We start from the raw sequence: 288,358 nt of genomic DNA, 5'->3' as shown, positions 1-288,358 counted from the left end.
AGCACCAAGAGCAGGTTATTTGAAAATTCCATGGTGGCGTTAAGAATAAGCTAACCTGTAACGCCCAGTAATGGAAACATATGTATCACATATATGTCGTACAAACGGTAGTTAGACTTACCCCAGACTTCGTCGATTCGTCATTCAAAGCTCTGCACCAAGCCCCTCTCCATTGACTTTTCCAACTGTTCAGTGAAAGCGCCCATCCCAACAGAACGTCCGCTTCCCCCGAACCAGCATTGTTTTGCTCAGGCATCTGTATCCGTAGATCGCTGTAAAAATACTGTACTAGATACAGTATCAATGTAATGATGGAGGCAATGAACAGCGTAACCATGCAAAGCCATGGCAAGTCTCCCAAACCGGAGTTTGAAGGGAGACTTTCTGAGTCAAATTCTCCCAAATCAGCATTTGAAAGATTAATTTCTGAGCCAGGCATCCTCAGCAATTTACTTGTTTAGCTAGCTATGTATTTAGCTAATAACAATGGTCCCTTAAAAGTAAGACCAGTACAAAAACATGGTCCGATGATCTTTGCAAGAAAGTCCCTGTCATTCAAGACAGCTAGCTAACGGAGGACGAAATCCAACTATTATAGCAATGGGAGCTAGCCTTGCCACCACAAGTTCAACCACTGAACCAGTATGAAAGCTAATGTTAGCCTCTTGTCAATAATATCCTGGCTCCTGACTGAGGCGCAACTTTAAACGAAAATAAAATACCCAAGACGAGTAACTTGGCTGGCGACAGACTTCTCAAGGATGTAATCTTGCTATCTAACGTTATCTGGTTTGACAACGGTAGTCAGAAGAATGCTAGCTAGGTAGCTAAAAACAAGCAAGTAAAATACTTGGTTTCCTTTATTGCAAGTAGCTAGCTAAAATAACGTGAGTGTTATTCTGAGTAACGTTAAGTTTTACCAAGCTTCTAAGTAAGTTCCACAGCTCTAGCTGAACAACATTGTATCAAATGTCTGTCTTTGGCTAGATAGCCAACAACAGTAAGTCAACTACACATGGTTACTAGCTTTTCATAAAAGTTAGCTAACTTCAGACCTTTCTTTCATTCGATTGCTAGCTAACGTGTATTCTAGTAAAAGCAAGTTAGCTAGCTGCTACCCAGTAACACGTATTCCAAAATGTAATGTCCATGAATCATTTCTGGCGTCCATGGTGTAAAACAAAGTGAAACTAATATGTGGCTAGCTTTAAACAGCGGAGGGGAAAATGATAATTTCTTATAAAGCCTCATCTCAAACTTGCAGAGCATCTCCGATACCAACGATGACCGAAATCGAAAACTTGCCAATGCGATATATGTGACATGAACTGTTATTCCCAGAGTGCATAGCGATATCTTAAAGCACCCCAAGTGCGCCCTGTTTTAACCTCTAGCGGGTCTTTCGAAACTATCAATTATATCTTCAACTACATTTTCTTATATAAGAAACTCAGCTTTCTGATGCGGGAATAACTGCAATTACAGAGCTATTATCGATACACGTTTTGTTACCTTGCAGAGATACAAAGGCTCGGATTGGACCAAACTACATTCCGTAGATTTTCCAATGTTGTGTTTACAGAAATGGCTCCTCCTCTCTAGTAAGAACGACGACATTACACTTTGTGTCAGCAAGTTATTATGAATAAATACATTTAAAGAACATAGACACATGTAGCTATATTCATCAAGTGAATCTGAAAGTTGCGCCTTCTCTTGATAACCTTCGAACTTGCTCGAGGGAAATAACGTTTGCTGCGCGTTATAGCTAACTACTCACAATAGCTATCTAGCAGTAGCATCTAACGTCCGCTAACTAGCTCATTTTGATGTTTAGCCCTGTTTTATGGAACGTAAACAACCATTGAAGGGTGTGTTTCAATAGCTTGCTAGTTTCTCCATATATTCAACCTGCCACTGTGGGGAAGCAGATCATCATGAACTGCCGTTCGGAGGTTCTGGAGGTGTCGGTGGAGGGAAGACAGGTCGACGAGGCTATGCTGGCTCTGTTGCACACTATCCTATTGCATCGCAGCACTGGAAAATTTCACTACAAGAAAGAGGGCACCTACTCCATTGGCACTGTTGGCACACAGGACATTGACTGCGACTATATTGATTTCAGTTTTGTTCGTGTTTCTTCAGATGAGCTTGACAGGGTCATCAGGAAAGCAGTGGGCGAATTCAAGGTAAGGCCTGTCTGATTATTTTGATTGTTTGGCTATTGAAATTATACATTAAAACATGTAGCTAGCTGTATTTTTTTTTTAAAACTGGCATCCATTGACCTCTGGATCTATGTTGTTCTTTACAGGATGCCATGGGCAACGGGACTGATGGAATGGGACAAATCTCACTGGAGTTCTACCAGAAAAAGAAGTCTCGCTGGCCTTTCTCTGATGAGTGTATTCCATGGGAGGTCTGGAGCATTAAGGTCAACGTCGTCAACCTGGCCAACGAGCAGGAGAGACAGATCTGCCGGGAGAAAGTGGGCGAGAAGCTGGGCGAGAAGGTGATCAACATTGTGGAGGTGATCAACCAGCACGAGTACCTACCCAAAATGCCCACACAGTCGGAAGTGGACAATGTGTTTGACACCAGCCTCAAAGACGTACAGCCTTACCTGTACAAAATCACTTTTCAGATCACTGATACGCTGGGCACCTCAGTAAGCACCACCATGAGAAGGCTGATAAAAGACACCTTAGCACTGTGAGGGAGCCTCAAGATGATTTGCATCGTAAAACATGGCTGTGGGTAGCCTGGTTCCAGATCTGTTTGTGCTGTCTTGCCAACTCCTATGATTGTGACCATAGGATGTTATCAAGACAACACAAATGGATCAGGGGCTAGGCTGTGTACTTTATTGACTATGGGATGTAATTGCTTCATTGACATCGGCATTTGCAGGCCTGTGAGTGTCTTAAATATTAGTTAGAAGCACTGGTAGTACGCTAGAAGTATCACCATCAAATGTCTAATCCGCTTTATTCACATTTGTAAGCAGTCATTTTAGGATCCTACTTATCTATCCCTATTCTTTCACAAAATGCCTTTGTCAACACTGAAACATGACCATTCACATCCGATAGTACAATTTGAGCTTTTATGTTTTTGTATGAAGAAAGTGCTGCAAAAGTAGCATGTCTGTCTGAAACAGGTTTTCATTTAATAACTGCTTTAAGTAATTGTAAAGTAACTATCTTGTTTATGACATTAGCTTTTGTTATTAGAAAATAATGTGCAGAAAGGTGTTTCACTTTTGAAAATAAAATTGATAATCCTAATTGACTTCACTTTGTTATTCTAGAAAACCACCTGGTTCTGTGCTTACTGATGTTAATTAAGGAAAAGACAGACCAACGCGAACTTCGGCCTTGCGCAGTGGGTGGCCGTCCTATTGCGTCTGACCACAGAACATTGGTCGTCATTTTCTGTTAATTTCCTGACTACATGTTGAATTGCCGCGCTTCTTCCACACCAAGCAGGTGATTTACTGCAGATGACTGACATTCGTGTTAGTCTGTCTTCTCCTTTACAGGTTCAGATTTGTGTAGTATATTCAAAGACAGTACAGTATGAAGATAGGCAGAAACTGCTTCTACAATAGACAGTGGCGATTTTAGCATGTAAATGTTGGGGCAAACTCCCCACATTTTGTTTTAGATGCATGTCATTAAAGCCACTACACAACACTAAACAATACATTAATTGGACTATAACAGTGACAAACGGTGTTGGGACTGCTGCCCCAACACCTTACCAATTTTACTCCTGGCTATCAGCGGAGCCTTGTCTGGCAGTGAAACAGTTCATTCAGCCTCATTTACTGCCTTAAAAAAAACATATCTCATATGGCTGACTGGCTTAAACAAATGTGGTTTCTACTGGCAATTGAGATGTACAAACTATGGCATAAGGGGACGACGAAAGGGTAAATGGCAATCGTAATTTCGATTAAGACAATGAGCGAGCTAAGACGGACATAGTCAATATAACTAGTTGTTCAGCACTTTTTAAATGTACGACGACAAAATTCAGAACATGGGCCGTTCTTACAGTATTCTCCATGTACACCGAGTCAGAACCATAGGGTAAATAAAGGGGGCATATAAGCAGACAATTAAATTCTTACAATATTCAATGATGATATTTCTCTAAAACAGGCTATAGGTTACATGTGCACCACCAAGTCAGAACAGTAGGCTAAATTATGAGGGGAAATGGCCCAAATTATTAGGGTGGGGCACAAGGGCTACTAACAGCTTACTATACAACATACATTTAGTATTACTATCTTAGCTACAGTATACATATCTCCCTGGCATATTACATCATTTATGCAGCAGCGTACAATACATTTTTGGACTTGCCTTATTGTGCTATGCTCACTGGAACAGGAAGGTGGTGCGGCGGTCTTTCGTGGGCAAATTTTGTCATCAAAGTCTGGCATTCTCTGGATTTATGGTGCTTTCAAAGAACTGGGAATTCTGAAAAAACAAGGTAGAATCATGACGTTAGTGATCTTCAGGTCGGAGCTCTCGAAAGAGGCCCGAGTTCCCGACTTGAAACGTATTTTCCCAGTCAGAGCTTGTTTTTTTTCAGAGTTCCCATTTGTCTTGAACTCACTGAAGTCTGAGATTTTCCAGTTCTGAGTTTCTAGTTGTTTTGAAAGCGGCATAAGTCATGCTGGATTGACAGCATGGTCAATGTTTATCCTTTTATGCTTGGAAAAGAAACCCTTAAAAGAGATTCTTAAAGACTTGGACCACACATCCACTCCACTGAATAGCAGGCTAGTGATTGCTTTGCAATGCTTGCAGTTAGCCACTGATTTTTCCAAACCACTAATTGTTGAATTTGCCATTTCCAACTTGTTGTGTAATGTTAATGTCCAATGGTCGATGAGCACCGATACGTTTTATCTATAATTTATCATCATATGACAAGGATTTAAAAGGATTTGCCAGTAGATTGTTGACTTGATTCATGATGATGACTGCTAAGTAGCTTGCTAACTAAGATTTTGAAAGTTGATGTTGACATGATCAGTCCAATCAAAGCTACTGTGATTTGACGTCATTTTATCTGTGGCCAATGACTTTGAGCCTTCTTGCATGGGCACTTCTAATGTAACTCTACAGCACCCCTTGGGCTTGAATTTTTGAGCTCTCCCCATAGATTTTGCAATAACGTGGCATCCCTATGAGTGACAGAACACTGAGCCAATTACGACACAACTAGAGAACATTACCACCCCTACGCAGAAAACACTGAGCTGGGCTGAAACACCTGCATTTTGGAGCTGCCAAACTCAAGAAATCAAAAAAGAGACCATGTTTGTATGTGGCTTTATTAACTCAGTTATTATTTTTATATATATTTTTACATTGTTTGCAAACTGATATGTGACACGTTTTAATGCCAAAACAACATGCAAAACAGCCAAAATCATAGCTAAACAGGTGGGGTTCAAAACACGTGGGGCTCTGGCCCTGAATGATGTGTCGCTACTGACAATAGAAATCCCAGATCACACTTATAGCCAATGTCATGGCGATGTTAGCTAGTTCATGCACAGAAACGCGTCATCAGGTATAAAGGTAATCTCGTGCCGAACTGCACATGTGCAGGCCTTCAATTCATAGGCACTCCTTCGATATAAACCTGGTCTGTTAGGTCTATTTCGCAAGTATTCCGGGAAGTCTCACCATTTTGCCTCTCTGGGTAATTATCAACCTCATACAAACTATTTCAGACTTAATCATACTAGTATTGAGCCAACAGAGAGTAAAATACACATGTTCTTAGCCATTCAAATTCACTCTTGTGAATTCCATTCAAATTCACTCTACTATACAAGTCGCTTATGTGCTGTTGTATTTATGTACCAAATTAAAAACATCTACCATACACCACACCCAGTATATATATAATATATATCATTTAGAAACTGTGGTATACTGTATACCAAGCATGCAGCTTCAGACAGGTCATGTTGTAAAGATGTTGAGGAAATCTTCAAATAAAGAATTAGTAACTAAACAGTCAAGGCATTTTTTAGGTTGAGAGGCCAGATGCTATATTCAAAAGCAGTATTTGCCATGCAGCAGTGTGGATGTTTTTCCTCATCTAAGTTGCAAAGGTTTCCTCTCCAATCATGTATTTTTCATTCACAGGATGACCTTGTACAATAATGGAGAGCAAAGCATTTCCAGTCTCTATATTCTCAAGGGCCACAGAGCAGACAGCAAATTCACTTCCAGAGTCACAGCCAAAAAATTAGTCACCACTGTCCAAGTGGCTAAACAGTTTGAAAAACATATCTGTGACCCACGGCAGTGACCATTTGTCCAAGGAAACACTTTGGCACAATTTCTCTTTGTCATATTAGTTAATTTTAATCTATTTTGCATTGTTATCTGTAACAGCTTTGGTAATGCCTTAATAATGGTGCAACTAGTGCAAACATGATAGCAGTTTCAACCGTGCCATATTGGAAACGAACGCCAACTAGAGACATTATGAATTTAAACACATACCAACTTCTCCTGAAAACAATCATGATTCCAGGTAGTGATGGGGGGAATCGCTACAGTTACACGCTATATCGTATAGTTTGGACAATAGAACAATATATTTTTGGCGTTAATTGGGTGTACCTGCACCAAAACTTCATCTTTTTAAATAGGGAGCCAATTTGTTTGTTAAAGGGTGTTAGTTTCTTATAAGCACAATACAAACAATATACACACTCAATATCAAGGCAGCTACTGAATTATCAACTCTTTATTACAGAAAAAAATTCAAGCACAAAAACTGTAGAAAAAAACTAAACGGCTGTAGTTCATGTAGAGCAACCATACAAATATTAATCATTGCAGAAATAGCACAGTAATACTAAAAGTATGTATTTTCATAAACAAATTATAGGTACACATTTATACAAACGCTGCCATATACACAAAATTATATTTCATTTCTTTGCACTCAATTTCTTTTTTTAATGATCTTGCATAAAATCCAGAGCACAAATATAAATATATACTTTGTTTGAACCTAACCACCGAATTTCAAAATCCCTTTTCCATGTGTAACTAAGAAGCCATCACCACCACAGCAAAAAGTATACACTTAAACAACCAAAATACACACTTTAAATTCTGACTCTGTTATAGGACAGGGAATTATTTTCCAAATCCCCCCCAAGGGGCAACAGTCTTGCTTTCACATGTTCTTAATTATTATATACATATATAATTAACTTTGAACAAGGCACACCTGTTAATTGAAATGCATTCCTGGTGACTAGAGTGTGCAAAAGTGTTAACAAATTCAAAGGGTGGCTACTTTGAAGAATATAAAATATATTTTTTAACACTTTTTTTGGTTACTACATGATTCCATGTGTTATTTCATAGTTTTGATGGCTTCACTATTATTCTACAATATGGAAATAGTAAAAATAAAAACCCTGGAATGAGTAGGTGTCCAAACTTTTGACTGGTACTGTATATATATATATATATACATATACACACACACACACACACTTATTGGCTCTTGGTTGTAAAACCATTCTAAATAGCCATGTAAAAAAAAAGTTAATATGCAAAAACACTGACTGTGCTTCATTTTAACAGATCTATTGTTAAATTGTCTCAGGATGCATATGCTAAGGCCATGCAATCAAGTCATAGGATTACTTGTGTATTTATCAACCTCAAACTATTTCACACTTAATCATACTAGTATTGAGCCGACAGAGAGTAAAATACCCATGTTCTTAGCCATTCAAATTCACTCTACAAGTCGCTTGTGTGCTGTTGTATTTGTGGAACAAATGAATAATTAAAAACAAAATTTACCATACACCACACCCAGTGGGCAGAATGTAAACAAAACTCCTTTCCCAAAAGTACATATTTTCCATATTCTTTACACAATAATCCACTAATGATAATCTGTAATTTAATGAGTGATAGCTAAAATTAAACAATAAATTATTTATTTTACTCAGGATTTACAATAACTAAAAAGTGTCAGTTGAAATACTGCATGCGTTTCCAGTTCTTATCCCCTGCTAATCTAACTGGTCTTTGGTCTTGTTAACTTGTATAATCTACATGAAATATCATTGAGGCAATGACAAAATCAGAATGAAGAATTAACACAAATAGTCAATATGAAAACCATACTTTTATGGTACAAAAAAGAATACAGCTGAAATGTTAATTGAATGCAGAGGATCCAAAATAAAGATTCATATAACTGAAATTAAAATCAATGTAATTTGACCATTATAAGTAATGTAAATATTGAACAGAATTGCAAAGTGCATATCAATAAACATGATGCCTGAGGCCACTAATATCATCTTCATAATGTCATCTTCACACATCAAATCAACACAAATTCACAACATGCAAAAGCACGTAACTGTTCTTGAATTGTACAGTACAGCAATTCCTAAATAAAGCACTTTCTTGAATCCAAAAAAATAGTTATATAGGTAAAGCCAACTGAAAGGGAGTTATCTGAAATAGGTCAGTACTGTGTAAATCCATTATCAAAGGCAAAGTAACCATTGTAAGGAGCTGATGAGTCAAATAGCAGTTCATTGCAGACATTCACTTTCTCACCTCTATGACACATGGCCACTGGAAAAGATAACATGAAGGCAAGCCAACTACCAACAGCAATAGATACATTCAAAATCTTTCTTGTGCCGGCTGAGTTGTATTTGATCTCTTACGATGCTGTGAGCATAAAGTATCATCTCAGAGGCTCAAAACAGAGTACAGGTGTTTGAGTGAGACACATTTAAATGTGACTATGGCTCTTCTCGTGGCTCCAAAGACTAAAGGCAGTCTTGAATGTTCTGTGGCAGAGCTTACACATGTACTGCCTCTTAAATGTGAGGGCAGAGAGAGTGGGGGCATGGTAAAAAAGGGTTTCTGATTCCTGAGGGGTGAGGGAATTATCCACACTATCCATCTTGGGTAGGGGGCTACTGTGTGATCTGTCCATCTCTGGCCTCTTGGTCCTGGGCATTGACGATGAGCTTCCAGGCTTCTCCTTCTCTTTTGCTACCACAGCTTTAGCTACCACTGAATCTGCCTCCATTGGTTTAGATGGAAAAACTTGTGGGGCAGGACATCCAGTTGCATGTGTGACCGCTGGTGGTGGTGAGGGGGAAGGAGACAAAGGGCGCCTGTCATCAACCTCTCTCGTTCCAGGTTCGTCAGAGGTTGACATGTGGGACTGGAAGTGGCTCCAAAGGCGGAAGTTGGTCCTGAAGGCCTTGTTGCAGATGTGACAGATGAAGGGTTTGATGTGGCACAGCAGCTCCTGGTGACGCTCCAGGTCTTTGTGGCCACCAAAGAGCTTGCCACATTTTTCGCATGGCCACACGCCTGGCTCCTCAGGTTCGACGGAGGCCCCAGACGTCATGTCCTCCCTCTCGCTCACGGCCTCCTCAATAGGCTCATCCTTCACGGTCAGCTCGCCGTGATGTTCGTTGTGACACTGGCTAGCATTCAGGTCCTCGGGCACGAATGATGAAGAATCCTCAGAGTCCAACATAGGAGGACCTGAGGAGTCACTGTCGATGATGTCCTCTCTGGAGCTCCCCACTCCCACAGACTGGGTAAGGAGAGGCCTTCCAAGGTGGTCAGATACCTCTCCATTGTTCTCCTCTTGATGGCTCAGCTGCTCCTTAACAGTCATAATGTTGTGGTTGTGAACCTCCACCTGGTGTCTCCATATGCTGAAGGAAGACTTGAAGGTCCTCATGCACTCCAGGCAGGTCAGTTTCTTGTACTTGCAGTGTGCTTCATGCTCTTTTTTAACCGCTGGGCTGGAGAATCGGAGGCCACAGTACGGGCACACGGTTGCGTGTCGACAGCCCCTCTCGTGGTCTCCCTGCTCAAAGAGAGAGGACAGCTTCTCATTGCAGAGCCTGCAGGAGTAAACCTCTGTGTCTGTGTTCTCTCTCTGACTGGGCTGGTCCTTTTGGCAGAGACCTCTCTCTCTCTCAGTCTCTTGGTTGTCTCTCTCCGCAGGGTGGGTCTTCAAATGCTGCTTGAATTGATAGAGAAACACAAACAATTTCCCACAGTAAGGGCATATCAAATTTGACTTGGACCTCAGGCCACCTTTTTTGGCAAATACCTGAGACTGCGAACCCTGCTTATTTCTCCTCAGCTTCATGAGCAAGGCTTTCTTTATTTCTCTCTCCCGCACAATATCAATCAGCTTCCTCTGAAACTTCTCATCCAGCTCGAATGAGCTGGAGGATGAAGCAGGGTTTTGTACCACTCCATGCTGGGTTTGGCAGTGGGTCCAGACTTTGAAGTTAGTGTGGAAGCGTTTGTGGCAGATGTCACAAGCATATGGCTTATCTGGGTTGTGATACATGTTAACATGACGGTGCAATCCAGCATTGGATCTGAACACTTTCAAACAGATCCAGCATTTAAACATCTTGCTCTTCCTGGGATCATCAGTCCAGTCATCATCATTGTCATCCATGTTGGAGTTGTGAGGTACAGATTCTGACATATTGTCATCGTCATCTTCACATGGGAAATCATGTTCGTTCACCCCTTTAGACTTTTTGAATGGGTACCTTCGATTGTCTCTCCTCACCCTTCTCTTTCCAGGGAGTTTAGAAAATGGCTTAGTAGGGTCTTGGTCAAAATTCATTTCATTGATTTTGAGGTTAACTGGTAGAGAATCCCCAACTGTGATCCTAATGATCTCAGAGGGGTCAGACAGTGGGCTGCTAGGCTCGGTCTTCACATGGAACTCCTTTCCTGGAGTTTCATCTTTATCATGCCTACTGTGGTGCCTTGACTTGAGAAGAAGCGACGGAACTACTTTCACACTTTGTTTGTGCTCTGTCTGAATCTCTTCCTCTGTATTTGCCACCATCTTAACAACAGACTGTTCTCGGCCTTGCAGTTTATTGAGCTCCAGTGTGGGGGAGAAGACTGGGATGGGACTGTCCATGGATAAGGACCTGCGCAGCAGGCTTTTTATGAGTGGGCCACTCCTGTCAATGGTCTGACTAGGCTCCCCTACCTGGCCCTGAAATTGTGGTTTGGATCTGTAGAGCCTCTGCTCCTCCTCCTCTTCTTTAGTGCTTAGATCAGACTGTAACATGACTGTTGGAGATTCACTGAAGGAGACTGAGGAGGTGAGCTGTGGCCTTACTGATGACCCTGTGTGTGATGTCTTCCCCTTTAAGATGGAGGCATATGAACTGATGGGCTTGCTATCAGAACCCTCACCAGTTGCTTCAGCTGATTTTCTGGGATTGGATGCAGTGTTCCTGGCTGATTCGTTTGGTTTCCTGTGTCCTGAAGCTTGAGTCTGTTCTCCTTGATCATTTGAACCATAGCATCCGGCCCCGGGAGCATCACCCCTTCGGCTCTGGCGCACAATGACACTCCTCAGCTGGATGTCGTTATCGTCCTCTGAGAAGGACAGCCTTTTTCTGGAGACGCAGTAGGACACATGCGGCCTTGTTGACATAATGTTGGTTAGAAAATGGATTCCTAGACTGTAGCCCAGCTCCTGGATGGCTGCCAGGCTGCCTCTGTCCACGAAGAGGGAGGATGAGTATATGTAATTCAGTACTATCTCAAAGGCGTCAGGCTCACAGAAGTCCAGCTGTATCACTTTGTGGGGCTCAGACTCCCTTCTTGTGAACAGTGATTGGAAATACTCACTGCTAGCGGCGAGCACACTCCTGTGGGCCTGGTATCGCTGATCCCCCACAACCAAGACTGTGTCACAGAGCTGCCCCCTCAGGCGCTGCTCATTGAGCACCCCCAGCACAGAGAGGCCATGGGATGGATTACTGTAGTGCACCAGACTCTCCATTCTGGCTGAAAGGCAAGAACAAAAAGGAGATCCTTTTTATTTCAAGACCTTTTGATTCACATGTTTTCAGTAAGAAAGTTACCTAAAAATGTATAGGCCTATACATAAAATCAAACAAATAAATCAAATCTGAAGAAATAACAGCAGAAAAGTTACAATAAGTATAAGTATCTAATAGCATTATGGCAAATTCATATTTGACCATGTTTCAGAAAAGTATGAATGAGATACAGATGAAAGCATGTATATTTATTGCTACTGTATTTTGTTTGCTATGCAGTCTGTGCCAACTGATTGATTTTAAATACATTAGTGAAAATAGACTATTATTTCTCGTTATATAAATCCTTCATTTTAGAATACCAAAACACATAACATTTTGAATAAAAGTAAGTTAAATGTAATTGAGTAGTTTAGATCAATCAGCTACTGGTAGGAGTTAATGTATCTAGGCCTATCTGTGGTAAAACGCAAATAACATGACGCATGCGCATTTATAGGTTCTATTTCGATTACATCATGTCTTTAAATCAGAAGACATGGCATGCCATGGTGTCATATTTAGCAGGGACGCAGGCAGCGTTCATTCCGTTCCACACACACATAACTGTGGACACGGATATCAATTCCACAGGATAAATAAACGTGTCTGACACGTTCCATATCAGAAAAGTTTATAACGCTGCGCGCCCATAGAATGTGTCTGATGGGAAGTCAGGGGAGCAAGCATTAGATCATATGCGAGACGTGGCTTAAATTCCTGATGACACGTACGTTAAAAATGAAACTGGTTTTATCACTCTGGCAAGTATCTTCCTTGTTATGGTATACATTGGTGAATGAAAATGTAAACAAATAACGCATTGCGTGGTCTGTTTGTTACTGTTGCTGGCAGTGATATCACATGATCACTTGGTGTTACAATGTTTCCGAAAGAGTAAAGTTGCATCCGAAATGCGCATTCTGAGAATGATTCAGGACTTTCAATGGAACACAATCAAACCCCAGTCCTCGAGAAACGAGTGCGTGGTCAGTGAGTGTGCGCGCACACACCCGCTGCTGTATTTTCGCCCTCATTACAGCGCAGACGCAGCATCTACAGCACACATAGGGCAGTTGCTCGTGAGGCTTATAAAAATAAGAAACAACCCCCTCTGAGTTACGTCAGGAAAAAAACATTTTCTCCAAAGAAGCCTTCAATATAAGGCACTACCGCCAGATAGTCTAAACCAAGTAGTTTTATGGCTTTCTAAACTTACCCCTATGTCTTCGTTCTGTTCTCACGGAGCACACGAACAAGAATTTATATCAGAATTCTGTTGAGTGTATGGTAGTCGTGATTCCATCCATCTTGAACTTGACGTCATCCCACTCCAGGGATGAGGTCATCAAATACAGCGCTCGTCACGTGTGCTTCGTTCTGATAGGCTGCTTTATACCCGTAGGCGGGAATGTAGGACGTGACAGGCAAATTTAAACCTCTTAAAGTGGCAGGTCATATTTTCGTTCTTTGAGACTTAAACATTTAATTGGGAAGCAATACGAATTAACATTTTTTTTAAAACATATTCCTATCAGATCAACATTGCTGTCTCAGTGGCAAAGTATCAATATTCTGTAGGCGAGAATGTGATTCTCTAAAACCATAGACGGATAGCCTACTATTGATGTATGTGGAATTACTGAATGGAAATGCATCATGTGATCATGCTCTTATTACTAGTTATGTTAATTTATTTTTATATATCTAATGAATGACAACAATCATTTGAGGAAAGCATTAGGTAAAATCAGCATTTGACATTGGTGGATGAATGTGTTTCTCTGTAACCAGATCCACTGTACCACTGAAACTAATTAGAGAGGTGTGATTATAAGACATCACTATGGCTGTATTTACACAGCCAGCCCAATTCAGATATTTTTTCCACTAATTGATCTTTTGACCAATCACATCAGATCTTTTTCATAGCTGATCTGATTGGTCAAACGACTAATTTGTGAAACAATTATCAGAATTGGGCTGCCTGTGTAAACGCAGCCTATGGCACGTCTGCTCTCTCTCATTGCATATATCCAGAAGGCACTTGTTGCTGTGGTCTACTTGCCACATCCTGGAAAGTCTTTGAATCTTACAAATGAAGAACCATATAATGTATCTTCATTTGGAATGATTTAAAACAGCTGATGTAGTTGCATTTTAATAAACAATCTAAATCATTTGGAGTTAAATGTTACACATCATCTGAAAGGACACAACTGCTACTATTTACTTCTATGTCTGTAAACAACTCTTGATGTTACCGTCAGCAGATAATGACATTTGAAAACATCACTAATCTGAAAATGTAAAAAGCACATATGGTTATTCGTCTGTAGGGCTCATACTGTATGTAGTACCGTTTCTGGCAACCCGGATGATCCATGGAAGGTGTGGCACTGCTATTGCCTAATTTTGACATGTATGTACAATCAGTGTGTATATGTGAATACTTTAAGGTAAACTACTTGACCACAAGTATGTGGACACCTGCTCGTCAAACTTCTTATTCCAAAATCATGAGTATTAATATGGAGTTGGTTCCCCCTTTGCTGCTTTAACAGCCTCCACTCTTCTGGGAAGGCTTTCCACTAGATGTTGGAACATTGCTGCAGGGTCTTGCTTCCATTCAGCCACAAGAGCATTAGTGAGCTCGAACACTGATGTTGGGCGATTAGGCCTGGCTTGCAGTAAGCGTTCCAATTCACCCCAAAGGTGTTCAATGGGGTTGAGGTCAGGGCTCTGTGCAGGCCAGTCAAGTTCTTCCACACAGATCTCAACAAACCATTTCTGTATGGACCTTGCTTTGTGCACTGGAGCATTGTCATGCTGAAACAGGAAAGGGCCTTCCCCAAACTGTTGCCACAAAGTTGGAAGAACATAATCGTCTAGAATGTCATTGTATGCGTTAACGCTGTAGCGTTAAGATTTCCCTTCACTGGAACTAATGGGCCTAGCCCGAACCATGAAAAACAGCCCCAGGCCATTATTCATCCTCCACCAAACTTTACAGTTGGAACTATGCATTCGGGCAGGTACCGTTCTCCTGGCATCTGCCAAACCCAGATTTGCCCGCCGGACTGACAGATGGTGAAGTGTGATTCATCGCGCCAGAGAACGCGTGTCCACTGCTCCAGAGTCCAATGGTGGCGAGCTTTACACCACTCCAGCAGATGCTTGGCATTGCAGATGGTGATCTTAGGCAGCTCTAGCAGGGAAGAAATTTGACAAACTGACTTGTTGGAATTGTTGCATCCTATGACGGTGCCACGTTGAAAGTCACTGAGCTCTTCATTAACGCCATTCTACTGCCAATGTTTGTCTATGGAGGTTGCATGACTGTGTGCTCGGGTTTTAGACACCTGTCACTAACGGGTGTGGCTGAACTAGCCAAATCCACAAATTTGAATGGGGTTCCACATATTTATGCATATGTAGTGCATGTGCATACACTGGATAGAACAACCTGAAACTGAGGGTGAGGCACTGTGATTGTGGTGCTGCAGATGATGGCCAGTACCATCATCTGTGGAACTAAGTAATGTGATGCCGACACCTTCAAATGGTTATTGTGCCACTCAGGTTGAGCCACCACATTCCTATTACTGATGGTTAAATTTCAAATCACATTAGAATTACAAAATGTAGAACATCCCCAAGCCAGTAAGGAATGTGCTGTGATGAGTAAACCTTTTAAATTCCAGAGGATATAGAGATATTTTTCTGAAGGGGTGGAACATTTTTTATTTTTTATTACAGTCTTTGAGGGAAATGTGACAAAATCAATACCCCTCCTGCCTGCCTCCCTGTCGGAGGCTGTGGGTGAGGAGATGAGTGAGGATATGAGAGTAAACACTGCCATGGGGACCTGAGTAGAAACCAAGTCACCTGGGACAGACACTGCTGCTCTCATCTCACAGATACCATTTTTCCCATCTCATCTCACAGCCACCATGTTGTTTGCTGGCACTGACAGTACCGTGGCAGGTCATAACACAACCAGTACACAAAAGCAAAACTACAAATGTGTACAAATGCTTGTATGGTTATATATTATAACGTTTTGGGGTGATAATTTGCCACAGTTAGGGATTAACAGTAGTTTTAAATCCCTGAAATACTCTCTCAAAACATACAGAAACATAGGAACATACAAAGGAATCAATTTGACTCCAGAAATGGCACTTGAACCAAATGTGAATGAATACACCCTCTCCATGTAGTTGTATAATCTCTCCATCTAGATTCTACATATTGCCATGCAGTGTGTTACACTTGGGACTGTGGGAGCAAGGGAGAAGGTGATCAGGGGGTGTGGATGATGAGGGGAAAGAAACTCAGAACCGTTACCAACAACTCAGCTCTGAAAATGGACGTGCAGCAAGGTCCTTGAATGCATGTCATATTTGATGTATTCAAGATGAGTTGGATGTCCTTTCTATGTCTGGCCACGGCCTTTCTGGGCCTCTGTAGGGGACACAACACTTTGTTTGAAGGTAGGAAAATAAGCCAAATTAAATGATGACACAATCAATATGATAATGTGTATGCTCTACTGTTTATTACCATGTTCCATGATATATCTTTGTAAATATGTACAAGAAGCCCTATGCAAATTATTTACTGTACCTGCATTTACTGTACCTGCATTGATACTGCGGGCACTCCTTGGCTGTGGGCACTCCTATGAATGCTCGCAGTTGTGGAAATGAAAACCTGTTATTTGTTTGAGTTCATATATTCTGTTATTTATGCAACATTGATCTGCAAATACTTATTTTCCAATATTATGTTTTTGTGATTGTTTTTTTGGAATGCCCTGCCCATTTGTCTTAGATTCTGCAAACATAAAAACATGGATAGTCTCCATTAGATATATAATATAACTATTCCTGTATTTCAGGATATGACCTGTCTATGTCCAGCTACCACCTGTGTACTCGACATGAGAGCACGGTGGTGAGTAAAGTGTTGTCCTATAAGATCTCTTACACGGTCAGGAGGTCATGTGGTGGCTGGCTACCCTGGAAGATGTGTGAGGTCACAGTTTACAAAAAGGCATATCGGACTGACTACATGAATGTCATCAAAGACGTTTTGAGGTGTTGTGATGGCTATGAACAAGTGGGCAGCTACTGTGCTTTACGTGAGTATTCTAGCTTGTATTTTAGGATTATTTAAAAAATAAATGTATATTTTTACCTTTATTTAACTAGGCAAGTCAGTTAAGACGGCCTAGGAACAGTGGGTTATAACTGCCTTTTCAGGGGCAGAATGACAGATTTGTACCTTCTCTGCTCGGGGGTTTGAACTTGCAACCTTCCGGTCACTAGTCCAACGCTCTAACCACTAGGCTACACTGCCGCCTCCTCATGTTGTTCAACATGAAGAGAAAATATGTTTAGGAGAGCACAGAAGTATCTAAAAAGTGTAAGAAATGTTCATCAGTACTATGGGCCTGCCCTAATACTATCAGGACCAGTCGTCATGGAGACGTGTTTATATGGAGCAGCTAACAAAGAACACTAGATGGGGCTGTGGACCAAGAACACAGTTATAGTTTGCTATTTACAGTGCTCTTTGTAAACATTTAATCGGATTCTCTCTCTCTCTCTCTCTCTCTCTCTCTCTCTCTCTCTCTCTCTCTCTCTCTCTCTCTCTCTCTCTCTCTCTCTCTCTCTCTCTCTCTCCTCTCTCCCTCTCCTCTCTCTCTCTCTCTCTCTCTCTCTCTCTCTCTCTCTCTCTCTCTCTCTCTCTCTCTCTCTCTCTCTCTCTCTCTCTCTCTCTCTCTCTCTCTCTCTCTCTCTCTCTCTCTCTCTCTCTCTCTCTCTCTCTCTCATTAAGCTATGAACAGAAGTGGAGAGTTCACTGCTAAGCCAGGGTCCTGTCCTGAGGGTGTTGTGGAGGCACCCAGGAGTGGAGGGTGTGAATGGGACTTAGACTGCCCAGGCTGGAAAAAGTGCTGCCAGAGAGAAGGCCTTTCTCTCTGTACTGACCCTCAGTCTGCAGGTAAGTACAGATCCCAGATCAACTTCATAGTGATCAAAGATATACAGGTAAATGCCAAAATAAAGGAAACACCAACATAAAATGTCTTAATAGGGTGTTGGGCCACCACGAACCAGAACAGCTTCAATGCTCTTTGGCATGGATTCTATAAGTGTCTGGAAGTCCATTGGATGAATGAGACACCATTCTTCTATGAGAAATTCCATAATTTGGTGTTTATTTAATGGTGGTGGAAAATGCTTTCTCGGGTGCCGCTCCTCATATGTATATTCATTGTATAGTACAGTCACAGAAAATTATATTGTAAACATACTAGTATTCTTAATTATTTCACTCAGGCAGTAGAAGCTGGTGCTTTCACGTCACTGTGACAGCGAAGATAGATTACCAGTGGCTGATATCCATGGACGGGGGAATCCTGAACCACACAAGGCTGCTGCACTCTGTGGTAGGTTCCTGTATCTCCCTATGTTCTTCTCAATGATGGTCCATTATATAGTCCCTATATTTCTCACCGTATGTGCCCAGTACAGGCCATGACCATTCTGTATTGGCTTACAGGTGACTGGAGCGCTGGACTCTTATGACGTCTCAGTATACTATATCAGATCCTGGCCTATATGGCCATTTAGAACCTCCTCCTCTCTGCTGATTAGTTCCCCTGAAATTCTGTCCCTGTCCAACACGACCACAAAGCTGCACCTTCTTCTCATACACATTGAAGAAGTCACCTCGGTGTCAGTTGAAGGTAAGGGGATACTGTACTGTACTGTGGGGCGTAAAATACACAGGGTTTTCTGGTGGATATAATGATGTGTGTTAGATTTGTTCTCTTGTTACTGAAAACCCTGCTCAGGAAAAGCTGACTCAGTAACACCACGGTGTCCCACTCTGCCTCCACTTCCTCTTTACACTCATCTGTGACATGTTTCCTCTGGAAATGGAAAACTGGCCGTTGACACACACTCACAAAAACACACACCAGTGCGAACACACACAACACAAATAGACACACACTGAATCATGTATATCCTGTACACAGTATCTACTACACATTATGCTGCTGTCCTTTCAGACATGAATGAGTGTAGCCATGCCGCTCTCAGCAGCTGCTCACGTCAGGCAGACTGTACCAACACAGAGGGCTCCTACAGCTGCACCTGCCACCCAGGATTAATTGATCTCAACCCCAACAACAAAGGGGCACACTGCCAAGGTAAGGACAGGGAGTGGTGTGTACTTACTCTGAGTTATATGAAATTCATGGAAAGATGTAAAAGTTTGTAGCTAACACTCAAACTGTTCATTCTCTTTTCAGCTGCTGACCCTGTGACCTCACTCGTGCCCAGTAATGCCACTCATATGTTCTGGTGGGCCAATGCTACAGAGTTGCCACCCAACAGTACCAGCTATCAGTCCTGGGTCTCCAGCATAACTGATACCCCAACAGCCATAGCTACAACCACAAACAGGAGCATGATGCTGAGCTCGACCCATATACATGCTACCACACATAACCCAGTTAACGCCAGCTCCAACAGGTCTGAGACCAGTACCGCAGTGACACCCTCGAGTACTGTATTGACATCCAGCAGGCCTGAAATCAGTACAGCTCTCACATCCTGGAGTAGTTCCACCTCACTCCAGCATACCACTAACCCCAACTCTCCAACCCCAACCCTCTCCACCTCGGCCCCCTCTGTACCGGCATGGCAGACACATCACCAGCAGACCAGCACTATGCCACAAACCAGCCTGGAGCCCACTCTGGTGGTGTCCCTGAGTTTATCACCACCATCTCCATCCACATGCTGTATGGAAATCAATAACACACCCATTATACATTGTACAACGGCAACAGTTTTAAGCTTATGGACTTTTTAAAATATCACTTCTAATATTTTGTTGATAGAAATTCCCCCAATGACCCCCCTGCTGTTTCTAAGAACCCCTGAGGCTGTTCGCATAATATTCTCCAAAGTGCTCCACATACATCTTTAATAATCATAATTTTAAAAAATTAGACTCACAAAGTCATTGATAATTGATACAATTATATTTCATTGAAGTTGAGATTGATTACTGTCTCCCTTTTCTCCCAGACCCCGCCCCCATCACCAACCTGCAGGCTTCCAGCGTCACTGGCTCATCCTTCTACGTGTCCTGGATGACTGGCCAATCCCAGAGCGGGTTTAGCTTTCTGGTGGTGCTGATGGAGGGGTCAAAGGTCAGGGGACGCTGGGAGACAGGGCTGTCAGTCTGGGAGGTGACATTGTTGAAGCCTGGGGTTCTCCACAACGTTACTGTCATTTCCTGTCCCTATGGGAGTCAGGGGACCAGCCTGCTGGTTAAGACTGGTAAGTTCCATGTAAAGAATGTGTTTAAAATGTAAACTTTCTGTCATCTTTTTCAGTTTTGTTATGTCAATATCACTTAAAATGTGTGCATACTTAAACTGATGCAGTACATTTTAGCGATATGTGCTTTATGCATAAGGAGGCTGATATGGTGTGCCCTATGCTGCTAGCCAAAGCCATCTGAACAAGGACAAGAGGAAAGCCCTCTATTATTCATTACACACTGACACAGCACTATGATTTGGTTTCACTTACGAAAGCACTTTCACGTTATGCTGACTCTTATAGCAGATATGAAACTGTTGTAGTGACTACAGTGCTTTGGCTGGATGTGTGTATCCAATTCACAGCTGCACAGACACTTGGAGCAACAGCTCACCTGACCAATGTGCAGTTCACTGATGCCCTGCTGGACCCTACTAGCCAGATGTATCAGAATCTTAGTCGTAGTATTATGGAAGAGGTAGGAGACTTCCACACAACGGCTGCTTTGACAAATGTTTTTTGAATTTTTACAAATGTTGAATGTTTGAATGTTGTCATTGTCCTCACTTATAGAACGTGGAATGAATGAAAGACACTTAAACATGTTTTGTAGTTGTTACATGTTGTAGTTTCTATCAAATGACAGACACGAACACACTGTCTCCTCTAACTGTCCCACAGATCCTCCAGTCTCTCCCTCCTGATGTTCTGGCCCTGGTAAACTCAGGAGATGTGAGGGTTCAGATCACAGGCCTGGCCCCCGGCAGTGTAGTAGTAAACTTCACCATCATCTTCACACCCAGTCAGTCCCTGGACATCCTGAAAGTGTCCTCTGTTCTGATGCAGGCCCTACAGAACAGCTCCAGATACACTGTTGACAGCAACAACACCAGCATAGATGGTAACGCTGTCTTAACCTTGTACAGTTGTAAGAATACGTAGACTTTGATAAAAGGATGTATACAAGATAATGTGCCAGGTTCTCCAATGGGCCTTTCTTGAAAATTATTATTTGAATTAATGTGACTTCATGCTTAAATATAGGTTGAATATGAAATAAGATAACTCTGTTAGCATTATATGGAGAGCACATTTAGTGATACCAATCTGCATAAACTGTTAACCTGATATTCAATGGCAGATTTTTCTTGTTGTTTCTAACAGATGTTGATGAGTGCAGTACAGGGGACATGGACTGCTCCCCATGGGCCCAGTGCACTAACACCTGGGGCTCCTACAGCTGTCTCTGTCTGGATGGATTCACGGACTCTAACCCCTCTAGGCCGGGACGAGTCTGTTCAGGTAGACAAAATGGAGTAATCGCTAGTAATCGTCTAAATTCAGATCTGGATATGGTTACTAGAGTATTCGTCTCACACTGCCTAATCAGTTCACTACAGTTCAAACTGTAATTGTCTTTTTTTCGTTTCCATACAGCTCCTTTGACCACAACCACACCTATGTCCACAACCACACCTATGTCCGCAACCACAACAAACACTCCGGTTACAACCAGCAATACAGTGTCAACCACTACCACATATAATACAACCTCAATTACATCCAACAATACAGATGCAGCTACAATGAACGCACCCGTTACAACCACTGTCAACAATACAGTTAGAATCAACAACACAGTTTCAACCAAAACTCCAGTCACAATCACAACCATGGCGCCAGTTACAACCTCAACCATCACTGAAGTTCCTACAAAAATGACCAGCGGTCTCATCAAAACCAGTCTGCAGCCTGAGACTCCTACATCTCTGGCTCCTCTGGTCTCTTATACGGAAGCCATCTCAGTGGAGTGCAGGGCCAGTGCCATCACGGTGACAGTGGCCAGGGACTTCCTGTTGTCGGGGCACATTGGGGACTCTTCCCTGTACCTAGGGAGACAGGAGTGTGGCGTGAACGGAGGGAACAGTAGCCACGTCCAGCTGACGGTGGCTTGGGACGAGTGTAACACACAGCTATTATATGTGAGTCAGTAAACTTGTCAGTCAGTGGCTAGAGGGTGCTACCTACTGCCCCCTTGTGTCACAAAGAGCATAGTCTCTGGTGTGTTTTGGCTAAATAAAAGGTTATTCTATAATGCACAAAACAGACCTGGATTTAACAGGTTAAAATGTCCTTATTTATGTACCATTTATTCTATACATTAAAAACATGAAGCCTGTGACCATGGTATCTTGTAGGTGCAGGTGTTGGATGACCGAACTAGATTGAACTGTCCTCATGGTCTGTTAGAAAATAAAATAACTAATTTCCCATTTTAACTTTTGCACTTCAGAACAGCACTCACTACACTGCTCAGGTGAATCTGTACAACTTGCCTGATGACACTACAAGGGTTCCCACAGTATGGCTGAAGGTCCCCATCATGTGTACCTTCAGGAGGAGCATCATCATCTCCTCTGGTTACAGCACCGCAGGGTACGCTCTGCCAGGCGCCATGGTTACCTTGTCTATGTCACTATGGTCACATGATATATTTAGCTATTTATTTACATCATATCTTATGGTGTATTGACAGGTATGATATGATCAATGATGCTGTCATGGGCTCAGGGACGTTCTACGTGACATTTCAGCTCCTGAATGGAATGTCACCCCTACCCCAGAACTACAGCCTGTCTCCTGAGGAGGACGTTGTGGTCGAGGTCAGCGTTGACTCCACGGTTGCCCAGATCAAAGTGGTCATCAACAAGTGCTGGGCCACCCAGAGCAGCAACCCCTTAGAACCAACAACCTATGTTTTTCTGGAAAACAGGTCTGTTCTACAATTGCTTTTGAAGGTGCCCTATTATAGTTAGCTTAGATGCTAGGTTTTCATTCTGTGGCATATAATAGAATAACATTTATATGTATTGTCCAACCGAGGATGGACATTTGCTTGAAGATTGAGATGTGTTTGGGTACATTCTAAGCTTTGTGCCGGTAATCTGTCTCTCTCTTTCTCATCAGCTGTCCCCTCCCAAACACATACACCACAGTCGTTGAGAACGGCAACTCCAGCAAGTCTCGCCTGTCTCTTCGCATCTTCTCCTACATCAACCTGAATGTCATCTACCTGCACTGCCAGATTCAGATCTGTATCGAGACTGGCTCGGCCACCTGCCAGCCTGTGAGCATCTGTCCAGATTTATTCATACTGTACTACTCAAATATACAGTATTTACTTTGGTGTCTAGATTTACTGTCCAACCAGGGGTTAAATGGGGTATTTGGAGGTGGGGAAGCTCTGGCAGGTTGAATAAAAGGATTATGCCAAGATTAGGGTTAGAATTAGGGTTAGTGTTACTGCTGTAAGTACAATGTATTACTATTCTAGGGTTTGGGTTAGGGTTAGGGTTACTACTTTTTATCCTACTCCCATAAGTCTGCCTGGCTCTCGCTTTGATCCGGGTATATCCAGTTCAATTTAACCACTGTGTTCAACCCCTTTGATATGACTACCTAGAGGCTCTTGAAAAATGCTCTACTTGGAGAATGTTTAATTATACTGAACAAAAGTGTAAACAAAACATGTAAAGTGTTGATCCCATGTTTCATGAGCTGAAATGAAAGATCCCAGAAATGTTCCAAACATACAAAAAGCTTTCCCTCTCAAATGTTGTGCACAAATGTGTTTACATCCCTGTTAGTGAGCATTTCTCCTTTGCCAAGATAATCCATCCACCTGACAAGTGTGGCATATCAAGAAGCTTAAACAGCATGATCATTACACAGGTGCACCTTGTTCTGGGGACAATAAAATGGCACTCTAAAATGTGCAGTTGTGTCACACAACACAATACCACAGATGTCTCAAGTTTTGGGGGAACGTGCAATTGGCATGCTGACTGCAGGAATGTCCACCAGAGCTGTTGTGATAGATTTTAATGTTAATTTCTCTACCATAAGTCGTCTCCAAGGTCGTCTTAGAAAATTTGGCAGTACATCCAACCGGCGCACGACCGCAGACCACGTGCAACCACGCCAGCCCTGGACCTCCACATCGGGCTTTTTCACCTGCGGGATTGTCTGAGACCAGCCACCTGGACAGCTGATGAAACTGTGGATTTGTACAACCGAAGAATTTCTGCACAAACTGTCAGAAACCACCTCAGGGAAGCTCATCTGCGTGCTCGTCATCCTCACTAGGGTCTTGACCTGACTGCAGATCGGCTTCGTAATCAACTTCAGTGGGCTAATCTCACCTTCAATGGCTACTGGCACGCTGGAGAAGTGTGCTCTTCGCGTATGAATCCCGGTTTCAACAGTACCGGGCAGATGGTAAATGTCAACGTTGTGAACAGTGCCCCATGGTGGAGTTATGGTATGGCAGGCATAAGCTTTGGACAACGAACACAATTTAATTTTATCGATGGCAATTTGAATGCACAGAGATACCTTGACCAGATCCCGAGGCCCATTGCTGTGTCATTTATCCGCTGCCATCGCCTCATATTTCAGCATGATGTCACAAGGGTCTGTACACAACTTCTGGAAGCTGAAAATGTCCCAGTTCTTCCATGGCCTGCATACCCACCAGACATGTTGCTCATTGAGCAGGTTTGGGATGCTCTGGATCTACATGTACAATAGCATGTTCCAGTTCCCGCCAAAATGGAGTAACTTTATGCGATGGAGATGTGTTGCGCTTCATGAGGCAAATGGTGGTCACACCAGAAACTGACTGGTTTTCTGATCCCCGCCCCTACATTTTTTAAAGGTATCTGTGACCAACAGATTCATATCTGTATTCCCAGTCATGTAAAATCTATAGATTAGGACCTCATTTATTTATTTCAAAATCAAATCAAATCAAATTTATTTATATAGCCCTTCGTACATCAGCTGATATCTCAAAGTGCTGTACAGAAACCCAGCCTAAAACCCCAAACAGCAAGCAATGCAGGTGTAGAAGCATGGTGGCTAGGAAAAACTCCCTAGAAAGGCCAAAACCTAGGAAGAAACCTAGAGAGGAACCAGGCTATGTGGGGTGGCCAGTCCTCTTCTGGCTGTGCTGGGTGGGTGGAGATTATAATTCAATTGACTGATTTCCTTATTTGAACTGTAACTCTGTAAAATCTTTTAAATATTTGCATGTTGCGTTTATATTTTTGTTCAGTGTAGTTCAATGCTGTTCTCTTTCCATAATCTTTTCCTTTGTCAGGATTGCTTTGGGCGGACAGAAAGATTATCCAATCTAATTGGAACAGCAAAAGCATCCTGTGGACCACTGCTTAGATCACACAAAGGTACAGTAAATACATTTCAAAGTGTGACTGCATGAAAATAAGCTATACTGTGACAATGTGATGACTAGGCTACTGATAATTTCATAGACAGCCAAGTCCAAAATTATTGGCACCCTTGATAAAGATGAGCAAAAAGAATATATAAAATAAATCATGCAAATACAGAGCTATAAATAAATGGGAAAGTATATTATTTTATACTAATACAATTGCTCACCCAAAAGAGATGGTGTAACTTGTAATATTTTTTTCTCTCAAAAGGATAGGGGTCAAAATGATTGTCACCCATTTTTAATACCTTTCAATACCTCACCTTGCGAGGATAACGGCACTGAGCCTTTTTCTAAAACGTTTTAGGAGATTGGAGAACACATTGGGAGGGATTCATGTCATTCCATTTTGAAGGTCAACGGCATCATGAACTTTACCCAGTACCAGGACATTTTAGACAAAAACCTGGTTGGCTCTGCCAGGAGGCTGAAACTTGTCCACAGGTGGATCTTCCAGTAAGACAATGACCCCAAGCACACATCAAGAAATTGTTCATTGACCCCCCCAAAAAAATCAACATTTTGCAATGGCCATCTCATATCCAGACTTGAACCCCATTGAAAACCTGTGGTTTGAAATGAAGAGGGCAGTCCATAAGGGTAGACGAAGGATATCAAGGATCTGGAAAGATTTTGTATGGAGGAATGGTCTAAGATCCCTCCTAATGTGTTCTCCAATCTAATAACACATTTTAGAAAAAGGCTCAGGATGGTTTGTACGAGGCTACATGATGTATAGGATGATCAACTGTACATATTGTGGAGTTAATATATTCTGACGTGTTTTCTGGCAGTGTCCGTCGAAGAGAGATCTGATACTCTTCGTCTGGTGGGCTACAGTTTACTGGGAATAGGACTATTCCTCCTCTTTATCGGGAGTCTCTCTTCCTTGTTCTTCAGCCACAGGAAGCGAATTGGAACCTACAGCTTCAGCCTCAAACCCAAACAAGATAACTATACCTATCATGTTTTCAATACTTAGTGCTGGAACACTTTTAGGCTAGTTTTAGTGAACTCAAAGACATAGTAAAGTTGGTATTTAATTTATTCAAGCTGTTGCCTAGTAGTCAGAAATGAAGAGGTCAATACAGATAATTATGATTAAACTAAGGCATATTATTAAAAAACTAAGTGTATCAAAAGGGCAGAATTCATTATTAATTTGGATGACATCAGGGTCTCTTCAATTTTTTCAACATTGATACATTTAAATACATACTGTATACAAAGCACTGTTTGCCTTGGAAATTAATGTTGTCTTGTTAGGATTTGTATAGTGAATCTTATTTAAAAAATATCATATATTCTGCTATCCCTTCATCTTCTTTTAAACTGATATTTTTCTATAACTGAGAAAATCTACCATTTATAAATATGGAAAATGCATGTATTTTATAAGTATATCCTGAAGTCTTCTAAAGTCAATAGCAGAAACATCCTGAAATATTGACCTGCTAAAATATGTGAAATATGTTCATAAACGAACAACTAAAAATAAAAAGGAATTATTTGTATATTGGAACATTTGTAGCAGAGGGAGAGAATATTCCCCCAATCTTAATTTACGAGGTGAAATGCTGAATTTGTGATACAATCTAAGAACTACTGTAATGATCCATACACTAGAGGACACTGTTGGGTCATTGCATAAAAAAATAAACATAGGTAGGACAACAGATGTTGTGATTTCACAGTGTTATGATATCATGAATAAGATATGGTCACACTATAAACATTTTGGATGATTGACATTAGCTAACATTACATGAGGGTATTGCACATTTACCAAATACATCAAAGACTTGGTGGTCTATATGTCTGTGCTGCGTGCATGTGTAAATGTGCAGGCCGGGCCCATCATGTGGATGATGACTTCACACCACCACTTCACACACACACACCTTTCCCTCTCTGAGAGGCGAGCCCTGTGGAGGGATATATGGTAAACAGCAGGAGGTTGGTTTCTTTCAGAGGCGTACCCTGGAGACCAGGAGGGTGGTGGGATGGGGGGTACAATCTGTGTGGACGAGGACTGATAAACACTACCCCCAATTAACCCATACAACCCCAACCCACCTTCTTACTGGCAACCCATTTCTATGGAAACATGGGGGGGGCGGGGTAGAAGTAGGGAGGAGGATGTGAGGGGGGATGGAGGAAGGGAGGGTGAAACGGTGATCTGAGGCAAAGTATCAAAGGAACAAACCTCCATCAAAAGAAAACAAAAATAGTTGATTGTTACAGTTATAGAGCGTCGCACAGTTGGCCCAGCGTCGTTCAGGTTAGGGTTTGGCCGGGGTAGGCCATCATTGTAAATAAGAACTTGCCTAGTTAAATAAAGGTTAAATTAAATGTTTAAAAAATACCCACATTGTAAAGCTGAGTGAACTGTAGATTCAAAATCTAATCAAATTGTATTTGTCACATGCACCGAATATAACAGGTGTAGACGTTACCGTGAAATGCTTACTTACAAGCCCTTAACCAACAATGCAGTTCAAGAAATTAAGTTAGGAACATATTTACAAATAAACTAAAGTAAAAAATGTAAAGTAACACAATAAAATAACAATAATGAGGATATGTACAGGGGATTCCGGTACCTAATCAATGTGCGGGCGTACAGGTTAGTCGAGGTAATTTGTACATGTAGGTAGGGGTAAAGTTGGGGGGGAGTCAATGTAATAGTCCAGGTGGCCATCTGATTAATTGTTCAGCAGTCTTATGGCTTGGGGGTAGAAGCTGTTAAGGAGCCTTTTGGTCCTAGACTTCTCGCTCTGGTACCGCTTGACATGCGTAGCAGAGAGAACAGTCTATGACTTGGGTGACTGGAGTCATCGACAATTTTTTGGGCCAGCCTCTGACACCGCCTAGTATATAGGTCCTGGATGGCAGGAAGCTTGGCCACAGTGATGTACTGGGCATTATGCAGTACCCTCTGAATCGCCTTACGGTCGGATGCCGAGCAATTGCCATACCAGGCGGTGATGGAACCAGAAGTTGCCATACCAGTACCCACCAGTATGATATAACATCCTCCTTCAATCAAATTCATCCAATGGTTTTCAGCACCATAGGTTTGATTCCCAATTATCCACTTCTGCAATTTTGTTGATTTCATTTCACTCCAAAAATGAACAAGTAGGTGTTTTTCCCCTGATCTAATTACCTAATTAAGGATTCCTTTAGCAATGAATCTGGCTTTAAGAACATTAGCCAGGGTTTTTGTTCACCCCTGTGGTGTGCAGATGTGTTGGATCATCCATAATATTCACAGAGTGAATAAGAAAACACTGCACTGAATTTCCAAAGAACCCCAATTGTTAAATACCACTATGAGTGTCTGGGAGTCCTTTCCAAACATATTACATCGAATCTGGGGACTAGGCAGGGCCACAGAAGACTAATGTCTTTCTTTTTAACATCCCAATAAACAGTATTCTAAGAGGCAGCTGAGCCAAACATCCATGTAATGGTGGCAAATTGATCTTTCTGTTCTTTTTTCCTTCATCCTTCCCCTCCTCCTCCTCCTCTCTTCCATCCTCAGTCCATTTGGCAGGTAGGAGGCACAGACAGCATTTATCACCCTAACTGCTGGCCTGTCTGTCTGTCATCTCCCTGGGCTTTCAGACCATTACTAATTCATGTTCTCTCTTCCTCTTACTTTCAGCCCATTGTCTGTTCATTTGCCATTAACAGCCAGGGTCGAATCTAAGCACCTCAACTACATAATTACTGCTGGTGGTGAGGATATTCACCATGCGCGTGCGCCATCGTGCATACATTTATTTTGTCCCCCTACACCAAATGCGATCATGGCACACAGGTTAAAATATCAAAACAAACTCTGAACCAATGATATAAATTTGGGGACAGTTCGAAAAGCATTAAACATTTTTGGCAATTTAGCTAGTTAGCTTGCACTTGCTTGCTTATTTGTCCTATTTAGCTAGCTTGCTGTTGCTAGCTAATTTGTCCTGGATATATACATTAGGTTGTTATCTTACCTGAAATGCACAAGGTCCTCTACTCCGACAATTAATCCACACATAAAAAACGTCAACCGAATTGTTTCTAGTCATCTCTCCTCCTTCCAGGCCTTTTCATTGTTTAACTTATATGGTGATTGGCATCTAAACTTTCATAGTATTACCACGACAACCGGCAGCAGTTCGTCTTTCAATCACATACGTGGGTATAACCAATGAGGAGATGGCACATGTGTACCTGCTTCTATAAACCAATGAGGAGATGGGAGAGACAGGACTTGCAGCGCGATCTGCGTCAGAAATAGAAAGGACTATTATTTTACATGCTGACCAGACCGGACACGTCGCGTGCGCGAGCGTCGCAAAATAAATTTAGAAATCCATGTTATTCAATTATTGCACCCACACTGCTTGCGCGCCAACGAGTGTCTGCGTACCCAAGGGCTAAAACAGAACTCCTTCCTATTTCTGACTCCTTCCTATTTCTGACGCAGATTGTGCTGCAAGTCCTGCCTCTTCCATCTCCTCATTGGTTTATAGAAGCAGGTACACACGTACCATCTCCTCATTGGGCACTCATTGGTTATACCCACGTGGGTGATTGAAAGACGGAACTTTGTTGCCAGTTGTCGTCGTGGTAATATAATGAAAGTTTAGATGCATCACCATATAAGTTCAATTATGAAAAAGCCTGGAAGGAGGAGAGATGACTGGAAACGATTTGGTTTGCCGTTTTATGTGTGGATTAATTGTCGGAGTAGAGGACCTTGTGCATTTCAGGTAAAATAACAACTCAATGTTTATATCCCAGGACAAATTAGCTAGCAACAGCAAGCAAGCTAAATAGGACAAATTAACATTAGCTAGCAAGTGCAAGCTAACTAGCTAAATTGCCATACATGTTTAATGCTTTTCGACCTGTCCCCAAATTAATGTCATTGTTTCAGAGTTTGTTTTGATATTTTAACCTGCTTGTTGTGATCGCATTTGGTGTGTGTGGGGGGTGAAATCGGACCTCCATTATGGCATCTGCTGAGCGATTCCTTCGTGCTGCATCCCCAGTTGCTCTCTTGTCAAACAGCATCCAAACAGCAGACGTTTATGGCACTACTGCTGGTGCTTCTGCTCCATCTGATCCCTCTTCTTCCTGGTGCCTGAGCCAGCTGACTGCTGGGGCTGTCCCTCCCTGCTGCTGAGGTTATTCTTTGAAGAGCCTCATCAATCGCTCTGGCATCACTAAAGGCTAACTTCTTAAACCTGGGGTCAAGTGCAACAGTTTCTGATAGCATGTGGTTATATTCCATTCTGTGTAACTTTCTGTCCATTGATGAACATAGGGTGTCCATCAACTCTGTCACATGTCCTGTGGTTACATTTGCTTCTCTCTGGTGTCTGGCTGTGATTCGCTGCAGACCCTTACACAGGAGTATCATTTTTGAGGCTGTCACATAGCTGAAAAGAGAGAACAGTAACTTATTAGTTCAGGTTCATGTTTTGTCTACTGATACTACATTCTCATCTACTGCTCATATACGTATATAATACTGGATTAACTAATGATGTAGTAATAACTGCTTACTGTACCTCTCTCCACTGATCTCCACAGTGACCTGCTCAAAGGGTTCCAGGACTCTGCACACCTCCTCCACCACCTCCCATTCCTCTTGGGTCAGAGCATCAACAGGTGCATTGACAATGGCCAAGGTTGAGATGATGGCATCCTTTGACTCAATAAACCGCGTCAACATATACAATGTTGAATTCCACCTTGTAGTGCCCTCATGTTTAGGCCTCAGCTCAGGCATCCCCATTTGGCGTTGTGTAGACTTTAGTTTTTCAGCAACTACTGTGCTTCTGTGGAAGTATTCCCCAGCTGATTTCACTTTATCCACAGTGGGCTTCATCACCTTCAGAGCATCTCTTACAATCAGGTTGATTGTGTGGGCAAGACATGGATGATGGGTACATTTTTCAATTTTCATGCTTTGGTTATGCTAGCTGCATTGTTGCGAACACAACAGACCACTTTTCCATCTACTTGCCATTCTCTGGCCACTCTCAACAGTTCCTCTGCCAAGTTCTCTGAGGTGTCTGTCGCTGAACTCAAAGCAGTCCAGAAGACAGCTAGACATCGAAAAATGTTCAATGAAGTGACATGTAACCGACATGTAAGAAGTGATTACCCTTGATGTCCAGCAGTCAGTGGTAAGGAAAACTGCTGTTGCTTTTTGGACTCTTTCCCACACTGAAGCCCGTGTCCTCTCGTACAGTTGCGGAATTAGTGATTTTGAAAGGGTTTTCCTGTTTGGAATTGTGTACATTGGATTTAGACTATTGCTATAATTTCTAAAATCTCTGTCCTCCACGATCGAAAATGGCTGGAAATTGGTGGCAATCATTTTAGCCAATGCAATCTCAATATGGCCTTGTTTTGCTACAGACATAGACTTTGGCATAAACTGGTATATAGAAGAATGCGTTGCTGTAGGATGCGGAGTAGACCTACTTGACTGACTGGATACATCTCCACGTGTGGAGGTGCTGGCTCCACCACTTTCACTAGCAGGCCCGCTAGTTTCTCGAAGCTCTGCTACAGCTAGCTTCAAAGTTGGGCGCACACTTCGCATATGCCGGTGTAGGTTGTGCGTAGAACCGGCTGTATATAAGATTTTGTTTTGGCAAATTCTACACTGTGCTCTTACATTGTCTACATTATTAAAATGCATCCAAATTAAACTGTGCTTCCGACTCATTTTCCAGCTTTTGTTTTCACAGCTGACCTTCCTCTCTCTCCTCACTGCTAAATGTGTGACTGTGAGTGAGTTGGCTCCGCCCTCCCTCACGCATCTTTCGTTCATTGATTGACACTGCGTGTCTGATTGACAGGAACAACAGGTGAGGCTGTTAGTCTGAGCAGACAGTCAGAACGAATGCGTGCGCTTGAGCATTTAGGCCTATATTATTTTTATTTATTTTTTGTTCTTTGAATTAGTTTTATTCTATTCAATTAAATCTTTTGATTATTCATATCTTAATTTTGTATATTTTTTATAAATAGATTCGGCTCTTCTGATATGCGAGACGGCTCCCAACGTTCACCTACAAGAGCCGGCTCTTAGACCCTAACTCGTTCGCGAACGACCCATCACTAATAGTGATGCTAATGATAGGCCTAGCAGTCTTCTGGTAGATGGAAAGGCTTTCCCAAAACCTTCTCTATTAAATGTTAACTAGCTAGCTACAAAGTAGCCCTTAACACACTAGCCAGTAAGCATCCTCATAATCGTCTCAATTATAATTTAAAGATAATTTAAGAAATATGTAAATTATGTAATTTCAGTATACCTGTCAAAATGTTATGATTATTTGCATTAATCCAGTGGCCATTTCTTTTGCAAACTCCATCTCATGTACAACAGAAACACTGCTAACCAAACAACAGTGCTAGGTGCCTGCACATTTGAATTAAAGGGAAACTACTAGATTTTTTCCAAGACCTCCTGATGTTGTTCAAATATTGTTATGGACTTGCAATTTTGTTGTATTTCTGTTGTAAAAGTGTGACTTCCAGAGCGAAAACAGTTGACAGCCTAATTACTTTGTTTCAATAGTAGGACTACTATTAGCCTTCTTGCACAGTGCAGCTTGGGTTGGTCTGACTGTGAAAGACCAATATGAGATTTAGGATTTTACGTCATTCAGAGTGAATGTCCCTGTTTCTCATCAAAAAAAAATCACACAGGGTGCCTTTCCTTCTCCGGGCGGGCCATTTGGAAATGTTTTGGCAAAATTTGAGTATACCCACTTTTCCAGGCACCACTACACCACTGGACGTTTTTGTTTGGACTTCATTAGTTTTTTCCCCGGCTGTTCGGGCACAGTACATTTTTTTCTGAAGTCAGTAGTTGAAGTCTGCGCCCCTTCGTCTGTGATTGGTCAACAGTAGGGATTATTCAATAAAGTCTTTGTTGTCATTCAACTCAATTCTTGCAAAACATTTATTTGAGAAATACTGCACCAAACATCTTAGTTAGATGTAAAATTGTGCGACTAAAATCTCCTCTGCAAAAACTTCTAAATTAATGACAGATTTCTTGAGTTATTTTAAGATTAATTCTGACTATTTTGAGGAAGTTTATACTGGCTACGGCATCTCAAAATTGGTGAACAATACTATGGACGTTTCTTTCTCGTTTTTCAAGCGAAGGTCTTTTATGCGAGTATGCGAGTTCGGCCAGCCGAAGTGATGCACTTTTACATATATTTGGTCCAGTATTTCTCAAGTTAAATAATGTGCATGAAAACTAGTCGTCTGTAGTTGAATGACAACAAACACTTCAATGAAGAATTCCTGCTGTGGATCATTCACCGACGAGGAGGCGTAGACTTCAGCAACAGTTGAAAATAACCCTGCCGAATGCTGCCGAACACCAAAACAAACAAAACATTTTTGCATAATATATGTGCAAACTGTTTCGACTGGGAAGCATATGGTAAGCTTAAGGGAAGATTGCCATACAGTCACTAGGTCAAAGGTCAATACGGGTCTACACTGTGCTCTCCAATACTGGGGAGGATTCATTGGTGCCCCTCCCCTCTACCCTGTTCCTGTCATAGACAACAGTTTTATGTGGACAATTGCTGAAAATCTCTTAATCATTATGACCGACAATAACTGTACAAAAAGATTCTAGCTGGAAGGTTTGCAGGCTATGATTTCCTATTCATTGCTTTTGAACATTGTAAGTACTGTAGATAGCGAAATGTTTACTGGTAGTAGGAGACTTATGTGTGTGTTGTATTTATATTTATTATGGATCCCCAGTACTCTTCTGGGGGTCCAGTAAAATTAAGGCAGTTCTACGTTTTAAAAACATTACAATACATTCACAATAGATTTCACAAAATATTAAGTGTGTACCCTCAGGCATCTACTCTACTACCACATATCTACAACACAAAATCCATGTGTATATGTGTGTATAGTGCGCATGTTATCGTGTGTTTGTATGCATGTGTCTATGTTTGTGTTGCTTCACAGTCCCTGCTGTTCCATAAGGTGTATTTGTATCTGTTTTTTAAAATAATTTTACTGCTGGCATGAGTTCCTTGATGTGGAATAGTGATGAGAGTGAGACACAGCCTATAGGAGGAGACTCATCCTTCCATGACTCATCTTTAGAGATACGAGTTCTCCATGTAGTCATGAGACACAGCCTATAGGAGGAGACTCATCCTTCCATGACTCATCCTTAGAGATTCGAGTCCTCCATGTAGTCATGAGACACAGTCTATGGGAGGAGACTCATCCTTCCATGACTCATCCTTAGAGATACGAGTCCTCCATGTAGTCATGAGACACAGTCTATGGGAGGAGACTCATCCTTCCATGACTCATCCTTAGAGATACGAGTCCTCCATGTAGTCATGAGACACAGTCTATGGGAGGAGACTCATCCTTCCATGACTCATCCTTAGAGATACGAGTCCTCCATGTAGTCGTGAGACACAGTCTATAGGAGGAGAATCAAACTTAGAGATACGAGTCCTCCAATCCCGATGAGCAGCTCAAGTCTATGTGGCATCGTGAAGATGTGAAGGCTTCACATAAAAGTGTTGTGTGGGTGTGTGTGTGTGTGTTTACTCCTCTGGGGTAGGCACATTGAGGAGAATGAGTCAGCAGAGCACATCTGTACAATCAGATAACGAATGTGCATACTTATCATTTTATCATCCAATACAAATTCATTCTCATCTTTCACTTCATAATCAAAGAAAAGGGAGAGGGGTAATGAAAAGCAATATGAAGGTCAACAGAGAAATAGCTGCTTTAGCCAAGCCCTTAAACCCCTTTCACACAAGTGCTTATCCAGAGTAAACAGAGCATACAAGCACTCTCACACAAATATTCACTAGACTAGAATGAGTCATACAGTCAATGAAAAAGGAATATGTGCCCTAAAGCATTTAGAAAAGGGTCGCCCGAGAACCTCAGTATTATTATGTGAGTGTGTTTCACATGTTTCATTTTGAAGTGTGTTTATTGTAGGCTATTTTCCATTGTGCTTTTCAGTGTCAGTTCTATCTTCTTCAGTGTACTCTGAGTTGTGGATAGCTTCTTGGTCTGTTCTAAACTAACACCAATAAGTCACACACCAATAAAAATACAACACAGATTAGCAAATCAGCAAGTTATCTATATTTATTTGCTTTTGAATTGATCAATATACAGTTCTTTTTTTTCTTTCAATAAGCACTTTATGGTTTGGCATTTCTAACATCATTACCAAATTAAAACATTCTCTTAAAACAAAAGCATGAAACGGAAATTAAACTTATAGCACCTTTTGCATTTGCATTTGCTCAAACAGCTATGACCGCACTGCCCTAAAGCTGTTTCAAACACGCTACGTGCATCCTATTTTGTTTAGCCTCCTCACACAGAGGAGTTGTTAATGGGGTATTTCTCTTTTCCCACTAGAACTGAATTGAAAATACTAGATATGTACAGTACAGAACAGGACAGCAGTCCCTCCCTGTATACCACAGGCCTACAGTACAGTATGTCCCTACAGTACAGATCTAGTGGATCTACTCATACTTTACATCTGGGGCAAAGTGCACAACTACGCCGCTCCTCCGTGGTTCGGGTCGTTCCTCCAGTGGTTCTGGTTCTCCTCCAACGGCACCCTGGGAATGATGATCACCGGGTCGGAGAACCTCATCATTAAGCTCTCTAGGAGGCGAGGCAGCACAGAGTTAAGACACAAAGAAAAAGACAAAAACAAAGAGACACAAGATGAGGCATTTCTCAGAGGCCAATCACAAAGAATTTTGCTGAGTTGAGTTGAGCACCCTGTGACTACTCATATCAGAGGGCAACATTATACTGCCACAGTGGGGATGTGAAGCTACTAAAGCTCTCTCTTGGTTTCTTATCACTTCAAACCTAAAATAGCACCAAAAAAACATAGTTCGCCCGCCTACCTTCCTCAATTCCAAACAAAAGTTAAAATGTTTCTTCAATCAAAGTTAGGATTTTACGTTATGTTCAGATCAATAAATAGCCACTGCTCTCTGAGTTTGAATCCAATCTGTCAGCTGAAACCTTCTCAGACTAAAAGCTAGAACACACGAATGGGAATAATGAGAGTCTAATGAGAGTCTCAGGGTGTTCAAGGATAAACAGCCACATGACATTCAGGAATAATCTAATCTAAAATGAAACTTGAGGGGACTAAAACATGCACTTACTATCTTCTCCATTAGCAGAGCTGGCTCTCTCCAATGCTAGAACTACTGTACCTCCCCACTCTATTCCGACCATGCACCCCAATAAACATTGAATCGACATATTTTCAATAAACAATTCAGATTTAGCACCAAGTCCAGCCCATATAAAATAACCACACATTTAGTAATATTATATAACATTTGGATTACAGGTCCCATTCAGACACCATAACAACATTACATCAAATGATAAAAATTATCAAACCGAAAAGGATAACTATGTGTTATTATAAACATATATCTGTAGGTGTGTTTACCCACAGGTTTATTAATAATTTATATATAATCACACTGGTAACGTGTGTAATTACGATATCACTTTGATATAATATCAAATAATGTTATATCAAATAATAGTGGTTGCACGGTAGGGTTAATCTAGTTGCTCTAAAAATAGAAAAGGATGGGCGATCTCTAGTCATCTGTGTGAATAATTCAAAAGTCACATTTTACTACCCAGCCATGCAATTTGTTTAGCCTTGGCCTATTTCTTATAACCAGGAGCAATGAATGCATCTAGCATCTTCCAGTAGCTCAAGGAGGGATTCCAAGATGGTCTGTACTATAGCCATTCTACTACAACAAGGCAGACCCAAGGCCTCCTTAAGAGAGGAACAGCCAAGCATTCACACAGACAGACATCCCCACACACTCATTCCTCTACTCTAGTTTCCATATGGAAGAGAAATATATGAGGGATCTGACCTGGTGGGAACTGTATCGGAGTACAACGATTTTCAAAACAAAAACTGTGCCACTATCAAAAAAATAAATAAATCATGACTTTGAAATACATCTTATGAGCACATATGAATGAGAGATTTGTGGCTTGTGGCGGCTGGGTGTGTTTTTAGGTTACCTTGGAATGGGTAGTGTACAGCCCCACAGGTGTTGCTTTAGCGTCTGCACCCAGCCTGTATCACGGATTGGCTGACAGAGCTGTATGTAGTGGTACTGTTTTAGCACAACCCTTCAAATGAATCAGAATGTCACTCGTTAGGTTTTCTAGAGGTAGGATTTCACCCTGCACAGTATATCCAAATTTGACATCCTCGAAAAGCTAATAACGATACCAGATGAAGCTGGAAAATATAGTAATTACATGATTATAATGATTTTAGAAATATCCAAATGTCACATTTGTTACACGCAGAGAAAGAACATTTCATTAATCATACAGTTTGTTGGCCCAGTAAATACATGACATCAGATTCTGGAATAATGTTCTACCCATCCTTAACTTGCATATTGCTGTATAATTTGGGCAAGGTCTTTGAATATATTTGGACACATGATGCAAAATAATATATTCCTCAGCTCTCACACAGCGTTGCAGCAATATGCAAGCCCTTTGAAGGATGTCAGAACTCATGCCAGAATCTCTTTGATAAGCGCTAAAGAAAACCTGAAGGCAAAATTCTCTTCCATGTGGATTCACTCACTAAAGAGCATCTCATGTCTCACAAAGACAAAGACACAAAAACAATTCAACAAATACCTGCAACCACTGTTCTTTCACCCTCCTCCTCCTCCATACGTTTCAACATAAAGAACCAAGAGGACACAGCTTTTTCTGCTTTTGCATTTATTCATAATATTTCAGTAAATAGGAGCAAGCAGAGAGAAACACAAGCACGTCACAGTAAAATATTTGTGTCCAATACATTCTGTAACTTCTTTGTACCATGATTCTTTTCTATAGTTTTTTTGTTTCTAATGCTTCGATTAAAGATCGATAGCACCGGGTGTGCTGTGTGTCAGCACTTTACATGTATGACCCCCCCGACACCCCTTCCTGTGCTAAGAGAGAAAGACCCCCCAACCAAAGGCTGCAAAATGCTAATGAGATGACCCTCACCCTCCGCTCCTTGGGCACATGCTCAGTCTAAGCGGAATATGGCATGGTGGTTCATTGTGACATACTAACTCAAGACACCACCATGGCAAATGGAGAGACAACACACTCCAGTATTCAAAATGGAGGGGAGGGAGCCAGGGGGCTCTGACTAGCACAACAGATGACAACAACACAAGAGAGAGACTGGGGAGTGTGGGGTGGCCCATGACAAGCAAGTCCTGCACAGCACAATGCACTGCTCTATTGTGGTCTACGCCATCCCAGGAGTCTGAAACGCTGTTCTGGTCTTTACTACTGTCTGCTAAGACACAAGTAGACATGTGTAGTAGCCATAGAGCTCTACTGGCACTATACAACCAATACAAACCTGATTCATTTTGACATAATGAGGTTTATGTTTGAAATACAGATCATTTTCCTTGCTAGCTCAATATACCCCATTCAAGAAACTGCATACATATGCAGAAGTATGATACAAATGTAAACCAACTATAAAATGTAGTTTCGCTGCTTGTCCTAATTCAATCAAGTCGTTCTACATTGGTAGCCTATGCCTACTATATTTAGATTGCCATAGAAGGCAGCAGAGGAGAGATATATTTGGAGTTGAATGTGTTTAATATAATCTTGACATCTACACGTAATCTTCTCAATCTAATGAAATCCACACACACACACACACACACACACACCCCTGGTCCAGGGAAGAGGCCAGTTATTTGAGGCCCATGCTAGACAGAAAAATAGAGACACAGCATGCATAAACCAAAAACAAAGACAGAAACAATATGTCCAGAAAGATAAACATTCCAAATGGCCAGCATTCAACTTACCATAACATCGCAGACACATTTTTGGTGGTATGTGACAATAATGGTATTAGCAGAAGTAATTAGTGTTTTATACCCAAATAAATAGATGAATAAATAAACAATAAATAACATATAATTATAAAACCATGAATCTGCTGAAAGAGAGAAAGAGTTTTAACTCGTATCACATCAAGCCATGCACCTCTTTAGACCTCTGGGATGTGAATATTGTTGTTGGCTTCTCTCATCTGCTAGTGCCATAGGGGCCTAAATAATCATGTTGGTTCCAGTCAACCATGACTCTGTGTGTGTGTGTGTCCTAGCTATAGCTACAAAGAGTGTATATCGGCTGGGTGAAAGCATAGCTAAAGACCATAGAGCCACAATATCAAATTCCTATCGTGACTCAATGAAATGTAATGTCGTTTAAAAAAAAATGCTGAATGTAATTATAATTGCATGATAGTAACATTTTATTCAGTGGGAATTCTCATCTGCTGTGCAAATGAGTGGTCTAGTAATGCATAATAATCACGTTACAGTAACCCAGATGGCTCCCAGCTCGGCAACAAGGTTGCTGAAACAAGATAGCCTTGTCTGACCTCTAAAATACCTTGATGAATGGATTTGACTGCAAAGAGAGAGAACAATTTGAATGAGAGCGTATGACATTGTAAATGCTGTCCTGACAATGATTTGTTCAAAACCATTCCCACATCATCCACAATCAACATAGTTATTAGGTTTACAAAATTAGACATCGCATTCAAGAATGATGGCAAAGTTGAACAAAGCATCTTAGTAATGCCAATCTGAAAACAGACAGACTTGGAGCCCTGCTCAAGAAGACAGCATTCAGGAAATACAGAGCAGGCACAAACTCAGCCATGGATCGATACACTCAAAGCTGCATATTTATCAAAGATTTTCAGACCGTTATCCTAGATGAGTATCTAATGTGTCTATGCATACATTTCTAAATGTATCTTTGCATACATTTGAAAGTTACAGCTACAGAAATCGAGTCCAGTCACTGAGCCAATTTTCATGGTCTTCTCATTCCCAAAAATCCTTGATAAACTCAACAAAGCAATCTGTTCAGTTGGAAGATGGAAGCCAACCACACAGGCTTGCTAGTCGGTGGGCTCATGCAACAATAGCACGTGCCATTCATTGGCTAACCAGGCAGACGGTAGCCATGGTAACCTTGAGATGGAGACGTGGAGAGAGGGGGGTGGAGGGTGGCATCGGGGAGCAGAGGAAGCGGATGAACACGCCCCCTTGTTACTACGGTGATCTAATGTAATGTGAGGCGGGGAAGCAACGACATGTCATGTCACAACCCTGACATTTACTGTAACTACATCTAATTTAGCCAAGAGGCAGAGAGAAGAGAGAGAAAGAGAGTTAGAGAGAGACGAGAGAGAGGGAGAGAGACAAAACATAAAAGGGATGAGAACTTCTAATTAATTTTGCAGCCTTCGTGTTCTTTCCCCAAAGAAGAATAAAAAGTAGTGCTAAATGATTTTTACTCTTTTGCCTCAGCCAGTTTGTTGTTCATCTCTTTACTTTTCTCCTTGTCCCCCACCGCAGGCCTGGACTCAGTGGGCTGGTTCTCAGAGGTTGTCTTCTTGGTGCCCCGCAGTGCTGTGCTGCCCGACTGCTTCTGCTCTTTGGCCTTCTTGACAGGTTTGCCGCCCTGACTAGCTACCGTGGTGCCCGCCTTTTTTGGTTTGGATCGGGGAGCACTGTTAGACCTCTCAACCTAGGCACAGGGGATGGGGGAAGATGGAGATTATTTATATATACCATCCCCAAAGACATTAGCAGCAGGTGTAAATAACTCTGCAAAGATCTGTAACTCCTCAGTTTGATATTGTGTTTGCTTCAGTATTACTGATATGATTTGCCATCACAACATACACAGTAAAGAGAACAGCAGCCCTCCAAGAGAAAGATTCTGTCATTACAGTGGGTTGGAAAATGCACTCTGCACGGCTGTGGTTCTGAATAGGTGATTAGCTGCATTATGGCTGTACCATGGGAGTAGTCAATAGGACATGATCTAAAACGTTCTCACCTTGGTCTCTTGTAGCCCTTTGTAGGGCTCATTGTACAGGCTGCGTATCCTCCTCCTGTCCACAGCCTTGTTGTCGTTGGGCTGCTGTTTGCCCTGCTCTCCCCTGTAGGTGGCGCTATAGCTGGTCTCCAGGCTGGTCTTCTCATCAGGGGGAAGATACTGGGACTTGGCTCGGATCAGCTTCACTGGCTTCACATCCCTGTGGGCTTTGAACTCCGTCCTACGAGAAGAATCAGCACCAAATACACTCAGTAAAATAGCTATCTTCACATTCCAACCTACAATCTATTTATAGAGGAGAAGGAGAGAATAGGAGAGAAGACTAAACCTGTATTGTCCCAAAGGGCAATTTGTGTTGCAGCATGTAGACATTTAAAAACCCCATGAAATATGAAGCAATCACTTACAAACAAGTACATTTACATAGAACTGTTTGGATATAGAAATAGATGTAGTGGAATGACTGGGTCTCCCCCACAGTATGAGTGAGTGAGTGAGTGTATGTAATGCATAGGAGCTGGGTGGTGACTGCGCCAGGCAGCCGGCGGCTCAGGTGTTTAATATAGTCCAGACACAGCAGTTCTTCAGAAGGTCAGCTCCATGGCTTTCACACAGAACAACCTGACCTCTAGTCTGTCTCATAGCGGGGTTCTGTACGGCACGAGCCAACCTCCAGACACATCCAAGAGCAATTAGAGATAGGCATCGAAGTGAGATATGTTCACTATCAATTCTATAGCAGGTATATAAACTAACATGTTGCTACTAATTTGAGTTTTAGATTGAACTGCCCATCATAGATAAAGTTGATTTTAAAAGTTTTGGATTTTGAACTCATAAAAGCAGACCTAATTTTCCATAAATGACTACATGATAGTCTTCTCACTGATGGGCATCTGAAGGCTGGGACATGACATATTAACTTATACTCACTTAACTTATTGGAAGGTCAGGTGGAAACATTCATTCATTATGTATTTTATTTATTTATTTTTATTTCACCGTTATTTAACTAGGTCGGCAAGTTGAGAACAAGTTCTCATTTACAACTGTGACCTGGCCAAGATAAAGCAAAGCAGTGCGACAAAAACAACAACACAGAGTTGCACATAAACAAACGTACAGTCAATAACACAATAGAAAAATCTATGTATAGTGTGTGCAAATGTAGAAGAGTAGGGAGGTAAGGCAATAAATAGGCCATAGAGGCGAAATAATTACAATTTAGTATTAACACTGGAGTGATAGATGTTCAGATGATGATGTGCAAGTAGACATACAGTGGGGAGAACAGGTATTTGATACACTGCCGATTTTGCAGGTTTTCCTACTTACAAAGCATGTAGAGGTCTGTAATTTCTATCATATGTACACTTCAACTGTGAGAGACGGAATCTAAAACAAAAATCCAGAAAATCACACTGTATGATTTGTAAGTAATTCATTTGCATTTTATTGCATGACATAAGTATTTGATACATCAGAAAAGCAGAACTTAATATTTGGTACAGAAACCTTTGTTTGCAATTACAGAGATCTTACGTTTCCTGTAGTTCTTGACCAGGTTTGCACACACTGCAGCAGGGATTTTGGCCCACTCCTCCATACAGACCTTCTCCAAATCCTTCAGGTTTCGGGGCTGTCGCTGGGAAATACGGACTTTCAGCTCCCTCCAAAGATTTTCTATTGGGTTCAGGTCTGGAGACTGGCTAGGCCACTCCAGGACCTTGAGATGCTTCTTACGGAGCCACTCCTTAGTTGCCCTGGCTGTGTGTTTCGGGTCATTGTCATGCTGGAAGACCCAGCCACGACCCATCTTCAATGTTTTTACTGAGGGGAGGAGGTTGTTGGCCAAGATCTCGCGATACATGGCCCCATCCATCCTCCCCTCAATACGGTGCAGTCGTCCTGTCCCTTTTGCAGAAAAGCATCCCCAAAGAATGATGTTTCCACCTCCATGCTTCACGGTTGGGATGGTGTTCTTGGGGTTGTACTCATCATTCTTCTTCCTCCAAACACGATGAGTGGAGTTTAGAACAAAAAGCTCTATTTTTGTCTCATCAGACCACATGGCCTTCTCCCATTCCTCCTCTGGATCATCCAGATGGTCATTGGCAAACTTCAGATGGGCCTGGACATGCGCTGGCTTGAGCAGGGGGACCTTGCGTGCGCTGCAGGATTTGAAACATGACGGCGTAGTGTGTTACTAATGGTTTTCTTTGAGACTGTGGTCCCAGCTCTCTTCAAGTCATTGACCAGGTCCTGCCATGTAGTTCTGGGCTGATCCCTCACCTTCCTCATGATCATTGATGCCCCACGAGGTGAGATCTTGCATGGAGCCCCAGACCGAGGGTGATTGACTGTCATCTTGAACTTCTTCCATTTTCTAATAATTGCGCCAACAGTTGTTGCCTTCTCACCAAGCTGCTTGCCTATTGTCCTGTAGCCCATGCCAGCCTTGTGCAGGTCTACAATTTATCCCTGATGTCCTTACACAGCTCTCTGGTCTTGGCCATTGTGGAGAGGTTGGAGTCTGTTTGATTGAGTGTGTGGACAGATGTCTTTTATACAGGTAATGAGTTCAAATAGGTGCAGTTAATACAGGTAATGAGTGGAGAACAGGAGGGCTTCTTAAAGAAAAACTAACAGGTCTGAAAGAGCCGGAATTCTTACTGGTTGGTAGGTGATCAAATACTTATGTCATGCAATAAAATGCTAATTAATTACTCACAGTTGAAGTGTAACTATGATAAAAATTACAGACCTCCACATGCTTTGTAAGTAGGAAACACTGCCGATTTTGCAGGTTATCAAATACTTGTTCTCCCCACTGTATGTACAGAGTAACGCTTCCTTTTGTATGTCATGTTTATATGGAAAGTTATGTTTTATTTAACTAGGCAAGTCATTTAAGAACAAGTTCTTATTTACAATGACGGCCTACCAAAAGGCAAAAGGCCTCCTGCGGGGACGGACTGGGATAACAAACTAAGAAAATTTTACAAAACGCACATCACGACAAGAGAGACCTAAGACAACAACATAGCATAACAGCAACACATGACAACACAGCATGGTAGCAACACAACATGGCAACAACATGGCAGAAACACAACATGGCAGCAGCACAAAACAGGGTGTAAACATTATTTGAAACAGACAACAGAACAAAGGGCAAGAAGGCAGAGACAACAATACATCACGTGAAGCAGCCACAACTGTCAGTAAGAGTGTCCTTGATTGAGTCTTTGAATGAAGAGATGGAGATAAAACTGTCCAATTTTTTTTTTGCAGCTAGTTTCAGTCGCGAGCTGCAACAAACTGAAAAAAGGAGCAACCTTTAACAGAATGTGACTGGCAGAACAGTTGTTGTATGTGGAGGGTGAGGACTGCAGTTGGTATCTCATATAGGGGGGAGGGTGGCCTACGAGGATTTTATAAATAAGCATCAACCAGTGGGTCTTGCGATGGGTATACAGAGATGACCAATTTACAGAAGAGTATAGAGTGCAGTGATGTGTCCTATAAGGAGCATTTGTGGCAAGTATGATGGCCGAATGGGAAAGTAAATCTAGCCGCTCGAGAGCACCCTTACCTGCCGATCTATAAATTATGTCTCTGTAATCTAGCATGGGTAGGATGGTCATCTGAATCAGGGTTAGTTTGGCAGCTGGGGTGAAAGAGGAGTGATTACGATAGAGGAAACCAAGTCTAGATTTAACCTTAGCCTACAGCTTTGATATGTGCTGAGAGAAGGACAGTGTACCGTCTAGCCATACTCCCAAGTACTTGTATGAGGTGACTACCTCAAGCTCTAAACCCTCAGAGGTAGTAATCCCACTGGTGGGGAGAAGGGCATTCTTCTTACCAAACCACATGACCTTTGTTTTGGAGGTGTTGAGAACAAGGTTAAGGGCAGAGAAAGCTTGTTGGACACTAAGACAGCTTTGTTGTAGAGCGTTTAACACAACATCTGGGGAGGTGCCAGATGAGTATAAGACTGTATCATCTGCATATGAATGGATGAGAAAGCTTCCTACTACCTGAGCTCTGTTGTTGATGTAAATTGAGAAGAGTGTGGGGCCTAGGATCGAGTCTTGGGGTACTCCCTTGGTGACAGGCAATGGCTGAGAAAGCAGATGATCTGACTTCATACACTGCACTCTTTGAGAGAGGTAGTTAGCAAACCAGGCCAAAGACCCCTCAGAGACACCAATACTCCTTAGCCGGCCCAGAAGAATGCAATGGTCTACTGTATCAAAAGCTTTGGCCAAGTCAATAAAAATAGCAGCACAACATTGCTTAGAATCAAGGGCAATGTTGACATCATTTAGGACCTTTTAAGGTTGCAGTATCACACCCATAACCTGAGCGGAAACCAGATTGCATACCAGAGAGAATACTATAGACATCAAGAAAGCCAGTTAGTTGATTATTGACACGTTTTTCCAACACTTTTGATAAACCGGCAAAATTGAAATTGGCCTATAACAGTTAGTATGATGTATGACGAAGCTTGCCTGTAACTCACCCAATAGATAGACTGAAACACTATCTCTGTGAGCCCCCAATGTTTTGATGTAGTGTAACACTCCTCAGAACTGTAACCTTATCAAAGTTGTTCATGTATTTAATTGAACCTTTATTGGCATTTGATAATAAGATCTTACTGTGTGGCATTTCAAAAATATCTAACTTAGGACACTGCAGTTCTATATCAGTCCACATTTATCAATACAACTAAATTACCCATCAAACTCTAAAGTTTAAGCATTTGGTCAGATATGATAAATTGACCCAAACAATTTTATTTTCTCATAAAGTAAACTGCCCAGGATGTTGATGAGTGGACTAGTGGTTAAAGTAAGAGCGGCTGGCGGTTAGATAGATAGATCTAGCTCCAGTGGAGTGGAAGTGAGATGGAATCACAGAGTTGTTACATAAAAGGATTGAAGTCCACTTTTAATGCTTGGGCAGGAAAAGAGAGGAGAGACAGTACAAGGTCAGATTATACAATGTCTGTGGCCAAGGGCACAGAATGCTACTACCCGCGCAGGGTGCAATTGACGGGGTAGTGGTAGGCAGAGAGAGAGTCAAACACAAGTCTATACTGTACATAGCAAGCTGGACAACGTCATACTCATATGACTGGTAACAATTAAGCTAGTGTCTTCCAGGTCAGTGTGTGCTTGGTACCTAGTCTACTTCCATTTTTTTCAAAACAGATCTTTGTCAAAGACAAGTATGAAAATGTTTGACATATGATGTGATTTGCGAGGTTTCTTGAACATACTTGCTCACCTCTTACACACATCTAATACCTCTAACAACTCTAAACCCCTAATAAAGTCTCATTTTATGTATCTTTACTCCCTCTATTATGTGGTGCTAAAATGAAACTTTCCTCTGCCAAAACAAGCTGTTATTTGATGAGGTCTTACCAAGTTAACATACTGCATTTATTACTGTAGAAAAGCAGGTCTTTCCAAGATAACATACTGTTTTTCTTACTGCTGTATGGCTATCCGCTAATGGTTCTGCCTGGTACCTGGAGCTGACCCTGCTGACCCTGCAGGAAAGGTGAGATATGTTGTGAAAAGCGGCGTCACTATGACGTTATGACACTAGCACTGACAAGTGGTGGAGGGATGCCAGGGAACAACACTGCTAAGATACACTACCCTTCTCTAACATAGCATGCCAGGCAACAGCCAGGCAGAGAGGGAACAATCTGGCACTTCTCTCTTAGAGACTTAGAAAGGGCAGAGAATGGCAAAAGGACCATTAGCACGCATAGCTACAGCGCTAGTCTGAACAAATCTATTGCCAAATAAAATCTCTCAGCCTTAATTAAAACATGCCATGTCAGTTAGGTTACATCCATTCATGAGAGGATATGGAATAAATCCAATTGATTGCAGCATTTACATTGGACAGTAAAGTATCATCAGTGTTAAATACAAATAATTATCATAATCATAATTATCACAGCCAGTCTTTTTACTGTAAATTTACCTTCCTACGACATCCCACTTTGGCAGGACAGAAATTCGAATCTGAAGCCCATCCGACTGTGACACAGTTTCCAATAAACAATAACATACACATCTGAAATGATTGCACGATTTACTACACGGCAGAATCAATAATAAATCTATACATAATACAGTACATAACAGAGGAACGCAGCCAGACATTCTCTAAACACTTGAGGTGAATCAATCAATCCCAGTGTACAGTAACAGTGCCTTGATTTACTGACACTGCTTATTTTTGTGTCAGTCAGCCATTACATGTAGCCAACTGCTGATTGTTCCTGATCAATACTCTCTCCTCCCTCTGGGATCATCTTGCCTCTGGCATTATGGTAGCTGAATCTGTAGCCTGTCAAGATTGCCCATGCAGTCAGATGGCTATTGGCTACACTGTGACATATTGCAACTCAGTGAAATCACCACAGAGTGTGTTGTACGTTCTGATGCATGGCTAAACCTCGGATGTACCCACACCTTTAATAATGTCAGCTGCGTCTAGCATTTAGTATAATAATGTTATTTGGCAGACATTTTTATCCTAATCAACTTACAGTCATGCATGCATATGTTTTACTTGTGGGTGGCTCTAGGACTCAAACCCACAATCCTAGCGGTGCAAGCGCCAGGCTCTACCAACTTAGCCATCATGGTTCTCCCAACTATTTCATAGCAGCAGTGACATTTTTTACACAAAATAAACACGTTTTGTGAGAAGTGAGAAAGAGCAATGTAAACTGCCTCAAGCTGGTTATGCTAATTTCTTGGCTTTATAGAGTACATTATATGCATAGACACTAACTGAATACGGAATGACCATAAAACTAAAATTAATGTTCAACACTTCAATTAGAGAATCCTTTCTTCAGACTATCATGTAATGCCACACCTCTGATCCTAACCTGCCTGCATCTGTAGGGAGATCCTGGAAGCTAAGCTTTGTGAGGAGAGATTGAGCAGCATGTCCTGCCCTCCCTCTCTTTCTCCATCACTCTCTCCCCAGTCAGAGCCTGTATGGTTAGATTCAGTGATTCAGCACGCATTGCCTGCATGTCGGTGGAAAAACCAGGCTTTACAGGCCTTCTAAGAGGATCATTTTTAAATCCACTCAAATCTGTTGGCCTCTTTACAATATTTCAGCCGCTACTGCTGCTCTGCTCACATGCGACATTCATTCTGCAGGCACACTCATCTGCATTGGGATCACCCTGGCCTGGACTGGTTGGCAGTGTGCAGAGAAGAGGTCCCTATGGCCAGTGAATGACTAGCCAGTTGTCCATCTAACCGTGATGAGAGTGAGGTGGGTATTGAATGAGTCAATGGTGTTTGTAAAATAAAATAAAAAATCGCAATTAATTAATTAATTACTCAATGTTGGCATGAGCATGTTGTGCTGTGATGCAACCTGAAAACATCTCAAATAAACAATTTATGGCCTCTGTCTCGCCCCCTCTGAGCTAAAGGAAACTAAGCTAAACTACCTGTCTCCCTTAAAGTAATGCTACCTGCTCCCCATTCATCATCCACAGCTTATTGCACATTATGCAATAGAGGAAGATGTAATTGCCTCTGAAAGCCCAGCATTTGATTGTTTTCTAATTAGATTGCAACAAAGGAAAATAACTGCTTAATGAGATGAAGAGAAGAAGTGTCTGTGCTGTTGCTCACTGTGTTTATTGTCTGATTACCCCAGCAGAAAAAGGCTGGTGGTTGGTGTGGATGATAATGATAGTGGAGTAAACAAAGCATAACAACTGCAGGTGAGGCCTGACCCTAGTGTTATTCTCATTTTATTCTCATGCAAAAGTGACTTTCAGAACGTAAACATGGAACAAAGCAGGAAGGCAGCTGAGTGGAGGGATCTTAACCTCTGCTCTGCCTGAAGTGGCAGCAGGTTCCTCAGTCACAGCTAATACAAATCCTTGAGGTCTACACAATGGTGGCTTTGATGGAGATAGAAAATAGAGGTCTTTTGAATCAAATTTTATTGGTCACATACACATGGTTAGCAGATGTTAATGCGAGTGTAGCGAAATGCTTGTGCTTCTAGTTCCGACAATGCAGTAATATCTAACAAGTAATCTAACAAATTCACAACTACTACCTTGTACACACAAATGTGAAGGGATGAATAAGAATATGGATGAGCGATGGCCAAGCGGCATAGGCAAGATGCAGTAGATGGTATAGAATACAGTATATACATATGAGATAAGTAATGTAGGATATGTAAACATTATTAAAGTGGGGTTATTTAAAGTGACTAGTGATACCATTATTAAGTCAATTTATTAAAGTGGCCAGAGGTTTGAGTCTGTATGTTGGCAGCAGCCTCTATGTTAGTGATGGCTGTTTAACATTCTGATGGCCTTGAGATAGAAGCTGTTTTTCAGTCTCTTGGTCCCAGCTTTGATGCACCTGTACTGACCTCGCCTTCTGGATGATAGCGGGATGAACAGGCAGTGGCTCAGGTGGTTCTTGTCCTTGATTATCTTTTTGGCCTGCCTGTGACATCGGGTGCTGTAGGTGTCCTGGAGGGCAGGTAGTTTGCCCCCGGTGAGGCGTTGTGCAGACCGCACCACCCTCTGGAGAGCCTTGCGGTTGCCATACCAGGTGGTGATACAGCCTGACAGGATGCTCTCGATTGTGCATCTGTAAAAGTTTGTGAGGGTTTTGGGTGACAAGCCAAATTTCTTCAGCCTCCTGGGGTTGAAGAGGCGCTGTTGCGCCTTCTTCACCATGCTGTCTGTGCGGGTGGACCATTTCAGTTTGTCTGTGAGGTGTAGGCCGATGAACTTAAAACCTCCCCCCTTCTCCACTACTGTCCCATCGATGTGGATAGTGGGGTGTTCCCTCTGCTGTTTCCTGAAGTCCACAATCATCTCCTTTGTTTTGTTGACGCTGAGTGAGAGGTTATTTTCCTGACACAACACTCCGAGGGCCCTCACCTCCTCCCTGTAGGCTGTCTCGTCGTTGTTGGTAATCAAGCCTACCACTGTAGTGTCGTCTGCAAACTTGATGATTGAGTTGGAAGCGTTTATGGCCACGCAGTCGTGGGTGAAGAGGGAGTACAGGAGAGGGCTGAGAATGCACCCTTGTGGGGCCCCAGTGTTGAGGATCAGTGAGGTGGAGATGTTGTTTCCTACCTTCACCACCTGGGGGCCGCCCGTCAGAAAGTCCAGGACCCAGTTGCACAGGGCGGGGTTGAGACCCATGGTCTCGAGCTTAATGACGAGTTTGGAGGGTACTATGGTGTTAAATGCTGAGCTGTAGTCAATGAACAGCATTTTAACATAGGTATTCCTCTTGTCCAGATGGGATAGGGCAGTGTGATGGCAATTGCATCGTCAGTGGACCTATTGGGGTGGTAAGCAAATTGGAGTGGGTCTGGGGTATCAGGTAGGGTGGAGGTGATATTATCCTTGACTAGTCTCTCAAAGCACTTCATGATTACAGAAGTGAGTGCAATGGGGCGATAGTCATTTAGCTCAGTTACCTTAGCTTTCTTGGGAACAGGAACAATGGTGGCCATCTTGAAGCATGTGGGGACAGCAGACTGGGAAAGGGATTGATTGAATATGTCCGTAAACACACCAGCCAGCTGGTCTGTGCATGCTCTGCGGACACGGCTAGGGATGCCATCTGGGCCGGCAGACTTGCGAGGGTTAACACGTTTAAATGTTTTACTCACGTTGGCCATGGAGAAGGAGAGCCCACAGGCTTTGGTAGTGGGGCATGTCAGTGGCACTGTATTGTCCACAAAGCGAGCAAAGAAGTTGTTTAGTTTGTCTGGGAGCAAGATGTCGATGTCTGTGACGGGGCTGATTTTCTTTTCATAATCTGTGACTGACTGTAGACACTGCCACATACGTCTCGTGTTTGAGCCGTTGAATTGCGACTCTATTTTGTCTCTACGCTTTGCTTGTTTGATTGCCTTGCAGTGGCAATAACTGTACTGTTTGTATTCGGTCATGTTTCCAGTCGCCTTGCTTTCAGTTCTGGGCGAATGCTGCCATCCATCCATGGAAAATAGTCACAGTGGGTACGACATCTCCGATGCACTTGCTAACAAACTCGCTCACTGAGTCAGCATATGCATCATCAATGTTATTGTCTGAGGCTATCCGGAACATACGCCAGTCTACGTGATCGAAGCAATCTTGAAGCGTGGAATACGATTGGTCAGACCAGCGTTGGATGGACCTGAGCATGGGCGTTTCTTGTTTTAGTTTCTGTCTATAGGCTGGAAGCAACAAAATAGAGTCATGTTCAGGTTTGCAAAAGGCAAGGCGGGGTAGGGCTTTGTATACATTGCGGAAGTTAGAGTAGCAATGATCCAGAATGCTAACAGCTCGTGTCGCACATTCGATATGCTGATAGAATTTAGAAAGTTCTGTTCGCAGGTTACCTTTGTTAAAATCCCCAGCTACAATAAATGCAGCCTCAGGATGTATGGTTTCCAGTTTACATAGGGGGGGTGGGGGTGTTGTTACTATAATCTAAGAGAATTCTCTTGGAAGATAATGTGGTCGGCAATTGATTGTAAGGAATTCTAGGTCAGGTGAACAAAAGGACTTGAGTTCCTGTATTGTGATGACACCATGAGTCGTTAATCATAAGGCATACACCCCCACCCTTATTCTTACCAGAGAGATGTTTGTTTCTGTTGGTGCGATGCATGAAGAAACCAGGTGGCTGTACCAACTGACAACATATCCCGAGTGAGCCATGTTTCCGTGAAACAGGGAATATTACAATCTCTGTCTCTCTGGAAGGTAACTCGTGCCCTAATTTCGTCCACCTTGATATTTACAGATTGGACATTGGCAAGTAATATGCTCGGAAGCGGTGGATGGTGTGCTTGCCTTCTGAATCTGACCACTAGGTCGCTCCGACTGCCTCTCCTGCGGCTACCGTGATATTTTGAGTCGGCCTCTGGGATAAGACCCCATGTCCAGGGTGGAGGTCCGAATAAAGGATTCACTTCGGGAAAGACGTATTCCTGGTCGTAATGTTGGTAAGTTGACATCGCTTTTTTTTATCCGATAGTTCTTCCCGGCTGTATGTTATAACACTTGAGATTTTCTGGGCTAACAATGTAAGAAATAATACATTAAAAAAAACAAATAACAGCATAGTTTCTTAAGGACCTGAAGTGAGGCTCCATCTTGTCGGCTCCATCTTGCACAGGCGCCATCTTGATCACATCTGTCACAGTCCATACCATCCACCATGTCATGCACTCATGTTATTGTGAAATCAAAATAAAAAGGTGAGAAGTGAGGAATGACTGAAACTGGACATAAAAGCAAGGCTTTCATCATGAATGCTACTTCTTTGGGGCATGCAGGCTGCACAGAATCATTTCAGATGGCCTACATTTTGAAAAGACCGCTGCAGTCCAGGCATAGCTCTTGGTTCAGCTTCAGTACTTTTGTTTTTGTACCGTGAGGGCAGTTTTATTTACTTCACGGTGCCATAAACAATCTCCTCTGAGAGACAGCTATTTTCCATTGTTTTGGAGAAATGGTCGACTGGCTGAACACAAATTAGGATGTGGCCCAACTATCCAGTCAGGTTCCATCTGTAACTTGAAGTCAAGAAGCTTCATATTCTATTCATATCCATATCCACATCCTGACCATAGAAAGCCTTTATTTTCTATGGTAGAGTAGGTCAGGGTGTGACTAGGGGTGTTAATCTAGTTCATATTTTCTATGTTTGGGTTTTGGTATGATTCCAATTAGAGGCAGCTGGCTATCGTTGTCTCTAATTGGGGATCATACTTAAAGTAGAATTTTTTCCACCTGTGGGTTATGGGATATTGTTGATGTTTGGAGTTAGTGCACATAGCACCTCAGTAGTCACGGTTTGTTCGTTTATTGTTTATGGTTTTGTTTTGTTAAGTTTCACTAATAATAAAGTATGTGGAACTCATATCGCGCTGAGTCTTGGTCCGACCATTACTACGAACATCATGACACAGAGCTTGGATAAAAGTCCTGGTTTTCTGAATAGGCCTCATTTATATGTTGTAGGTCCAGGAGGAGAATTACATTAACATGGCTGAATTGGGAGCAACCACTAGATGCAGAAAATCTCATTCACATCCCTCATTTGTATGAATGTCACGTCAATCTCCAACCATGCAGTGGCATACAGTGACACAAAGTTTTATCATACACAATTAGAAACAGACTCATGAAAGCAAGGTGAATGAAGCCGCTCTGAGCAGTTAAAAGCCCAGTGCAGGGGGAAAAAAGTGATTTTCCTGTGTTTTATATATATTTTCACACTATGAGGTTCGAATAATATTGTGAAAATACCACCTGAAATTTCAGCCTGTTTTGGTTCGATGGAGTTTTGGCGGTAAATTAATTAATAGGCCAATAGCACCTAGTTTTCTGTTTTCCCATTCCCACTCAGACCACTCCCAGACAGTCCTAGCAAAATTATTGCTTCAGAAACTGCTCTTCGTTTAGAAGCTATTTTTGTTTGTTTTCAATTAAAATTGTCAAAAATAATCACAGTAAGGTACTTAATGGTTACCTAGAAATGATTTGATATTGCGATTAAAAAAGTATGTATTGGACTTGTAAACTTCAACACGGTCAGACTGGGATATCTGTCTGTCAGTCCACAGACACCCACTTCCCAAGGAGCCTAGTCCCCATCGGCAAGGCTCTCCATAACAGTATGTGTTTATATGTGTATGTGTGAGGACGTGCGTGATCATGCGTGTGTGTGTGTGAATGTGTGTGTGTGTCAGAGATTAACCAACAGCCGACCTGCTTCTTTCTTTCTCAGTGCTCGCAGACTCAGGGCTCCTGCTTGTCACAATGCAGCCATTTCATGCCATGTGAGGACTGAGCAGGTCTCTTTCCGCCCTGGGCTGGTCCCCACTGGCTGCAGAACAATACTGACACAACAACAGTGGAGCTCTCCACTGTGACCAGCTGCCAGACTTCTTTTTTATTTGATTTCTACCTTTATTTAACCAGGAAAAGCCCATTGAGACCCAGAGTCTCTTTTTCAAAGGAGACCTGGCCAAGAAGGCAGCAACAATCAATATATTACAGAATTAAAACATACAAAAACATGATCCAGCTTTAAAAAAGCATTTACACTCTTCTGTAACAGTCTTTCATCAACATTTTAAATTAATTCAGTGGCACTAACATATCTAGAGGAAGCATGGATTGTAGACTATTCCATGCCTCTGGTGCACAAGACGAGAAAACAATCTTGCCTAATACTGTAAATGTCCTGGGGACTTTAAGTAGCAACCACCTAGCAGACCGGGTATGGTAACTGCTGGTGGTGAAGGAGACCAGACAACAAAGATAAAAAGGGAGTTTACCCAAAAGGGCTTTGTAGATGAACACATACAAATGTAGCTTTCTGCGCATATAAGTTGAGGTCCAACCTACCATTTGGTACAAGGTGCAATGGTGGGTGAGTGACTTAGCATTTGTATTAAAGTGCAAGGATGCATGATAAACAGAATCCAGTCTCTGTAAGACTGAGGAGGCTGAATGCATATACAACAAGTCACCATAATCAATTACAGAGAGAAAAGTGGCCTGAACAAGATTCTTTCTAGCCATAAGCGGGATTGAAGCTTCATTACGAAAATGAAAACCCAATATCAATTTAAGCTTTATCACAAGATTATCCACATGAACTTTAAAGGACAACGTGTCATCCAACCAAATACCTAGGTATTTGTAGGATGACACTTTTTTATGGATAATATGACAATGCTCTTCTCTGGCTGAGTGCGAGCTCTGGTAAAGGTCATGAATTTAGTTTGTTGTACATACAAGACCAGTTTGAGACCATAAAGGGAGGCCTGCAGTGACTGAAAAGCAGTCTGGAGCTCTGCAACAGCCTGAACCAGAGAAGGAGCACATGAGTATATGACTGTATCATCTGCATATAGATGTAACTTTGCTGGTTGCATCCCATTTCCCAAATCATTAATAAAAATTGAGAACAATACAGGAGCTAGAATGAAACCCTGGGGCACACCTCTTAATCTCAAGAAAGCTAGACATGTGATTGTCCGCATATACACATTGTGTGCTGTCAGAAAGATAGTTCCTAAACCAATTTACTGCCGCTTCACTGAGACCAATGTTACTGAACGTGTTATGTTACTGAACAATGTTCACGGCCAACTAAATCAAATGCCTTTGATAAATAAAAGGCATTTGCTCTCCTCTCTCACACCACCTCGAGTCAGGGAGAATATTCTTCTCAGCCCTCTTCTCAGTGTTAGTAATTTATGCTTTGTGGGTAACTTCAGTAAGGAAGTGTTCTAATATAATTCACAGCTGAGTCAGGCTTAGTTTTGTCATGTCACACTCACTGGCTGAAATGTGTTTCTATTCATCAGACCAGAGGTACTGTGTTTGGCAGTAAGGCTCAGGCATAAATCCTATGGAGTGTGATATCTTGGTCATGGGACTGTACTCTTGCCAAATTGAGCAGAGAACTGAAATAGGACAAGCAATAAGTGGTACTGATGAATCTTGAACAACAAAGGCAAAACTTTCTCAAGTCGTTATCCTCAAACACTCAAACTCTTTGTGGCACTCACTCCCTGGCAACTACTCTGTAAGGAACTCTAATGGGATGTGGCAGATGACTAAACAATTTATCCACCATCTTTGTTCACAGAGCATAACAAAAACATGGCACTGCCGCTGCCCCAAGCTGTGTCTGTGTAAACTGCATATCTAGCACGGGCCTTAGTGCTCAGCTCACTGAGCCAGACAGAGACATGGCAGGTCTCCATCATTCATGCACAGTGCATAACACTGGGAAAGAGACAGATTTTGTTTTACAGGGACATTCATTCTACCTCAGTACAAACCTTTTGAATGTAACATTATGTATAAATAAAGACCTTCAGAACAATACGTTTTACTGTTACACTATTTCTGTGATCGATGCTGTTTTATCCATGCTACTTTATTGAGGCAAATCTGCTTCAAAGTTTTGAATAGAAAGCTGTGGTTAGAATTCCTTGGTAAAAAAAACATGTTTGATGTCTGATACTGAATGATATATCAGGAATATTTTACATGTAGGCCTATTTGCTTATCTCATTAACATGCGACGACCTTCACACAACCTCATATTGAAGGTGAACTCACTCACCTGCAACACAGAGCAAAGCCACTTTGGAAACGCATTAAACTGCCACAATGACATGATGCAATGTTTGATTCTGGGGTTTACCTGTGAAGTGCGTTTATAACTTACTTGTATGAGCTGCCACCAGTAACTTCCTGTTTTAACTGCCTGTTTAGCGCATCTAGTGCCGCCCTGCCTCTGGCCCCTGCCGCGTCTTCTCGCTCCACTTTGATGCTAACTTTCTTTTCACCCTCCTTCTCTGCAGGTAGATTCTTTTTACTCCCTCCCAGGATTTCCTTTTCGTGCAATTTGTCAGCAATTTCGCATTTCTCTACACCGATGTCAACCTCCGCTTGTTTGGACCTATCCTGGACGCGATCATCGCCGATGGAGATGGATGGATTGGGTCTGGGAATCCAAGGATGGTCACTCCTTTTTGGAATGGGCCACGGCTGGAAATCCTTCTGATATTGTGTCTTGTTATTAAAAGGGATCTCGGGAGTGTGATATTCATTCTTAGGTTTACAGGATGGCTCAGGACGCACTTTCCAGTGCTTAAAGTCTTGCCGCATTACAGAACCACACGCGCGCTCCCCAGACGCAGCGATACCGGGGTTCGCACGAGCTGCTACCGCCTGGTCGCTGTGAATGGGTTGCGTTTCTATGGCGACTGCGCTCGTTTGTGCCTGGTTATGCGGCTGTTTTTGTTGGTGCTGCAGCTTAAGATGCTGCATCTCCGAGACATCGTACCTGGTGAAAACCAATGGAACAGAAATGTCCCCCTTGTCCAACTGGTTCCAGAAGCGGGCCATACAGCACGCCCTGGTGATGCAGGGCCACGCCATGATGTCGGTTAGAAGCTCAGCTCCTGCGCGCGATACAATTCTTCAAATGCCACGGATCCGAGCAGGGAAAATTACTGTCTCTCCGCGGCTCTTGATGGGCCCCGGTATCCTGCTAAAGAGGAACAAAATGTCCGAGTTATTGAATGGTGCAATCTCCGATGTTTAGCGATAATAGACGAATGATAAATCCATGATCCAAATATAAAGATTACTGTCTCGGATGTTTTCCTTTTGCGCTGCTCTCAGCTCTGCCCCGTCATGCACATTGCACTACGACAGGACACTGCAAGGGAAGTCTGCCCCGCCCACGCGCTAGCACCCCCCATGACAGGATGGATGCTCAGAATTGAAGCAGAGAAATATCACCTGGCATCGTCATCATCACGCAATGTCTGCAGTGAGGAGAGACGTTTTGAAGCTTCAACCAATTCAATTCCATTATAGTTTTATGTTTCCATAGCAAATTACCAAGAATCTGCTAGTAGTAGGCTCATTCACGTAGGCTACAATTGAAGAAGGTAATTAAGCATGACAGGTTGATGGTGCACTTTAGCATATTAAATAGGGAATAAACTGAGCTGTTGTCCATACTGCAATTGGATTCCATACTGCAATTGTATGGAGGCTTTGGAGTAACGTTTTACTTAATAATATGCTTTAATTCCAGTTTGGCCACATATTTATAACTGCATTCCCTTCTCCATCTAAACCAAAAATCCAAGTTAAAGAATAGGACTAAAATCAAATCAGACCTTATTTAAGGAATTGATTTAGTCCTATTCTTTAAATACGATTTTTGGTTGGGATAGAGATGTGAATCCAATATATCAATTATTAATGTGTAGACAAACTGGAATGGAAGACAGTCCAAGTCACTGGCACAGATGATGGAACTATCCAAGCAGAAGATAAATCTCCTTCAAATGTTGATATTTGGTTGCGTTGACAGGCAAACACAATTCAATATCCTTTTGAAACTAATTATGTTGGATTCCCATCTCCAAAAATAAGTTGAAGAATAGGATCAAGCTGACTGTGGCTTTAAACAGCTTGAAAAATTCCAGAAAATGATGTCATGGCTTTAGAAGCTTCTGATAGGCTGATTGACATCATTTGAGTCAATTGGAGGTGTACCTGTGGATGTATTTCAAGGCCTACCTTCAAACTCAGTGCCTCTTTGCTTGACATCATGGGAAAATCAAAAGAAATCAGCCAAGACCTCAGAATAAAAATTGTAGACCTCCACAAGTCTGGTTCATCCTTGGGAGCAATTTCCAAACGCCTGAAGGTACAACGTTCATCTATACAAACAATAGTATGCAAGTATAAACACCATGGGACCACACGGCCGTCTTACCGCTCAGGAAGAGTCGCGTTGTCTCCTAGAGATGAACGTACTTTGGTGCGAAAAGTGCAAATCAATCCCAGAACAACAGCAAAGGACCTTATGAAGATGCTGGAGGAAACAGGTACAAAAGTATCTATATTCACAGTAAAACGAGTCATGTATTGACATAACCTGAAAGGCCGCTCAACAAGGAAGAAGCCACTGCTCCAAAACCACCATTAAAAAGCCCGACTACGGTTTGCAACTGCACATGGGGACAAAGATCGTTCTTTTTAGAGAAATGTCCTCTGGTCTGATGAAACAAAAATATAACTGTTTGGCCATAATGACCATCGTTATGTTTGGAGGAAAAAGGGGGAGGCTTGCAAGCCGGAGAACACCATCCCAACCATGAAGCACGGGGGTGGCAGCATCATGTTGTGGGGGTGCTTTGCTGCAAGGTTAAAGCTTGGTCATAAATGGGTCTTCCAAATGGACAATGACCCCAAGCATACCTCCAAAGTTGTGGCAAAATGGCTTAACGACAACAAAGTCAAGGTATTGGAGTGGCCATCACAAAGCCCTGACCTCAATCCTATAGAACATTTGTTGTTAGAACTGAAAAAGCGTGTGCGAGCAAGGAAGCCTACAAACCTGACTCAGTTACACCAGCTCTGTCAGGAGGAATGGGCCAAAATTCACCCAACTTATTGTGGGAAGCTTTTGGATGGCTACCTGAAATGTTTGACCCAAGTTAAACAATTTAAAGGCAATGCTACCAAACACTAATTGAGTGTATGTAAACGTCTGACCCACTGGGAATGTGGTGAAAGAAATAAAGCTGAAATAAATAATTCTCTCTACTATTATTCTGACATTTCACATTCTTAAAATAAAGTGTTGATCCTAAAACAACAATTTTTACTAGGATTAAATGTCAGGAATTGTGAAACTGAGTTTAAATGTATTTGGCTAAGGTGTATGTTAACTTCCGACTTCAACTGTACATATCCTTTAAATTGTGTTGTCAACCAAACACAATTCAATATTACTTTTTTAATACAGTGAATGGCCTAAAGTTAAGGCTCTTACAAAGTAATGTAACATTCAACCTCAAAATGAGTAACTCACCCATAGCCACATTTTGAGGTTACTGTAACTATAAACGTATTCTTATAATCATATAAAGCATGCATATTCAAGATAGCATGCATAGGTCATCTTAGGTCGGTGGAGATCTTCACAATTGCTTTAATTATCTATGCGGAAATCTTGAACGGCATTCATCACTTGTGCCGTACACTTTTAATGTAGTCTCAACTGCAATCCAGGTCATATGGTTGTACTATTAGGTGAAGCACAGTGATAACACAATCTGTTCTATAAATATACAACATATCTGACATTGTATTCCCATTTGAACTTTGCTGTGCTTTTAAATGGTTGAAAGTACAGTGATAGACATTTGGGTAACATCTAAACCAAAAATCAGATATTGTTTTTTCGTTGGAATTTGGTTATACTTTTAGATTGTTGAAAGCATAGTGATAATGCATTGGAAATTCAACTCACTTTTGCCTTTTTTTTTAAGTTAGTGAATATTGGTTGCAATCTCATTGATCGATGTCTCAACCAAATATTAAACAATTATCCGTGTTGAAATTACGTGGTGTGCCCAGTGGGTTATTTGTACCAAATTGCTGGTGAGAGCATAAAAATAAGGAATGGTATTGTCACGCCCTGGTCCAAGTATTTTGTGTTTATCTTTATGTATTTGGTCAGGCCAGGGTGTGGCATGGGGTTTTTGTATTGTGGTGTGTTTGTCTTGGGGTTTTGGTGGTGGTATTGGGATTGTAGCTTAGTGGGTTGTCTAGCAAGGTCTATGGCTGTCTGGAGTGGTTCTCAATCAGAGGCAGGTGCTTATCGTTGTCTCTGATTGGGAACCATATTTAGGCAGCCATATTCTTTGAGTTTGTCGTGGGTGATTGTCCTTAGTGTCTTACTTGTACTCTCTGTTAGTTTGCACTAGATAGGCTGTTTTCGGTTTTCATTACGTTTATTGTTTTGTCGTGTTTAGTGTTTAGTCGTGTTTAGTGTTTAGTCGTGTTTACGTTTTGTTTAATAAATATGGATCGCAATCGACACGCTGCAGTTTGGTCCGACTCTCCTTCATCACCACTAGAAAACCGTTACAGAATCACCCACCACCAACGGACCAAGCAGCGTGTTAACAGGCAGGAACCACAGGAGAGGCAACAGAGGCAGCAGCAGCAGGAGCAGCAGCAGCTGCAGTGGGAGAGGCTGCACCACCTGGAGAAATGGACATGGGAGGAAGAACTGGACGGTAAAGGACCCTGGGCTCAGCCTGGAGAATATCGCCGCCCCAAGGAAGAACTGGAGGCGGCGAAAGCTGAGAGGCGCAGATATGAGGAGGCAGCACGGCGTAGCGGATGGAAGCCTGAGAATCAGCCCCAAAAATTTCTTGGGGGGCTCAGGGAGAGTGTGGCAGAGTCAGGAGTCAGACCTGAGCCAACTCTCCCTGTTTATCGTGAGGAGCCAAGGAGGAGACCAGAACCAGAGACTGTGAAGGAGTTAATGGGGAAATTGGAGGAGAGAGAAATGAGGGAGTTGCTGTGTTGGTGCTTTTTGCATGGAATTCGCCCGACGGAACGTGTTGGGGATTTGATGGCACCTGGGTTAGCGCTCCATACTCGTCCTGAGGTGCGTGTTAGTCGGCTGGTGAAGTTGGTGCCAGCCTCACGCACCAGGCCTCCTGTGCACATCCCTAGCCTTGCACATCCTGTGCCAACACTGCTCTCAAGATCTCCAGTACGCCTTCACGGTCTAGCCCATCCTGTGCCACCTCCACACTCCAGTCCTCCGGTAGCAGCTCCCCGCTCCAGGCTTCCTGTGCGTGTCCTCGGTCCAGTACCACCAGTACCAGCACCACGCATCAGGCCTACAGTGCGCCTCGCCTCTCTAGCGCTGTTAGAGCTTTCCTCATCTCCAGCGCTGCCGGAGCCTCCCGCCTGTTCAGCGCAGCCAGAGCCTTCCTCATCTCCAGCGCTGCCAGAGTCTCCCGCCTGTTTAGCGCAGCCAGAGCCTTCCTCCTCTACAGCGCTGCCGGAGCCTCCCGCATGTTTAGCGCAGCCAGAGCCTTTCTCCTCTACAGCGCTGCCGGAGCCTCCCGCCTGTTTAGCGCAGCCAGAGCCTTTCTCCTCTCCTACGCTGCCGGAGTCTCCCGCCTGTTCAGCGCAGCCAGAGCTGCCAGTCTACATGGAGCAGCCAGAGCTGCCAGTCTGCATGAAGCAGCCAGAGCTGTCAGTCTGCATGGAACAGTCAGAGCTGTCAGTCTGCATGGAGCAGCCAGAGCTGTCAGTCTACATGAAGCAGCCCGAGCTGCCAGTCTGCATGAAGCAGTCAGTCTACATGGAGCAGCCAGAGCTGTCAGTCCGCATGGAGCAGCCAGAGCTGTCAGTCTACATGAAGCAGCCCGAGCTGCCAGTCTGCATGAAGCAGCCAGTCTACATGGAGCAGCCAGAGCTGTCAGTCTGCATGGAGCAGCCAGAGCTGCCAGTCTGCATGAAGCAGCCAGTCTGCATGGAGCAGCCAGAGCTGTCAGTCTGCATGAAGCAGCCAGAGCTGTCAGTCTGCATGGAGCAGCCAGAGCGGCCAGTCTGCATGGAGCTGCCAGTCTGCAAGGAGCAGCCAGAGCTGCCAGTCTGCATGAAGCAGCCAGAGCTGTCAGTCTGCATGGAACAGTCAGAGCTGTCAGTCTGCATGGAGCAGCCAGAGCTGTCAGTCTACATGAAGCAGCCCGAGCTGCCAGTCTGCATGAAGCAGTCAGTCTACATGGAGCAGCCAGAGCTGTCAGTCCGCATGGAGCAGCCAGAGCTGTCAGTCTACATGAAGCAGCCCGAGCTGCCAGTCTGCATGAAGCAGCCAGTCTACATGGAGCAGCCAGAGATGTCAGTCTGCATGAAGCAGCCAGAGCTGTCAGTCTGCATAGAGCAGCCAGTTTGCATGGAGCTGCCAGTCTGCATGGAGCTGCCAGTCTGCATGGAGCTTCCAGTCTGCAAGGAGCTGTCAGTCTGCACGGAGCTGTCAGTCTGCACGGAGCTGCCAGTCTGTAAGGAGCTGCCAGTCTGCAAGGAGCTGCCAGTCTGCAAGGAGCTGCCAGTCAGCCCGGAGCCGCCAGAGCGGTCAGTCTGTAAGAAGCCGCCAGAGCTGTCAGCCTATATGGAGCAGCTAGTGCCGCCAGTCTGCCCAGCGCCGCCAGTGCCCCCAGTCTGCCCAGCGTCGCCAGTCTGCCCAGCGCCGTCAGTCTGCCCAGCATCGCCAGTCTGCCCAGCATCGCCAGTCTGCCCAGCGTCGCCAGTCTGCCCAGCGTCGTCAGTCTCTGCCCAGCGTCGTCAGTCTGCCCAGCGTCGCCAGTCTGCCCAGCACCGCCAGTATGCCCAGCGCCGCCAGTCTGCCCAGCGCCGCCAGTCTGCCCAGCGCCGCCAGTCTGCCCAGCAACGCCAGTCTGCCCAGCGCCGCCAGTCTGCCCAGCGCCGCCAGTCTGCCCAGCACCGCCAGATCTGCCAGTCAACCAGACTCTTCCAGATCTGCCAGTCAACCAGACTCTTCCAGATCTGCCAGTCAACCAGACTCTTCCAGATCTGCCAGTCAACCAGACTCTTCCAGATCTGCCAGTCAACCAGACTCTTCCAGATCTGCCAGTCAACAAGACTCTTCCAGATCTGCCAGTCAGCCAGGATCTGCCAGTCAGCCAGGATCTGCCAGTCAGCCAGGATCTGCTGAAACCACCAGCCAGCCAGGAGCTGGTAGATCTATCTACCTGCCTGAGCTTCCTCTCACTCCTGAGCTTCCTCTCACTCCTGAGCTTCCTCTCACTCCTGAGCTTCCTCTCACTCCTGAGCTTCCTCTCACTCCTGAGCTTCCTCTCACTCCTGAGCTTTCTCTCACTCCCGAGCTTCCCCTCAGTCCCGAGCTGCCTCGGTCCCGAGCTGTCCTTCAGTCCCGATCTGCTCCTCAGTCCAGTGGGATTCTGGGTGGGGACTACTAGGCCATGGTCGGCGGCGAGGGTGGACTATCCAGGGACGAAGGGAGAGGGGACTAAGACATTAAAGGAGTGGGGTCCACGTCCCCGCGCCGGAGCCGCCACCATGGACAGACGCCCACCCGGACCCTCCCTATTGTTTTGAGGTGCGTTCGGGAGTCCGCACCTTAGGGGGGGGGTTCTGTCACGCCCTGGTCCAAGTATTTTGTGTTTATCTTTATGTATTTGGTCAGGCCAGGGTGTGGCATGGGGTTTTTGTATTGTGGTGTGTTTGTCTTGGGGTTTTGGTGGTGGTATTGGGATTGTAGCTTAGTGGGTTGTCTAGCAAGGTCTATGGCTGTCTGGAGTGGTTCTCAATCAGAGGCAGGTGCTTATCGTTGTCTCTGATTGGGAACCATATTTAGGCAGCCATATTCTTTGAGTTTGTCGTGGGTGATTGTCCTTAGTGTCTTACTTGTACTCTCTGTTAGTTTGCACTAGATAGGCTGTTTTCGGTTTTCATTACGTTTATTGTTTTGTCGTGTTTAGTGTTTAGTCGTGTTTAGTGTTTAGTCGTGTTTACGTTTTGTTTAATAAATATGGATCGCAATCGACACGCTGCAGTTTGGTCCGACTCTCCTTCATCACCACTAGAAAACCGTTACAGGTATTCACAGGAATAGTTATCAGTGACATCAAATATATTCCCTCAAAGTTATGATATGTCAGATTTTCTTCTGTTTATGGTGTAATAGATAGCCACCCATTAATCAACATGATGTGAAAATGGAAAAGTCACAATCAATAATTAATCATATAAACCACCGAAAAGAAAGATTGATAGCACAGGGCTAATCTCTCTTTAGGGTGGCTGCTAGCCTAGCGGTTAAAAGCATTGGACAGTAACCAAAAAGTCGCTGGTTTGAATCCCCACACCTACTAAGTGAAAAATCTGTCTGTGCCCTTGTGCAAGGCACTTAACTCTAATTGCTCCTGTAAGATGTTCTGGATAAGAGTGTCTGCTAAGTGACTAAAATGTGAATCAACTGCTCAAATCCCTTTTTATAAGCACCTGGATAAAACGTATTGGGGCTGAGCACTGATTGGTGAACAGCAGAATATCAAGAGGTTCAATCACCAGAAGACAAAAACACTTAATGGAAAACTAATTTAGATATTGATTGGCTACAGGCTGTCAAAGTATGCAGTATCTATAAGTACACTGGCTCATTTCACACTACTGTTGCTGACAGCTCACTGTACAATAACTTTACTTTGTTTATTGTTCAAAGTGAAGGGCATTTATAGCTGCTCAGTAACAGCAAGATCAAAGTTCTTGAAGCTATAGATATGGCTTGAGTATTCAACCCATTCATTAAAAGGAGTACAGAGATAAAACGATAGGAAGACTAAAGAAAGAGGGAGAGAGGCAGACTTTGGACTCTCTTTGCTCACTCCTCTCCTGAGTGTACTAGTCGCAGACCTCACCCTTCCATCTGCCTGCACTGCCTAGCTCTCGGCTCTCTCCAGTTCCTCACCATGAAGATCCAATTTGCCCCTACTGACTTGCCCCTAACCAGGAGACTGCAGATGGCCTCAGTGCTGCAGTGGGTCTTTTCCTTTCTGGGCCTGGGTGAGTGTCTGTGTCTCTGCTCTGTTTGTCCTGACCTGTCTATGTGTGTTTGTGTGCTGTGCAACGGTGTTAGTCTTTCTTCCTCAGTGTGTAACAAGTGGGGAGGCTCGTTTACAGTTTTGTTTATTTAATGGGTTGTTCGGTGTGGAGAAGCTGAAATCAAATTCTATGAGAGTTGCCAGGCAGGCTCACTGCTGGCTGACTTCCATGAGTCCATGGAGTTGTGCCTGAAACGGACCAAAGAAAGTGCATGCAGAAGACACTGCCTTAAGTTACTCTTTACTAACTCTTACATAACATGTGTTCGACAGTGGAGACACCTCCACGGTCTTCCGTGCATGATATCATGCCAGTGTGTGTCACAATAGATTTGTCCATTAGGCCATCCACACTTTTTATTCTCCCATAGAGGGATTGGATACATCAGTGGATACTTCAGTGTTACCTAGTGGACAAGAGGGAACTCACTGCCTGGTGTTGGTTTTTCATGCCAAGAAACTCTGGGTCCTAGTTATTGGTTAATCTGTTCAAGTCACGTGGTCAAACTCATGGCTTGAGTTGTAGTACAATTCTTGGTTAGCATAGAAGGTTTCTCTCTCTCTACCCCTCCCTAGCTTTTTCTCTCTTCCATGTCCCTCTGCTGCTCAGTGCGTCAGCAGGTTAAGTTGTAACCTAATAGTGCAGTGCCCTTCACCTCATAAAGCTGCTCTATCAACCTCAAGTCACCCCAACTTATAGACTTCCACTGTTTTCTCATACAAACGACCAAATCACATAGAAAACTAAATACATGTATTCCATTTCTGTGAAATTCATTTTTAACACTAATATTCCCAGTTGACTAATGCTTATGTGTGTGTCTCTGTCTGTCTGTCTGTCTCTCTGCATTGGTCGTCTTACTCCAGCGCCATGCTGCATCATGATGTTCTTTGTGTTGATGTTCACACGGTTCTGGCTGATCAGCGTGCTGTATGCCTGTTGGTTTTTCGTCGACTGGGAAACGCCGTCTAAGGGGGGCCGCAGGTTCCACTTCCTGTGCCACCTACGTGTCTGGGACTACATGAGGGACTACTTCCCTGTCAAGGTGGGATGACTTTACTGACTTTACAGATTTTACTGATTTTACTGCGAGCTGCTGATGACAATACTTAGTCAGAACTGTAGTGTAGAGTTGTCATCTTTTTAATGTTCAGTTGAGAATACATGTTTAATATAAATACAGACAATTCTCATACATTCTCTGTGGGAGTGCATATACTATGGAGATGTAAAGTCCTTTATTCAATTTATTGGTTAGAGGTCAGGCAGTATCTCCCAACATCTCTTGCTACCAGTAAACTCTATCATCCTCATCTCAAATCCCCCCTGTGTTATTTTCATTGGAGGCTAGAGTGGATGAGTCCAGCGATCTGGCAGTGGCTCCTCAGCCCTTATCTCTATACAGGAGCAGGCAGGGCCCAGCCAGACAGTGCAACTGATAATGCCAATTACAGAATGAGGTCTCTTGTTGTGTGGAGGTATGTATGCTCCCTCCTCATGATAGCCACATCCTCCTGCTGCCCATTCTGATCTCACTGTAATTGGCTCATTTGCTGTCAGATCTCATTCTTTGTCAGGTCTCAGCTTAGGAGTGATGCCAGAAAAATACATATAAGTGTTTGTGTCTGTATTATTTGGGGGGCTTATCAATAAAAGAGCAGGGCTCAGGTCAGTGCATGTTTTTTGACACGAGGGAGGGATGGGCCCTTCCGCAGCTGTTGCTAGTTGATGTCTCCATCTAGTGATGGAATAGGGATTGTGCATAGAGAGACAAGTTCTGCTGAGAGATATGTTGGAATTTATTTGATCATCAATGGTCTTATCCTAAGAACTGTCTCTGCTTAGATGGGTCCATGCTCTTGCCCTTGGTCAGAATTTGCACTTTGTTCTGTACTAATAAGCACTGATAAGCATGTGAACATCAACAACAAAATGGCTCAGCAGTGTATTTCTCCTTCCAGTTACAATGCAGAACGTTGTTATCTACTATAAACTATTTCAAATTTTCAATCGGGTCACATGAGTAATTATAAATTCTTTGCCATTGTTAAAACCATGATTGTTGTTCTGACAGTAATAAAAATGGAGCCGACAGTTCTCCCATGCTTCTAGCTCTTAGAAAACTTTGCAGTATTTTGTGTTTTTGTGTTATTTTGTTAGCGCTAGAAACACAAGCATTTCGCAACAACCCGCAATAACATCTGCTAAACACGTGTATGTGACAAATTTGATTTGATATAGACCTATTTTTTCGCTTGGAGTGACAGTGTCTCTTTTTTTAAAGCTTCTTTTGATCATCGTAATCAAAGATCAAATTGGTATTTTCAGATGACCTAGAAATTAGCCTCAGATAAATGTAGTGTTTATCTTATTCAGAGATGTGTTTGAATCTCCAAGGACAGTCTACGTGGGACATACCAATGTAAACCTTAACAACAATGTTTATACCACATCCAGAGACCACTTTTGGTGGTCAAATGGCCACTGGATTGATGCAAATAATCATGATATCATTCTGACAGGTAGGCATAGGCTAGTTTGTAGCTAGTTAACATGTCATTGAGAAGGTTATTGGGAAAGCCTTTCCATCTACCAGACGACGGCTAGGATTGCTATATTTTTCTTGTTCTTTAAATGTTTGAAACCTGGACTTTTTTCTTTATATTATGAGGCATGTCTTAACTTGCTTCATTGTAGCCTATAGAGGCAATTACTTTATAAAGTCTTCCTCGGATGCATTCTATTGGTTTTCTGTCAACTTTCTTTCATTGTCTAGCAGCCAAAGGCATTATCCTATTATCTTAGTCATATTAGCAACCCATTATAGTTCTTGCATCTTTAGATCTTCCCTCTTTCTATATTTCTGACGATATTTCCATCTCTGTCCATGAAACCGTTTGCCTGTGTGGTGCACATTTTAGAATGGTGTTTTCCCGGCAAATTGCTTTTTGGAATATTTGCATGTAGGCCTACCGCCGTGTGCACATTGCTGTGCCTATAATGTAAAGAAATGTATAGTTTATCAACATTTTAAGCTAAACATTCTGATCTGTTCCATCAACCTTATTAATTTATATGGCATATGCCTCCACTACACTACTATGCATCATGGGGATTAAGAAGTGAGTATACGCAATGCACGCAGAAAGAAATAAGTGGGTTTATGACGTAAACTTGTGTATACCCTCCACTACACCACTGAGAAAAACTGTATTAGAGAGAGTAATGTCTCCCTCAAGCAAAACATGAATTGGTTCTGAATACCACATGGTGAATTTACACAGAACGATTCCACATGGGAATTTACAGTCAACCAGCATCATCATCGTTAGTTCATATGGACTTTCCTTCATTTCTCAAGGAAAGATACAGTACATTAAACACAACCAGATACCAAGTACCAAACAAAGATCACTTCTTCAAACCTGGAATGTCATTTCCCCTGTATTATGACCTAAATGCCAACGGAGCATCTGACTTCATGCATTATTAAGCCTGGAATAAAGAGCAAATGTTAGTCTGAACAGAGCAGTGTCCTTCAGAGGGTGTCATCAGTTTCACTGAGGTCTGGTTCTCCACTACCATCCCTAATGACAGCGTCATTTCCTCCGCCTGCACCCCGACATGCAAACTGAAAACAAGTGACTATAGTTTATAGACACAGACTCCTCTCATCACTTTGAATTTGGAGACTGTATACACTTTTTGTCATGTTTGAACCCAACTCCAAGCCAAGATCCAACAACAAGCCTAAAACCTCTGCTGAGTTCAAATGGTAGAGTTAAATATAATGTAGGTTACTGTATATCAAGCATGAGTGGGAGATTATGTGAAAAATAGGTTCACTGTATCAGCGGGCATAGGAGTGGGCACCCATTTTGATTGTAAACATGAAGGAACAAGAGCTGATAAAAATAGAGGCTGTCTCCAGTACAGACCAAAATAAGAATTGGCCAGTGTTCTCTCTATATGGCAACCAATGACTAGTGCTCCATTCTCACTCATACGACATCTTTGTTGGCCAATAAGCCAAACTCTGATAAAGCTTCATTCCCCAATATACATTCAGTACACTCCCAAACATGCATTCCCCACGCTGAGATATTGGGGTCAGCCATATACCTCCAGACATCCGAGGAATGCATGGCCCCAGACAACAGAATCAGAAATATTATTGGCATATTTAGTCTTAGAGCTTGACTAATTCTGTAATCTGTTTTTGGAAACAGCAAAATCTCATGATTAGACAGAGGACTACAGACAAACAAGAGAAGGAACGAGAGAAGGTCAAACGGGTTATTAACAATTGGTGGTTCATCCTTGAATGAATCATCTCAATCCATTAAGTCAATGCATCCCACCCAAAGCCTGCTTAGTGTTTACTATGACTACCCTCGTTTTGCTAGTGAGAGGTTAGCGTAGCCCTATAACTAATAGGTGGGGACTTGATTATTGGAGCTCATTGGCCTTGAACTGCTAATCTCAAACACTGAGGTCGATACAAAAAGTGTTTTTAGCAGCTTTGGTTTGACGTGTATGGGCATAACATTCCCGGCACATGACTAGCTAACAAGAAACTTTGCCCCCATCCAGAACCTGTGACCATCCTATCAAGGGAGACAACAGGCATGATTCTTCCTCCTGTTTATTTCCTATCTGCCCGTGCAAAGAGACAGGCGACACTGGTTAATACTGGTTAGAGGCAGGATAGTCTCTACTCACAGCCCCTGTGGAGTCAGGCGAACAACTAGAACACACAGGTGACACGTGATGAAGATACACATGACATGAAGATATAGGCCAAATACCTGGAAGTCAATTCATAGGCTTCCTAGAGAGTATGGCATTCAATATATCTTTGAAACGTTTCAGAAAATCTCTCACAAAGATTCAGATTTAGAAATGAATGTGATGCACCCTGTTTACTGTATAGTATATAACTACATAACTATTATGACTATTGAATTCACAAGTGAAACCCCTGTGTGTTGCAGCTGGTGAAGACAGCAGACTTGGACCCCGGGAAGAACTACATCCTTGGTTTCCATCCCCATGGGGTGCTGGTGGCTGGAGCCTTCATTAACTTCTGTACGTACGCTACAGGTTTCAGGAAGCTGTTCCCTGGCCTTGACAGCTTCCTGCTGATGCTGCCTCTCTGGTTCAGAGCCCCCTTCTTCAGAGACTACATCATGATGGCAGGTTAGTGGGGTTGGGGTTAGGTCAAGGCCGGGTTACTGTGAAACACTTTGACATACAGTATACAAAACATTAAGAACTCTTTCCATGACATAGACTGACCAGGTGAATCCAAGTGAAAAGCTATCATCCCTTATTGATGTCACTTGTTAAATCAACTTGAATCAGTGTAGATGAAGGGGAGGAGACTAGTTAAAGAAGGATTTTTAAGCCTTTAGACAATTGAGACATGGATTTTGTATGTGTGCCATTCAGAGGGTGTCCCGAATGTTTGGTATGCTCAATGTATGTTGCTGTAAAGACGATGGCAATATAAATACATCGATTGATTGGGGACAACCAGCATGATGCAAATTAACATCTTTGTGTTTGATCATCGTTCGACAGTGAAGAATAGTGGACCAAATTTTCCCCCCACTGTTACGAACACCTGACCTGTGTGTCTAATGTATTTCCCAGGTCTAATTCCCTCGGACAAGGAGAGTGCCAGCTATCTGTTACGTCGACAGGGAGGTGGGAATGCCGTTGTTATAGCAGTGGGAGGAGCCCCCGAGGCCCTGGACGCACGCCCTGGCGCTTTCAACATTCTCTTGGCCAATAAGAAAGGTTTTGTCAAACTGGCAATGGAACATGGGTAAGACCAGTGCCAGAGGGGGAGAAGGACATTTCATTATCTTTGTCTCTGATGAAATCTTGTAACTATTCTCATGGTTGCACAAGGGACTTCAATTGTATCAATCACTTAACCATAGTTTGAAATGAATATGTACAGTGTGTACTTGTGGGCAGCTTCCTGAAATAGTGACTTGTGTAAGCCCTTTGGGAATTTCTATTGGCCGTGTGCAAGCACTGTATGACATGCAGAGGGACGAGTCAAGTGACACCAGTGTTACACAATTCAGTTTTCCCTTGACTTTGCTGGTTATACAGCAAGTCCAGCTACAGTCACTCACAACCTATTTTGTGGGATACACAAAGCTTGCTCAAATCACGTGTTTTACATGACTGCTTGTGAATTTCATCAATAGTAGAGTAGTTTAGGAATAACTTCAACACCTAGTAGTGAAATGGAAATGGCATGGGTCTGTGTTCTACAAATATACTGTACCTTGCAAACTCAGAGATGACCGTAACAAAACTGAAGGCCAAACTCCTGTCTCAACTCACCTCTCTTCCACCCCTCTCCGCACCCCTCCTCATCTCCTCTCCTCCACCCATTCCCTCCGTAGTGCCCATCTGGTGCCAGTCTTCTCCTTTGGAGAGAACGAGTTGTTTGACCAGGTGGGGAACCCTCGAGGCACCTGTCTCCGCTGGATTCAGGACAAGCTGCAGAGCATCATGGGTATCTCTCTGCCCCTCTTCCATGCGCGGGGCATCTTCCAGTACAGCTTTGGTATCATACCCTATAGGAAGCCCATCAACACTGTGGGTGAGTCACTGTCTGATCTTCACGGTCACTCTGAATTACTGCCTAGGACAATGTTCCAATTTCATACTTAAGTAGACCAGATAACTCTAAGCAAGGTTTTAGAAATGTTGGGCCTTGCCAGTTGAAGCCAGAGGGGTTATCAGTAGCTGTTCACTATATCTACCCAATTTATTTATCCTTTTCTCTAGCTTAAAGGCACTATGTTGCAAAGGCAATTGTTGTTTTTGGCAGTAAACTATCTGGCAGAGAGGGACACATTTGCCCATTGGAAATATTTGACTTGCTAGATAGTTTGATTGCATCAGTTGGCTGCAACCTTTCAGCAACAGTGGCTGGCACTGTGTACATCTATGAGGCAATCCCAACTTGAAAATGCCATCATATGTTAAACAAATACCTTCAATAAAAATCATATCCAAAAAGCAAATACATTTTTGCGCGTTATGCACTACTACAGTAACCTATATTTGAATGTGATGTCATCATGCATACCCTTTGACCTTTCCACAGTGGGACAGCCAATCAGAGTGGAGAAGAATGAAAAGCCCACAGAGGAAGAGCTGGATGCCCTCCATCAGCTCTACACAGAAGAACTCAGCCAGCTGTTTGAGGAGCACAAGGGCAAGTACGGAGTGCCAGAGAACCAACACCTTAGCTTCGTCTGAGCAGAACTCACAACCAGGAGTGAGAGAGAGAGGGTAGAGGGAGAGAAAAGAGAGGGGAGGAGAAGGAGAGGAAAGAGAGGAGAGAGGCTTCCAAACCACCTTTGGCGTTGCACCACCAAATCCTCTCACTTGACTTTCCTCAAAACAGATAAACCTTTACTGCCATAACCAACTGAAGGATCCAGACCAAACTAAAGAAGACAAGCAAACCAATGAATTGATATGGACATTCTTAGCCAAGATATGGAAAAATCTTTGCCTTCATGCAAACCACTGTAATTGAGTATGTGCCCATCCCGCACTTATTTCCCATCTTAATAAAAATGTAATGTCTGCAAATATTTTACAAAATAAAAATCGGTGTTTTTTAAAATATACACTGTTTAAGTGCTCAATATGTCCAATTCTTTCAGATGGTAGCCTACTTGCATATTCCATTCCTCAGGACATGGTTACAGGGGACACTGGGGACTAGTATAATTATCCGAGAGCCACACTTTTTCACTTCTATCAAGAGGATTTGAAGTGACATCTGTCAGGGAGATTTTAGACTTGTGTAAGTGTTATTTCCATGTAAAAGGACCCATGAGCACCAACATGTGCAGTTTATAGGAGGAGCATGTCAAATGAAAGCGAAGAGTCACTACTTATTTTTTAAATTTTATTTCACCTTTATTTAACCAGGTAGGCTAGTTGAGAACAAGTTCACATTTACAACTGCGACCTGGTCAAGATAAAGCAAAGCAGTTCGACACATACAACAACACAGAGTTACACATGGAATAAACAAACATACAGTCAATAATACAGTAGAAAGTCTATATACAGCATGTGCAATTGATGTAAGATAAGGGGGGTAAGGCAATGAATAGGCCATGGTGGCAAAGTAATTACAATATAGCAATTAAACATTGGCGTGATAGATATGCAAGTAAAGATACTGGGGTGGAAAGGAGCAAGATAAATACATAAATACAGTATGGGGATGAGGTAGTTGGATGGGCTATTTACAGATGGACTATGTACAGGTGCAGTGATCAGTGAGCTGCTCTGACAGCTGGTGCTTAAAGTTAGTGAGGGAAATATGAGTCTCCAGCTTCAGTGATTTTTGCAGTTCGTTCCAGTCATTGGCAGCAGAGAACTGGAAGGAAAGGGGGCCAAAGGAGGAATTGGCTTTGGGGGTGACCAGTGAAATATACCTGCTGGAGCACGTGCTACGGGTGGGTGTTGCTATGGAGACCAGTGAGCTGAGATAAGGCGGGGCTTTACCTTGCAAAGACTGGTAGATGACCTGGAGCCAGTGGGTTTGGCGACGAGTATGAAGCGAGGGCCAGCCAACGAAAACGTACAGGTCGCAGTGGTGGGTAGTATATGGGGCTTTGGAGACAAAACGGATGGCATTGTGATAGACTGCATCCAGTTTGTTGAGTAGAGTGTTGGAGGCTATTATGTAAATGACTCGCCGAAATCGAGGATCGGTAGGATAGTCAGTACTACGAGAGTATGTTTGGCAGCATGAGTGAAGGATGCTTTGTTACGAAATAGGAAGTCGATTCTAGATTTCATTTTGGATTGGAGATGCTTAATGTGAGTCTGGAAGGAGAGTTTACAGTCTAACCAGACACCTAGGTATTTGTAGTTGTCCACATATTCTAAGTCATAACAGTCCAGAGTAGTGATGCTGGACGGGCGGGCAGGTGCGGGCAGCAATCAGTTGAAGAGCATGCATTTAGTTTTACTAGCATTTAAGCGCAGTTGGAGGCAACGGAAGGAGAGTTCTGGCGTTGAAGCTCGTCTGGAGGTTAGTTAACAGTGTCCAAAGAAGGGCCAGAAGTATACAGAATGGTGTCGTCTGCGTAGAGATGGATCGGAGAATCACCAGCAGCAAGAGCGACATCATTGATGTATACAGTGAAGAGAGTCGGCCCGAGAATTGAACCCTGTGGCACCCCCATAGGGACTGCTAGAGGTCCGGACAACAGGCCCTCCGATTTGACACACTGAACTCTATTAGAAAAGTAGTTTGTGAAGCAGGCGAGGGAGTCATTTGAGAAACCAAGGCTGTGGAGTCTGCCGATAAGAATGTGGTGATTGACAGAGTCGAAAGCCTTGGCCAGGTCGATGAATACGACTGCACAGTATTGTCTCTTATCGATGGTGGTTATGATATAATTTAGGACCTTGAGCATGGCTGAGGTGCACCCATGACGAGCTCTGAAACCAGATTGCATAGCGGAGAAGGTAAAGTGGGATTCGAAATGGTTGTTAATCTGTTAACTTTGCTTTCGAAGACCTTAGAAAAGCAGGGTAGGATAGATATAGATCTGTAGCAGTTTGGGTCTAGAGGGTCTCCCCCTTTGAAGAGGGGGATGACCGTGGCAGGTTTACAATCTTTGGAAATCTCAGATGATACGAAAGAGAGGTTGAACAGGCTAGTAATAGGGGCTGCAACAATTTTGGCAGATAATTTTAGAAAGAGAGGGTCCAGATTGACTAGCCCGGCTGATTTGTAGGGGTCCAGTTTTTACAGCTCTTTCAGAACATCAGCTACATGTATCTGGATTTGGGTGAAGGAGAAATGGGGGAGGCTTGGGCGAGTTGCTGTGGGGGGTGCCTGGCTGTTGACCAGGGTAGGGGTATCCAGGTGGAAAGTATGGCCAGCTGTAGACAAGTGCTTATTGATATTCAATTATAGTGGATTTAATCGTGGTGACATTGTTTCCTAGCTTAAGTGCAGTGGGCAGCTGGGAGGAGGTGCTCTTATTCTCCATGGACTTTACAGTGTCCCAGAACTTTGAGTTTGTGCTACAGGATGCAAAAAATGTCAGGGTCTTTGGTGGTCTTCCTAAGCCAGGATTCAGACATGGCTAGGACTTCCGGGTTGGCAGAGTGTGATAAAGCAGTGAATAAAACAAACTTAGGGAGGAGGCTTCTAATGTTAACATGTATTAAACCAAGGATTTTACGGTTACAGAAGTCAACAAATGAGAGCACCTGGGGAGTAGGAGTGGAGTTAGGCACTGCATGGCCTGGATTAACCTCTACATCACCAGAGAAGGAGTAGGATAAAGGTACAGCTAAAGACTATAAGAAGTGGTCGTCTAGTACGTTCGGAACAGAGAGTAAAAGGAGCAGGTTTCTGGGCGCGATAGAATAGATTCAAGGAATAATGTACAGACAAGGGTATGGTAGGATGTGAATACAGTTGAGGTAAACCTAGGCATTGAGTGATGAGAGATATTGTCTCTAGAAACATAATTTAAACCAGGTGATGTCACTGCATGTGTGGGAGATGGAACTAGAGGGTTAGCTAAGGCATATTGAGCAGGGCTAGAGGCTCTACAGTGTAATAAGACAATAATCACTTGCCAGAACAGCAATGGACAAGGCATATTGACATTAGGGAGAGGCATGCGTAGCCAAGTGATCATAGGGGTCCATTGAGTAGTTAGGCTGGCTAGAGACACGGCAATTCACACAGCTAGCGGACCGGGGATTGCAAGCTAGCAGAAGGGCTTTAGAGGAGGTCTCGATGGAAGAAGTCTGTTATAGCCTCCTTGTGAGGAGCCTCCTTGTGCGTTTACGTCAGTAGTCCAGTCGTGATGGATAAGCAGGGCTCCGTGTAGTAAAAGAGGTCCAGGCTAATTGGCAAAATAGGTATAGTGGCCCAAGAAATTGGTCGATGGACCTATTCAGCTAACAGTCCAATATGCTCTAGACGGCTAGCGGGCCGTGGCTAGCAGGCTAGCAGATGGGCATTCAGAGGATGTCGCGACGTTGTAGCCAGTGGAAGAACACCCTCTGGCAGATTACGTCAGTAGTCCAGTCGTGAAGGATCAGTGGGGTTCCGAACCGGCAGTAAAAGGGGTCCAGGCCAAGTGGCAAAATAGGTATTGTAGCCCAGGAGTGACTGATGGACCTCTTCAGCTAGCCGGGAGATGGACTTACAAATCAGTTAGTGTTTTCACTGATAACAATTTTGTTTATGAATTATTAAGAGATTATAACGTGTCACATAGTGACCAAAAAAAATTAAAAAAATTAAAATAAAAAAATCAGTAAGGGAATGACTGCAATAGTTCTCACAAACAGTTGCAGTAGAGCACAGTACAGTAAGGTAAAGAAAAGTAGAGTGGAGTAGAGTATAGTTTAGTAAAGAAAAGTACAGTACAGTACGGTACAATCTACCGGACTGTACTCTATTTGTTCTTGTTTGGAGGCGGAACTCATTAGTATAATAGCCAGTGTGTAGGATAATACCACTTCATGTACTGTAGTTCAATAACCAAAATAGTTTTTTTCAAATTCAAAGTGTCATATCACAGCTGACATCCGATTCCTTCTGCAGGAAGTTTTTGGAAAACGTGGTGACATAAAAAAGTTAAGGAGATTTTGCTGTCATTTTGTAACCAAACTTTGCATCTGCACTGTTCCTCAAGTAAATGTGTTTTAGTAAAAGGTTCAGTGGCAATTGTTAAAAAAAATATAGGTGTATGGTTTGTTAAACTTTTCAATCAATGGTTTATGCTTGACGTACACGTTCAATGAAAAGGTGAGTCTCAGCTGTGGAATTGCCCTAAGGTTGAATGTCCTATCACATATCGTCAGAGGTTGAATTTGTAGGGAGATTTCATGTAATAGGGTGATGCACTGTATCCTCACTTATGAGGCCTCTAGATTCCTATATAAAAGACTATACTCACTGTATTTACACAATGATAGTATTTCTGATTTCATAAGTTTCCATTTATATAAAATCCCAATGTCTGTCTCAACAGAAGGGTCATATATTCATTTATTTGAATATTGTAATATAAAATCTGTTAAAATAACTGATACCATTTTTGTCACTAAGATTGTACATTTGTATTGTAATACCAGTTAATTTATTTTAATTAAGGTGTTTTCAAGTCTCATTCACTGGATAAACTTTGCACACAGCTGTCATCCAGTTCTGATTAATTATTCAAGGGTCAGTGACAGCTTGGAGTTGGATCGGGTCCTTCAGCGATAAGGCTGTCTGACTTTCGCAACACTTTTTTTAATGAGTGCAATGGCAAAGGTAAAATGTTTCCAAACGGGCAGCAGACTGGCAGCTGGTCACATTAGTGTGACCTGGATAGTATCCAGGCACTTTCAACAGAGACCAATGACCCTCAGGCCAGGAAAGAGAAGAAAGAAAAGCACAGGGCGAGACAGAGAAATGACTACAATAAACTGCACAAAAATGTGCATGTCATTTCAACAAAAAATAAAGGTGATGACGTTTAATCAACGTTGGAAAATTATTGGATTTACAAAAAGTAATCAATGTAAGGGAATTGTCTGTTTTTTACTCAAGTTTTAACCTTAATCCAAGAATGTAATTTTTTCTGTTGATTTCACATTTGATTCACGTTAGTTGACAACTCAACCAAATTGAAATCAAAACTAAACATTGAACTGGGGAAAGAAGGATGGAGAGAATGAGAGCTTGAATACAAAAAAAGAGACAGAAAGTAGCAGGTGAAAGATAAACGAAATCCCAATTTTTTTGATGAGCCATTATTTAACGCTAATACTGATTTCCAAACATCTTCAAGTTCAGCATGACATGGTGTGGGAGTGTGAGGGGTGTGTGACAATGACCTGCATGGAAAGATGGTCTGGCTCCCCTGGCAAAGTGGCAGGATTGGCAAGATGAGCGTTTGGAGAGTTTCCTGCCCTGTGATAACATTTGATACCAACAGGAGTATAGAGTGGCCTGTAGAGTACTCCAAGTAACTCAAACCATAATCAAATCCACAATTCCTTTTTTGGGGGGGGTAGACATTGTGTATAACAGGGCTACAGCCAGGTCGCTAGCCCCCAACTGCATTATTTGACATGTGTCCAATGGGGTTATACCTGGTTAAGTCAATGTGAAATCAGATTACAATATCCTTTTAAAATATCAATGCCTTTATCAAAATGTATATTTCCTGCAGCGTTATTCTTGTCTCCTCAAGTCTCAAATATACAGTGAGCTCCAAAAGTATTTGGACAGTGACACATGCTTTGTTGTTTTGGCTCTGTACTCCAGCACTGGATTTGAAATTACACAATGACTGACATTAATGTGCAGACTCATCTTAAATGAAGGGTATTTTCCTCCGTATCAGCTGAACGGTTTGAAATGTTGATAAATTCATTAAAAAAATTGAAAAGTCTTGAGTCAATAAGTATTCATCCCCTTGTTATAGCAAGCCTAACTAAGTTCAGTTAAAATGTACATAAGTTGCATGAGTTCACTGTGTGCAATAGTGTTTAACAATTTTTGAATCACTACTTAATCTCTGTACCCTACACATACAATTATCTGTAAGATCCCCTCAGTCTAGCAGTGAATTTCAAACACAGATTCAACCACAAAGACCAGGGAGGTTTTCCAATGCCTTGCAAAGGGCACCTAGTGATATATGGGTAAACAAAAAACAGCAGACATTGAATATCCCTTTGAGCATGGTGAAGTTATTAATTACACTTTGAATGGTGTATCAATACACTCAGTCACTACAAAGATACAGGCGTCCTTCCCAACTCAGTTGCCGGAGAGGAAGGAAACAGCTTAGGGATTTCACCATGAGGCCAATTGTGACTTTAAACCAGTTAGAGTGTGATAACAACATTGGATCAACAACATTGAAGTTAGTCCACAATACTAACCTAATTGACAGAGTGAAAAGGAGGAAGCCCTGTACAGAATCAAGGTACTAAAGTAATACTGCAAAATTGTTGTGTTTGGGGCAAAGCCAATACAACACATTGCTGAGTACCACTCCCCATTTTTTCAAGCATAGTGGTGGCTGCGTCATGTTATGAGTATGCTTGTAATCGTTAAGGACTGGAAAGTTTTACAGGATAAAAAATAAACATAATGGATCTAAGCACAGGCGAAATCCTAGAGGAAAACCTGGTTCAGTCTGCTTTCCACCAGACACTGGGAGATGAATTCACCTTTTAGCAGGGTGATAACATAAAACACAAGGCCAAATATACACTGGACCCGCTTACCAAGAAGACAGTGGCCGAGTTACAGTGTTGACTTAAATCTACTTGAAAATCTATGGCAAGATCTGAGAATGGTTGTCTAGCAATGATCAACCACCAATTTGACTGAGCTTGAAGAATTTGGAAAATAATAATTGGCAAATGTTGCACAATCCAGGTGTGGCAAGCTCTTAAAGAATTTCCCAGAAAGACTCACAGCTGTAATCACTGCCAAAAGGTGCTTCTACAAAGTATTGACTCAAGGGTGTGAATACTTACAGTATATAAATGAGATATCTCTGCATTTCATTTAATACATTTGCAAACATTTCTACAAATATGTTCTCACTTTGTCATTATGGGGTATTGTGTGAGAAAAAGACATTTAATGCATTTTAAATTCAGGCTGTAACACAACAAAATGTGGACTAAGTGAAGGGGTATGAATTCTTTCTGGGGACCACAAGTATTGGGACAAATTCAATTATATGTGTATTAAAGTAGTAAACAATGTTAAGTATTTGGTCCCATATTCATAGCACGCAATGACTACATTAAGCTTGTGACTCTACAAATTTGTAGAACTTACATACACTGTCACGATCATTATAAGGAGTGGACCAAGATGCAGCGTGGTATGTTTCCATCCTTATTTTTGGAAGAGAAAACTTAAAGCACAAAACAATAAAGCGAATAAATGCACCTTACAGCTACATGCATTGCAGAAAGCAACTACACACAAACATAGTCAAGATCCCACAAATCACAATGGGGGAAATGGCTACCTAAATACGATCCCCAATCAGAGACAACGATAAACAACTGCCTCTGATTGGGAACCATAATCAGGCCAATATAGGTATATAATTCCCCTAGATAAACCACCCTTAATCACACCCCGACCTAACCAACATAGAGAATAAACAGCTCTCTATTGTCAGGGCATGACATACACTAACACAACATTAAACAAAACTATAAACACACATACAGTACAACAATTACATATTACATTAAAAACACAAACATTTTGACTAAAAACAGCTGGCCTAAAAACAATTACACTCTTCTATGATATATACATTGATCAAGTGTTTAAACTCAACTTAACTTAAACTCACCAACGAAACTAGATCATCACATTTTAAAATGTTCAGGAGAGAATTCCAGGACCACGGTGCTAAGTAACTAAAAGTATTTCTACCATGACCTGTTCTAATTTTTGGTACTGTTAGAAGCAAATCAGAATGGGACCGTAATTTATATTTATTTACTGACCTGACTAAAACAGAACAGAGATAAAATGGCATTTGACCCAATATGGCCTTTATAAATCAGTGTATACCAGTGTTTTAGCCTATGCACGGTCAATGACGACCAGCCAACAGCACTGTAGAGATCACAATGATGTGTGTTTCTGATTTGTAATGAACCTGAGGGCTGCATGATACACTGAATCAAGTGCACTCAGGGTAGTGGCTGAGGCCTGCATATATATAACATCACTAAAATCTAAAACTGACAGTAATGTACATCGTACCAGCTCCATCCTGGCCTCAAAAGAAAAACAAGCCTTATGCCAGTAATAAAATCCTATTTTCAGCTTGAGCTTCCTTATCAAGTTCTCTACATGCACAATGAAGCTCAGCTTATCGTCAACCCACGCACCCAAATATTTGAACACTTTAACTTGCTCTATAGTATGTCCAGCCAATGTAGCAATGACACGATTTGTAACATGCCTGGCATTTGAAAATACCACGCATTTTGTTTGACCCGAATTTAGAATCAGTTTTAAATCATACAGATTCTGTTCTATGATGTTAAATGCTGTATGGGCATTTTCAAAAGCTAAAGATAAACTACTACCACTTGAATAAAGAACAGCATCATCTGCATAAAAATGAACATCTGCTGTTTCAATAAGTTCCTCAACGTTGTTGATATACAAAATGAACAACAGTGGGCCCAAAATAGAACCTTGCGGAACACCCGAGCACACCTCTATGGACTCAGATGTACAACCATCCGCCATTACACATTGTGTACAATTTGATAGGGAATTTATAAACCAATCTAAAGCATGACCAGTAATTCCACAACATTTTTTCCACAACACAGCATGGTCCACGGTGTCAAAAGCCTTCGACAAATCAATAAAAACATATACACTTATCAAGAGCACAGTGGATGTCATTTAAAACCTTCAATGTTGCTGAAACATTTTTTTTGGGGGGGGAGACATTATTTCACAAAAGTAGTGCACTGGGCCTTTATTTGTATTTGTGGACTGATGTAGACATCTGTAGAGCATGCAACAACAACAAAAATGTCAGCATCTCAGCTTTGGCAAAATAGTTAGTCATATAATTAAGAACAGTATCTTGCAGGATTCAGTAGTTGGAATTGTAGGAGTTGTTGCCCTGTCCCTTTCTCTGTGATTGTCATTCTAATGGAATCCAGAAAGAACAAAACCCTGTCCTCAAACATTTACATCAAAAGGTGCAAAGTTATGGGCAAAGACACAAAACCTCCACATCAAATTAAATATTTTTCTTGATCAAATAACATGGAAAACAACCACTTTTTTGTGCAGTATTCATTTACCATCCTCACAAACCACAAATATACATTACTGTATTGTACATAGTCTGGTCATATAGTTCTGTACCTGTAGACTTTCCATCATCATGAAGAAAAACAATGCACAATACAGTAATTGAGTAAATTTAGACATCAAGTGGTTTGTGATGATGTGATGATGTGGCTCAGTTGGTAGAGCATGGCGTTTGCAATGCTACAGTAGGGTTGTGAGTTCGATGGAGGACCAGTATGAAAAAGTGTGAAAATGTATGCACTCACTACTGTAAGTTGCTCTGGATAAGAGTTTCTACTAAAATGGAAAAGGAATGAATAGACCATTTAAGTTTTCACATAGAAATAAGTTGCGTTTGCAAAGTATTTCAAGAAACGGGAAAACATATATCAAGCAAGTATTTTCATATTCCTCAAGTATTATCAGATTAACTGTTTTGTACAGATAATTATCAGACTCAAGTTACAAATGCTGGTAAACACTCAAATACAACCCTTTACTAGTCCTGTATTAGTGGACCAATATTGACGTCTTCAGCGCTGACAAATATTCACAGCACCCCCAAACTACTTCCTGTGGCTATGACTGAAACCCTACCAGTGCATCATAACAGATCATGACACATATGAGGGGGTCATAAAGGCATATAACACTTTCAAATAAACTGGAACACCACCCAGATGGGTTGTAATGAGTTGATGCTAAAATAAAAATGCCCAAGGGTCAACGACAGTACAGTAGATATCAGCCAAATGCACTTTTGATTCTGAACCCATTTGATTTCTGTGTGTCTAGACTGTGGCCATTACCCCATCTCTGTTGGCATTGCCTGATCAACTCTTTGGACCTTAATGAATCAGGGGCATGATAAAGTTACATGTACTTGCAATATCTGAGGAGAGCATTTTCGATTCCATGTACTGTAGCCCTACTGTACAGAACATATCTAAGATGGCTTAGTATGTGTCCACAGTGGGCAGTGTCAAATCTTGTCGAGTGGTTTCCGTTCTATGTGTTCTTTCTATGTGTTCTGTGTGTTTGCCAGGCTTGGCAACGAGGTAGTGGTTCTGGAGTCTCTGCCAGAAACGGAAACACCCAGGGGAGGGCACTGAACTGACCAGGGCCTTGCACAATATACTGTTGACAGTTGCCCATCTGCACACTGACCAACCGAAAAGCCAGGGGGACATTTCTATGCCATGGTTCAAATCAAATTGAACAACAGCTTGATGGATTCCTTGATTTGTTTCTGAACATGTTGATAATACCTTCTTAATACCATAAAGTCCCACTCTGAGAAAAAATATAAAACCATACTCAAGAGCAGTGAAGGCTGTCTCTTTACCAACATGCATCTCATGTCCTAACAAAGATATGTTCAAGTGATTGGAGACATTTACCCTTGTTTCCTCAGCTTGACTGCTCATGTCAATTATTCTACCAGATAGGCTAAAAGTGTCTTGCGTGGCCATCTCTATAATCCTGTCTCGTAAAGTAGCCTAAACAACTAGGCATTGGCTAACCATAGTGACCTGTTAAGCATGTTTGACATGTTCAGCTTTAATGCCCATACGAAAAAAGATTGCAGTCAGAGTGTAGTATAACCGCAGTACACTAGAGTGTAGTATAACTGCAGTATGCTGCAAATACTGCGTCCAAAATAACAGTTTATTTACTGCAGTAATTTTGCAGGGTAACTGCAGTTAGAGTGCTGTATAACGTACACTGTAGTTATTCTGCAATTACTGCGTCCAAAATACCACAGACGACTGCAGTTACTGCACTATTACTACAGTTTAAAACTGCAATCTTTTTTTGTAAGGGTGGTGCTAAAAGTAAAACATCTATAAGAATTTCATAGCGGGGCGGGCTGTCAGATGTGATGGAAATGGTCAAAACACAACCCTTGATCACTGCCGACACCACGTGACTGCCCAGTAAATACACACCGTGAGACAGTGACAGTGCCCGTTCAGTGTTAACCGTGCCTGCCTCCTTCAGGCCCAAGTGTTAGTTAGACTGTGCCAAATTCGCATCCACTTAGGTTATTTTCCAGGAGCGCATCGGTTTGTAAATAAAAATACACCTCCCACCCCCTCCCATACTGACTGTGATTGGCTCCTCCCATACCGGTTAAATGCGCGCTCGGTGCTTCAATGCAGTAGAGTGGAAGGCAGTCATGATAGAGGAGCTGTAGAGTTTACGAACTTTAAAGCAGCAAGTATTTCCAAGTCTTGTAATCTGTTTATTCCCGGAGCCACAGTTATGAAGACCATACTTGCTGCCTACTCCGGTGCTCTAAAAGGTAGGATATGCACCCTCATTCAAAATGCACTGCAAACAAATTGCACACAGACTTCAATCATCCTATCAAGCGGCAGTAATTTGATAATCGGCAGTCATTTTATAATTGGATCATCTCCACTATATTCCAAATCCTGTGTTGGTGGGTAATCCGTTTTCGTGAGATGAAGAAGCAGCTTGCAAAACATTAAAATATGACAGAACTATGGCAGCCCAAAACATAATCAGAAGTTTGTTGGGATGCTGTTTGTTGTGGATGCAATACGTCATTGTCATGTAAGCCATTTGTTCTGAAAGACATCAGATAAGCCAACACATTGGTGTGTTGTGAAGAGTGTATTTGGGCACAGTAGTTTTCATACATGTTGCTTGTATATTTTTAGGGGTCTGATCTGTGAAGGAAGAGAAGTGAAAAAGTGTACACCAGGGCCTAGTTCAGTAGGCAAATGTGAACGTTGAAGATATACAGTACATATCATGAATAGGGCTTACAAGTTAATTTATTTTACATGCCAGAGAGGCTCAAGTTTGTTCAACATAATATAGTTATATCAGCAACTTTCTACAACGTTGTGCCCTGCTGAATGCTGCCTGGTAAGGGCAAGCTGTGGGGTCAGTGACTGATTCACTGTGTAGTATCCCTAGTCTACATCAAGTCTTTAACCCCCTGAGGCTGATACTGCCCAGTAGCCCTGATTTTTGAAACCCTTAGCATTATTAACTTAATTATGCCAGTGTGGGCTAGAGCGCAGAACGGACAGTGTTTTATTTGACAGCACGACAGTGTTATTTAGTCCATTAACAGTGGTTTACGTGGTTGTGTTGTCCCGTAGCATGGGAAAGATCTGCTGATGAGGCACTATGAGCTTGAGTAGATTAAGCAGTGTCCCCTCAGTGGCTCGCTCTTGTTCTGGTCTGTCACTACTTCTATATACGTCAGTGGAGGACTATCCTCAGTGAATTTCATAGAAAATAGTGGGACATTAAAATGATTATTTTTAGATAATTTTATAATGTTTATTATAGTTATTTATTAAACACACTGTGTTGCTATGAAGGTCTACAGTAGCCTCAACGGCACTGTAGGGTAGCACCATGGTGTAGCCGGAGGACAGCTAGTCATTTTCACCTGTCTTCACCTGTCTATCTTATTTAAAATACATTTTAAAAACTCTGGAACTTCAAAGGTCATTTAAAGGCTTAAAAATCCATTCAGCTATTTTGGCACAGTGACTCACTACCCAAACCAGACCCAAGTAGCCAAGAGACATGATGGCCTCCTACTGCTGTCTTGTGGATGAGCTGGGAATCAGACATATTTACATCAATGGATAGAAAGACTTAAGATTTCACTTCATATGTATGTCATTCCTATAAGACAAAGTTTTGTTTGGTTTGCTGCATCAGGCTTCGTAGTAGTCACATTGTTTCTGACACGTGTATCTGAATCCCACAGTTCTTACCCCCTCCAATTGTTAGTAGTTACTATCTTATCTAATCGCTGCAACTCCCGTACGGGCTCGGGAGAGACGAAGGTCAAAAGCCATGCGTCCTCCATAAACACAACACAACCAAGCCGCACTGCTTCTTAACACAGCGCGTATCCAACCCGGAAGCCAGCCGCACCAATGTGTCGGAGGACACACCGTGCACCTGGCGACCTGGTTAGCGTGCACTGCGCCCGGATTGCCACAGGAGTCGCTAGTGCGTGATGAGACAAGGATATCCCTACCGGCCAAACCCTCCCTAACCCGGACGACGCTAGGCCAATTGTGCGTCGCCCCATGGACCTCCCGGCTGCGACAGAGCCTGGGCGCGAACCTGGAGTCTCTGGTGGCACTGCGATGCAGTGCCTTAGAGGCCAGATCTTACCTTTCTAAGACTAATAGTTTTTTAACCGAAATATACACTGAGGGTTTTATACAATATTTTGCGTTAAGTGTGTGCCCTCTGGCAACTACTCTACTACACCACACAGGTGTACATGTGTGTTTATACCTGTATGTGTAACTCTTTAGTCCTTGCTGTTCCATAAGGTGTATTTTTATTTGCTTTTTAAATCCGATTTTACTGCTTGCGTGAGTTACTTGATGTGGAATAATTTTCCATGTAGCCATGGCTCTATGCAGTACTGTGCACCTCCCATAGTCTGTTCTGGACTTGAAGAGACCTCCGGTAGCATGTCTTACGGGGTTTGCATGGGTGTCCGAGCTGTGTGCTAGTAGTTTAAACAGACAGCTCGGCGCATTCAACATTCAACAAGTCCCTCTTTGTGGCACCTGACCACACGACTGGGAAGTAGTCCAGGTGCAACAAAACTAGGGCCTGTAGGACCTGCCTTGTTGTTGTTAAGAAGGCAGAGCAGTGCTTTATTATGGGGAGAGGTCTTGCCATCTTAGACGGGTAACTCTCAATCCCCAATGGGGTGTGAAGTCATAATGAAGGGCAAGAGACAGGTTAAAGAAACATTTTTAAGCCTTGAGACAATTGAGACATGGGTGTGTGCCATTCAGAGAGCGAATGGGCAAGATACTCAAACCAGTGCACCTGGCAAATCTTGTATGTCAAAAACTGCTGGATATTTCTCACTCAACAGCTTCCCCTGTGTATCAAGAATAGTCCACCACCCAAAGTATATCCAGCCAACTTGACACAACTGTGGGAAGCATTGGCGTCAACATGGGCCAGCATCCCTGTTGAATGCCTTCGACACCTCGTAGAGTCCATAGCCCGACTAATTGAGGCTGTTCTGAGGGCAAAAGGGGCGGTGCAACTCTATTAGGACGGTGTACTTAATATTTTGTACACTCAGTGTACATGTAGCTGTCAGGACTGTGGCTCTGCTCTTTATGAGTAGTGATCAGACCATGGTGGTAAGTGGCTCTGTCTCTATAGCAATTGCAGTGGCATGAGGAATTTGACGTGATCTGTGATGTTTATTGCTTGTGGTCTGTTTGATCACGGCGCTTTGTAAGGGATGAACATTTTTCTCTCGTTTCTAATCTAATGTCCCTTGTTTGTGTATTTGTCAGACTTTGAGAACCTGGGAAAAGGATTGACCGTTTATTATTTTTCATATTCTAGTCATCTCACTGACTGCAACTGACTTAATCGATTGTGGATGTACTGTACAGTATGACTCATTTATGACTGTCTATCTTCTCTAGGCACAGGCTATAGCATCCTCTCGTCCCTGCAGGACCTGCCCTCCCCTCCATGGCCTGCCCTTCGATCCAAGATGGAGAAACATCTTCAGGTCATCGCAGTTCTTCAGTGGGTCATCTCCTTCCTCACCATGGGTGAGTATGTGACTGGATCTCTGTGTGGCTCTAACTACACTAAACAAAAATATAAACACATGTCAAGTGTTGGTCCCATGTTTTATGAGCTGAAATAAAAGATTGAAATGTTCCATGAGCACAAAAAGCTTATTTCTCTCAAATGTTGTGCACAAATTTGTTTACATCCCTGTTCGTGAGCATTTCTCCTTTGCCAAGGTAATCCATCCACCTAACATGTGTGGCATATCAAGAAGCTGATTAAACAGCATGATCATTACACAGGTGCACCTTGTGCTGGGGACAATAAAAGGCTACTCTAAAATGTGCAGTTTTGTCACAACATAATGCCACAGATGACCCAAGTTGAGGGCGTGTGCAATTGGCATGCTGACTGCAGGAATGTCCAACATAGCTGTTGCCAGATAATTGAATGTTCAATTCTCTCCATAAGCCACCTCCAATGTTTAGAGAATTTGGCAGTACGTCCAACTGGCCTCACAACCGCAGACCACGTGTAACCACGCCAGCCCAGGACCTCCACATCCGGCTACTTCACCTGCAGGAATATCTGAGACCAGCCACCTGGATAGCTGATTAAATTGTGGGTTTGCTCAACCAAAGAATTTCTGCACAAACTGTCAGAAACCGTCTCAGGGAAGCTGATCTGCGTGCTCGTCGTACTTACCGGGGTCTTGACCTGTCTGCAGTCCAGTATCCAAACTGACTTCAGGAGGCAAATGCTCACCTTTGATGGCCACTGATATGCTGGAGAAGTGTGCTCTTTACGGATAAATCCCAGTTCAACTGTACTGGGCAGATGGCAGACTGCGTCGTGTGGGCAAGTGATTTACTAATGTCAATGTTGTGAACAGTGTCCCATGGTGGGGTTATGGTATGGGCAGACATAAGCTATTGACAATGAACACAGTTGCATTTAATCGATGGCAATTTGAATGCGCAGAGATACCGTGATGAGATCCTGAGGCCTATTGTTGTGCCATTCATCTACCACCAACACCTCATGTTTCAGCATGATAATGCACGGCCCCATGTCGCAAGGATCTGTACACAATTCTTGGAAGCTGAAAATGTCACAGTTCTTCCTTGGCCTGAATACTCGCCTGACATGTCACCCGTTGAGCATGTTTGAGATGCTCTGAATCTGTGTACGACAGTGTGTTCCAGTTCCCGCCAATATCCAGCAACATTGCACAGCCATTGAAGAGGAGTGGGACAACATTCCACAGGCCACAATCAACAGCCTGATCAAACCTATGTGAAGAAGATCTGTTGCGCTGCATGAGGCGAGTGGTGGTCATACCAGTTACTGTCTGGTTTTCTGATACCTTAAAAAGGCAGGGGCATGTATCTGCGACCAACAGATGCATATCTGTATTCATGTGAAATCCATAGATTAGGGCCAAATGAATTTATTTCAATTGACTGATTTCCTTAAATGAATTGTAACTTGTAAAATCTTAAATTGTTGCGTTTCATATTTTTGTTCAATATTGTAGTTACTGAAGGATATAGTGGCCCTGTGGTCTCATACTGTAAGTCTCCAACAAGGACATCAAGCCTGTAAGCTCGCTCTCTAATTACAAGAGATTTTCTGGGAATAAATGATTCATTGGTGGGCCGTAGGGATGTTTCTGTTAGTTTGTATGTCCCAGAATTTCAGATTGCAGTATATATTTATGGTGTTTGTGTGGAAATAAGGGATAAGGAGAATGTTGCATTTGAAAAATATTTAGTGAAGTGTGGTACAGTGCAGGTGCTGAATAGCTGTTCCTCTGCTCTCTCTCCTATCCGACCACATAGGCATCAGCTGCACCGTGCTGTTAATCTACATGTTCTGCACAGACCTCTGGGTGATCGCTGCCATGTACACTACCTGGCTAATCTTCGACTGGAACACCCCCAAACAAGGCAGGTACCACGGTCACTCAAACCGGCTCTTAATACTGGTCAGGTTGAGGGTTTTTCCCCGTCAGGCCTGGGATTTGAACTGTCAACCTTTTGGCTCCTTGCTTAACTTAATGGCTGCCGTTGCCCTATTGTGGTTAAATTGTGCCCTTCTATACAGTGCCTTCAAAGTATTCAGACCCCTTGACTTTTTCCACATTTTGTTAGGTTACAGCCTTATTCTAAAATGTATTGCATTGTTTTGTTCCCCCTCAATCTACACACGATACCCCATAATGACGAAGCAAAAACATGTTTAGAAATTTTTGCTGATTTATTACAAATAAGAACCGCAAATATCACATTTTAAATAAGTATTCAGACTCTTTACTCAGTACTTTGTTGAAGCACCTTTGGCAGCGATTACAGCCTCAAGTTTTCTTGGGTATGACGCTACAAGCTTGGCACACCTGTATTTTGAAGTTTCTTCTATGCAGATCCTCTCAAGCTCTGTCAGGTTGGAGGCGGAGCGTTGCTGCACAGCTATTTTCAGGTCTCTCCAGAGATGTTCAAGTCTGGGCTCTGGCTGGGCCACTCAAGGACATTCAAACTTGCTCTGGAGCAGGTTTTAATCAAGGATCTCTGTACTTTGCTCAGTTGACCTTTTTATCTGAATCCTGATTAGTCTCCCAGTCCCTGCCGCTGAAAAACATCCCCACCGCATGATGCTGCTGCCACCATCATGCACCATCCCTACGGTGTAGCCAGGTTTCCTCCAGACGGAACGCTTGGCATTCAGGCCAAAGAGTTCAACCTTGGTTTCATCAGAACAGAGTATCTTGTTTCTCATGGTCTGTCTTCAGGTGCCTTTTGGCAAACTCCAAGCGGGCTGTCATGTGTCTTTTACAGAGTGGCTGTCTGGCCTTCTGGCCACTCTAGCATAAAGGCCTGATTGGTGGAGTTCTGCAGAGATGGTTGTCATTCTGGAAAGTTCTGCCATCTCCACAGAGGAACTCTAGAGCTCTGTCAGTGACCATCGGGTTCTTGGTCACCTCCTTGACCAAGGTCTCTTTCTTTTGATTTTTTCCCATGATGTTAAGCAAATAGGCTCTGAGTTTGAAGGTAGGCCTTGAAATACATCCACAGGCACTCCTCCAATTGACTCAAATGATGTCAATTAGCCTATCAGAAGCTTATAAAGCATGACATAATTTTCTGCAATTTTCCAAGCTGTTTAAAGGCACAGTCAACTTAGTGTATGTAAACTTCTGACACACTGGAATTGTCATACAGTGAAATAATCTCTGAACAATTGTTGGAAAAATTACTTGTCATGCACAAAGTACTAACTGACTTGCCAAAGCTATAGTTTGTTAACAAGAAATTTGTGGAGGGTCATTTCAGGATGAGCCTGCAGGAAGGGTTGACGCACAGGGTTGAGATTGCCTGCAATGACAACAAGCTCAGTCCGATGAAGCTGTGACACACCACCCCAGCCCTCAGTCCAGCCTCTCTCAGCCTATCGCGGACAGTCTGAACACTGAGGGATTGTGCGTTCCTGTTTTAATACGGCCAGCTGTTGCCATTCTGTGGTGTGATGTTTGGCTGTACCGATCCTGTGCAGGTGTTTGTTACACGTGGTCTGCCACTGCGAGGACGATCAGTTGTCCATCCTGTCTCCCTGTAGCGCTGTCTTAGGAGTCTCACAGTACGGACATTGCAATTTTATTGCCCTGGCCACGTGCAGTCCTCATGCCTCCTTGCAGCATGCATAAGGCAAGTTCACGCAGATGAGCAGACACCCTGGGCATCTTTCTTTTTTTTCCCAGAGTCAGTAGAAAGGCCTCTTTAGTGTCCTAAGGTTTCTTAACTGTGACCTTTTTATTTGCCAACTGTCTGTAAGCTGTTAGTGTCTTAACGGCCGTTCCACAGGTGCATGTTCATTAATTGTTTATGGTTCATTGAACAAGCATGGGAAGCAGTGTTTAAACTCTTTACAATGAAGATCTGTGAAGTTATTTGGATTTTTACAAATAGTTATTTTGCTGAGTTTATATACATACACTACCGTTCAAAGGTTTTGGATGACTTAGAAACGTCCTTGTTTTTGAAAGAAAAGCTTGTTAATTTTTTGTGTCAATTTTAAAATCACATCAAATTGATCAGAAATACAGTGTTGTAAATGACTATTGTAGCTGGAAACGTCATTCTTTTATTTTTGTACGAATATGTAGATATTCAACAAATAATCAGTTTCCAGCAACATTAGCAATGTCTACACTGTATTTCTGCTCAATTTGATGTTATTTTAAATGGACATAAAATAAGCTTTTCTTTCAAAAACACAGACATTTGTGACCCCAAACTTTTGAATGTGTGTGACACCTACTCATTCAAGGGTTTTTCTTTAATTTCACTATTTTCTACATTGTAGAATAATAGTGAAGACATCAATACTATGAAATGTAGTAAACAAAAAAGTGTTAAACAAATCTAAATATTTGAGATTCTTCAAAGTAGCCACACTTTGCCTTTATGACAGCTTTGCACACTCTTGGCATTCTCTCAACCAGCTTCACCTGAAATGCTTTTCCAACAGTTTTGAAGAAGTTCCCACATGCTGAGCACTTGTTGGCTGCTTTTCCTTCAGTCTGTGGTCGAACTCATCCCTAACCATCTGAATTGGGTTGAGGTTGGGTGATTGCGGCGGCAAGGTTGTCTGATGCAGCACTCCATCACTCTCATACTAAGCACAAACTAGATGGGATGGCGTATCGCTGCAGAATGCTGTGGTAGCTATGCTGCTTAAGTGTGCCTTGAATTCTAAATAAATCGCTGACCATGTCACCAGCAAAGCACCCCCACACCATCGCACCTCCTCCGCCATGCTTCACGGTGGGAACCACACATGCGGAAAACATCTGCTCACCTACCCTGCGTCTCACAAAGACACTGCAGTTGGAACCAAAAATCCATCAGACCAAATTACAGATTTCCACCGGTCTAATGTCCATTGGTAGTGTTTCTTGGACCAAGCAAGTCTCTTCTTATTGGTGTTCCTTAGTAGTGGTTTCTTTGCAGCAAGTCAACAATGAAGGCCTGATTCATGCATTCTCCTCTGAACAGTTGATGCTGAGATATGTCTGTTACTTGAACTCTGAAGCATTTATTTGGGCTGCAATCTGAATGTGCAGTTTTTCTAATTAACATATCCTCTGCAGCAGAGGTAACTCTGGGTCTTTCTTTCTTGTGGTGGTCCTCATGAGAGCCAGTTTCATCATAGCGCTTGACGGTTTTTGTGACTGAACTTGAAGACACTTTCAAAGTTCTTGACATGTTCTGTATTGACTGACCTTCGTGTCTTTAAGTAATGATCGACTGTCTTTTCTCTTTGCTTATTTGAGCTCTTCTTGCCATAATATGGACTTGGTCTTTTACCAAATAGGGTTATCTTGTCACTATAGAACTTGATTGGCTTAAACGCATTAAGAAGGAAAGAAATTCCACAAATGAACTTTTAACAAGGCACACCTGTTAATTGAAATTCATTCCAGGTGACGACCTCATGAAGCTGGTTGAGAGAATGCCAAGTGTGCAAGGCTGTCATCAAGGCAAAGGATGGCTACATGTATTCTTCAAACATATTTTGATTTGTTTAATACTTTTATGGTTACTACCTGATTCCATATGTCTATTTCACAGTTTGTCTTTACTATTATTCTACAATGTGTAAATCTAAAGAAAAACACTTGAATGTGTAGGTGTGTCCAAACTTTTGACTGGTAGTGTGTGTGTGAAACTGATGTAATTTCAGAAGCAGTGGTTTGTCTGTGACTATAAGGAGCTGTGCTGGGAAATTGAGTTAATTGGCACTATGTTACTGTTTATTTACATTAATCATTATGTGGGATTTATTATTCTGACTGGAGATCTATTCTTTACCTCGGTTTTCTCAGGTGGCAGGAGGTCCTCTTGGGTGAGGAACTGGACTGTGTGGACTTACTTCAGAGATTACTTTCCCATCAGGGTGAGTGGAAAATAATAAGCCTAACATTTTAAAGGTATAGTGTGAACTTTTTAAAAATTATTTTTATTTATTTCACCTTTATTTAACCAGGTAGACTAGTTGAGAACAAGTTCTCATTTGCAACTGCGACCTGGCCAAGATAAAAACTTACGGGTGTAATTTGGGAATGGGCCATTCAGTGCTATGTAGCATCTTGACCTCTTATATTGGAGGATGTATAAACAAATAAAAGTTAGATGGTTTTCACTTGTCAGTGTGTAAGCGGTGTCAAAAGTCCAGATAATTAGGTTTGCTATCAAACTGGAAATTTGATGGAATACAACATAGATATGCCTGCCTGTACAGATGCTAAAATGTGCTTTTTCTGGTCAGATACAAAGTTGAAGAGCATCAATGGTTTTTATTGATTATTGTGTGATGTAGCACAAGCTTGACCATAACCTTATTTGTGACTGTATCCAGTGTCAGCTGTTGGTTCCTGTTCCCTGATGATGCAATAAGGAGTTGACGTGTCAGTTGAAAGGATAGGTTTTGCCCCGCCTGATAGGCGACAGCTCATCGCTGAGTTTCTCTTTTTTTCCCAGATTTATTATTGCGCTCCTCCGCACCTGGAGATTGTTGGGAGACACGTTCTCTTGGTGTCCTAACAGCAAGAAATGTTTTGTTTGGCAAGTTCCTCTTGTGCTTTCTCGCGCTGCCCTCCTGACCAAGGAATGAATTAGCGGAGTTGTTTGTATGCCTTCACACTCCTCATGAATATCAATGAACCAACAGCATTCAAATTACATCTGCTATGTTTAATTGTCGTTCAGCTATTTGATTTAAGTGTTTAAAATTGAGCATTTTAGAAACATTAACCCTACAATAAATGTTTTACCATACAATCGTTTTCACTCATACATAGAAAGTATAGTCAAAGGCTCTTAAAGCCTTTGACCGATTTAAGAATAAAGGTAGTCTAAACCATAATGACTCAATTATTGACAGTTAACAGCCAGGGGGGATTCAAGTGTGTGTGCCTCTGGCTCTTGGACTTTGGCCCTGCTTGTGATCCATACTTTGAACACTGACTGTTTCTGAGTGGCTTGATGATCACTTATTCGCATCAAGTAGCTCTGATGCAAACTGAATAAGATGGCTGTGTTTGATAACATGTCTCTGCATTGATTTGAGGCTTACAGTATTGTAATTTTTTGGGTTTGTAATCAGGATGATATTTACTGCTGTTTTGTGATGTGGAGTTAAGGGGCTTCAATTGTAGGGTTTTCTGACTCAGACTCGCTGTATGCCAGGTATTTGTAGGGCTTGAGACCCATTAGAAACTTCACATGTCAACATCCTGCTTCAGATTAATGGTTGCTTAACTTGTTTTAGCTTGTGCAACTAATGCAGTTGGATGTCAGCTGGTAGTCAGGCCTGGCTGGTGTCAGTGCATGCAGGGACTGTGGCTTACATCTTGCAGTGCCAGCAAGGGCTCCTTCTCTCTTCCACTTACTGCATGTATGTTATCAAATACAGCGGTGGCCGGTTATTGGCTGAATAACTGGGGCACAAGGTGGTTGGAGTTGTCAACAAAGCAGCATGACACAAATATAATCTAGTTAATTTAAAAAAAAAATTAAAATAAAAATAATAAATTTTCTCAAAGATTTGAGCAACAGCATAAATACACATTTTTACTTTTGCATATCAAAAACTGAATAACCACTGCTACACATGCTGCCACTGTTTTTAAACACATTAGATTATACTATTTAGACCGAGCAGTCAGCTCACAAAAGATCGATTTCACCAGGATGGCTAGCTAACAATGTCACAAAGCATGATGCGCTAGCCAGTTAACTTTCATTCTGAAATAACTTCATATTTCTGAGTTCGTCAGATATTAGTTTAGAAAGCTCCAATGCCAATTTTAAGTCTATCTAGCTAGCTGCTTATCAAAGGTACACTACATGACCAAAATTATGTGGACACCTGCTCATCGAGCATCTCATTCCAAAATCATGGGCATTAATATGGAGAAGGCCCCCCTTCTGCTGCAATAACAGCCTCTACTCTTCTGGGAAGCCTTCCACCCGAAGTTGAAACATTGCTTCAGGGACTTGCTTCCATTCAGCCTCAAGCATTTAGTGAGGTCAGGCACTGATGTTGGTCGATTAGGCTTGGCTCGCTGTTGGCATTTCAATTCATCCCAAAGGCGGTTGAGGTAAGGGCTCTGTGCAGGCCAGTCAAGTTCTTCCACACTGATCTTGACAAAGCATTTCTGTATGGACACCTCTTTGTGCACATGGGCATTTTGGAAGCACAGAATCATCTAGAATGTCATCGTATGCTGTAGCATTAAGATTTCCCTTCACTGGAATTAAGGGGACTTGCTGAAACAGCCCCAGACCGTTATTCCTCCTCCACCAAACTTTACAGTTGACACTATGCAATGGGGCAGGTCGCTTTCTTCTGGCACCCGCCAAATCCAGATTCGTCCGTCGGACTGTCAGATGGTGACGTGTGATTCATCACTCCAGGGAAGGCGTTTCCACTAGTCCAGAGTCCGATGGCGGCAAGCTTTACACCCATCCAGCCGACGCTTGGCATTGCGCACCGTGAGCTTAGGCTTGTGTGTGTGGCTGCTCGGCCATGGAAACCCATTTAATTTCATGAAGCTCCCGGCAAACAGTTATTGGTCTGACGTTGCTTCCAGAGGCAGTTTGGAACTCTTGAGTGTTGCAACCGAAGACGGACACTTTTTACACGCTTCAACACTCTGCGGTCCTGTTCTGTGGGCTTGTGTGGCCTGAGCCATTGTCGCTCCAAGAGAATTCTCGTTGGTTATTGTCACTGCCGTGTATATCCCATCCCAAGCAGATATCACGACGGCCCTCAGAGTCCAGTGAAGTTCCTTATGTAAACCCTATATCCCGAGGCTGCATTTATTGTAGCTGGGGATTTAACGAAGCAAATATGAGAACGAGGCTACCTAAATTTTGTCAGCATATTGATTGTAGCACTCATGCGGGCAATACACTGGATCACTGCTACTCTAACTTCTGCGATGCATCCAAGGCCCTCCCTTGCCCTCCCTTCGGCAAATCCGACCACGACTCCATTTTGCTCCTACTGTCCTATAGGCAGAAGCTTCAAGATTGTTTTGATCACACTGACTGGGAAATGTTCCGGGCAGCCTCTGAGAATAACATTGATTTATTCGGTGAGTGAGTTTATAAGGAAGTGCATTGGAGATGTTGTACCCACTATGACTATTAAAACCTACCCTAACCAGAAACCGTGGATAGATGGCAGCATTCACACAACAAAGCACAAACCACCACATTTAACCATGAAAAGATGACTGGCGATACGGCCGAATATAAACAGTGTAGTTAGGCAATCAAACAAGCGAAATGTCGGTATAGGGACAAAGTGGAGTTGCAATTAAACAGCTCAGACAGAAGACGTAAGTGGCAGGGTCTACAGACAATTACGGACTACAAAACCAGCCACGTCACAAACGCCACCGTTTTGCTTCCAGACAAACTAAGCTCCACTTTGCCTGCTTTGAGGATAATACTGTGCCATTGACGCGGCCCACTACCAAGGACTGTGGGCCCCTCTCCTTCTCCGTGGCCGATGTGAGTAAGACATTTAAACGTGTTAACCCTCGCAAGGCTGCTGGCCCAGATGGCATCCCTAGCCGTGTCCTCAGAGCATGTGCAGACCTGTCTGTGTTTAGACATTCAATCACTCCCTGTCCCAAGAAGGCAAAGATAACTAAATAACTATCGCCCCGTACCACTCAGTTCTGTCATCATGAAGTGCTTTTGAGAGACTAGTCATGGATCATTTCACCTTAGACCATTTCAGTTCGCATACTGCCCCAACAGGTCCACAGATGATGCAATCACCATCACGCTGCCCTATCCCACCTGGACAAGAGGAATACCGATGTAAGAATGCTTTTTATTAACTCTAGCTCAGCATTCAACACCATGGTACCCTCCAAGCTCATCATTAAGCTTGAGGCCCTGGGTCTCAACCCCGCCCTATGCAATTGGGTCCTAGACTTTCTGACGGGCCGCCACCAGGTGGTGAATGTAGGAAACGCCACCTCCGCTTTACTGATCCTCAACACTGGGGCCCCACAAGGGTGCGTGCTCAGCCCCCTCCTGTACTCCCTGTTCACTCACGACTGCGTGGCCATGCACGCCTCCAACTCCATCAAGTTTGCAGATGACACAGCAGTAGTGGGCTTGATTACCAACAATGACGGGACAGTTTACAGGGAGGAGGTGAAAGTACTGTGTGTGGTGTCAGGGAAACAACCTCTCACTCAATGTCAATAAAACAAAGGAGATCGTGGACTTCAGGAAACAGCAGCGGGAGCACCTCCCTATCCACATCGACGGGACAGCAGTGAAGAAGGTGGAACGTTTTTAAGTTCCTCTGCGAACACATCACAGACAAACTGAAATGGTCCACCCACACAGACAGTGTGGTGAAGGTGTAACAGCGCCTCTTCAACCTCAGGAGGCTGAAGAAATTTGTCCACCTAAAACCCTTACAAACTTTTACAGATGCACAATTGAGAGCATCCTGTTGGGCTGTTACACCGCCTGGTACGGCAATTGCACCGCCCTGAACCGCAAGGTTCTCCAGAGGGTGATGCGGTCTGCACAACGCATCACCGGGGGCAAACTACATGCCCTCCAGGACACTGCCTGTTCACCCTGCTTCCATCCAGAAGGCGAGGTCAGTACAGGTGCATCAAAGCTGGATCATCAGACTGTTAAACAGCCATCACTAACACAGAGACTGCTGTCTACATCCAGACTTGAATCATTGGCCACTTTAATAAATGGATCACTAGTCACAATAAATAATGCCACTGTAATAATGTTTACATATCTTACATTACTCATCTCATATGTGTATATACTACATTTTGTACCATCTATTGCATCTTGCCTATGCTGCTCGGTCATCTATATATTTATATGTACATATATTCCCCATTCTGTATTTATTTATCTTGCTCCTTTGCACCCCAGTATCTCTACTTGCACATTCATCTTCTACACATCTACCATTCCAGTGTTTAATTGCTATATTGTAATTACTTCGCCACCATGGCCTATTTATTGCCTTATCTTACCTCATTTGCACTCACTGTAGAACCTTTTTGTTCTACTGTATTATTGACTATGTTTTGTTTATTCCATGTGTAACTCTGTATGTGTCAAACTGCTATGCTTTATCTTGGCCAGGTCGCAGTTTCAAATTAGAACTTGTTCTCAACTAGCCTACCTGGTTAAATAAAGGTGAAATAAAAAAACATGTTCTTATTCCATCCCTTTAGATTTGTGACTTAGGTAGTCGTTGTGGAATTGTTAGATTACTGCACTGTCGGAACTAGAAGCACAAGCAGTTCGCTACACTCCAATTAACATCTGCTAACCATTTGTATGTGTCCAATAAAATGTTACTTGATTTAGACCTTTCCAATTTACAATAACAGCATTTACAGTTGACCGGGGCCGCTCTAGCAGGGCAGAAGTATTGCATCTCTGTAATGGAACTACTGTTCACACTATCTGCCCTGTGAACCGTAACTCCATCGACTACCTCCTCTCTCAGAATGGAACTGGCTTCTACTCCTGCATTGTTTGCTGTTTGTGGTTTTAGGCTGGGTTTTTGTACAGCACTTTGATATATCAGCTGATGTAAGAAGGGCTATATAAATACATTTGATTTTATTTAGTGGAAACTTGCAGGTACACATCCCAGACACGCAGCACATTTTATTGCCTTATTTGCATGTGACTTATTGTATTACTTGAGTGTAAAAGATGCATCATATCAGGGCTAAAATGAAAATCTGTTCCATTTACAGGAAAACAGTCTTAACACATCCTCTAAACCTCTCCTCTGAGACTGGTGTGATGGTACAGTCTAATCATGTCTCTTTTTGTCAACTTTTTTTCCCAGCTCATCAAGACACATAACCTGCTGCCCAGCCGAAACTACATCTTTGGGTACCACCCCCATGGGATCTTCTCTTTCGGAGCCTTCTGTAACTTTGGGACTGAGGCCACTGGATTCTCCAAGAAGTTCCCGGGCATCAAGCCTTCTCTTGCCACCCTGGCTGGAAACTTCCGGATGCCAATCCTTAGAGACTATCTCATGTCTGGGGGTGAGATGGTTTCTGGGAGTTTTGTCCCTCTGAAGAGGCTGCCTCTTCTCTCTTTAAACTGCTGATAACAGCCCTTTAGCTACAGACTGTAATTTGGCAGAACTCTTGAGCTTTGTCCTATTACACAGCCAGGACGAAACAGCCAGGACGAAACAGCCAGCCTCTGTCTACCTACCTGTATTTGCTGAGCTCGCTATTGTAGGGAGCTGCTTCTGTCAAAAGCTAACAGTGCAGGTTATCTTAATTTGGTCATTTAGAGTAGTATTGCAGTGTAATGTAAAATGTACAGCAATAATATGTGTCTGTGCTCAACCAGTATGCATTTTCTCTTAAATAATGTCTTCTGAAAACAGACTTTATGGTTTGGTCTTTGGGCCCATGTTTGATTGCTGAGCCTAACCCCATTCTCTCCCATGCGTTAGGTATCTGCCCAGTGACCCGTAACTCCATCGACTACCTCCTCTCTCAGAATGGAACTGGCAACGCAGTGGTCATCGTTGTCGGGGGAGCAGCAGAATCTCTGGACTGTGCTCCAGGCATGAATTCTGTCACCCTGAATAACCGCAAGGGATTTGTGAGGCTGGCCCTCCAGCAAGGGTGAGAGTAGAGCGCAAACGTTCCGTCATACACAAATCCTGGCTACACACATACACTACATGAGCAATAGTATGTAGTCACCTGCTCGTTGAACATCTCATTCCAAAATCATGGCCATTAATATGGAGTGGGTCCCCCCCTTTGCTGTTTTAACAGCCGCCACTCTTCTGGGAAGGCTTTCCACTAGATGTTGGAACATTGCTGCATGGACTTTCTTCCATTCAGAGCATGAGTGAGGTCAGGCACTGATGTTGGGCGATTAGGCCTGGGAAGTCGACGTTCCAATTAATCCTAAAGGTGTTCGATGGGGTTGAGGTCAGGGCTCTTTGCAGGCCAGTCAAGTTCTTCCATACCGATCTCGACAAACCATTTCTGTATGAACCTCACTTTGGCCACGGGGGTATTGTCATGCTGAAACAGAAATGGGCCTTCCCCAAACTGTTAACACAAAGTTGGAAGCATTGAATCGTTTAGAATGTCATTGTATGCTGTAGCTTTAAGATTTCCCCTCACTGGAACTAACTAGTCCGAACCATAAAAATAAAAAACAGCCACAGACCATTATTCCTCTTCCACCAAACCTTACAGTTGGCGCTATGCATTGGGCAGGTAGCGTTCTCCTGGTATCCGCCGAACCCAGACTCGTCTGTCGGACTGCCAGATGGTCAAGTGTGGTGATTCACTCCAGAGAACCTGTTTCCACTGCTTCAGAGTCCAATGGCGGTGCTCTTTACACCACTCCAGCCAATGCTGGAAGGTTGATGCTGAAATTGCCAAATCAACTCATTTGAAGGGGTGTCTGCATACTTATTTGTATAAAGTGTACCTCTGTTACACACATCAATTGATCTGACTACATGGTGTTTGTTTTTATGTAAGACATCTCATCGGGCAGCACAGACATGGGTGTCATTGTGACCAATTGGATTGAATCGAGATAATTGGCTCAACAATAGGTTTGATTGTCACCAGGGTTGGGTTAAGTCTAAAAATTATATTCTAAATTCCCCCTCCCTGAAAATTCTATTTAATTAAAATTCCAGGTCAATCTTTGAATTCGGACATTAATTTCCTCTCAATTCCAATGTTGGGTCAATTCCAAGGATTCAATTTCTAATGCAATATTATCCCTGAAAATTCCAATTTCCTCAGGCTTTCAGGCTGATCATGTCATTGTTCAGACAACCTAGCTATATTGAAATTATTTAAATTGTAGTCAATTTGTGATACTAAGTTTATTAACTGTGAAATTTACAAATATTGAATTCTAATTAAATTCAACGGTCTAATTTCAACATTTTTGAAATTATATTGAATTCAATATAAATTCTTCACTTCATGAGTGAATTAAATTGGAATTGACCACAACCCTGAATGGCACACACTTACTCGTGTGGTAATTGGTCCTCAATTGCTCAGAGCTCCTCCTGGCATAGAGTACACACATCCGGGTCAAGACCAAAGGATAGACTCCATCAGATTGTGACTCCTGAGAACACTGTTTCAGCACACTGAGTGAGCTGGCATAGACCAGATCAGACTAACTGGGAATCCCACTCTATTCCAGGGCCATTAGGCTGCCATTTTGACTTGCTCAACTTATCCAAACAAGCCTACTTCAGTGATGATTAAATATTGTCTGATGGTGGATTGTAGATACGCTGGTTCAGTGTCTTAGAGGTTGTATAAAATTTCATTCATTACAACCTTCGATAACATGCATGATTGCTAATTTCCCCTGGCATGTACAGTACGTATCTGGGTCACTGGCTCATATTTTTAGGACCTCCTAAGACAAGTGGCATGTAGGCCTATGTTACCCTGGCTAAATGCTTCCCAAAGGTTCCTTTTCTAAATTCCTCATAATGTGTTTTCATGAGATGTTGAAATAATTAGAGCAGGGAAGCTCCAAAACAAGTCAGCTCATCATTCAGAGATCAGATGATATCCATTATGCCCTATGAGTAACTTCTGAAGACTAATGTAAACCCTTGCTCTCTGTCAGGTCCGACCTGGTGCCGGTCTACTCCTTTGGGGAGAACAATGTGTACAAGCAGGTGATCTTTGAGGAGGGAACCTGGTGTCGGCTAGCTCAGAAGCGGTTGCAGAAGATTCTGGGCTTTGCTCCCTGTCTGTTCCATGGCTGTGGCCTCTTCTCTGACTCCTGGGGAATGGTGCCTTACAATAAACCCATCACCACCATTGGTGAGAAACCCTCCAAGACCCCACTGAAAGGATCTAACAGGCATTTAGTTTCTGGTAGTGATCCAGTCCATGTGTTTGATGCTATTCGCTCTGTTCCGGCCATTATTATGAGCCATCCTCCCTTTAGCCATCTATCAAAATATATGCTCAACTCAAATTGTTCTGTCAGCCAGGATCTGTAGATTATTGTCCATCTGTAAAAATCTTCAGTAATTGCAATGCTAGGTCGGAGTTATGGTTACTACCAAGCAGTTCAAGGGCAACTCTTGCTCCTCTGTGTTAACAGAACCATCCACAGTCAATTTTCTCTCCCCTGCATCAAGGCCATGTTCATGTTAAATGTTGCAGTTCGTCAAACTAAAAAGTTAAATGTCAGTTGATTTTTGCGGATATTGATTTTTACCCCCTTCTCTTAGTGGGTGAACCGATCACGGTACCAAAGGTTGAGGAGCCTACTCGGGATATGGTGGAACTGTACCATGCCATGTACATCAAGTCCCTCAGGAGCCTCTTTGACAAGTATAAGACCCGCTTCGGATTGAAAGAGAGTGACATCCTGCACATCCAATGAGAAAAGAGTGAGTGGGACCCCCTCGGAACCTCAGAACTGTGGCAGCTGTTTGTTCAGCCTCGACACCCCATTCACGTGCATGGATCTGATTGATTGTCTCTGGAATTCAATCGCTATACATAAAGTTGTGGGGGTGTGTATAAACCCACCTGTGCTCTCATCCAGTATACAAGGCTCACGTCCCTACTCCACTCAGGGTGAAAATGGCAGGTTTTAATGTTTTAGGTTGCTTTACTATTCCGCCTGACCTAGTCAACTTTGCTATTGGCAAGGACTATCTTAAATGTCTCCAAATGGAGTCTCTTCAGCGTATGCCACATTTATAGATATGTTCCATGACAGAAGAGATGAGGGAGTATAGTTTGATAAGATACGATCACTCGCTTTCATGTGCAGTAGAACTCCCACTAGGTGGCACTAGAAGGCTATATATACACACACACACACACACAAGCACCATGTTTGTTTCCCCCATGTATCCATGTAGTTGTCCCATATATTAGGCCCTAAAAGTTCAATATCAGATGTTTTGAGGCCTTTATTTATTTTTTGCTAAATGCACAAACAATGCAATTGTAATGGTATGGCCTCACTCAGAAGTTAATATAGTGTGATAATTGAGCTGATGGGTGTCCCCTCCCAGCACACACATACTTCATTGAAACTGGAAGGAGAGGTAATTCTAATGGATTTAGATTGTGTACATGTGTTTATATGATGCCACTAAGTATTGTATTTTGTAAATAAGAAACTGTCCTCCCTTGTCCAATGGAACAATTTTTTTTTTCATAAATTTATATATTGATGCACTTTTTGTATTTGTTACAACCCTCTGAGGTATTGCTCTAAAATGTGCCTTAGGAATTTTTCAATGTCACTTTTATTGACTGGGCTGCAGAGTGTTGTTTAGTGCCTTGATGCCCCATGTACTGTAGTTGTTGATGATTTTGATGATGTAAAAACAATTCTTCCTCCACACAGAGGGCAGATCAGTGATGAATGTCATAAAAATACACTTATTGTGGGGTTCTACTCAATTGAGTAAAATGGTAAATGTACAGTATAAGGGTTTTTCTATCACACATTTGGATTAGAGTTAAAAGTCAAACTCCCATGGTAATTTCCAAGAAGTGTTAGTGAAATTACTGAGACTTGATATGCCATCATCCTGCCAATTATCTTAGGTGCAGAACTGTTTATATATTATGCAAGATGAAAAGACTACAATTATTTTGCAAATGTGGTGAAATGTTGAGGTTGTTGATGAGTGCTAAATAGAAGTGTCATTTGAAATGCAAATTCTTCCAGCTTCAACATGAACTTCTTGTAAACATCTCACTATCTTAACTCGTGCAATAAACAGCAGCCAAGGCCTTTTATGTTGTGAATGAATAGCTTGAGCAAAATCTGTCTCCTTAAATTAAACTTTTTGGTTTTAGAATAAAACTTAACATGTCTTTGTAAACATTTATTTTCTTCCTGTCATCACCTCATAGAAACAACATTGCATCTTTTTAGTGTTTTGTATTTTATTTGGATCCCCTGAAGCAGCAGCTCCTCTTCCTGGGGTCCACACAAAACATAAAACATGACAAAATACAGAACATCATTAGTGCAGTCCTTGAGCTGTTCTTGTCTACAGACATAAGGACAATAGAAACAAAGGTCCTACGGACTGTTGCATGAATACATTAGTACAAATACACTGAACAGAACTATAAACTCAATATGCAACAATTTCAAAGATTTTACGAGTCAGAGTTACTGTTCATAATAGCAAATCAGTCAATTGAAATAAATTCATTAGTCACTAATCTATGGATTTCACATGACTGGGAATACAGATCATCCTCTGGTCACAGGTACTTTAAAAGAAAGGTAGCGGCATGGCTCAGTAAACCAGTCAGTATCTGGTGTGATCACCATTTGTCTCATGCAGCACAATACATCATCTTCATATAGAGTTGACCAGGCTGTTGATTGTGGCCTGTGGAATGTTGTACACGTCAGTCTAGAGCATCCCAAACATACGCAATGGGTGAAATGTCTGAGTATGCACGCCATGGAAGAACTGGGAAATTGTCAGCTTCCAGAAATTGTGTACAGATCCTTGCTACACAGGGCCATGCATTATCATGAGGTGATTGTGGCGGATGAATGGCACAACAAATGGCCTCAGGATCTCGTTACGTTATCTCTGTGTATTCAAATTGCCATTGTTAAAATGCAATTATGTTCGTTGTCCATAACTTATGCCTACCCATACCATAGCTCCACTGCCACAATGGGGCACTCTGTTCACAACATCAAATCAAATGAAGCTTTATACAGCCCATATCAGACATGGAATGTAATGTGCCTTACAGGAAAAAAAACATAAAAAACAATGAAAATAAAAGCTGAAATATTTACTACACAACAAACATAAAATAAAAAACAAAATGACAAACTGAACAACTAAAAAGCACCCTAAGGAAAAGCAAAGTTAGAAATGTGTTTTAAGATCGCTTTTAAATATGTTTCCACAGTTTCAGACCTGGCAGGTTCTCTGGCAGGCTATTCCAGATGCTGGGGGCATAATAACTAAAGGCTGCCTCTCCATGCCTCTTGGTCCTAGGCTTTGGGATAGATAAAAGGCCAGTGCCAGAGGACCTGAGGGACCTACTGGGTACATCACTTAAAAGCATGTCTGACATGTATTGGGCTGCACAATTGTGGATTGATTTAAAAACCAATCTTAAAATTAATTCTAAAACTCACAGGCAGCCAGTGCAGAGACCTTAAAATGGGTGTAATGTGTGCTCTTCGTCTGGTCTTGGTCAAAAAAGACCAAAAAGAGACTGTACCTAAGTTCATACTGTGTAATTTAATGCTTTCACACTATTTCAGGATGTGAAGTAGCATGCTAGAGAATAATACTGGTTTCCAAATTGCATTTCAGTTATGCTTCAGTGGTTATGCATGTTGAGTCCTTGTTCATTGGAGAGGGGAAGATGTAGTAGGATGTCCCTTGGGGGTATCCGTACCTATGTATGACATGCGCAGACTAGGCTAGTAAACATGCTGAAGCTAGAACCTCATTGTCGTGCCTCCTGATTTTAGATAATACTACAGATGTTGTTGCTAATTTGAATAACTTTCAAATTATCATCATCTCGTGAGTGGAACTTTGATTTTTATTGCAGTGGGCATGCTGTTGTTAGCCATCTATTTTAAAATAACTTTTGTGTATGTGTGAAACATTGTTGCATTTAAACTTTAGGTTACTTTGTGTGCTAAACGTGAAATGTTTTTTTCAATGGGAAGTAATAGTTGTACATTTCAATAAGGAAATGCTTAGCCTAATGGTTGTGTTTTTGTATTCTTATGATTGGGAACTACTGGCTTATTTTGTCCAAGTGAATGGACTGCTTATCCTTTAATTAACATCATTCTGTGTGTGATTGCTGTCTTTCCATCGGCCCTATGCATTGGTGTAGTGGTGCCTGGAGAAGTGGGGCCTGTGTGAAGGAAAGGTGCCCTGTGTGAAAAATCCTTTTTCAGATGTCATTCTCAAAACCACAAAAAAAAACTTCTAAGTTCACAACAATCCTTAAACCACACCAGAAGACCATGTTTGAGATCTGGGAAAAACTGAAAAAATATATTTTTGGAGGGTGTAGTTGCATTTGAATTAAATTGAGCAATACAAATGCCCTCCCCATTAATATAAATCACTATTATAACTTTGTCAGGTAGGCCTAAATTGCAGTCAACATTTAATTGGGAAGGTTTTTTGGGAAAGTCATGAAATATTTATGAAAACAGTGTATGATGACTAAATTCGGCATCACAAATAGCCTACTAACCAACACTTCGGACCAAACATTTTCAATATCTGTTTTGCATACCCATTGTTGCCTTAGTTATCATTTACTGGTAGATATGTTAATGGTCTCCTACTTAAAAACTCTACACCCCCAAGGGCTTAATGAGGAGGACCTTGTATGTTTCTTCTAGTGTTGTCTACTCACACTAGGAGTCCCTCCCCATCCCCAAACTGTTGTATATTCCCAATTCTATGTGACATATGGATGGTCAATTTTTGAAACGCTTCTATATATTCCTTGTTAATATGCATTGACTCCCTATTTTCTAGTCTCTAATTAACTATCTGCTTGCACAGGTTGCACCTGTTACACACATAAGGTGTTTTAAGCACTTTCACTTTTTGTATTATTTTGAGCATGGATTGAATTAATTATATTATCGTTGCATCTCAGCCACCCTGGGTTATTCCTCTTCATGGTTTTGAGTGTGACTACTTTTTTAAATCTACAGATATACGCTGAAACATCTTTCCCACCTACCAGCTATCGATGCCATTCTTCTGTGAGCTGCTCCATGAGACAACCAGTTGAGAGCTGCATGCTCTTGCTGCCTGCAGATGATTTTCCACTGAAACTAGGCTATGTGTGCTGCACGCATGTTTATATACACTATATATACACAAAAGTGTGTGGACACCCATTCAAATTAGTGCACTCTCTGACCTATATGAGTGCTCTGATATTAGGGTTGCTGTCCTTTCAGTATCACAAGCCTGTCACATACCGAAGGCCCAATAGACTTGACACTGCGCAAACATGTCTATAATAAATATAGACTGTTACAATTTCCCCGGTCTCCCCTTAATAATAATGAGCGTGCAAATTTCCAACACAGTTCCCCACTCTTCCCTACCAACGAGTCAAGGAAACAATGACAAAGTTTGAGGATATTTTTCAATTAAAATAGTAATGTTACAAGTAAAATAGGAATCCCAGGTTTCAATAGGCAATAACATAGGCTTTTGATGTTTCAAGAAAGCAGTGTATATATTTGGCCTAGTGAAGCGGTTTTATGCGCTGACTTAATGGAAGCGGATAATTATGAGTTTTTTTACTCTGCTGGTCTCTGGAAGAAATGACGAGTCCTCACTGTCCAATACCTAGTCAAGACCAAGTAAAAATGTATCCATCACTGAGACAAGACTGAGACACTCAATATGTGGTGTGTCTGCCGAATCCCTTTGGTAGCACGGGAGGGAGCCAGAGATAATTATTATCTTCCCTGTTCCCTAGCGGGGGTGTTTTATTTTTTTTTTGTAGTTCTCCCTCAGATCGCCTAAAATGAAGGTCATTAAAACCTACGGTGAGTGATGAGGGTGTCAATATTGGATTAGTTGGCCAGAACCGTGGGCAGGAGGGAGTTGATGTCATGGACACGGGCTCCTGGGTGACAGTGGACCTTGGTCGATCAACAGATCGTAGGCAGGTCAAAACTCACCATCGAGCTGCCAACAATGATGGTGCTCGTGATGGAATCCGATGGGGAAGCAACTTGCTGAACTTCAGTTGCTGTGGGGGAGGGTGCCACTGGGCGGCCGCCTGCTGGGACAAAACTGCACATTTTAGAGTGGTCTTTTATTGTCCCCAGCACAAATCAAATCAAATCAAAATCAAATTTTATTTGTCACATACACATGGTTAGCAGATGTTAATGCGAGTGTAGCGAAATGCTTGTGCTTCTAGTTCCGACAATGCAGTAATAACCAACAAGTAATCTAACTAACAATTCCAAAACTACTGTCTTATACACAGTGTAAGGGGATAAAGAATATGTACATAAGGATATATGAATGAGTGATGGTACAGAGCAGCATAGGCAAGATACAGTAGATGGTATCGAGTACAGTATATACATATGAGATGAGTATGTAAACAAAGTGGCATAGTTAAAGTGGCTAGTGATACATGTATTACATAAGGATGCAGTCGATGATATAGAGTACAGTATATACGTATGCATATGAGATGAATAATGTAGGGTAAGTAACATTATAGAAGGTAGCATTGTTTAAAGTGGCTAGTGATATATTTACATCATTTCCCATCAATTCCCATTATTAAAGTGGCTGGAGTTGAGTCAGTGTCAGTGTCAGTGTGTTGGCAGCAGCCACTCAATGTTAGTGGTGGCTGTTTAACAGTCTGATGGCCTTGAGATAGAAGCTGTTTTTCAGTCTCTCGGTCCCAGCTTTGATGCACCTGTACTGACCTCGCCTTCTGGATGATAGCGGGGTGAACAGGCAGTGGCTCGGGTGGTTGATGTCCTTGATGATCTTTATGGCCTTCCTGTAACATCGGGTGGTGTAGGTGTCCTGGAGGGCAGGTAGTTTGCCCCCGGTGATGCGTTGTGCAGACCTCACTACCCTCTGGAGAGCCTTACGGTTGTGGGCGGAGCAGTTGCCGTACCAGGCCGTGATACAGCCCGCCAGGATGCTCTCGATTGTGCATCTGTAGAAGTTTGTGAGTGCTTTTGGTGACAAGCCGAATTTCTTCAGCCTCCTGAGGTTGAAGAGGCGCTGCTGCGCCTTCTTCACGATGCTGTCTGTGTGAGTGGACCAATTCAGTTGTCTGTGATGTGTATGCCGAGGAACTTAAAACTTGCTACCCTCTCCACTACTGTTCCATCGATGTGGATCGGGGGGTGTTCCCTCTGCTGTTTCCTGAAGTCCACAATCATCTCCTTAGTTTTGTTGACGTTGAGTGTGAGGTTATTTTCCTGACACCACACTCCGAGGGCCCTCACCTCCTCCCTGTAGGCCGTCTCGTCGTTGTTGGTAATCAAGCCTACCACTGTTGTGTCATCCGCAAACTTGATGATTGAGTTGGAGGCGTGCGTGGCCACGCAGTCGTGGGTGAACAGGGAGTACAGGAGAGGGCTCAGAACGCACCCTTGTGGGGCCCCAGTGTTGAGGATCAGCGGGGAGGAGATGTTGTTGCCTACCCTCACCACCTGGGGGCGGACCGTCAGGAAGTCCAGTACCCAGTTGCACAGGGCGGGGTCGAGACCCAGGGTCTCGAGCTTGATGACGAGCTTGGAGGGTACTATGGTGTTGAATGCCGAGCTGTAGTCGATGAACAGCATTCTCACATAGGTATTCCTCTTGTCCAGATGGGTTAGGGCAGTGTTCCATGTGGTTGAGATGGCATCGTTTGTGGACCTATTTGGGCGGTAAGCAAATTGGAGTGGGTCTAGGGTGTCAGGTATGGTGAAGGTGATATGGTCCTTGACTAGTCTCTCAAAGCACTTCATGATGACGGAAGTGAGTGCTACGGGGCGGTAGTCGTTTAGCTCAGTTACCTTAGCTTTCTTGGGAACAGGAACAATGGTGGCCCTCTTGAAGCATGTGGGAACAGCAGACTGGTATAGGGATTGATTAAACATGTCCGTAAACACACCGGTGTAATAATCAGGTGCACCTGTGTAATAATCGTGCCGTTTAATCAGCTTTTTGATATGCCATACCTGTCAAGTATATGGATTATCTTAGCAAAAGAAAAATGCTCACAAACAGGGATGTAAATAACATTGGGCACAAAATTGGATAGAAATTAGTTTTTTGTATATATGGAATATTTCTGGGGTCTTTTATTTCAACTCATTAAACATGGGACCTACACTTTACATATTGTGTTTATATTTTTGTTCATTGTACATTTGATGTATGGACACATAGGCCAAGTATGTATTGATTTGGCTTGATTGATGTGAAAATATGTACAAGTTTGTTGTAAATATGTTTGGCCTTGACCCATGTAATATGATTGTGTTCTTAACTTCAGTTGACAAAGTTGATAAAATAAATGTTCTATCACCATTCAGTTAATTAGCCAATTAGGCAATCAAATGCTTAGGACGAACAAAAAACAGTCCTCACCAATTACTCTCCACTACTGTACTTGAGTGAATTGTCACCAGCAGGTCACGCGATAGATAGATAGATACATACATGCAGAAACATTCCCTTCCTCATATTTAGAGGAAGTTTCTTTCCACAAGATAGCACAGCCACAAAGTCAAAATGGTCCACGTTGTAAAAATGTATGATAAACAAAATAGCCTTTTGGTCCTAATTTAAGGTTAGGCACACGGTTAGCAGTGTGGATACGGTTAGAGTTAAGGTTCGGTTTTAAATCACATTTTAAGAGTATACATACAGATTTTGTCAAATGAACGTAACATTTTTATTTTGGGGGAATTTGAGCTAACCCTAACCCTTTTCCTAACTTTAACCTAATTATCCTAACCTGCTACATTAATACTCTTAACCTGCTGTGAAAGGTCAAATCTGGCGTTTGTCATAAAGATGCAAATAGTCTATATCGTAAAAATACAATAAAACAAAAGGTGACTTTTTGGTATTGATTTAAGTTTAGGCATACGATTGGCTGTGTGGTTAGGTTAAAAATGTAAGAAGATAAATCGGACTCCCGAGTGGTGCAGCAGCCTAAAGCACTGCTTCTCAGTGCAAGAGGCGTCACTAGTCCCTGTTTCGAATCCAGGCTGTATCACATCCTGCTGTGATTGGGAGTCCCATAGGGCGGCGCATAATTTGCCCAGCGTCGTCAGGATTTGGCCGGGGTAGGCCGTCATTGTAAATAAGAATTTGTTCTTAACTGACTTGCACAGTTAAATAAAGGTTACATTTTAAAAATATATATACATTGTATGAATAGGCGGGGTTTATGACTTTGTGTTTGTGCTAACTAGTGACGATACCTGAGCGGAGTCCCCATATTAGTTTTTTCTGTAGCAACGGAAGTTCGGTTGAAAACCGGAAACATCCGCGTTGTCTCGACCCCGCGTAGAGTGCTTTTTGACAGGCGGATGACAGCTTCCTGAGCAAGTCCTACTTTGTTTATGTCACGTAGCTAGCTAGCTAACTGACGGCTACAAAAGTGCTTTGTTTTCTTATTAAGCGGATTACTGCACTGATACATACATTTCTGGCGTAGAAGGTGAATCTAGATTTACATGATCCGGGGTTGTTTGGTACGAACGCCTCTGGTGCCGTTAGGAGAATGAACTCCATCACCGGTCGGGATCACCCTGTACCCGCCTCCTCTGTCAACTCTGGAGCCTCATCTTCTCGAGGCTTGCACGTAGAACTCACATCTCAGCAGGTAAGGACATGGACCCTCAGTTCGGTGGAATGTTTTTATGATTGACTCTCATGCTGTAATAATGCTGTGTGACACATGTCAAAACTGCAAGATGAATACAGCAGGCCTATTACAGCTCTCTTGGGTAGCGAGACAGTTATACGTTGTCTATAATAGCTAGTTAGATACATGTGCAAATGTTAGATATCTTTGTTAGATATTTAGTTTGCAAGTAACAGAGACGAATATGCTAGCTAGCCAGCTTAGTTAGCCCTAGCCTTGTCGCAAGCACTGCTGGAAGCCTGGGGAAGTTCAATGGCAGAAATCAGCTAAAGAGGGGTTGGAAGTCGGTGCAAATCAGTGATGCCTCGCAACACGTCAAACCAATCAAATGCCTTATTATGGCGGGGCTTTTCTTTCAAAAACAATAATTTCTAAGTGACCCCAAACACACACGTGTGTGTGTGTGTGTGTGTGTGTGTGTGTGTGTGTGTGTGTGTGTGTGTAAGTGTTGAATGTGTACTCAGTGCAAATCATTTCTAAATTGCATATAGTCTTTAAGGTGCATGTTTTCAAATCTGGAATTATTGAAGTTGCCTTTACTGGCTGCTGAGATATACATTAATTCCTGCTTATTATCATATTTTTAAACAACATCCTACAATGCTACTTTGGGAAGAAACTGTCTTTATGAATGACTTGACTGGTGTCACAGCACAGGTCTGCCTGAACACTGAGTAGTATTGTTGGGAGGTAGCTAGCTGTGCTGGGAAACACCCAGTGTCAAGGACTCATTAACTCAGAATATGAGGAGAATATGGCTTGTGAATCTCTCCTCATTGCAGGCTTGTTGAAGTTTCACTAGATTCATAAGTGACTGCGGAAAGTAGGCCTTGTTAGGGAATCACTGTTAACCAGCCCTCTCACCTAATGTGCACAGGCCGACACCGGACAGCCATGGACGTTGAAAAGTAATTTGACTTCTGTTTCATAAGTTTGGACAGTACAGCACAGTATAGATCAGTACAGTATAATGTACTCTATTGTTCTCTACTGAACTATACTCTACTATATTGTACTCTACTATATTGTACTCTGCTGTACTGTGATTTGGTCTATGATTGGTACAGATGTGGTCCGGACCAACCAAATTTGCTCTTGTTTGCGGGTAAAGCTCATTAGAATAATAGCCAGCATTATTTTGGTTATGACTTTTCAAGCTTGGATAGTAGATTTCGGGTGGAAAAGGACAAAGAAGCATATGATATACCTGGTTGTATTCATAGCATGCAATTTGGTGGAGGCCTATATGATCAACTACTCTCCTTTACTAGATTAGATTCAATCCGATGTTCAGAGATGGACAACTTTCCTTATTTCTATGTTAGGATGGTCAACATAATCAAAATGTAATATATTACCATGGTTGATGTATTTATTCCAAGTTTTAGCAGTTTCAATTACATTCAACTTCTTTAAGAATAAATGACCTACTCTCCAACTTTATTTGGAATGGAAAGCCTTTAAGAGTCAAATTGAATGTTTTACACTTACCTTATGAAGCTGGACAATAACAACACCGTTAAGTCCTGGTTCCAAAGTGGCATCATTCATTTTTAGCAAATGTATTATAATGGCACTCTACTGTCATTCAATTAATTACAAGAAAAATGTGGGTTATCCAAAACCAATTTCTTTAAATTCTTATAACTCAGAAATCTTATTCAATCGCTTCAATAGAATCTGGATGAATCTAAAGCTTTTAGCTTTGATTGAATTTCTACCTAATAGCACAGAACCTTTATAAAGGAAAAATGGGAAACAGATCTCTAAGAAAATGTATGAGACTATTGGTCACAGATATGTAAAAATGTTCATAATTTCTCCTACAACCTTAGACGTAAATTATTGCAATTCAAGATAATCAGTTGGATTTACTACACTCCTGCCAGAATGTATGTTATGCACCCAGAAATGTTGGAGAAAAGGAACCCTATTACATATGCTGTGGTCCTGTGACAAACTGACACCATTTTGGGATAATGTCTGTGATATTATATTATTGTGTTTAGGAATTTCTATCTATCGCCACGATAGATGTCTGTTGGGAAATGTAAATATTGATGACCAATATCAGAGTTAAAAAATTTTTTTAACCTAGGTATAATTGCTGCAATTTTTTTTTCTAGTTATCAATTGGAAAGCATCATACTCACCATCAATAACGAACTGGAGTTCTGAACTATGTAGTTACATTTCTTTAGATTGTGTTGTATGAAATTTAAGCAAAAAAAAGGACATGTTTGATCAAATCTGGAAACTTCACATTGACCAACTTGAGGAATGTGACTTTTCCCAACAGACATAATTACAGTGGGGCAAAAAAGTATTGTCGGCCACCAATGGTGCAAGTTCTCCCACTTAAAAAGATGAGAGAGGTCTGTAATTTTCATCATAGGTACACTTCAACTATGACAGACAAAATTAGAAAAAAAATCCAGATAATCACATTGTAGGATTTTTAATGAATTTATTTGCAAATTATGGTGGAAAATAAGGGGAGGCTGCTGTGTGTTTATGTACAGGTGTGAGCATGTTGTAGTGTGTAATGGGTGTGGTGCTTGTGTTTATAGAAAAATATACAATACCAGTCAAAGGTTTGGACACACATACTCATTCAAGGGGTTTTCTTTATTTGTTTTACTATGTTCTACATTGTAGAATAATAGTGACGAGATCAAAACTATGAAATAACACATGGAATCATATTGTAACCAAAAATGTGTTAAACAAATCAAAATATATTTTATATTTGAGGTTCTTCAAAGTAGCTGCCTTGATGACAGCTTTGCACACTCTTGGCATTCTCTCAACCAGCTTCATGAGGTAGTCACCTGGAATGCATTTCAATTAACAGGCGTGCCTTGTTAAAAGTTCATTTGTGGAGTTTCTTTCCTTAATGTGTATGAGCAATCAGTTGTGTTGTGACAAGGTATGTATGGGTGGTTTACAGAAGATAGCTCTATTTGGTAAAAGACCATGTCCATATTATGGCAAGAACAGCTTAAATAAGCAAAGCGAAACGACAGTCCATCATTACTTTAAGACATGAAGGCCAGTCAAATCAGAACATTTCATGAACTTTGTAGGTTTCTTCAAGTGCAGTCGCAAAAACCATCAAGCACTGTAATGAAACTGTCTCTCCTGAGGAAGACCCTGAGTTACCCCTGCTGCACAGGATAAGTTCATTAGAGTTACCAGCCTCAGAAATTGCAGCCCAAATAAATGCTTCGGAGTTCAAGTAACAGACACATCTCAACATCAACTGTTCAGAGGAGACCGCATGAATCGGGCCTTCATGGTTGAATTGCTGCAACAAAACTACCACTAAAGGACACCAATAAAAGGAAGAGACTTGCTTGGGCCAAGAAACAAATAAAATAATAAGACCTTTGGTCTGATGAGTCCAAATTTGAGATTTTTGGTTTCAACCCTTGTGAAAAGCAGAGTAGGTGAACGAATGATCTCCGCATGTGAGTCCAACAGTGAAGCATGGAGGAGGAGGTGTGATGGTGTTGGGGTGCTTTGCTGGTGACACTGTCTGTGATTTATTTAGAATTCAAGGCACACGTAACCAGCATGGCTACCACCATATTCTGCAGCGATATGCCATCCCATCTGGTTTGCGCTTAGTCAAATAAAATTAGATTTGTCACATGCGCCGAATACAACAGGTGTACAGTAGACCTTATAGTGAAATGGTTACTTACAAGCCCTTAACCAACAATGCGTGATAAGTTAAAATAGATGAGTAACAAAATGAAGAAAAACATAATAATAATCAAAATGCAGCAGTAAAATAACAGTGGTACAAGGGGTACTGGTACAGAGCTGGTGGGACTTTCATTTGTTTTTTAACAGGACAATTTAAAAATTGTATTTTATTTTACCTTTTATTTAACTAGGCAAGTCAGTTAAGAATAAATTCTTATTTTCAACAGTGTGTTCCTTGTTCAGGGGCAGAACTACAGATTTTTTTACCTTGTCAGCTCAGGGATTTGATCTTGTTCCGGTTACTAGTTCAACGCTCTTAACCACTAGGCTACCTGCCACCCCCAATGACCCAAAACACACCTCCAGGCTGTGTAAGGGCTATTTGACCAAGAAGGAGAGTGATGGTGTGCTACTTCAAATGACCTGGCCTCTACAATCACCTGACCTCAACCCAATTCAGATGGTTTGGGATGAGTTGGACCGGAGAAAAGTCAGCTGACCTTTTCTATGGGGGGTTGCTGAACAAGTTGGGTTTTTGTTTCCGAGCAACCTTATTCTTATAGGGAATCCCATGACTTAGATTTATCCCTAATGACTGTGTTGGTGGAAGCTCAGTGTGGGCTGCTGGAGTTTGAAGAATGCAGATCAGGTGAGGGCCTTGGCCTGCCATTGACATAGATAGTCCTACTGCTGCTCTGACACTGCTGCCCCTGAGGGGTGACCTCATTCAATGGCCCCTCTTTTCACGGGTCTCATGTCCCATTGCCATTCTCTTGAGCTACACCCCCCCCCCCTCAATTATGAGGCTTTTTATTTGGAGCCATTATTTTTATTGGAGCAGTCCTCTGTAAAATAAAGTCTTCAGTTAGTCTACTCTTTTTTTGGTTGGCTGTAACTGATCCTTTCTCTTCAAGCAGGTTCCTTTTTATTTTAGGCTACTTCTCTTTTTTTTTTTTGAAAGGTGGACTTCTGACTGATGTCCAACCATGGTTATGTTCTGTCAGGGGTGTGGAACACATTTTATAGAGCTGCGGAATCATGGGTTTTCTACTCTGAGACGTACTGTACAAATGCTTTTTGTGTGTAATTGGCATGCTGGCTTGGACTTTAGTTGATGAAACTGTGACGCTCCTGTATGCAGAGCTTTTGTGAGGGAAACACAGTGAAGTCAACACATGAATGAACTCTGCTTTCAAATGAAACGCTTGTCTGCAAATTGTATTCTTTTTGGACAAATGTTGATAGTAGATGACGTGTGACTAACCAGATACTAGGGTCTGGATGATAACAGTATCGCAATACTCTTTAGTGTCGTGGCAAGGAAACAAAGCACGAAGCGGCTTTAACTTCTTTAGGAAAACTACCCTAATGTCAATTGTTTTCTTTCTCAAGCTATAGCACACAATATGTTACAAATTCAGCATGTTTTTAAAGGACCAAAGAGTTTTTGTCTGCTTCGTTTTTTTTCATTTTTGCTGTGAAAAAATATTGCGATACTGGTATCATCCCATCCATGAAACTCTTGAAATCGATAATACAATTGTAAAAGGCATTGAAGCTGACCCAGAGAAGTACAAGCTGCATCGTACGTAATTTAGACTTAGGCTACCTCTGGTTGTGGGCAGTTCATTTGGCTAAATGCTGTCTCCTGTCTCTGCTCCTGCTTCTATTTCTTGTCTCTTTTTCCTGACTATCTCACCATCTGCCTTTCTCTCCCTAACAGAGGCGGTTACGTCATCTCAGAAGCATCGCAGCCCGCAACATCATCAACAAGAATGGCTCTCCACTGTTGGACACATATTTTACCCTTCATCTCTGCTTAGAGGACTGGATATCCAGAGGTCAGTACAGTATACCCTCTTTCAGCTGTCTCTGTATCACAGTGTTCCCGGCCACTGCACCAATACCCCTTTCACACTACTGAGCCCAGTCACTCCACACTACAAACATGTCTTTAGGCCTGAATCCTAACTTGAGATCTGTGCACATAACTTGACAACAATGCAGGATTTACGCAAAAGTCATGGAAAGATGCAGACATCTTAATTACGATTCAGCCCTTAGTGCCAGAGCCCACTTAGGACTAAATGTTCAGCACTACTATGCACTGCATTAGGCTACTCTCACAAGTGGAAGAAATGTCAGAGTCCCATTACAAAGTGTAGTTAAATGCACAAGGGCTTGGTTTGTTAGGGAACGCTGATGCTCCAGTAAATGAGGCCTTTCACTTTTGGTTTAAGGGCAAATCATTTCATTTTAAGTTAATATACAAAAATGGCCCAGATCGAGCCAAGACTTCAGTGCCTTGGCTTGCTGTTGTCAGGTAATCCTGACAGGTGTTGTATCTTCACAAGTGTTGTTTAAGCTTTTGTGTGTGTTTATTCAATCAAATCAAATGTATTTATATACATCAGCTGATATCTCAAAGTGCTGTACAGAAACCCAGCCTAAAACCCCAATCAGCAAGCAATGCAGGTGTTGAAGCATGTTGGCTAGGAAAACCCCCTAGAAAGGCCAAAACCTAGGAAGTCCTCTTCTGGCTGTGCCGGGTTGGAGATTATAACAGAACATGGCCAAGATGTTCAAATGTTCATAAATGACCAGCATGGTCAAATAATAGGTCTGGGACAGGTAGCACGTCCGGTGAACAGGTTAGGATTCCATAGCCGCAGGCAGAACAGTTGAAACTGGAGCAGCAGCACGGCCAGGTGGACTGGGGACAGCAAGGAGTCATCATGCCAGGTAGTCCTGAGGCATGGTCCAAGGGCTCAGGTCCTCCGAGAGAGAGAAAGAAAAAGAGAATTAGAGAGAGCATACTTAAATTCACACAGGACACCGGATAAGACAGGAGAAGTACTCCAGATATAACAAACTGACCCTAGCCCTCCCGACACATAAACTACTGCAGCATAAATATTGGCGGCTGAGACAGGAGGGGTCAGGAGACACTGTGGCCCCATCCGATGATACCCCCGGACAGGGCCAAACAGGGAGGATATAACCCCACCCACTTTGCCAAAGCACAGCCCCCACACCACTAGAGGGATATCTTCAACCACCAACTTACCATCCTGAGACAAGGCCGAGTATAGCCCACAAAGATCTCCGCCACGGCACAACCCCGGGGGGGCGGGGCGCCAACCCAGACAGGAAGATCACATCAGTGACTCAACCCACTCAAGTGACGCACCCTCCTAGCGACGGCATGAAAGAGCATCAGTAAGCCAGTGACTCAGCCCCTGTAATAGGTTTTAGAGGCAGAGAATCCCACTGGAAAGCGGGGGACCGGCCAGGCAGAGACAGCAAGAGCGGTTCGTTGCTCCGGAGCCTTTCCGTTCACCTTCACAGTCCTGGGCCAGACTACACTCAATCATATGACCCACTGAAGAGATGAGTATTCAGTAAAGACTGAAAGGTTGAGACCGAGTCTGCGTCTCTCACATGGGTAGGCAGACCATTCCATAAAAATGGAGCTCTATAGGAGAAAGCCCTTCCTCCAGCTGTTTGCTTAGAAATTCTATGGACAATTAGGAGGCCTGAGTCTTGTGACTGTAGCATACGTGTAGGTATGTAGCCGTATTTAGCACTAAATGAAGTTTATTTAGTGCTTTATCCGGGTAGCCGGAAAGTAGAGCATTGCAGTAGTCTAACCTAGAAGTAACAAAAGCATGGATTAATTTTTCTGCATCATTTTTGGACAGAAATTTTCAGATTTTAGCGATATTACGTAGATGGAAAAAAGCTGTCCTTGAAACAGTCTTGATATGTTCGTCAAAAGAGAGATCAGGGTCCAGAGTAACGCCGAGGTCCTTCACAGTTGTATTTGAGACGACTGTACAACCATTAAGATTAATTGTCAGATTCAACAGAAGATCTCTTTGTTTCTTTGGACCTAGAACAAGCATCTCTGTTTTGTCTGAGTTTAAAAGTAGAAAGTTTGCAGCCATCCACTTCCTTATGTCTGAAACACAGGCTTCCAGCGAGGGCAATTTTGGGGCTTCACCATGTTATGTTTTCGAATGACATCCCCAAGAGGTAAAATATATAGTGAAAACAATAGTGGTCCTAAAACGGAACCTTGAGGAACACAGCAATTTACAGTTGATTTGTCAGAGGGCAAACCATTCAGAGACAAACTGATATCTTTCCGACAGATAAGATCTAAACCAGGCCAGAACTTGTCCGTGTAGGCCAATTTGGGTTTCCAATCTCTCCAAAAGAATGTGGTGATCGATGGTATCAAAAGCAGCACTAAGGTCTAGGAGCATGACAGATGCAGAGCCTCGGTCTGATGCCATTTAAAGGTCATTTACCACCTTCACAAGTGCAGTCTCAGTGCTATGATCCGGTCTAAAACCAGACTGAAGCATTTCGTAAACATTGTTTGTCTTCAGGAAGGCAGTGAGTTACTGCGCAACAGCCTTTTCAAAATTTTTTGAGAGGAATGGAAGATTCGATATAGGCCGATAGTTTTTATTATTTTCTGGGTCAAGGTTTGGCTTTTTCAAGAGAGGCTTTATTACTGCCACTTTTAGTAAGTTTGGTACACATCCGGTGGATAGAGAGACGTTTATTATGTTCAACATAGGAGGGCCAAGCACAGGAAGCAGATCTTTCAGTAGTTTAGTTGGAATAGGGTCCAGTATGCAGCTTGAAGGTTTAGAGGCCATGATTATTTTCATCATTGTGTCAAGATATATAGTACTAAAAGTGTCTCTCTTGTTCCTAGGTCCTGGCAGAGTTGTGCAGACTCAGGACAACTGAGCTTTGAAGGAATACTCAGATTTAAAGAGGAGTCCGTAATTTGCTTTCTAATAATTACGATATTTTCCTCAAAGAAGTTTATGAATTTATTACTGCTGAAGTGAAAGCCATCCTCACTTGGCGGATGCTGCTTTTTAGTTAGCTTTGCGACATCATCAAAAATAAATTTCGGATTGTTCTGATTTTCCTCAATTAAGTTCGTAAAATAGGATGACCGAGCAGCAGTAAGGGCTCTTCGGTACTGCACGGTACTGTCTTTCCAAGCTAGTCGGAAGACTTCCAGTTTGGTGTGGCACCATTTCCGTTCCAATTTTCTGGAAGCTTGCTTCAGAGCTCGGGTATTTTCTGTATACCAGGGAGCTAGTTTCTTATGAGAAATGTTTTTTGGGGTGCAACTGCATTTAGGGTATTGCGCAAGGTTAAATTGAGTTCAGTTAGGTGGTTAACTGATTTTTGTCCTTTGACGTCCTTGGGTAGGCAGAGGGAATCTGGAAGGGCATCAAGGAATCTTTGTGTTGTCTGTGAATTTATAGCACGACTTTTGATGGTTCTTGGTTGGGGTCTGAGCAGATTATTTGTTGCAATTGCAAATTTAATAAAATGGTGGTCCGATAGTAGTCCAGGATTATGAGGAAAAACATTAAGCTCCACAACATTTATTCCATGGGACAAAACTAGGTCCAGAGTATGACTGTGACAGTGAGTAGGTCCAGAGACATGTTGGACAAAACACACTGAGTCGATGATGGCTCCGAAAGCCTTTTGGAGTGGGTCTGTGGACTTTTCCATGTGAATATTAAAGTCACCAAAAATTGGAATATTATCTGCTATGACTACAAGGTCCGATAGGAATTCAGGGAACTCAATGAGGAACGCTGTATATGGCCCAGGAGGCCTGTAAACAGTAGCTATAAAAAGTGATTGAGTAGGCTGCATAGATTTCATGACTAGAAGCTCAAAAGACGAAAACGTATTCTTTTTGTTTTTTTGTAAATTCAAATTTGCTATCGTAAATGTTAGCAACACCTCCGCCTTTGTGGGATGCACGGGGGATATGGTCACTAGTGTAACCAGGAGGTGAGGCCTCATTTAACACAGTAAATTCATCAGGCTTAAGCCATGTTTCAGTCAGGCCAATCACATCAAGATTATGATCAGTGATTAGTTCATTGACTATAATTGCCTTTGAAGTAAGGGATCTAACATTAAGTAGCCCTATTTTGAGATGTGAGGTATCATGATCTCTTTCAATAATGACAGGAATGGAGGAGGTCTTTATCCTCGTGAGTTTGCTAAGGCTCAATGTCTGTTTGAGAAAGCTTTCGAATGAATTTAACCTGTTTTTTTTGTCTTCCCTTGCAGACTTTTACAAGAGTGAAGTCATCCGAGATTCATTGGTGAGTGTCATTCTTTTCAAAAGAACAAACATGTGTTGGACAGATTCTACATTAATTTGCCAAAGAAGGCTGCCTGGCCGCACACAAAATGACTATAGCACCAGCTATGGAATGTCATAGCAATCCATTTTGTGTGGATTTTGTTGTATGATTTGTCTGCTTATGTCTGTGGAAGCACACTACCGGTTATATGCTTAGTTCCATTCAGAGGACACAAGAGTAGAAACAAGTGACAGCACGGCCAGCCAAAAGGTTTATCACTACCCCTGTCCAGGTTTACACACTCCGCCACGCCCACAACGTGTTTGTGTGTGTGTGTACATGTGAGAGTGAACAGTGGGCACTTTCTCCAGTGCTGCTGTGTGGAAAGAGGGCATGCTTCCTCCATTTCCCCATTGCGGAGGAGTTGTGTCTGCCAGCCAGTACATGGACTCAGGTCAGCCGCCTTGGTGTTTGTTTCTAACACAATCAAGTCAAGTAGCCTACCTTTCACTTCCTCTCATCTGTCAAAACAGTTGCTGAAAGAACACCTAATATTACCTAAAGTAACTCGACCAAAAAAAGCACTTGTTTGGTTCGGTTGAATTCAGACTTGGATGTATCAACATTGCACAGGTTGGCCACACCAGGATGGTGTTGTGACCCTGAATCTGACTGCTTTAAATGGGAGTCATCACTGATACACACAGTGTCAGCAAGCTCCCATCTCCTTGTCTCCATAGCTTCACAGAGGGCAATGCACAGGGGTTTACTGTACTGTATGGTCTCTTATTGACAGTTGCGTATGTGCAATAAGGCCAAGAACAACAGAAAACAGTCAACGTCTCTGTTCTTGGCATGCGCTAATCTTTCTTCATGTTGTACCCCAGTCATATAAACAACAGACAGGAAGGTGGAAAGCAGCCTTGTAGCAAAACACTGTATGAGACAAGAGGAAACAAACAGGCTTACATACTGTATGGATAAAATATGCACAAGCGTCCATTGTACTATTTCTCTCTCTCTCTCTAAACGTGTTCATAGCATGTCTGCCATTGTGTTCTGCAAGACGCCATTCAGCAAAATCAGATATTGCCTTCTCAGCTATGGCTCTATTAACACAACGTCCTTGGATTCAGTCGGAAATTTCCATATTTTTATTTTCCTCGTTTGCAGGGAACCGATTGTCCTCACTGACAGTTAGATTTGGTCCTACACCCTCTGTGGAATAGCAGCTGCTACGCGCTCCCTTCTCTGCATGGAGTCTGTGATGAATGCCGCCAAGTAGAGCAGCAGACCATTGCCAACATGCCAAATGTAGAATCATGAGCTGGCCTAAGCTCTTTTCCAAGCCTACCTTTCCCTTACTTTCCAGGCCCTAGTCTGAAATGTACTGAAGATTAAGCTCAGGATTGTGTCTGGCAGAGATCTGAAATCTGCCTTTGTATTGAAAATGTCAGCATTCCTCCATGACCTTTGTTTGTTCTATAGTGTTTTTGTCTGTTTCCCCGTTGTCTTCTCTAGTCTGTCAAAGGAGCCTGCTCCTTTCTGCCCACCCCCACTGTAGGGCGAGGGTGAGGATCAAAAGGTGACAGTTTGCGCCACTGCTTACTCTGTTTGCTACAAATATATAACTCGTCACTCAGATCTTATAGGGATGGTGTGAGATTTTGGCAATTCAAGCCTTTTTTCTACTTTCCCAGAGTCAGATTAACTAATGGATACCATTTTTATGTCTGTGTGCAGTTTGAAGGACATTGAAGGTAGTTTTGCAAGTCATTGCTAACTAGTGTTAGCCAATGACTGGAAGTCTATGGGAAAAGCTAGCAATTGCGCTAACGCTAGTTAGCAATTTTCTTCAAGCTGCGCACAGAGACATAAAAATGGCATCCATGAGTTAATCTGACTCTTGGTAAGTAGAAAGTGTGTGTGAATATATATCTATCTATCTATCGATCGATCGTGATCATATTCATTGGAATGGCAGCAATGATTTAGCGGGTCGGGGCACCGCTGCTAGATGAATATAGGAGTCCAGGGTCTTCCACAGCAGGCAAAATGTGGCATGTGATGTCTTTACAGTGACATCAATGTTGCAGACAGATTTGGCTGCTGCGTTGGAGTAGGGCTGGGTTGGATTTGGCCTAAAAATCATGTAATTTTATATATATTTTCAAAAATTTTAATTATTATTATTTTTTTTTTTTACTTCTGGGCTATTCATAATATATATATATATATATCAATGTCATAACCTATCATAATATGGTCATAACACTGTCATGCTGAATATTTAGATCTCATTGTGACGTACTCTATATTGCATTTTTTTTTATGGCTGGTTATGACATCTACATAAGTGGGCCAAAATCCACAAACCCTACCACGATAGTTATTTATGGGTGGTTATGACGTCTATATAAGAGTGCCAAAGCCCACAAACCCTACCACGATAGCTATTTATGGGTGGTTATGACATTTATATAAGAGTGCCAAAGCCCACAAATCCTACCACACAAGGCAAACCATTCCATTCTACTTGTAAATGATGTAACATTTCCTAAATTTGTACGTTTTTATTACCATTGCAATTGTACACACATTGATGTCATACATGCATAGCCCAGTGCTCTGTCGCTGATGAATGCAGGAGTAGGACAAAACACCCTTATTAGCCTTACAACAACAAAACATTTCCTGTGATGGTCTATAAATGCCCATATTTTGGAATCAAAGTTTGTTCACAACATTATAATTGTCCTCCATTGGTTTGCTTTAATATACATGTATACTTAGTGCTACCACTAGGGGGAGACATTTGAACAGTTAGCTGCAGGCGCGCACCTCATACGTTGGAAGAAAAGAAACAGGAAAAGAAGCCCAGTGAAAAAATGTCAATTGTCCATGTCTCCTTATTCATTCTGTTTTCATGTTTGTAACATTTATAAGTATGGTTTTGTTTCAGAAAAGATAACATGTTTATCTACATTTTGATGTGTACAGTCGTGGCCAAAAGTTTTGAGAATGACACAAATATACATTTCCACAAAGTTTGCTGCTTCAGTGTCTTTAGATATTTTTGTCAGATGTTACTTCAGTATTCCACTGAAGTATAATTATAAGTGTCAAAGGCTTTTATTGACAATTACATGAAGTTGATGCAAAGAGTCAATATTTGCAGTGTTGACCATACTTTTTCAAGACCTCTGCAATCCCCCTGGCATGCTGTCAATTAACTTCTGGGCCACATCCTGACTGATGGCAGCCCATTCTTGCATAATCAATGCTTGGAGTTGGTTAGAATTTGTTTGTCCACCCCCCTCTTGAGGATTGACTACAAGTTCTCAATGGAATTAAAGTCTCGGGAGTTTCCTGGCCATGGACACAAAATATCAATGTTTTGTTCCCCGAGCCACTTAGTTATCACTTTTGCCTTATGGCAAGGTGCTCCATCATGCTGGAAAAGGCATTGTTCATCACCAAACTGTTCCTGGATAGTTGGGAGAAGTTGCTCTCGGAGGATGTGTTTGTACCATTTTTAAATTCATGGCTGTGCTCTTAGGCAAAATTGTGAGTGAGCCCACTCCCTTGACTGAGAAGCAACCCCACACATGAATGGTCTCAGGATGCTTTACTGTTGGCATGACACAGGACTGATGGTAGCGCTCACCTTGTCTTCTCTGGACAAGCTTCTTTCCGGATGCCCCAAACAATCGGAAAGGGGATTCATCAGAGAAAATTACTTGACCCCCATCCTCAGCAGTCCAATCCCTGTACCTTTTGCAGAATATCAGTCTGTCCCTGATGTTTTCCAGTAGAGAAGTGGCCTCTTTGCTGCCCTTCTTGACACCGGGCAATCCTCCAGAAGTCTTCGCCTCACTGTGCGTGCAGATGCACTCACACCTGCCTGCTGCCATTCCTGAGCAAGCTCTGTACTGGTGGTGCCCCAATCCCGCAGAATAAACTTTAGGAGACGGTCCTGGCGCTTGCTGGGATTTCTTGGGCGCCCTGAAGCCTTCTTCACAACAATTGAACCACTCTCCTTGAAGTTCTTGATGATCCGATAAATGGCTGATTTAGGTGCTATCTTACTGGCAGCAATATCCTTGCCTGTGAAGCCCTTTTTGTGCAAAGCAATGATGACTGCATGTGTTTCCTTGTAGGTAACCATGTTTGACAGAGGAAGAACAATGATTCCAAGCACCACCCTCCTTTTGAAGCTTTCAGTCTGTTATTCGAACTCAATCAGCATGACAGAGTGATCTCCAGCCTTGTCGTCGTCAACACTCACACCTGTGTTAACGAGAGAATCACTGGCATGATGTCAGCTGGTCCTTTTGTGGCAGGGCTGAAATGCAGTGTAAATGTTTTTGGGGGATTCAGTTCATTTGCATGGCAAAGAGGGACTTAATTGCAATTAATCTGATCACCCTTCATAACATTCTGTAGTATATGCAAATTGCCATCATACAATATAAGGCAGCAGACTTTGAAAATTAATTTGTGTCATTCTCAACTTTTGGCCACGACTGTAGTTCCAATTTTTGACTAAGTGAAAAACTAAATATGTTCCCCTCCATATGATCATAGCCAGGCTAAACTAGCTTAATTTGTAATGTTATGTAGCTAGCCAAGTCAATGAAATGTCTCAGATTAAATACATTGTCATTATAAACGTTTTGGCTCATACTTTTAATTTTTTTTATTTTTATTTTTACAAACGATGTCAAGTGTATTTACATGAGTACATATGAACCATGCTAATAATATGTATTTTAGGTAACTTTTTATGAAAAAAAACTGTTGCATGCGATAACCTTTAACTATCTCAGTGTTAGCTGTCCATGTTTTTTTGTTACAGTTAATAGACAGGCATCTTCTATAATTCGTTAGTACAATTAGCATTGTATATAGAGTGAATCATATGAACTGTTACCTCAACGATGCATGGGTTTATTTACTGTATTTTTGCACACCACCACCATATTCAGTGATAGGGTAGCTAACGTTAGCTAAACAAACACTAACTAGATGGTAGCTAACTAGCTAGCTACATGAATAGTTGAGAGCTAGTTAGCATTGTTATGAAAACATGGAGACCATGATTGTAATGTATTTGAGAATGTGTGAAAGTGTTTGCTATAATATATTTGGTATAATTCGTTTTCAGCTTTCTTTAGCGCTTTCACTGAATTGTAGCATACTCTATTCTGATTTATTTTCTTTATTTTTCAGAGAAAGTAATGCATCTGCTGCATCCAGGGGTGGTGGTAAAGACCTTGCTGCAGAAACAAACTTTCAAACGAAAGGAAACTTCTTGGCAGGGAAAAACAAATTTGAATAAATAATACAATTTGAGAGTTAAATCCTTTTGTTGTAACAAATTCTTTAGTCATAAAAAAGAATGTGCATAAAATACACTTTAAGACACTGTCATGACGCATTATGACCCTCCTGTGTCACTTTACTTGGACTTAGAAAATGCACTTTATGACACTGTGTTACGGTTTTCTAGGTGTGAAGGAGAGTCGGACCAAAATGCAGCGTGTAGATTGCGATCCATATTTAATAAACAAACGTAAAACACGAATCAATTACAAAGACTACAAAACAAAGAACGTAACGAAAACCGAAACAGCCTATACTTGCGTAAACTAACACAGAGACAGGAACAAGGACACTAAGGACAATCACCCACAACAAACTCAAAGAATATGGCTGTCTAAATATGGCTCCCAATCAGAGACAACGATAAACACCTGCCTCTGATTGAGAACCATTCCAGACAGCCATAGACTTTGCTAGATAACCCCACTAGCTACAATCCCAATACATACACACCAAAACACACCACAATACAAAAACCCCATGCCACACCCTGGCCTGACCCAAATACATGAAGAAAAACACAAAATACTTAGACCAGGGCGTGACACACTGTCAAGAAGCATTATGACCCTCCTGTGTCACTTTACTTGGACTTAGAAAATACACTTTATGATACTGTCAAGAAGCATTATGACCATCATAATTATATAAGCCAGATAGGCCGATCACATACATGCCCTTTACGTCAGTCAAAAAGAGGGTGCATTGTCCTTCTCCTGAAATCTGCTCCTGCATTCATCCCAGTCATCAGCAACAGAGCACTGGAGTAGGTGCATGTCTGACATCAATGTGTGCTCAATAATAATTTCATATGGTAAATTTCAAAAAATGTTATATAACAAACATACTGTTGACAAGTAGACCATGGTGTAATGGAATGGTTTGCCTTGAGTGGTAGGTTTTGTGTGTTTCGACAATTTTATTTAGGTGTCATAATAACCAGCCATAGAATAGCGCAATATATGTCATAACAGGTCTAAATATATGTCATGACAGTGTTATGACCATTATTATACAACGGGTGGGTTTAATCCTGAATACTGATTTGGTTTCAACGAGTGGCGCGGCGGACTAAGTCACTGCATCTCAGTGCTTGAGGCATCACTACAGACACACTGGTTCGATTGCAGGCAGTATCACAACCGGCCATGATTGGGAGTCCCATAGGGCAGCGCACAGTTGGCCCAGCGTCGTCTGGATTTGGCCGGTGTAGACCGTCATTGCGAATAAGAATTTGTTCTTAACTGACTTGCCTTGTTAAATAATGGTTCAAAATAAAATATAAAAGCGCATTCCAGCGGTTGTCTATTCCACAAGTTACCACCGGCTAAATCTATTGACGTTAAATTCCACTGTCTCATCAGCCCAGGCAGGGAAGTTATAAACTTGATCTCCACTATAAAACACATCTAGACATTATCTCACATTTTCTTTTAGACTAACATTTAGTTTTCAACAGTGGAGATTTGTATACATCTTAATGTCTGTATCTTCGACATTTTGCAACATTATTTCAATATTCAAATTCGATCTCCAACTGTCCTATAGTAAGGAACGTATAGGAGTCGGGACGAGAGAGAGTGGCAGGCAGCGTTAATCAATCAGTCGAACACACGAATCAGCTGGCATTTTAATGAATATATACAAAGAAATGTACATTTAAAAAAAAAAAAAAAAGGTCAAACAAAACGAAGTGTAGCTAGTTTGCAGTGATTGTGTTAGCTGTGTTGTTGGCTAGCTCCTGTGAACAAAAGTGTCCTGACGAGAGAGCACATTTTCTATGCCAGGCGACATTTTCTAGGCGAAATCGTGCCTCATTAACGACAGCTCATTGTTATGGATGTGTCCAAATAAATGGCACTAGAAAACAGTTTAAACAATTGCAGGTACTGTTATTTATTCTTTCTGTAGCTGTTGTTCTTTCTGTGGCTGGCTAGCTAGCAAGCAAAGGGATAAGAATGTCAGCCAATATGGCAATGGAACATTTAGAACGAATGACTGGGTTGCGTCCATAGATACAGAACTGAATGACTGAGTCGCGTCTCTCGCAACCGAAACGACCAGCCCCCTTGGCTAGCAACCCTAGATTTGTTTTGGGACTATATATTGTGGAAGGATGAAATAGTTTGAATAAATTCATCAACTAATTTAGATTTTTCATTAGTTGAATATGTTGGTAACCGGTTGTATAAACGTGATAAAGCCCCCGAAGCCGGTGTTTTGGAGGATATATTTGCACTCGACCAACAACACCCATGCCAATATATCCTCCAAACACCAGCTTTTCGTGTATTATCACTATATTATGACAGGTTATGACAAGTTGTCAGCTGTTATGACATGGTTATGGTGTCAAGTAAAGTTTTACCTATGTTTTCTTTAAATAAGCTTTGGTGTACAATTAAAAGTCAAATACACTGCATTTCTAACAGTCAACAATAATCTAATGAATTCAGGCCTTGTGAAATTATACCTAGGCTAAATATAAGCCTTCCACAACCATAAGACCCACAAATAATGTCATTGTTTTATCAAAATTGTATAACCTGCTTTTTTGCAATAATCACTGATCTGGATTTCAAGTCTGTCTATGAAAATGCCTCTTTTTTGTTACACATTTAATGAGAACCATGCATAATGCACATTCACAAATAATGTCTACCTTCTTGTAGCAGGCATTATTTATGAGACTTGCTAACACTGTTCAGGAGACCAATCTCTGAAGCACAAGCCCATGTGCTAGTGAGTAGCCAGCTAATCTCTTAAATTTAATGTTTAGCCAACATGGATTTATTTGCTAGCTAACAAGGTTGGTAGAACAGTTGAATTGTTATGATCACACCTTTCTGTCTGTCTCCAACTGTTTGAACAGCATGCTAGCCTGTCTACTTTGTTAAAATGTTGAATTCAAGTGGCCTACCTTGTTTCTCAGAATGAGAACAAGTTGCCAATTCCTTATATAATTGTTTTATGCTTATTGCATATTTATAAAACAGACTAGATGGCTAGTGTAACAGTATTTGGCTAAAATGCTGCTAGCGATACATGGTCCCGCAATAACACGTGCAACAAACTGAGCATTCATTTTCCAGAACCAATGTTCATTGATACTACCATTTTTATTACTGTCTGTTCTGCGCGCAATTTGAGGAGTTAACCTTTAACTTCTCTATTACAGTAAAATAATGTCTCTGTGTTTTGGTGTCCATATGGCTGATTTCAAATGCATGCTTTTCAACCGTTCGCTGCCTACACCCGCACGCCCGACTAGCATCGCCACCCTGGATGGTTCCGACCTAGAATATGTGGACATCAATAAATACCTAGGTGTCTGGCTAGACTGCAAACTCTCCTTCCAGAATCATATCAAACATCTCCAATCCAAAATCAAATCTAGAGTCGGCTTTCTATTTTGCAACAAAGCCTCCTTCACTCACGCCGCAAAACTTACCCTAGTAAAACTGACTATCCTACCGATCCTCGACTTCGGCGATGTCATCTACAAAATAGCTTCCAATACTCTACTCAGCAAACTGGATGCAGTTTATCACAGTGCCATCCGTTTTGTTACTAAAGCACCTTATACCACCCACCACTGCGACCTGTATGCTCTAGTCGGCTGGCCCTCGCTACATGTTCGCCGCCAGACCCATTGGCTCCAGGTCATTTACAAGTTTATGTTAGGTAAAGCTCCGCCTTATCTCAGTTCACTGGTCACGATGGCAACACACACCTGCTGGAGCGTGTGCTACGGGTGGATCTCACTGATCATCCCTAAAGCCAAAACCTCATTTGGCCGCCTTTCCTTCCAGTTCTCTGCTGCCTGCGACTGGAACGAATTGCAGAAATCTCTGAAGTTGGAGACTTTTATCTCCCTCACCAACTTTAAACATCTGCTATCTGAGCAGCTAACTGATCGCTGCAGCTGTACACAGTCCATCGGTATATAGCCCATCCAATTTACTTACCTCATCCCCATACTGTTTTTATTTTATTTACCTTTCTGCTCTTTTGCACACCAGTATCTCTACCTGCACATCTGATCATTTATCACTCCAGTGTTAATCTGCAAAATTGTAATTATTCACTCCTATGGCCTATTTATTGCCTACCTCCTCATGCCTTTTGCACACAAAGTATATAGATTTTTTTTCTACTGTTATTGGCTTGTTTATTGTTTACTCCATGTGTAACTCTGTTGTCTGTTCACACTGCTATGCTTTATCTTGGCCAGGTCGCAGTTGCAAATGAGAACGTGTTCTCAACTAGCCTACCTGGTTAAATAAAGGTTAAATAAAAAAAATTCTGTTGTACCAAACCTCAAATGCAAATAGTGAGTTGAAACCGCTTGTCAGACAGGAAGAAGTGATCTCTCATCTTTGTGAGTGGCAGAGGAAGGGGCTTGGGGGGAGTCTATGTGCGAGAGAAATGGAAAGGTACACACAGAAGGAGCGAAGGAGATTAGACCAAAAAGACTACTCTCATGAAAAAAAAAAACTCGATTTTTGCTATACAGGCATTTGGAATGTCGTGCTAATTCGATATATCGCCGGCTCTAGGTTAGAGTAACCTAGAGCATCGTCTGAAACGCTGAGATTTTATGATGACAAATCGCCTCGGGATATTGATGTTGGATTTGTAAATATTTGTCCAGACTTTTGTAAGTGGGACAACAGTTACATGACAGATAAATGAACATCCTGGTTCAGCACCATTTTGTGTGCTCGAGTCACTTTCACACACACTACTGACACACATTAGAATTTGTCATTTGAACAAATGAAACACTTGGTTGTTTTCATTTGCAATTTTACTTGAACTGGAACTAATCAAAATGTTCCATCCCAGTGGGATCATTCATTCAGCTGCATAATCCCTTGTCTTGGCCTGTCTTTGTCAGAATCCAACATGGCGGAGCCTGGACTTTGGCATGCTGCCGGACCTCCTTGACACATCTGTGTCCTGCTTCGTGGTGAGGATCTGGGGCGGTTGGGAGGAACAGTTCACACTCCTCATAGAGTGGAAGGTCAACCTGGATGGGCTCAGATACACAGGGCAGCAGGTCAGTGTGTAAACGCACACGCTCATAAAATGTAGGCTACTTTGGGATGTATGCTGACTAGCATCCATGCAGTCATCTAGACAATAACAGCCTTTCTCTTGTTTTAATACAGACATACTAAATGCCACTGCTTTGTTCCTTCACAGATCCGCTCCAGGAATCCAAATGAAATCATATTTGGATTGAATGATGGCTACTATGCAAGTGACTTTGATCATAAGGTACTGCTGACTTTGATCCAGGAATTATGTCCCTAATATAGACCATAAACATTCTATAATTAGTTTTTCTATGTTTCGTTTTGTTATTGTAAGATTGAAATGTGCCTATTTCAGGACCACTCTGAAAGGAAGAAGAACAGTTTACTCCTTGTGGACCAGAGTTCAGTGAGGAACTCCTACAGTGTCTTCTCTCTGCTGAGGTGAAACAGGCCGCACCCACCAAACACTCCCACACACAAGACGCTGGACACGGAACAGCATCTCCCGTAGGACAATGTGTCCAGCTAGTATAGAGCTATTTCAGTGCCAACAGAAATTGTATTTGAATTCCATAATTTTGAATTGGTATTATGATATTGAATTTAAATTTCATATTTTTTAGTTTAATGCACAAATTGAATCATTTTAATTAATTAATTGAACTTGTATTTCATGATTTGAAACTAAATTTAATGAATTTTGCATTCAGTTTTAAATTAATTAATTAATATATTCAATTAGCATAGGGCCCCACAGTGGAGATGTCATAATACCCATAAAACTTAAGGTCAAGTAAGGAAATCGTTCCAATTGTTTTTCCATAATTCATTTTTTCAATAAGGGATTTTATAAACACTTAAAATAAGGGCTGTGTTTAATGTAGGCTTACCCTGGCTTGACGTTTTGATAACCTTGTAAATCTGTTAAAAAAGCTATATCAATATATTAATCTCTATTTACTCTCAGATTTGAAAATGCTAATTAGCATAAAAGTAGACATCATGCAAAACTACAAATCCCTGCAAGCTCCTGTATGTCATCTCTAGCTAACAGGTGTTGTGCCAATTGAAAACTTGCACAAGACAGTTCATAGAATTGTCAATTTAAGAAATGTAGACTGTTCCTTACTGAATTTAACTAACATTAGATAGTTAATCCAGGGATAATGCCGAATTGAGGTAAAGATAATTATCGTCCAGTTCATGGCATTTGTAGTTCTTTATGATAGCCACATTAGCAGCTAATTAGCATGTCATTTTTGAGGGGTTAATACAGGCAAATACAGTTCCTTCGGAAAGTCTGAAGGCACTGTAAGGTCTGAAACCCCTTGACTTTTTCCACATTTTGTCACGTTACAGCCTTATTCTAAAATGGATCAAATGAATCCCTCAGCAATCTGCACACAATACTCCATAATAACAAAGCAAAAACAGGTTTTTAGAAATATTTGAAAATTTATTAGAAATAAAAAAACAGACCTTATTTACATACAATTGAATTCGGAAATGTACATACACCTTAGCCAAACATACACCTTAGCCAAAAGTTTTTCACAATTCCTGACATTTAATCCTAGTAAAAATTCCCTGTTTTAGGTCAGTTAGGATCACCACTTTATTTTAAGAATGTGAAATGTCAGAATAATAGTAGAATAATCACATTCCCAGTGGGTTACAAGTTTACATACACTCAATTACTATTTGGTAGTATTGCCTTTAAATTGTTTAACTTGGGTCAAACGTTTCGGGTAGCCATCCACAAGCTTCCTACAATAAGAATTTTGGCCCATTCCTCCTTACAGAGCTGGTGTAACTGAGTCAGGTTTGTAGGCCTCCTTGCTCGCACACGCTTTTTCAGTTCTGCCCACACATTTTATATGGGATTGAAGTCCAGGCTTTGTGATGGCCACTCCAATACCTTGACTTTGATGTCCTTAAGCCATTTTGGTGTCCTTAAGCCATTTTGATGTCCTTAAGCCATTTTCCACCCTCATGATGCCATCTATTTTGTGAAGTGCACCAGTTCCTCCTGCACCAAAGCACCCCACAACATGATGCAGCCACCCCCTGTGCTTCACGGTTGAGATGGTGTTCTTTTGCTTGCAAGCCACCCCCTTTTTCCTACAAACATAACGATGGTTATTATGGCCAAACAGTCCTATTTTTGTTTCATCAGACCAGAGGACATTTCTCCAAAAAGAACGATCTTTGTTCCCATGTGCAGTTGCAAACCGTTGTCTGGCTTTTTTCTGGCGGTTTTGGAGCAGTGACTTCTTCCTTGCTGACCGGCCTTTCAGGTTATGTCGATATAGGACTCGTTTTACTGTGGATATAGATACTTTTTTACCTGTTTCCTCCAGCATCTTCACAATGTGTTTTGCTGTTGTTCTGGGATTGATTTGCACTTTTCGCACCAAAGTACGTTCATCTCTAGGAGACAGAACGCGTCTCCTTCTTGAGAGGTATGGCGGCTACGTGGTCCCATGGTGTTTATACTTGCGTAATATTGTTTGTACAGCTGAAAGTGGTGCCTTCAGGCATTTGGAAATTGCTCCCAAGGATGAACCAGACTTGTGGAGGTCTACAATTATTTTTCTGAGGTCTTGGCTGATTTCTTTTGATTTTCCCATGACGTCAAGCAAAGAGGCACTGAGTTTGAAGGTAGGCCTTGAAATGCATCCACAGGTGCACCTCCAATTGACTGAAATGATGTCAATTAGCCTATCAGAAGCTTCTAAAGATGGCATAATTTTCTGTAATTTTCCAAGCTGTTTAAAGGCACAGTCAACTTAGTATATGTACACTTCTGACCCACTGGAATTGTGATACAGTGAATTATAAATTAAATAATCTGTCTGTAAACAATTGTTGGAAAAATTACTTGTGTCATGCACAAAGTAGATGTCCTAACCGACTTCCCAAAACTATAGGTTGTTAACAAGAAATTTGTGGAGTGGTTGAAAAATGAGTTTTAATGACTCCAACCTAAGTGTATGTAAACTTCCAACTTCAACTGTAGGTATTCCGACCCTTTGCTATGAGATTAGAAATTGAGCTAAGGTGCATCCTGTTTACATTCATCATCCTTGAGATGCTTCTACAACTTGATTTAGGTCCACATGTGGTAAATTCTATCTCAGGTCCTACAGTTGACAGTGCATGTCAGAGCAAAACCAAGCCACGAGGTCGAAGGAATTGTCTGTAGAGCTCCAAGACAGGATTGTGTTGAGGGACAGTTTCTGGGAAGGGTACCAAAACATTTCTCCAGCATTGAAGGTCCACGAAAACACAGTGGCCTCCATCATTCTTAAATTGAAAAAGTTTGGAACCACCAAGACTCTTCGTAGAGCTGGCCACCCGACCAAACTGAGTAATCGGGGGAGGAGGGCCATGGTCAGAGAGGTGACCAAGAACCCGATGGTCACTCTGACAGAGCTCCAGAGTTCCTCTGTGGAGATGGGAGAACCTTCCAGAAGGACCACCATCTCTCCAGCAGTACGTTTGACGGCTAGGTATTCTGGGTATTATGACTCATGCTGTGGTACTCTATATTGTAAACATTGCATTCATTGTCTGTGTATCAGATTTTCAAACTATAATTTCAAGTTTAGCAAAATTTTATATATATTCAATTTCTCAGATGCATCCAGAGACAACATCCTGGTACTTTGTCAGACAGGAAAGGTAGTTTCTGGCAGTTTCTGAAGCCTTTGTGTCATGTAGAATGTATTTTCCTCCAATGAATTTGGCTCTAGCATTTGAACTGTTTTTGAACTATTATGAATATATTTATCTTTGATTAACTTAATAATGGTTTGTTAACTTGATACACAGACGATTGATGCAATATTTAACTTTTTTAAATATTCAATTTTACTTTTATATTTTGAACCTGAATGCAATACTAATTCAATTCAGTTTCAAATCATGAAATACAAGTTCAATAAACATTCCAAAATATTACATTCAAATTCAATATCCTAATAGAAATTCAAAATTATGAAATTCAAATGCAATTTCTGTTGGCACTGAATTCGTTCCATACGCTAGTTCCATACGCTAGTTCCATACGCTCGTTCCATACGCTCGTTCCATACGCTAGTTCCATACGCTAGCCTCTTGGCAAGTACGCTGTTTGACTGCCCTACCAAGGGCATACTCTGCCTGTTTACAACTTCCTTTATCTAACTGAAAGGATTTTACGGTCTAAATATACTTCTGGAAGCAAAAGAATAGAAAACAGAAAATATCCTCAACACTGTCTTACCCCACTCATTACCTACTCACCAACATTCTTACCTCAGTAACTAGCACAACGCTCCCTTTCAACTGCAGATTTGTTTTGTTTTGTATTTCACCTTTATTTAACCAGGTAGGCTAGTTAAGAACAAGTTCTCATTTGCAACTGCTACCTGGCCAAGATAAAGCATAGCAGTTCGACACATACAACAACACAGAGTTACACATGGAATAAACAAACATACAATCAATAATACAGTAGAAGAATCTATATACAGCATGTGCAAATGAGGTAGGATAAGAGAGGTAAGGCAATAAATAGGCCATGGTTGCGAAGTATGACTTGTGGAGATGACTTGCAACCAGCTTTGCTGTTTTATCTAATTGTCACTCTAAACATTCCTCAGACTTTCTGTCATTATAAATATTCCCCACATTGTCCATAAAATGGCGCCAGGAAACTGCCTCAAACGTCTTTTATTATTATAGTCTGTTTTTGCTCCCAAGTCATTGAGAGCTGCCAAAATTCCTTTAGTCTTTAGTGTTTCTTGGACATAAAAGGACATATGTATTGAAAGCTATAATCAAGTTAGTTAAATAAAGGAACCTTGTCTTCATATTAAAGTAACAGATGGATAATCCCATTAGAATTATTGGGTTTTAATATTGGAGATGAGTGGCCATTTTTACTTCTTTATTCCACAAGGGGGTGCCAAACTATCACTTTCTGAGTTGGGAAAACACCAGGCAGTTTAGTAAGGACTTGGGAGGCATGGTTTCAATTGCTGTTTTCTCTATGTTGCAAAAACACAGCTCTGTTCTATATTTGAATGTGGGGTAATGTTAACACTACTTACAGTGTTTGATTAGGGCTTGCCTTGGGGAACACCACAGTTAATTAGAAGTTGGATCAAGCTACATTTTATTTAATTTTGCACTGCAAGGGGCACAATGTTTTGGACGGTTTATGACAAGTTCCTATAGTTAGGCTACATTTGTTAGTGGAGTATCTGTCCTCTTCCTCAAGTTTTTACTATTTTTCTTGAGTCAGAGGGTTCAAGAATAAGATGTATGCATTCCTTTATGTTATGCATCACTCCTGGCCCCAGCTTGAGGTGAGCTGTACAGTGTCAGGGTGAAGATTCCTCGAGCCCTAGGGGCTTCCTCTGGCCAATTACTGTTTTGTGTCTTCGCCTGACTTGGGAATAGAAAATGGCCTCCAGGGTGCGTGAGTGATCTACACATACCAAAGTTTCACACCAATGCTGGGCCAACAACACACACCATTATTTATTTTTTAATATCACTCACTCAGAATTTGTGCACAGGCTTTTTTTTTGGTTATTTAAGAGCAAATGGTGTCCCTACAGATTTGAGAGGGTTGAATCTTATTGCTTTATGGGCTCTGCTCAGTGCTGTTGAGTCCTACATTACTAAACTCCTTCCCCTGCTCTCTCCATCTCTCCATCCCGGTGGGGCTCTGAGGAATTTAAAGCAACTCCATTGTACCCCTCCCTCTCATCTCCTTCTTGAGCCTGAGGCTCCTCTGCAGGCCTGTAGCCAGGCTGATAGACGCTGATGTGATGTGGCTCGTTGACTCTAACATGGCCTAGGTGTCTCTCCCTGCTCCCCTCTCTTTCTCTCTAGGGTAGACCTGAACAGGCTCTGGGTTGTGTCTTGGCTTCAGGCTGCGATGTGCTCACTGTTTAGGGCCTAGAGAGCCTTTTAACAGTGATTCATCAGATACACCCCTATAGAAGTATGTATGTATGTATGTAGACCAAAACCCCACCTCCATAGCATGGGATTGCATAGACACTTCTGGGTAGTTCTGAGTATGTTCATTTCTCTAAACTCTCATGTTCGGGGTTCTCACTGTGATGTCTGGACTGGAGAGATGCCACAGGATTTCATTAGTTCAGGTGCATAGATAGATGTGTGTACATAGTTGTTAATATGTACAGTATCAGTCAAAAGTTTGGATTCGTTCCAGGGTTTTTCTTTATTTTTTACTTTTTTCTACATTCTGTAATAATAGTGAAGACATCAAAACTATGAAATAACACACATGGAATCATGCAGTAACCAAAAAAGTTTTAAACAAATCAAAATATATTTTATATTTGAGATCCTTCAAAGTAGCCACCATTTGCCTTGATGACAGCTTTGCACACTCTTTGCATCCTCTCAACCAGTTTCATGCGGTAGTCACCTGGAATGCATTTCAATTAACAGGTGTGCCTTGTTTTTTTGTGGAATCAGTTGTGTTGTGATAACTGACGGTCCATCATTACTTTAAGACATGAAGGTCAGTCAATTCAGAAAAGTGCAGTCGCAAAAACCTTCAAGCCCTATGATGAAAGGAATACCTAGAGTTACCCCTGCTGCAGCAGATAAGTTCATTAGAATTACCAGCCTCAGAAATTGCAGCCCAAATAAATTCTTTACAGAGTTCAAGTAATAGACACATCTCAACATCAACTGTTCAGAGGAGACAGCGTGAATCAGGCCTTCATGGTCGAATTGCTGCAAAGAAACCACTACTAAAGGACACCAATAATAAGAAGAGACTTGCTTGGGCTAAGAAACACAAGCAATGCACATCAGACTAGTGGAAATCTGTCCTTTGGTCTGATGAGTCCAAATTTGAGGTTTTTTGGTTCCAACCGCCGTGTCTTTTTGAGATGCAGAGTAGGTGAACGGATGACCTCTGCATGTGTGGTTCCCACCGTGAAGCATGGAGGTGTGATGGTGTGATGGTGCTTTGCTGGTGACATTCAGGGATTTTATTTAGAATTCAAGGCACACTTAACCAGCATGGCTACCACAACATTCTGCATCAATACGCCATCCCACCTGGTTTGCGCTTAGTGGGACCATCATTTATTTTTCAACAGGACAATGACCCAACACACCTCCAGGCTGTGTGAGGGCTATTTGACCAAGAAGGAGAGTAATGGGAGTGCTGCATCAGATGACCTGGCCTCCACAATAACCTAACCTCAACCCAATTGAGATGATTTGGGATGAGTTGGACCACAGAGTGAAGGAAAGGCAACCAACAAGTGCTCAGCATATGTGGAACTCCTTCAAGACTGTTAGAAAAGCATTCCAGGTGAATCTGGTTGAGATAATGCCAAGAGTGTGCAAAGTTGTCATCAAGGCAAAGTGTGGCTACTTCGAATAATCTAAAATATATTTTGATTTGTTTAACAGTTTTTTTGGGTTACTACATGATTCCATATGTGTTATTTCATAGTTTTGAAGTCTTCACTATTATTCTACAATGTAGAAAATAGTATAAATAAAGAATCCCTGAATGAGTAGGTTTGCCCAAATTTTCAAGTGGTACTGTTTGTATCAGGCATCGGAGCGTTTATGTAGTGCTATACGGGTGATAAACCTTTTTATTCAAGTGTTTGGCATGGAAAATACTGTAAAAATACTCTAAATAACCTATATAAACAGCTACTGCTGTTGTGCTCATGATAGATTTAGGTAGAAATTATGTTTGTCAGTACATATATAATAGGAGCATTGAAGCAGTGTGCAAGTGCTGTACACAGCATGTATCCCTGCTGTCCCCAGTTAGCTATATATTTTAGTGATACACATACAGTCACAAAGGATCAACAACAGTCGCAACAAATACTGTAACTTGCCTCACCCATTTTGTCTCTGCGTGAGAGCTGCTCAGTGCCTGGCTATGACCGGAATGGCTCTGATTCCCCTTTCCAAGAACACTTGATTGATGATGCAAATTTGTCAGCGAGCGATTCACTGTCGACTTGGCCCGGTTTGACGAGACCCCTAAGCCTAGGGAGTGTGAAAAACACAACATGGAATAGGGAACACGAGTTTGGATGGGCTGGCAGACGGAGGAGGCCTTACATAGAGTAAGATTTACTGAGAGGAGGGATGATATAGTGTACTGAGCCACTTCCAGTGTTTTCCGTAAGTACATGGAGTATGCAGCCAAATAGAAAAAATAGCCAGCCAGGGAGTTCTGGGCCTCCTCCACACAAACACTCAAAAAATGCAGAGCAAGCTCTCTTGGTGGCCTCTGGTGCATTCTAATGCCTTGATTCCATCTAAATGCAGCAAAATTATTTAATACTTTAATGACTTTACCTCCCAGATTGGTAATATTAGTTTTGGTATTGAATAGAAAGACATGACTTTACGATTAAAATTACTTCAAATGTATGAATTCAGTGTGCTAGTTGTTTTAGATAACGCCTAGGGCTGTTACAGTGACTGTATTACTGCCACACCGGCGGTCACGAGTCATAAAGGCAGTCAAATTACACATGACTGTTTAGTCACGGTAATTAGGCTTCTCCAAATTCTGATGCTGCTGACGGTCATTAGTAGCATACCAAACTTGCTAACTGCCTGGTACCAGCACTCTATTGTCCCTCTAATTACTCTGACATCAATGCGAATGTAATCGAAAATCTTCTCAAACACTTCATGAGCTCATGTTGTGCAACATTTCTATAGGCTATGCAATTGCGTGAGAACAGAGTGATGGCCTCTATTAAAAAGAGGAAGCTCCCCTCTGCTTTCTATAGGCTAGGCCTACTATATTTACATCTAAACTTTCCAAATATTAAGCACATGGAGTATAGCCTACCTGGCTGGCATGAAAATGAACCATGGGAAAAGCGTCCTCTATTTGCTATTTAAGTACATAGATGACATGTATTTTTCCCCCCGGTCCATTTTAAATCAAAATAAATTGTATATGTAAAGACCAGATTAAATCAAGAATAGTGAAAGATTAGTGGAATCTGTTGGGGAGCTGGACAGGTAGGATTGGTAGGACAGTGAAGGTGAACAGGTGGTCACAGGTCAGGTGACAGAGGAATGGATGAGACTGAGGCAGGAATTGCTTTAACCATAAAGTGGTATATTTACTGAGTAGTCTGTGCTGCATAACAAAGGAAACAGAATAAAGTGTATCCAATCAAATTCATAATCACAAAGATCAAATCTGAACAATCATTCATTATTAACATAATTAGGGAATTCAGCAATCCAGTTCATTACGAAGTCAATAGGGATCATCCTTGAGTCATTTAGGCTTGTAACTATTTATCATAATCATGAGAAGAATAATACAAACAGTGATCGGTTATTCAATCTATAATCCCCATTAGTTTGATATCAGAATCGATCAGTTCAGCAAACAATGATGTTTCATATTTCACCCTTTCAAGTGTCTTCATATGTACATGTAATTTCATTATGGCATAATTGGCCTGTGATGATTCATATAGCTGTGATCATTAAACATTCACATTACACATTAGGTTTGAAGCGTGCGCTCCATGCCGCGCTCCGCGCTGATAACTATAAACAATAATTGATGGCCCACTCTCCCGATCGCAACAGATAGTTCAGCTGAAAGGTAACAGATTCGGTGGATTTACGTGGATTCATGGACGCACAAAACTTCTGGATTAGACGGAGTTAAGGAAGAGAAAGCAGCGAGATCGGGCGACGGCGATTTCCTCCTTTTACGGCGTTGAGATCTGTCGAACATTGCCACCTGACCTAATTAAAGCGCCACTGGCCCAGCTGAGAAAGTGGCCATGAATTAAAGGATTCTTCCACCAACTCCATGGCCCTTTTCTACAAATAGTCTGATGGGTGACAATATTAGCCTATCACTTGTGAATTATCACTTGTCCCCATGCAGCAGACATATATGGTGAGCAATATGTTTGGAACATCGAATGGCAATCGAATCGCAATACAGTGCCTTGCGAAAGTATTCGGCCCCCTTGAACTTTGCAAACTTTTGCCACATTTCAGGCTTCAAACATAAAGATATAAAACTGTATTTTTTTGTGAAGAATCAACAACAAGTGGGACACAATCATGAAGTGGAATGACATTTATTGGATATTTCAAACTTTTTTAACAAATCAAAAACTGAAAAATTGGGCGTGCAAAATTACCTTTTGCTGCGATTACAGCTGTAAGTCGCTTGGGGTATGTCTCTATCAGTTTTGCACATCGAGAGACTGACATTTTTTCCCATTCCTCCTTGCAAAACAGCTCGAGCTCAGTGAGGTTGGATGGAGAGCATTTGTGAACAGCAGTTTTCAGTTCTTTCCACAGATTCTCGATTGGATTCAGGTCTGGACTTTGACTTGGCCATTCTAACACCTGGATATGTTTATTTTTGAACCATTCCATCGTAGATTTTGCTTTATGTTTTGGATCATTGTCTTGTTGGAAGACAAATCTCCGTCCCAGTCTCAGGTCTTTTGCAGACTCCATCAGGTTTTCTTCCAGAATGGTCCTGTATTTGGCTCCATCCATCTTCCCATCAATTTTAACCATCTTCCCTGTCCCTGCTGAAGAAAAGCAGGCCCAAACCATGATGCTGCCACCACCATGTTTGACAGTGGGGATGCTGTGTTCAGGGTGATGAGCTGTGTTGCTTTTACGCCAAACATAACGTTTTGCATTGTTGCCAAAAAGTTCAATTTTGGTTTCATCTGACCAGAGCACCTTCTTCCACATGTTTGGTGTGTCTCCCAGGTGGCTTGTGGCAAACTTTAAATGACGCTTTATGGATATCTTTAAGAAATGGCTTTCTTCTTGCCACTCTTCCATAAAGGCCAGATTTGTGCAATATATGACTGATTGTTGTCCTATGGACAGAGTCTCCCACCTCAGCTGTAGATCTCTGCAGTTCATCCAGAGTGATCATGGGCCTCTTGGCTGCATCTCTGATCAGTCTTCTCCTTGTATGAGCTGAAAGTTTAGAGGGACGGCCAGGTCTTGGTAGATTTGCAGTGGTCTGATACTCCTTCCATTTCAATATTATCGCTTGCACAGTGCTCCTTGGGATGTTTAAAGCTTGGGAAATCTTTTTGTATCCAAATCCGGCTTTAAACTTCTTCACAACAGTATTCGGACCTGCCTGGTGTGTTCCTTGTTCTTCATGATGCTCTCTGCGCTTTTAACGGACCTCTGAGACTATCACAGTGCAGGTGCATTTATACGGAGACTTGATTACACACAGGTGGATTGTATTTATCATCATTAGTCATTTAGGTCAACATTGGATCATTCAGAGATCCTCACTGAACTTCTGGAGAGAGTTTGCTGCACTGAAAGTAAAGGGGCTGAATAATTTTGCACGCCCAATTTTTCAGTTTTTGATTTGTTAAAAAAGTTTGAAATATCCAATAAATGTCGTTCCACTTCATGATTGTGTCCCACTTGTTGTTGATTCTTCACAAAAAAATACAGTTTTATATCTTTATGTTTGAAGCCTGAAATGTGGCAAAAGGTTGCAAAGTTCAAGGGGGCCGAATACTTTCGCAAGGCACTGTACATATAGAATCGGAATACGTACAAGTATCGTGATATCGTGTATTGAGGTCCTTGGCAGTTCCCAGCTCTCCACTGCGAGGACGATCAGCTGTTCATCCTGTCTCCCTGATATGCTGTCTTAGGCGTCTCACAGTACGGACATTGCAATTTATTGCCCTGGCCACATCTGCTGTCCTCATGCCTCCTTGCAGCATGCCTAGGGCTCTTTCACGCAGATGAGCAGGGACCCTGGGCATCTTTCTTTTGGATTTTTTTCAGAGTCAGTTGAAAGGCCTCTTTAGTGTCCTAAGGTTTCTTAACTGTGACCTTATTTGCCTACTGTCTGTAAGCTGTTAGTGTCTTAATGACCGTTCTGCATGTTCATGAATTGTTTATGGTTCATTGAACAAGCATGGGAAACAATGTTTAAACCCTTTACAATGAAGATCTGTGAAGTTATATGGATTTCTATTAATTATTTTGAAAGACAGGGTCCTGAAAAAGGATTGTTTTCTTTTTTTTGCTGAGTTTATTTATTGTCAAAATGAATATTGCAACAGCTGCATTTCTGTAGTTCAATGCTTCTCTTGTCTCCCCCTTCTAGCTATTGGGATAAAATCCATAGTGCGGTTTCAAATATGGCAAGGACTATTCGTGCCAAACATTTAAATTGTATTTCCAGGCATTTGCATTTTGTCCTAAATTGGTTTAGACATGATTATTCTGCCCCTTGGCTTAGTATAGAGAGAAATATGGTGTCTCTTATTGCCTTGGAAGAGGTGGTCTTCACTGATACATCCCTTAAACATTATGAACTATGCTTTGGTCCTATTATTGTGCACACCATTTCTATTTGGCGCAAAATTGAAAAACAATGCAACTGGGAATCAAAATTACATGTCAATACTCCAATATTTCACAATAACTCCCTGCTATATTGAAGGCGTCCTTTTGCAACCCCCAATGGTCCAAACTTTGAATCCGTACCCTTGCCGATATCATGGACAGTAGTGGTTTGAGAAAATGCAAAGATTTGAAAAACAAATAAAACATACTCAAATCTTTTTTTTCTATAATTAGATCTTAGGAGTTCCTTGGGAAACCAAACTACCTAACCATCCCGAAAGGACTGATCTCTATAATATATAAACAACTTTTGGAAAGCTTATATTCTGAGTTTGAACAACCCTTTAACTGGAACAGAATATGAACAGGGGTGGGGGGTTTGGATGGAGACATGTTGGTTGGGGGAATGAGAGGTTGGTGGTGGAGGCCCACTTCTATTTTTTTGTTTGATTTTCCTGAATGTATTATTAGTTATTAAACTGTATATATTTCTTACTGTTATTTCTTTTGAGCGGCAGCCTATGGGTACAGGTTTTATAAACTTATAATTTGAAATGGATAATGTACCTTAGACTGGAAATGTAGGCCGAGTACTCAAGTGGCTCCAGGAATCTTATTCACAGTTGTAAAACGAAAGCGAATTAAATCTGTGTATGTGCTGTAACTCTATATATCATTTTAGCACAGGGTATATACACTGTTGCCAGTTTATTCGGTACACCACCCCATTCACGAAAATGTTTCGGTCCTACAGATAGTCACGTGGCTTAATATATAAAGCAGGCAGACAGGCATCGAGGCATTCAGTTACTGTTTGATTGAATGTGAGAATGGGGAAAAAGCGACTTTGAGCATGGTATGATCATCGGTGCCAGGCGTGCCCATTCCAATATCTGAGAAACCTCCATCCTCCTGAGCTTTTCACCTAGTGTCTAGGTTTTACCCGAGAATAGAATGACAAACAAAAACATCCGGTCATCGGCACTCCTGTGGCCGAAAACAGCTAGTTGATGAGTGGTCGAAGGAGAACAGCATGAATCGTGCAAGCTAAGCTAACAGGTGAGCCACAAACAGGCAAATAATGGCACATTACAACAGTGGTTTGCAGAACGGCATCTTGGAACGCACAACTCGTTGGTCCTTGTCACCGATGGGCTATTGCTGCAGACGACCACACCGGTTCCACTCCTTTCAGCTAAAAACTGAAGCGACTCCAGTGGACACTCAATCACCAACACTGGACAATTGAAGAGTGGAAAAACATGGGCTGATTCACCAAATTCCAGTTTCTGGATGTCCTTTGGGTGGTGGACCATTCTTGATACACACAGGAAACTGTTGAGCGTAAAACTAAGACTCGTTGCAGTTCTTGACACACTGAAACGAGTGCGCCTGGCATCTACTACCATACCCCGTTCAATGGCAATTAAATAGTTGGCCTTGCCCATTCACCATCTGAATGGCACACATACACAATCCTTGTCTCAATTGTCTCAAGGTTTAAAAATCCATCTTTAACCTGTCTTCTCCCCTTCATCTACACTGATTTTAACAGGTGACATCAATTAGGATCATATCTTTCATCTGGGTCAGTCTGTCATGGAAAGTGCAGGTGTTCCAAATGTTTGGTACACTCTGTGTATATTGGCTGATAAAATGTAGAATCTATCGCAATATGATTGTTTCACTTAACCAATAGGCTCTACACAAAGTTTGTTGAACAGATGATCCACAGAATTCCACGCTCTTAACACATTGTCAGATGAATCTTTTTCCCATCTATCAATGCCACGTTGTTCTTTCTCTGTATTCTCAGATTATTTATTTTACTGACCTCCGTCCCTCGTGTGTGTGTTTGTGTCTGTTCAGTGTGTGAAAACGGAGGCAGTGTTCTACTGTGAAGGCTAGAGGGGTCTGCCCTGACCCAGTGTCTAGGGGAGGTGATAAGCCTTTCCTGTAGTTAGTGCCTTGCCTCATAGCAGTCCTGTGGGTTTCCTGCCAGCTCTCAGCCACAGGATATTGTTCTGGGCCGGATTAAGAGGACCCATTTAAACAGCTGGCCCACTCCAGGCCCAGAGAGCTGACCCCCAGGGTCCCAACGCCACCATTCAGACTACAAAAAACAAACTGGCTACTAAACCCCAAAATCACTGTGCATAATATGGACGTATTTATGCTATTTTGCTATCACACCTCAGGAGTATACTTGGGCGGTATCAAAACAAGCCCAGTAGGTGCTGAGGGACTCCTGTTGTAAGATGTGGTCCTCTGGGCCATTCTTTTGCAGCTATTCACCCTAACATTCCCCTGTGCTCCAAACTTAGTGTGGAAATCTCTTTTTCTTTGCTATCCCTAAAATCATGCGTTAGACTACTATTTCATGTGTTCTATGAGTTAGTTACATTCTCACGTTTAGTATATTAGAGTTATGTCAAGACATTATAGACATGTTTTTGTCTCACACGCCATGCCACTAGCCTGCATTCTTTGTTTGTTTCCAGCCACTAGGCCCATGTAGACTCCTGGGTCTTGTTAATTTGCTACGGTGTTCACGAATTAATTAACAAAAATCACGCTTTTCTTATTGGACAATTTCATGTAGTTCCTCTCTAATTTGTTCTGTTTGCTGCCCATGTAGACTGAGTGTTCCTGCTCCTGGTTGTTTAGGCTATATTTCTTTCTTCCGGGGCCAACATCACTCGCTGGCGGTCAGCGAACACCGCTGTCAGGGGAGTAGGCACGCTAGGCCCTAACTTTGATCCTAATTGATGTAACAGTGGTGGTAAAAGGCAAGTCTTCGTGCGGTAAGGATATTAGTTGTTTATTGTTGGGTTCATTACCCCCGGCAGCTTTATTGACCTAGAAGGACACTTTGGGTTTAGGCTGAGGTGAGGGGGGTTTCTCTGGTGGCAGGGGAAGAGGTGGGAACCTCTAGTCTCTAATCAAGTGGGAGGGGCCTGGCCTCTCTCTGACCCTAGAAGACTAAAGTATCCTTTCTCAGGGTTGCTCATGGGGTTTCCCAGCATGCATTTCTCTCTTAAGTTGCCATGTATTGTAAACCAAGCTTGTTGACTTACAACATCTTGGAGGAAGTCAATAATGAGGCATCCATCCATCCATCCACAGAGAGCAGGCACACCAAAATATTTTCTGCGGGGGGACAATCTTATCTCCCCCTCCATGTACATAGGGGGACAATGGTGAAATTTGAGGTGAATAGCGACAGGGTAAAATGTGTTTACATTCTCTGCCCTGCTGTTGAGGTCCAGGTATGCAGCAGAATGGAAGGTGTTTATTTGGTTTTCCAACTATGTCACCCCTTTGCCTCTCTTCCCCCTTGCTTTATGTTGTTTTGCCGTTGTTGGGTACCTGTTACATATTTGTGTATGTTTTACAGATAACAATCTATTTTTGGGTTTTATTTTATTTCTAAGATACAAATGACTACGGGTGTGAATGTATTCTATTGGTTTCATTTGTAAGATCAAACAGTAAGAATTATTTTATGGTTGATTTAATCGATATGCTCCGATGAGTAGTTTTGAACTAATTAGTCCGTTCAGTAAAAGTACATGTCTGATCTAGTTGTCTCTCAACCAGCCTATGTTCCAGGCTTGTCTGTAAGGTGTTTGTGTCTTTCTGTGTGTATGACCTATATCTGTAGACTGAGGAAGTGGAAGCGGAGGTGGAGAGGGGCCAAAAACATAAACAAGGGCCCCAATCTCTTGTCACCTGATATAAGAGCATTTCAGAAATGAAACCCATCGTATCACACAGCAAAAGAAAAGTGTTTTGTCAACCTCCTCCCCTCCTCCCTCTTATTATATTTTCTTAGATACCAACTGCACCTCGCTTCCTCGCGTTTTCTCTCTAACACAAAAGATCCACAAAATGTTTCCATGCCCCCGACGTCAAGCGGTCTCTCAAAACAAAAAGCACAGTGTCGGAACGATATGAGGGGGGGGGATGAAAAATGCATGATTACGAACAAAAACAGAGAACCGCTACAAGCCATTGTGGAAAAATGGAATCGACCCAGGCTTTAAGCTATCTCATCAACTGCTTTGTGATTGAGGAGAGCAAGACCCCAACCTCCAATGCTATATAAGGCAATGAAATGTGTTTTGTTTCAATGTGCCCCTACTCTATTCTCCAGAGGGACAGAGGATGGGATATTTCTTCTTCTTTCAATTCAATTTGAAAGGCTTTATCGGCATGGGAAACATGTTTAAATTGCCAAAGCAAATTAAATGGACAATAAACAAAAGTGAAATAAACAATTAAAACTAACAGTAAACATTACACTCAAATGGTATATTATGGCAATGTACAGTGTTGTGAAAATGTGCAAATAGTTGAAGTACAAAATGGAAAATAAAGAATCCGTTAATATGGGTTGCATTTACAATGGTGTTTGTACTTCACTGATTGCCCTTTGTCCTCTTTCTCTCTATTTCTCTCTTTTCTTTTCTCTCTCTTTTCCCCTAGTTGTTTTCCTACCTTTATCTCTGTAAACCAGATGATACATCTGCCTTTGCTGTTGCTCGGCACTGATTGCGAGATTGGGTTTACTGGCCTGTTGCTCTATGTATAAACCATGGTAAATATTTATTTGGAGATCATCAGTTGGGTAAATGAATCCATGAATGGGACAGGCCATCAGAGCCAGTGCTTTGGGGAGGTCACTCTGGAAGGAGTTACTACGTACCTGATGTGTATGAGGTTAGAAAGTCAATGCCATTTTGTATTTATTACAATGTTCATTGATTTTGCACCTCATAAATCCATCAACCCTTACTTCTTTCCTCCTTTATTCTGTGAGACGCAGCATCGCAAACAACAATTCTTTAAAGATGGCTTCCAAGCAGCTGTCTGTTTAGGGCAAATGTTCCATTTGAGAGTTCAAAAATGTTGTAATCAACATGCTTTTATCAGGCATTCACCCACCAACTGATTTAATGTTTAAAGCCAACAGATGTTATTATTTTCAGATGCCTATAGATCTTAAATCAAGGAGTGAATGTCCTTTTGAAGCACATCTGAAATGCGTACTTATTTGAATTGTAACTCCAAGTAATCCCTAGTTGTCATTTTCACTAGTCCTGTTGTAGAAAAGGAAAGTTGTTTTATCGTTCAGTGGGTTTTCTGGAGGGGTTTGTGCCAGCCTGGTGGTTGTACTGCCCCAGTGAGGGCATAGTTGCATGGTTTTGTTCACCCCCCTCCCCCCTCTGGTCCAGGGGCCCTGGCCCTCCTAGCCTCAGACTGGTAGAGCTGATAAGGGTTTCAGACATGCGTGAAGGTCTGGGGAGATAACAGCACTCACCTAGGGGAAGTGGCCATATCAGATTCCTTCATCGCAATCACCTCGGACTGATAAAGCTGTCAAAATGGCTTTGCTCTGACGTTTCCTAGGACTATCTCCAACGGCTATCGTTGTCTTCCCAGGCAGGTTGAAATGGGAAGAAAAGGGAATGATTGTAGTCAAGATTTTTTCCCTCCCTCCGTTCTTAGTGTGAAATCATTAGAAGTTAGTGTCTGACCCCACTTACTGAAGATACAGGAGTGATGAATGTTGGTATGGGCTCCGTCCTCCTACCACACACAGTAATATCCTGAGGTGTCTGAGGAACAGCGTTTTAATGAAAAAACATGGAGGGGGCTGGAGGCACCCTAGATCTGTGGAAATATCTCAGAGCTGGATTAGTGGAAACCAATTTTATGGAGGGTCAGGCATAAAACCCAGTAAAAGAGGCAGTTCCAGGAAGGCTCTGAGGGACTGCATACCGAAGCAAAACCCCTTTTCTCAACAGTCCCGTAAAGTTACTCAAATTCCCCACTTCCACTTCTTCCATGACCACAGGCCACATTCTCACTCTGCCATAACCACGTTCCCCACTGCAACCACTATGAACTCAACCACAAGTGGTTGTTGCATCATGAGAGGCGAGTGTATATAGTCCATGGACTAATACCCAGAGCTGCTGCTCACACATGGACCACATTCAAGTGCAAGCAGTGGGAAAGAGCTGCACCCGAGTACCCCCCCCCCCTCCCTTCACCACCCCAACCCCAAAAGGCCCATGATGTATGTAGCCTAGATGACTTATTGGCAGACAACTAGCTGCCTTGTTCAGCATGGATAGAGGAATGGAGTTTTTAGCCTCACTGATTTAGCCAATTACCTCATTTAAGAAAATTGAGGAACGAAAGCAACGGATATGGGATACGTGAGTGAAAAGAGGGACGTTTATCTGAAAAGGCTGTGGCTCCACGCCACCCTGCTTAATGTAACCTTTACTGAGAGAGAGAGAGAGAGGCGCATGTGTGGACCCAGGTGGTTGCAGTCACGTAGTGAAGAAAGATGTCCGTAGTCACAGAGACCAATTTTGTTAAATGTTTTTGATCAATTTTGAGATTGTGGTAAATTGGGAAAGACCAAAAGGCTTCTTTTCAGATTCGTACTCCGAAGTGAGGTGTTGAGAATGATCGAGAATTTCTAAGAAAGAAGCATAGTAGGAATTTTAGAAGAAAGTTGTGGTTGAATATTCCCATTATGTTATAAGTACTAGAGGAAGGGGAAACCACCAGCCCTCAGTATACCTGGACCCTGATGACAGTTTAAAAGGCCCCAGAAGTGGAGTATGAAAGATCGCAGAGTGTTTTGGCACCAGTACAGGATTATCCACAATCCTGGGCCCTTAAAATAGTCTTTGTGGCTTACACCAAGTCCACTGATTCAGCCAAAAGCTGAAGAACTCTGCACTGGTTTTGGTGCATTGATTGACTGAAGACTATGCATAGTGGTTTGGGGCGGGAATCTGCCTTAGCATTATCTAGGTTAAGTGCTGCGATATTACTATTAAACACAGGCCAGGCAGCACATTCTTAGATCATCCTCAGGGTTCACTAGTAGCGAACAATAGACAGAAGGAGGGATTGTAGGATGGAGATGTGAGGAACAGCCTGCTTCAGAAAGAGATGGAATGATGTGACTGGAAGAATGGTGGGTTGGAAAGTTGGGGCAGGGGGGCTGAAAGATAACCACATCTCTCCACCGGGAGCCCCCAGACCAGATGTTAGAACCATTTATACTGTAGATGAGAGAGAGAGAATGGGTCAGACACTGCCAGCCAGACTGCCACATCTAACGCTTACCTCCCATTGAGCGTGTCTGTAAATTAGACAAAACAAGGATGATCTCCAGTCTCTCTGACAATATTATTGCTAATGCCTGCCCTCCTGCGTGTGAGGAGGACCCTCATATCTCAGCCTGGTGTGATGGTTGTCTGTTCCTATTAGATGTGTCCCTGGGGCAGCTCTGTTGTGGGGAGCATCTCAGTCTCCCTCTCTCCCTCCCTCCCCATGAGGCCTGGAGCTGTTGAAAGCATACTTGGAGAGTTAATCAAGTCTGTGATTGATAGCTGCAATAACGTTTAGGCTTGTCTTTTGGTATTGTTGTTATTGTTCCCTCTCCAGAGAGGACAATGAATGAATGACTTCAGTACCCAAAAGTTTTGGGAATGTCTTCCATGTTTGTGGTGAGGGTTTATTAAATGGCCCGTTGAGGTTTCTCTCAGTGGTCTGGATTTAGTATGTTTAGGTCCATAGGGCAACATTGAAGCCTTAAATTGTGGTTAGATATATTAGAAAATAAAAGTGATTAAATACTGGTGGGTTATTTGTGGTTCTTGGGTATTTGAGAACCTGATATGTCCCCTGAATCTATAGGACTACATCTTAAGAGTCATTTTAATGAACTTTGTTCTTTCGACTTTCTCAAAACCTGCTTTGTCCTTTGTTAATTTGGAACTTTCATAAACTTTTGAGACATTTGGAGACAACACAGCACAACAATATAGATTAAACCCCAGTAAATTAGGAAAAGAAACAATGAGGGGAAACAAACTCTCGCCACAAATTAAGAACACACATGTGGTCCATCATAACTCATACTTCCTCCCTCTGTCCTCCAAACAAACCTATATAACATTAACAAATAGCGCAGCTAACAAGATGGCTGACATTACGCTGTCCGTAGAGGAGAGCCGGACCTCTGTTCTTCTGTATAGTTATTTATTTACTCTCCTGCAGTTGTAATGTAAATCTGTCAGCATCACATAAGCATCCTCTATTATACAGTACATGTCTGTTGAGTTATTGTGGTAGAGTGCCTTTTGATTAATATCCTGATTTTCTTCCTCCCTGTACTTTCTAGGCTCCACACAGCACAGAGAGCCATCAAGCAGACCCAGGTGACAGTGCAGAAGATCGGGAAGGAGATTGAGGAGAAGCTGAGGACGACAGCGGCCTGCAACGATCGGGTGAGTCAGCCAGCCACATACAGATCCTCCACTGATCTCTGCTCATCCACAACTCATCCTCTTGCAAACCCATTATCTATGTTGTGCCAATATCATGTGCTTACTATAGTAATCAGTTTGTGAGATTAGACCTGGCTAGGAGAACTGAAGTCTTTGTTCTTTTTTTTATTTGACCAAAGATGATTGTGCTCGTCCAGATGAGCAGCACTAGCAGCTACTCCTGTAGTCAGCCAAAACAACCACCTGGGATCATCCAGCAATAATAATCTGTGGACGGCACCAAGCTAGCACTAGGCTAAATGCTCAGCACATTGTAGATAGTGTATTACACAGATCCTTATAAATATGTAATTAGACCCTCAGGCTTTTATCATATCATCTATTTAGACAGATTAAGCGGTCACCCTCTCGCCCTCATACTCAACTCTGGACAGGGTTGGGGAGTAACGGATTACATGTAACAGATAAATCTATTCAGTATTGAGATTACAGATTCTTTTGAAAAACTAAATGATTACTTCTAGGATAACTTTTAAATTCATAAAGGATGTTTTGTGCAAAAAAAAACATTTAACACCTTTCTGTTTTCTCAATGACATTAAAATCAGCATTGAAAAAAGGCGAATGTTTAAATTAGTTCAATCTGAGCGAGTCTGATTACAAGTCAGAGAACACTATGATGACATACAGTGCCTTGCGAAAGTATTCGGCCCCCTTGAACTTTGCGACCTTTTGCCACATTTCAGGCTTCAAACATAAAGATATAAAACTGTATTTTTTTGTGAAGAATCAACAACAAGTGGGACACAATCATGAAGTGGAACGACATTTATTGGATATTTCAAACTTTTTTAACAAATCAAAAACTGAAAAATTGGGCGTGCAAAATTATTCAGCCCCTTTACTTTCAGTGCAGCAAACTCTCTCCAGAAGTTCAGTGAGGATCTCTGAATGATCCAATGTTGACCTAAATGACTAATGATGATAAATACAATCCACCTGTGTGTAATCAAGTCTCCGTATAAATGCACCTGCACTGTGATAGTCTCAGAGGTCCGTTAAAAGCGCAGAGAGCATCATGAAGAACAAGGAACACACCAGGCAGGTCTGAGATACTGTTGTGAAGAAGTTTAAAGCCGGATTTGGATACAAAAAGATTTCCCAAGCTTTAAACATCCCAAGGAGCACTGTGCAAGCGATAATATTGAAATGGAAGGAGTATCAGACCACTGCAAATCTACCAAGACCTGGCCGTCCCTCTAAACTTTCAGCTCATACAAGGAGAAGACTGATCAGAGATGCAGCCAAGAGGCCCATGATCACTCTGGATGAACTGCAGAGATCTACAGCTGAGGTGGGAGACTCTGTCCATAGGACAACAATCAGTCGTATATTGCACAAATCTGGCCTTTATGGAAGAGTGGCAAGAAGAAAGCCATTTCTTAAAGATATCCATAAAAAGTGTTGTTGTTTAAAGTTTGCCACAAGCCACCTGGGAGACACACCAAACATGTGGAAGAAGGTGCTCTGGTCAGATGAAACCAAAATTGAACTTTTTGGCAACAATGCAAAACATTATGTTTGGCGTAAAAGCAACACAGCTCATCACCCTGAACACAGCATCCCCACTGTCAAACATGGTGGTGGCAGCATCATGGTTTGGGCCTGCTTTTCTTCAGAAGGGACAGGGAAGATGGTTAAAATTGATGGGAAGATGGATGGAGCCAAATACAGGACCATTCTGGAAGAAAACCTGATGGAGTCTGCAAAGGACCTGAGACTGGGACGGAGATTTGTCTTCCAACAAGACAATGATCCAAAACATAAAGCAAAATCTACAATGGAATGGTTCAAAAATAAACATATCCAGGTGTTAGAATGGCCAAGTCAAAGTCCAGACCTGAATCCAATCGAGAATCTGTGGAAAGAACTGAAAACTGCTGTTCACAAATGCTCTCCATCCAACCTCACTGAGCTCGAGCTGTTTTGCAAGGAGGAATGGGAAAAAAATTTCAGTCTCTCGATGTGCAAAACTGATAGAGACACCCCAAGCGACTTACAGCTGTAATCGCAGCAAAAGGTGGCGCTACAAAGTATTAACTTAAGGGGGCTGAATAATTTTGCACGCCCAATTTTTCAGTTTTTGATTTGTTAAAAAAGTTTTAAATATCCAATAAATGTCGTTCCACTTCATGATTGTGTCCCACTTGTTGTTGATTCTTCACAAAAAAATACAGTTTTATATCTTTATGTTTGAAGCCTGAAATGTGGCAAAAGGTCGCAAAGTTCAAGGGGGCCGAATACTTTCGCAAGGCACTGTACCAGATGCGTTTGATGGATTGCGGGAAAAAAGCAGGAATAGGCTTTTGTAGTCCAAGCTAAGTCTTCCAAAGATAATGCTGCAGTCATTTTCCAACTTGAATAAACACTTGGAGGTAAGGATGACAGCAGTGGTGTAGCCTACGGGCAATACAGATATCACTTATTATTGATATCTAGGCTGCATAGCGCATTGATGTGATTCACACTGCTGCTCTCTTATTTAGCTATTTGCGCCTTATGCATTGTAGATTTTTTGAATGTGGATGGCTGTTCACAAATGTATGTGTTTTTACCCCAATAATGGTTTAATTGAAGAAGTTTAAGCTTCCTATCAATCATTGTTTTGGCGACCAGGGGTATATTCATTAAGGAATCCGTTTACTGCTTAAGAACCAAATGGAAGCAAATAGAGTAAAACGAGAGTTTCTCTTGGACAAATTCAGGTAGAACTCTCTCCGTTCCGTTTGCTTTAGTTTAAGAAAGGTTTTGTAACAGAATCGGCATAATGAGTATGCCCCAGTGGTCAGCCAGCATAAAATGTGCTCTTGCAGCTAGAGGTCGACCGATTATGAATTTTTTAGCGCCGATACTGATTATTGGAGGACCCAAAAAAAGCCGATACCGATTAATCGGCCAATTTTTTTTACACGTGTGTGTGTGTGTATATAAGGTAGTAGTTTTGGAATTGTTAGGTTAGATTACTCGTTGGTTATTACTATTACTATGTTATTACTAACTATCATAACGAAAACAAAACATTTATTCTTTCAGTGAAATACGGAACTGTCCCATATTTGATCTAACAGGTGGAATCCATAAGTCTAAATATTGCTGTTACATTGCACAGCCTTCAATGTTATGTCATAATTACGTAAAAGTCTGGCAAATTATTTCACAACGAGCCAGGCGGCCCAAACTGTTGCATATACCCTGACTCTGCGTGCAATGAACGCAAGAGAAGTGACACAATTTCCCTAATGAATAAATTAATGTTAGCAGGCAATATTAACTAAATATGCAGGTTAAAAAATATATACTGTGTATTGATTTTAAGAAAGGCGTTGATGTTTATGGTTAGGTACACATTGGCGCAACGACAGTGCATTTTTCACGAATGCGCTTGTTAAATCACCCGTTTGGCGAAGTAGGCTGTGATTCAATGATAAATTGACAGGCACCGCATCGATTATATGCAACGCAGGACAAGCTAGATAAACTAGTAATATCATCAATCATGTGTAGTTAACTAGTGATTATGTTAAGATTGATAGTTTTTTTATAATTTAAGTTTAATGCTAGCTAGCACCTTACCTTGGCTCCTTGCTGCACTCGCATAACAGGTAGTCAGCCTGCCACGCAGTCTCCTCGCGGAGTGCAATGTAATAGGACATGATCGGTGTCCACAAATGCTGATTATCGATTGTTATGGAAACTTGAAATCGGCCCCAATTAATCAGCCATTCCGATTTAATTGGTCAACCTCTACTTGCAACAGCTGCATAGTGTGGTACCCAACCTATACCTATGGAATTAAAGTTTCAGCGAGTTTCTCCCTTCTAAACTCACCCATGGGATTGTGCTCCATACAGTCAAAAACAAGTTTCATTTAAGAAGACCATGAATGCGGCTTTTATTGCTCAAAAACGGACACATGCTCAAACCCACACACTTTTTATAGCCTTAAACAGCTGCAAATTATCAAGATATCAAAGAGTCACCAACAAATGTAAACAATAGGCGTTCTTAGCAAATGCACTATATGGGGTTAATTTTTCAAATGCAAATAAAGCTTTTCGGTAGTGCTCGAAGCAGCATTTCTTCTTCAACTCAAAGAAATGAGCCCAATCACTCCTCCATGACAACAAAATCATAAACAACAGAGTAGGCTAATTAGTTCTTAGTTTGGGGCTGATGCTAGGTAAAACAATTTGGCTAATCTATATTTCCCAAGTCCTAATCTTGAAGATCAGGTATTTTTAAATTAATTGGAATAGCTGGAAAGATGTAAAGATAATCACATTATTACCTGTAGTAGAAAGCAATGGGTTATAGCAGGCCAACATAACCAACCCATAAAGTAAAATGCAACATCCAAACTCTAACATTGATTTATCCTGCAATGGATGTTGTTCAATTGGTAATATTCATTTTTGTCGTCTTCTAATGCCTCTTAAGCAGGTTGACATTGGCGATATTGTTAAAATTAATGAAAACAAAAATTAGCTTTTTGGTCTTAATTGAAGGTTAGGGTTAGGCATTAGGGGTTAGCAGTGTGATTAACGTTAGGGTTAAGGTTAGGTTTACGTTTAAAACCAGATTTTATGACTTTGTGGCTGGAATCCAATTACTTTACTGAGTTTGGGTAATCCAAAAGTTAAGCTACTGATTTACAATTTTGGACAGGTAACTAGTAACTGTAACAGATACATTTAGAAAGTAACCTACCCAACCCTGACTCTGGACTTCAAAACCAGTGCCACTGCATTTCTTTATTGTTCCCCTCTAATCAGGGACTGATTTGGACAGGTGCAATTAGTAATCAGGTACAACAGAAAACCAGCAGGCTCTGGAGTTGAATACCCCTGCATGTCGCATTGGGACATTTTAACAAAAAAAGTGTAACTTTATTTCCACCCTCAAGTCAAATCAAAACCAATAAAAAGAAAGCATATTTAAAATAGTTGGAATTGGCTTCCAAACAGCTGTGAAAACGGAGTGGTAATCCTAGGTTTTAAATGTTGTGTTTATTGTAAACGTACACTTCAAAAGCTCCTGTTAAAAAAGCCCTGGGGCTCTGACACTTTCATGTTTTGGGGCTCAAGGTATAGGCTACACTGTCAAGTTAAAAGCTGATTTTTGCACGTAAGATTTAGCCGCCCTCCCCCTTTCCTCCACAGCTTTCTCTACAGTGTGTGTGTTCCTACAGTGCCTTCAGAAAGTATTCACACCCATGGACTTTTTCCACATTTTGTTGTGTTACAGCCAGAATTTAAAATTACATTGAGATTGTTGTCACTGGCCTACACATAATACCCTATAATGTCAGTGGAGTTATGTTTTTGAAAAATGTAACTAATTAATTAAAAATGAAAGCTGAAATGCCTTGAGTCAATAAGTAGTCAACCACTTTTGTTATGGCAAGCCTAAATAAGTTCAGGAGTAAAAATGTGCTTAACAAGTCACATAATAAGTTGTGTGTGCATGTGCAATAATCGTGTACCCCACAGATACAATTTCAAACACATTCAACTACAAAGACCAGGGAGGTTTTCCAATGCCTCGCAAAGAAGGGTGCCTATTTGTAGATGGGTAACAATAAATAAAAAAGAATATCCCTTTGAGCAATGTGGAATTATTAATTACACTTTGGATGGTGTATCAATAAACTCAGTCACGACAAAGACGACAAACTCCATTACCTTAGAGGAAGGAAACTGCTCAGGGATTTCACAATGAGGCCAATGGTGTCTTTAACAATTACAGATTTCAATGGCTGCGATAGGAGAACTGAAGATGGCTCAACATTGTAGTTACTCCACGATACTAAGCCACTTGACAGAGTGAAAAGGAAACCTGTACAGAATTTTAAAAATATTACAAAACATGCATCCTGTTTATCTTTGGGGCAAATCTAATGCAACACATTACTGAGTACCACACTCCATATTTTAAAGCATAGTGGTGGCTGCATCATGTTATGGGTATGCTTGTAATTGTAAACATTTTCAGGGGTATTTCATGTTAAACAAATGATAAACAATTTGACAGAGCTTGAGTAATTTTGAACAGAATAATGGGCAAATATTGTACAATCGCTGCCAAATGTGATTCTAACATGTATTGACTCAGGGGTGGGTATACTTATGTAAATGACATATTTCTGTTTTTCATTTTCAATTCATGAGCAAACATTTCAAAAAATATGTTTTCACTTTGTCATTATGGGGTATTGTGTGTAGAAGGGTGAGAGAGAAAATATATGGCTGTAACACATTAAAATGGAATAAGTCAAGGGTTATGAATACTGTGTGTGTGTGTGTGTGTGTGTGTGTGTGTGTGTGTGTGTGTGTGGCTGTCATCACGGTCAGAGGAGACTGCTCCAACAGTTTCTTGTTGTTGTTCATCTACATACCTCAGTTAGTTGTCCCCTTCTCTCTCAGCCTGTTGTTGTCTGAGTGCTGTGTTCTTTACCACTGAACTAAACTGACTACTTACTAGCACCTCAGTCAATCAGATGATGAAGACACACACACACTACAGCACAATGTTCCCATTGAAAAGGTCTTTTGGCTGATACTTCCCCTCAATGAAACATTCCAAAGCCTTTTAGAGTTCACCTCAGCTAATAAATCATGTTCTATCTCCTTTTGATCAGCCACCGCTGCTCTCTCTGTGTACTGTAGCTGAGACAGATCCTTTTAAAATGATCCCACTGAGTTATTGGTTTCGAAAGAGGGGAGCATTGTGTGTGTCTTACTCTGAGTCTCCCCTCTCTGTTTATGAGTGCTCTCCCTGTTAGTATCTCTCTCTCCCTCTGTCTGCCCACCCCACCTCACGTCTGTGTGGGATCAAAGGGTGTGGAATGGAGCCCACCAACACGGCCCGGTGTGGCCCTTTCACCCTCTCACCCACACTCTGCCATTGATCTCCAGGGTTACGGCCAGGTTACGCCTCTGTCGCTGTTGACTCAGCTGACCAACTGGCTGTTTGATGTCCGGGGACCTTCAGACAAGCAATACACAGCGGTTTGGCTGTAAGGCGCACACACACACATGCACACGCGCACAGACACACACACACGCACGCATGCATGCACGCAAACACACGCACCCGCGCAAGCACTACATACATCACACACACCGGCCTCAGCCTACCTGTCAACTCTGGCATTTGGCAAAAGGCTAGAGGAGGGCTGTAGTTAGTGGTGGTTAACACGCGAGCTGCAGCATTCCTGCACTACATATGGGCTCTGACACTCCGGGAGATGGGGGCTCTATCTAGCCTGTCTGAGTGACTGACACCCTCTGTTTTCCTAAAAAAAAGCCTCAGAAGACCTTGATAAGAGGCATATCAGCATTTACTGATCCTGGCTGCGATCGCCATCTGTGTGTGTCCGTACGTGTGCGTGCCTGCATTTGTGCCTGCGTGCGTGTACGTGTCTGTCTGTGTGTGTGTTGATACCACACACAGCTGCAGGCAACTGGCAAAATAAATGCTCTCTCTAAATAACAAGGTTAAAATTCCTGCTGGGTCAGAAGATAGAAGAATGCAGGACTGACTGGGATGATCATATCAAGCAGCCAGACTGGAAGAGGAGGGAGATGCTCAGTCAGCTTACTCTCTCTCTGGTTTTCATTAGCCTCCTTGGCGGTGGATTATGATACTGATCGGAGGAATCAAAATGGGTTTGAGTTGGAGGACAAGCTCTCTCTCTCCATCCATCCCTCTTTCTCCTCTAATCTTTCCAACTTTGTACCCTGCGAAAGAGCAAGCGCTGTTCTTCATTTGGGGGGTAGTACATCCAGGACTGGAGGGGGCCTCCCAACAGGCCTTAAGTGAACCCCAGATAGAGTGAGATGTTCGGGGATGGTGTTGGGGCCTGATGGGGAGGCACCCTGTGGTGGCTGGAGATGTTGACTAATTGACTTGCATATACTAATGGCCCTATCCAGGTATACCCAGGCGACGGGGCATGTGGTGAGCTAGATGTCATCTGGTGTTGATGCTAGCCCTGTGTGTGTGACCCGGCACCACCTTCTCCCCACCCTTAAAGGGTGCAATGCTGATGCTGTACTATTTCTTACAGGGTAGCACATTTATCTTGTCACCCCCACACTCGTTTGAGAACCTCCAGTCCTCACGTCTCTCATGATCATTTCTCATATGCCCCTTCCTCCCCCTCTCCAAGGGAGACCATTTGGAAGCCATCTGGACACACACCTAAACACACAGCTCAGCTTCTCTCCTACTGCTCTGACAGTCTGAAGTGTTTGATATGGTGATAAACTGTGACTTCAGGCTGTGTGGTGAATACCGCAGCAGGATTCAGTCTCTCTGTCCACTCCGATGTAATCAGAATCTAATGTTTCACTGGCGCAGCCCCCTCCGTCACCCCTGTGCCCCGCAGTCCCATGATCAATCTACAGCCAGCTGTCTGCCAGCCAGGGAAGAGAAGTATTTGGTTCAGTTCAGCACTCATGGACTCATCGTCATCTACCTGGCCTGGCCTGGCCTTGGATAGTTAGGACTGCAATATAATGGCTAACTCTATGCCCCTCCCCCACCAACTCCATTGGCTTGTCTGCAGCTGATAAATTAGTGAATAGGTGATGTTGGTGCTCTCATCTTCTCCTCGTACAGTACATGTTTGCCAAAACATGGATAACCTTTGTTTAACCAGCTAATTAGCTGTTATTAGCAAAAATGTGTTTTGAGTTCCCTTTTTCAGATAATAGGCTATGTTAGTGTTTACACTTCCTCTTCCAATTACAATGTAGGAGGTGAAAATAATGAAAACTATCTACCAAATCTAATAATTTAAAATGTTGATTACAACAATACTGAATGTATTGTACAAATCTGTCATCCTGCCCCTGAACAAGGCAGTTAACCCACTGTTCCTAGGCCGTTATTGAAAATAAGAATTTGTTCTTAACTGACTTGCCTAGTTAAATAAAGGAAAAATAAAAATATATAATGGGGGTCCGTGGGTCTCCGGTTTGCCTGGGTGGGTTATGGGCAAAAAAAGGTTGAAGACCCCTGGTCTGAGAGAAAAGGGCAGAAGTGAGGAAGGTCCAGTCAAGACAAGGCAGCTAAAGGCCCGGCCTCGCCTCTCCTGGATGTAGTGAGCCAAGCTCCAGGTCTTAGAGGGTTCAGCCACAATGTCAGTCCCAGAATGAACCAGTCACAAAGCCCACCCACTTCTATCAGATAACACTTGGCTACATAACACACTGGCCCTTTACGCCAGTTAGTGCAGTGTTCTCTCACTCGCTTGGCAGTGACCTCAAACCCATTCATGTCCTTGAACTATATTTAGTACAATATCAAAATGCACCCCAGGACAAATTCCATATGGTGTAATTGTATGACATTGGTGTCAACATAGTAGGTTAGTCCAAGTGTCTACACAGGCCACATTGAAGATTTTAAGATTGACACTGGAAGTATGATAGATAATGGCAATCTAAGTTGGGATTTTGAGGAAATGTATACATTTATTTTTTAACTGTGATCGACCGCCTTGGTTCTGTCTTATGTAGCAAAATTTGAAAGTGTTTTTTTTTACATTGGATTAAGAGCTACAAAATGGTATATAATACACTGCATTTGCATTTGAGGAACAACGGGAAAGTAATTCTACTTTGAAAGTTGATAAACTTGTAAACTCCCTTTTGAGAAAATGGCCTTTGAATATTTTTGGTACCTACTGAAGAGCTCTTCTTTGTCTACACCCATTCAGCATCGTTCACACCCTCTTAAGCTTTTTGCCCCACCCATCTCTTTAAGAGTTTATCTGAGCGTTCTGTCTAAACAACAGCAGTCAAGCGCCCAAACTAACTGGTTAACGTTGGCAAGCTTGCTAGCTACTTCCAGACACAAATGAGAGAACCGCTCACTGACCATTTTCTCGCCCTAGCAGAGCTGGTTAGGCTGTTTTTATGTTATCCCAAGCGTTGGTGACTGCAACTGTGCTGCTGGCAACAATTTACGTTTTTTTTGGCAACGTTTACTGACACCGGCCATATTCAGCGGGTGTTGAGCGTTAATTTGTCAGTTATTCTGCGCTCTGGCACACTCAGACGAGAGTGCTCTGAAATCGTAGTAGAGCAAATTTACCAGCTACGTCTATCAACAGTTGTCGCAGTGACATTCTGTTGAAAAGGATACTTTCATAGTGGTCTTTTGTTAAGACGTGTAGCTAGCTAGGTAAACATTGAACCATAATCCCAACTCATGACATTACTACCCTGCATGAATATGCAGGTAGCTAACCAACCAGGTTCAATGTTAGCTAGCTAAAATTAGGATATAACTAGCAAAGCAAATGGCTCTGAGATAAAAAATTAAAAAATAAGATCATATACGCAATGTTAGCTAGCTAGCTAACAGTACACTTTAATTTGAAATTAAAATGACTTTCTGTCAAAATTAGAAAAGTGTAATATCTGAAAATGTAGCGTAGACTATCTTACCTGTGTACATCACAGATGGACGCTTCTTCCTGTCACGGATGCCATGGTTGTCCTTAGTTTGAAGATGTAATCCGGAGTCAAGTGTTTTCTCCATCTCCTTAGATATCATACTGTAATTCCACTGATTTCAAAACTCAGTCTTCCAGAAAGTGGAGAGCAACACTTACACAGTTCTACTACACGATACATAAAAAAAGCTGCGTTAGACAGGATTACCTACACTTACTGACCAGCTCAAAGAGACAGAAGTGTGCTATATGGCAGACCAATCCGTACTCATCTCTCGGCATGTCCAGCCCACTCATTACCTCAGCCAATCATGGCTAGTGGGAAGGTTGCTGACCTTTTTCTGTGGCTAAACCAACTAGGCTCATAATTTAACAATTGTATTCGTATTTACAGATGTCATACAGGTATGTTAAGGTACATGACAGTTCACATGTTCCATTTCTGCCAAAAAACGCATTTAGCTAACAAAAAAGGTTTACGTTCAAATGGCTCTCCTGTGAAGTAGTGACCTGCGACATACACAGTTTCCTGAGTATTTTGAAATGCATTTCAGAAATAAATAGTTTAAAAGCATATAGTATTGTTATTTGACCTGTTTCTGTATCGTACTATATTTAGTCTTTGGACACATTTCATGAATCAAGTCATGTGAATACTTGTTTAAATTATATATACAAATAAATCTACACTTTCTCACCCCTAGACTACATGCAGTATAAGCAAATGCAAGTCAATGGAGACTGGAGAGTGAGTAATTTCAGAGTTTTCCCTCTTTCTCATATCTTAAACATGTTCAGATCTTAATAATTGTTGGTATATACACTACCATTCAAAAGTTTGGGGTTACTTAGAAATGTCCTTGTTTTTGAAAGGAAAGGGAAAAGTTTTTGTCCATTTAAAATAACATCAAATTGATCAGAAATACAGTGTAGACATTATTAATGTTTTAAATGACTATTGTAGCTGGAAACGGAAGATTAAAAAAAAAAAGGAAAATCTACATAGGCGTACAGAGGCCCATTATCAGCAACCAGCACTCCTGTGTTCCAATGGCACCTTGAGTTAGCCTTTTTTTTTAAAACTTGGATTAGCTAGTTGATAATTGGAAAACTGGAAAACCCTTTTGCAATTATGTTGGCACAGCTGAAAACTGTTGTCCTGATTAAAGAAGCAATAAAACAGGCCTTCTTTAGAATAGTTGAGTATCTGTAGTATCAGCATTTGTAGGTTAGATTACAGGCTCAAAATGGCCAGAAACAAAGACCTTTCTTCTGAAACTCGTCAGTCTATTCTTGTTCTGAGAAATGAAGGCTATTCCATGCGAGAAATTGCGAAGAAACTGAAGATCTCGTACAACACTGCCCTGTTCTGTGAAGGGAGTAGTACACAAACTGTCTCTATCCAGAATAGAAAGAGGAGTGGGAGGCCCCGGTGCACAACTGAGCAAGAGAAAAGTACATTAGTGTCTAATTTCAGAAACATGCCTCACAAGTCCACTACTGGCAGGTTCATTAAATAGTACCCTCAAAACAACAGTCTCAACGTCAACAATGAAGAGGCGATTCCGAGATGCTGGCCTTCTAGACAGAGTTGCAAAGAAAAAGCCATATCAGACTGGCCAAAAAAATACAAGATTAAGATGGGAAAAAGAACACAGACATTGGACAGAGGAACTCTGGCTAGAATTGTGCAAAGAAGTCATTTACACGGCACTTCAGCCCAGAATGAGGTCCTGAGTGCTCTGGAGCAGGTTTTCATCAAGCATCTCTCTGTACTTGGCTCCGTTCATCTTTCCCTCGATCCTGAGGCTCCCTGTCGCTGAAATTCATCCCCACAGCATGATGCTGCCACCACCATGCTTCACCATAGGGATGGTGCCAGGTTTCCCCCAGACGTGACGCTTGGCATTCAGGCCAAAGAGTTCAATCTTGGTTTCATCAGACCAGAGAATCTTGTTTCTCATGGTCTGAGAGTCCTTTAGGTGCCTTTTGGCAACTCCAAGCGGGTGGTCATGTTCCATTTACTTAGGAGTGGCTTCCGTCTGGCCACTCTACCATAACGGCCTGATTGGTGGAGTGCTGCAGAGATTGTTGTCCTTCTGGAAGGTTCTCCCATCTCCACAGAGGAACTCTGGAGCTCTGTCAGATCGACCATCGAGTTATTGGTCATCTCCCTGACCAAGGCCCTTCTTCCCCGATTGCTCAGTTTAGCCTGGCGGCCAGCTCTAGGAAGAGTCTTAGTGGTTCCAAACTTCTTCAATTTAAGGATTAAGAAGGCCACTGTGTTCTTGGGACCTTCAATGCTGCAGAAATGTTTTGGTACCCTTCCCCAGATCTGTGCCTAAACACAATCCTGTCTCTGAGCTCTACGGACAATTCCTTCAATCTCATAGCTTGATTTTTGCTCTGACATGCACTGTCAACTGTGGGACCTTGTATGGACAAGTGTGGGCCTTTCCAAATCATGTCCAGTCAATTGAATTTGCCATAGGTGGACCCCAATCAAATTGTGGAAACATCTCAAGGATGATCAATGGAAACAGGATGCACCTGAGCTCAATTTCAAGTCTCATAGCAGAGGTTCTGAATACTTATGTAAATCTGGTGTTTTTAATTTTAATAGATTTGCAAAAATGTATATTAAAATTTTGGTCCAGGCAAGAAATATACCAAAAATTAAGATCTGAACATGTTTAAGATGAGAGAGAATTTTGTAAAATTACTCTCTCTCCAGTCTCTATTGACTTGAATTGGATTTGCTTATACTGCATATTCTCTAGTGGTGTGTGTGTGGATTTATTTAGATATTGTTGATATATACACTACCGGTCAAAACTTTTTAGAACACCTACTCATTCAAGGGTTGTTCTTTATTTTTACTATTTTCTACATTGTAGAATAATAGTGAAGACATCAAAACTATGAAATAACACATGGGATTATGTAATAGCCAAAAAACTGTTAAACAAATTAAAATATATTTGAGATTCTTCAAATAGCCACCCTTTGCCCTGATGACAGCTTTGCACACTCTTGGCATTTTCCCAACCAGCTTCACCTAGAATTCTTTTCCAACAGTCTTGAAGGAGTTCCCACATATGCTCAGCACTTGTTGGCTGCTTTTCCTTACTCTCACTCTCTTTCCTCACTCTGCGGCCCAACTCATCCCAAACCATCTCAATTGGGTTGAGGTTGGGTGATTGTGGAGGCCAGGTCATCTGATGCAGCACTCCATCACTCTCTTTCTAGGTCAAATAGCCCTTACACAGCCTGGAGGTGTGTTGGGTCATTGTCCTGTTGAAAAACAAATAATAGATAGTCCCACTAAGCGCACGCCAGCCAATTTGGACTAATCAGACCAAAAGACAGATTTCCTCTGGTCTATTGTCCAATGCTTGTGTTTCTTGGCCCAAGCAAGTCTCTTCTTTTTATTGGTGTCCTTTAGTAGTGGTTTCTTTGCAGCAGTTCAACCATGAAGGCCTGATTCACTCAGTCTTCTCTGAGCAGTTGATGTTGAGATGTGTCTGTTACTAGAACTCTGTGAAGCATTTATTTGGGCTGCAATCTGAGGTGTAGTTAACTGTAAGTAACTGCAGTAGAAGTAACTCTGGGTCTTCCTTTCCTGTGGCGGTCCTCATGACAGCCAGTTTCATCATAGCGCTTGATGGTTTTTGCGACTGAACTTTCTAACTTCTTGATATTTCCTGTATTGTCTGACCTTCATGTCTTAAAGTAATGATGGACTGTTGTTTCTCTTTTCTCATTTGAGCTGTTCTTGCCATAATATGGACTTGGTCTTTTACCAAATAGGGCTATCTTCTGTATACCACCCCTACCTTGTCACAACACAACTGACTGGCTCAAATGCATTCAGAAGGAAATAAATTCCACAAATTAACTTTTAACAAGGCACACCTGTTAATTGAAATGCATTCCAGGTGACTACCTCATGAATCTGGTTGAGAGAATGCCAAGAGCGTGCAAAGCAAAGGGAGGCCACTTTGAAGAATCTCAAATATAATCATAGTTTTGACACACACACACATATACACATACACAATACATGACCAGAAGTATGTGGACACCTGCTCGTCGAACATCTCATTCCAAAATCATGGGCGTTCAATATGGAGTTGGTCTCCCCCACTCTTCTGGGAAGGCTTTCCACTGGATGTTGGAACAATGCAGCGGGGACTTCCATTCAGCCACGAGGATTAGTTAGGTCGGGCACTGATGTTGGGCGATTAGGCTTGGCTCGCAGTCGGCATTCTGATTCATCCCAAAGGTGTTCGATTGGGTTGAGGTCAGGGCACTGTGCAGGCCAGTCAAGTTCCTCCACACCGATCTCGACAAACTATTTCTGTATGGACCTCGCTTTACCCACGGGGGCATTGTCTTGCTGAAACAAGAAAGGGCCTTCCGCAAACTGTTGCCACAAGGTTGTAAGCACATAATCACTAAAATGTAATTGTTTGCTGGTGCATTAAGATTTCCCTTCACTGGAACTAAGGGCCCATCCCAAACCATGAAAAACAGCCCCAGACCATTATTCCTCCTCCACCAAACCTTACAGTTGCCACAATGCATTGCGGCAGATAGCGTTCTCTTGGCATCCGCCAAACCCAGATTCACTCGTCGGACTGCCAGATGGTGAAGCGTGATTCATCACCCCAGAGAACGCGTTGCCAAGTTCAATGGCGGCGAGCTTTACACCACTCCAGCTGACACTTTGGCATTGTGCATGGTGATCTTATGTTTTTGTGCCGCTGCTTGGCCATGGAAACCCATTTCATGAAGCTCCTGACAAACAGTTCTTGTGCTGACATTGCTTCCATTGGCAGTTTGGAACTTGGTTTTGAGTGGTGCAACCGAGTACAGATGATTTTTACGCGCTTCAGCACTCGGCGGTCCCGTTCTGTGAGCTTGTGTGGGCTACTACTTCACGGCTGAGCAGTTGTTGCTCCTATACGTTTCCACCTCACAATAACAGCACTTACAGTTCCCCAGGGCAGCTCTAGCAGGGCAGACATCTGACGAACTGACTTGAGGGAAAGGTGGCATCCTATGACAGTACCACGTTGAAACTCACTGAGCTCTTCAGTAAGGCCATTCTACTGCCAATGTTTGTCTATGGAGATGTCTAAGTGCTCGATTTTATACACCGGCCGGCAACGGGTGTGGCTGAAATAGCCAAATCCACTAATTTTGAAGGGGTGTCCACGTACTTTTGTGTTTTTACCACAAATTATTAAGATCTGATCATTTGAACAAGAATTCACATTCATAAAATATGTCCAAAGACTAAATATAGTACAGTGTCAAAAACTTGTATTTTAGACAAACACTTTGGCCAATTGAAGAATCAGATTTGTCCATCAGTAAGCTCAGAGAACAAGGGTAGCAAAGGAAATTATATATTTCTGTTATGGACATGAAGGGTTAACTCGCTTTTGCCCTTTTATATGAGGATCTCCAATTTCTCTCGTGAGGGATTTTGGAGGGGTTCTTTTGAAAGACCTTGTTTGAGGCCCCACTTGTCTTCATCCATCCAGTATTGACAGTGTATAATGGGTTATGAGAGGCGTATTGAATGAGTTTGTTATGGGATTGGCCCTAGATTGTGTGGCTTGTTCTGAGAGACCTAATGGGGATATGGTGTTGAGCTGGAATAATGAAAAGCACTTGCTGTGGTGAAACATATATTTTCTCTTTCTATTTCTTTCTTTCTCACTCTCTCGGTTTATTCTTCATTTTCTCCTCTCCACCTCTCTCTCTCCTTTCTTCGCTCTCTCTCTGCAGAAGAAGGTGCGGGAGTGTATGCAGATGCGTCTCGGGATGCTACGAGGTGAGCTGGAGAGACAGAGGAAGGTGCTGGGCCGGGAGACAGACCTGCGGCAGAAGGAGAGAGCACAGCTTCAGAAGAAAGGTAAGGGGTATTTGGAGTTGGACACAATTGACTGGCATTTCCAAGCCACGAGATATTACAATATCAAATTGCATATAGTGTGGGGACTGGCGTCCATATGGGATTGTACTCCTGTTATGTACCTTACACTGGGGTTGCCCTAAACGGCACCCTAGTATTCTGTGTAGTGCACTACCTCTGATAGATCCTACGAGACTGGTATGCTGAAGGTCAGCCAACTGCTGTTCTTGGACTACTTATTTTACGGCATGTTCCACTCCAGACCATTACAGTAGAGTACAGTACAGCACCTCACACACAGGAAACCTCTTTCACTGTTGACCGGCTGGAGTCTCTGAGTCACTCCACTACAGTGACAGTTTTCCCCCTGGCCGTGCGACACAAGTTGTTCTACCAGGGCCGGTAATGTAACCCGTTAGCGTTTTATGGCGTCGTTGAGTCAATTATATGGGTTCAATAACAGAAGAACTGCCGGCTGTATCATGTCTGGGATGGGTGGGTTTGTTTTACTGGCATGTTTACTGCTCCATATCCGTTATGTCCACAGGGAAATAAAAACCTAGCAGAGTTCATATTCAACACCACCACCCTGATGGGCACGCACAGACCGGTTCACACATGCACACGCACACAGACCGGTTCACACATGCACACGCACAGACCGTTTCACACATGCACACGCACAGACCGGTTCACACATGCACACGCACAGACCGGTTCACACATGCACACGCACAGACCGGTTCACACATGCACACGCACAGACCGGTTCACACATGCACACGCACAGACCGGTTCACACATGCACACGCACAGAACAATACATATATACTTGTATGGCATTGATATTAATGTCTTGGCTCTTTTCCTGTAGATATATGGGATTATCCAGGTGGCTTAGATAATTAAGTGAATCACATCTTGTAAGTATGTACGCAGCTGTCCTATACGTAGTATATGCATAGTATATTCATAGTAGTATATTCATATATATGCATTCATTTTGTGACTGTGAGGTGTGTTATCAACCTTTCATAAAAAATGGCACCTGCTAGTCATAGGAGGAATATGAGCAATTAGGGAAGGCACGTCGAATGAGCTTCCATTTTTTTTGGGACCTGGGGCCAGATCATGTTGACCCTCCACTCCTTGTGTCTGAGTGACTTTCAAAGCTTCACTTCTGGCAGACCCATCCGTGTCCCTCTCTCCGTCTCCCTCCTTCTTCCTCTCCTGTTTTCTCTGACCAGTCTGTTATTGTATTTGTTTAACAGCAGGGTGGGGTGGGCAGTGTTGTTTAACAGCAGGGTATGGTAGGGTGTGTTCAAAGAGGACTGGGGGGACGAAGTCTCTGATGGATCCAGGTTATGTGTTTGGCCAAAGGGCAGGAAGCCATGGTGGTTTGGTTCTCCCTAAAATGGCTTGTGTTATTGATTTGACTGGTTGTCTGGACCGCAGCCCAGCATCCCTGCACACACTGTGTTCATAACCTCCAGGCTCTCTCACTCACACACACACACACATACACAAACTACCTGGAGGGGTCAGGGTATGGGTTGTGTTTGTGTCCCCGTCCTGACGAATGGCCCTTAATCCTCTGTCACCACTCAGACCACTGCTGGATTAAGAATGTCTTTTTATTTTTTATTTTACCTTTATTTAACTAGGCAAGTCAGCTAAGAACAAATTCTTATTTTCAATGACTGCCTCGGAACAGTGGGTTAACTGCCTTGTTCAGGGGCAGAACGACATATTTGTACCTTGTCAGCTCGGGGATTCGATCTTGCAACCTTTCGGTTACTAGTCCAACGCTCTAATCACTAGGCTACGCTGCCGCCCCTTTTGTGCTAAGAGGACACGTGTTTATTTAAACACAGAAGGGAAAAGTACCTGGTAGTGGACAAGATTAGGTTAGAGATGTATGGTTTCCATAGTAAGAGACCTGGTCACCTGACTCACCTCAGTGAACAAGGAGGACCAGGGTCTCTGATCTGTCCCACGTCCCATGCTGCCCACGTCCCATGCTGCCCACTAGGCTAGACAGTATGTGAATGCAGTCTTTAGAATCATATCACATTTGCTCTGTCTGTTTCCGGTCCTCATTCCTTTCTGTGAAATTACGTTTTTTCAGACGATCCCCTTTACTGTCAAAACAAATGGGGGTCAAAACCAAATATACAGTACCTACAGGGGTGTTTGTGAGGGTGCAGGCATGTGAGGAATGCTAGGAAGCTGGCAGACGCCAGCCGGCTCTCACTGGGTGGGTGTTTGTGTGTGGGTGGGTGTTTGTGTGTTTGTGGGTGGGTGTTTGTGTGTGGGGGTGTGTGTGTGTGCTACACTTAGCCACTCCTGACAGTGTGTGAACTTCCAGCTGATAGGGCAGTCCCAGGGCCAGGGATCATCTTGATGACAGGTTAACGACTGGCTGTCCAATGGCCGCTCATTTGCTATGATGGTGGGCTGCATCCCTGGCCCTGTTGGCCCTGTGTTGGTTGTGTGTGTGTATGCATGTTTGTGTGTGTGCATATTCATGTGAATGCCTGTGTGTGTTTGTGTAAGAGGCTTGAGGAGAGCTTGGATTCTTCACCGAGACAAAGCCCAGAGAAGACGGAGCATTATTTTAACCTTAACCCCCACAGCCTTCTGCTTAATGTTCAGTCATGGCGTCAACACTACTCTTCCTCTGGTTCCTTTTTTCTTGTCACAATTTCCTCTCGCCTAATATTCCCCTCTACCACCTTGAGCAGACGTTATAAATTAGGGTAGTAAAAAGTCTTTATCGTGGTTATTTACAGTTATTTTCACTCTCTGCCTTCCCACCGAGTCGACTGAAGGCCAATAAACAGTGGCAGAGTTAGTAACCCAGAGTTAAGAGTCAAGGTTTTTTAAAGTGACGAGAGATGTGGGGGTGTCTATCACATCAACACACTGGACTTAGCTCAGCACTCTGGTCCCCACACTAAACCTAGCACCATTACACCCACAGTCACCAGCTCCCTCAGCTGCACAGTGGCCATGTTCAGTGAGTGAGGGTGACTATCTTACTAATGAGTGATAGAGTGGTATAACTGGACCTGGGCCTAGAGGAGATATAATAGGACCAACCAGAGAGACCTTTCTCACTGTGATTCATTGCATTTCTCTTTCTCCCTCTACCCTCTCTCAATTGTTTTTCCTCTCTTCCACTGCAGTACTCCTCTCTCTCTCTCTCTTCTCTCTCTCGCCCCCACATCTTATTAAAGGGGAGACATCCTGTGATGTTTCATGGCTTTCTGTCTCGTACCAACACGGGTCACAGCTCAGTCACTTCCTCCATCGTTACACAGTAACACAACCTGAGATGTTTCATGGCTTTCTGTCTCGTACCAACACGGGTCACAGCTCAGTCACTTCCTCCATCGTTACACAGTAACACAACCTGTGATGTTTCATGGCTTTCTGTCTCGTACCAAAACGGGTCACAGCTCAGTCACTTCCTCCATCGTTACACAGTAACACAACCTGTGATGTTTCATGGCTTTCTGTCTCGTACCAACACGGGTCACAGCTCAGTCACTTCCTCCATCGTTACACAGTAACACAACCTGTGATGTTTCATGGCTTTCTGTCTCGTACCAACACGGGTCACAGCTCAGTCACTTCCTCCATCGTTACACAGTAACACATCCTGTGATGTTTCATGGCTTTCTGTCTCGTACCAACACGGGTCACAGCTCAGTCACTTCCTCCATCGTTACACAGTAACACAACCTGTCCTTGTTTCATGGCTTTCTGTCTCGTACCAACACGGGTCACAGCTCAGTCACTTCCTCCATCGTTACACAGTAACACAACCTGAGATGTTTCATGGCTTTCTGTCTCGTACCAACACGGGTCACAGCTCAGTCACTTCCTCCATCGTTACACAGTAACACAACCTGTGATGTTTCATGGCTTTCTGTCTCGTACCAACACGGGTCACAGCTCAGTCACTTCCTCCATCGTTACACAGTAACACAACCTGTGATGTTTCATGGCTTTCTGTCTCGTACCAACACGGGTCACAGCTCAGTCACTTCCTCCATCGTTACACAGTAACACAACCTGTGATGTTTCATGGCTTTCTGTCTCGTACCAACACGGGTCACAGCTCAGTCACTTCCTCCATCGTTACACAGTAACACATCCTGTGATGTTTCATGGCTTTCTGTCTCGTACCAACACGGGTCACAGCTCAGTCACTTCCTCCATCGTTACACAGTAACACAACCTGTCCTTGTTTCATGGCTTTCTGTCTCGTACCAACACGGGTCACAGCTCAGTCACTTCCTCCATCGTTACACAGTAACACAACCTGTGATGTTTCATGGCTTTCTGTCTCGTACCAACACGGGTCACAGCTCAGTCACTTCCTCCATCGTTACACAGTAACACAACCTGTGATGTTTCATGGCTTTCTGTCTCGTACCAACACGGGTCACAGCTCAGTCACTTCCTCCATCGTTACACAGTAACACAACCTGTGATGTTTCATGGCTTTCTGTCTCGTACCAACACGGGTCACAGCTCAGTCACTTCCTCCATCGTTACACAGTAACACAACCTGTGATGTTTCATGGCTTTCTGTCTCGTACCAACACGGGTCACAGCTCAGTCACTTCCTCCATCGTTACACAGTAACACATCCTGTGATGTTTCATGGCTTTCTGTCTCGTACCAACACGGGTCACAGCTCAGTCACTTCCTCCATCGTTACACAGTAACACAACCTGTCCTTGTTTCATGGCTTTCTGTCTCGTACCAACACGGGTCACAGCTCAGTCACTTCCTCCATCGTTACACAGTAACACAACCTGTCCTTGTTTCATGGCTTTCTGTCTCGTACCAACACGGGTCACAGCTCAGTCACTTCCTCCATCGTTACACAGTAACACAACCTGTCCTTGTTTCATGGCTTTCTGTCTCGTACCAACACGGGTCACAGCTCAGTCACTTCCTCCATCGTTACACAGTAACACAACCTGTCCTTGTTTCATGGCTTTCTGTCTCGTACCAACACGGGTCACAGCTCAGTCACTTCCTCCATCGTTACACAGTAACACAACCTGTCCTTGTTTCATGCTTTTATCCCCTTGTATCTTCAGCTTTCCTTTGCTCTCGCTCTCTCTCTCCCTCCCACTTTCTCTCTTTACTCTCTCTCCCTCTCCTCACACACACACACACACACACACACACACACACACACACACACACACACACACACACACACACACACGTTCCTCTCACTCTCTCTATTTAGCTTTCCTTTCTACTGAGATGGAAAGAGGTAGCTTTTTATATTAGGACGTATGGTAGTTTTTCCGCTTGTGACATGGTGGATATTATTATTTTGTCTCTGAGGAGAGAACACAACAACATTGGAGGGCGGTGAAAGAATAACATCTCTAAAGCTGTGTGACGTAGCTAAACATGGCACCATAGCCTTCTACACACACACATTTTTACACACACGTGTCTCCATTTGTTTTAGTTTGGCGGCAGAGGCTTTGATGCGTTGGCGACAGGGATGGGGGGGGGTTACATAAAAGCCTAGAAGAGCTCAGGGCCTATGCAGGTGAAGGGGGACCTTTTGAACACTGTTTTCGAGACGTCGTTTAAACCAAACGGGCTGACTAATCTGCCCAATCCCAAACAGTATCTTTCTTGTCATCCCTAATCTGATGAAGATTTGGCCCTGGCACCCGAACCTCCCCTTCTGTCTTTCTCCTTGCAACCCCCATCTATCCTCCCCTCCACCTCCTCTTTGGACTTTCTGTCTGGGCAGACCAGCTTTGACAGGTAACATGCAGTGGAAGAGAGGTTCATTTGAACCAGCTGGGTTTTAAAATGTGTGTCAAGACGAGTGTGTATTGGAGCCTCTCTTATCCATTCTCCATTCAGCCTGTCAACAGCAAGGTAGATGGGATGGTTGGGAGAAGTTGGAGTTGGTACTGATGTCTGATAGCCAGATCATATTTGTTCAGGTGGAGATGTTTATGCCATGTGGCACTGCACACGCTGTACCAAAGTTAAGTGTTTTCTATTAACACACAAAATCATGCTTGTTAATTTAGTCCAAAACTCTTTGTCCCATCATACATTGTTCCAGGTGTAGAGTTTGGACTGTGGTTTTAATATGCCTAGGTTCATCCGTATCGCTGTTAAATCTGTAATCACTCTTCCTTATCTAAATGCTTTTATTTATTTGACTTTATTTGACTACAAAAGTCAAACAAATCCTACCATCATTATTCATGTGTAGTGGTTTTATGTGATGTGAGTCGGAAGGAAATGTTTTTTTCCTGACCAAAGTAACCGTGTGATGTTTCCAGTGTTTAATGTGGAAGGCATTAAATCAAGAAACACGCCCAGACACCTGTGTAAATTTACCAGAACAGAACACACCTGGTAATTTACCAGAACAGAACACACCTGTGTAAATTTACCAGAACAGAACACACCTGGTAATTTACAACCTCTCTTTCTTTTTCTTTCTATCTCTCTGTCTTCTCATATTCCCCTCTCTCTCTCTCTCCCCTCTCCTCTCTCTCTCTTTTCTCTCTTTTCTCTCTCTCTCTTTTCTCTCTCTTTCTCTCTCTCTCATATCCCCCTTATCTCTCTCTCTTTTCTTTCTCTCTTTTCTCTCTTTTCTCTCTCTCTCATATCCCCTTCTCTCTCTCTTTTCTCTCATATCCCCCTTATCTCTCTCTTTTCTCTCATATCCCCCTTATCTCTCCCTAGAGGAAGCGTTCTCCACCAAACACCACAGTCTGGGGATGGAGAGGGAGTCGTTAACAGAGCAACATAAAGAATGCACTGCCAAAAGGTACGTGTCAACCTGTAATTGAAGCATTTATTTATCCATGCACACACTCGCACACACACACACACACACACTAGCACCCACGCTCCATCCCGTTGGTTCACCGCGCCATCTGCTAGAAATTACCTAGGCCCCACAGAATGGTGTGTTCTAATATGCTGTCAATTGTTCTAAATGCTGTGGGGAGATTACATTCTGCTTACAAAGAGGGGGTGTTGGCTCGGCGCTGCCTATTTGTGTTTTTAGCCCTAGAGAGAATAAGCAGATTGTGTCAAAGACCAGTCTGATGTGTTTGCCTTGGCCTGCAGGGGTGCACCCTGGATACAGAGTTTGTTTGGCTGGGTACCTGGCAGTGATGGGGCCAAGGCAGAGCAGAAGCAACAGCACTGCTACAGTAAACACACTAGTTATAGCTGGCCGGGCAAAGAAACCCACCAACGCATCATGTAACCAAGGACATTTATTTTGACACTCATGCATCTGCCTAACGTCCACCCCTGGAAAAAAAATGTATTTAAAGTTCATTGGTCGAAAAAGAAGTGTTTGTTAGGGAGAGTTGCTGAGTTCATGTAATAACCAGGTTTCTGGAAATGTGTCTGTCTTTGATGGTTTGAGTTTGATGTGGGAATTGAGGGTCTTGCAACTGGGCTTAACCAGAACAGATAAGAGAAAGCCTGCTGGACTGAGATGTGAGGTTTCTATGAAGGAAGGATCAAATGATTACATGGTAATCATCTGGATCTTCTGAATCTACAAAGCCTCCACACTAAGACCAGGGATTTTCAACTGTGTAATGGTGAGGGCCAAGGCAGGAGGCCGACCACAGGCAGAGCAGAATGGGGTGACGAGGAGCATGGAGGAAAGGCTGTTCATATCCAATGATCATTTTCTCCCAACACCTTTTCATCTGTCTGAATTGATGGGCCATTATCCACAAAACTCTACTCCCCAAGTGCTGGTTTAAATTGTTGAATGGGGGACACACACACAGTCACACATGTTCTCACACACAATGTACACATAGGCCATACTGTATATATTTACACACACACACTTTTGAGTTCTCGGACTTGTCTGAAGTCAGACTCCAGTAGCTGTCAAGAGGTGGACATAAGAAAGCAAACATTATTCCAGACGTTTCCTCTTCTCACCTAGGCAGGTCAGGCTCATGGGTTCCCCCCCGCCAAGTCTGCTAATGGAACAGCCCAGGGCTGGTCTAAGGGGCCTGTGGTGATTTTTGGACCTGTCCCAGGGGGGAAAAGAGTGGCTGGTAATTTGGCAGTTATGATAATTGAGTTGCTATTACAATTACTGTGGAGATGATTCAGAGCTGAGCCATTAGGTCTCCTCATCCAGGTCTGGGCCAAGACAAACACACCCTTGCTGTTCTCTTCAACCTCAGTTTCCAATTAAGGCACCGTCACCCCTCATAACTAACTGACACCCTAGCTACCCTCCATCCGTCCCTCACTCCACCTCCCTATCCCCCTACCTGCACCCTTATTCTCTCCCTCTCTCTCTCCCTCCCAAGCTTTACTCTTTCCCCATCCACACTCTTGTTGTTTTTCTCTCTCATATTATTCATATAGACTGAGTATACCAAACATAAAGAACACCTTCCTTGAGTTGCTCTTTCGCCCTTGAACAGCCTCAGTTCGTCGGGGCATGGACTCTACAAGGTGTCAAGCGTTCCACAGGGATGCTGGCCCATGTTGACTCCACTGCTTCCCACAGTTGTCAAGTTGGCTGGATGTCCTTTGAGTGGTGGACTATTTTTGAAACACACGGGAAAACCCAGCAGCGTTGCAGTCTTGACACACTTTAACCGGTGTACCTGGCACCTACTACCATTCCCTGTTCAAAGGCACTTACATCTTTTGTCTTGCCCATTCAGCCTCTGAGTGTCACACATACTGTACACAATCCATGTCTCAGTTGTGTTAAGGCTTAAAAATCCATAATTAACCTGTCTCCTCCCATTCATCTACACTGATTTGAAGGGGATTTAACAAGTGACAATAAGGGATCATATTGTAGCTTTCACCTGGTCAGTCTATGTCATGGAAAGAGCATGTGTTCCTAATGTTTCATACACTGTGTATAATACTGTATTGTACAGTACCTTCTCCCTCTCTCTCCCCCCCTTCCCTCTTCATCACCTCCTCATCGTTCCCTTATACCCATTTTCTGTCATTTCCCCCTTTCTATCCTCCTGCCTCTCTATATCCCTGTCTATTTGATCCAGTTGCTTCTCTTTTCTGTCACCAGTCCTCCCTCTGTTCTCTTCCTCCTCTGTTACTGTCCTCTTTGTGTTGCTCACTAAGGCAGTGAGTCTGACTGAGTCATCAAGTGACTGTGTCTGTCTCCCCAGAGAGCTGTTCCTCAAGTCCAACGCTCAGCTCACCTTCCGCTGTCGTCAGCTCCTCTCTGAGCTGTCCTACATCTACCCCATCGACGTGGTCACCACGGCCGTGAGTAACCTCCTCCTGAGTAATGCTAGAAATGAGCCTGGTCAATATACTACACAGTATTGGCTGTAGTCAGCTATATGGCATGACAACGATGGCGAACAAGAGAGAGAACCTTGAGTGAGAAAAGCTTGGGGAGAAATGTTTTCTCAGCCCTTATTAGTCTTTGGAGTGGCCAACCACTTACATTCCCTGTGTTTTGAAATCGGTTAAAGTTTCAATCTGAAATGTTCTGCGACGGAGCTGAACAGCTTAAATACTCAGTGGTCATTAAAATACCATTTCTAAGGAGAGGGCCCTTTTTGCTCCCGAAGCTTTTCCCTTTCCTCTCTCTCTGTTTTCTCTGTTGTTTTCTGAATATGGCATTGTTGGTTCTTGGATTCTCATTCTCATAAAACTTGTTTAATTTCCCTGCAGGCTAATCAATCCGATTATGGCATCTGTGGAGTGAAGCTGCCCAACTCAGAGGATTTCCAAGGTAACATATCTATTTCAACGGGAAACGGAAGGGTTTGGAGTGACACAGAGACACTCATAAAGCAGGGTGCATCTGCTTCCTTTTATTGAAGGTTAAAACTTCTGACCTCTCTTTTGGTTCCACATCACCATCCACATGTAGTAAATGTGAGCCTGTACTTCGCCTGAGGGTTGTGTGATATCAGTGGATCCCTTTAAGCTGATGCTCTGACTGATCCTCTCCCGTAATTGGGACTCTATAGTTGAGTCCCAAATGGCACCCTATTCCCTATGTATTGTGCACTATAGTTTTTGGGGGGCACTACAGTATATAGGGAATGGGGATAGAGTGCAAATTGGGACACAGAACAATATCTGCTCTGAGGTACAATGACAAGTGTTTTAGAAGTAGTGGCTGGTGGAGGAAACTCTGTGCAAGACATATGTGTTGTATGGGCTAGATGTAATACCTTGATGCAGCGTCAGAGTAGTTACACCGGAAAGGTTTCACCATACTCCCTGGTAGCAACCTTTTGTTAATGGAAGCAGGCCCAGGACCCACAGAGTGCTCCCCATCATCCAAGAATGTGGAAATTGCTTCCTGTGTATTTGACTTCTGGAGTCTGTGAATTCTGCTGCCCAGCTACTTTATAAGGACCGGACCCATGGGTGAGAGGGATGAGACTGATAAAGGGACTCTCTCTCTGAGTTTGTCACACCACTCTGCTGGTCTGTAAGTTCAGCCCACCATTTCTGTGTATTTATGAATACTGAGTAGTATAATCTGCAAAGTACTGTATGTCGTAAGTCTGTCTCATTTACTGTGGCTGTTTTAAAAGCAGCAGTTGAGGATTTGGCATTGTGTTTGTGCGCGTTTACACGGCAAAGGTCTGAATGAGATGATGATTCAAGAGGGGCTTACATTTGGAAAGTGTTATTCATCTAATTCCCTCCATGTCCACCCGTATGTGTTGTGGATAATCTGATTTGGCTTTCTCAGCCAGGGAAGCACGACTTCAAAGACATGATGGAGGGGGAAGTGGAGTTGAGGCAGGGGGACTAATGAGAGCCAGGTTTCACCAGTGTGCCTTCTTTTAATACCCCTCCATTGCTATCCCCCGACCTACCCCAACGCTGCCTCGATCTCCAGCCCCCCATTTCCTTGGCTGCAGCAGCCTCTTCCTCATCCTGATGATCGCTCGTCGTTTGTATTTGCAGCGGTGAGTGGATTCCCATCCCCTGTGGAGGTGTGCGTCTGTCTCACCCCGCGGGGGTGGTAGATATCTAGTGAGTAAACCACGAGGCATGTGCTGTGGCATCGCAGTAGGAGATGGAGAGGCCTACAGGGGATGTCCTAACCCACTCACAACCTCCCTCCAACCTGTCCTGTCCTTCCTTCCCTCTCCTTGCATGTGGTGTGGCTGTGTAGTGGAACAGAGTGAGAGGGACAGAGGCCTATAGGAGGTGAGGAGGAGGGTCTACCTGGTCAGACGTTCCTGTCTAACACCACCTTAACCACTACACCTATACAGCAGCCCAGCCTGAAACTACCCCATCATAGAGGCCTGACCTTTGACACTTCACCCCTACTCTGATTTCTGTGGGGCCCTACCTGAGAGCTGGGCCAGCCCAGTATTCAGCCGATCATGTCTGAAACTGTGTTGTTGCTGGGTCACAGACAGGAGAGGGCTGTCTGCAGGGTAGGATGTGGTAGATTAGTGAGCCACTGGGGTCAGGGCTGCTGCACAGCCTAATCCAACCTGCCCTGCCTGGGGAGACTGAGGGGAGAAGGTAGAGGGGTGACGCTGGAGGAGACTGGGGACAGGAGATGGGAGAGGCTGGATAAGGTGAGAGGAGAGAAGAGAGAGGATAGTTTGGATGAGAGACTGGAGGAGACGGTAGAGGAGAAGGGAGGGGAGGCTGGTGAGGGTAGAGGGGACTTGCTGCTAAGAAGAAGGGGTCATGGGTTGGAAACAAGCCCCCCAGTGCTTTCTCTCTCTGAGGTAACTCAGCCCTCATCTGAGGATACTTGACTTTGGATTTAAAAGGTTCGCCATTTGCCCCAGTACATGTCAGTTATACTTATGATTCCTTTATCTGACATTCCTGTTGGATAGAACTAGTTTTATGGAAGGTATTGGTATTATAAAAGGTAGTCAGCTTCATGGCCTCTGCTGGTATCAGAGGTGCAGACACAAGAATTGTATAATTCAGGGTCGTCTAGTTATACACCAAAGCGCTCCTAGTCAACTATTTACTGAGGCAGCGGTCTGTTATTCCAAAACATTAAGACAAAAGCACTATGATTTGGGGATTTGGAAAGTATAAGCAATTTGCCCGGAGCAATGTCCTGTTGCTCGGCAGTTGAGAACTTGAAACAACTTAATGTGCTGTCAAAGAAAGCAGTTCCTTTACTTCAGCGAGGTGGTGGACCTGTTTTCTAGTCAGAAATGTTAATGAAACCGTAACCGTCTAATTTTCCCCTAAAATGCAATTGAGCCCAGCAGGGATAGTTTTACGTGACGCTTTTGCTTTTCACGCACATTTCTGAAATAAATTAAGTATTTTTAAGTAAATGAGGTTTTCTACAGCAGTTGAAGTTTTCTTGCGTGTTCCGTCGCCAAAACCCACTCTATATCATTTCGAAAACACTTTGCCCATGTAAATGTGCCTGCTTTTCATCGGTGTGATTACTTGGTTACCAAAGTTTTTTTCCAGTTTGTGACGTCTTTATTATATTACCACGTTACGATTTGATCTTTCATTTCAATGTAATGAACTTATATGAAACACGTATGAAATACATGAGTATTGCAGTCAGACTGTTGCTGATCACTTGCTTTCAAGTGGAGCTTCATGAAACGCTAAAGAAATGATGAAACACTGAGACTGTTTCGCTCGCTGTTGCAATTATGACCAACTTTAGTTTCGAGTCGTAGCAGTACAATGTGTTGGATTAATAACCCATTAAAACACAGCCATTGAAGTGATTAACAGGCATGGCATTTCATTATCAGATACGTTCAACGAAGGTTTTAGAAAGTAAGAAACAATGAGACCATTTCACAGTAAACCTGTCCAACAGAGACTGACTGACCTCTGTGTTGTGTTTTGTCCTGCAGCGAAGGATGATGGGAGCGTTGCGGTTGCCCTGGGTTACACGGCCCACTTGGTACTGATGATCAGTTGCTTCCTGCAGATCCCTCTCAGGTATCCTGTCATCCACAAAGGCTCCCGCTCCTCCATCAAGGACACCATCACAGACAAGCTCAGTGAGAAGGAGCGAGAGTAAGGACCCTACACTCTGGTTATTTTTTTTATTTTTATTTGTTTTGTAGATACACATTTTTTCATTGTTACTGTACAACAGTACAGGTTGAATTTCCTTTGATGATTAGCCACCACGTCACAACTCCAATAGAGTAACTCTGTTATATAATGATCACAATAATAGACCTTGGGAGACGATATACCGCGTTCCTGGTCATAAGAAAGGGCTTACAGGGGCCACATAATGACAGTAGCTAAGCCTGCTGTAACCAGGTGATGGATGCCAAGGATTCCTAGTAGCCAACGATTTAGCGGTAGAGTAGAGAGAAACTCTAAAGTTCAACGACTGGAGAGCTCATGGTGATCCTAGTCATAAGAAGAGCCAAATAAGGTCAACGTGTGTGTTCTCTAGTTTACTGTACAGTAGTTAGTTTGTGCAGAGGATTCCTAGTCACCCATGAAAGTGAGGATCAGAGGGAAGCATGTGACCTATCACACAACAACCCTTCCTCCAATCCAGATCTGTTTGGACAGGTTAAGCCCACTGTAATGCAGCATATCAAATCGTGTGAGGTTCACTCACAGGTCTTGTTTTTTTACAGTCCTCCTCTTTACCATTCCATAAACCCCAGACAGTAGACAGTATTATTTTTCATAATGACCAAGCAAATTGTTGGAAATCCCTCTAAAGCAGCCAGTGTGTTTTACCCACTCTGGCCTGTGTAGTAGACAGTATTAATTTTGTACCCCGGGGGCTAACCTAGGCACTGTTCTATCAACACTGTATTTAGACAGATGTACATGAATGGAGAGAGGTATTTAAGATGTAGGGATATGTATGATAATATTGTTGCCATGGACACAAGGAGAGGATAACACTCTTGGGGCCTTGCCTTTGGGCTGTACCAGCCTGCTTGTTTAAATCCAATTTATAGTGTACTGGGCACAACAATTATAGTGTAAGGACACTTTATTAAAATTATTATTTTGATCTGTTTGGATCCGGTAACTATGCATCAAGCTTCTAACAAAACTCCTGTTGCCTTGTGATAATTGCATGTTTGGGAATGCACACACATGCTCCTAGGTATGCAATCGTATATTACTTTATATTCCTGAACATTCCGTCCACATTCCTGTACATTCCCCCCTCAATCAAGAAAAATAAAGCATGGGTATCAAAATGAATAATTTATAGGATTTTCTAAAACCCAAAGACACTTTGAAAATAGGTATAATCAGACACTGTAGTGATGGGTATGAGAAGGATGTGGGCATATTTCATCCCTTTAGTGTAAGATTGATTAATAATAAATGTAAGTGACAACTGCTAAGAAGGTAAAAAGTCTGTCTGGATTGCTTCTTGCCACGCTACATACAGTACAGTTGTAACCTGTGATCTCTGGTTCTGCACAGCTTGCTCACATTTAACTGCCTCTAGTCTCTCCACCGTGGCAGGAAGGCTCTCACCTGTTCATATCAGCTAAATACTTTGGTTTCACCCCTCATATTCCATTGAGTGATATTCTTTGCTTGTAGCAGATGGAGATCGCCAGTGTTTCATAGACACACAATATTATACGATGTGTAATGTTCCCCTTACGAGGCCTCCTGTATAAGGAGCAGCTGTGAGTCCTGTGTTAGTGGATGTTAATGGCCAGAGTGAGATGGGTAGAGCGTGGCAGTGTGTTTTCTGCTCTGTGCTGTTGAGGGGGTAGCAGGCAGACTGGCCTTTGAAACGCTAATGCATGTAGCCTTGTTATAGTCAATGAATGAATAAGAAAGAGAGAAGGGCCAGACTCGAGACCCCTTTATTAACTCATAGTAACTAACAGTTCCCTAGACAGGCAGCAAGCCTCTTGGACCCCGATTAGTACCTCAGTAACCCAGTAAGCCCTGACCAATGCTTCATCTAACTTTGTTGGCTGTTCTGGGCTTAAACTGTATCACCCTGTCAGGGTGAGATGTTCCCAGTGTGTTTATCTCTCCTCTCTTTCTCTCGTACTTTCTCACACACACACACATATGGATACTGCCCATCATTGTGTTAGTCAGACACAGGGGAAGTCATGTCAACAAATACATACATTCCTCCACACACGCATCCATATGGCATACATCCAAACCATTGAACGTAAACAGGCAGATGGTGAGAGTGCGTGGCAGTGTCAGAGACCACTGCAGCTGGCAGCGACTTATCTCTTCTTCTGCTCCTCTGAGTGATGTCATCATGGCAGCTGGAGGGGCTCACTGGGGGTCTCTCCTCCCCCGCTATCCATCCAGCTCTACTCTCCCACTACGTCTACCTCTGTCGAGGGCCTGACTGCACTGTACGCATTCCCATTCCCAGGGCTTTAAAGCAGGATATTTACACCAGGCCCATCAGAGAAAATAAACCAGAGGAGGGGTAGAGGGAGGACCCAGCCCGGCCTCACAGCCCCACCACATCACCCTCGGGTGTCCCTGAGCAGGGCCGAACGCTCCTTTCACTTTGACATCTCACCCCCTCTACCTCCCCTTCCCCATGTTTATGAGCCTGCCGGTCCCAGAGGGCCCTACACACGGGGCCAAACGACGTGTGGGAAGATGGAAAGTAACCTGTCTGAGGCTGTGAGTGTACAAAAAGAGTGATTAAAGTGTCGGAAAGGGGCAATGAATAGAGATGAGTGAGGTGGTACCTGAGCGGTAACTTTAAAGCATGGCAGAATTAGCAGGTGGGTTTGCGATGGATCATTGCTGAAGGCACGCGTATAGAAACCCTCTGTTGTGATGATGATGGAGGAGCAGGTATGCAGGCATCACACCGGCCATGCTCCTGGAGGGTCTGGGAAACATTACTAGTCCACCACTCACTGTGCATCTCTGGTCCCCAGTTGGCTCTTGTAGTGTGCGACGCTCTCTCTCTCTGTATTACTCTCTATGAGTGGTGTGTTCCAGATGCTAGTGACGTCTCAGCACAGCTTGTTCCCAGCTAGATGGAGCGGAGTGTCCCCACTGTGAAGTTGGGGTGTGACTGATTCCTCTGTGGAGGCCAAACATGTGGTGTGTGGTGGATCTCACATCGCACCCTGCCAGTCTAGTTAAAAATGTGAAAATTTAGCACCACCTACAGTTCATCATATAGTCGAGTAAGACATGTTTTTCCTATCCCTGGATATGTGTGTGTGTGTGTGTGTGTGTGTGTGTGTGTTTGTTAATTGGAGTCTAACAACCATTTAGGTTCTCCTGACTGTGCCAGCCATGTATAAATGTGTCTGACCTGTAGAACGAGGGCATTGCTGTTATATTCCACTCCAAGTTGCGGTGGACCTGCGGTCTCGGATAATGACGACCTTGGCTTTTATGTAGGCGGCCATTTTGCCACAGCAAGAGCAGGCAGACCTGTGTACAGCTGAACTGGAGTGCCCTCTAGAGACCTCTCAGTCAGTGTGGAATGAATGAATGGGGCCGCTTGGGGACTGCAAGGAGTTTTTAGGGAAAGGTGGTGAACAGCGATGACTCCACTTTGCCTGTTTGTTGGCACTAGGCCTACCTTGAACGCACCATTATTTGGAATCTCGGAAGCTTTCACCCCCTAAAAACATTCTCAAAATGCAATGTGCTGTAACGACACGTTGCACCCACATTGTAGAGAGCAGCAGCAGGGCGAGCCCAGCATCAGCTCCATAGCTCTAGTGTGTCTGATTGCATGGGGGAGAATGGGGAGATGCGATCCAGATGTCCACTGACTGTATGATTGAGACCAGAGCCCGGCCGTTAAAAGTCTAAGCGCTGCCTCATACAGCCTTTTTACTAGGACTATTAAGAGGGAATCCATTTTTTTTTGTCTGAGTTTCGTTATGAAAGTGAAGGCTTAAGAAAGAAAGAAAAACGTCTAAGAAGGGATTGACACATCAATGTGTGGCTCAAGTATAGTGTTGTGCGGCTGGGGTGGAACTATGACTGCCAGGGAATGGAGGGAGGGAGAGATTCTAAGAGAGGGCCTCGGCTCGGCAGGACCTGCAGCTCAAAATAAGGTTATTGTTATGGGGTTTCAACGCTTTCGCGTCCCTTAACATGGACCATGTGGGACCAGGGGAAGGGGTGGCTGAACCTCCCTCAGTTTCACATAGCAGCCATGGGACAGGAGAGGAGAGAGGAGGGAGGGGGTAGAATAGTTGCTCAATGACAGGACACAGACTAGAGACGGGCAGACTTTCATACAACACACACCCAATCACGCAAATACTTTCTCACACTCTTTTACCCCCTCAAAGATGTAGTACAATATAATAGGAAGTACTGTAAAGGGTTAGTGAGTTTTGGATAGCCCAGGGGAAAGGGAAGGATTGTCTGGTGTGCCAGACGGGTCAGTTGCATAAGTGGTTGACTGGCCCTGCTACCCTGTGATCCAGAGAAGATGAGCTGAGTGGGCCAGTGAGACCAGGCTGCTCCCCATCCTCAGTGGTCCAATGCCCTGATGCCTCAGGCACCCACCACCCAGCCTATACTCTACTCTACCATCACTCTGTTAATGCCTCAGCCATTAGGATACATTCCCTTCTATTTTTAGCCCATTTAACAACCAATTGAGAAATTTGTCTTTTTCATGTAAAGCTGTTAATAATAAACATCTGCCTTAGTTGAACGCCTTTCAAAGCCATAACTATGATCGTTAACTCAAAGGAGTGGCTTAGTTGGCTCGGTTCATCTGTACATTATATTTTACACTGCTTTTTCATCGATGGGTAACTGTTGGCCTGACTTGTGTTGTCTTAATGCCAATAGTGGCCGGGTCTCACTCTACATTTACATTTGAGTCATTTAGCAGACGCTCTTGTCCAGAGCGACTTACAGTTAGTGTGTTCATCTTAACAACCACATATCACAGTCGTAGGAAGTACATTTTTCCTCGATAAAGAAGTTAGCAGTAAAGTCAGTGCTCTCTCCCCCTCTCTCTCTCTCTAACATTAAGACTCATGGGAGTAGTCAGCTGTATATGGCCTGTGACTCCCTGCCACAAGATTGTGAACACAAATTCGAAATACCGTTCCATGTGTCCGTTTCACTTCAGGTCAGCATCTGGGAGGAAGTTTAGATTCCCTGTGATAAATAAAGAGGCACTTCTGCAGAGGGAGATCACCTAGCTAGCCCCATAGAGAAATTTGCTTAGATCCTGTCCTCTGGGTCCAGCTCTCTGGTTCTAATTAAAAGAATAGGAGGAAGAGGGGGAAGAGGGATTGGGGGAGAAGTGTGGGGGGAGGGATTGGGGGAGGGGGGGGAGGGAGAGCAGGGCAGGGAGGGAGAGAATCCAATCTTATTTTATTTGTCACATGCTTGGTTAACAACAGGTGTAGGCTAACAGTGAAAGGCTTACTTATGGGACCTTCCCAACAATGCAGAGAGAGAAAACAGAGAAATAATAGAAAGTAATAATAAATGCCAATGAGTAAGATAACTTGGCTACATACACGGTGTACCAGTATTGAGTCGAGGGAGGGAGACATTTCTACAGCAGTGCGTTTGCTCCAAGATGGTTCCTTATCCGAGATGTAAGTGGAGTAGAGCGGCAGTCATTAAAATAGCATTCACTGACATATGCTCAATGTAATAATTTCTCAGATATTGGAAATTACAGCTTGCTGTGATTTATATAGTAACCGGTGCCATTAGCCGTGACAGTTGCGAGGCAGCAGGTGTTTTTTAAAAAGCAGGCCTCACATCATTTATGGTCCTGGTGTGTTTGAAATCGCACATTAAAGACATTCTAGGGAACTTCTGGGGAATTTTTTTTTCTCTTTTTTCTTTTCTTCGAGCCGACTGCACATTGCTAAGTGTAAGTAATGGTTACGAGTGGCTAACTCCCAACTCCACTATGTGAACCAGAACTGTTGATTTGCACATTTGGTGTATTCAGATAGCATACATTTAAATATATTTATTAGATGTTAGAATGTTGAGTCAAGATGACTCCTCATTGGCCTGAAGGGAGGTCCAAAGAGGCCAGGCTTTTCTAGCGTTAAGGGGAAAGTAGTCCAAAAGTTACTGAAAGTAATCAGATTGTGCTAGTGAGTTTGGGTAATACGTTACTGATTACAATTTTGGACAGGTAACTAGTAAATCTCATGAATTACATATAGTAAGGAACCTACCCAATTAAATATATTTTTTAGGGGTAGATCAGTTTTAATATTGCATTAAGATTGTGGGTTCCATCAATGTAATTGTCTGCATAATTTCCAATCCCCAATATTTATTTTGTAATTATATACATTACCCGTCAAAAGTTTGGAGACACCTACTCATTCAAGGGTTTTTCTACATCATAAAATAAGAGTGAAGACATCAAACAGAACATTTAGTAACCAAAAAAGTAAGGATGCACCGATATGACATTGTTGGCCGATACCGATATTTAACCGATATTTAATATTTAACCGATATTTAACATTTTAGCAGCCTTTTAAGCAGTCTAGTAAAGTTAAATAGTTAACACACACACAAACGGACGCAGCGGTCTAGGGCACTGCATCTCAGTGCAAGAGGCATCACTACAGTCCCTGGTTCGAATCCAGTCTGTATCACATCCGGCTGTGATTGGGAGTCCCATAGGGCGGAGCACAATTGGCCCAGCGTCGTCTGGGTCGTCATTGTAAATAAGAATTTGTTCTTAACTGACTTGCCTAGTTTAAATAAAGGTTACACACACAAACCACACCACACTGACCAAAAAGTTATTTTGTTGGCATTTACATACAGTTGAAGTCAGAAGTTTACATACACCTTAGCCAAATACATTTAAACTCAGTTTTTCACAATTCCTGACATTTAATCCTAGTAAAAATTCCCTGTCTTAGGTCAGTTAGGATCACCACTTTATTTTAAGAATGTGAAATGTCAGAATAATAGTAGAGAGAATGATTTATTTCAGCTTTCATTTCTTCCATCACATTCCCAGTGGGTCAGAAGTTTACATACTAATTTAGTGTATTTGGTAGCATTGCCTTTAAATTGTTTAACTTGGGTCAAACGTTTCAGGTAGCCTTCCACAAGCTTCCCACAATAAGTTGGGTGAATTTTGGCCCATTCCTCCTGACAGAGCTTGTGTAACTGAGTCGGGTTTGTAGGCCTCCTTGCTCACACATGCTTTTTCAGTTCTGCCCACACATTTTCTATAGGATTGAGGTCAGGGCTTTTTGATGGCCACTCCAAAACCTGGGCTTTGTTGTCCTTAAGCCATTTTGCCACAACTTTGGAAGTATGCTTGGCGTCATTGTCCATTTGGAAGACCCATTTGTGACCAAGCTTTAACTTCCTAACTGATGTCTTGCTTCAATATATCCAAATAATTTCCATCTTCATGATGCCATCTATTTTGTGAAGTGCACCTGACCCTCCTGCAGCAAGGCACTCCCACAACATGATGCGGCCACCCCCATGCTTCATGGTTGGGATGGTGTTCTTCGGCTTGCAAGCCTCCTCCTTTTTCCTCCAAACATAACGATGGTCATTATGGCCAAACAGTTCTATTTTTGTTTCATCAGACCAGAGGACATTTCTCCAAAAAGTACAATCTTTTTTATGGTGGTTTTGGAGCATTGGCTTCTTCCTTGCTGAGCGGTCTTTCAGGTTATGTCGATATAAGACTTGTTTTATTGTTGAAATAGATTATTTTGTACCTCTTTCCTCAAGCATCTTCACAAGGTCCTTGGCTGTTGTTCTGGGATTGATTTGCACTTTTCGCACCAAAGTACGTTCATCTTTAGGGGACAGAGCGCGTCTCCTTCCTGAGCGGTATGACGTCTCTGTCACGTAGAGTAGGCCAGATGGCTAAACTGGATAACCTAACCTCTATAAAAATAAAAAGATGGCGGAACCGCAAAAGTTCTTCTGTGCAAAGGTGTTTATTTACAAGTGATTCCGGAACAGAAAAATAACAGTACTGCCATCAATGTCTACCTTATGGGACAGCTTAACAACAATGCTGCCCCATTCACAGCTCAATCCAAAAAAATCCCCCTTAGAGACTGGAGAGAGGCTCCTTTTGTAGGGCTAGCCCCTCCCCTCAGAACAATTAACCCTAATTAATTAATCAATTAACAATACAAACCTACATTTTCCATGAACTAAACATACTAAAGGATATACATTGCAACACGGTTTTAAACAATATCACAACATAACATTTACAACATTACATCATTACTGACAATATCTTTCAATATGCCCATATGCATTAATGAGCCATTTGGGACAGGCACTATAAAGCCAACCCAATTCCCTTAGCTCGGGTCCTTTTCCAGCATACCCAGAAGCTACAGAGATGGAGAGAGAGGAACAGAACAAACAAACAATGCGCTCATCCACAACATTGATAAGTATAATAATTATTGTATCTCTCAAATATGAACATTGACAAGTGTGAAATGCATGCACCAAGACAGAAGTTAAATTGTGTGTCGACCCACATTGTTAACTTATGCTATAATGGCGCAGGGAGGAGTGATGAATATGTGTGTGCGTTAAAGAACCAAATGCTGCCCGCGGCCAGTGACGGACTTCTACGTCACAGTCTCCCTGGTCCCTTGGTGTTATACTTGCATACTATTGTTTGTACAGATGAACGTGGTACCTTCAGGCGTTTGGAAATTGCTCCCAAGGATGAACCAGACTTGTGGAGGTCTACAATTTTTTTCTGAGGTCTTTTGGTCTGATTTCTTTTGATTTTTCCCATGATGTCAAGCAAAGAGGCACTGAGTTTGAAGGTAAGCCTTGAAGTACATCCACAGGTACACCTCCAATTGACTCAAATGATGTCAGGGCTTAAGAAGCTTCTAATAGGTGAATTGACATCATTTTCTGGAATTTTCCAAGCTGCTTAAAAGCAGTCAACTTATTGTATGTGAACTTCTGAACCATTGGAATTGTGATTCTGTGAATTGTAAGCTAAATAATCTGTCTGTAAACAATTATTGGAAAAATTACTTGTGTCATGCACAAAGTAGATGTCCTAACCGACTTGCCAAAACTATAGTTTCTTAACAAGTAAATTGTGGAGTGGTTGAAAAACAAGTTTTAATGACTCCAACCTAAGTGTATGTAAACATCTGACCTCAACTGTATGTCCCCATTACCAGAAAAACATCATCAAAACCTATTTCTTTCACTTACTTGCTGTGCTGTTTCGTTGTTAATTTGTTCAGTCTCAACCAGGATTTCATCATACACATCAAGCAGTGAAGTTTCAGCTCTTTCTGTCCATGGCCTCTCTTCCTTGGTGCACACTGTTACTGTGTCCGTTTCCCTCTTGTCCAGCTGTGTATGTAGCATTTCACATAAACGCTGTTTCTTGTCTGCATCAATGTAGCGGTCCTTGTACCTAGCATCGAGCATGGTGGACGACACAGTAAAGAGGCTCAGAGAGAATTCCACCGAATCGCTTGTTCGCCGCCTCGAGTACTTCAAAGTGTTTACTTTGAAATGGTACCAAGAATATGCATATCCTTGCTTCAGGGCCTGAGCTACTTGCAGTTCGATTTGGGTATGTCATTTGAGGTGAAAATTGGAAAAAAAGGTGAAGATCCTTTAAGACAAGGTCAGTTAATCCGGAAAATTAAGAATTTTGCAGGTTTCTTCAAGTGCAGTTGCAAAAACCTTCAAACTTTATGATGAAACTGGCTCTCATGAGGACCGTGACAGGAAAGGAAAAGAGTTACCTCTGCTGCAGAGGATGAGTTCATTAGAGTTACAAGCCTCAGAAATTGCAGCCCAAATAAATGCTTCAGAGTTCATGTAACAGACACTTCTCAACATCAACTGTTCAGAGGAGACTGCGTCAATCAGGCCTTCATGGTTGAATTGCTGCAAAGAAACAACTGCTAAAGAACACCAATAATAAGAAGAGACTTTCTTGTGCCAAGAAACACGAGCAATGGACATTAGACCGGTGGAAATCTTTCCTTTTGATATTTTTAGTTCCATTCCCTGTGTCTTTGTGAGATGCAGAGTAGGTGAACGGATGATCTCTGCATGTGTGGTTCCCACCGTGAAGCATGGAGGAGGAGGTGAGGTGGTGCTTTGCTGGTGACACTGTCAGATTGTATTTAGAATTCAAGGTACACTTAACCAGCATGGCTACCACAGCATTCTGCAGCGATACGCCATCCCATCTGGTTTGCGCTTAGTGGGACTCTCATTTGTTTTTCAACAGGACGGTGACCCAACACACCTCCAGGCTGTGTAAGGGCTATTTGACCAAGAGGGAGAGTGATGGAGTGCTGCATTAGATGACTTGGCCTCCACAATCACCCGATCTCAACCCAATTTAGATGGTTAGAGATGAGTTAAACTGCAGAGTGAAGGAAGAGCACCCAACAAGTGCTCAGCATATGTGGGAACTCCTTCAAGACTGTTGGTAAAGCATTCCAGGTGAAGCTGGTTGAGAGACTGCCAAGTGTGTGCAAAGCTGTCATCAAGGTAAAGGGTGGCTACTTTTAAGAATCTCAAATATAAGATATATTTTGATTCGTTGAACACTTCTTTGGTAACTACATGATTCCATATATGTTATTGGCTTCCTCTGCATTTCAGAGTATTTATTTATTTTCTCCTTTTTACGAGGGTCCCGTCCTGCTATCGTATTTTAGGGTTGTCTGTGAGGTAAAGGCCTGGTGGGCTGATGAAACCGAGGGCTGTGTAAATACTCTAACCCTTTAAAGTGAAGGGGCTTTCTGTTAGAAGCTGCTTTTAAGACGTACCTTGTGTTCCCCACACTACTCCTTATTAATTACATATCTCTAACCGGCCATCCGCGCGACTCGCAGACAGCTCAGCTTAGACACGACAGGTCCTCCACACAGATTGGCGTGTGAGATAGGGAGGGAATGAGAGTTTTTGATCACATTAAGTAGATGTCAGTGTGGATGACAGTGTTGATCATGGTGCCTGTCAGTGTCATATTTAGTTTGCCAATTGAGTGTAAAGAGCTGCCAGAGTTGGGGTGTGGGGAGAGGGACGGGACATGGTAGTAACAGAAATACATCTATTTTAATGAAGGTGAGGAGCGGAAGGCTGTGGTGTGTGTGAATGTATGTCTTTGTGTGTTTGTCTGACGAGAAAGAGATTATAATTGAAACCAGAAAGGAGAGCAACGAGTGTATGTATGTGTGTATGTATGCATGTATATATGTATGTGTGTATTCTGTGTTCTGGCTCTGGTCTGTGGATGGATGAAGGGCTCCCGTGGGCCTGAGAGCTGTTCCAAGGACGATTGTAATCCAGTTCATCCAGCTTGTGCAACAGATCATTTCAGCACAGACGCCAAGAGAAGACCGGCCGGCCAGCCCATTGGTAAAAATGACTGCTTTCCACTCCAACTCCCCCTCTTTTCTGTCTCCTTCCCTCTCTCTGTCATTCCCTCTCACCTGTCTCTCTCTTTCTGTCTCTTCTATAACTGCTCTCTCGTCGTGTCTCTCTCACTCTCACATTACGCACCCTCCCTCTATTCTCTCTTCTCTCACTCCCATCCTCCCTCTCTCTCTATCCCTCTCCTGTCAGCTCTCTACCCCCCCCACACATCTCTTTGGGACCCCTGACTTCCTCTTCCCCTCCCTCCTGCTGGTGTGTAATAATATATTTAACTTTACTGGACGTTCCCGGGAGGAATTCCTGGTGTTTGGTGAACCGGAGTCCCTTCAGTGTGATTTCAGACGCACTGGACAGCACTCATTAATCACCTCACCGTGACGGCAAACCATGCGGGTGAGGGCGTGTGCACGCCGATGTATCTTCATGTGTTCCTTTGCTTTTCTATATGTGTGCTTATGTGCGCGTGTCAGCCTCTCTGATTTCCCCTTCACCAGCAAACTAATCATATGTTGTCGGGAGAAAGTGATTGTTGGAATGCCTGCTATGAGACTGTGTGTTTGATGTGTTATTTCTCCCTCTGTTAGTTATTTCCTGGTCATGAGATATGACCTCTGGCATGCTGCTTCCTCTGAGGTTTGACTAGGCAGGGTATGTAGGAGTGAAACAAGTGTCTGAGGCTGTGTGGCCTATAGTGTTTCCCTGTCTGTGAAACCAACAGTGTTATTTGTCTACTTTATTTGGTAAAGAGTTTCTATCACCTCACAAGAAACGGAATGAATTGTGTGTATGGATTGGGCCGAGGAGGAGAACTGCACTACAGTCTGTACTAAGGCGTTAAAGCGTTATACCTCATGTCCACCAGATGCATCAAACTCTTTGCGTTCCGGCGGGAACGTTGTTAATGGTGCTGTCCGCAACGCTACGTTGGGGATGCCGCACTAGGCTGCTGTGTGTTCTGGGTACAGCATGCGTTCAATATTTTCAACTCGTGCATTGCTTTACCGTGCCGTGGTACAAACAGAAGAACACACGCAGACTGCAGCTTGCTAGCTTTTAGCTAGTTGAACAGCGAAGCACATGTGCATCAAGTATGGAAAATGCGGGCTAGACATCCGGCAAAACAAACACATATGCATCTGGTGGACATCAGGCATTATAGATAACAGAGCTGCAGTAGCTAGGCTGTATCAGTTGGGGCTACAGTCATTGCCTCATGCACCTTGCCCTGTAACAGTGATGTACAGTACCAGTGGTGTGACAAGAGGAACCTCCAAACTCTTGACCTGGGCCCCTCGCTCCTCGGCTCTGGGCCCCTGGCACCTGGGGGTCAGTTAGCGGGAAGAGGGCATGTCTCTTCTAACACAGGATTACCAGTAGAACCTGTCCTGGCTTCAGGGGCTCACCTATGTCCACTGACAGGGAGGGGAAGGGGGAGGAGGGCCGGATGTTCACTTGCACCTCCTGACCTGACTGCTGAGCCTGACAGTGGAGGAGTAGTCAGTAGTCGTACATGTTTAACTCAAGCCTGGTTCTGTGCGTGTGTGTGTGCGTGTGCGAGCAGAGTAAGACCGTGCCCTGGGCACATCTCTTCAGTACATCCTCTCCGTTAGGGAGCAGACATGAGCACATAGTGACAGGGACTATCATAGGATAAGGCAGACTTGAGCCATAGTGGGATGAGAGGAGAGCGTTGTTGTCACTAGGGGGGGGATCAGCAGGCTCGGCCTGGGGCAGTCTCTCCATCTCCACATTAACACTTCCATCCAGGGGTTTTCAACACTGTGTGTGTGTCTGCCTGCCCTGCCCTACTAGCTAGACATCTGACTGGCACTTGAATGCTGAATGGGGTTTTTCCCACCGAGCCTCTCCATCTGTCTGTCTTTGTTCCCTGAAGTGTAAAAGCAGGTGTACAGGCTGTTTGATAGGCCTACAGTATGCAGCCTGGATGGTTCCGAGCTTGGCTGATATTTCAGTTCAGTGTTTCCCCTCTCAGCTTCTGCTAAGATGTTTTATCTACCAAACCCCAACAGATACAGACTACACTACAGTAATTCCTGGACTGTGACAACAGGGAAGCAATTTATTTCACAGCACTCAGTCTTGTTGGTGAATCTGTCAATGTTAAACCAACAAGGAATGAAAAAACAATTTCAAGCACCACATGGTTTATTCTAGCTATTTTCAATCGGCGATGTAGATATGTTATACATTTGAGGTATGTGTGAAATTGCACTCCTATTTTGTTATTACCCTCATATACAAGTCTGGTTATTACTTTATTTACTGTAGTTAGGGTTGCAAAGCTACTGGTAATTTACGAAAGTTACCGGAATACAGGTAATCTATGGCAAACTATGGTAATGTTGGTCAATTATACTTGAATGACTTAAACAAAAATATGTATTCATATATAGTATACTTTTTTTAAATATATGTGCCCATATTGTCCATGACTTTCTATTGGATAGACCATATGGTTCAAGAGAAAATTGCATAATTCATGAAAAAAGCATCTTATCAACAATGGCATTATTTTCAATTAACTCAATTAACTCTTCCAACGATTGACTTTTTTCAAAACCACCACCAGTTTGGTGCCAATACATTTACAACAAAGACATATTGACAAAGTAAAAAATAAAATAAAAATGTTTTATTGTTACATAGGTGCAGAAATGTCTTTTACAGGGTCAACCATGGAATATTTTCTATATTTTACATATGATCAGGACACACGGACGGCCAGAGATATAAAAATGCACCTGTGATAATCGGAAGTACCCAAAAGGGCCTGTAGATGTCTTGTGATCAGTTAAATTAAATCCTTGAAAGTTACAAAAATTCTGGTAGTTTACTGGTAAACTTTCAAAGTTTCTAGTAATATACCCTCCTTTTTCAACCCTAACTGTGGTATTGTTATTACTGTAGTAGATGTCTCTCTGAAGAGCCCAGGAACTGTTTTGATGTTAGAGAGGAGGGAGGGCCTCTGCGCTCTCAACTCCTCAATCTATCAGGATTAGGTTTCTCTCTGCTGTTACCCACATACTAACCCATGTGTACCACTTACCCTAGTACCACTTACCCTAGTACCACTTACCCTAGTACCACCTACTCCAGTACCACCTACTCCAGTACCACCTACTCCAGTACTGTACACTCATTATCACCGCTCTTCCTCTTCTTCTCACACAGATTCCCACTTTACCCTCGAGGAGAGCGTTTTCAGTTTGAGTACGGAGTCTACCTGATCAACAAGAACATCGCCCAGGTAATGTTGACCCATATAATATATTTAATATGTCATTTAGCAGACATTTGTATCCAATGCGACTTAGTCATGCGTGTATACATTTTATATATGGGTGGTCACGGAAATCGAACCCACTACCCTGGTGTTAAGTGCCATGCTCTGCCAACTGAGCTACAAAGCACCAGCATGTGTCAGGCCAACTCAGAAGTTCAGATGGTCTGAAGGTGTTAGGTCACTGAAAGGTTTCTGTGTGGGGAACAGACCGCGTTTGCAGTGGTCTGTTGGTTTTACACATGTTTTGGATCAATCAAGTCATGTCCATTTGGACTGGAGCCTTGTTACTGTGTTCCTCTGATCCCGTTGTTTTGAAAGACCTGCAAACTCACAATACATATGGAGAAACTAGGATGCATGCAAACAGACTGGACTAGAGTGAGGCCCCAGTGTACATACTGACCCTCTGTATGTAATGGCTCAGGATACTGTGAGGGAGAAGGACACACACACACACACACACACACACACACACACACACACACACACAGGGGTCAAACTCGATTAAAATGGGTCTAATTTGTTGACCTGTGTGAGTCCCCCTCTCCGCCCCCCTCCCTCCCTTAATCATTGAGCACCAAATATAACAATTTGCATTCCATTGTGAGAATGTGGAATGGGATCTCTCCAGTGTATTAAGCAGGGCAATTAACTGCAACAGGTGGCTGGGTTCAAATGACTGCACTTTGGGAGGTTTGGACTCTGACGTACTGCCGCTGCCGCAACCTGTTAGCTAGCTGCTGTCCAAACTGCTGCCATCCTCCATCCGCCTTTGTCCCCCCCATCTCTCTCTCGTTGTTGGACCAACTACACACTGCAAATTAAAATAAGCTTGGACTGAAAACCCAAGGAGGTCAAGGGTGCATGTTATGACTTGCATGAAAGAGCAGGACCATTATTTGTTCTGTACGAATGGAGACCCAGAAAATGTTGCATGTTTCAAAATGATCGTGTTCTGTTCTTTATGCAACCGAACTGAAATCGAGAATGCTTTTTCTCCCAGTTTGTTTCATGTATTGTTATGATTGTAATGATCTATGAGGGGTTCAGATAAGTAACATTTCCATGGGGTTCTTAGAATTATAGACCAGTGACCGTTTTACTGTGGTGTGAGTTGCTCCAACATCAGATCTGATTTTCATTCCCTTCTGCCTGTCTGCTCTGCCAGGTTTAGAGGTGAAATACTATCCTGGAAGAAGTGTTGAGGATGGTGTGATTTGATTGACTTTACTGTACTGTAGTAACTGTCAAGTAGAAAGGGATATGAGTGTCTGTGTGCATGTCTGTGTGGGTCGAGAGCCTGATAATTCTCATCACAGACATTGACGTGGATCAACCTCTTAAATCCCCCATGCAGTCTTTACATTTTGTTTTTGTTTTGTTTTATCATCACCGCATGTCTAATAAATCACTGTGTTTATTTCATGAAAATAACTTCTTTCCCTGGGAGGCTGGTAGAGCATTGCACCAGTAACCAAAAAGGTGTCGGCTGAAGTATTCGAACCAGCAAGGTGAAACATTTGTCTCTGGACCCTGGCCGTGACCCCACTCCCCGCGGGTACCTCAGGAGCAGTTGGGATATGCAAGAAACACATTTCCATTACACATTTGTGTGTAACTGGACTAATATAAGTACCCCAAAGTTATTATGAGCCTCCTTTTGCCATTTGAAATTCTCAGTCTGATCACGTGGGTGTGTAGATACAAATTTAGATATATTTACATACACTACATTACCAAAATATGTGGACACCTGCTCATCGATCATGGGCATTAATATGGAGTTGTTGCCCCCCCCTTGCTGCTATAACAGCATCCACTCTTCTGGGAAGGCTTTCCAGTAGATGTTGGAACATTGCGCTGCAGGGACTTGCTTCCATTCAGCCACAAGCAATCGTGAGGTCGGGCACTGATGTTGGGCGATTAGGCCAGGCTCTCCGTCGGCGTTCCAAATCATCCCAAAGGTGTTCGATTTGGTTGAGGTCAGGACTCTGTGCAGGCCAGTCAAGTTTTTCCACACTGATCTCAGCAAACCATTTCTGTTTAGACCTCGCTTTGCGCACGGGGGCATTGTCATGCTGAAACAGGAAAGGGCCTTTCCCAAATTGTTGCCACAAAGTTGGAAGCACAGAATTGTCTAGAATGTAATTGTATGCTGTAGCATTAAGATTTTCTTTCACTGGAACTAACGGGCCTAGCCCGAACCATGAAAAACAGCCCCAGACCATTATTCCTCCTCCACCAAACTTTACAGTTGGCACTATGCATTGGGGCATGTAGCGTTCTCCTGGCATCCGCCAAACCCAGATTTGTCTGTCGGATTGTCAAATGGTGAAGCGTGATTCATCACTCCAGAGAATGCGTTTCCAATGGTCCAGAATCCAATGGCGGTGAGATTTACACCACTCCATGAGACGCATGACATTGCTCATGGTGATCCTAGGCTGTTGCGCAGCTGCTCGGTCATGGAAATCCATTTCATGAAGCTCCCGAAGAACAGTTATTGTGCTGACGTTGCTTCCAGAGACAGTTTGGAACTCTGTAGTGAGTGGTGCAAATGAGGACAATTTTTATGCGCCTTAGCACTCGGAGGTCCGGTTCTGTGAGCATGTGTGGCCTACCACTTTGCTGCTGAGCCGTTGTTGCTCCTAGACGTTTCCACTTCACAATAACAGCACTTAGAGTTGACCGGGACAGATCTAGCAGGGCAGAAATTTTACAAACTGACTTGTTGGAAAGGTGGCATCCTATGACGGTGCCACGTTGAAAGTAACTGAGCTCTTCAGTAAGACCATTCTAATACCAGTGTTTGTCTATGGAGATTGCATGGCTGTGTGCTCGATTTTATACACCTGTCAGCAACAGGTGTGGCTGAAATAGCCGAATCCACTAATTTGAAGGGGGGTCAACATACTTTTGTATATAAAGTGTATATTTACATTTTGGCGGATAAGATTGTCTAGACTCTAGAGCCTACCCCGCTTCAAAGTAGTAGGATACATATGCAAATAAAACATGATTGGTCATTGGTCAGAATAATCAGATAAGGATGTCATGCTGTGGGCCAAAGTCTCCATCCCACCTGATCAGGCAGATATTCAAGGTGTTTTTTTCACTCCAAAAAGCTCTAACACTAAAATAACATTATCATAATTTTTGCCTTATCAGTGTTATTTCGACCTCATAGTGTGGAAACAGGAAATCATGTTTTTGTCTGAACTGCCCCTTTAAAAACCTGGCAAGTGCACAACATATAGGCTCAAACAGCAATATATAGAGTCCCAGTCTTTACCAAACGTTACATTTGTGGGACCCCACCCTACCCCCTGGAATAGCGTATGGCACGTGACTGTGTGTCGGTAAAAAGTCAAATCCTCAGGTTAACTTGCGGTGAATCCATCCGGAAAATCTCTCTCTCATCATTGTGCAAGACAGTCAACATTCTGTGTCTGTCACTGAATTCTTTGAAGGTGAGCTCATGAGTTTTTGTCAGTCTAGCATCTTATACATTCCATGTGTGACTGGGGCGATATATCCATGTTGAGAATGATTTACTGGGCCGACTCAAAATCAACCTATGTGCACCGCATGGATCAGCTCCCTACAGCTGACAATGGTTGTGAAACGTTGTTGCAGAGCAGCGCAAGTGGTAAACATTTCATAGTAGATGTAGCGGAACCCACCACAAAGACAGCTCCCCCACCATCTATGGGGAATTGCTGTACCTCGCATGAAACTGTGCATTCCTGTGTCTGATCACTGGGTTCCGCCGCCATCACATGTGTTCCAGTAGTTTGGGGGGAATGCATGAAGCGACCGACGGAACACTGTCACGGTTCATTTCCTCCTTTTTACAGTCGATACGGGTTTTCCACAACTCTGGCCGTTTCAGACCACTTTATCTGGGAGACCTGGATTGCGTCCCAGTGATGTTTGAGTAGAGACTACGGTATGGTCCTTGTTAATACTCTAAAGGCTTTATTAGGAAATGGCTGCCTCTATGACCCCCCCCCAATACCGTATTAGAAACACTGAGCCTGGGTTTTTTCACTCACTAGTGTAATTGACCAATAGAGCCAGCGCTTTGCTTCACGGCCAGGTTGTTATTATTGTGTTTGTGTTTTGTTCTTTCTTTAGTGATTTTTATGCGATCCTTAGGTTGTGCCCGGCTGGAGCTGGGCTGCCACGGTGTCTTGCTGCTGACACAAAGCAGGGCTCTGGCTACACAGTGAAGTACACACTCATACTGGACCAGTGGTGGATGGAAGACATTATGCAGGTAACTGTCGACATAAAGGAAACAACAACATTGTCTTCAAAACTTGGACAGAACCCCATTTCCACTCCTTTTTCCTTCCTTGTGCACTCTGCAAACAACATGTTTCAACACAAACAACACCCAAATGGATTGTAGGATTGGAGTGGAGACATTTCCAAGTTTGATAACATGCATCTTTGCACTCTGCTCCCCAGTTGCACCTCTGTAACTCGATTTAAGCATTGCCACCCTCTGCTGGGTCGTATTCAACCGGATGCATCCGGTTTTCAGAGGAAAAGGAAAGAGCCTGTGACGCGACTTCCGCTTTTGGAAGTTAACAAAGCAACTCCTCCACATTTACTGGATTGGTTCAACAGTGCAGAAGAGAACCTTCCCCGATAGGATTTTTTTCTCTCATCAAGACCAGAAAGAAAGAAACGCTGCTCAGGTGTTTCTTTTACTCCGATGTTAGGTTAAAGCTTTGCTAATGCCTTGTGCTTCTCACGGAGAGGCCTGTCCTATTCTAGCCCCTTGGAATGAGTGCACTACGTGGTGAAGTGTGGTCTGGCTGCTCCTTCCCTCCAGTTCAGGAGGCCACAGGTGAGGGTTTGTAACAGGGGCTGAAAGTCTCTGCAGGGGGCAGAAGAACTGAAGCTGCCAATCCTGCGTTTTAGCCAAGTTAGTGAGACTGGCTCTCAGGGATAGTGAACATATGCTCTGGAGCTGAAGCTCTTGCTCTCTCTCGCTCTCTTTAGATCTCCTTTATCCGTATGCTCGTTGTGAAACAGGCATGTGAGCTGGATTAGATTGCAATAGACGCTAGATGTTGTTTTGAAGGGTGGAGGGGAGGTGGGTGAGGGGTTGGGGGGCACAACAATTAGCAGTAGTGGAAAAAGTACCCAATTTTTATACTTGAGTAGCAGCAAAGATACCTTGATAGAAAATTACTGAAGTAAAAGTGAAAGTCGCCCAATAAAATACTACTTGAGTTAAAGTGTACAATTATTTTGTTTTAAATATATTTAAGTATCAAAAGTAAATGTAATTGATCAAATCTACTTAAGTTTCAAAAGTAAAAGTATATATCATTTCAAATTCCTAATATTACGCAAACCAGACAGCACAATATTTTTTATTTGTTTTATTTATGGATAGCCAGGGGCACACTAATTTACAAACAAAGAATTTGTGTTTAGTTATTCCGTCAGATCAGAGGCTGTAGGGATGACCAGGGATGTTCTTTTGATAAGTGTGTAATTTGGACCATTTTCCTGTCCTGCTCAGCGTTCAAAATGTAACGAGCACTTTTGGGTGTCAGGGAAAATGTGAAAAGTACATTATTTTCTTTAGGAATGTACTGGAGTAAAAGTTGTCAAATATATAAATACAGATAACCCAAAAAACTACTTTAGTACTTTAAAGTATTTTTACTTAAGTATTTTACACCATTGACAATTAGCTCTGAATCGCTAAGCCAGGGGTATTGTATTTGCCTGGTTTGGGAGCAGGAAGCTCAGTGTTGTACAGTTATTAAAGCAGGACCGACCCAGGGCTATCTAACTGAGGGAGGGGGAAGCACTATCTAACTGAGGGAGGGGGAAGCAGAAGGCATGGGCACACCACCATGCCTGGCGCCGAGGCCCACAGGGAAAAACCTGCCACTCGCTCGGCTCTGTCAACCTACAAACCCCAGGGCCCTGGCTGAGCGCAATCACATTACCCACAATGCACCCCTGGCGTTGACTCTGGCCATGCTGGTGGTCTGGAGCGTACGTCAGAATAATGCACCAGCCATTTAGAGAGAGTGTGGCAACTGTGGCTCCATAAAACCAAGCTATGACTCATGGGGGAGCCACTATGTTTAGTGGTTAGTGGAAGTGCCTGGCTGGGCTGCCAGCATACTGCGTATGGAACAGGAGCAGGAGCTGGGACATAGCTAGCTATTATTGGTGGAGCTGGGCATTAGGCGTGCTCTTATTGTTGGAGTCTATCAGTTTGAGAGGCAGTACGTGTTCTTGCCTGATTGGCAAGAACACCGAATGGTAATGAATGATAATGATGATAATAATGGAGGTAGTAGTTATTGGTGGAGCCCAGCGGTTAGAAAAGGAGGCAGAAGATGTTCTAGCTTGGCTAGCAGGATTTCCGATTGGAGAGTGATCTTAACCAATGAATGAGGATTATGAGAATGATGTGGAGATGCCGTGAGCTATTTTTGGTTGTTTATTTGTTTACGTGTCCTAGCCATCCATGTGTATAGTATGCACTAGTGTTACAACTGTCCCTTTCCCTTCCTCTCACCCCCTCTCTCTCCACCCTCCTCTTTCCGGCATCTTCTACACCCTCTATGTATGCTATGTATTGGCCATTGAGTTTTGAAGCCACCGGTCGGACATATTGGCACTCCCCAGTAGGAGCAGTCCTCCATAGGAATGAATGGAATTCTACAGTGTTTCAATTACAAAATTACATATACAGTATTTAAGTAGTTTTGTTGTAGTGGGGAGAGTAAAATTAGTTATCTCAAAATTCAAATTTAAAGAATGTTTTTATTTTATTTTTATGTTTCGCTCAGAATATAATTTAAGTATGCATTAAGGTCTCTGTAAATGTGGCAAAAACGAATGTAGACATTAATAAATGCATTTCTATAGCTTCTAAAATATTTTTGTACAATGATGGGGGTGTGCCAAGATGGAGGCACGGTGGCTTTAACATAGCGTATATCAATGATTTATATACACACTCATTTACTGATAGGGGGTATTAGTCATTTAGTGTATATATAAATCATTGATAGAAACCATATGAGCCTGACTCAGGTTAGCGTGCTAAAGAGGTAGAACACTACCCAGCCCCCGTCCTCCATATCGCCTTCCGTCTCTTTGGAACCCAGCCTGACCTGAATAGCATGTGCACTGCCTGGGCACAGTGCAAGTCAAGAATGTTCACAACGCCTCCATGAAAATGATCACCATATATTACCTTATTTCATTTGTCTGTTATTTTCTTTAATACGGACAGTTCTCAGCCAGACCTACAATGGGGTTTTGTGACCAGAATAAGCTGGCAATGATTTATCACAGAAATGAAGAGGACAGAACAGGATGGGTTACATTTTTTGCACATTTTGTCACTGTTTCCATGGACGCATGTTGGCATTTACCTAAACAGTTGTGTGTTTACCCATGGTCAGTCATCGTTCAACCCACTGGGCTCCAGAATAACTCCCTGTAAACCACACTGTGTCATGTACTGTTTCATAGGCCTGTATAATGTCCTGGCTCAGACTGTAATATGTAATGTCCTGTAATGGTAAATTGGACATCCTCCACCAATTTACTGAATGACATGGTGCTCCCTCACTTCCTTTCAATGTAATTAATCACTATATAGAACTGGAACTATAACCCTCCACTTCCACACTCTGGTCCCAGAGCTGTTCCCATGCCTTCACCACTTTCATCTTATTTGAGTTCCTTCTGTAGGGGAAAGATCAACACAATATTGAATGAATGAATGAATGAATGAGCTGCCTGTGATAACCATCATGGTGTTAGGTCATTTCCAGACAAAAATCCCAGGTTTAAGGATCCTGTTTACTCTTGTTTTAAATAGAAATCCTTGATCAGACGATGGGCCCAGCCCTCCTTGCCGAATCCCAACCTCTCTCAGGGCTGACAAAGATCTCCCATTCATTATTGAAACTAACAGTGTCCTTGAACTGAAGGCAACGCATTGAGCAGAAAAGGGCTGACTGGCCATAGATGGTACTGCTATGTTTACCCTTGAATTTAATTAAGATGAGGCAGGTAAATATGAGAGCGAGGAGCATTGGTTCCCCTGAGCCATTCTCAGCTCAACCTTTCAGTGGAGAGGAGTAGATTTAGGAGGAACTATTCCAGGTGTCCCCTAGAAAACCTCTCTCCCTGACAGTCCGTTCTGTCAGTGAAGGCTTGTGGTCAGTGACTCAACCCCACAGCACGGTCCGGTCAGAGAGCATTCCTGAAAAAGCCATGTCATCACGTCACTCTGCACTCCGCATCGTCCCCTCTAAAACAACCAGTCTCCTTATTTTGTCCCGCCTGGCCCCCCCCTGCAAAACCTCATCTCAGTAAACAGGCTTCTGTGTCCTCCCAAACCATAAAGGCTAATATGGATAATGTGGAGCTTCAAGTGCAGACAGACAGACAAACAGACACAACAACATTAGTTTTCCATTTTACAGGGATTGATATGGTAAACCTGTGGCATAATGGACAGGACAGACACGCCCAGAGATATAGCCTCTCAATGTACTGTACTTTACTTTGCATTCCACCCTCTACCTCCTTATGTGGAGGGAGGGAACAAGTAGAGTTCTCTTTGAGACCGCAGGACAGGTCATGAATTTGTGTCTGGTTTTGTTTTAGCCTGGTGGTGAAGAATAGCAGCGAGCCTCAAAGCAAAGTGCCTGCATGCGGAAGAATAAATGGCTGGGTAATTGTCCCTTTACAGTACATCTAATAAGAGGCCCATTCCGCACCCCTGCCTCTGACAATGTGGTTTATATTGTAATGCCATTAAGGTGCCACTTTAAAGTCGATCTCTAATGTCTCAGACTGTAAAAGGCACTTCATTAGCCGACTTGATTTGTCACATTTCAAGCAAGAAATTGTTTTTGGCAGAGTGTAAGTGGGTTAAGTAAACGGTTAGGGGAGAGAGGAGTGATACTGCTAGATTGAGAGATTGTTAACAGTCTAGGAATAACAGGACCAGAGAGGGAGACAGCTCTGACAGCTGTCTAACCTTCTCTCACATGATTTATGAGCCAGAGAGAGAGGGGGAACTCACCAGACCTGGGTTAAAATAGGATTTGCGTTCTTTCAAACATGTTCAGCATTTGATTGAGCCTGCCTGAAATCCCTAGACGGGTGGGATTTACACTTTTGGGACTGTTCCATTGGTTTCATTATGCTTGGCAAGCTTAATCAATTACAGGTCGAGTATTTGAAAGAAAACGGATACTATTTGAAACCAGAGTCACTCTGTTCTCAAAGACCCCAGTCAGAGATTACATCTATCAGTGTGTCACAGACTCCAGTACCTCAGAGTGCTCTGGACATGCCAAGCCTTGTACAGTATGTTGTGCTCTTTTAAGTGTGTAAGTGCATGACTGTCCATGTTTTAGGAAATGTGCTCTTACTGTACTGTATGGGCAGACATAGAACTGTGGTGAGCTTGTAATTGAGTGGATAGCTGCTGTTCTTGCTTGCAGTCATACCTCGTACTGTATCTCCTTTATAATCCCTCCAACACTGTAAGGATGGTATCTTTCCTGCTGTATGTTATACCGCAGCAGCAACACACTGTATATATCACATAGTTCTGTTTTCTCTATATGAACCAGCCACCCATGGAGCTGGAAGAAATCAGGCACTTGCAGCAGGTCTTCCGTATCACACCGCTTCAGTATTTCATAGTTTAAATAAATGAATAACGTTTTATTTCCTCAGTGAGTATAGTGATGAATGTGTCCAGGCACGGGGGGAGGGGGGACAGGAACAACCAGGGTCTCCCCCAGCTTCCCTCCCTCCCAGAGTTTAGTTTACTGTTCTCTGGCCAAGTATGAGGAGCAGGAGATGTTTAGAGAGGAGGAGAGGGGAGGCCTGAGTGGCTGGCTGCCCGTTTGCTCCTAGAGGGAGGGAGTGTGGCTGCTTCTGCTGGGAAATCATGATGCTCTGGTCTGGATGAGCCTGGAGGTGGAAAAACATCCAGAAAGAAGCAGCAAGTAGCTCTGGCCTCTCAGTGCTGTGGGATGGTTCTCACTGGGCCTCTGCAGCAGCAGTCTAGGGCCTGGGTTCAAATAGTATTGGACATTTTTCACATACTTTATCTGTGCCTTATTGAACTTGTCTGGTGCAATGGAAAAAATGGAGTAGCCACAAAAGTGCAAACCCCACCCATTTGTCACTCCAGGCTCTAGTAAATGCACAGAATATTTGACATATTTAAGACTTTTTTAACCCAGGCTGTGTTGGACCTAAATGCAGTGCAAAAACACACACCTCTCTCCCAGGGCTTTTCATAGCCTCTCATTGTGTGGTCTAGTCCCGTTTTCCATCACAAACATTGTTGCTAGCTACGGTCGGTACAAATCCAGAGCCACTTATTGGGTAGACTGGTTCTGTCTGTGGTAGAACCTTTTACGACCGGCACCAGAAGCACCTGTTTCCCTTAACTCCCTAAAAACATACATTTTAAATATTGGACTATAAATGTCAACCAGTGCAGAAATGAGCGGTGTATGGGTGGTAGTGTGCCCAATGTTACCGTCTTAAGGGTTATCTCTCTTCCCTGATATGGTGTTACATCAATTCACTTCATCATTTAAGGGAGTAGTGGCCCTCAAAGCTGACACAGGTTCCCCATACCACCTTTTATTTTGTGTTTGCTTTTAGTGTGTGTTTGTTTGTCCGTACAGCCGAGGCGGGGTAGCACCAGTCAGTCGTCTCTGTTTGCATGACAGCCAGGTCCAGACCCAGCACTATTATTTAACTGGGACTGCAGTTATTGTGCCTTCAGAAAGTATTCACACCCCTTGACTTTTTCCACATTTTGTTGTGTTACCGTCTGAATTTAAAATGGATTACGTTTAAGATTTTGTGTCACTGGCCTACACACTATACCCAATTATGTCAATGTGGAATTATGTTTTTTGAAATGTTTGCAAATTAATAAAAAATGAAAATCTGAAATGTCTTTAGTGATTAAGTATTTAACCCCTTTGTTAATGCAAGTCTAAGTTCAGGAGTAAAAATGTGCTTAACAAGTCACATAATAAGTTGCACGGACTCATTCTGTGTGCAATTATAGTGTTTATCAGGATTTTTTAATGACTACCTCAGTTCTGTGTGTGGGATACAGAGATATCTGTAAGGTCCCTCAGATGAGCAGTGTATTTCAAACACCGATTCAACCACAGGAGGTTTTCCAATGCCTCGCAAAGAAGGGCACTAAAACATGCATCCTATTTGCAGTAAGGCACTAAAGTAAAACTGCACAAAATGTGGTGAAGAAATTAACTCTGTCCTGAATACACAGCGTTAAGTTTTGGGCAAATCCAACAAAACACATCACTGAGTACCACTCTTCATATTTTCAAGCATGGAGGTGGCTGCATCATGTTATGGGTATGCTTGTGATTGGCAAGGACTATACATAAACATAATAGAGCTAAGCACTGCTTCTCAACAGACACTGGAGACACATTGACATTTCAGCAGGACAATAACCTAAGGCCAAATATACACTGGAGTTGTTTACCAAGACAACATTGAATGTTCCTGAGTGGCCTAGTTACAGTTTTGAATAAAATTGGCGTTAAAATCTACAGCAAGACTAGAAAATGTGTGTCTAACTTGACAAAGCTTGAAGAATTAAAAAAAATATTGTGCAAATATTGTACATTCCAGATGTGCAAAGCTCTTAGACTTACCCAGAAAGACTTGCAGCTATAATAGCTGCCAAATGTGATTCTAACATGTATTGACTCAGGGGTGTGAATACTTGTGTATATTAGATATTTCTGTATTTCATTTTCAATACATTTGTTAAAATTCCAAGGCATGTTTTCACTTTGGGGTATTGTGTGTAGATGGGTGAGAATAATTTTTTTGAATTCAGACTGTAATACAACCGAATGCAGAATAAGTCAAGGGGTATGAATACTTTCTGAAGGCACTGTATACATATGTCACCGTCCTGTGGTTTCCAATTTAGAGCCTGTGAGGGGAGCGTGGGCCGTCAGCACGCTGTGATTATGCCTGGGCTGCCAGGTTTTTACAGGGATTCCTCTGGACAGCCTCCTATGGCTTTATGAAACACTTCAATTCCTCTTATTGAATTTCCACTGTTTGAGGTCAGTAGCTCAGGATCTGCCTATCACCGCAAAGAGGTGCCAGAGCAGCCCACTACACTTAATATATGGGTGGAAGAAGGCCTAATCCTGCTTACTGTTTCCCCATAGAGACTCTCGCGCTCTCGCTCTCTCTTTCTGTGTGTGTGTGCTATTTGTTGTCTTTGCAAGGGAGACAGAAACTCAATTGTTGCAAACTGGAAGTTAAAGACATAGATGAGGACAAACGGATCAGTGGGGAGAGTTGGTTCCTAGTCAAGCTCTACTTTTCTTGCCAATTGGAATTCCTACATCTGTGGGAATTTATTGACAGCAGTCTATTCACAATTGGCCTGAAAATGTGTTATAATCTGATGACAATGTTACAGTACGATGAGTTATGAAAGGTGTCATGTTGCATCCTCAGTGCAAAGCTGTAGTGAAATCATATCATTATTGAAGTTTTTAACTGTGTGCTTTTGAGGATCCCTCCTTTTCTGTCTGGGCTGTGGGCTCTGCGCCGTCATTTAACTTAATAGTGTGGCTGAAGTTTCCAGCTGCTTGAGATTTGTAGTTGAGAGTCTTTGTTTGTTGGAGTCTTGCTCTAGAGAGTCCTGGGTTCATATCGTTTTTGAACTCTTTAAAATGTTAAATTTTATTTAGCCTGCCCCGGAGTGCCAGATGCGCTCGGTTTGCACTTTTTGGACTACTCTATTGGTTCCCTTTCACTAGATAAGCTCAATCAAGCACAGCTGAAGTATTATAGGTATTCTAAATACTATTTGAACCCCAGCCGCTAGGCTACATGTTGGGCCCCTCTAAGCATACAGCCATTTCAAAATGATGACAACAACAAAAAACTCTCCCAGCCAGTTCCACATCAAAATGCATTTTCATAATATCTGAGGAATGATAGTGTGGTGGGGGGAGGGGCAGAGGGAACGGAAAAATACAAGTAGTAAAAGATGAAAAGACATCAGTCAGTGGCAATAATTTTTTTTCTCTGCATCTGTTGGGATTAGATTGGTCATCTTATCAAAGCCATGTCATAACGTGTAAAACTGACCGGTCGTTTTTTCAGCCCAACATGAGGTCTTAAAAACAAAAGAGAGATTCTGTACTCGTGGGTGTTTGGGCCGGCCAAGCACGAGGCTCGGGTTTCTCCCCCTCGTCGTGTGAATCGGTGAAGAGCAGAGACCAAGTATATTTTATGTCAGCAAGTTTAGAAAACGTGTTGTTCTAGTTAATTAATCAAACTGCTCGGTGCGCCTTGCCTTTATCGTGTGCGTTCTGGCAAAATGGCGTTCCTTCATCTACAAGACCTATTCCACCTTAAAGAAATTAAACAGCTTTTGGAATAAAACAATGCTGGTCCCATCTGGTCGATATTTTAAAAAAATTGTCAACCATCTTGGCTGGGTTGTCGATCCTGTCTCTGTCTCTGTCTCTGTGTCTCTCTGTCTCTCTGTCTCTCTGTCTCTCTGTCTCTCTGTCTCTCTGTCTCTCTGTCTCTCTGTCTCTCTGTCTCTCTGTCTCTCTCTCTCTCTCTCTCTCTCTCTCTGTCTCTCTCTCTCTCTCTCTCTCTCTCTCTCTCTCTCTCTCTCTCTCTCTCTCTCTCTCTCTCTCTCTCTCTCTCTCTCTCTCTCTCTCTCTCTCTCTCTCTCTCTCTCTCTCTCTCTCTCTCTCTCTCTCTCTCTCTCTCTCTCTCTCTCTCTCTGTCTCTCTCTCTCTCTCTCTCTCTCTCTCTCTCTCTCTCCATGTGGATCTCATTAAGGTCTTTCTTACCTCTTCTCTCCTCAGAGCGGCAGTCTTTCATCCGATTTAACAGATCTGCTCCTCAAACTCTACTTATTGTGAAGGAATGAACAAACCCCAGCAGAATCAGTCTGATTCTCTCTTCCCTCTCCCTTAAACATGTATCCCACAAACACAGGCATTGTGGGGATGTCAGACTCTTTCCACACTCCCCTCCCTCACTCTCTGTCAAATAAAATCCCACCCCATTAGAGAGACTTCCTTACCAGCACCCCTGATGTCAGGCTGCATCCTTCTGGATGGGAGAGTGAGGGTAATGGATAGTGTCAGTCGGCCAGGCCTTACTGTCATGTCATCCCTCCGTATCAAGCCAAACCCATTTCTCACTCTATTAATGAAGCGTCTGTGCTGAGCTGGGCTGTAGCTGGGGCAGAGGGCCCCTGACTGTCCCAGGGCCCACATAATAATTTCACAGTTGTTTGAGAAAGAGGAGTTAAGTGGCTAATGAAAGAGCCTGTTAAATAAACACTGCCTAGCTTTAAAAGGGGTATAGAGGTACCACCCTCCCTCCTACACAACAATACTAATTGTTGTAGGCTGCCACTCAGGGTGTGGGCTGTAGGTCACCATGGAAACGCCTCTCTTTGGTTTAAACATGTCTAAGCCTCGGTTGGTCGCTTGTTGGGCTCGCTATAGCTTGTCTGGGTGGAGAATAATTGTGCCCCTTGTCCCACGAGCTACGCGCAGCTACCCGCACGGTGCCCAAAGGTGCCACCCAGTAACAATACTTAACCATACGTGGCTAAGTACAGTGTATTCAGACTCCTTGACTTTTCCCACATTTTGTTAAGTTACAGCCTTATTACTCTAAAATAGATTCAATTGTTTTTTCCCCCCTCATCAACATACACACATTACCCAATAATGACAAAGCAAAAACAGTTTTTTCTTATATCAAATGTATCAAATTTATATACATTTTATATATATTCAGACCCTTTACTCAGTACTTTGTTGAAGCACCTTTGGCAGCGATTAAAGCCTCTAGTCCTCCTGGGTATGACACTACAAGCTTGGCACACCTGTATTTGGGGAGTTTCTCCAATTCTCTGCAGATCCCCTCAAGCTCTGTCAGGATGGATGGGGAGCGTTGCTGCACAGCTATTTTCAGGTCTCACAAGAGATGTTTGATCGGGTTCATTTTTCAGAACAAGAATAGACTGAGGAGTTTCAGAAGAAAGGTCTTGCTGATGCTCCAGATACTCAACTAGTCTAAAGAAGGCCAGTTGTATTGCTTCTTTAATCAGTACACCAGTTTTCAGCTGGGCTAACATAATTGCAAAAGGGTTTTCTAGCCTTTTAAAATGGATTAGCTAATTCAATGTGCCATTGGAACACAGTAGTGATGGTTGCTGGTACGCCTATGGAAACGCCTACATGGCCTTTATACGCCTATGTAGATATTCCTTTTAGGAAATCTGCCGTTTCCAGCTACAATAGTCATTTACAACATTAACAATGTCTACACTGTATTTCTGATCAATTTGATGTTATTTTAATGGACCAAAAATGTGCTTTAATTTCAAAAACAAGGACATTTCTAAGTGATCCCAAACTTTTGAACAGTAGTGTATGTAAGTAAGGTATTTGTTTTTCATTTTTAATGCGTTTGCAAACATTTCTTAACCTGTTTTCCCTTTGTAATTTTGGTGTATTGTGTAGATTGATGAGGGAAAATATATATTTTAACACATTTTAGGATAAGAAAATGTGGAACAAGGGAAGGGGTCTGAATACTTTCTGAATGCACTGTGTGTACCTATTTACTTACATTGTATGGAATAATCACCTGCATACTTACACACTTTAAAAAAATATGAAATTAAAAATCACATACTTTACTACAGTACTTAAAGGATAACTCAACCCCAAAACTATATTTTGGTATTTGTTTCATTAGTCCATTGTTGATATAGTCCCAAAATGTTTTGCATGTCAGCAGTCAAGTTTTCAAGATATGTAACTTTCAAAATACAAACGACTATATCAACAATGGACTAAGATAGTTTTGGGGTGGCGTTTTTGTTTATAGGAGTGGCGTTTTTGTTTATAGGAGTATGAGAAACGTCTGAGGCACACTCGACCTCATTCTCTGTTCCCTCTATCAGAACAAATGGAACACACTGGAGAGGTTGGCCTCCAAAAAACATGCTGGATAATGAGGTGAGGTTATCCTGAAGCAGTAAAGCATGAGAGCTTGGGGATTATCGTGAGAATAACATCCGTCTAAGGGCTGTCCTTTGGTCCGACACGAAGCGGAGGGCCAGGTAAACAGGACTTAGGAGGGTGTTTTTCATGATAATCCTTGGGTTCAGGTGTCTTATTGCTTTTATGAAACGGTTGCAAAATATATTTAAAAAGAATATTAATCACGTTTTGATTCAACTTTATTTGAATGAGGAATTTTTATTTTATTTCACCCCTCCACCAGACAACATACTCCAGGCAAAAACCAGTCATTAGTTCTGAGATTCTGAAGTTGCTAACCAAACGAGCTGTTCGTCGACTCTATTGGCATGGTTGCTAGCCAAGTGTTGTCCGTTCCAAGCAAAAAAGGTTGATATGCAAGATGGCAACATCTCCTTTGCTTGCTAGCAAACTAAAGCTAATTCGAGCAGCTGAAATGACACAAAATATGTGGTTTTTTGTTTGTTTTACCTGTTTCTATTGCTATTTCTTTGCATATATCCATTATAATGATCCTGATAAATTAATTTGCCTGGCTCAGAGACGCTGTCCGTCTCATCCGGATATGTTCATTCTGAATGGCACGGTGGAGATCGCAAAAAAAAAACTGCAACATTGTTGCACAGGTCAGAGAGGCAGGCCTCAAGGTTTAGACAAACCCCAACTGTTGCAAACAAAATGCTAGGCTAGAAGCAAGGGGAAATAATGTCAAGACACTTTTTTTCCAGGGGAGATGAAGTTTATGAATTGCCTGGCTGGGCTGTGGAACAGCATTACCCAAGGATTGTCGTGATTAACCCTGCTATCAACCATTCAGCATCCAGGATCCAAACAACCTGTTTTATAATTTGTTTTTTGGACCGAACAATACTGTTAAACAGTTTTTTTATAATATAATATTTTTAAAGTATCCCTCTTGAGGTTTTGGCCAGTAGCTCTGATAATGGTTTGCACCATTTGAAAGGCAGCCAGTTACCTTACATGAAAGGCCCAGACTCCAGACTTTCAACATTTGTGCTCTTCGCTCATTTTCCAAAAGAGGACAGAGAGAAGGGGGAAAGATTCTAATACAAAACCCCATGTATTTTCTCATAACATAAAGTGCTCCCCTGCCAATTGGCAGGGAGTTGAATCGCACACAGGGATAATGTGGACGTTCAAGTGTGTGTGTGTGTGTGTGCGTGCGCGCACATGGCAGCAGTGTTGATGAAAGTAATATCAAGGTTGTCTTTAATCTCTCTGTGAAGGCATTTGATTCCCAGGATCAATGGTGTGATCTTGGTGGGAGACATTATACCAGTACACGTCTGATATTAAGTGTTTTGTGCCTGATTTTGGCCGGTGCGAATGAGGGTTGGCATTGAGTGACTGGAGAGAAATTAGAGAGAGTGAATGTAATCGTTGTAGGATAGCTAGGCAAACAACTTTAAAGTTATGAGTTATTACAAGTGGAGTCTAAAGGTTCAGAACAGGGTGAACTTTGGACAGGCTTTGATATAGAGCGAATATAATCAGTTTATTTGGATTTCCTCGTCTAGTCGAAGATTACTTCTCCCTTATCTGATATAAAACAAATAAGGCGGCAAACACAATTTTTGAGTTTAGCAACAAGAAATGTCTGCAGGGCCCTTGGAGTAAAATTAAATATTGTGTGAGTTTGCCTCAGAGGAACATCTGTTTGGAATTGTTTGATGGAATGCTTTGGTGATTAGGCATAGCCCTCGATTCTTACAGTAGCGGTGCGTGGGTAAAATCACTGGCGAAGCCAGAAAAAATAATTGCGTTGTTTGCTCTATAACCTGGAAAATTACTGAGGATAATAGCGGATGATATTGCCACTTCTATTTGCCATATCTTCAATTTAAGCCAACTGGAATGTGTGTGACCTCAGACCTGGAGGGAAGCAAAAGTTATTATCCTACCTGAGGATAGTAAAGCCCCCTTTACTGGCTCAAATAGCCAACCAATCAGCCTGTTACCAACCCTTTGTTAACCAGAGGCAATGCTATTTTACAGTAAACAAATTGACAAGCAGACTTTCAGCACGCTTATAGAGAAGATCATTCAACAAGCACAGCACTTACACAAATGACTGATTATGATTGGCTGAGAGAAATTGATAATACAAATATTGTGGGGGTGGTGCCTCCGGAGTGGCGCAGCAGTGTAAGGCACTGCATCGCAGTGCTAGAGGCATCACTACAAATCCGGGTTCGATCCCGCGCTGTTTCGCAGCCGTCCGCAACCGGGAGCCCCATGAGGCGGCGCACAATTGGCCCAGCATCGTCCAGGTTTGGGGAGGGTTTGGCTGCTCGGGATGTCCTTGTCCCATCGCGCTCTAGCAACTCCTGTGGAGGGCCGGGCATGCACTCTGACACGGTCGCCAGTTGGACGGTGTTTCCTCCGACACATTGTTGTGGCTGGCTTCCGGGATAAGCGGGCAGTGTGTCAAGAAGCAGTGCGGCTTGGGAGGGTCGTGTTTCGGAGGAGGCATGGCTCTCCGAGTCCATATAGGAGTTGCAGTGATGGGACAAGACTGTAACTACCAATTGGCTATCCCGAAATTGGGGAGAAAAAAGGGTAAAAAATGAAAATGTGTTATTTTTTTTTTTTAATACAAAAATGTAAGTTGTGGGTGCTGTTTTTTTAGATTTCAGTGCGGCTTTTGACATTAACGATCATAGTCTGTTGCTGGAAAAGCGTATGTGTTATTTTTTTACACTCCCTGCTATACTGTTGATAAAGAGTTGCCTGTCTAGCAGAACAGAGAGGGTGTTCGTTAATTGAAGCCTCGCCAACATAATCCAGGTAGAATCAGGAATTCCCCAGGGCAGCTGTCTAGTCCCCTTGATGTATTCAATCTTTACTAACGACATGCCACTGGCTTTGAGTAAAGCCAGTGCGTCTATGTATGCGGATGACTCAACTATACACGTCAGCTACTACAGCGACTGAAAGGACTGCAACACTTAACAAAGAGCTGCAGTTAGTTTCAGAACGGGTGGCAAGGAATAAGTTGGACTTAAATATTTCAAAAACGAAAAGCATTGTATTTGGGACAAATCATTCACTAAACCCTAAACCTCAAATCGTGTAATGAATATTGTGGTGATTAAGCAAGTTGAGGAGACTAAACTGCTAGGAGTAACCCTGGATTGTAAACTGTCATGTCAAAACATATTGATACAACAGTAGCTATGATGGGGAGAAGTCTCCCCATAATAAAGTGCTCCTCTGCATTCTTAACAGCACTATCAACAAGGCAGGTCCTTACAGACCCTAGTTTTGCCACACCTGGACTACTGTTCAGTCGTGTGGTCAGGTGCCACAAAGAGGGACTTAGGAAAATTGCAGTTGGCTCAGAACAGGGCAGCATGGCAGGCCCTTGGATGTACACAGAGAGCTAACATTAATAATATGCATGTCAATCTTTCCTGGCTCAAAGTGGAGGAGAGATTGACTTCATTACTACTTGTATTTGTGAGAGGTATTGACATGTTAAATGCACTGAGCTGTCCGTTTGAACTACTAGCACACAGCTCGGACACCCATGCATACCCCACAAGACAATCCACTAGAGGTCTCTTCACAGTCCCCATGTCCAGAACAGACTGTGGGAGGTGCACAGTACTACATAGAGCCATGACTACATGAAACTCTATTCCATATCAAGTAATTCATTGCAAGAAGTAATATTAGATTTTTTTTAAACAACATAAAAATACACCTTGTAGAACAGCGGGGACTGTGGAGCAACACAAACAGGCACAGACGCATGCACATAATAACATACACACATACACATGGATTTTGTGTTGTAGATATGTGGTCGTAGAGTAAGGGCCTGATGGCGCACACTTCACATGTTGCGAAATCTGTTGTGAATGTATTGATTTTTTTTTAATGTATATAACTGCATTCATTTTGCTGGAACCCAGGAAGAGTAGCTGCTGCATTGGCAGCAGATAATGGGGATCCATTACAAATACAAACCTGTTAGTTCATATGCCTTGCGACCGTGATATATAGGCCTAAAGGCCCAGATAATAAGAAGAGACGGTGGCAGAATAAATTAAACCACACCTTTGTTTCATCACATAACCAGAGAGCAACCTCTGTCTGGTGAAGTCCACAAAGCATATTGCATGTAACAAACAGTTACATGACCTACAGCATGGTCAACAAGTTCATTTTCCGCCATTGACCTTAGAGAGCCGTTTTATTTCTCTATTTGGTTAGGTCAGGGTGTGATTTGGGGTGGGCATTCGATGTTGTCTATTTCTTTATTTTGGCTGAGTATGATTCCCAATCAGAGGCAGCTGTCTATCTCTGATTGGGAATCATACTTAGGCAGCCTTTTTCCTACCTGTGTTTGTGGGTAGTTATTTTCTGTTTAGTCTCTGTTACCTGACAGAACTGTTCGCTTTCGTTTTGTTACTTTGTTCGAGTGTTTTTTGATAATAAAGAAAATCATGAACACTTTTCACGCTGCGCTTTGGTCCACTCCTTCCGACGAGAGGCGTAACACAGACCACCAAACAACTATTGATTTAGAACCACCACAAGTCGCAAAGAAAACAGGAGCTGCCCCCACTACTTCAACACTTCATCATCAAATCACCTATGCTTATTCCAATACAGTGACAATTAAAAGATACCAAGAACAATTTAGTTAAATCAACGTAAGCTAGATAAGACGTGGCTGTCCATGGTTCTGATTTCTGTGCGTGCGCGTTTGTGCAAGTAGAAAAAACACATTGTCTCACCCCACTTGTAGATAAACGCCTATGTCATCCTCCGCTCTTTCTTGTTGACAAAATGGTCTATCACTCTGTCGTACTGTACACGCTTTTTTTAGTGCCTGTTTGCTAGTCTAACATCCATTCATGATAGCTAGTTAACATTAGCCTTCTACATCATTAGCCTTCTACATCTACATTGAAATATAATCCTATCAGGCCAGGGGCACAATCAATGGTTGAATCAGGAACGCCATTATAATCATTGGCCAGAACTGAGATTTAAGTAAAACCACAAGTCCAAATCCCCATCTCCATCCATGGCTAATTTAGTAAAGGGACAATTTTCGCTAGCTGGCTAGCTAGCCACCGGAGGACAACAACACAACGAGATGCAACAATTCAAGTTGTTTCTGTCAGTGACGTATGCTCTCTGTGATTTGATAGGACTGACGCCAAATCCAAACGGGCTTCCATTGACACTTTTTTTTTTGGGTGCGCCGGGACCATTCACAGTTGAACTCACTCAGTTTAGATCAGTGCTGATTTGCTATTATTTTTAACTTGTTTTTTTTATCAAGGGAGGCCAAATGCTCGCCGGCTTTTTGATTTGTTGAACACTTTTCTGGTTACTACATGATTGCATATGTGTTATTTCATAGTTTTGTTGTCTTCACTGTTATTCTACAATGTAGAAAATAGTACAAATAAAGAAAAAACCTTGAATGAGTTGGTGTTCTAAAACTTTGGACTGGTAGTGTAAATATATATATATTTTTTCTTGGTAATTTTTTTTGGGCAAGCCTGGCTTCCCTTGGCATCCATGAATGCACATGTAATCACTGGATTATTCTAGGATTATTCTTCTAGGGTTGTATAATCCATTGTGAGAAATCACTCTTTGTTTAGACATATGTCTGCCTGGTGTTTGGTTTCCCTGTCTCTCCCCTAGCCATGGCACAGTGTCGAGAGAGCTAATCCCTAATGTGGATTACATCTTTAACACTAGGCAGGGTAACTGTTGAAACAACCCAGGTGACGGGGGAATGTTCAGGACACTCCAAATTAAACTGGACACTGGCCATACTCCTTTCCCTAGCACTGCATGGTCTAATTTTGATACTCAGCAAAAGCCAATGGAAGAGAAATCTGAAGGATTTTTTTCTTAGTTATAGTTGGGGTTTGGATTTATTTCCTTTCGAACTGTTATTTCTCACCCTCTCTTATGGCTATTGGCGAAGAGGTTTATTCGTTACTCTCCATTACCCTCAATCTAGTATTCATCTACTTCTCTCTCTTTCTTTCTCTTTCGCCCCGCTGTCTCTCTCCCTCCTTTTTCCTATTGTCTCGTGCTGCATTTGATCATTGTAAGTTAAGGTGTGGGAAAATGGGATTTTAACTTGCTGTCCGGGATCTTAAGCACTGACAAATTCATAATGTATTGTACAAATTAGAATTGGTAACATATCACACGAATTGCAATTTGTGACATATCATAGGAAATGGATGATGTAGTACACAATTGTGCAACAGTTTTTGGAACCATTTTGGCTCGTTAACACTACGTTCAAAACTACGAATGTAGGATTTTAATTTGAGCCAGTTTACTACAGCAGGAAAATAATCTAGCTGAAACAGGAAATGTGGATAATAATTCATGCAAATGTCTAACGTCAGAAGACTTTTTAAACTCAAATACACTACAAGTTTTACATTTCCTTTGTTTTACATTGCAGGAAAGTTCTCCTTCAACCGGGTGATCAAATTAAGATCCTGCATCTGTACTGGCTGAAATTATACAAAACCTTTTGGAGAATCACTTTGTCCCACCTTATCCCTAGTATTCAACATTGTATCTGTGATGGTTGCTTAAGTTTGCTTCTCCAGGGCCTGCCACTCTCTATCTACCACTGTTTTAGTGTATCCCAGTGTATAGCATCAATGGAGGTATTTACTGTGGTTGGCCACATAATAATTCAGACTTTTACTATTGCATTAGGCATAATTGCTGAGTTTGTCCATTTTGCACAGGAAAACATTGGAATGATATTCCTTTCCCCTATGTATACCTTCCTCTTCTTTTTTTAAATTTCTGATATAAAAACCTCTGGTGGTGTTATTCTTTCCGAGGTATAGTGTGGACTTTGTCTGTTTCACTGCCTGCCTAGCCCTTCAGAAGCTGACCACAATCTGGCTTTATGATACTGGAGCACAGGAGTGGTTTATCTTCGAGACGGCTTATGGCTTGAAGGCCTGCTAATACTTAATATGTTCACAACACTATCCTTTCGGTTCCATCCTGTCTCTTTCTCACACACACACACACACCACACACACACACTTCTTTATATAGAAGTTAGACTTAAACGCAGTGTTTCCCCTAGGATTTATTTAAGTGGGTGTGGCAAATGGCGACGAATATGAAGTGAGAAAAACATAACAAATTTAATGGGGTGCCCATGCCATGACATTTTTACAATTTTAGTTTCAATTCTAGTTTCTATTTTGGCAATTGTTAGTTCTCAAAGATGATCTTATTTAAAAAATATATAGCTCCGTTATATTTTATTAATACTTTATATCTGGTTTTAGTCATTTAAGGTTACACTGAAAACATTTTACCATCCAGAAACACAGTTCAATAAATAAATATCACACCAGATAATTATGTTGGGTTGAATAATACACGTATACAGTACACAGTTGTGAACCTCTGTTTCTAAAGGAAAGCTCTAGCCAACTGTTGTCATCTAGTGTGTGAGAGAACTGGGCCCTTTTGCATTTCACTCATTTTTGTTTTTGGCATGGTAGACCACACTAATGATAAGGAACATAGAAAGTAATTCATAGATTTGTGTTATAGCTTATTATTTTACTTTACTTCAACCTCAATTCTATGATCTTTCTATGACTTTCATCCATGAGATGCCATGACTGTTCATTTCTACCTCTTTTCTTCACTCAAACACTGTAAATTGTTTGCTGGAATGGATTTCTATTATCTAGACTCATTATTCTTAGTTTATTGTCTGAATCGCATAGGTTTTATGTTGACAGCTTCACAAAAGACTGTCATAAATAAGGCTGTTTGACTATAGCTCTTAGATCTCACCATCCATAACTTTGAGCGGCAAAAAATCCCAGGTCCCTCGTTACCATGGGAGACTGATGGAATGTGGTCGTTGTAACGAGACAGGTTTTCACTGTGACCCCTGACCTGTAGTAAGGACCAATACAAAAAACCCTGGTCATAAAGCCCTCCATTAATAAAAGAGAAAATAAAACTATTGACCCTTTGAGAGAGAGAGAGTCAGGGGAAGAGTATTAGAGGAGCTGTAGTTAGGCAGCAGGGATAGGATGGGCACCTGACCACAGACCCACTGTATATTCTCCCAGCTGCATGGCGCACTGTTTTTACAGAGGCCCTAGGAAACGCGCTACGGCCTAAAAAAGAAAGAAGTAAAATACCGCAACACTATTTCTCTCAAATAAAAAAAATATATGTGACCCAACCATACTAAAATTAAATGAATGTTTTAATGGTTATATTTGGCAGTGTCATATGAAAGGTGTAAGGTGTAACTGGGGGAAACATTTGTTTTGTTTCTTGAGGAACCATTTCCTCCATTAATATATCTTTCCATGCTAAGCAGGAGACGAGACCTGTGGCGGCTCAAGCCAAAACTTCCCGCCCTTCCTCTTCATTTACCAGCTATAGTTAGTGTGTTCCAAACCCCGACCCCTGTTAGGTTCCAGCTACCATTTAGCCTACAAAGGTTTGATCCTGCCCTCAAGGATGGATCAAGAATCTTTTAAAAGTGGAATGTAATGTGACTGGGAGGTCAGCTTCGTCAAACTGTTTAAGAAGTTCCTTACGGAGTCACCATGAGAACTAGCCACCATATACTAAAAAAGGAGGATAAATGACAGTCCTGCTAGTTTGCCTGCATTACTAACAGGAAGGTTTGACCCGTGTGTGTTCACTAAAAGGGGCAGTGTGGGTGTTGGGTTTCCCTGCTCTACTGTAACCTGGATCTAGCATTAGTGGATGAGAGTTCACCACTCGTCATCAAGGCCAGACAGACCCCCCACCACCATGGACAGACAGTGGCTCATCCAATAGGTGTCACTATAGCATGTTGTTACTGTATAATAACAATCTGTTATTTCCACTAGTCTGCTTATTCATCCTCTCAAACACACACAAACAACCCCTTTAGTTACAGAGGCTCTCGCCATGGCTGTATGTATGGGTATAGATGAGGTCTAGCCCCCCTCATACCCTCCAGTGATTGGGTCAATGGGGAATAACCTAGGCCTCTTGTCACCGGTGGTTTCCTAACTGAATTTCCCATTCGTCTCACACAGCCTTTCCCGTAATTATGTAAATCTGTTGACTGAATTTGGCGGCAAACTCAATAAAGTGTAACAACAAGTAATGCGAGGGGAGAGCCGGGCTGGTTTGAATTAGAGCTCCATCGGAGAGAGGGAGAGAGAGAGGGAGGGAGGGAGGGGGTGGCTCGGGCACTGCAGTGAAAGCAGCACACCTGGGATGAATTAGCACAGGGAAGAGAGGGGAAAGTGGAGGAGACGGAGTGCAGGAGGAGGACAGATAATGTACATTTAGGACGGTAAAGGAAGTACAGAGGTGTACCCTATGGAATATTAAGTGCACTGTGTTCCTGGGGTTGTTTAAAAGGGCTATACGTACAGGAAAAGCAGAAAATGCTTGGTCCAGGAGATGTTTAAAGGAATGCCTATGGCCAAGTTTTATTTTCATTTGGCTAGTTTCATGATCTTCTAACTAAAGTCACTGCCAACATCAGTCATTTCATTTGAATGCTCATAAGCTTTCATCCAGCCTCCCAGCACCAAATCTCTCACTATGTAACCATGTGCCATGAGGGTCAACATAATCTTTACCATATTTACCAAGCTAATCAAACAGGTGTAGAAATCTCTATACAATTCATGGACCATGTGGAGTTAATAATTTATTTGTATTTAATCATCAAGGGGGCCCAGTTGAGACCAGGGTCTCATTGTCAATGGTGCCCGAGACCACAAAGCAAAAGGTAAAAAATGTAACAAGAAAAAATGTGACGTACACTACACCAGAACATCACCAACATTACAACCGTCATAAACAAGTTACTAAATCAATCAATCAAAACAATTGCACGCCTCAGTGAACTCATTTATCATCAGGGTTTTAAAATGCCCCAGTGGCACCAGGTAATCCAAATGTAAGTGAGTGTAAAAACTAAAAACGGATTTACCTAATTGTGTGGAGATCAGAGGTATCTGAAGAGTTAACCAACCCTGTGAGCGGGTTTGGTAGCTCATTCTTTTATACGTTAGCAAAGAAGTTAGGTAAGTTGGAAGCTTGTGTAGTAAGGCTATGTAAACAAAAAGGGAGTAATGAATTGATCTACGGGACTTTAATGAGGACCAGCCAACCTTTTGCTACAGGATGCATTGTATTAAAACTGCCACCAGTGATAAAACGAATGGCGCTATGGTAGACGGCATCCAAAGGTTTAAGAGTAGTGGCTGCTGCAATCTGGTATATGGTGTCACCATAATCAAGAACTATTTAGGGAGAGACAAGATCTATTTCTAAAAAATAAGGCCTGGGAAACAAGGAAGGATAGAATCTGGAATCTGACTCCTCTTTAACCACTACCATTGTTTTATCGTGGAGTGAAGACAGTGGGAATTCTGGTAACTCTTGAAATGTGGGGTGCTATCTCTTAAACAGAAACGCTTGTGTTGTGTGGTTTATGTGCTGTAAAACTTCACTCCTCATTTTGTTGCGAGAATGTGCCATGGTATTTTCAACAGGACATCTTGTCTGATTTTAACAGAGCTTTATATATATATATATAACAGCCAGACCTGGGTGCAAATAGTATTTGCTGTCTTTCATATTCTTTACGCATTTGATTTTGGAGTGCCAGAATATCAGCTTTGCACTTTTGTTACTATTTCATTGGTTCCAATTCACCAAGCAAGCTCAATCAAGCGCAGCTAAAGAATTTGAAAGAAAAAACATATACTTTTTGAACCCCAGGTTTGATCATGTTCAGGGATGCATGTTTTTAGTCAGGAGAGAGTGTTGCAGTCAGTCATGCTCTGTAGTCTGTAGTAGTGAAGCACATATTACAAGGCTCCACTGATGAATCAAGCTGGACTTCATATCCCATGGTGCCTCACAGTGATTGATGAGGCTGCTGACGCTTGAGCGCCTCATAAAAACATTTCTGGGTGAAGACCTGTCAGTCCTCCTTGCTTCATACAGGTGTATGGTTTGGTTCGCCTAGAGTACTATTTACGAAACCTCAGAAAATGGCAGACTAGATGGAGGATGAGGGTTAGCTTATCTTGGTAAAACCAAACTGAATGCTGTACTCTTCAGTCTGGTTTAACCATGCTAGAAGAAAACTACTGCTGCTGTGTGAGAACATGTATAACGAACACCAAACAGTATAATGAGCTGAGTAGGTTATGTTGTCCCCTGCTGCTCCCATGGTGGTGGGCCGGTCCAGATGAGAGCTGGCACCGTGCCTTGGCCCTGAAGAATGACTGTCGGGCATCGCCTTGGCTAGAGCTCTTGGCTTTTCAGATGTAATTAACTTGCCATCTCCGCCAGAGTGGTATTGACCGATGGCATGTGTTCACTAGAAGTGGCTGTAGTTTGGTTAGCGTGAGCCGACAGACCGGGCTGTCATTGACCCAAAGGAATCTGGGGGCTGTCTACAGTACAAACAAGCTCCTTTCAAGCTGAGAAATATATCCACAATCGAGTAAATATTCTGTAGTCGATTGAGTGTGTTATTGTTCTTTGAAAAATGTTGTTGCCTTGGAGTACCTTTGTTTGGGTGGTGAAATAGAGCTAAAACAGAAAGCCACACCAAATTGACATCTGTGTGCTGTGATGGTGGGGACTCAGTAGCAGGACTTTAGTAGAAGCAGGCTCTGTTTCCAATTCATCATAAACTCTGCTTGGCCTATATACTGGAAGGTGCTATGTATGTGATGGATGCCTAATGTAGCATAGTTTCTGCTGTAATAACCCATGGTTGTTTCTGGTTATTTACTTTTACATACGCAGGTCGTGTGCCAAGCAGTCTGGCCTGCGCCCGCACGTCTTTGAGATAGGCCTTGGCAGCGTCAGCTGAAATCTAGAGGAAACGGGCTAATGATAGCGGTGGACACAGGCCCACTTATCAACACAACATGTGGACCTGATGTAGAGGAGGAGTTATAAAGCCTAAAGATTAAGGACACTAGGATAAACCGCTTACTCATCCAAGCCTTGTTTCTTAGCATCACTGGGGTCATGTGCTAAACAGTGAGTAGTGTAGTAAAGATTAAGACTAAAAGTGGTAGTAGCCTACAATAAGGAAAAATTCCAGGTAATCAGAAAGTGTCCAGATAAAAATATTTAATAAATATTAGATGACGCTTACCCAGACACACTTGTCTAAATTGATGGGTCATGTGAAAAAAATGCTATAACCCCCAGCCACATCCGGTGGTGGAAAAAGTACTGAATTGTTATACTTGAGTAAATGTAAAGATAGCTTCATAGAAAATGACTGAAGTAAAAGTCACCCAGTAAAATACTACTTGAGTAAAAGTCTAAAAGTATTTAGTTTTAAAAATACTTAAGTATCAAAAGTAAATGGAATTCCTAAAATGTACTTAAGTATCAAAAGTAAAAGTATAAATTATTATTAGTAGTGAAGTAAAAGTTGCCAAAAATATAAATAGTAAAGTAATGTACAGATAGCCCCAAAAAATACTTAAGTAGTACTTTAAAGTATTTTTACTGAAGTACTTTACACCTCTGCCTAAATGCCTTCACACCAGTACATTAGCATATTTGATATACTGTTTGTCCCCATCTGACATAGCATCTTTAAAAAAAGAGTCGTACCAGAGCCATGTCATCATGGTACATAAAAAGGCTCACATTGTTTCTTTGGCTTCAAATCAAATCAAATCAAATCAAATTTTATTTGTCACATACACATGGTTAGCAGATGTTAATGCGAGTGTAGCGAAATGCTTGTGCTTCTAGTTCCGACAATGCAGTAATAACGAGCAAGTAATCTAACTAACAATTCCAAAAAAACTACTGTCATACACAGTGTAAGGGGATAAAGAATATGTACATAAGGATATATGAATGAGTGATGGTACAGAGCAGCATAGGCAAGATACAGTAGATGATATCGAGTACAGTATATACATATGAGATAAGTATGTAAACCAAGTGGCATAGTTAAAGTGGCTAGTGATACATGTATTACATAAGGATGCAGTCGATGATATAGAGTACAGTATCAACGTATGCATATGAGATGAACAATGTAGGGTAAGTAACATTATATAAGGTAGCATTGTTTAAAGTGGCTAGTGATATATTTACATCATTTCCCATCAATTCCCATGATTAAAGTGGCTGGAGTAGAGTCAGTGTCATTGACAGTGTGTTGGCAGTAGCCACTCAATGTTAGTGGTGGCTGTTTAACAGTCTGATGGCCTTGAGATAGAAGCTGTTTTTCAGTCTCTCGGTCCCAGCTTTGATGCACCTGTACTGACCTCGCCTTCTGGATGGCAGCGGGGTGAACAGGCAGTGGCTCGGGTGGTTGATGTCCTTGATGATCTTTATGGCCTTCCGGTAGCATCGGGTGGTGTAGGTGTCCTGGAGGGCAGGTAGTTTGCCCCCGGTGATGCGTTGTGCAGACCTCACTACCCTCTGGAGAGCCTTACGGTTGAGGGCGGTGCAGTTGCCATACCAGGCGGTGATACAGCCCGCCAGGATGCTCTCGATTGTGCATCTGTAGAAGTTTGTGAGTGCTTTTGGTGACAAGCCGAATTTCTTCAGCCTCCTGAGGTTGAAGAGGCGCTGCTGCGCCTTCCTCACGATGCTGTCTGTGTGAGTGGACCAATTCAGTTTGTCTGTGATGTGTATGCCGAGGAACTTAAAACTTGCTACCCTCTCCACTACTGTTCCATCGATGTGGATGGGGGGGTGTTCCCTCTGCTGTTTCCTGAAGTCCACAATCATCTCTTTAGTTTTGTTGACGTTGAGTGTGAGGTTATTTTCCTGACACCACACTCCGAGGGCCCTCACCTCCTCCCTGTAGGCCGTCTCGTCGTTGTTGGTAATCAAGCCTACCACTGTTGTGTCGTCCGCAAACTTGATGATTGAGTTGGAGGCGTGCATGGCCACGCAGTCGTGGGTGAACAGGGAGTACAGGAGAGGGCTCAGAACGCACCCTTGTGGGGCCCCAGTGTTGAGGATCAGCGGGGAGGAGATGTTGTTGCCTACCCTCACCACCTGGGGGCGGCCCGTCAGGAAGTCCAGTACCCAGTTGCACAGGGCGGGGTCGAGACCCAGGGTCTCGAGCTTGATGACGAGCTTGGAGGGTACTATGGTGTTGAATGCCGAGCTGTAGTCGATGAACAGCATTCTCACATAGGTATTCCTCTTGTCCAGATGGGTTAGGGCAGTGTGCAGTGTGGTTGAGATTGCATCGTCTGTGGACCTATTTGGGCGGTAAGCAAATTGGAGTGGGTCAAGGGTGTCAGGTAGGGTGGAGGTGATATGGTCCTTGACTAGTCTCTCAAAGCACTTCATGATGACGGATGTGAGTGCTACGGGCGGTAGTCGTTTAGCTCAGTTACCTTAGCTTTCTTGGGAACAGGAACAATGGTGGCCCTCTTGAAGCATGTGGGAACAGCAGACTGGTATAGGGATTGACAGACTGGTATAGGGATTGACAGACTGGTATAGGGATTGGGGCTTTTCATAGGGTATAGGGGCTTTTCATCTCGTCAGTGTAGATGGAGAACAACAACGGTGAAAGGACACACCCCTGGGGCACCCCTGTGTTCAGGGTCAGTTCAACAGAGAGGGCCCCATTCTTGAGGACCCTCTGTGGGCGGTCAGTTAAAAAATCCTTGATCAAACCTGCGAGGCATCCAATGACATTCAGGACCATTAGTCGTTTCAGCAGTGTGTGTACTTGCATTGTATTGAAGCTGAACTAAAATCAATAAATAAAATGTGTGCATATGATTTTGCATGTTGAAGGTGACTCTCCCTCTGTGCCTTCTAGGCAAACTGTAACGGGTCCAGTTGATCCGCTATGGAAAGCGTATAAGGTGCTTACTGTACTAACAACCCTTTCCATGCATTTGGCTAAAAGAGGCGTGAGGGCCACAGTCGAAAGTCATTCGGGGATTTGGCCCCTGACTTCTTAGGCTCCGGTAAAATGATCGACACCTTCCATTTTTGATCTGTACAGGTGCTCAGCAGGAGTTGAAACCGTCGTGTGAGAACTCCCTTGAGCTGGTCGGCGCAGACCTTCAGTACTTTGCCCCGTAGTCCGTCTGGCCTGGTGCTTTGTGTGGCTTAATATTTAGCAAGCATGAGGCCACCTCGTTCTCTGGACAGGAGAGGATTTGGGGAAAGTCTCACACATTTTTTTACATTCGTCTTTAAAATCGCCGGTATCAAATCTTCCATTAAAAACAATTTAGGTTGTTTACAAAGGATGAACAGTCTACCATATTATTGTTCTCTCTTTTTCTTTCTTTTCCCATCATTGCATTATGCCCTTCCCATGCTTGTCTTGGATTGCCTGTACAGAACCTCTGCTCCACTTTATCCTTGAAGTCCTTTTCTGCTTTCCATATTTTTGACCTGAATTCATTTTCTTTCTCCTTTACAGCATAAGTATCTGCCAATCAAGTAATGCCAAACATGTTGGAGGTCAATTAAATAATCAAAACGTGTTGTTCACCACTCGCAGCAAGTCCTCATGCTTCAGGTGTAACCTGTGCTTGCTTGGGGCAGCTCTCTTTTTGATGGGAGGCATTAGACCATTCTCCTTGTATGGCTGGTTGAGGAGAGTCAGGCGTGTTCTACTGATGCTGAAAGACAATTTCCAGATACAAATATTCTGGCATTATTATACAATAGATGGCCATAATCACTGTCAGACACACCTGGCCAGCTTGATGGGTCATGTAATCATCTTGTGAAGTGGAGTCTTTTGTTTAGACATGCTAGCTAAACAATGAACCATAATCCTAATCCATAGAGTACTAGCAATACAATCCTATTGTCATAGCTAGCTAAAGTTAACCAAATAGGTTCAATGTTAACTAGTTAGCTAGCTAACATTAGGCTATAACTAGCCATGTTAAATGGCATTACTACACACAGATCATAAACGTAATGTTAGCTAGCGAGCGAGGAAGACATCTAACGTTAGCTAGCTAACTGTCAGCTTTAAGGGGTATTTTGTTTCTACATGAAGCTAGCTAGCTAAACAATGAAGCATGATCCCAATCCATAGAGTACTAGCAATACAAACTGATTGTCATAGTTTACGTTCAAACTGCTCTTCTATGAAGTAGTGACCCCGGACATACCCCCTAGTTTCCTGAAACTGGTCACATATGTACTCACAAAGTGAGAGAAACACTTTTTAAAATAATTCAGATGTTTCCCATCCAACTAGTCTTTGTAAATATTTTTGAAATGTTGATGAGAAATTAACATTTTGTCAATCTGGGACAGAATCAATTGGGCATTTGTTTTCCAATGTGTTTACAGTATGCATTTTGTATTTACAGTGCATCTGGAAAGTATTCAGACCCCTTGACTTTTTCCACATTTTGTTATGTTAGTCTTATTCTAAAATGTATGAAATAGTTTTTTCCCCTCACCAATCTGCACACTATACCCCATAATGACAAAGCGAAAACAGGTTTTTAGAAATGTTATCAAAAAAATAGAAATACTGTATTTACGTAAGTACTCAGAATCTATGATGTTAGACTCGAAATGGATTTCAAGTGCATCCTGTTTCCATTTATCATCCATGAGATGTTTCTACAACTTTCTACAACAATTGAGCAAAAACCAAGCAATGAGGTCGAAGAAATTGTCCGTAGAGCTCCAAGACGGGATTGTGTTGACGCACAGATCTGGGGAAGATTACCAAAAAATGTCTGCAGCATTGAAGGTCCCCAAGAACACAGTGGCCTCCATCATTCTTAAATGGAAGAAGTTTGGAACTAGGAAGACTCTTCCTAGAGCTGGCCTTCTGGCCAAACTGAGCAATCGGGGGAGAAGGGCCTTGGTCTGGGAGGTGACCAAGAACCTGATGGTCACTTTGACAGAGGTCCAGAGTTCCTCTGTGGAGTTGGTTGGCTATCTGGAAGGTTCTCCCATCTCTGCAGCTCTCCACCAATCAGGCCTTTGCGGTACAGTTGCCAGGCGGAAGCCACTCTTCAGTAAAAGGCACATGACAGCCCACTTGGAGTTTACCAAAAGGCACATGAATACTCTAAGACCACGAAAAACAAGATTCTTTTGTCTGATGAAACCAAATTTACAACTGCGACCTGGCCAAGATAAAGCAAAGCAGTGCGACAAAAACAACAACACAGAGTTGCACATAAACAAACGTACAGTCAATAACACAAAATAAAATAAAAATAGACAAATCTATGTACAGTGTGTGCAAATGTAGGAGGTAGGCAATAAATAGGCCATAGAGGTGAAAATAAATACAATTTAGCATTAATACTGGAGTGATAGATGTGCAGATGATGATGTGCAAGTAGTAGAGATACTGTGGTGCAGAAGAGCAAGAGTTCACCTTCCAACAGGACAATGACCCTAAGCACACAGCCAAGACAACACAGGAGTGGCTTTGGGACAAGTCTCTGAATGTCCTTGAGTGGCTCAGCCAGAGCCCGGACTTGAACCCGATCGAACATCTTTGGAGAGACTTGAAAATAGCTGTGCAGCGATGCTCCCCAACCAACCTGACAGAGCTTGAGAGAAGAATGGAAGAAACTCCCCAAATACAAGTGTTCCAAGCTTGTAGTGTCATACCCAAAAAGATTTGAGGTTGTAATTGCTGCCAATGGTGCTTCAACAAAGTACTGAGTAAAGGGTCTAAATACTTAGGAAAATGTGATATTTCATCAAAAAATGGCTTTGTCATTATGGGGTATTGTGTGTGTGTATATTGATGGGGGGGGGGACAATTTAATACATTTCAGAATAAGGCTGTAACGTAACAAAATGTGGAACAATTCAAGAGGTCTGAACACTTTCCGAATGCACTGTATCTATAATACAAAATGTATGATACCACCATACATCTGAGTTGGGCTTGGGTCATTGATAAGACATTGTCTCAACGCAGCCTTATAATGCTGTGAAAGGATCCAGGAACCCAAATGATTTGGGTGGATCCCATCCTCCTAATGAAACTTGTTTTGTTTCCAAAAGGTATCAATTGTCAACAAAAGGCAAACCCATTGAGCTGCGATAATCATGTAGCCAGTTGTGATGAGAGAATCCTGCTAAAGCGTTCAATGACATGATTCAGAGAGGGAAAAGTGCCAGATATGATGGCTTTTATTCGTGTCTAGCACAGAATCAATCAGCTCTTTAAAATCCAGTTTCAACTGTTCAGAGCTGCCCTTCATAATGTCATTAAAGCCCACATGGACTATGTTTTGGGTGGATCTTCTGCTGGACTGGGGTAAAATATTTAGTAGGGGCATCCATCGGCAAGCTTGTCATGTTCTTTTTGTTTTTGATAGTCCACAATTCGCCACTAACCAAAAGTATGTTGATGCATTTGATTGTAATTCATGCAAAAAATAGTACACTTATTCAATCTTTTTAACGGTAGATTTAAATAATTACTTTGCCACTTTGAATACTATTCTCTGTAAGAATAAGAAGGGAATACAATCAATGGATGCTCTTAAGCTTTTCTAATTTCTTTGAATGTAAAAACCATGTATGTGTTTCTGTTTTATCTGTCTTGTTTTTGATGTTTTGTGTCACAGAAATCTATACGTCCTTCTCACATTTGAATTTGTATTCTTCAAAATGTATGGAATTTCATTTTGTTTTATTTTAACACACATATCACAGTTTTCTAATGAAAAATCACTAAAAGTATAGATGACAGCCATAGCCGTAATATTCTTCCCGTAACAACCAGGGACCCTCAGAGACTGTATAATGGACGTATGGAGAAATATGGACCACCACTACAGATTGTCCTGACCTCTACTGGAGGCCTTGTTATTGACCTGGAACTGGCCTGGTAGGCCACACCTGCTTAGGCCCCTCTAAAGTTGAAGTAGAGCCAGCAGAGGCCCCTTGATTGCCCTCCTTAGGGAGTCGGAAAGGACTAGGCCTACTCTCCCTGATGTATTATGAGAAACACTAATACTATTTATATTTTTACCATAGTGGACAGAACTGCAGCATTTACCATCAGGATTAGTATTTAGTACTATTCTGATTGGAAATCATGAGTAATTGTCGATGGTGGAGTCAACTGACATCCACAGGGTACTGATTTTAGTCTATATAATCCTGTGACGTGAAAAATAATCCTCCTGATGAAAACCTAAACACATTACAGGTTTCCTCTAGTGAGTCTGCGCCCCATCCCTGGTGGCAGTCTAGACACACCGCTTGTCAGGTGATGCTAATATTCCCCGCCGCTTGAACTGTTGTGACTTCTGTGCTGACAAACGGCTCTTCAAATGATCTCACAGCGAATACGGAGCGCTTCATTACGAAGGCTGGCCCTGCGGTTCTTGTACGGAAAGTCACCAGCAATTAACCTCAGAACGGACGAGAGGCCCTCACTGTGGCGTTTTCAGCTCTTAGGACAATTGGTTGTGACAAAAAGAAAGGAAACAATAATACATTGCATAACCCGGGATGTTTACGTAGCTGCGTGGCAGAGCCTGAGTCGAAAACAAACAGCCCTTCACAGAGTTATGGGTGGCATGTAAACCAGCGGGTTGGGACGCTTTAGTCAGCTAATGTGTGTTTACGTTTTTGGCCCCGGTTGGATTGAAGGAGCTGAGCTGTACACAGATGCTGCATTCCTGTGGCTCTCTGGCCCTGCTATGGTGGATGGGACTTGGAGGTATCCTTGACTCCTCTAGTGGTGGTAAGAGCTCAGCGCTCCGTTCACACATCCTGCAACACACACACACATCCGGCCCTGAGGCGGTATCAAAAACACTAGCTCAGTGTCCTGTGTTCTACCAGTGCTCTGTACAGGGCCTGTGAAGTGGCTGAGTGCAAGTGTCTCAATGGGCGACATGGCAGGAAGGAGACAGACACAAAGGTGTGTGAGGAGGCCTGAAGAGAGGAGCTGTGCTGGATCTGTTACAGTCAGGCCCAAAGCTAGCATCACGTCATGTGAAAGAACCCCCCCTCCTGTGGGTGCGGCCCCATCCAGGGCCTCTCGCCTTACAGCTGGCCTCATTGGGCCCTGGTAATTTCTCACCACGATCTGGTTAGCCTGATCACAAAGCACTCTGCACAGCCCAGTCTGGCCAGCCGGCAGCCAGGTGAAAGGGGACTTCCACACTGTGAGAGCTCCTCATAGACCCCACCTGTACACTCTGTTTTGAGAAATGACACTCTGACTTATGTTACTCATAATTTGTATTAATATTTGTATGACCTAGAAACTTGAAGGCTAGAAATGTTAATGTTTAGGATTATATTTATTTACTTTTTTTCCAAACAACTCTCTCAAATTCCAGGCCATGTGATTTGAATATCATAGGAGAACAAAATCAGAGTTTATTTCTTGCCTTGTCAGTTGTGACATATTACTAAACAACTGGTCTGTTTGAGTAGCCAGACCCTCCCTCCCTCTGAGCTGTTTGTTTCTCTCTCTTCAAGGCCGTGTTGTTGCTTTTAATTGAAAGCGACATCCAGCTTTATGTCAGGCAAAGCTGTCTCACACATTTCTCTCTTTCACACTCACAACTTCACTGTTGTTTCCTCAACGGTCTTTGTGGCGGCACATTGAATGTTTCATGAGGGGGGAAAGGAAAGGGCATTTTGCTGATGACCAGACTTTGTCGTGTATTTGCTGGTGCCTTCGCTGTGTTTTCGTGGTGACCAGTCTTCGCTGCATGTTTTTTTCTGGTGACCAGCCTTTGCTGTTACAAAACCAGCTTCATGTCATCATGCCGTCTTGCAAAGTGATGTTTAATTCCTATTGGAATCCAGACAGTGGGGATATCCAACAATTTGAACTTTTATTCACCCACAATATGCATTCAGAATGACTGCCAGATGAATAAATCAGACTACCTAAACCATCTAAACTGAAACGACCATTTCGGTAACGGGTGCAATAAGTCCAGCTGACAGATTGGATTAGTTTTGCCAAATGTATGTTATTTATCTTTGTGTAGCATAAGATTAATTAGTCAATCAATGTATGTGCAAAACACAAAGATATTGAAACAAACAATTATAAAAATCAGCATGCTGGGAAATATGATAATGATGGGTGTGGTCAGACCATCATGGACCAACTTGGTCACGAGTATGCCGGTGTCACCAGCATAAGCTGGTATGTGTCAATTGGTAACCAGCTAGACCAGGGATGGCCAACAGGTGGCCTGCAGCCCCTTTTGAAGGACTGCTTTTTTGGGAAGGAACTGTCAGGAACTCAACTTACTGATGAGAATTTGAATTGTACAATACACGAGGTGCAATTTCTAAATTTGCTTGTGCATCAGCAGTTTGTCTCTTGTTATGTCAGTCACTGACAGTCACTCAATTATCCCATTTTAAATTGGTAAATTAGTCTAGCAAGCTATCTATGCTTGTAGCAATCATAGTCGAATTACCGACTGGGAGATTACCGACCGAGATATCATATTAAAAACTAAAAACAAATCACTCCACCCTTTGCAAAATGTGTAGAATTGCAGGAAATTAACTAAACTTAACTTGGGGCCCCCAAAAGGCTAGGGCTGGCCCTGACTGCATGTGTGGATGGAGGAATGCAGACCCGTGTGCCACTGAGGCCCCTCATGACGAGTTAATATTTTCCATAATACATACAAAATATTAGGGCTGGTGCCAAGTAGACACTTGTTGGTCCAACAAAGCACTTGTTGGTCAAATGTTGTGTATTGCCCATTGGCAGAGAGTTGGTACACACCTGTGTGGCAATGATGGAACTCTTGTCAAGGTGTAGTGAGAACTGCTACTGGAATAGACTCCCTATCTTGTATCTTTCTCAGAGGCTGCAGCAGTAAGACATGTGCCTTTGTCCAGGTTCCAGGAGAGTCATCTCTGTCCTCTCAGCATTCACACGCGTGCAACTCAGGAACATCCTCTCCTCTTTCTTTATCCCCCTAAACACCCTAACAATTCCCCCAACAATAATGTACTCGGAACAATCCAGTGATGTCACCCCTCAATATGTCTTCGTCCCTATCCCATTTCTATGCTCCACGCTTGGCAAGGTTTCAACACATAGCTTTGGAGGAAATAATAGCCGTCACAATCACATACATTTACACTGAGCTCCAAAAGTATTGGGACAGTGACATTTGTTGTTGTTTTTGCTCTGTACTCCATCACTTTGGATTTGAAATGATACAATGACTGAGGTTAAAGTGCAGACTGTCAGCTTCAATTTGAGGGTTTTTTCATCCTTTTCGGGGGAACTGTTTAGAAATGACTGCAGTTTTTGCTGTTTGTTTTGGTTGTGTATTTTGTGCCGAATAGAAATCAATGGTAAATATTGTAGTGTCATTATAGAGTCACTTTCATTGTAAAAAAAAAAAAACAATAGAATATGTTTCTACATGAATGTGGATGCTTTCATGATTACGGATAGTCCTGAATGAATCTTGAATAATGATGAGTTTAAGTTAGACGTACAAATATCATACCTCCAAGACATGCTAACCTCTCACCATTACAATAACAGGGGAGGTTAGCATTTTAGGGGGTATGATATTTATGCTTTTAACTTTTCATTCAGGATTATCCAGAATCTGTATGTTTTAGGTCATTTCATCACCAATATGGGTTTAGATCTAAGTACTGTGCGCCCCTCTCTCCGCCTGGCTCAATCTGATCTGCTTTTGATAAAACACAAAACCTATCACAGAGATCAGGAGGTCTATGCAGATACCATAGAGAACTCTGGTTCCATGGGTCCCCCAGAGGTTATGCATGAGCATACATGCATATGTATACGTGCTGACACACACATTTGTTCACAAAATACACACAAATTAGTTCATGAAATGTGCATGCACGCACACACACACGTACTGTTAATACAGAATAAGATCAATTGGGAGGTTTTGCTGTGCTGAAGAAGGATCTAACACACACTACTCAGCTAACTATGTGCTCCCTCACAGCTCCCATGTCTCAGAACATTTTTATATAATTGCTTGATCACCTCACCAAACATGCATTTTGGTAGAGTGTCTTACCTATGGTTGATTTGTTCAAAATATTTTCTAAACATTGGATATAAATTACAGAGACATCAGATCAAGTTGATTTATTATTATTTTAGTTGAAAGCAGTAGGCCTACTATTTGCTAGTCTAAAGCAGTACTTAGAAATGTGTGTGAGAGATCTCTGTCTTACAAACATGTAAGCAGTCAGGTGCTCGTTAAGAAGGAAGACGCCAGTACTAATTAATGGAGGTTGAAAGAGTTTCTGCTCTATCCTAGGTCTTGAACATATTCTATGTATTTATCTGTAACGTACAGGTTATAATATTCTCTAACGTATCTAAAGTGTTATTGAGTGTTAGTCTTTGCTAAGTGTTTATTGGCTTAGTTTGACAAAGTGCTTTCTAATAACACAAACGTTTCCTGTCACCTGGTCGCTGCCAGGAGAAATATAAATGCTCAGGTGTAGAGCTTTATTTTGAATTCAAAATGGCCACCTGTCTCTGCAAGGGTTAGTTGGGGCTTCTGTGTGCCCCACAGACTAGTCATGACTGATCTTCAGTCTTTATCTTCTTTTGACTAGTTTTTTTCTTAGTTTATTATTTAATTTGAGCCTGGTCCAGCAATCTTGTTGGCTTTAGTATCATTTTGTAAATACCTGCATCTGTTCCAAATGCCTTAAATAAAAACCATGCACTGGATCTTATGCTTCCTGCCTTTCCTTGATCACCAGCCTGACATCTCAAATCATCCAGGGCCAGAAGGGGGCCTACCATCCACACACACACACACACACACACATACACACACACACACACACACACACACACACACACACACACACACACACACACACACATGCTGTACTGTGTGCTCTGGCAGTGGCAGCAAGGACCCATGTGTTAATGCTTATGCCACTCCTCATGCCATTAGTCAAACTTTACAAGAACCACCGCACAGCATTACAGACCTGACAGAATATTACAGAATAGGCTACAAAAAAATTGACTTGGATGAATGGTGTTTAGATGACTGCTGATCCAAGAAAACCATTATTTTCCTCTAACTATAAACACAAACTGAGAAACGTGGCCTTTGGCCCCTGGGGCGCCAACATTTACTTCTCTGTAATTCCTCTGTTATCGTGGTACTTCTCCCCAACGTCTTCATATATATAGTCTATGGGGTATTCTCGGTAGGCAGTGGTATGTAATGGATGAGCGTAGCGCTGGTGGGAACAATACACTGGTACTGTGTCTGGCCTAATTAGAATCACATGTGGTTCATCACTCACTGTAGTGTATGTACGGCACTGAGCGAGTGATACCCAGGGAGGGAGAAAGGGATGGAACCAGGGAAGGCGGTATGAGTGTAGAGAAGAATGGGTGTCGCAGTATGACAGAGCAGAGGAGAGAAAACAGATGTGGGTGTCAGTGACACAGGGCCTAGTGCAGTATACGGCTGAAGTGGCGCGTGATGCTGCTCTGCTGTGGGGTGGAGATATGAGACAGGTTAGATTAAACTCCGAGGACAGAGTGGGGGTGCTTAGGATTACTCTCCCTCCCTCACTGTGTTAGTGGGATGCCGTTTTGTGTCATATATATATATATATAATATTAGTGGGCTTGGTACTAATATATATATATATAGTGGGCTTGGTACTTATATATATATATATATTAGTACCAAGCCCACTATATATATATGTGACACAAAATGGCATCCCACTAACACATATATATATAGTACCAGTCAAAAGTTTAGACACATTTACTCATACATGGTTGACATCAAAACGAATGAATGAAATAACACATATGGAATCATGTAGTAACCAAAAAAGTTTTAAACAAATCTAATTATTTTATATTTGAGATTCTTCAAAATAGCCACCCTTTGCCTTGATGACAGCTTTGCACACCCTTGGCATTTCCTTTTTACTGAGGAGTGGCTTCCGTCTGGCCACCATAAAGGCCTGATTGGTGGAGTGCTGCAGAGACGGTTGTCTTTCTGGAAGGTTCTCCCATCTCCACAGAGGATGCTTCAAGATTGCTTCAAGAACCTTCAAGATGGCCACCATTGTTCCTGTACCCAAGAAGGCAAAGATAACTGAACTAAATGACTACCGCTCCGTAGCACTCACTTTTGTCATCATGAAGTGCTTTGAGAGACTAGTCAAGGATCATATCACCTCCACCTTACCGGCAACCCTAGACCCACTTCAGTGTGCATACCACCCCAACAGGTCCCCAGACGATGCAATCGCCATCACACTGCCTTATCCCATCTGGACAAGAGGAATACCTATGTAAGAATGTTGTTCATTGAGGACAGCTCAGCATTCAACACCATAGTACCCTCCAAGCTCCTCATCAAGCTGAAGACCCTGGGTCTCAACCCTGCCCTGTGCAATTGGGTCCTGGACTTTCTGACGGGCTGCCCCCAGGTGGTGAAGGTAGGAAACATCTTCACTTCACTGACCCTCAACACTGGGGCCCCACAAGGATGCATGCTCAGCCCCCTCCTGTACTCCCTGTTCATTCACGACTGCGTGGCTATGCACGCCTCCAACTCAATCATCAAGTTTGCAGACGACACAACAGTAGTGGGCTTGATTGCCAACAACGACGAGACCGTTTGCGGGGAGGAGGTGAGAGCACTCGGAGTGTGGTGTCAGGAAAACAACCTCTAACTCAACGTCAACAAAACAAAGGAAATGATCATGGACTTCAGGAAACAGCAGAGGAAGCAACCCCCTATCCACATCGAATGGACAGCAGTGGAGAAGGTGTAACGTTTTAAGTTTCTCGGCGAACACATCACAGACCAAGTGAAATAGTCTACCCACACAGACAGTGTGGTGAAGAAGGCGTAACACCGGAGGCTGAAGAAATTTGGCTTGTCACCCAAAACCCTGACAAACTTTTACAGATGCACAATCGAGAGCATCCTGTCGGGCTGTATCACCGCCTGGTGCGGCAACTGCACCACCCTCAACCGCAAGGCTCTCCAGAGGGTGGTGCTGTCTGCACAACGCATCACCGTTGTGCAAACTACCTGCCCTCCATGACACCTACAGCACCCAATGTCACAGGAAGACCAAAAAGATCATCAACGACAATAACCACCCGAGCCACTGCCTGTTCACATCGCTACCATCCAGAAGGCGAGGTCAGTACAGGTGCATCAAAGCTTGGACCGATAGACTGTTAAACAGCTTCTTTCTCAAGGCCATCAGACTGCTAAACAGCAATCAATTACTGAGAGAGGCTGCTGCCTACATTGAGACTCAATCACTTGCCACTTTAATAAATGGATCACTAGTCACTTAATAATAATATAATAATGCCACTTTAATAATGTTACATATCTTACATTACCCATATCATATGTATATACTGTATTTTATACCATCTACTGCACCTTGCCTATGCCGCTCGGCCATCACTCATCCATATATTTATATGTACATATTCTCATTCACCCCTTTAGATTTGTGTGTATTGGGTAGTTGTTGGGGAATTGTTAGATTACTTGTTAGATATTACTTCACTGTTGGAACTAGAAGCACAAGCATTTCGCTACACTCGCATTAACATCTGCTAACCATGTGTATGTGACCAATAACATTTGATTTGATTTGATGAGGAACTCTGGAGATCTGTCATAGTGACCATCAGGTTGTTGGTCACCTCCCCGAACAAGGCCTTTCTCCCCAGATTGCTCAGTTTGGCTGGGTGGCCAGCTCTAGGAAGTTCCAAACGTATTCCATTTAAGAATGATGGAGGCCACTGTGTTCTTGGGGACCTTCAATGTTGCACAAATGTTTTGGTACCCTTCCCCAGATCTGTGCCTCAACACAATCCTGTCTCGGACCTCTATGGACAATTCCTTCGACCTTGTGGCTTAGTTTTTGCTCTGACATGCACTGTCAGCTGTGGGACCTTTGTATAGACGAGTGTGCCTTTCCAAATGTCCAATCAATTTAATTTACCACAGGTGGACTCCAATCAAATTGTCGAAACATCTCAAGGTTGATCAATGGAAACAGGATGCACCTGAGCTCAATTTCGAGTGTCATAACAAAGGGTCTGAATACTTTTGTAAATAACTGTTTTTTAAAAATAAAAAAAATTATGTCTGAACCTGATTTTGCTTTGTCATTATGGGGTATTGTGTGTAGATTGATGAGGGGTGAGAAAATACAATTGAATTTTTTTTTTTTAATAAGGCTCTAATGTAACAGAATGTGGAAAAGTCAAGGGGTGTGAATACTTTCCGAATGCACTGTAGAATGGCCAGGTTAATCCAGGTTAAAGCTATCATCCCTTGTTGATTTCTCTTGTTAAATCCACTTCAATCGGTGTAGATAAAGGGAGGAGACAAATGAGACATGGATTTTGTATGTGTGCCATTCAGAGGGTGAATGGGCAAGACAGAATATTTAGGTGCCTTTTGAATGGGGTATGGTAGTAGGTAACAGGTGCACTGGCTTGTGTCAAGAACTGAAATGCTGCTGGGTTTTTCACGCTCAACAGTTTCCTGTGTGTATCAAGAATGGTCTACCACCCAAAGGACATCCAGCCAACTTGACACAACTGTGGGAAGCATTGGAGTCCACATGTGCCAGCATCCCTGTGGAACGCTTTGGCTCACTTCCCTGTCGGTCATAACTTGAGGTTGATTTTATGACTGATGGATGGAGGACTGGAGAGAGGGATTGTCATCAATCCAATGGGGATCTAGGTCACTTAGAGAGGGGGAAATGGATAGAGGGAGAGATTGCTATGTGCGGTTTTACCCCATCTCTATTCCAGATGTTCGGCATTCTGACATTTCTAATCGCCGCCCACGTCTCATCTCCCTCTCCACACACCTTTCACATGAGCACAGATGTCTGTTACAATGGGCACCCGGTCCTCCTGCCATGCTATGTTGGGGTGGATATTAGCCCAAAGAGAGAAGTTATAATGCTTCAGATATGAAAAAATGGCAGGTTGCTTCGGTCTCCCTGTAGGGTAGTAATTATCTGCCTTGTCCAGAGACATCAGAATCAGAACTAGAGAATCATGAGAATGTGTGAATTAAACTGATAGTTTAGGTTATGGTACGGTACAATATGAAATGTTACAGAAAGCTCTGGTCATTGCTAATGAATGCTTTCTTTTTCCTTCCCAGTTGAGATACCAGCATGGCCTGTCCACTCCAGACCTGCGCCAGACCCTGCCCAACCTCAAGAACTTCTTGGAGCACGGCCTTCTGGTCCGATGGTGAGTACCTGTACTAGTCCACTCTCACTCTCCCAGTGTCTTAGTACTATTAAGCTACCCCACCTGGCATTTTTGCCCCCACTATCTCTACTCTATATCTTTTTCACTGCAGAGTCCGGTTGCACCAGTTGGTTGTTAGTGGGTCAGTTACAACCCACTAACGACAAACTGGTGCAACCGGACTACGCCCGACGTAAAATGTGCTCTATGCCGGACCAAAAATGTATACCTATTGCACCACCTGGGCGTAAACCCTTCAATGAGCTTCAACTGGGCGTAGTGTGTTAAATTGGGACTATCTTTAGCATGATACCCATAGAAAATTATATAAATCTATATTTTCAAAAGGATGTGAGTCTCGTGTTCATATTTCACAGCCTCCGCAGGCTTCAAAAGCAAAACACACTTGATTGATGCTACATTATAGCATGTTTCTGATCAGTAATAGATGAGCAAACGAATAGATGAGCTGCTACCACTTATTTGCACAGCCAGAGATCAAATAACCTATAGCCTAACTGACATAACCGTAAAAACAAATAACCGTTTTTGGAATGAACAGCTGACTGAAGACAGGACGGCTGGGCATTCGTGCAGTTGAGTCCATTTCTGGGTTAAGATGGACTCTTAACAACATAATGAAGCTTTGTTTCTCCTTGCTTAAACAAGCACGATGTTGTTGCAAACGTTGAATAGGGCACTATCAATAAAATGTCACAATACGGTGCAGAGCGTTCAATTTGGAGGCTGGGGGGCAAGGAGACCCCCAGCTCTGCTAAACCATTGACAACTACATGCCATTTTTAAGGGAATGTTAAATAAATGTGAACTATTTGTTTGTAATATCATCACTTCTTGAAGAGCATAGTCCGAACTACACATTTGCAATTATTCCACATGCTCTATCAGAGTTATATAGAAAGTAACTGCATGCTTTTCATGATCAATTGATCATGTCATTTCAGATACGTGAAGGTCACCTATCCATTTGGCATGTAGCTAAATAGCTAGCTAGCTAAGCAAAAAAAGGTGTCATTTAACTTGCTTCATCAGAGGTTAGGCTTTTGGAAAGAGCATCAGCAACTCCTCTTCCTGGTAGAGTTGTCTGACTACTGTCACTATAGATAGCAAGCAAATAAAACACTATTTGTATAATATAGCCATCTAGTTTATTCCCTGAAATGTAGCTTGTTAACTAGCCATATTGACCTGATCTGTTGTTAAGCTAGCTAGACATGTCTGTTAGCAGCAATTGTGATTAAAAAACAATGTTGAAAAGGGGATGTTAGGTAACTTCGCTATGTAGGCCTATATTGGTTGGAGAAAATAGTACATTAGGTTTACTTACCACTGTATGTTTAGCCAACTGTACAAAGACCGTTTCAACAGGTAGCTTGCAAAGTAAACATTATCAGGTAACAGTACATCGGCAAAGGATGGGAAATTAACCTAACCTTTATATCGATAAAATATCTAATGGTGGTCAATATTGAGAGGTGTATTGTGAGGCTATCCTCATGTTTCTGAAATTATATGATCAATTGATGTTTACTGATGACCGTAAACAGTTACTGATCGGCAGACTCAACAGCCTTGGTTTCTCTAATGACTGCCTCACCTGGTTCACTAACTACTTCTCAGATAGAGTTCCGTGTGTCAAATCTGCTGTGAGGACCTCTGGCAGTCTCTATGGGGGTGCCACAGGGTTCAATTCTCGGGCCGACTCCTTTCTCTGTATATATTAATTTATGTCGCTCTTGCTGCAGGTGATTGTCTGATCCACCTCTACGCAGACGACACCATTCTGTATACATCTGGCCCTTCTTTGGACAGTGTGTTACGTGTTAAGGATCTTGAGTCCCAATTGGGAACCAGCCCTCCCACCGTCAGCTGGAATGTGGCGCATGGAACGCAAAAAATATTCTTACAAATATTTAACCTCCACACATTAACAAGTCCAATAGCTCAAATGAAAGATAAACAACTTGTTTATCTACCCAGCAAGTCAGATTTCTAAAATGTTTTACGGCGAAAACATAGCACATATTTATGTCAAACCACCACCGAAGACACACCGAAGACCAAGCTAATTTCCATAGCCAAATTGAACAAAATATGCAATCACCAAACGCAGGATTAAAAGAAAAATAATTTCACTAACCTTTTGAAATCTTCATCAGATGACAGTAATATAACATGTTACACAGTACATTTATGTTTTTTTCAATAATATGCTATATATATCCATAAATCTCTGTTTACAATGACGCCATGTTCAAAAAAATGCTACTCGAATGTCCGGAGAAATGCGATAGCTCCGGCATATGCCGTCAGCTAACATGGAATACACATTATAAACTTTGACTAAATATGCATGTTCTACATATATATAGAAAGATACACTTCTAAATGCAATCGCTGTGTTACATTTATTTTTAACGTTACAGATTTCGTTCACTAGGCTATAATATGAGTCGGCGCTCAGGAATTAGCATTTTGGCTCCTCTATCTCGGAGTCCACAGAAACCGATAATAAACACATAAATATTCCCTTACCTTTGCTGTTCTTCCATCAGAAGACGTGGAAGGGTTTATACTTACCAAAAACAGCTTTAGTTTGGAAGTCTGTGTCTTTCGGTGATCAAACACGACATATTCCGGTTGAAATGCGGCCAAAAAGTCGAGTGGATGCGCACCAAAACGTCGAAATTACATATTATATGTCGACTAAACTTGTCAAACTATGTTCAGAACACAGCATTAGCATGTTATATAGCTTCACAGCAATTCTCAGGACGATCAGAAACACACGAGTCGTTTAATCAATCTTGGAAGAAAGACATCACCGGAGCAGAACGCGCATGAGAGTAACTTGTTTTCTCGCGTGACCGAAAGGTTTCGGCCCGCCAAAACTCTCGTGAGCGCGCGATTCTCACAATGAGAAGCCCCATTGAAAGCAGACATCGCGCTGAAGACATAGAAACTGTTCCCAGGACTGTAGGTGCTTGGGAAGGGTGGGGGCGATGACGTCAAATTTGGGCCAACTTTTATGATGACAAGAGAGAGATTGGGAGAATGAGTGCCCTGAGAGTTCTGCTTTACATAGAGACATAATTTAAACGGTTTTAGAAGCTTTAGAGTGTTTTCTATTCAATAATAATACTTTTAACGGACCTCTGAGACTATCACAGTGCAGGTGCATTTATACGGAGACTTGATTACACACAGGTGGATTGTATTTATCATCATTAGTCATTTAGGTCAACATTGGATCATTCAGAGATCCTCACTGAACTTCTGGAGAGAGTTTGCTGCACTGAAAGTAAAGGGGCTGAATAATTTTGCACGCCCAATTTTTCAGTTTTTGATTTGTTAAAAAAGTCTGAAATATCCAATAAATGTCGTTCCACTTCATGATTGTGTCCCACTTGTTGTTGATTCTTCACAAAAAAATACAGTTTTATATCTTTATGTTTGATGCCTGAAATGTGGCAAAAGGTCGCAAAGTTCAAGGGGGCCGAATACTTTCGCAAGGCACTGTATTTGACACATGCTTCGTAAACAACAGGTTTCGACTAACAGTGAAATGCTTACTTATTGGCCCTTCTCAAAAATGAAAAAGAATATACACTACCATTCAAAAGTTTGTGGTCGCTTAGAAATGTCCTTGTTTTTGAAAGAAAAGCAATGTTTTTGTCCATTAAAGTAACATAAAATTGATCAGAAATACAGTGTAGACTTTCTTAATGTTGTAAATGACTATTGTAGCTGGAAATGGCAGATTCTTTATGGAATATCTACATAGGCGTACAGAGGACCACTATTAGCAACCATCACTCCTGTGTTCCAATGGCACGTTGTGTTAGCTAATCAAAGTTTATCATTTTAAAAGGCTAATTGATCATTAGAAAACCCTTTTGCAATTATGTTAGCACAGCTGAAAACTTTTGAATTGATTGAAGAAGCAATACAACTGGCCTTCTTTAGACTAGTTGAGTATCTGGACCATCAGCATTTGTGGGTTCATTTACAGGCTCAAAATGGCCAGAAACAAAGACCTTTCTTCTGAAACTCGTCAGTCTATTCTTGTTCTGAGAAATGAAGTCTATTTAAATGCAAGAAATTGCCAAGAAACTGAAGATCTTGTACAATGATGTGTACTACTCCCTTCATAGAACAGTGCAAACTGGCGCTAACCAGACTAGAAAGAGGAGTGGGAGGCCCCGGTGCACAACTGAGCAAGAGGACAAGTACGTTAGTGTCTAGTTTGAGAAACAGACCCCTCACAAGTCCTCAACTGGCAGCTTCATTAAATAGTACCCACACAACACCAGTCTCGACGTCGACAGTGAAGAGGCGACTCTGGCAAGCCTAAATAAGTTCAGTAGTAAAAATCCAATTTTATTTTTCACATGCGCAGAATAAAACAGGTGTAGATCTTACCGTGAAAGCCTTTAATTAACCAACAATGCAGTTTTAAGAAAATATTTTCTAAATAAACGAAAGTTTTTTTTAAGTAACACAATAAAATAACAATGACGAGGCTATATACATGGGGTACCGGTACTGAGTCAATGTGCGGGGGTACAGGTTAGTCAAGATAATTGAGGTAATATGTACATGTAAGTAAGGATCAAGTGACTATGCGTAGATAATAAACAGCTGGTAGCAGCGTAATTGTTTCATTGTTTTTATTGAATCAAAAATGCAAATTTTCCGGGTAACCATTTGATTAATTGTTCAGCAGTGTTATGGCTTGGGGATAGAAGCTGTTAAGCCTTTGGAACTTGAAGCTCTCGACCCACTCCACTACATCCCTGTCGATGTGAATGGAGGCGTGTTCGGCCCTCCCTTTCCTGTAGTCCACGATCATCTCTTTTGTCTTACTCACTTTGAGGGAGGGGTTGTTGACTTGGCAACACACTGCCAGGTCTCTGACCTCTATATAGGCTGTCCATTGTCATTAATCAGGCCTACCACCATTGTGTCATCGGCAAACTTAATGATGGTGTTGGAGTCGTGCGCGGCCAGGGAGTACAGGAGGGGACTAAGCACGCACCCCTGAGGGCACCCCATGTTGAGGATCAACGTGGCAGATGTGTTGTTGCCTACCCTTACCACCTGGGGGCAGCCGATCAGGAAGTCCAGGATCCAGTTAATGATGACTGTGGGCACTATGGTGTTGAACGCTGAGCTACAGTCAATGAAAGCATTCTCAAAGAGGTCTTCCTTTTGTCCAGGTGAGAACGGCACTGTGGAGTGCAAATGAGATTGTGTCATCTGTGGATCTGTTGGGGTGGGATGCGAATTGGAGTGGGTCTAGGGTTTCCGGGATGATGGTGTTGATGTGAGCGATGACCAGCCTTTCAAAACACTTCATAGCTACAGACGTGAGTGCTATGGGGCGGTAGTCATTTAGGCAGGTTACCTTGGCGTTCTTGGACACAGGGACTATGGTGTTCTGCTTGAAACATGTAGGTATTACAGACTCGGTCAGGGAGAGGTTGAAAATGTCAGTGAAGACACTTGCCAGTTGGTCAGTGCATGCTTTGAGAACATGTCCTGGTAATCCATCTGTGTATGTTGACATGTTTAAAGGTTTTATTCACATCGGCTACAGTGAGCTTGAACACAAAGTCGTCCAGGACAGCTGTTGATCTCATGCATAGTTCAGCGTTCTAGCCTCGAATCTCACATAGAAGGTATTTAGCTTGTCTGGTAAACTTGTGTTGCTGGACATCTCGCGACTGGCTTTCCCTTTGTAATCCGTGATAGTTTGCAAGCCCTGCCACATCTGACAACGTCAGAGCCGGTGTGGTAGGATTCGATCTTAGCCCTGTATTGATACTTTGCCTGTTTGATAGTTTGTTGGGGGACGTAGCGGGATTTCTTATAAGCATCCGGATTAGTTTCCCACACATTGAAAGCGGCAGCTCTTGCCTTTACGTTAGTGAGGATGTTGCCTGTAATCCATGGCTTGTGGTTGGGATATGTATAATTGGTCACTGTCAATGCAGTTATTAATGAAGCCAGTGACTGATGTGTTAAACTCCTTAATGCCATCAGATGAATCCTGGAACATATTCCAGTCTGTGCTAGAGAAACACTTCCTGTAGCCTAGTACCTGCTTCATCGGGGTACTTTCGTATTGAGGGCATCGCTGGCACTTCCTGTTTGAGTTTTTGCTTGTAAGCAGGAATCAGGAGCTTAGAGTTATGTTCAGATTTGCCAAATGGAGGGTGAGGTAGAGCTTTCTATGTGTCTCCGTGTGTGGAATAAAAGTGATCTAGAGTTTTTTTTTTCACCTCTTGTTGTTCAGGTGACATTAACGTCACCAGCCACTAGGAAAGCCACCTCTGGATGACCATTTTCTTGTTTGCTTATGGCCCAATACAGCTCACTGAGTGCAGTCTTATTGTCAGCATTGGTTTGTGGTGGTAAAAAGACAGCTACAAAAAATACAGACAAACTCTCTTGGTAAATAGTGTGGTCTTCAGCTCATAATGAGGTATTCTAGCTCAGGTGAACAGAATCTTGAGACTTAAAGTTTGAGATTGTGCACCAGGTGATTTTAACAGAGACAGCCCCTCATCTGAGCTTCCCCGACGCAGTCGTTCTGTCCTGCCAATGTATAGAAAAACTAGCCAGATTTACAGTACCAGTCAAAATTTTGGACACACCTACTCATTCATGGGTTTTTCTTTATTTTACTATTTTCTACATTGTATAATAATAGTGAAGACACCAAAACTATTAAATAACATATGGAGTCATGTAGTAACCAAAAAAGTGTTAAACAAATCAAAATATATTTTATATTTGAGATTCTTCAAAGTAGCCACCCTTTGCCTTGATGACAGCTTTGCACACGCTTGGCATTCTCTCAACCAGCTTCATGAGGTAGTCACCTGGAATGCATTTCAATTAACAGGTGTATCTTGTTAAAAGTTAATTTGTGGAATTTCTTTCCTTCTTCATTCTTCACATTCCAAGATGGCGTAGCAGTAAGTCGTCCTGTCTCGTCGTGTCCCTTGTATATATCGTCTATTTTTCGTTTTTTACATATTTTTCTTCAAAAACATTTTGCTAAACCTAAGCTTCCAAATACTTCCAAATACTCTCCTGCAACCCGCCTCACCCAATGTAGCTATTTTTCCTAAAGTATTTATATTTACTTCGGAACCGGAACCCCTCAACTGAAGCTAGCCGGCTAACCACCAGCTATGCTAGCGGTCTTCAGCTAACCGGTCATCAGCTAAGCTAACCTTTAGCTCGGAAAGCTCTCGCCAGCTCGAACAACGCAACTCTAACCAGAGCATAACGGACCTATTTTATTTTTCATCCCCGGATTCATCCCTGGATTCCCACCGCAAACGGAACATTTCAGCTGGATCTTCACAACTAGCTATCTAGCTAAACCGCAACCCCAGATGATTACTCCTGGCTAGCGCTTCCACCCACTTAGCGTGAAGCTAGCCCGGCCAGCGCACCTGTACTACCACCGTAGCATACTCCTGGGCTACAATACCCGGGCCCACGACCGGTCTATCGATGTCACCGCATGAAGAGGAATAAACAGACTCACCCCATCGCGACGTCCCCTAAAGGCCAACTCTCTAGCCCTCGCTATCTCCCTGCTTGCTAAACTCGGCCTGCTAACTGCTAGCTTGTCTAGCCCCGGTCCGCTAACTGCTACCTTGTTTAGCCCGGGCCTACGAACTGTTAGCTTGTTAGCACAGGCCTGCTAACTGCTAGCTTGTCTAGCCCGGGCCTACAAACTGTTAGCTTGTTAGCACAGGCCTGCTAACTGCTAGCTTGTCTAGCCCGGGCCTACGAACTGTTAGCTTGTTAGCACAGGCCTGCCGTCTGAATCGCCGCGTCCTAAACACTCACCGGACCCATATTTACTTTCTATCTCTTCTTGATTTTTAATCTGTTCATACCTTTCCGGAAACCTGTCTCACCCAATGTGATACGGAATCGCTATTATTTTTAATTTTTAGAACACACTCAAGAACCTCCAGAAGCTAACCAGCTAACTAGCTACAAGCTATTTAGTCATTGTTAACTTTTTTTTCAACCTGGATAACACTCGCCAGTCCAGCTTCCCTGCCCCATCCACCGCTGCCCCCTGGACACTGATCTCTTGGCTACATAGCTGATGCACTCTGGACTGTCCATTAATCACGGTACTCCATTCTGCTTGTTTATGTTTTATCTGTCGGCCCCGTTGCCTAGTCAACGCCATTTTACCTGCTGTTGTTGTGCTAGCTGATTAGCTGTTGTCTCACCTACTGTTTAAGCTAGCTTTCCCAATTCAACACCTGTGATTACTGTATGCCTTGCTGTATGTCTCTCTCAAATGTCAATATGCCTTGTATACTGTTGCTCAGGTTAGTTATCATTGTTCTAGTTCACAATGGAGCCCCTAGTTCTACTCTTCATACCCCTGATAACTCCTTTGTCCCACCTCCCACACATGCGGTGACCTCACCCATTACAACCAGCATGTCCAGAGACACAACCTCTCTCATCATCACCCAGTGCCTGGGCTTAAACCCCTGTACCCGCACCCCACCATACCCCTGTCTGCGCATTATGCCCTGAATATATTCTACCATGCCCAGAAACCTGCTCCTCTTATTCTCTGTCCCCAACGCTCTAGGCGACCAGTTTTGATAGCCTTTAGCCACACCCTCATACTACTCCTTCTCTGTTCCGCGGGTGATGTGGAGGTAAACCCAGGCCCTGCATGTCCCCAGGCACCCTCATTTGTTGACTTCTGTGATCGAAAAAGCCTTGGTTTCATGCATGTCAACATCAGAAGCCTCCTCCCTAAGTTTGTTTTACTCACTGCTCTAGCACACTGCTAACCCTGATGTCCTTGCTGTGTCTGAATCCTGGCTCAGGAAGGCCACCAAAAATTCAGAGATTTCCATACCCAACTATAACATCTTCCGTCAAGATAGAACTGCTAAAGGGGGAGGAGTTGCAGTCTACTGCAGAGATAGCCTGCAAAGTAATGTCATACTTTCCAGGTCCATACCCAAACAGTTCGAACTACTAATTTTGAAAATTACTCTCTCCAGAAATAAGTCTCTCACTGTTGCCGCCTGCTACCGACCCCCTCAGCTCCCAGCTGTGCCCTGGACACCATTTGTGAATTGATCGCCCCCATCTAGCCTCAGAGTTTGTTCTGTTAGGTGACCTAAACTGGGATATGCTTAACACCCCGCCAGTCCTACAATCTAAGCTAGATGCCCTCAATCTCACACAAATCATCAAGGAACCCACCAGGTACAACCCTAACTCTGTAAACAAGGGCACCCTCATAGACGTCATCCTGACCAACTGGCCCTCCAAATACACCTCCGCTGTCTTCAACCAGGATCTCAGCGATCACTGCCTCATTGCCTGTATCCGCTACGGAGCCGCAGTCAAACGACCACCCCTCATCACTGTCAAACGCTCCCTAAAACACTTCTGTGAGCAGGCCTTTCTAATCGACCTGGCCCGGGTATCCTGGAAGGACATTGACCTCATCCCGTCAGTTGAGGATGCCTGGTCATTCTTTAAAAGTAACTTCCTTACCATTTTAGATAAGCAAGCTCCGTTCAAAAATGCAGAACTAAGAACAGATACAGTCCTTGGTTCACCCCAGACCTGACTGCCCTCGACCAGCACAAAAACATCCTGTGGCGGACTGCAATAGCATCGAATAGTCCCCGGGATATGCAACTGTTCAGGGAAGTCCGGAACCAATACACGCAGTCAGTCAGGAAAGCTAAGGCCAGCTTCTTCAGGCAGAAGTTTGCATCCTGTAGCTCCAACTCCAAAAAGTTCTGGGACACTGTGAAGTCCATGGAGAACAAGAGCACCTCCTCCCAGCTACCCAATGCACTGAGGCTAGGTAACACGGTCACCACCGATAAATCCATGATTATCGAAAACTTCAATAAGCATTTCTCAACGGCTGGCCATGTCTTCCGCCTGGCTACTCCAACCTCGGCCAACAGCTCTGCCCCCCCGGCAGCTCCTCGCCCAAGCCTCTCCAGGTTCTCCTTTACCCAAATCCAGATAGCAGATGTTCTGAAAGAGCTGCAAAACCTGGACCCGTACAAATCAGCTGGGCTTGACAATCTGGACCCCTATTTCTGAAACTTTCCGCCGCCATTGTCGCAACCCCTATTACCAGCCTGTTCAACCTCTCTTTCATATCGTCTGAGATCCCCAAGGATTGGAAAGCTGCCGCAGTCATCCCCCTCTTCAAAGGGGGAGACACCCTGGACCCAAACTGTTACAGACCTATATCCATCCTGCCCTGCCTATCTAAGGTCTTCGAAAGCCAAGTCAACAAACAGGTCACTGACCATCTTGAATCCCACCGTACCTTCTCCGCTGTGCAATCTGGTTTCCGAGCCGGTCACGGGTGCACCTCAGCAACACTCAAGGTACTAAACGATATCATAACCGCCATCGATAAAAGACAGTACTGTGCAGCCGTCTTCATTGACCTTGCCAAGGCTTTCGAGACTGTCAATCACCATATTCTTATCGGCAGACTCAGTAGCCTCGGTTTTTCGGATGACTGCCTTGCCTGGTTCACCAATTACTTTGCAGACAGAGTTCAGTGTGTCAAATCGGAGGGCATGCTGTCCGGTCCTCTGGCAGTCTCTATGGGGGTGCCACAGCGTTCAATTCTCGGGCCGACTCTTTTCTCTGTATATATCAATGATGTTGCTCTTGCTGCGGGTGATTCCCTGATCCACCTCTACGCAGACGACACCATTCTATATACTTTCGGCCCGTCATTGGACACTGTACTATCTAACCTCCAAACAAGCTTCAATGCCATACAACACTCCTTCCGTGGCCTCCAACTGCTCTTAAACGCTAAAACCAGTAAAACCAAATGCATGCTTTTCAACCGATCGCTGCCTGCACCCGCATGCCCGACTAGCATCACCACCCTGGATGGTTCCGACCTTGAATATGTGGACATCTATAAGTACCTAGGTGTCTGGCTAGACTGCAAACTCTCCTTCCAGACTCATATCAAACATCTCCAATCGAAAATCAAATCAAGAGTCGGCTTTCTATTCCGCAACAAAGCCTCCTTCACTCACGCCGCCAAGCTTACCCTAGTAAAACTGACTATCCTTCCGATCCTCGACTTCGGGCGATGTCATCTACAAAATGGCTTCCAACACTCTACTCAGCAAACTGGATGCAGTCTATCACAGTGCCATCCGTTTTGTCACTAAAGCACCTTATACCACCCACCACTGCGACCTGTATGCTCTAGTCGGCTGGCCCTCGTTACATATTCGTCGCCAGACCCACTGGCTCCAGGTCATCTACAAGTCCATGCTAGGTAAAGCTCCGCCTTATCTCAGTTCACTGGTCACGATGGCAACACCCATCCGTAGCACGCGCTCCAGCAGGTGTATCTCACTGATCATCCCTAAAGCCAACACCTCATTTGGCCGCCTTTCGTTCCAGTACTCTGCTGCCTGTGACTGGAACGAATTGCAAAATCACTGAAGTTGGAGACTTATCTCCCTCACCAACTTCAAACATCAGCTATCTGAGCAGCTAACCGATCGCTGCTGCTGTACATAGTCTATTGGTAAATAGCCCACCCATTTTCACCTACCTCATCCCCATACTGTTTTTATTTATTTACTTGCTCTTTTGCACACCAATATCTCTACCTGTACATGACCATCTGATCATTTATCACTCCAGTGTTAATCTGCAAAATTGTAATTATTCGCCTACCTCCTCATGCCTTTTGCACACATTGTATATAGACTCCCCCCTTTGTTTTCTACTGTGTTATTGACTTGTTAATTGTTTATTCCATGTGTAACTCTGTGTTGTCTGCTCACACTGCTATGCTTTATCTTGGCCAGGTCGCAGTTGCAAATGAGAACTTGTTCTCAACTGGCCTACCTGGTTAAATAAAGGTGAAATTTAAAAAAAAAAAATGTATTTGAGCCAATCAGTTGTGTTGTGACAAGGTAGGTGTGGTATACAGAAGATAGCCAAGTCCATATTATGTCAAGAACAGCTCAAATAAGCAAAGAGAAACGACAGTCCATCATTACTTTAAGACATGAAGGTCAGTCAATACGGAACATTTCAAGAATTTTGTAGGTTTCTTCGAGTGCAGTCGCACAAACCATCAAGCGCTATGATGTAACTGGCTCTCATCAGGACCGCCACAGGAAAAGAACAGGAAAAGAAGACATGGAGTTACCTCTGCTGCAGAGGATATGTTCATTAGAGTTACCAGCCTCAGAAATTGCAGCCCAAATAAATGCTTCACAGATTTCAAGTAACAGACACATCTCAACATCAACTATTCAGAGGAGACTGCGTGAATCAGGTTTTCATGGTCGAATTGCTGCAAAGAAACCACTACTAAAGGACACCGATGATAATAATAAGAGACTTGCTTGGGCCAAGAAACACAAGCAATGGACATTAGATCGGTGGAAATGTGTCCTTTGGTCTGATGAGTCCAAATTTGAGATTTTTTGGTTCCAACCACCATGAGACGCAGAGTAGGTGAACGGATGATCGCTGCATGTGGGGGTTCTTTGCTGGTGACGCTGTCTGTGATTTATTTTGAATTCAAGGCAAACTTAAGCAGCATGGCTACTACAGAATTCAGAATCCCACAAGGCAATGACCCAAAACACACCTCCAGGCTATTTGACCAAGAAGGAGAGTGATGGAGTCCTGCATCAGAAGACCTGGCCTCCACAATCACCCGACCTCAACCCAATTGAGATGTTTTGGGATGAGTTGGAGCGCAGAGTGAAGGAAAAGCAGCCAACAAGTGCTCAGCGTATGTGGGAACCCCTTCAACACTGTTGGAAAAGCATTCCAGGTGAAGCTGGTTGAGAGTATGCCAAGAGTGTTCAAAGCTGCCATCAAGGCAAAGGGTGGCTACTTTGAAGAATATAAAATATAAATATATTTAGATTTGTTTAGCACTTTTTTGGTTACTACATGATTCCATGTGTTATTTCAAAGTTGTGATGTCTTCACTATTATTCTACAATGTATAAAATAGTTCAACTAAAGAATAACCCTTGAATGAGTAGGTGTGTCCAAACTTTTGACTGGTATTGGATATACTGAACAAAAATATAAATGTAACATGTAGAGTGTTCCCATGTTTCATGAGCTGGAAGAAAAGATCCCAGAAATGTTCTGTACGCACAAAAAAAGCTTATTTCTCTCAAATATTTTGTGTACCAATTTGTTTATATCCCTGTTAATGAGCATTTCTCCTTTGCCAAGATAAGCCACACCTGTCAGGTGGCTGGATAATCATGAAGCTCATTTAAACAACATGGTCATTACACAGGTGAACCTTGTCTCATCGCGCACCAGCGACTCCTGTGGCGGGCCAGGCGCAGTGCACACTAACCAAGGTCGCCAGGTGCACGGTGTTTTCTCCGACACATTGGTGCGTCTGGCTTCCGGGTTGGATGCGCTCTGTGTTAAGAAGCAGTGCGGCTTGGTTGGGTTGTGTTTCGGAGGACGCATGACTTTCGACCTACGTCTCTCCCGAGCCCGTACGGGAGTTGTAGCGATGAGACAAGATAGTAACTACTAATAATTGGATACTACGAAATTGGGGAGAAAAAAATCAATAAATAAATAAAATAAAAATTCTAAATAAATAAGGGTAAAAAAAATCAATAAATCCAACATCGTTTTGAAAATTTGGCAGTATGTCCAACCGGCCTAACGACCACAAACCACATGTAACCACGCCAGCCCAAGACCTCCACATCCAGCTTCTTAACCTGTGGGATCGTCTGAGGCCAGCCACCCGGACAGGTGATGAAACTGTGGGTTTGCACAAACGAAGAATTCCTACACAAACTGTCAGAAACCGTCTCAGGGATGCTCATCTGCTTTCTCGTCGTCCTCACCAGGGTCTTGACCAGACTGCAGTTCGGCGAAGTAAAACCGACTTCAGTGGGAAAATGCTCACCTTTGGTGGCCACTGACACGCTGGAGAAGTGTGCTCTTCAAGGATGAATCCCGGTTTTCACTCTACCAGGCAGATGGCAGACAGCTTATATGATGTTGTGTGTGAGCGGTTTGCTGATGTCAATGTTGTGAACAGAGTGCCCCACGGTGGTGGTGGGGTTCTGGTATGGACAGGCACAGACAACAAACACAATGGCACTTTGAATACACAGAGATACCGTGACGAGATCCTGAGGCCCGTTGTCGTGCCATTCATTCGCTGCCATCACCTCATGTTTCAGCATGATAATGCACAGCCCCATGTTGCAATGATCTGTACACAATTCCTGGAAGCTGAAAATGTCCCAGTTGGCCTGCATATTCACCAGACATGTCACCCATTGAGCTCTGGATCAACGTGTACGACAGTGTGTTCCAGTTCCTGCCAACATCCAGCAACTTCGCACAGTCATTGAAGAGGAGTGGGACAACATTGCACAGGCCATAATCAACAGCCTTATCAACTTTATGTGAAGATGTGTCGCGCTGCATGAGGCAAATGGTGGTCACACCATTTGTCAGCAACGGGTGTGGCTGAAATAGCCAAATCAACTAATTTGAAGGGGTGTCCACATACTTCTGTATATATAGTGTATCTGTGACCAACAGATGCATATCTGTATTCCCAGTCATGTGAAACATATAGATTAGGGACTAATACAAGACTGATTTCCTTATATGAACTGTAACTCAGTAAAATATTTTAAATTGTTGCATGTTGCATTTATATTTTTGTTGAGGGAATTTACCATGTCCTTGTTCAGCCAGACTCTGAGAAACATACAGTGCATTCAGAAAGTATTCAGATCACGTTGATTGAATAGTCTGGGCGAACGGCGCTCATCCAGTTTATTCTTCAGTGATTGCGCGTTCGCCAGCAGAACGGAGGGTATAGGCGATTTATCCACTCTGCGTCGTGGTCTCGTCAGGTATCCCGCACGCCAGCCTCTAGTGGTCTCTCCTTCGAGTGAAGTAGAAGTCTTTGTCCAATTTGAGATTAGCTGTTCTGATGTCAAGAAGCTCTTTTCGGTTTTAGGAAACAATACCAGACAACAAGGCCACAGGGGACGAAATAAGGCTTCCACTGTGTTGACTCAGGAGTTTGAGAACTTTGCTGAGAACCGTGAAAGTTCTGTGTCCGTCTCTGAAGCTGGTCTGGCCGTGTACACACACCCTCTGGCGCACACACACACACACACAAGTGCTTACCCAACATGCACACCTACTCTCACACGGTTTTGTTTCCGTCTCGAGAGCCTGCCTTACGAAAGCCTGCCTTGCCGAACGGACACGTACTCTCACACACACACACACACACAGAGGGCTGAAATACTCGTCAGGGGATGGCGGCTGGCTGTTCACACAGCAGACTTACAGCACCCTGTGTGTGGCTGAGAATGTGCAGTAAGCCTGAAACGGCCATAAGTTAGTCCTCGTCACAGGACCCACATAGTTCTCCCCTCTAACTGACTCAGACAGCAGGTACTGGGGGACAGGAAGGTGGTCTGACTCGGGGGCTTCACACTGAAGTAGTGAAACACTGAAACAGGGAGGACATGCGTTCATTCCTGCTCTCCTTTTGCATGGGACTTATTTTATTGCCCTTCCTCCCCCCGTATTACTTCCAGTTCCCCCCTTCCTGAAAAAGCCTAAATCCAGATACTATTTCCAGCGGAGGGGCCTAGCGTATGAAATATGGATGCATAAAAATGCTGTGCAGCAGCTGAAGGGAGTTAACTGGTAGACTGTGAGAGGGAAAGGGGTTTGATATCTGTTCCCCTCCCCTCTCCTCCACTACTATACAGGGGTGGTGGTGTGGCGAGGGCATGTACAAGGGAACCATTTCCATCCATGAACTGTGTAGACGTTTCCCCCTCCATATAGAGCTTTCAGCATGCACAATACGCTGACCAGAAGGGCTCTTCTCATGCATGGGAATATGGGCTTTATCCAGGGAACTTCATTGGGAAGTACAGTGCTCTTTCCTTGACATAGACTGACCAGGTGAATCCAGTTGAAAGCTATGATCCCTTATTGATGTCACTTGTTAAATCCACTTCAACCAGTGTAGATAAAGGGAGGAGACAGGTTAAAGAAGGACTTTTAAGCCTTAAGACAATTGAGACATGGATTGTGTGTGTATGCCATTCAGAGATTGAATGGGCAAGACAAAAACCTTAGGTGTCTTTGAAAGCGGTATGGTAGTAGGTTCCAGGCTCCGGTTTGAGTGTGTCAAAAACTGCAACACTGCTGGGTTTTCATGCTCAATAGTTTCCCGTGTATCAAGAATGGTACACCAACCAAAGGACATCCAGCCAACCTGACACAACTGTGGGAAGCTTTGGACGCAGCATGGGCCAGCATCCCTGTGGAACGCTTTCGACACTTTGTAGAGTCCATACCCCAACGAATTGAGGATGTTCTGAGGGCAAATGTTTTGTACACTCAGTGTATATGATTGTTTAAGGTTTGTACTGTATGGAAAGAGGCTGTTTTATTTATGTTCCTACACCGATCCCTTCCTACTAAAACAGTTGCAAACAGAGTCAAGACGTATGTACATCTCAGTGGCACAGAATACACAGGTGTATAGAAGTGGAAGGACTTGGCCCCTTTACTTTAAAGAGATCTAAAAATGTTACAGAACCAAGCAAGTGGTTAAGGCAGCCAGAAACATTTGACTTGGGGGAACTTGCTTGCCAAGTTCAAAACAAACCCGTTAAGCTCCCATTTGTGGCTCCACATCTGCGGAGGCCCTGGCAGAGGTTCACAGGTCCTAAGCCCAGGCCGGTGCACGGAGTCTGGGGTGAGGGGGCTAGATGATTGAACACAGCCCCGGCACCGGCTGCTTCTCCAGCCGCCCGGAGGTTCCGAAGATTCTCCCCAAAACCCCTGGTGAGAGAACAGTGATAACGGCATTAAATCTGAACCCCTCCTTAACTGCCTTCAAACACACACAGTCCCAGAACACACAGGAGGAAATGTTTAGCCTGGCATGTGAATGTGTGTGCCTGCGTGTTGCGTGTCTCTATCTTCACTCCCGCAAATGTCCACCTGTGACAACCAAGGAAGTTCAGCCTAAATGGCCAATAACACAGTCAGGAATACTGTTCCTGGTCTGTGTCAGTAAGTAATTCAACATGCATCGCAGGAAAGCTGGTGGCACACATCCAGCACAGTAGGTGTTTCATTATGTGGAGATTATTGTTCCAGTTAAGTCATAGGGATGGTAGTTGATGAGATGGTAAGGGTAGATGCTTGATGTTGTGGAGGAACTCATACAGTATAATCAATCAAATAAAGCTAATTTGTTTGGATGAGTTCGAGCATCCCGACACACAGACACACGCTCTTGGTTGTGAGTTGCAGGGTGTGTGCCTGTGTTTGTCTGTATGTCTCTGTGTGTGTTAGCTGTACAGTGGTCTCCATGGATGAGGCAGGAATGAGCTGACATCTGGAGGAACGCTCCCTACCACCAGGTCTCTATGAATCAAACAGCCCAGCTCAGAACAGACCTGCTCTCCTCTATGTGTCACAGAGTACTGAGCCAGCAGGGCCAGCTGATCTCATTAGTAATTGCCATTCGCTGAGGTACTGCATAGATCCCCACAGTTATGTCATTCTAATACAACATGTCGCAAATTAGCGGAATCTGTCTTACTGTGAGGCAGTGTGTGGTACTGTAGTTCTCTGTGCCATACAAACTGCTGAGAATCAAGTCAAGTAGAACAGTGTGCAGTCACAATTGGCACCACTGTTAAGTGTTCATACTATCGACTTGTTCAATATGTTTAACATGCTGTGCTGTGGTGATTTTCATACGATGGTTACGTTCTCCGTCTTCAAAAGGCCAGACTTGGACAGAGGAGACTTGCTCTATTACAATATTTTCATTTAAACTCCCCTCCACCCCATTAGTGTGTATTACAATATTTCAGTTCTAGCATTTGGTTTAGTAGTTCCTGTGGGATTTTCGGTTGCCACGACATCAAAGCCTGAATCTTATCTTCATTGTGTATTTTGGCTCTGATCACAGCTCCTTAGCAGGAATTGGAAATGAAGAGAGCTATGCCTTGAACCTGAAACAAGGCCTGTCTGAGGATAAGACAGCAGAAAATGTTTGGTTTAGTAAATTCCTGGCCTGCCTGGAATATCCAGGGCTGAGTCTGACACAGGCAGAGGAAGAAAGACCCCATTTAAAACAAACATGTTGGGAGGAGAAGTGGGCCTATCCGCCTCTGGGCCTGCCAAGTCTGGGCCTAATGGTTTAGGCAGAGGGCTCAGGTAGCTTTTATGTGGTGAAATCATTGACAAGGAAGTCCGCCGGGGCTTAGAGGACTAGTAAAACTTAATGATGAGTTAGAACGTCCAGAGTGAAGTACTTTGTCCCTTTGGTTGTAAATCACAGGTCGTCCAATGTCCGCCCTGAAAGAGACAGGGATGCCTACAGTAGAGTATGCCTGGCTGTACTACCCACGCCAACACTGCAACCTACCATACTATACAACACTACTAGCCTGGATTTCAACTTGGTCCAAGTACAGTGCATTCGGAAAGTATTCAGACCCCTTGACTTTTTCAACATTTTGTTACGTTACAGCCTTATTCTAAAATGATTAAATATTTTTTTTAATCCCTCATCAATCTACACACACTACCCCGTAATGACAAATCGGTCATTGGTGGAGTGCTGCAGAGATGGTTGTCCTTCTATCTCCACAGAGGAACTCTGGAGCTCTATCAGAGTGCTGCAGAAATGTTTTGGTAACCTTCCCCAGATCTGTGCCTCGACACAATCCTGACTCTGAACTCTACGGACAATTTCTTTGACCTCATGGCTTGGTTTTTGCTCTGACATGCACTGTCAACTGTGAGACCTTATATAGACAGGTGTGTGCCTTTCCAAATTATGTACAATCAATTGATTTTACCACAGGGGACTCCAATCCAGTTGTAGACACATCTCAAGGATGGTTAATAGAAACAGGATGCACCTGAGCACAATTTTGAGCCTTATATTAAAGGCTCTGAATACTTGTGTAAATAAGGTACTTCTGCTTTTAGTTTTAATACATTTGCAAACATTTCTAAAAACCTGTGTTCGCTTTGTTAATATGGGGTATTGTGTGTATATTGATGAGGATGTTTTTTGATTTTTGATTAAAAAATAAATAAAGGGGGGGAAATCCATTTCTGAATAAGGCTGTAACGTAACAAAATGTGAAAAAAGTCAAAGGGTCTGAATACTTTCCAAATTAACTTTATGTATTGTTTATAGGCACAATGGGCTACTGTGTGAAAACTAGACCCTTCATTGCTTCCCTCCAATGGAGAGTTCTTCCTGTAAATCCGCCAATATTCCCTCCATCCCTCACCGTCCTCCCGCTCTATGGGTTCCAGGTTTTTCAACAGTATTCAGGAAGTGTACTACTGCTCTCCCTTCCTCTGAGCAGAGCAATAATTACTGTATGGGGAGTGGTGCAAGGAGGGGGACAGCCTAATTGGTCTGAATAAAAAGCAATGTGTCAGGAGTCATACTGAGACAATGTGCTGCATGAAAAAATATTATGACAGCCCATTCAAGGAGATTTGTGGGGGTTAGCCTCCTCCCCCTCTCCTCCTGCCGCCTCTCCTCCTGCCGCCACTCCTCAGACTCTTTACTACACTCTTGATTAAGGGACTTAACTTGACAGCTGTTTAAAGGAACCAATTTGGAGGGGAGCTAAATGTAACAAACAAACGTGCTCCAAACAAGAAATGCCTTATTATCCAGGCCTTATTATTGTGACATCTAAACACTCCCAGAAAAGAAGAAGTGGTCATATGTTTTACGCAATGTGATTGTATATCATATCACTGTGTTTCGGAGCCAAAACGCATGAAGGCATCTGTGTTGGCCAGCTTTCTCCTGGATCCTAACCTGGGTTCTCCTGAAGCCGAGATGGATTACTGTGTGGTAGGGGTACTGGGAGAGGGCCAGGGAGAAACTAGAAGGCTTGATATTAATTCAAATCAAAGATTGGATCAGTCTCAGAGCTCTTGCCACGAGGACGTCATTCAGCAGACAACAGACTGTAGGCAGTCATTAGCTTGTTGTAAATTATGCATTGAATGTTTGAAACTCATGCTTAACAAACAGTCAGCTCCGTTTTTTCCAACCTGTCCTCTGTTTGATAGGGGCCCAGCCTGGACCAAAGTTTGGGTTTGCTCGCTGGAATGATAATTCAGTTCTCATGGAAGGTCTCTTTTTATTCCCGTCTTCCAAATCAGGTTTTGTTTTTTAGTTTTGGAGCGTGCTCAAAACACCATAATCATTTTGTTGAGGAGTTCACAGATACAAATCATTAATGGCAAACCATTAAACCTTTAGCTTTTTTGAGAAAACTGATCAAGAGTTTTGAACAGCATGTTGTTTCTATTTAGCCTTGGTTTATGGGATATACTGTATAGTCGCTAAGGGCCAATGTGAAGGCAATTGCGTTAGATTATGTTTCCAGATAGACACGCACTGTGAATAAGTGCAGCACAGTGTATTGTTCAGAAAGAAGAGCTCTCATGCCAGGTTATCTCAACTCATTATCTTTATTTGTTTTACCTTGCATGAACGTTTGACCTCATCTTGTGTGTTCCTGTAAGCTGCTTATTAAATGCTGGCCGTGAGCTATAATTATGATCAGGTATGACATGGGCCATCCACTTTGTGTGGGTTTCCTCTTTTATAGGGCAGGTTGAGGACACTCTGCTGTCTTGTGTCTGTGACTGACTCATCAGCAGTGAGCTGTGTGTGTTTGTGTCCAATAAAAATCTAATTGCATTTGTCATGTGCGCCGAATACAACATGTGTAGACCTTACAGTGAAATGCTTACATAAAAGTCCTTAACCAACATTGCTGTTTTAAGAAAAAGAGTGTTAAAGTATTTACCAAAATAAACTGAAGTAAAAAATGTGTATATATATATATGCACAGTTTTTCTAGAGATAAATCAGATCAAGCCTGAACATTGCGATGTAGTAGGGAGTTGTCATCTCCAACAGGCCAATATTCTTTATATTTTTCCCCAGAAAATGTGCTAATTAACTACAATTACCATAATCCATTGCCCGTCTACTTGTCAGGTTTGTGTGGGGCAGACACTGAGAGGGAGAGAATAGACAGAAGAACATACGATCGAGAGGGATAGAGAGAAGTTGCTTTGCGAGGTATCTACCCGAAAATACATTTTCTAAGTGATTGATAATTGGTATTCAGTCATCATGAAAGTATCCCTTATGTACTTTGAAGAACTACTAAAGTTGTGGTTTTGTCAGACATCATAGGCAGCAGCTTTGTAGAGATGAGATGATGACTTGGAATGAAATAATAAAGACCATCAAATAAAACTGAAATATTTTATTAAAGTAATCGGTAATAAGCAGCCACTACCATCATGGGACTTGTATTACTTGTTTTATTCAGTGTTGTTACAGCATTCAACCCACATAATGCATTGTGCATTTAATGTAAAACAAATAATAATAATTTGAAGCTAAAATCAAGAACGGTGATTATTCTTGAATCATCGAACTAAAACTGAACCGACCTCAAAAAACACTCATCGCTCAGCACTAGCATGCGTGTGTGTTTTTAAACCCTGTATGTGAACTGTTTTGTCAGTGCCCTGTGCTCTGCTGCCTCCACAGGGGGCAGGGGCTGCGGTTGGGACCCTCTTAACAAGCTCCCATGTGTTGAGTCCTGAAGTACTCCATCAAACAGCTAGGCAATGACCAGTCAGTCGCTGTGTGTTTGAAACATTCCCCTGGCATAGGCCTCTAGGTCCTCTCTGTGTGCGTCTTGCTGCAACACGCTAGACTAGACTGTCTGGCGTCTGATACAGGGACATCACTACCCAGTGACCTCACCACCCCTTTAACCTGTTTAACTAGCCAGGATCACTTACCCAGGCTCCTCTGCTCTCTAACCAGCCACAGGTGGACCTCTGACAGCACAGGGACCCAATTTCACCTTTGACCCCATGAGATTTCCCCCCAATGTCTCCTCTCATACCTGAATGATCAGGTTAAGTATGGCTAAACAGCTATGGACCCCTTGTTTAAGTTAATTTACGGTTAGGGTTTGTATGGGACAGATGGGGGTTGCTCTGTCGTGTCTGTTATCTGTTATTCCGCAAAAATGTCCCGCATACTTTCTAGGACGCATGCTGTGAGCTTCCACTCTGCATGGCCCTGCCGTTGCATGAGCTGAGAATATGTTTTTGAATGTAATAATGGGGAGTGATTTGCAGTGGACCAGCTGTCTGGGATCTGGATCAGGAGGGGGAGAGATGAGATGCAGAACCATGTCTGATCAGAGAGGCCTGGGGGCTAGACAGGGGAGGGGAGCCTTCCTCCCTCTATCCTTTCCTCTCTCCATGACCCTTGGATGTGAAAGACTTATGAGCATATCCATCATATCCTCTTTCATTATTTCTTTCTTTCTCTCCCTACCTCCCTCTTTCTCCATCTCTCCTTCTCTCCCACAGTGACCGGCATCATGTCTCCAGCTCTATCCCGGTCCCGACAGGAGCCAAGTCTCAGATCAGTGTCTCGGCTGCGTCAGAGGTGGGTTTCCCCACCGACACCAGCTCTCCAGACCGGGGCTCACTGAGGAAGAGGGCCAGCTCTGAGGCCGACAAGCAGAAGTACAAAGCCTCTCTTCCTCCCAGCTACAACACGGCCATGGCTATAGACCAACCCCAGGGGGGCCTGCCGCCGCCCTCCCTCAAACACATGTCCTCCTCCCTGGACGCTAGCATTGACCTGGCCAAGACTCTGGAGGTCCAAGCACAGCAGACACCAGCCCCAGAAGAGAAGGATGGAGACGGAGAAGTAGAGGTGGTGGAGGTGGAGCAACTGCCTTCCACCACCACAGGAGGCTCAGATTGCCCCACTCTGGCTCGGGACAGCACCATTGAGGAACTGGAGGAGGTGGCACTCACCAACCAGCAGAATACCATGAACGGCTCAGTGATGCCAGGCTACGTGCTGGCGGGGCCCACAACTGGGCTAACAGTGACCATGGCATTGAACCCAGAGTTGTGCTGCTCGGTGGAGCAGGCAGAGGAGATCATGGGGACTGAGGCCACAGGCCTGGGACTGGGGGACGGGGCCAGGCTGGAGGACTACCCCTGCATCCCCGTGGAGCACGCGGTGGCCGTGGAGTGTGATGAGCAGGTGCTGGGCGAACTGGATGCCGCCGGCTTCGAGGAGTTCTCCCGCCGCATCTATGCACTAAATGAGAACATGTCCAGCTTCCGCCGGCCACGCAAGAACTCCTCTGAGAAGTGACAACAGGAGAGCAGGACCTGAGGGGAGGGCTGGGCTGGGGGGTGAGGGCAGGACTGGAGTCACAGGACACATGAGTCAGGGACATGAACTTAGTGGAGAGGATGGGGGGTCTGGGGTTTTGGTGTGTGTGTCACTCTCCCTCTCTCCATGCATCAATAGAAATCAAACATAGGAACTACTGTATTTGGAATGTGACAAATTTGCACTTATTGAAAAACATGTATATCAGAGAAGGCTGGTGAGAGGAGCTATAGGAGGACAGGCTTTTTGTAATGACTGGAATGGAATTCATGGTACGGAGTCAAACACATCCAACATATGGAAACCACGTTTCACTCCGTTCCATTTTTTCTATTGCAGCCATTACAATGAGCCTGTCCTCCTATAGCTGTTCTTACCAGCCTCCTCTGATTTCTATAATCCTTTGAAATTAAATAAAGCAAATGTTTGTGGTTGAAACACTTCCGCAGCTTTCTTTTTTCAGGATGCATGGCGATGCTGTGGGAGGGAGGGAGGGAGGGGGTGTTTGTGTTGTGACCACCTTTAAACACACAAAATGTATCCTTCCTCCCTTTCTTGAACTAACCTGTAATCTAACATGAGCAGCTTGATGAAAGCTATAGAGTCTTCACTTGTACCTGTCCAGTCCTTGTACCTGTCAGTAATAACTTCAAGGGAAGGAGAGATGAATTTGAACAAAGCCAGGGTCTTCATCATGGCTGACAGAGGAAAGGAGGTACAGCAAACTGACCGGTCACTAGGCCAGGGCAGCTTAGACCGTTGGCCCAATCAGATACTCCGTAACTGTTACGCCCTGCACCTCCAGGTCCAACAGCCATTTGATAGGGCTGCCCTGTCTTTATCCCAAGGGACCATGACATGTGGGAGGGAGGCTTGAGCTCATGGCACATGGCAGGGATACAGTGCAATTTCTCTGTCTTCTCCATACCCGGTTTTTATTTTTTTACTATTTTAATAAGCCCCATTAATATAAGTATTAATATAAAGTCTAATAATTCACATATTATTCAATAGACCAAAAACATTTCTGGTGTGTACTTAGGGTCGGAAACTTTCCGTTAATTTTCTGGAAATTTTCCATGGGAATTTAAGGCCTGGAATTTGGGGAATTTCGTCTAAATTTATCAAAAAATGTAGCTTATAATAGTGAACCTTTTTTGTGGGATACACATATGGCAATTCTAGGTCTTGGGGCATATTTTGGTTAAACTATCCCCAATTAAATGGAATTGCAACCCTCTGCATGCACAGTGCATTCTTTCATCACATGTACAGCTGATTCTCAAGATCTTGCACACTAATGAGATGCTATTGAGCCCACACTATTACACTGTCTGAGCCTAGGACTACATGTTTTCTGGTAAGTTTTGATTACAATACTGGGTGGGGTGAATATATTTTATATGACATACATGATTCTTTGTTAACTAGAAAAGATTAGCCTACAGCAAAGTTTGTTTTTAATCATTTCTAACTTGTTAACAATTCTGCTAGTTAGTTTTTGCTACCATGTGGGTTTTAGCTTGCTTGAGCCTGCTAACCGAGGAGTGTTAATTCACCGAGGAGTGTTAATTGTTTCCATATATGTTTCATTTTAAAACATTTATCTTACAAAGAAGTTGTTTAATCTAACTGCTTAACTATTTATCTGTACATGGAATAATATTTGGTTTTTGTTTTACACATTTTTTTCTAATCTTTACAGGAAAATGCCACTGGCACTATCCGATGTGTGGAGGCATTTCACTGCAGCTAATGTAGAAAAAAGAGCTGTGTACATTTGCAAATACTTTGCCAAATCATATGTGAAGAATGCAACAAAGATGCAGAATCATCTGGCCAAGTGCATGAAGTTCCCTGAGTGCTCACAAAAAGCAACCTTTGACAAAAGTCCCTCTACTTCTATTCGAGGTGAAAATGATGAATCAGACACCTTATTGATAGCAACAGCTCATGGTCCTCCTGGAATCAAACGGTTTTTTTTGACACTGTGGAGGAACGTAGTCAGAGAAATTATGATGAATGTCTTGCTCGAGTTGTGTATGCAACTGGTTCACCTCTGATGCTCACAGGCAATGTGTATCGGAAAAGATTTCTGAATGTTCTTCGCCCAGCATACACCCCTCCAACCAGACATGCTTTATCTACTCATTTGTTGGATGCAGAGTTCAAGTGAAGGTCAAGCGAACCATCGAGAAAGCAGACTGTATTGCAATCATCTCTGATGGGTGGTCGAATGTTTGTGAGCAAGGAATAATTAACTACATCATCTCCACCCCTCAACCAGTATTCTACAAGAGCACAGACACAAGAGACAACAGACACACTGGTCTCTACATTGCAGATGAGCTGAAGGCAGTCATCAATAACCTTAGACCACAGAAGGTATTTGCACTGGTGACAGACAATACTGCGAACATGAAGGCTGCTTGGTCTAAAGTGGAGGAGTCCTACCCTCACATCACATCCATTGGCTGTGCTGCTCATCCATTGAATCTGCTCCTCAAGGACATCATGGCACTGAAAACAATGGATACACTCTACAAGAGATCCAAGGAAATGGTTAGGTATGTGAAGGGTCATCAAGTTATAGCAGCAATCTACCTCACCAAGCAAAGTGAGAAGAACAAGAGCACCAGATTTAAGCTGCCCAGCAACACCCATTGGGATGATGTTGTCATGTTTGACAGTCTCCTGGAGGGGAAGGAGTCTCTCAAAGAAATGGCCATATCACAGTCTGCCGATATGGACAGCCCCATCAAGAGGATTCTCCTGGATTATGGATTTTGGGAGATAGTGGTAAGCAGCCTGAAACTACTGAAACCTATAGCAGTAGCCATTGCACGGATTGAGGGAGGCAATGCCATCCTGTCTGATGTTCAGACTCTGCTTGCAGATGTAAGAGAAGAAATCCATACTGCCCTGCCCACTTCACTGTTGCTCCAAGCAGAGGAAATTGCAGTTCTGAAATACATCAAAAAGTGTGAAGACTTCTGCCTGCATCGTATATGTTGGACCCAAGTATGCTGGCAAGAGCATCCTGTCTGGCACACAGATGAACAAGGTCTATGGTGTCATTACTACCATGTCTCGCCACCTTGGCCTTTAATGAGGGCAAGATTCTTGGCAGTCTGGTGAAGTACATTTCCAATCAAGGGCTTTTGGATGTGGATGCGATATGGCAGTTGTGCCAACATGTCTCATCAGTCACCTGGTGGAAGGGACTTTGTGGATCTGAAGCTCTTTCCTCTGTTGACTCCATCATTTAGGCCAAGTGGTTAGAGCATTGTATTAGTAACCGAAAGGTTGCAAGTTCGAATCCCCAAGCTGACAAGGTACAAATCTGTCGTTCTGCCTCTGAACAAGGCAGTTAACCCACTGTTCCTAGGCCGTCATTGAAAATAAGAATTTGTTCTTAACTGACTTGGGTTAAATAAAGGTTAAAAAAAACATTCCAAATCCCACCAACATCAGCCGCCTCAGAGCGCAACTGATCCTTGTTTGGGAACACACCTACCAAAGCACACAACAGGCTGACCAATTGGTTGAAAAATTGGTGGCTATCCGGGCAAATTTGAGGCTTTTTGTGCCTGACAATGAGCCATCCTCAACAAGGTTGGAAAGTGACAGTGAAGATGAGGCCTCAGAGTCTGATGTCCAAGAGGTGGACATTGAGGAGATCTTGGGAGAAGACATGGAAGCATGAGAGGAAGACAACCAAAGCTTTAATTTCAACACTATCATTTAACAGATGTATGTTGAAAATGTTTTTGGTAGATGCGATGGATCATTGGGGATCATTCAATATTCCCTTTCTTTTGTTCTTCAGTGAAATCATCCCTTGTGAAGAGTCAACTCATTTAATTAAAGTTAATTTTGGAACTAAATAGTTTTTTAAAATTTTGTTGAAAGGATTTAATCATTTGCAATTATGTCTACTTATGATAAGGTAAAAGGTTTATGTTTCTGTCTCCATATGATATGGTAAATATATCCAATGCAAGAAAACACATACATTTAAATGGTATTAATATTAATTTGCATATATTTCCGTTAATTCCCATATATTCCCGTTAATTCCCACAGAAAGTTTTCACCTCTGAATATTCCCCAAAATGTGCAAACCTATGTGTACTGTATGCTGTTTGAATGTCTCACTCAGGCCTTACATGTTGATGAGACATATACTGTCCACCTTTTAAGTCTTCTTTTAAGTCTTCTGTCCACCTTCTTTAGTCTTCTTATTTGTTTTTTGTTTTTTATAGTTTTTCTTACATTTCCCTGTTGAACTCCTTTTTTTCTTGCACTGGTGTTCATTAGCAATGTGCGTTATTTATAATGTCTCACTGAGTTTGTGTTTGTTTTAAAGGAATTCATGCTTTATTCTTTTCCTTCAAAGGCAATCAGTCAGTCATTGATAACATTGTAAAGTAGTAGAACAGTCATCAGACCTGGGTTCAAGTCTTTAAAATACTTACATACAATTTGGGTCTAACTGTGTCCCCTGTGTATTGCTCTGGGAAAGGACCACAGAGATTTCTGTAGACAAGCTGATATGGTCAACTGATTTTTTTTTATTATGATCAAGTACTGTGGTGGATGACTGTTGAAATGTATTGTATTTATGATGAGAGATTGATAGTAGAGACGGATAGTAGATCATTTCCATAAAATGCTACACAGTATGTGACCTTGTACATACAGTTGAAGTTGGAAGTTTACATACACCTTAGCCAAATACATTTAAACTCAGTTTTTCACAATTCCTGACATTTAATCCTAGTAAAAATTTCCCGTGTTAGGTCAGTTAGGATATCCACTTTATTTTAAGAATGTGAAATATCAGAATAATAGTAGAGAGAATTATTTATTTCAGCTTTTATTTCTTTCACCACATTCCCAGTGATTCAGAAGTTTACATACACTCAATTAGTATTTGGTAGCATTGCCTTTAAAGTGTTTAACTTGGGTCAAACATTTTGGGTAGCCTTCCATAAGCTCCCCACAATAAGGGGCGGCAGCGTAGCCTAGTGGTTAGAGCGTTGGACTAGTAACCGGAAGGTTGCAAGTTCAAACCCCCGAGCTGACAAGGTACATTTCTGTCGTTCTGCCCCTGAACAAGGCAGTTAACCCACTGTTCCTAGGCCGTCATTGAAAATAAGAATTTGTTCTTAACTGACTTGCCTAGTTAAATAAAGGTAAAATAAAAAATATAAAAAATAAGTTGTGTGAATTTTGGCCCATTCCTCCTGACAGAGCTGGTGTAGTCAGGTTTGTAGACCTCCTTGCTCACATACGCTTTTTCAGTTCTGCCCACAAATGTTCTATAGGATTGAGGTCAGGGCTTTGTGATGGCCACTCCAATACCTTGACTTTGTTGTCCTTAAGCCATTTTGCCACAACTTTGGACGTATGCTTGGGGTCATTGTCCATTTGGAAGACCCATTTGCGACCAAGCTTTAACTTCCTGACTGATGTCTTGAGATGTTGCTTCAATATATCCACATAATTTCCATCCTCATGAAGCCATCTATTTTGTGAAGCGCACCAGTTCCTCCTGCAGCAATGCACCCCCACAACATAATGCTGCCACCCCTGTGCTTCATGGTTGGGATGGTGTTCTACGGCTTGCAAGCCTCCAAACATAACGATGGTCATTATGGCCAAACAGTTCTATTTTTGTTTCATCCGACCAGAGGACATTTCTCCAAAAAGTACAATCTTTTTTATGGTGGTTTTGGAGCAGTGGCTTCTTACTTGCTGAGCGGTCTTTCAGGTTATGTCGATATAGGACTCATTTTACTGTGGATATAGATACTTTGGTACCGGTTTCCTCCAGCATCTTCACAAGGTCCTTTGCTGTTGTTTTGGGATTGATTTGCACTTTTCGCACCAAAGTACGTTCATCTCTAGGAGACAGAGCGCGTCTCCTTCCTGAGTGGTATGACGGTTGCGTGGTCCCATGGTGTTTATACTTGCGTGCTATTGTTTGTACAGATGAACGTGGTACCTTCAGGCGTTTGGAAATTGCTCCCAAGGATGACCCAAACTTGTGGAGGTCTACAATTTTTGCTGATTTCTTTTGATTTTCCCATGATGTCAAGCAAAGAGGCACTGAGTTTGAAGGTAGGCCTTGAAATACATCCATAGGTACACCTCCAATTGACTGAAAGGATGTCAATTAGCCTATCAGAAGCTTCTAAGCCATGACATACTTTTCTGGAATTTTCCAAGCTGTATAAAGGCACAGTCAACTTAGTGTATGTAAACTTCTGACCCACTGGAATTGTGATACAGTGAATTATAAGTGAAATAATCTGTCTGTAAGCAATTGTTGGAAAAATGACTTGTGTCATGCACAAAGTAGATGTCCTAACCGACTGGCCAAAACTATAGTTTGTTAATACAGCATTTGTGGAGTGGTTGAAAAAGCGAGTTTTAATGACTCCAACCTAAGTGTATGTAAACTTCCGACTTCAACTGAATACTTTTGTATGGAGAGTGTTTATTATTAAAGACTTTCAGTCCAATAGCATGGATGTATGTAGCCCCCTGTACACTGGTCTACCTGTGTTTGTTTCGGAGGTGTGAATGGGCATGTGTGTATGCATTTTATTTAACCTGTATGTATCCAGGTTATAGCCTGGTACCAGACCTGTTTGGCATGATAAGTGGTGAGATGACACAAACAGATCTGGGACCATGCTATCCAGGTAAGTCTCGCTGAGGTTTTTTAAATTGATTTAACCTTTATTTAATCAGGGAGTCATACTGAGACCAAGGTATCTTTTACAGATGAGCCCTAAATGACATAAAATACACACATTGAAATAAATACAAAATGCAACCAGAAAAAAAAACATAGTCATAAAAAACAAATACAGTCATCAAATCAAATCAAATGTATTTGTCACATACACATGGTTAGCAGATGTTAATGCGAGTGTAGCGAAATGCTTGTGCTTCTAGTTCCGACAATGCAGTAATAACCAACAAGTAATCTAACTAACAATTCCAAAACTACTGTCTTATGCACAGTGTAAGGGGATAAGAATATGTACATAGAGATATATGAATGAGTGATGGTACAGAGCAGCATAGGCAAGATACAGTAGATGGTATTGAGTGCAGTATATACATATGAGATGAGTATGTAAACAAAGTGGCTAGTGATACATGTAATTACATAAGGATGCAGTAGATGATATAGAGTACAGTATATACGTATACATATGAGATGAATAATGTAGGGTATGTAACATTATATTAGGTAGCATTGTTTAATGTGGCTAGTGATATATTTTACATTTCCCATCAATTCCCATTATTAAAGTGGCTGGAGTTGAGTCAGTGTGTTGGCAGCGGCCACTCAGTGGTTGCTGTTTAACAGTCTGATGGCCTTGAGATAGAAGCTGTTTTTCAGTCTCTCGGTCCCAGCTTTGATGCACCTGTACTGACCTTGTCTTCTGGATGATAGCGGGGTGAACAGGCAGTGGCTCGGGTGGTTGTTGTCCTTGATGATCTTTGTAGAACATCAGTAATAAGGTCCTCAATCAGCTTTCTGATTTGCCCTAGAGGCACCAGAACATCACATTTCAGAACATTTTGAAGATCGTTCCACAAGGAGGGTGCAAGAAAACTCAAAGCTGATTTACCTAACTCAGTAGAGACCAAAGGAATTTCCAGAGTTAACATCCCTGAGACCATCTGTGGTCAAATCTCTTTCGCACGAGAGACCTATGGTTCTGTGTGTCCACGTGTTGTTGTGTGGGTGTGTGCATTATGTAAATAGACATATCGAGTCAGGTATGATGTGCTTGTGAGTGTATGTTGGAGAGTAAATGAATGAGTCAGGTGTAGTTCTGTCAGCAGGCTGATGCTGCAGTCAGGCCAGGTGGTCTAGTCCAGCCCCTGTCCTCTGGCTCCCCTTAAGCCCCCTTCTGGATGACACACACGTACCTCATTAGCTAGAATTTAAACGGCAAACACTCATTATAAACGAAAGAATACTCATTTTTCTTTATTTCAATTTATTTGATTTAATTGCCAGATGTCCAAACTTCTACCTTTCGCTTTAACTGAAATAGAGACCACAGATTATTAACTTTGTGTTTCAGTAGCCAGGTGTCTTCAGAATGGTCTGTAGAGCCATGTAGATCAGTGGAGGCTGCTGAGGGGAGGACGGCTTATAGTAATGGCTGGAATGGTATCAACCACATGGAAACCACATGTTTGATACCATTCCATTGACTCCATTTCAGCCATTTTTACGAGCTGTCCTACCCTCAGCAGCCTCCACTGACGTAGATTAGATTTGTCTTTATTAGGTAACGGTATCTTCATAGCTCCCAGATAGCAGTTGGTTGGTTGCAGCTGTGAAGTGAAGAGACGACCAGTGAGCGCCTGCATTTCCAACCATTCTAGACATCCTCACCACAGCATAAAAGACATCAGTGTTTGTCTTCTCCATAGCTGACATACCTTCATAATGATGCCATAAAAGTATTTGTAAGAAGGAACGAAAAACAAATGAAAGGACTTGTTGTCACATATTAACTAAATTGGCATTCCTTCAGCCTATTGGATGGTTTCAGTGTGGAGGGAGGGGCTTCCAGGTCCTGCTTGCTTGTTCTTAGAAAGCCTTTCATCTCTAATTGAGTTAAATGACCAGAAAGAGGAGGAGGATAAGAGTTAGAGGGCTTGTTCTACAGACATGGCACTGTGGAGGTGCATTAAGACCTCAGGCAGTTTTACATTTCCCTCCTATCTCCAATATCTCTATTATGTGGTTAACAATTCAAGACCTGTCTTCATACTGAAAGAGTATACCTCTACACACCTTCCTTCTCTTTATTCTATATTTAGTGTTTAGGGCATTAAGGAACTCGACGACAATGAGTTCCCTCCATTTTGTACCATCCAAGTCATGTCCCTGTCCTATACTGAGGTTATCCTCAGCCAGTTGTGCCATGCACTTCTGGTCCACTCCATCCTGACAAACAGCATAGCCAACAAATGATGTCCTCTTGTCATCTTGTGTGTGATATTATAACAGCATGTTCTTTTAACGAGTTACATGCCTGACAAGAAAATGCAGCAGCATTTCCTGGGGCATTTGTTATGCAATGAGTCTATTCTGCCTGTTTGAGGCCCTTGGTTACCACTGTAGGAAATAACCCAATAACCTGAGTAACCTAATATCCCAACTCAAAGAGCTGCATTGGCTCGCTCAAATTGGGTTACAAACCACTGGATTCACTTGTGCCATACATTCTGGGAGCCAAATACATCTGTGAGGTATGTCGATGGATTACAAACAACATTGTATATAGACTTTTTCTATTGTATTATTGACTGAATGTTTGGTTATTCCATGTGTAACTCTGTGTTGTAAGTGTCGAACTGCTTTGCTTTATCTTGGCCAGGTCGCAGTTGTAAATGAGAACTTGTTCTCAACTAGACAACCTGGTTAAATAAAGGTGAAATAAAAAAAACATCTGCACCGGGCAAAAGGCTAGAGATGCCACATTCAAGAAGCGGGACACTAATCCAGACTCTTATAAGTAATTCCGCTATACCTTCAGACAAACAATCAAACAGGCAAAGCGTCAATACAAGACTAAGATTGAATCCTACTACACCAGCTGTGATGCTCGTTGGATGTGGCAGGTCTTGCAAATTATTACGGACTACAAAGAGAAAACCCAGCCGCGAGCTGACCAGTGACACGAGCGTACCAGACAAGCGAAATGCCTTTTATGCTCGCTTCGAGGCAAGCAACACTGAAGCATGCATGAGAGCACCAGCTGTTCCAGATGACTGTGTGATCACGCTCTCCGTAACAGATGTGAGCAAGACCTTTAAACAGGTCAACATTCACAAGGCTGTTGAATTTGTACCTTTGGAACAATGTCAGATCTTCAACGTTATATCCACTATCAGAAAAACAGGTTGGTTGGGCATATAAACATATAGGTTGGGCAGCACCTTCTACTAGAGAGTTGATCTATCTACAGCTCTTCCAGGGTTTTAACCAAGCCTAACCCTTCGTAGCATTAATATTTTTAACTACTACCAATGTGTTATCGTGAGAATGATTATTGAGAGATCTCTTAATTACTCAATATAATCACTGTCATTCCAAAGGGTAGGTTTTAAAATTAAATGTAACCATACTTTATAACTCATATATGATCAATTATATTATTTAGGCCTATATAGCATTTGCGTAGTCATCAACAGCACTTGTTTCCAGTAAAAAGCCTAGGGTTTCAAGCTTTGGTTGACTTCAAATTTATCTACAAATTCATATTTGATATGTTGGATTCAAGTCTCCATCTCAACCAAAAATCAAGTTAAAGAATAGGACTAAATCAAATTTGATTAGAATTAGTCCTTAGATTTTTGATTGAGATGGAGATGTGAATCCAATATATGAATTATTAATTTGTAGACAAACTGGATATTGAATTGTATTTGGTTGTCAACGCAACCAAATATCAACATTTGAAAGATGTATTTTCTGCTTGGATAGTTCCATCTCTGCCACTGATTTTAATCTGGCTTTAATTCCAGTTTGTCTACAAATTACTTATTGATATGTTGGATTCACGTCTCCATCTCCATCCTATTCTTTAAATTCTTTAACTTTAACTCTTTAACATATCAATTGTTAATTTGTAGACAAACTGTAATTAAAGACAAACTAAGTCAGTGGCACAAAATATGCATATCCTTCAAATGTTGATATTTGGTTGCATTGTCAACCAAACACAATTCAATAATAATTTTGCAATACAGTAAATATCCTAAATTTTCCAAACTGATGTAACAGTGTTTATTCAACCTTAAAATTAGTAACACATCCCGGACCACATTGTGAGGTTAACCTACTGTAACTATAAATGCCTTCTTATGTAATCATAGAAAGTGTATCCAAGATAGCATGCAAAGGTTGCAACTGTGGAGATCTTCACAATTGCTATAATAATCTGTGCAGAATCTTGAACTGCATTCATCACTTGCACTATGTACTTTTCATATAATCTCAACTGCAATCCAGGACATGTGGTTGTGCTATTAGATTAAGCACAGTGATAACACATTAAGTTGTTGCATAAATACAAATATCTGACATTGTGTTCCCATTTGAACTTTGTTGTTGAAGGCGCAGTAATAACACATTGGAAATTCAACAAACTTCTGATTGTCTTTTTGAGTGGGTGAATAAAGGTTGAAATCTCATTGATCAACATCTCAGCCAAACATTACCCAAATTTCCACGTTGAAATGATGTGTTGTGCCCAGTGGGTGTAGTCCTTGACAAGGATCAGATCAAAATGATAAATCCTTCAGTGTCACGGAGGTTCACTGTCCTTCAACGCAGACACTCAGGACCAGATTGACGTAGGCTTTGCATTAGTTTACATTTTATATTTATTTAATACCAAACACAGCTATAATGCGGAACTGTCTTCTTTACATTGTACACTCAACTCATCTATTTTATTTGTAACCTTTTATTGTACCGTTCATGGTTTATAGTTTATTGCACTAAATGCAAAGCACTATATCTGTGCCTGAGGTTTTCAGGCTCCAGGTCTGCTACATAAGACTGTTTCCTGCTTCCACAATCCTATAAGCTCTCTCTCTCTCTGTGCACTGTGTCTGTCTTCTCAACCCTAATCCTATACAGGTGCCTTAGACTCCGAGCCCTGGGATGGAACACAGGCACAGCCCCGCTGCCTGCTGGGAATGCCACCTCAGCCAATCACAGCGACAGCAGAGAGAGAGATGATGTCGCCTTAGGAACCCAGGTAAGGAGTTGTGATGTCGCCTTAGGAATCCAGGTAAGGAGTTGTGATATTGTGTATATATGTACAGGTCTATACTCTGTTTCAGGGGGAATTTGTTAAGCATACAGCAAAGGCCTCTAACTCAGTAATGTAGAAATCTTCATAGGGAGAGTGAGCAGGCCTTATTCATTCTATGCTCCCATGCGTAAACCCATCTCGGTACGTGTGAGACGCTGCGCACAGCTTGAGAGTTCATAATGGCCATTGTGTCAGGCCTGCTGGCCTGTTCACCATCAGCGCCACCTCGCAAAATACACACCGGCCAAATCAGTGCACAGGTCACAGTGTGATTGAGCCCCCAGCTTTATAGCTGCGAGTGAGTGAGAGTTTGTATGTGTGTGTGTCTATATATGGATTAATAAAAGAATACTCCTTTCCACCAGGGTGTTTCCTACACGTACATTACCAACACACACAGCACCTTGCCTTATTAAAAACAACGGCAAGTTGTGGGACCATCTATAGAAAATTCCATTCCAGCAGCATTATTTCACTGTCATAGAGTTCAATGCAATGCAGGCAGAGTGTACCCTAGTGTATGAGTGTGTGTAGTGATTGTATGAGTAATGCTACTCGCCTCGCCCCATCAGCAGTCCATTTAAGGAGCATGAGAGATGATGAGAATGAGACGAGAGCTCGAGTCAAAAATCGGATCTGGCACGTGTTCAACAGTATGGGTTTAAGTCAACAGAGAGAGAGAGAGAGAAGTGGAGTTTTTAATTCATTAGTGAGCAGAGACCTCATACTGTGACCATAATTCTTTATAGCTGGATTATAGTCATAATACAAGGATAAGGGGAATAGGTTACGAGCATGGAGGGAAACCGCTCTGCTCTGGTCCCCATGTCTGAATGAGAAATGGCTGAGCCATGGCGTGTCATATCCCAGCCTGGTCTCCTCTACTCTCCTCTCATGGGCTCTGGTCCTGTAACTGTGGACTGTAAGAGCATGTCCAGGCCATGCCATGCTGCATTGCAGCCCAGTCGTTTCAACCATCTCAGCCGCCCAATCCAGTCTGGTCCATCTGGCTGGAATCTTCCGGCCTGGCCTGGCGTCCCCAATCTCTCCAGCAGTAACGCCTCATTCCTAAAAAAAAAACTCCAGTGTTTTCGTTTAAAAGCCCAAATCTTTCCCTCTCTCCACAAACCTGACTTTTATGGGGCTGACTCTCATCTCTCCACAAACCTGACTTTTATGGGGCTGACTCTCTTCTCTCCACAAACCTGACTTTTATGGGGCTGACTCTCTTCTCTCCACAAACCTGACTTTTATGGGGCTGACTCTCCTCTCTCCACAAACCTGACTTTTATGGGGCTGACTCTCTTCTCTCCACAAACCTGACTTTTATGGGGCTGACTCTCTTCTCTCCACAAACCTGACTTTTATGGGGCTGACTCTCTTCTCTCCACAAACCTGATTTTTATGGGGCTGACTCTCTTCTCTCCACAAACCTGACTTTTATGGGGCTGACTCTCCTCTCTCCACAAACCTGACTTTTATGGGGCTGACTCTCCACAAACCTGACTTTTATGGGGCTGACTCTCCACAAACCTGACTGTTATGGGGCTGACTCTCTTCTCTCCACAAACCTGACTTTTATGGGGCTGACTCTCCTCTCTCCACAAACCTGACTTTTATGGGGCTGACTCTTCTCTCCACAAACCTGACTTTTATGGGGCTGACTCTCTTCTCTCCACAAACCTGACTTTTATGGGGCTGACTCTCATCTCTCCACAAACCTGACTTTTATGGGGCTGACTCTTCTCTCCACAAACCTGACTTTTATGGGGCTGACTCTCCTCTCTCCACAAACCTGACTTTTATGGGGCTGACTCTCTTCTCTCCACAAACCTGACTTTTATGGGGCTGACTCTCTTCTCTCCACAAACCTGACTTTTATGGGGCTGACTCTCCTCTCTCCACAAACCTGACTTTTATGGGGCTGACTCTTCTCTCCACAAACCTGACTTTTATGGGGCTGACTCTCTTCTCTCCACAAACTTTACTTTTATGGGGCTGACTCTCCTCTCTCCACAAACCTGAATTTTATGGGGCTGACTCTCTTCTCTCCACAAACCTGACTTTTATGGGGCTGACTCTCCTCTCTCCACAAACCTGACTTTTATGGGGCTGACTCTTCTCTCCACAAACCTGACTTTTATGGGGCTGACTCTCTTCTCTCCACAAACTTTACTTTTATGGGGCTGACTCTCCTCTCTCCACAAACCTGAATTTTATGGGGCTGACTCTCTTCTCTCCACAAACCTGACTTTTATGGGGCTGACTCTCTTCTCTCCACAAACCTGACTTTTATGGGGCTGACTCTCTTCTCTCCACAAACCTGACTTTTATGCGGCTGACTCTCCTCTCTCCACAAACCTGATTTTTATGGGGCTGACTCTCCTCTCTCCACAAACCTGACTTTTATGGGGCTGACTCTTTTCTCTCCACAAAACTGACTTTTATGGGGCTGACTCTCTTCTCTCCACAAAACTGACTTTTATGGGGCTGACTCTCTTCTCTCCACAAACCTGACTTTTATGGGGCTGACTCTCTTCTCTCCACAGCCACATGTTGAGCCTCATGAAACGCATTTGTGTGGAACTGATTTCATTGAAGAGATATCATTATTGGGATTGGAGAGATGTTAGGGGAATATACTGGGCAAAGAATAACATCGCAGTGACCATGACGATTCCTTTTTGGGCTTTTGTGAAATGAAAACCATAGGGCACAATCGCTTAGGGCTGACGTCAGCGCACTGAGAAGCGAGCTAACAAGCTCATATGAACACTGTGTGTTAAATTAGCATTTGAACACTTTGTGGCTTGGGATGGGGAGAGAGGAATACACCCAAAGCACACAATACATTTTTTAACAGAAGTCCCCTTCGGCTAACAATAGATAACAATATTGCGAAAGCCCTCTCACTACACCAAAGGAAAGATCACATTTTTTACTGGATGATAAGTTGGTTGAACAGCAACATAATATGGCTACATGTGTTTCTGTAAAATGTGTAGTCTTGGACTCATTCATTCTTTATTTTCTCTATGAGGGACAGCCATGCATTAGTAGATGATGTGTATATTGTGACTGGTAGGATGAGTGACCATCCTCTCACCATACTACTCTTCACAACATTGGCACCCTGTAGACCTTTTTATCAATTCTGATAGAATATGCATGAGGAGAGGGGAGGGCAGCTGTACGTTGACAGGTGCCCTTTCAGCCATGTATACCCAGATACATTTAGCAGGCAGCAGACCTGACTGGGAGGATTAGTAGACCTACTGCATCAGTTCTGTTAAAAGATACATGGAGAGAGGAGGGGCAGCTACAGTATGTTGACACTTTCAGCCATCTATACCCACCCATATGTCCTTTGTAAGTGTCTATCAACATTCTAAAGCCCCTCTTTTCTGCTTTACAGCAGAGTTCCTCAGCTGCTTAGACAGAGCAGTTACAACTGTTATCTGGTCAGCCTCTCCCCTATGCCAAACTGTTCCTCCAGAGGTCTGCAGACATTTGGCCGATTCGAACTTGACTTGACTGATTAGAATCTGAATATTGACTCACACCGTGATAATCCTGTTCCATTGTGGTTCTGTGCCTTACCACCTGGTTGTTGATAATCAGAGCTCATCTTTTAATGAGACACATGTGAACACAGCAAGGATGTATTGAGAAGCCAATCATATATTTTACCAGGGAAGACCGTTGTACCTTTTATATCAGAAGACCCAGGAGGTTGTCTCACTGTTAATTGTCTCGTCATGTTGCCCAGGTGTATTGAAGCCTTTAGATCAGAAGCCATTCCTGACCACAGGACTCATGCTAGGAGATTTACTCTGTTCTGTGGGCTGTTTGTCAGAGTATAAAGGCTGTTCACTGTGAAGGTAAGAATGGCTTCCATCCTGCAGTGATGCTTTGATTTCAGAGGCAATAGCTCAATTGAAACACTGACTGAATCAAACAGGGCCCTCTGAAGTACAGTACAGTATGTGCAGATGTATCGGCCTGGATAACTTTTCAACCTGTTTTTTTTCTGTTCTTCTTCTGTTAAATCTGTGGTGACGTTTTTTGCCTCTGGGCTACCAATTGCTATGCATACGTATGGGCAGCGGTGGAACGCCCTCGACGGCCGAACCCGACAGTTGGTTTTAGGTATGTATCTGGGGTTAATATTTTCAGCAAACCATTCATCAATGTGTCAGCTTAATTTCTTACAAACCTCTCTGGTGTTCTTTCAGACTTGTCAAACATCTCCGTGGAAACAATTCTGTGGCCAAGTCATCCTGGGACATGCTCTCTGTATTCAACATCCAACTCTGAAAGCTTGCTGTATTATTTGCTGCTTTAAAAGAAGAGATTGAGATTTAAGTAGATAACTGAAGGAACATTCATCGCTAATGTCTTCATCGGCGTTCTCAATGCACACACAAATTAAGCAGATACACGCAGCACAGAGTATCCAACTTCCACATGGTGTTCAGCCAGTATCCGCTATGCCTCAGAGTGCAGTTAGATCTGAAAGGGCTCCATTAACAGTTGTCAGGCACACAGTCAGATCAGGCTTGTGGTCTTATGAAGGGAAACATGCTATGTAGGAGCCAGGGTCTGCAAAATATAATATATTTATAGACAAATATTTGATTTGACACTAAAATACTGTTCTATTTAATTATGTGAGGTTCATCAGGCTCATTCATTGGTCATCATTGGTCGTACAGCTCATTCATTGGTCATCCTCTTCCAACATAGTCATTTCAGTGTCAGCCAGACCCGACTTAGCAGTTCTCTGCCTGCCGTTTGTCTTTTAGCCCAGTGCCCTTTGCCCTCCATTCTTCCTTAGTTGTCATGTTGTCTGTGGATTATTTCCATTCATTTCTTTCCTGCTGAATTTTGGCACTCTGCAGAATACATAAACATCTTGGATCAAATCTAGTACATTAGACATAGTCCTAGAGATGGAAGGAAACATATAATATTGTATTGATTCAGCTTTAAGTAATGGTGCATAACAGTACATTTTAGGCTCACTAAGCATCCAGCAAAGAGAAGCCTGTGATCCTCAATGTACAGAGTATTTTACAAGGCATTTGAGCAAGCAAAGGAAAGTTGTGTAATCCACATTGTTAACCTTCAGTTGCAACTTTCATGGCAGTCTGTATGGAAGTCTTGTTGTATTTTCCCTCGTTTATATCAATCATATATTCATTATTTGCCCCCCCCGTACACACACACACTACACACACACGCTGCACACCCTCTGTTGGGTGCTAGGGAGGTTGAGAAGTCGCTGTGTTCCATGCATTCCATGTCAATCTCTAGGTCCTTATGGACTAGTTTCCATCAGGGGGAGGAACATGCCATAGCTCTGTAACTCGGGACCCTTCCAACGATCTACTCCTTGGCTCCAGCTCTGCTCTGCGGCCGTTCTGGCAAACACCACTCATTCCTTACGTTATGTTCACCCTCACTTCTCTGACCAATTTTCAGGGAGGCGAACCCCGACAAATTGTTGTTATTCAAGAACTTATGAAATTCAGTATCATTGCATAATGGGAATGAGCCAGCAGTCAGGGCCTCTGTGGTACAAAGATGGAAAGAGAGAGAGAGATGGAAAGACACCCCCAATGTAATGAAACAAAATATGGGAAGAAAGGAGTTTTCAGCCTTTTGAAGAGTAATGAGAAATACTTGCTCCTGTCTGTCACTATGTGGCTCCTCTTTAAAGGACAGGCCTGTCTCTCACTGCTGAAAGATGTGCCAATCACAGCTAGTCGCAGACAAGATTCCCACATCCTCCTTTCTAATGTATAGACAGGGAGTCTGACCTGCTCTTATTGTATGGCTGGGTTTCCTCCTTCTCCCTTTGTCATGTTTTTATTTTTGCTCCACCATAAAGAATGCAACGCTTTTGTTTAGGAGCCATGTAAAATCTCAATGTTGTAAATGAAACCTATAACATTCTACAACATTCCTGGGTTTAATGCTGTCCTTGTCACATCAGTGGTCCATTAGAAGCCCTTAACATTGATATTATTTGTCCTTCCTTTAATCATAAAATAGCACTATTACGCCATTAACGTCACTCTTATTGCCGTCTGCAGAGATGTGAGGATTGACATATCATACTGTATCCTTTATCGGAGGAAAGAATTACTAGTTCTCGGTAGGATGCTATTATATCATTGTTGTTTTCAGTAGATGTTTGGTAGTAGGCTATTACTGTATTCTATAGAATGTCCTCACAGCTGCCTTTGATAGGGATAATGGACGATGAAATGTGTGTTTATAATCTAGATCTTCCGGAAACATTTTGCTCTCTTTTGGTGTTAATTATAGCACTGCTCTTTGTACATCTTGGGGAAGCAATGATAATGAGAGATGTAGCCTTCTTCGTACTAGTAAAACAGGATGGGTTAACTTTTTTTGTTCTAGTAGAAATGAAGGGCTAAAAGACATACATTGTGGTCCTGATGTAACAGGATGGGTTAACATTAAGCAATAGGCATGCCAATGACATCCACTCCGACTGTTCATAACTGACAGCCCGGGCAACTTATCTACATTCATTATGTTTTACAACAACACATTCTGTCCACAGAGGGCAGACAAACAGACCTGTTGTTGACTGACAAACCACAACGGCATGCGTAACTATGGCAACCGAGCGGCTACCAGGGAACTGATTATGGTAGACAGACAGAGCCTCCAAAACAGTAACATGTAGAGCAGTGTGTGGGAACCTAATGGACCACTGCACCTTTAATGATCTGGAGGGAGCGTGTGGGAAACGTTGTGGACTACACCTTTAATGATCCCCTGGAGGGAGCGTGTGGGAAACGTTGTGGACTACACCTTTAATGATCCCCTGGAGGGAGCGTGTGGGAAACGTTGTGGACTACACCTTTAATGATCCCCTGGAGGGAGCGTGTGGGAAACGTTGTGGACTACACCTTTAATGATCCCCTGGAGGGAGCGTGTGGGAAACGTTGTGGACTACACCTTTAATGATCCCCTGGAGGGAGCGTGTGGGAAACGTTGTGGACAACACCTTTAAAGATTAGACTCTGGGAGTTGTTTTTGCAATCAGAGGTGACTTCAGAGCTCAGGTTAACTCTGGGAAGCAGGCAGGCACTCCATAATTTATATTATATTCAGTGATTTACTGTACCAGATATCAGCCCCAGCCATGGGCATCAGTCCCAGCTCCAGCTCACTTCTGCTGCAAAGCCCTACTGAAAGGGAGACATCTCCCTGGGATTAAGAGGCCACACTTTCACAGATGCATAAATACAAAGCAGAGGGCTTCACACCTGTAGTCTGTTCCCACCCCCGGCTCTGCCCGCCTTTCAACCTGCCCCCACTATGCCCTGCCCCTGCCCAGATTCTTCACCAGTGCAGTGCAGGTGGGAAATAGGTTTAGCAATCACAGCCCCAGTGATGTGTCTTAACAATGTGAGGGGATTTCTTTGTGGACTTGTTCCTGGACACATCTTCCATTCTCGTTCCTGTACATCCACAGACAGACAGCATGCAATGTATTTTGAGCGACAGTGTGAAAATACCAAACCAGGCCACATTTGGTGGTCTCACACGGGGGGGTCGGCATCAAAGCCTGACGACTGACATCCAAGGTGAGGTGTGAGTGTAAGAGTCAAAGCCTTTCCCAACTGTGATTGACAGCTAGTCTCCCTAGGAGACCCTACAGCAGTCTCATGGGCCTTCCCTTTCCTTCTTTTCCCTACTACCTCTGGTGCTGGCTGCCCTTGGCTCTCCCACCTCTCCATCATATCCTCCAGAAGGCCTAAAGATAAGCCAAACGGGTATGGGTGTTGAAAGCAAGGCCTCTGTTGGCCCCTGGTCTGGCCCACGTTAAGAGCAGAGCATCAGAGCATCCATCTGCTAAGCAGGCAGCAGCAACTCCTGAAGCTCCACTAACCACATGTGTTTCCAGTCTTCCCCTACCGTGGAATCCCTGCCGATACGGAACAGGGGGCTAAATTGAAACGGCTTAGCTTGCTACAGACATAGCCAGACATTATTGGACAAAATGTACTTCTTTGTGCGCTGTCAGGAGTGTCTCATTCCATGATAAGTTGAATAAACTTTGTCTTAAATCGTAACAGGGGTACGTTGTTCGTTGTTCACTTTTCATTGGCTGTATGTATTAATGGGCAGATGGCCTCCTAATAGTGATTGAAGCATCTAATGTTTTGTTGTCTAATGTTTTGTTGTTGTTGTTGTTTTTTACCTTTATTTAACTAGGCAAGTCAGTTAAGAAGTGCCACTGACCACTGACACGGCCTGCAACGAAAACATGCGGTCTCTCCTTCACTGCAGCCGAGGTGACTAAAGACATTTAAACGTGTTAACCCTCGCAGGGCTGCAGGCCCAGACGGCATCCCCAGCCGCGCCCTCAGAGCATGCGCAGACCAGCTGGCCGGTGTGTTTACGGACATATTCAATCAATCCCTATACCAGTCTGCTGTTCCCACATGCTTCAAGAGGGCCACCATTGTTCCTGTTCCCAAGAAAGCTAAGGTAACTGAGCTAAACGACTACCGCCCCGTAGCACTCACTTCCGTCATCATGAAGTGCTTTGAGAGACTAGTCAAGGACCATATCACCTCCACCCTACCTGACACCCTAGACCCACTCCAATTTGCTTACCGCCCAAATAGGTCCACAGACGATGCAATCTCAACCACACTGCACACTGCCCTAACCCATCTGGACAAGAGGAATACCTATGTGAGAATGCTGTTCATCGACTACAGCTCGGCATTCAACACCATAGTACCCTCCAAGCTCGTCATCAAGCTCGAGACCCTGGGTCTCGACCCCGCCCTGTGCAACTGGGTACTGGACTTCCTGACGGGCCGCCCCCAGGTGGTGAGGGTAGGCAACAACATCTCCTCCCTGCTGATCCTCAACACTGGGGCCCCACAAGGGTGCGTTCTGAGCCCTCTCCTGTACTCCCTGTTCACCCACGACTGCGTGGCCACGCACGCCTCCAACTCAATCATCAAGTTTGCGGACGACACAACAGTGGTAGACTTGATTACAAACAACGACGAGACGGCCTACAGGGAGGAGGTGAGGGCCCTCGGAGTGTGGTGTCAGGAAAATAACCTCACACTCAACGTCAACAAAACTAAGGAGATGATTGTGGACTTCAGGAAACAGCAGAGGGAACACCCCCCTATCCACATCGATGGAACAGTAGTGGAGAGGGTAGCAACTTTTAAGTTCCTCGGCATACACATCACAGACAAACTGAATTGGTCCACTCACACAGACAGCATCGTGAAGAAGGCGCAGCAGCGCCTCTTCAACCTCAGGAGGCTGAAGAAATTCGGCTTGTCACCAAAAGCACTCACAAACTTCTACAGATGCACAATCGAGAGCATCCTGGCGGGCTGTATCACCGCCTGGTACGGCAACTGCTCCGCCCTCAACCGTAAGGCTCTCCAGAGGGTAGTGAAGTCTGCACAACGCATCACCGGGGCAAACTACCTGCCCTCCAGGACACCTACACCACCCGATGTTACAGGAAGGCCATAAAGATCATCAAGGACATCAACCACCCGAGCCACTGCCTGTTCACCCCGCTATCATCCAGAAGGCGAGGTCAGTACAGGTGCATCAAAGCTGGGACCGAGAGACTGAAAAACAGCTTCTATCTCAAGGCCATCAGACTGTTAAACAGCCACCACTAACATTGAGTGGCTGCTGCCAACGCACTGACACTGACACTGACTCAACTCCAGCCACTTTAATAATGGGAATTGATGGGAAATGATGTAAATATATCACTAGCCACTTTAAACAATGCTACCTTATATAATGTTACTTACCCTACATTATTCATCTCATATGTCACTAGCCACTTTAACTATGCCACTTTGTTTACATACTCATCTCATATGTATATACTGTACTCGATACCATCTACTGTATCTTGCCTATGCTGCTCTGTACCATCACTCATTCATATATCCTTATGTACATATTCTTTATCCCCTTACACTGTGTATAAGACAGTAGTTTTGGAATTGTTAGTTAGATTACTTGTTGGTTATTACTGCATTGTCGGAACTAGAAGCACAAGCATTTCATCTGCTAACCATGTGTATGTGACAAATCAAATTTGATTTGATTTGATGATTTGATTTAAGAACAAATTCTTATTTACAATGACGGCCTAGGAACAGTGAGTTATAACTGCCTTGTTCAGGGGCAGAACGACAGCTCGGGGATTCAATCTAGCAACCTTTCAGTTACTGGCCCAACTCTCTAACCACTAGGCTACCTGCCGCCCCGCCTTTGTCTTCCTTAGAATGGTGCTTCCCTCCAAAGCAGCACATAGACACTGCCTGTCTGAACATTTATTTTGCAATGGTTATTATAACAATAAAGTCAATGTTTTAACCAGGGAAAGGGAAGAGAGGGGAAGAGTGATTCCAAACTATCAGAGAACATTTTAAGTGCAGAGAACAGTGAGACAGTGGACTAGAGCTGCCCTTCTGACTGACTGTTGAGCAGAGAAGAACAGGAGGGTGGAGGGTAGGGGACATTAAAAGGCACCCATCCCTCAACCGAGTCCAAGCAGGACAGGAGGAGGGATGGTTTGGAGCTCAGAGAGAATGTGGCTGATCAAGACAGAGCTCTGAGCCAGCCAGGTCCCAGGCAGACCAGGGGGAGATTTATGAAGAAGTGGTCATTAGCTGCCTGAGCTGTTCTTGTGACAAACACAAAGCAAAAAAGCCTCTTTAATCCCAGCTTGGCTACCACTAGGGACCTTTATCACTGAGG

At 42.7% G+C, this 288,358-nt stretch overlaps 8 protein-coding genes across 11 annotated transcripts in view; 5 read left to right on the top strand and 3 right to left on the bottom strand.

The window, feature by feature from the left end:
- LOC112257833 (C2 domain-containing protein 2) overlaps window positions 1-1,296 on the bottom strand; it is a 21,305-nt gene extending 20,009 nt beyond the window's left edge. The window contains exon 1 of one of the 2 annotated variants that reach the window (XM_024431707.2): window positions 122-1,296. In XM_024431707.2, the coding sequence (XP_024287475.1) occupies window positions 122-439 (318 nt within the window). In that variant the 5' untranslated portion in view covers window positions 440-1,296. The remainder of the gene's footprint in view (window positions 1-121) is intronic. The other variant, XM_024431708.2, reaches the window with a different exon arrangement.
- A 303-nt stretch (window positions 1,297-1,599) lies between these two features.
- LOC112257834 (autophagy-related protein 101) lies at window positions 1,600-3,287 on the top strand. Its single transcript, XM_024431709.2, has 2 exons — window positions 1,600-2,189; window positions 2,315-3,287. The coding sequence occupies exons 1-2, from the start codon at window positions 1,938-1,940 to the stop codon at window positions 2,714-2,716; spliced, it is 654 nt and encodes a 217-aa protein (XP_024287477.1). The 5' UTR covers window positions 1,600-1,937; the 3' UTR covers window positions 2,717-3,287.
- A 4,197-nt stretch (window positions 3,288-7,484) lies between these two features.
- Window positions 7,485-13,278, bottom strand: LOC112257832 (zinc finger and BTB domain-containing protein 21). Its single transcript, XM_024431706.1, has 2 exons — window positions 13,149-13,278; window positions 7,485-11,894 (listed from the first exon to the last, which is right to left on the bottom strand). Exon 2 carries the CDS (start codon window positions 11,887-11,889, stop codon window positions 8,824-8,826), a length of 3,066 nt encoding a protein of 1,021 aa, XP_024287474.1. The 5' UTR covers window positions 11,890-11,894; window positions 13,149-13,278; the 3' UTR covers window positions 7,485-8,823.
- Window positions 13,279-17,756: 4,478 nt separating this feature from the next.
- Window positions 17,757-26,896, top strand: LOC112257831 (uromodulin-like 1). Its single transcript, XM_024431704.2, has 15 exons — window positions 17,757-17,938; window positions 18,277-18,386; window positions 18,500-18,686; window positions 19,014-19,154; window positions 19,257-19,751; window positions 20,041-20,295; window positions 20,646-20,758; window positions 20,962-21,181; window positions 21,445-21,582; window positions 21,718-22,262; window positions 22,574-22,716; window positions 22,817-23,053; window positions 23,248-23,407; window positions 25,442-25,526; window positions 26,371-26,896. Exons 1-15 carry the CDS (start codon window positions 17,776-17,778, stop codon window positions 26,556-26,558), a joined length of 3,180 nt encoding a protein of 1,059 aa, XP_024287472.2. The 5' UTR covers window positions 17,757-17,775; the 3' UTR covers window positions 26,559-26,896.
- An 8,855-nt stretch (window positions 26,897-35,751) lies between these two features.
- LOC112257830 (microtubule-associated protein 6) lies at window positions 35,752-57,919 on the bottom strand. 2 transcript variants are annotated; one of them, XM_024431701.1, is made up of 5 exons: window positions 56,911-57,919; window positions 41,609-41,828; window positions 41,061-41,293; window positions 37,718-37,828; window positions 35,752-36,301 (listed from the first exon to the last, which is right to left on the bottom strand). In XM_024431701.1, exons 1-5 carry the CDS (start codon window positions 57,624-57,626, stop codon window positions 36,157-36,159), a joined length of 1,425 nt encoding a protein of 474 aa, XP_024287469.1. In that variant the 5' UTR covers window positions 57,627-57,919; the 3' UTR covers window positions 35,752-36,156. The 2 variants fall into 2 exon arrangements, with proteins under 2 accessions (XP_024287469.1, XP_024287470.1); XM_024431702.1 differs by lacking the exon at window positions 37,718-37,828.
- A 7,509-nt stretch (window positions 57,920-65,428) lies between these two features.
- On the top strand, window positions 65,429-73,333 carry LOC112257828 (2-acylglycerol O-acyltransferase 2-A). The gene is made up of 6 exons (XM_024431700.2): window positions 65,429-65,627; window positions 66,533-66,711; window positions 70,661-70,865; window positions 71,322-71,496; window positions 72,092-72,291; window positions 72,802-73,333. The coding sequence occupies exons 1-6, from the start codon at window positions 65,534-65,536 to the stop codon at window positions 72,954-72,956; spliced, it is 1,008 nt and encodes a 335-aa protein (XP_024287468.1). The 5' UTR covers window positions 65,429-65,533; the 3' UTR covers window positions 72,957-73,333.
- Window positions 73,334-84,685: 11,352 nt separating this feature from the next.
- On the top strand, window positions 84,686-105,099 carry LOC112257827 (diacylglycerol O-acyltransferase 2). Its single transcript, XM_024431699.2, has 8 exons — window positions 84,686-84,865; window positions 88,032-88,163; window positions 89,967-90,074; window positions 94,007-94,077; window positions 100,057-100,261; window positions 100,684-100,858; window positions 102,864-103,063; window positions 103,480-105,099. Exons 1-8 carry the CDS (start codon window positions 84,826-84,828, stop codon window positions 103,632-103,634), a joined length of 1,086 nt encoding a protein of 361 aa, XP_024287467.1. The 5' UTR covers window positions 84,686-84,825; the 3' UTR covers window positions 103,635-105,099.
- A 7,057-nt stretch (window positions 105,100-112,156) lies between these two features.
- Window positions 112,157-266,150, top strand: LOC112257826 (UV radiation resistance-associated gene protein). Of its 2 annotated transcripts, none has more exons than XM_024431698.2 (15): window positions 112,157-112,621; window positions 118,098-118,215; window positions 122,501-122,535; window positions 132,803-132,964; window positions 133,111-133,185; window positions 133,300-133,385; window positions 153,580-153,685; window positions 170,010-170,136; window positions 176,893-176,977; window positions 179,346-179,445; window positions 179,860-179,920; window positions 183,021-183,186; window positions 197,707-197,782; window positions 242,184-242,275; window positions 264,851-266,150. In XM_024431698.2, exons 1-15 carry the CDS (start codon window positions 112,520-112,522, stop codon window positions 265,653-265,655), a joined length of 2,196 nt encoding a protein of 731 aa, XP_024287466.1. In that variant the 5' UTR covers window positions 112,157-112,519; the 3' UTR covers window positions 265,656-266,150. The 2 variants fall into 2 exon arrangements, 1 of the variants encoding a protein (XP_024287466.1); XR_006084084.1 differs by lacking the exon at window positions 264,851-266,150 and adding an exon at window positions 201,977-202,097 and having other exon boundaries at window positions 112,158-112,621; window positions 242,184-242,266.
- The last annotated feature ends 22,208 nt before the right edge of the window (window positions 266,151-288,358 follow it).

Source organism: Oncorhynchus tshawytscha, linkage group LG09 (assembly GCF_018296145.1).
Source record: "Oncorhynchus tshawytscha isolate Ot180627B linkage group LG09, Otsh_v2.0, whole genome shotgun sequence".
Lineage (NCBI taxonomy): Eukaryota > Metazoa > Chordata > Actinopteri > Salmoniformes > Salmonidae > Oncorhynchus > Oncorhynchus tshawytscha.
This window is presented reverse-complemented; position numbering and strand designations above follow the sequence as displayed.

Excerpts from the sequence above, each read along its gene's own strand:
- LOC112257834 (XM_024431709.2), top strand. The coding sequence starts at position 1,938 with ATGAACTGCCGTTCGGAGGTTCTGGAGGTGTCGGTGGAGGGAAGACAG. Across the intron at positions 2,190-2,314 it reads AAGCAGTGGGCGAATTCAAG|GATGCCATGGGCAACGGGAC; the intron begins GTAAGGCCTGTC and ends TGTTCTTTACAG.
- LOC112257832 (XM_024431706.1), bottom strand. The coding sequence starts at position 11,889 with ATGGAGAGTCTGGTGCACTACAGTAATCCATCCCATGGCCTCTCTGTG.
- LOC112257831 (XM_024431704.2), top strand. The coding sequence starts at position 17,776 with ATGAACAGAAGTGGAGAGTTCACTGCTAAGCCAGGGTCCTGTCCTGAG. Across the intron at positions 18,687-19,013 it reads CACCTCGGTGTCAGTTGAAG|ACATGAATGAGTGTAGCCAT; the intron begins GTAAGGGGATAC and ends CTGTCCTTTCAG. Across the intron at positions 21,583-21,717 it reads GCCGGGACGAGTCTGTTCAG|CTCCTTTGACCACAACCACA; the intron begins GTAGACAAAATG and ends GTTTCCATACAG.
- LOC112257830 (XM_024431701.1), bottom strand. The coding sequence starts at position 57,626 with ATGGCGTGGCCCTGCATCACCAGGGCGTGCTGTATGGCCCGCTTCTGG. Across the intron at positions 41,829-56,910 it reads ACTGGTGGCAGCTCATACAA|GACGGAGTTCAAAGCCCACA; the intron begins GTAAGTTATAAA and ends TTCTTCTCGTAG. Across the intron at positions 41,294-41,608 it reads AAGGGCTACAAGAGACCAAG|GTTGAGAGGTCTAACAGTGC; the intron begins GTGAGAACGTTT and ends CCCTGTGCCTAG.
- LOC112257828 (XM_024431700.2), top strand. The coding sequence starts at position 65,534 with ATGAAGATCCAATTTGCCCCTACTGACTTGCCCCTAACCAGGAGACTG. Across the intron at positions 70,866-71,321 it reads AGACTACATCATGATGGCAG|GTCTAATTCCCTCGGACAAG; the intron begins GTTAGTGGGGTT and ends TGTATTTCCCAG. Across the intron at positions 71,497-72,091 it reads AAACTGGCAATGGAACATGG|TGCCCATCTGGTGCCAGTCT; the intron begins GTAAGACCAGTG and ends TTCCCTCCGTAG.
- LOC112257827 (XM_024431699.2), top strand. The coding sequence starts at position 84,826 with ATGAAGACCATACTTGCTGCCTACTCCGGTGCTCTAAAAG. Across the intron at positions 94,078-100,056 it reads GAGATTACTTTCCCATCAGG|CTCATCAAGACACATAACCT; the intron begins GTGAGTGGAAAA and ends TTTTTTTCCCAG. Across the intron at positions 100,262-100,683 it reads AGACTATCTCATGTCTGGGG|GTATCTGCCCAGTGACCCGT; the intron begins GTGAGATGGTTT and ends CCCATGCGTTAG.
- LOC112257826 (XM_024431698.2), top strand. The coding sequence starts at position 112,520 with ATGAACTCCATCACCGGTCGGGATCACCCTGTACCCGCCTCCTCTGTC. Across the intron at positions 170,137-176,892 it reads AGCACAGCTTCAGAAGAAAG|AGGAAGCGTTCTCCACCAAA; the intron begins GTAAGGGGTATT and ends ATCTCTCCCTAG. Across the intron at positions 242,276-264,850 it reads CACGGCCTTCTGGTCCGATG|TGACCGGCATCATGTCTCCA; the intron begins GTGAGTACCTGT and ends TCTCTCCCACAG.